A 288,358-nucleotide genomic window follows, 5' to 3' on the forward strand; every position below is an offset into this window, starting at 1 on the left:
AATCATACAATGATGGAAAGGCCTGTGTGTTGTCCAGACAGAAAATAGCTCCAACTTCTTAATCATAGCCTGAAATATGTCCCGCACATTGAATGTACAGTTGAAGTCAGAAGTTTACAAACACTTAGGTTGGAGTCATTAAAACTCGTTTTTCAACCTCTCCACAAATTTGTTGTTAACAAACTATAGTTTTGGCAAGTCGGTTAGGACAATTGGAGGTGTATCTGTGGATGTACTTCAAACTCAGTGCCTCTTTGCTTAACATCATGGGAAAATCAAAAGAAATCTGTCAAGACCTCAGAAAAATAATTGTAGACCTTCACAAGGCTGGTTCATCCTTGGGAGCATTTTCCAAATGCCTGAAGGTACCACATTCATCTGTACAAATAATAGTACGCAAGTATAAACACCATGGGACCACAAAGCCGTCATACTGCTCAGGAAGGAGGCGTTCTGTCTCCTAGAGATGAATGTACTTTGGTGCGAAAAGTACAAATCAATCCCAGAACAACAGCAAAGGACCTTGTGAAGATGCTGGAGGAAACAGGTATAAAAGTATCTAAATCCACAGAAAAACGAGTCCTATATCGATATAACCTGAAAGGCCGCTCAGCAAGTAAGAAGCCACTGCTCCAAAACCGCCATAAAAAGCCAGACTACGGTTTGCAACTACACATGGGGACAAAGATCGTACTTTTTGGAGAAATGTCCTCTGGTCTGATGAAACAAATATAGAACTGTTGGCCATAATGACCATCGTTATGTTTGGAGGAAAAAGGGGGAGGCTTGCAAGCAGAAGATACCATGCCAACCGTGAAGCACGGGTGTGGCAGCATCATGTTGTGGGTTGTGCTTTGCTGCAGGAGGGACTGGTGCACTTCATAAATAGATGGCGTCATGAGGATGGAAAATTCTGTGGATATATTGAAGCAACATCTCAGGACATCAGTCAGGAAGTTATAGCTTGGTCGCAAATGGCTCTTCCAAATGGACAATGATCCCAAGCATACTTCCAAAGTTGTGGCAAAATGGCTTAAGGACAACAAAGTCAAGGTAATGGAGTGACCATCACAAAGCCCTGATCTCAATCCTATAGAAAATGTGTTGGCAGAACTGAAAAAGCATGTGCGAGCAAGGAGGCCTACAAACCTGACTCAGTTGCACCAGCTCTGTCAGGAGGAATGGCCCAAAATTCACCCAACTTATTATGTATGGGAAGCTTGTGGAAGGCTACCCGAAACGTTTGGTTCCAAGTTAAACAATTTAAAGGCAATGCTACCAAATACCAATTGAGTGTATGTAAACCTCTGACACACTGGGAATGTGATGAAAGAAATAAAAGCTGAAATCAATAATTCTCCCTGCTGTTATTCTGACATGTCACATTCTTAAAATAAAGTGGTAATCCTAACTGACCTAAAATAGGGAATTTTTACTAGGATTAAATGTCAGGAATTGTGAATAACGGAGTTTAAATGTATTTGGCTAAGGTGTATGTAAACTTCAATTTTAACTGTTGATTTGTTGCACCTAGTCGCATCCATGTATTAATGGGTAATGATGTTTCAGACAAGTGGACAGTTCAGTAGTACTCACTGATGGAGATGACGGTGCAAATAAGAACAATGTGGTGCTCTGCTCCTTCTGTATGCTAGCTAACATTTAGACACTTGTTCTTTGGTCCAGTGATAACTTCAGCAGATTTTTGGTTCCGCAGTTGTAAAACAAAAAAAGTGCACTACTGCCACCAATTTTAAGCGCAGTTTGGAGGGTTCGGAGAGTGGACCATCAGCTATAGAAAATATTTGCTTCATCCTGCAACAAGCCATTGTTTACACAGATCTTTGTAAAAAATGGCTCGTTGTGGGACAAAGGAAAGATGAGATTAGGACACAAGACAGCATATGGAGCGCACTTTATTCCCGGACATGCAACCACCATCTTTAGATTAATTCACAAGACACAGGTTAATTTATAGACATGTCAGGCATTAGTAATGAATGATGAACATCCAATTCTCATCCTTACAATAACAACAAGGATGTACTATATAATTTAAGTCCAGTCTAACTACCTGAGAGGATGTAATATTACATCAGCTGTCTCTGGTGCTCCTGCTCAAGGTAAAGAAGGAACTAATTCCAAGGACAGCCTCTGTTGTCACCAGAAGTACCAGAGTTATACAATTATCTCCTCACTTTGTTAAAAGCAATTGAAAAACATGCTAATACTACCAGGCCCAAGGTTGAATATTAGAATGTGTCATCCTTGACCTGGAAACTCAGCAGTGCTCACTTACCAGCCCGCAGGGCTGCAGGGATTGGCACCCCACCGCATTGCCCTAGCCCCTCCATGCCCTTAGCAGGGGGATTATTGCATTAAGAGAACTGCCTCTCAGCTTGGATCACGCTGTTATAGTTAAGAACAGAAAACAAAAATGTCAAGGAGAATAGAAGTTGCCATGTTTTAGAAACCTCTCGAGAATCTGCGATTGATTGAGCAAGTGGGCACTGCAGGAAACAGTCTTCCGAAAAATAATGTGCAAAGAGTGATGTTGTTTTGTTGTAATGAGCGTCTTTTAAAGTTAAATGTGAAATACTTCTGACAATAAATGTTTTTTTCCATCATGCTAATCTATTAGTATTCTATTACTTTGTGCGCCCTCTCAAACACTGGTTCAAAATGTGCAGTGGACAAACCTTAGAGTCACGTACCTCGACCTCGCCCTTGCCCAATTTCAAATCTGATTGTTGTGTTGTGTACGTTTATTATGTGGGCCTACTAGTGATCAACAGTTGTATTGCAGCGAGTGTGGGAGACATTTTTTAGGATGTGCACAATTTTAGCCAATTAAAAGTTCCTCTCTTACCAACATGTCTTTCACCTGACATATATTGACATTTTTGCTCCGGTTGCTTTCTTACCTCAGCAAATATCAGCTCCACTGTTGTCATGAAAGCTAAAACCAGTCAATTACACAAATGTTTGTGCTGTAGGACAATAAGACATGTCCCTCCTTTGCCTGTCTAACTACTTCTCTTCTCTCCTCTCTGTCGTCCACATCAGTCAGCCTGTCAGAATAACAATGATTCCGGTTTGATTTCAACCCTGGTAGCCTGCCAATATGTATTGGCAAGTATATAAATCACTCGCTGGTCAGTTAGATGAGGGGTTTGCAGTCAGTTTCTCTATAAGGCTATTGATCTTGTGGACAGGTCTTTGCCAATCCACCTGCACCTCACTGTCTATAGTTAGCAAAAGTAAAGTAGGCTACTCAAATCTTCTAGACTAAATTATGTAACTCTGTACTCCCACTCTTTACCCACATTTAATGTTGTTTCATTTTCCATTAATGGGTATTCTTTCATTTCCTCAGTCCCGCCATAGAGAGGTTTCATTTTCCAGCAGCGTCCGGGACTGCCAGACTCACTGAGTTTCTACGTCAGATGCTTTGTCAGGGATGATTTATGCCTGTCCATCAGCTCCCCCCATCTGACATTGTACAACCAAAGCTCAGTACCGTTGACTTCTCAGCTAATCCTGCCCTTGAGGAACCTTCCAATCCTTACTCCAGTATTTAATGTATGTTGTACCCATGCTAACATTCTGTATACTACATACTTAATCAGTATATACACTGCATACTATTAATTCATTTTAGTATACTGTAAACAAACTGTATCCTTTCAGTTGAGTGTACTAGCACTTCGCTTGTCTACTGGAAGTAGAGGCTGTTGCTATGCAACTTTTTGCTTGAGCGACTATATCCATACTACTGTATGACCGATAAACATACTACATACTCCATTTACATCACAAATAGTATGGTTATTGCGGTTAGTATGAGTATTCGTACCCAACTTAGGTTCTCTTTAGCTGCTGTTTGATACTCAGTGCAAAACAATGATACATCACACTACTGCAGTTCAGAACACATTTATTCCCACTCTGTCTCTCTCCCCAGCTTGAATAATGCATGCCGTTTTCATCACTGTCTCTGTGCCAACAGACACCTCTCCTTCCCTGCAAATGCTATGCCATAATTACATTGGTAAACAGTTGAACTCATCTCAAATATAGGCTAGTAATTTCCCTGTGATACTTGTCTGAAGTACCATTGAATAAATAACATCAGCAATCAGGATCATTTTCTGTGACTGTAAATTCAAGACACATGCACTTTGAGAAAGCTTTATCCAAAATCATGAGATGAATTATCCTGTAAATTATAATTACCCTGTTGAACTGTGTGGGGAAAGGAAATACCTCTTAAAACCAGCTAGGTCAACTGTTAGTAGCAATTTTAAAGATTGATGTCCTTCATCCTTGCACTCTACAAGTCAAAGAAGAATGTACAGTATTCCTGCCAAATATTCATGAAGTGTGAGTTTCCTTACTTCAGTAGGCTTCCAAATGTATCTGAAATGAACAATCATTAACTACTGTAGATGGAGACTGAAAACATATGTTTTTTGAATCTTCTATAGACTTGATTCCAATTAGAGGCCTGGAACAAGGTCTAGTGCACCCCATAGTCTCGGGCCGCTGTGGCCTGCTGAAGAGGGGGTTGAGAAAAAGCAATTAAAACCACCACCTGGTTGCCTCCTTCCCTCTGCCTCTACTGGCTGCTAACTAAAAGCTCCTCTCCTCTGTCTGTTCTGGCTCTTGGTACTCTGTTAACATAAACTACAGCAGCTAATGTTACGCATCGCTGACTGCTTCATACAGATGTTGAAGGTGACATTATTCTGTCATAATCAGACGATCAATTTGAGTTCAATCTGTCGTAGGTTGGCAGTGTTCATCATTATATCTGTTATTTGAAAGCATGGCATTGGCAACACCTTAGTTTGGAACATCTTTATTTGAAATGTACTGTTCTTGCCAGTTTGCCAAGTGCATACGGCAGTCATTCCATCAAGCCTGGCTACAGTATTGACATGGTTAGGTTTATCTATTGGTTTCAGGAATGGTCACACTAAGTAGACATTGAAGCCAAGGATCCTTTACTTGATAGAGATCATACTTCTAAAACTATTTCTGAGGATTTGAAAATGGCACGAGGCCACTCGCAAGTGATAGGCCTAATTGATATGCTAGATTTGGTCTCTCTCTCTAACTTAAAAATATTTGGATTTATTCCCGTAGCCAGTTAAATTCAGGCAATATATCGCTACAATGATACTAACATGTGTCTAATGAATGTCAAGATTAACACATGGCGTGATATTGACTTCCAGACAGTTGCCGTTCACATTGAGCTCACTTTAGAATGCTGCCATTCACGGAACTCATCAAGGGAACCCTCCCCATGACACAGACCTGCATGATGAAGAAAGATCTGAGGCTGGAGAATCAAAGACTTTGCGCACTGTAGTCTGTATTTCCAGGGGACGTCTACACAGGAGTTTACAGCACAGGCTGGGGAGAGAAATGAAAGAGATGTTTGCATTACAAAATAAAACACATAGTTTTTTTTACTCTGTGGGTGGAATGTGTTTATTTACTCTGATGATCACAGAGCGCTGTGGCTTATTTAGTGCCAAAGTAAACAGAGATTCCCAAGACGCACGTTTCATCTCCATCTGTCATGTTATCTCTCGGACTCATTTACTCAACATTTTCATATGCTCTTGTTACTTAACAGCTGGCCTAAAGGTTTTCATATTTCATTGCTTTAATAATGTATACCCCCCGCTTGGCAGCGACTTGATCTGAACTTTCTGGTTTGAAGGCATATTAATTCACATTGTCCCAATGCACAATGCCCTTCTCCCAGGAGAGCTTTCATTATTGAGGAACTTAATCGCAACGCCAAAGTCTCTCTGCTGCATAGGCCTACTCTTTACATTTGGTCTTGACAGGGAAAGTAGGTCCTAGATCAGACTTGCAATTATAGACCCAACTGCACTCTGTTACTAGTTCATAGTCCTGCAGTGGTGTGCTCTTGAGAATTGGAGTATATAAAAAAAATTACAGTAGATGGCTGATTCAAAACAGCTGAGGTTTCAGACATACCATTGCATAAATAAATGCTCCACTTTGATTTCAGTTGTAAGTGTATTTGCATAACATTCTTAGACAGTGGTGTGAGCTTGTGGGATTTTTGGTGAACGGAGGTAACAACATGTTGCGTTAATGAGAGCTTGCTAATTGCTTCTAAAGATGACCCATGTGTTAAATTACACTTTGTATATATATATATATATATATATATATAAAAAATCTTCTTCAAAGTGCGGGCTTTTTGTGTCATGTAAAAGTGTTCATCGTCAACGTTTCATGAGTTTTCGTCATAATGCCTTTCAGTGATTGGTTAAGATGCTGATGAGGAAACTTTCTCAGGAAGCCATGCCCCACAGTTTGGGAAATGTTCTACAACCACAAATACCTGAAGCATTTTAATTGTTTTGGTTTCATAAAAGTGACATTGTGGCCAGGAGGAATGTCAATCATCAATGCCAGTAATGACAGTCACATTTGAATGATCAGACGGTTGAAAATGTGGCCTTCTTTAATCTTTTTCTTTCTTCTGCCAAAGCCCCAGCCAGGATTAGGCTGATTGAAGTGTACCAGCCGACGCCAAGGCTGTGAATGCAGAATATACCAAATATTACCAAAGTACCAAGCATATTGCATTCATCAAAAGGGGTAAAATGCACCTGGAAATGCTGGGGAAATCACTAGCACTAGTCGTATCACTAGCATTATAGAAAAATACACATGCATCATAAAAATGAGACATAGAAAAACGCAATAGGGATCCGATAGTCTTTCCGCGGTTATGGTTCCGGAACTGACACATCCATTCATTTCAAGCATAGAAATTTCAACAAAATGCTGGTCGCTTGGTTCCAAATGTTGAATAGGTACAGAAATCTCTGGGGTGAACCTTTAATTCAAAACCATTTAACAATATATATAGAGTACCAGTCAAAAGTTTGGACACACCCACTCATTCATGAGTTTTTCTTTATTTTTACTATTTTCTACATTGTAGAATAATAGTGAAGACATCAAAACTATGAAATAACACATATGGAATCACGCAGTAACCAAAAAAGTGTTAAACAAATCAAAAAGTATTTTAGATTTTAGATTCTTCAAAGTAGCCACCCTTTGTCTTGATGATAGCTTTGCACACTCTTGGCATTCTCTCAACCAGCTTCATGAGGAATGCTTTTCCAACAGTCTTAAAAGAGTTCCCACATATGGTGAGCACTTGTTGGTTGCTTTTCCTTCTCTCTGCGGTCCAACTCATCCCAAACCATCTCATTTGGGTTGAGGTCAGGTGATTCTGGAGGCCAGGTCATCTGATGCACCACTCTCCTTCTTGGTCAAATAGCCCTTATGTTGGTGTGTTTTGGCTCACTGTCCTGTTGATAAACAAATGATCGTCACACTAAGTGCAAATCAGATGTGATGGTGCATCGCTGCAGAATGCTGTTGGACCCATTCTGGTTAAGTGTGCCTTGAATTCTAAATAAATCAGACAGTGTCACCAGCAAAGCACCTCCTCTTCCATCCTTCACGGTGGGAACCACACATGCGGAGCATCCGTTCACCTACTCTGTGTCTCAGAAAGACACAGCGGTTGGAACCAATAATCTCACATTTTGACTCAGCAGACCAAAGGACAGATTATCACTGGTCTAATGTCCATTGCTCGTGTTTCTTGGCCCAAGCAAGTCTCTTCTTATTATTGGTGTCCTTTAATAGTGGTTTCTTTTCAGCAATTCGACCATGAAGGCCTGATTCACGTGGTCTCCACTGAACAGTTTATGTTGAGATGTGTCTGTTACTTGAACTCCGTGAAGCATTTATTTGGGCTGCAATCGAAGGTGCAGTTAACTCTAATGAACTTATCCTCTGCAGCAGAGGTACCTCTAGGTCTTCCTTTCCTGTGGTGGTCCTCATGAGAGCCAGTTTCATCATAGTGCTTAATTCTCTTTGCTTATTTGAGCTGTTCTTGGTCTTTTACCAAATAGGGCTATCTTCTGTATACCACCCCTACCTTGTCACAACACAACTGTTTGGCTCAAATGCAATAAGAAGGAAAAAAAATCCACAAATTTAATTTTAGCAAGGCAATTAATTGAAATTCATTCCAGGTGACTACCTCATGAAGCTGGTTGAGATAATCCCAAGAGTGTGCAAAGCTGTCATCAAGGCAAATGGTGGATACTTTGAAGAATCTCAAATATAAAATCTATTTTGATTTGTTAAAAACATTTTGGGTTGCAACATGATTCCATGTGTTATTTCATAATTTTTTTGTCTTCACCATTATTCTACAATTTCAAAAATAGTCTAAATTAAGAAAAACGCTTGAATGAGTAGGTCTGTCCAATCTTTTGACAGGTACTGTACAGTGTATGAAATTTTTTTAGAGATTACAAGACTGTGTACATACCAGAGTTAGTGGGGAAGAAATCTACTCATCCCATACAGCATTGCGGTCTGAAATGTCCAATTATAGAGCAGATACAAGTCACTTGACCACTGGAATCTTTACTTGCTCTTCCACAATGTACAGTAATTTAGCTAGCTAAGTTACTAAACACAGCCCTAAAATAAACCAAGAGTTCTGTTAGCGAACACATGATGGCACTAGATTGCACTGTCACGGGCACAATCTTAATTTGAAGGGATGTGTTATAATCTCCCATGGGCAGATCGAGCATCGAACGAAATAACCAAGATTTCAGTTGTGTTAGAACAGACCCAGAGCAGATACTGGATATAATGACAAAATTCTTGAGTCTCCGGCCTAACAATGGGATTTGTTGTCTACAGAGTGGAACTGCGGGCTGTGAAGCTCCCACATATTCCTCTCTTTGGATTGTTGAATACATCTTGTTATGTGAATTTTAAAAAATGAAATTCGATGAGGTGTGTTGACGTCAACCGCCTGTATTCAATGGAGAGTGAGATGCTATGTTATCCTCATGCATAGACCATCTCAAATTTCAACTCCCTTATAAAGTATTTTTTCCTCACAGTTGCCGGGATGTCACATGCATCACACTTACAGTATATCAGTACACTCGTAACAACCTAAATATTACAAATCTTATGTTATATTAACTAAGCCTCACATATCAAAATAGCAATTTTATCTTGACTAAATTCGACACTCTCATTCCCCCTCACTTTGCTTCTTCCTCTCTGCCCAGGGTCTGTTTCTGTGACGGCAGAAACGCTAAGGCTCATGGTTAGTGTAGTTTTTGGTGCTCTTTGAAACCATGAACCGATGGTAAAAACACTTCTCAACTCAGAGTTTGAAACATTCATAACTGATGGGACCTACATCAACATACCCATTGTTTTGCAATCTTCTGAGAAAACAGAATCTCAAAGTTACACACTAATATCTCTATCGCGAGGATTCAGAATCCACTTCCGGAACCTCTCGTCGGAGCACTATCCTCTAATGTATCCAACCTCTTTTACGAACACTTTTTCTCTATTTCCATATAAGAAAAAAAACAACAACATGGAACGAAATTCCCCATTTTCTCATTAAAAGTTTTCAGAAGCAAAGTACCGGTTCCTTCACCTCCATGGGACTCTAGAGAACAAGAAAGCCCTGCATCTCTGTGACATCCCAGAGCTGTGACATCCCAGAGTAGTTTCTAGTACCACATGGTGTCTTACTTTCTGACATGTTAAAGGGATTTAGGTATCTGGAAAAGACCCACCTGAGCCATGGGCAGCCTGACTAATTATTTTCCCTGTCCAGCGGCCAATCATTGTTTGATTGGCTCAGTGCAGTAACCTCAGGCTAGAATAGCCTCCTGGGGTTAATTTAGCTGGTGAAACTCAACATAACAATTTCCTAAATGTCATGAATTGCTCTGAAATTCATCTTACGATCTCAGCAGAATTAGATTAGTCAGTCTCTCTCATATCCTCAATTAGGCCTAGCTAGCAGATAACAGCCTTGTAAAATGAAAGTGGCCCCGACCTCGAGATATAACCTCATAAATATGTTGGAAAATATTCTACTGTTGATTCATATTGTGGTTTCTTAGATAAACAAGTATGTAGTCACCTGCTTGTTGTAAATCTAATTCCAAAATCATTGGTAGTAATATGGAGTTAGCCCCTATTTCCTGCTATAACAGCCTCCCCAACTCTTCTGGGAAGGCTTTCCACTAGATGTTAGAACTTTGCTGCAAGGACTTCCTTCCATTCAGGCACAAGAGCATTAGTGAGGTCAGGCACTGATGTTGTGCGATTAGGCCTGGCTCGCAGTCGGCGTTCCAAATCATACCAAAGGTGTTCGATGGGATTAAGGTCAGGACACTTCTGTGAGCTTGTGTGGCCTACCACTTTGCGGCTGAGCCGTTGTTGATCCTAGACGTTTCCATGTCACAATAACAGCACTTACAGTTGACCGGAGCAGCTCTAGCAGGGCAGACATTTGCCGAAATGACTTATTGGAAATTTGTTGAAATTCACTAAGCCCTTCTGTAAGCCATTCTACTGCCATTGTTTGTTTATGGAGATTGCATGGCTGTGTGCTCTAATTTATACACCTGTCAGCAACGGGTGTGGCTGTAATAGCCAAATCCACTAATTTGAAGGGGTGTCCATATACTTTTGTATACATCTGTCACTTCAGATTTGACTCTTCATTACTAAAGGGACAATACAACCTTACGATATTGGTAACTGAAAGACTGACAGGTTACACAAGGTACACTCAACATGAGATACAGTACAGTACATTTATATGTAGCCTATATCATACTACATTGAAAATCTTTTTTATTTTTTTACTTTTATTTAACCTTTATTTAACTAAGCAAGTCAGTTAAGAACAAATTTACTATGAAGGCCTACTCCGGCGCAACCCTGACGACGCTGGGCCAATTGTGTGCCGCCCTTTGAGACTCCCAATCACGGCCGGATGTGATACAGCCTGGATTTGAACCAAGTACTATTGTGACGCGTCTTGCACTTTGACCTCTGCGCCACACGGGAGCCCAAAGTTATTCTGTTGTAATTGTAACATAGGGGTGTGGGGTTTAAGTAACATTATGTACTGCACAGTACTTATGTGTTTATATTTACTGTAATATTCTTAGACATTCTGATTACAACAGTGCAAAAATAATAATAATGAAATCTTAAAACATTTCACAAATGTTCTGTTTTTGTCCTCCTTTCAATATAAATATTATTTGGTACCTGATTTCTGAATTGATTCCCATTAGATGTCGCCATAACGTTACAGAACTAATTACAGAACTTAAAATACAGTACGAAAATGTTTAATTTACATTACAAACATTTAACAAGTAGGCATTAAAGCCTATTTATATACCAAACAGGTTCATACATTTAACATTCAGTAGATACTTTCTGCGATTAGTATCTGTCCAGTTATATGGTCAATCGCATTAGATGTTATTTTATTGTTTTCTTTAAGATGAATTAACTTTTTGCCTGAGAGATGTGTGTTGGTTAATAATTCCATTCAGTGATGGCTCTTTATATAACTAGATTTGAAGAGATTTGTCTTTTGCCTGGGGGGTATCAGAGACCCTGAATGTTTTTTATATAACATTCCTAAAGAAATTCAAGACTGGAGAGTAATCTGCTTCAACGGGAAGCCATGAGAGATTATGATGCATTCGGTTGACAGTAATACGGATATAGCAATGAAGAGCTACTCTGGGAGCCCTGTTTTGAGCGAGTTGGAGTTTTTTTAGACATACATTTTTCTGCAGATGACCATATTACTGGACAGTATTCTAGGTGTGATGGAACCAAAGAATGAATAACCTGATTCAGAGTGCTGGATGTTACATACTCAGAACGTTTTCTTGTGACAGCAATGCCCTCATGCATTTTATTTACAATATTATCTACATGTTCAGACCGGGATAGAGGTCCAACGTGACACTAAGTACTTTGTTTCTTTTTAACTTCTTCTAGTCCCAATTAGGGGTCAACAGCAAGCATATCTTGGACCAAATACAATACATTTGTTTTAGAAATATTCAACACCAATTTGTTCATATTATTAACCCACTCAGACACCGTTCTTAGTTCTTTACATCTGTTTGCTCCTTGCATGCTGATGCAGCGCTATACATTGTAGAGTCATCAGCAAACATAACCACTCTTGCTTTATCCATTGCTGAGGGTAAATCATTAGTAAAGAAAGAGTAGAGGAGTGGGCCTATGGGCCTATACAGCTGCCTTGAGGAACAACAAATTATAAAGTCTTTACTGTCTGAAAAGCCACCATTTAAGGAAAAACGTTTTCCCTTCTTTGTGACAGAAAGCTTTCCATTCAGAAAAATAGCAACAGACATAAAACCATTCCGATTGTCTGAAGTCCGTAGTATATCAGACCGTATACCACGGGTATGACAAACAAATCTTTTATTTTTACTGCTCTAATTGCATTGCCACATATTGGCCATACTCCCCCCTCCCCCCAACTCCTCCACACCATAAGGAAAATCTTCTATGGGAGTTAAAAATGCATGACTATTTTCAAAATGACGTCCTCCTGATGGACAGCCTAAACATCTCATGTATTTGAGGAGGACATGTGTATTGTTAAAAGTCAGATTCTGTGCCAGTAAGTAGTATTCCACTGCTGGAACCAATTTCCCTTTATCCTTGAAAGCAACCACTTTCGGTTTCTGTGATAGCAGTTTAGGAAGAGAAATCCTTGACACGGATCTAGGCTGCATTCAATTGAGTCCCTTTTGCAAATCACATGGAGGAAGATGAATTGATTGTGAAGACAGGGAAGACAAGAGAAGGTCACAGAAGCAAGAGAAGCGAGAGAAGAGAGGGAGCCTCTCCTCTATTAGAGCCGGGCCTGGAGGAACTCAGCTAGCCAAATGGGACAGCTCATTAAGTCACATCAGCCCCTGGCTCCTGCATATGAGGAAAGTGCCTGACCCACCAACTGTTCCAACTTGCTTCTGTTGTTCTGTTTGTTGTTATGTAGCACTGGAGGAGGTGCATATAATGAATGCTTTCCAGAATGATCGTGGTGATGCTGAAGAGGCTGGAGCGAAGATAGACTGTTATTCTATTTTTGTGGAAGTGGGTTGGCATGGGCTACCATGCAAGGTTTTGTTTTGTTTTCCATCCTATTTCAAAACAAATTCATCATATCAAAATGTATTTGTCACATGTAGACTAACAGTGAAATTCTTACTTATGACCCTTCCCAAAAATGCAGAGATATTTTTTTTAAATACTAGAAAAACAAAACAAAAATAATAAACAAAAATAAGATAACGTTGTATTGGTCGCGTACACATATTTTGCAGATGTTATTGCAGGTGGAGCGAAATTGCTGGATTTGCATTTATCGTCGAAGGAATTACCGTTACACCGAGGCCTGTACTCTGGAGCGGGATTGATTTGGAGGTGGAGGGTCATGTCAGGATGTGCCTGCAGGAAGGGTACCACATGAGGGAGGAGGATGTCTTCACTGTAACACACAGCGTTGAGATTGCCTGCAATGACAACAAGCTCAGTCCGATGATGCTGTGACACACCGCCTCAGACCATGACGGCCCTCCACCTCCAAATCAATCCCGCTCCAGAGTACAGGCCTCGGTGTAACGGTCATTCCTTCGACGATAAATGCAAATCCGACCATCACCACTGGTGATACTAAACCGCGACTCGTCAGTGAAGAGCACTTTTTGCCAGTCCTGTCTGGTCCAGCGACGGTGGGTTTGTGCCCATAGTGGGTTTGTGCCCATGCCGGTGATGTCTGGTGAGAACCTGCCTTACAACAGGCCTACAAGCCCTCAGTCCAGCCTCTCTCAGCCTATTGTGGATAGTCTGAGCACTGATGGAGGGATTGTGCGTCCTCATGCCTCCTTGCATGCATGCCTAAGACATGTTCACGCAGATGAGCAGGGACCCTGGGCATCTTTGTTTTGGTATTTTTCGGAGTCAGTAGAAAGGCATCTTTAGTGTCCTAAGTTTTTCTAACTTTTTAATTTTCACTTTTGGATGAATAGCGTGCCCAAAGTGAACTGCCTCCTCCTCAGTCCCAGATGCTAATATATGCATATTATTATTAGTATTGGATAGAACACTCTGAAGTTTCTAAAACTGTTTGAATGATGTCTGTGAGTATAACATAACTCATATGGCAGGCAAGAACCTGAGAAAAAATCCAAACAAGAAGTGGGAAATCTGAGGTTTGTAGTTTTTGAACTCAGCCCCTATCGAATTCACAGTGGGATATGGGTTATTTTGCACTTCCTACGGCTTTCACTAGATGTCAACTGTCTTTAGAACGTTGTTTCAGGCTTCTCCTGTGAAGGGAGGCCGGATGGAAGCTGTTTGACTAAGGGGTCTGGCAGCAGCCTTGTTCTCAGTCACGCGCATTTCACATGAGAGGTATCTCTCCGGTATCTCTCCGGTTGGAACATTATTGAACATTTATGATAAAAACATCCTAAAGATTGATTCTATACTTAGTTTGACAAGTTTCTCCGACCTGTAATATAACATTTTGTCCAACTGGACCTGAACGCGCTTTTGGATTTGTTTACCAAACACCCTAACAAAAGAAGCTATTTGGACATAAATGGACATTATCGAACAAAACAAACATTTATCATTGTAAAGGGTTTAAACACTGTGTCCCATGTTCAATGAATATATATATAATATATAAAAATTGAGTGTATACAGAATTCAGAAAGTATTCAGACCCCTTGAAAATGTCCCTCATCAATACACAAACAATAACCCATAATAACAGAGCAAAATCTGTTTTTTAACTGAAATATCACGTTTACATTAACCCTTTACTCAGTACTTTGTTGAGGCACCTTTTGCAGCGATTGCAGCTTCGAGTCTTCTTGGGTATGACGCTATAAGCTTGGCACACCTGTATTTGGGAAGTTTCTCCCATTCTTCTATGCAGATCCTCGCAAGTTCTGTCAGGTTGGATGGGGAGCGTCGCTGCACAGCTATTTTCAGATCTCTCCAGAGATGTTCGATCGTGTCACGCCTTGACCTTAGAGAGCCTTTTATTCTCTAATTTGGTTAGGTCGGGGTGTGACTAGGGTGGGTACTCATATTTAGGCAGCCTTTTCCCACTGGGTTTTTGTGAGATCTTGTTTTGGGTTAGTTGCCTGTGAGCACGCCATTTGCTGCACGTTTTGTTTGCTGTTTATTGTTTTTGTGAGTTTCATCGGAATAAACATGTGGAACTCTACGTACGCTACGCTTTGGTCCGTTAATTCTACAGACGATCGTGACAGAAGATCCCACCACCACAGGACCAAGCAGCGTGCCCAGGAGGAGAGTGTATCCTGGACTTGGGAGGAGATATTGGATGGGAAGGGATCCTAGACTTGGGAGGAAATACTGGCAGGACAGGATCGCCTTCCTTGACGGGAAACGCTAGGAGAGGAGGGAGGACTGCGACGACGTCGGGGTTCGCGTCCAGATAGAAAGCCCAAAAGACAGCCCAATTTTTTGGGGGAGGGGGCACAAGGGGTGGTCGGCGGAGCCGAGATGTGAACCAGAGACAACCTGGGAGGAGATAGAGAGGTGTTTGGTCGACCCAAGGGGAGTACCAGAGCAGTGTGAGGAGGGATACCGGAGAATGGAGTTGGCGAGGAGTATGCGGCAACGCAGGCGTTTGGAGGAGCGTGTCACCATTCCGGTGCAATCTGTGCCGGTCCCATGCATCAGGTCTCCAGTGTGCCTCCCTAGTCCGGTACGTCCTGTGCCTGCTCCTCACACTCTCCCTGAAGTGTGTGTTCACAGCCCAGTACGTCCTGTGCCTGCTCCTCGCACTCTCCCTGAAGTGCGTGTCCCCAGTCCGGTATGTCCTGTGCCTGCTCCTCGCACTCTCCCTCAAGTGCACCTTCCCAGTCATGTACGTCCTGTGCCTGCTCCCCGCACTCGCCCTGAAGTGTGTGTCACCAATCCGGTGCCACCTGTGCCGGCCCCACGCATCAGGCCTCCAGTGTGCCTCCCCAGTCCAGAACTTCAGGCAACGGTCCCCAGTCCAGAGCTTCAGGCGACGGTCCCCAGTCCAGAACTTCAGGCGACGGTCCTGGGTCCAGAGCTTCCGGCGACGGTCCCGAGTCCAGAGCTTCCGGCGACGGTCCCGAGTCCAGAGCTTCCGGCGACGGTCCCCAGTACAGAGCCTCCGGTGAGGGTTCCTAGTCCAGAGCCTCCTGCGAGGACTCCCAGTCCAGAGCCTCCTGCGAGGGCTTCCCAGTCCAGAGCCTCCAGTGAGGGTTCTTAGTCCAGAGCGTCCAGTGAGGGTTCCTAGTCCAGAGCCTCCTGCGAGGGTTCCCAGTCCAGAGCCTCCAGCGAGGGTTCCTAGTCCGGAGCCTCCTGCGAGGGTTCCCAGTCCGGAGCCTCCAATGATGATCCACTGTCCGGTTCCTCTAGCGACGATCCACTGTCCAGAGTCCACGGCGACGATTCACAGTCAGGAATCCCCGGCGACAATCCATGGTCCGGTTATCCCGGTAAAGATCCACAGTCCGGTTCCTCTGGCGAAGATCCCCACACCAGAGCCGCCACCGATGCTGATGGATCCGTGAGCAGAGCGGGGTCTACGTCCCGCACCGGAGCGGGGTCTACGTCCCGCACCGGAGCCGCCACTGAGGCTAGATGCCCACCCGGACCCTCCCCTCCCCTATAGAGTCAGGTTTTGCGGCCGGAGTCCGCACCTTTGGGGGAGGGGGTGGGGGGGTACTGTCACGCCCTGACCTTAGAGAGCCTATTATTCTTTAATTTGGTTAGGTCGGGGTGTGACTAGGATGGGAATTCTAGTTTTCTGGAAGGTTTTCCCACCTACGCAGAGGAACTCTGGAGCTCGGTCAGAGTGACCGTTGGGTTCTTGGCCACTCCCTGACCAAGGCCCTTCTCCCCTGATTGCTGAGTTTTGCCAGTCAGCCAGCTCTCGGATTTCTTCCATTTAAGAATGATGGAGGCCACTGTGTTCTTGGGGATCTTCAATGCTGCAAAAATGTTTTGGTGCCCTTCCCCAGATCTGTGCCTCGACACATTCCAGTATCGAAGCTCGACGGACAATTCCTTCAACCTCATGGCTTGGTTGATGCTCTGACATGCACTGTCAACTGTGAGACCTTATATAGACAGGTGTGTGCTCTTCCAAATCATGTCCAATCAAATACATTGACCACAGGTGGACTCCAATCAAGTTGTAGAAACATCTCAAGGATGATCAATGGAAACAGAATGCACCTTAGCTCAATATAAAAGGTCAGAATACTTATGTAAATACGCTTTAATGCGAGTGTATCGAAATGCTTGTGCTTCTAGGTCCGACAATGCAGTAATAACCAACGAGTAATCTAACCAATTCCAAAACTACTACCTTATACACACAAGTGTAAAGGGATAAAGAATACTGTATGTACATACAGATATATGAATGAGTGATGGTACAGAACGGCATAGGCAAGATGCAGTAGATGGTATCGAGAACAGTATATACATATGGCATGAGTAATGTAGGGTATGTCAACAAAGTGGCATAGTTTAAAGTGGCTAGTGATACATGTATTACATAAAGATGCAGAATATGATATAGAGTACAGTATATACAGTGAGGCAAAAAAGTATTTAGTCAGTTGTGCAAGTTCTCCCACTTAAAAGATGAGAGAGGCCTGTAATTTTCATCATAGGTACACTTCAACTACAGACAGACAAAATGAGAAACAAAATCCAGAAAATCACATTGTAGGATTTTTAATGAATTTATTTGCAAATTATGGTGGAAAATAAGTATATGGTCACCTACAAACAAGCAAGATTTCTGGCTCTCACAGACCTGTAACTTCTTCTACTCTTTAGAGATACTGGTTCCCATTTGGGAATCTACCCTCCCACGTTCAGCTGGAACGGTGGCGCATGGAACGCAAAAATATTCTTAGAAATATTTAACCTCCACACATTAACAAGTCCAATAGCTCAAATGAAAGATAAACACCTTGTTCATCTAGCCAGAAAGTCAGATTTCTAAAATGTTTTACGGCGAAAACATAGCACATATATATGTCAAACCACCACCAGACACAGCTCATTTGAATAGCCAAAACATGCAATCAACAAACGCAGGATTAAAAAATAAATCATTCACTAACCTTTTGAAAATCTTCATCAGATGACAGTAATAGGATATGTTACACAGTACATTTTTTTTCTCTCAATAATATGCCATTTATATCCATAAATGTCCATTTACATTGAGTTCATGTTCAGAAATTACTCAAAAATGTCCGCAGGAAATCTAGGTAGCGCGGCAAGATAACGTAAATAGACATCATAAACTTTGACTAAATATACATGTTCTACATATAGTTAGAAAGATACACTGCTTCTTTATGCAATCGCTTTGTTACATTTATTTTTAACGTTACAGAAATCGCACACTATTCAATATTCTGAGACGGCGCTCAGACATAAGCTACATTTCTCCGTAATGTTGGAGTCAACAGAAACACAGATTTCAGCATAAATATTCCCTTACCTTCGATGGTCTTCGTTCAGAATGTTCTGGAAAGGTTCATACTTACCCAATACATCGTTTGGTTTCAAGTCTTGCGTCTTTGTATTAGCTACTGCTAATAACATCAGCTGAAATGCACCCAAAATGTCCTCTGGTCCGGAAAAGTTGTGCATCAAAACTTCAAAATTACATATTATATGTCGACTAAACTGGTCAAACTAAGTGCAGAATCAAGCTTTAGGATGTTATATACATACAAAACAATTTTCAATTCAACCGGTCATTGCTTGTCCTTCTTCTGAGTGCTGGAACAAAGGAATGGCTGGGACCAATTCGCGCCCCAACGCACAACATATTTTCTCATGGCACACACTAATTTCACTCCCATAGGGCCAATTCTCGCGGGATTTGAACAATTAAAAGCTCTACTGAATGAGGACATCTAGTGGAAGACATAGAAAGTCTCCCCAGAATCATAACTGGTTGGGAAGGGTGGGGGCGATGACGTCAAAGTTGCTCCAACTTTCATGACCACAAAAACTAGTTTGGAAGAATGCCTGCCCTGTGAGTTCTGCTATACTTACAGACATAATTCCAACGGTTTTAGAAGCTTTAGAGTGTTTTCTATCCAATAATAATTATTATATGCATATATTAGCAATTTTCGACAGATTTTTTTTTCAGTTTACTAGGGGTACCCAATTCCTCCAAAGGGGGCATAAGTCTGCCATATCCTCAACAGGTTTTAAGAGGCTCCTCTGTCCTCCACTCGTTACCTGTATTAATGGCACCTGTTTGAACTTGTTATCAGTATAAAAGACACCTGTCCACAACCTCAAACAGTCACACTCCAAACTCCACTATGGCCAAGACCAAAGAGCTGTCAAAGGACACCAGAAACAAAATTGTAGACCTGCACCAGGCTGGGAAGACTGAATCTGCAATAGGCAAGCAGCTTCGTTTGAAGAAATCAACTGTGGGAGCAATTATTAGGAAATGGAAGACATACAAGACCACTGATGATCTCCCTCGATCTGGGGCTCCATGCAAGATCTCACCCCGTGGGGTCAAAATGATCACAAGAACGGTGAGCAAAAATCCCAGAACCACACGGGGGGACCTAGTGAATGACCTGCAGAGAGCTGGGACCAAAGTAACAAAGCCTACCATCAGTAACACACTACGCCGCCAGGGACTCAAATCCTGCAGTGCCATACGTGTCCCCCTGCTTAAGCCAGTACATGTCCAGGCCCGTCTGAAGTTTGCTAGAGAGCATTTGGATGATCCAGAAGAACATTGGGAGAATGTCATATGGTCAGATGAAACCAAAATAGAACTTTTAGGTAAAAACTCAACTTGTCGTGTTTGGAGGACAAAGAATGCTGAGTTGCATCCAAAGAACACCATGCCTACTGTGAAGCATATGGGTGGAAACATCATGCTTCGGGGCTGTTTTTCTGCAAACGGACCAGGACGACTGATCCGTGTAAAGGAAAGAATGAATGGGGCCATGTATCGTGAGATTTTGAGGGAAAACCTCCTTCCATCAGCAAGCGCATTGAAGATGAACCGTGGCTGGGTCTTTCAGCATGACAATGATCCCAAACACACCACCCGGGCAACGAAGGAGTGGCTTCGTAAGAAGCATTTCAAGGTCCTGGAGTGGCCTAGCCAGTCTCCAGATCTCAACCCCATAGAAAATCTTTGGAGGGAGTTGAAAGTCCGTGTTGCCCAGCAACAGCCCCAAAACATCACTGCTCTAGAGGAGATCTGCATGGAAGAATGGGCCAAAATACCAGCAACAGTGTGTGAAAACCTTGTGAAGACTTACAGAAAACGTTTGACCTCTGTCATTGCCAACAAAGGGTATATAGAAAGTATTGAGATAAGTATTGAGTATTGACCAAATACATATTTTCCACCTTAATTTCCAAATAAATTCATTAAAAATCCTACAATGTGATTTTCTGGAGAAAAAAAAATCTAATTTTGTCTGTCATAGTTGAAGTGTACCTATGATGAAAATTGGTGGCTGACTAAATACTTTTTTGCCCCACTATACATATACATATGAGATGAGTAATGTAGGGTATGTAAACATTATATTAAGTAGCATTGTTTAAAGTGGCTAGTGATATATTTTACATCAATTTCCATCAATTCCCATTATTAAAGTGGCTGGAGTTGAGTCAGTGTGTTGGCAGCAGCCACTCAATGTTAGTGGTGGCTGTTTAACAGCCTGATGGCCTTGAGATAGAAGCTGTTTTTTAGTCTCTCGGTCCCTGCTTTGATGCACATGTACTGACCTCGCCTTCTGGATGATAGTGGGGTGAACAGGCAGTGGCTCGGGTGGTTGTTGTCCTTGATGATCTTTATGGCCTTCCTGTGACATCGGGTGGTGTAGGTGTCATGGAGGGCAGGTAGTTTGCCCCCGGTGATGCGTTGTGCAGACCTCACTACCCTCTGGAGAGCCTTACGGTTGTGGGTTGTGGGCAGAGCAGTTGCTTCACGACGCTATCTGTGTGGGTGGAACAATACAGTTTGTCCGTGATGTGTACGCCGAGAAACTTAAAATTTACTACCCTCTCCACTACTGTCCCATTGATGTGGATAGGGGGGTGCTCCCTCTGCTGTTTCCTGAAGTCCACAATCACCTCCTTTGTTTTGTTGATTTTGAGTGTGAGGTTATTTTCCTGACACCATACCCCGAGTGCCCTCACCACCTCCCTGTAGGCCATCTCGTCGTTGTTGGTAATCAAGCCTACCACTGTAGTGTCGTCCGCAAACTTGATGAGTGAGTTGGAGGCGTGCATGGCCACGCAGTCGTGGGTGAACAGGGAGTACAGGAGAGGGCTCAGAACGCACCCTCGTGGGGCCCAGTGTTGAGGATCAGCGGGGTGGAGATGTTGTTACCTACCCTCACCACCTGGGGGGCGGCCCGTCAGGAAGTCCAGTACCCAGTTGCACAGGACGGGGTCGAGACCTAGGTATTCCTCTTGTCCAGATGGGTTAGGGCAGTGTGCAGTATGGTTGAGATTGCATCGTCTGTGGACCTATTCAGAGGGTAAGCAAATTGGAGTGGGTCTAGTGTGTCAGGTAGGGTGGAGGTGATATGGTCATGACTAGTCTCTCGAAGCACTTCATGATGACGGAAGTGGGTGCTACGGGGCGGTAGTCGTTTAGCTAAGTTACCTTAGCTTTCTTGGGAACAGGGACAATGGTGGCCCTCTTGAAGCATGTGGGAACAGCAGACTGGAATAAGGTTTGATTGAATTTGTCCGTAAACACACCAGCCAGCTGGTCTGCGCATGCTCTGAGTACGCGGCTGGGGACGCCGTCTGGGCCTGCAGCCTTGCGAGGGTTAACACGTTTAAATGTTTTACTCACGTCGGCTGCAGTGAAGGAGAGTCCGCAGGTTTTGGTTGCGGGCCGTGTCAGTGGCACTGTATTGTCCTCAAAGCGGGAAAAAAAGTTATTTAGTCTGCCTGGGAGCAAGACATCCTGGTCCGCGACGGGGCTGGTTTTCTTTTTGTAACCCGTGATTGAATGTAGACCCTGCCACATACCTCTTATGTCTGAGCCGTTGAATTGTGACTCTACTTTGTCTCTATACTGACGCTTAGCTTGTTTGATTGCCTTGCGGAGGGAATAGCTACACTGTTTGTATTCGGTCATGTTTCTGGTCACCGTTCCCTGGTTAAAAGCAATGGTTCGTGCTTTCAGTTTCACTCGAATGCTGCCATCAATCCACAGTTTCTGGTTTGGGAATGTTTTAATCGTTGCTATGGGAACGACATGTCACTGTACCAGTGGGTCAGAAGTTTACATACACTAATTTGACTGTGCCTTTAAACAGATTGGAAGATTCCAGATGATGTTGTCATGGCTTTAGAAGCTTCTGACTAATTTATATAATTTGAGTCAATTGGAGGTGTACCTGTAGATGTATTTTAAGGCCTACCTTCAAACTCAGTGCGTCTTTGCTTGACATCATGGTGAAAATCAAAAGAAATCAGCCAAGACCTTAAAAACAATTGTAGACCTCCACAAGTCTGGTTCATCCTTGGGAGCAATTTCCAAATGCCTGAAGGTACCACATTCATCTGTACAAACAATAGTACGCAAGTATAAACACCATGGGAACATGCTGCCGCCATAATTATCAGGAAGGAGACGCGTTCTGTCTCCTAGAGATGAACGCACTTTGTTGCGAAAAGTGTGAAACAATCCCAGAACAAAGGACCTTGTGAACACGCTGGAGGAAATGGGTACAAAAGTATCTATATCCACAGTAAAACGAGTCCTATATCGACGTAAGCTGAAAGGCCTCTCAGCAAGGAAGAAGCCACTGCTCCAAAACTGCCATGAAAAAGCCAGACTACGTTTTGCAACTGCACATGGGGACAAAGATTGTACTTTTGGGAGAAATGTCCTCTGGTCTGATGAAACATATAGAACTGTCCATAATGACCATCATTATGTTTGGAGGAAAAAGGGGGAGGCTTGCAAGCCAAAGAACACCATCCCAACCATGAAGCAAGGGGTGGCAGCATCATGTTGTGTGGGTGCTTTGCTGCAGGTGGGACTGATGCACTTCACAAAATAGATGGCATCATGAGGCAGGAAAATTATGTGGATATATTGAAGCAACATCTCAAGACATCAGTCAGGAAGTTAAATGGGTCTTCCAAATGGACAATTACCCCAAGCATACTTCTAAAATTGTGGTAAAATGGCTTAAGGACATCAACGTCATGGTATTGGAGTGGTCATCACAAAGCCCTGACCTCAATCCTATAGACAATGTGTGGGCAGACCTGAAAAAGCATTTGCGAACAAGGAGGCCTACAACCTGACTCAGTTACACCAGCTCTGTCAGGAGAAATGGGCCAGAATTCACCCAACTTATTGTGGGAAGCTTTTGGAAGGCTAGCCAAAGCATTTGACCCAAGTTAAACAATTTAAAGGCAATGCTACTAAATACTAATTGAGAGTATGTAAACTTCTGACCCACTGGGAATGTGATGAAAGAATTAAAAGCTGAAATAAATCACTCTCTCTACTATTATTCTTACATTTCACATTCTGAAAAGAAAGTGGAGATCCTAACTGACCTAAGACAGCGGATGTTTACTAGGATTAAATGTCAGGAAAGATGAAAAATTGAGTTTAAATGTATTTGGCTAAGGTGTATGTAAACTTCCGACTTCAACTGTTCATAGGACAGCAGTCACTAAGGTACAGGGTAGAGTACCGGGTGATAGCATTCTAGTAACAGTGACTAAGGTTCAGGCCAGGGTACTGGGTGGAGTCCGGCTAGTGGTAACTAATTAACAGTCTGACGGACTGGAGATATAATTTTTTTTCAGTCTCTCGGTCCCAGGTTTGATGCACCTGTACTGTCTCCGCATTCTAGATGGTAGTGGGGTGAACAGGCCGTAGTTTGGGTGGCTGAGGTCCTTCACAATCTTCTTGGCCTTCCTGTGAGACCGGGTGCTTTAGATGGACTGAAGGGCAGGCAGTGTGCCCCCTGTGATGCATTGGGCAGACCACACCATCCTTGGGAGAGCGCTGCGATTGTTGATGGTACTATTGCCATACATGGATGCTCTCAATGGTGCATCTGTAGAAGTTCGTGAGGGTCTTGGGGACCAAGCCAAATTTCTTCAACGTGGTTGCGCATTCTTCACCACACTGTCTGTGTGAATGGACCATTTCAGGTTGTCAGTGATGTGCTAGCTGAGGAACTTGAGGCTTTTCACCCGCTTCACTGCGGCCCGATGTGGATGGGGGCGTGCTCTGTCTGCTATGTCCTGAAGCTCACAATCGTCTCCTTCATTTTGTTGAGGGAGAGGTTATTTTCCTGGCACCACTCCACCAGCGCCCTCACTTTTTCCCTGTGGCTGTCTCATCGTTGTTGGTAATCAGGCTTACCACTATTGTGTCGTCAGAAGACTTTATGATTGATTTGGAGAAATGCGTGGCCACGTAGTCATGGGCGAAACAGGGAATACAGGAGGGAGCTAAGCACACACCCTTGTGAGGCCCCCATGTTTAGGAGGTGTTGTTGCCTACCTTCGCCACCTAAAGTCGGCCCGTCAGTAAGTCCAGAGCCCAGTTGCACAGGGTGGGGTTCAGACCCAGGGCCCTGAGCTTAGCGATGAGCTTGAAGGGCACTATGATGTTGAAGGTTGAGCTATAGTCAATGAACAGTATTCTTACATAGGTATTTCTCTTGTCCAGATGGGATAGGGCAGTGTGCAGTGCAATAGCGATTGCGTCATCCGTGGATCTGTTGGAGTGGTATACAAATTGAGCGTAGGTGGCCGTGTTGGCGGTGCTGTGTTTTTCTAGAAGCGGGTGAGGAAGGTGTTTAACTTATCCGGGTTGCCTCTGAGATTATTATTGACGTATAAAGGTGTCGGTTGTCTGCGACGTGGCTGGCTTTCCCTTTATAATCCATGATCTGCTGGAATTCTACCACATACGTGTCATGTTAAGATGCTGAATTTCGAGGAGTAAAATGGAGCTGTGATCTGATTTGCCGAAGTGAGGGTTGGGGAGGACCTTGTAGCCATCCCAGAAGGGGGAGTAGCAATGGTCAAGAGTGCTCGATGCACGAGTAGCACAGGAGATGTCTTGATAGAACTTCAGTAGCGTTTTCCTCCGATTTCCTTTATTAAAGTCCCCAGGTACAATAAATGAGACCTTAGGATATGCGGTTTCTAGTTTGCACAAAGTCCAGAGTAGTTCTTTGAGAGCTGTCGCGATGCCGGCTTGGGGTGTAATATACACAGCCATGACGATGACCGAAGAACATTTATCTTGGGAGGTAATGCGCTTGGCATTTGATGGTGAGGTATTCCAGATCAGGAGAACAAAGGGACTTGAGTTCCTGTACGTTACCACAAACACACCATGGGTAGTTAATCATGAAACATATACCTCCACATTTCTTCTTCCCGGAAAGTTATTTCTTCTTGTCCATGCGATGGACAGAGAACCCCTCTGGCTGAGTGGACGGGGACAGTATATCCGAAGAGATCCATGATTCCCTAAAACAGTATGTTACAATCCCCGATGGCTCTCTGGAAGGAGATCCTCGCCCTAAGCTCGTCTACTTTATTGGCCAGGGACTGAACGTAAGCGAGTAATATACTCGGAAGTGGTGAATGGTATGCACGCCTCTAGAAGCCCACTCGTTGGCTATATACGCAGGGTACCAGTACAGAGTCAATGTGCAGGGGTATTTGCTTAGAGTATTATTATATGACAAAGTGGAGTGATGTAATGCAGCAAAGTATTTGTTATATGCAGTGGTTGGGTGTTTATGTGTGAATGATAAATACCAATTTGGATTCAGAGCAATGTTTCTTTCTTCCCCACAACTTTTTTACATTTATTTTGTCAATAATCATAAGCAGAAGTTTGCTAACAGCATATATTTTCAAAGGCAGTCTGAAACATATCTGTCAAATAGCTTAGTGCTAGTGGAGTGGAACGGTGATGAGGGCAGACAGACAACAACATGCCACTCTGGATAAGTGTCACTGTTGCTCTGGAGGAGACGATGCAAAATTACACATCAGCATAAAAATAACACTTTTCTTCCTGTACCCATTTTTGTCCACAACCAGCTTCACTATTCCCCAGTTTTGACCTGGTAGTTGAGGTCTTTCAGAAAATAGGCTACAGAACAGAACCACATATTTACCTACAGATGTTGGGTATTTGAATTAAGATCACTAGTATCAGCACTGAGAATAATCTTATACTAGCACAGTATAAACCTACAGTACACTTATAATACCCTATGCAGGGTTCCCTTAGTCTCACAATTCTCAAGGAATTGCTTGCTCTTGATTCTTCGGAATAAAAAGAGCTAAAGAGCTAAAGGTGCTCCAGGATATTAGTGTATGCTCTACCACCCGAGGGCAGTGTTGTGCAACATTCCTACATCACATCCCAATATGGCTTCACAACCCCAAAAGCATACAGCAGAGCCCGGTCTCTAAATTACCATACACTATTGACTTATTAGAAAAAATATTTTATATTTCGAAAATGTATTAATTTCAACCCCTTCTTGGCAATGGCTTAACTTGTTAAAAAAAAAAACTGTTGCTTGAAGCCTAGACTGGTTAAGTAGGTGTGTTAGCTTACATTATCCATTAGCAGTGGAGGCCTAGGGGAAGACAAAGACTCAGAGGATGATGTCATTTTTTTAAAGTAGAGTGCAGATGGAATATGTTCTATGACTTGTGGCAATGGTACTTGGATTCAATCGGCACGGACACTTTGTAAAACTGGTATTATATTGTAACCGGTCATTTGTATTCAGCTGTTGTACAGTGTACCCATTAAACAAAACAATATGGCTAAAAATACCCTATTTTGCCCAGCCTCAATGTCAATAATGTGAACAATACAACCAATCTCTTCTAATGCCTGTGAATTTACCAAGAGTTGACTACATTAACCCTTGGATTAAATTGCAATTTGAGTTTTGACCCTCATAACTTTAGCAATGTCTTTTGTACAAAGCAGTGGAAGTCTTATCCTCCCTGCAGACATCAGAGAATAATTTGTTAGGCGGCTCAGTGTAGAGTCTTTACGGACTATTCCCTCCAACGTTATCAAGGGTCCTGATTGTTGCCCCCCTGCCCATTGACTAAAGTCTCATTCATCTCTTTTCAACAGACCTAATACTGTGTTCGTGTCCAGGGATGTTTTCATCCCCTACTGTACGGCTTTGATGTATGACTTTATTCAGCAAAAACGTTTAGGAAATCATGTCGATAAGCTACAGTATTATGTACTGACACATACTGTATGTTCTTCAGATGTAAAATGTACACAACCAAAGCATTTCTGCCAGGTCACAGCAATTAGAATAAAACAACACAATGTTCTTTTCATAAGGACAACGTTTCGACTCATAATGGGTCTACATCAAGAAACCTTTTTTATCCCTTAGAAACATACAACAGTGTGTGTAGTTTTATTCTAATCACCTTGATTCAATATATTCTATTGTTTCTAATTCCTCTAGTTATAATTTTATTTCCAGATCAGTTAAACAGAACCATCTATGACATTTCCATGGAAACTGAGGATGAGATCAGGTGACAGGAAGTAGCCCCAGACAGTGCAGGAGGTGTCACAGTTCCTGGCTGCCCTTGGGTGCCTCACATGAGACCAATAGGAGAGGAGAGAGGAAGGGCTGCAACATGACCGGAGGCCCTACCAGACCAGGTGTGACCCCTAAATCCATCAGTACTTACCTAGACTTTTCCACACAGCTCATGACTAAAGGCTCGTGTCGAAAAGCAGCCACTTCCTCTGGGAGTGATGGCTGTTCACAGTACATCCTGTTTGTCATTGAACAGGAACATTGATTCAATGAGTCAACCGTTATTATGGGTGTTGTTGTCATTTAAAATGTACTGGTTTCTGTAAAGGTGCAATTATTAGCGTTTTTTAAAATATTTGCGTCAGAGGGACGTCTAGAAACATAACGTGGAAGTAGAGTTAGAGGACATAATTGGTCTATCTGTAATGATTATCCAACCTAGATTTAGGATGGTATAAAACATGACTCATGACATCAGTATACAAGCTTCTGACTGAATTGGTACATAGCCTATTCATGCTAATGGATCAGTGGAAACAAGCTTTGTGATTACTCCATCTGCCTACGGGAAAATACAGTAGTTTACCAGCACTTCACTTAATCAACAGCAGTTTTGATCAGCCCAAGTGAGGGCACCAAAGAGACACTTACAAAAAAAAAAGATTGCAGTTTTGAAACTGCAGTAAAAGTATTGTAACTGCAGTTGACTGTGGTATTTTGGATGCAGTGACTGCAGAATAACTGCAGTGTACTGCAGTTATACTGCACTGTAGTAACTGCAGTTATACTGCACTGTAGTAACTGCAGTTATACTGCACTGTAGTAACTGCAGTTATACTGCACTGTAGTAACTGCAGTTATTCTGCACTGTAACTGCAGTTATTCTGCACTGTAACTGCAATTACACCGCACTTTAACTGCAATTCCACTGCTAAATTACTGCAGTAAGAAAAACGGGGTTATTTTGGACACAGCATTTGCAGCATACTGCAGTTATACTTCATTCTAACTACAGTTATACTGCACTCTGACTACAAACTGTTTTTGTAAGGGGGAGTAGAGTGAGCAACCCATTAGCATTTTTTTTTTTATATAGACCTTATTACAAATCATTTATCGTTCTAAAGATCAAGGAATTTGGGGGTAGCTTTGTCTCTGGATCTACCCAGAAAGTCTCAACGCGTTTAGTGCCAGGGTTTATTTATGTTTCTATTCTAAAGGCTTCCAGAGGCGTGTGTCTGCTTTCTGTCCCTGGTTTAATGTGACAACAGAGCAGATACGGAGCCACATAACATGCATACTTCCTGTTGGAAATCTAGAAGGTAGATCTCTTCTCAAATGATCAGGCGGTTTCCCCCCTGCCAGAAATCTTTGTCTGGGACTAATTTACACAACGAATGGGTTTGACAGTAGATTTCAGTGCAGCATCATATTCACTAATCCAACCAGAGTGAAACATACACCCCCGCATCGAAGTATGTGATGCAGCACTGGGAGAGACGAAGCATAACAACTAATTCTTATGCCACTTAGAAATACTAATTCCTTGTAGCGTTTGTTAATTCCATCATCTGTGGGCAAAGAACTGCCTTTCTGATTCCTAATGTTCTTTGATGACCAGTCAGGCTGTTTAAAGTTAGCTAGAGTCTTCCTTATAAATCTCACACTAGTTGGAGAGAGAAATCAAGATAAACTAAGCTGTTGGTGTGGCCAATACAGTAGTACACTGTTTTGTAGATATGCCTTCAAGCTTGAACTTTATACTATATGTCCAAATGAGATTAAGTGTGTTGGTTGTGTAACTGTACAATACGACATCAGCACTCCAGAAAAGAGAGCATAACTTTGGCTTCAATACTGGCATGTGAAGGTAAACACTGTATAGTTAAACTATGATTTGTTTTGGGGGTCATTTTTATTGATACATTTTTTATTTCATCTTATTCTCTTCCTACTTTACCAGTTGATGTAAACCTGCAGTCAGATATGCTGTCTATAATGTTGCCAAATTATACAACAACAAAAAATAAAAAAAACTTGGCTTAATGTCTCACTAGTACAAAGGGAGAGCAATCATTGAGCAGAGAATAAAGCATTTTTCAACAGTCCTAATGAGAATTGTACTGACTAGGACATTGCCTTTGATGTTGCTACTGTATACCACATCAACATACTCTATGGAAGTCTCCCTTGTTCATGCATTTTCAAAGGTGATGGTATTGTGCCAGCATAAACTATCTAAACATGATACTGCCTATAAGTATCTTGACTTCTGAATTTGCATTAGTACAAAATTTAATTATTATGATTTTATCAATTTTCCCAAATGTCATTAAATTCCTTATGAGGGATTCGGTTAAGGGACAATATCAAGACACCATTATGGTCAGAATCAGATACATCTCTATAGGCAAGCCAATATTCCAAGTATGCACAGTAAATACATGTACCAGAGGCATCATTTCCCATAGTAAAATAGATTAGATTATGGTAAGGATCACCACCAAACAAAAACACATAGTGTTCTGGTAAACTACCAAGCAGGTATGACCCCTAGTTCCATTTGTGCAAGGGATGCTTGCACAGATTGGTATTGATATAAATTAATGAACAGGTTTTTGTGGGAACAAACAGTCAGTGATGGATCAGATGGATTAGGGAGATATATATAGAGCTGACTGGCTAAATGTGATTGAAATGAGTATGGCGCTCATTTCAGGGGATATTTACCCATCCCTACTAATCATCCATAATCATCCATAAGTACAGGCTGCGTCTACACATCTATCCAGAGCACCTTGTGCCCCTATTACTGGCCAGTAGTAGAACAGATAACATTTTATTGGTTTTGAGAGTAGATATTACTGGCCTGTAGTGGAGCAGATAACATGTTACTGGTTGTGAGAGTAGATATTACTGGCCTGTAGTAGAACAGATAACATGTTACTGGTTGTGAGAGAAGATATTACTGGCCTGTAGTGGAACAGATAACATGTTACTGGTTGTGAGAGTAGATATTACTGGCCTGTAGTGGAGCAGATAACATGTTACTGGTTGTGAGAGTAGATATTACTGGCCTGTAGTAGAACAGATAACATGTTACTGGTTGTGAGAGAAGATATTACTGGCCTGTAGTAGAACAGATAACATGTTACTGGTTGTGAGAGAAGATATTACTGGCCAGTAGTAGAACAGATAACATGTTACTGGTTGTGAGAGAAGATATTACTGGCCTGTAGTGGAGCAGATAACATGTTACTGGTTGTGAGAGAAGATATTACTGGCCAGTAGTGGAGCAGATAACATGTTACTGGTTGTGAGAGAAGATATTACTGGCCTGTAGTGGAGCAGATAACATGTTACTGGTTGTGAGAGTAGATATTACTGGCCTGTAGTGGAGCAGATAACATGTTACTGGTTGTGAGAGTAGATATTACTGGCCTGTAGTGGAGCAGATAACATGTTACTGGTTGTGAGAGTAGATATTACTGGCCTGTAGTAGAACAGATAACATGTTACTGGTTGTGAGAGTAGATATTACTGGCCTGTAGTAGAACAGATAACATGTTACTGGTTGTGAGAGTAGATATTACTGGCCTGTAGTGGAGCAGATAACATGTTACTGGTTGTGAGAGAAGATATTACTGGCCAGTAGTGGAGCAGATAACATGTTACTGGTTGTGAGAGAAGATATTACTGGCCAGTAGTGGAGCAGATAACATGTTACTGGTTGTGAGAGAAGATATTACTGGCCTGTAGTGGAGCAGATAACATGTTACTGGTTGTGAGAGAAGATATTACTGGCCAGTAGTGGAGCAGATAACATGTTACTGGTTGTGAGAGAAGATATTACTGGCCTGTAGTGGAGCAGATAACATGTTACTGGTTGTGAGAGAAGATATTACTGGCCAGTAGTAGAACAGATAACATGTTACTGGTTGTGAGAGAAGATATTACTGGCCTGTAGTGGAGCAGATAACATGTTACTGGTTGTGAGAGAAGATATTACTGGCCTGTAGTGGAGCAGATAACATGTTACTGGTTGTGAGAGAAGATATTACTGGCCTGTAGTGGAGCAGATAACATGTTACTGGTTGTGAGAGTAGATATTACTGGCCTGTAGTAGAACAGATAACATGTTACTGGTTGTGAGAGTAGATATTACTGGCCTGTAGTGGAGCAGATAACATGTTACTGGTTGTGAGAGAAGATATTACTGGCCTGTAGTGGAGCAGATAACATGTTACTGGTTGTGAGAGTAGATATTACTGGCCTGTAGTGGAGCAGATAACATGTTACTGGTTGTGAGAGTAGATATTACTGGCCTGTAGTGGAACAGATAACATGTTACTGGTTGTGAGAGTAGATATTACTGGCCTGTAGTAGAACAGATAACATGTTACTGGTTGTGAGAGTAGATATTACTGGCCTGTAGTGGAGCAGATAACATGTTACTGGTTGTGAGAGTAGATATTACTGGCCTGTAGTAGAACAGATAACATGTTACTGGTTGTGAGAGAAGATATTACTGGCCTGTAGTGGAGCAGATAACATGTTACTGGTTGTGAGAGAAGATATTACTGGCCTGTAGTGGAGCAGATAACATGTTACTGGTTGTGAGAGTAGATATTACTGGCCTGTAGTGGAGCAGATAACATGTTACTGGTTGTGAGAGAAGATATTACTGGCCTGTAGTGGAGCAGATAACATGTTACTGGTTGTGAGAGTAGATATTACTGGCCTGTAGTGGAGCAGATAACATTTTACTGGTTGTGAGAGAAGATATTACTGGCCAGTAGTGGAGCAGATAACATGTTACTGGTTGTGAGAGTAGATATTACTGGCCAGTAGTGGAACAGATAACATGTTACTGGTTGTGAGAGTAGATATTACTGGCCAGTAGTGGAACAGATAACATGTTACTGGTTGTGAGAGTAGATATTACTGGCCAGTAGTGGAACAGATAACATGTTACTGGTTGTGAGAGTAGATATTACTGGCCAGTAGTAGAACAGATAACATGTTACTGGTTGTGAGAGTAGATATTACTGGCCAGTAGTAGAACAGATAACATGTTACTGGTTGTGAGAGTAGATATTACTGGCCAGTAGTAGAACAGATAACATGTTACTGGTTGTGAGAGAAGATATTACTGGCCTGTAGTGGAGCAGATAACATGTTACTGGTTGTGAGAGTAGATATTACTGGCCAGTAGTGGAGCAGATAACATGTTACTGGTTGTGAGAGAAGATATTACTGGCCTGTAGTGGAGCAGATAACATTTTACTGGTTGTGAGAGAAGATATTACTGGCCAGTAGTGGAGCAGATAACATGTTACTGGTTGTGAGAGTAGATATTACTGGCCTGTAGTGGAGCAGATAACATTTTACTGGTTGTGAGAGAAGATATTACTGGCCTGTAGTGGAGCAGATAACATGTTACTGGTTGTGAGAGTAGATATTACTGGCCTGTAGTGGAGCAGATAACATGTTACTGGTTGTGAGAGAAGATATTACTGGCCAGTAGTGGAACAGATAACATGTTACTGGTTGTGAGAGTAGATATTACTGGCCTGTAGTGGAGCAGATAACATGTTACTGGTTGTGAGAGAAGATATTACTGGCCTGTAGTAGAACAGATAACATGTTACTGGTTGTGAGAGTAGATATTACTGGTCTGTAGTAGAGCAGATAACATGTTACTGGTTGTGAGAGTAGATATTACTGGCCAGTAGTAGAACAGATAACATGTTACTGGTTGTGAGAGAAGATATTACTGGCCTGTAGTGGAGCAGATAACATGTTACTGGTTGTGAGAGAAGATATTACTGGCCTGTAGTGGAGCAGATAACATGTTACTGGTTGTGAGAGAAGATATTACTGGCCTGTAGTGGAGCAGATAACATGTTACTGGTTGTGAGAGAAGATATTACTGGCCTGTAGTAGAACAGATAACATGTTACTGGTTGTGAGAGTAGATATTACTGGCCTGTAGTAGAACAGATAACATGTTACTGGTTGTGAGAGTAGATATTACTGGCCTGTAGTGGAGCAGATAACATGTTACTGGTTGTGAGAGAAGATATTACTGGCCTGTAGTAGAACAGATAACATGTTACTGGTTGTGAGAGTAGATATTACTGGCCTGTAGTGGAGCAGATAACATTTTACTGGTTGTGAGAGTAGATATTACTGGCCTGTAGTGGAGCAGATAACATGTTACTGGTTGTGAGAGTAGATATTACTGGCCTGTAGTGGAGCAGATAACATGTTACTGGTTGTGAGAGAAGATATTACTGGCCTGTAGTGGAGCAGATAACATGTTACTGGTTGTGAGAGAAGATATTACTGGCCTGTAGTAGAACAGATAACATGTTACTGGTTGTGAGAGTAGATATTACTGGCCTGTAGTAGAACAGATAACATGTTACTGGTTGTGAGAGAAGATATTACTGGCCTGTAGTGGAGCAGATAACATGTTACTGGTTGTGAGAGTAGATATTACTGGCCTGTAGTAGAACAGATAACATGTTACTGGTTGTGAGAGAAGATATTACTGGCCTGTAGTGGAGCAGATAACATGTTACTGGTTGTGAGAGTAGATATTACTGGCCTGTAGTAGAACAGATAACATGTTACTGGTTGTGAGAGAAGATATTACTGGCCTGTAGTGGAGCAGATAACATGTTACTGGTTGTGAGAGAAGATATTACTGGCCTGTAGTAGAACAGATAACATGTTACTGGTTGTGAGAGAAGATATTACTGGCCTGTAGTGGAGCAGATAACATGTTACTGGTTGTGAGAGAAGATATTACTGGCCTGTAGTGGAGCAGATAACATGTTACTGGTTGTGAGAGAAGATATTACTGGCCTGTAGTGGAGCAGATAACATGTTACTGGTTGTGAGAGAAGATATTACTGGCCTGTAGTGGAGCAGATAACATGTTACTGGTTGTGAGAGTAGATATTACTGGCCTGTAGTAGAACAGATAACATGTTACTGGTTGTGAGAGAAGATATTACTGGCCTGTAGTAGAACAGATAACATGTTACTGGTTGTGAGAGAAGATATTACTGGCCTGTAGTAGAACAGATAACATGTTACTGGTTGTGAGAGAAGATATTACTGGCCTGTAGTAGAACAGATAACATGTTACTGGTTGTGAGAGTAGATATTACTGGCCTGTAGTAGAACAGATAACATGTTACTGGTTGTGAGAGAAGATATTACTGGCCTGTAGTAGAACAGATAACATGTTACTGGTTGTGAGAGTAGATATTACTGGCCTGTAGTGGAGCAGATAACATGTTACTGGTTGTGAGAGAAGATATTACTGGCCTGTAGTGGAGCAGATAACATGTTACTGGTTGTGAGAGAAGATATTACTGGCCTGTAGTGGAACAGATAACATGTTACTGGTTGTGAGAGTAGATATTACTGGCCTGTAGTGGAGCAGATAACATGTTACTGGTTGTGAGAGAAGATATTACTGGCCTGTAGTGGAGCAGATAACATGTTACTGGTTGTGAGAGTAGATATTACTGGCCAGTAGTAGAACAGATAACATTTTACTGGTTGTGAGAGAAGATATTACTGGCCTGTAGTAGAACAGATAACATGTTACTGGTTGTGAGAGTAGATATTACTGGCCTGTAGTAGAACAGATAACATGTTACTGGTTGTGAGAGAAGATATTACTGGCCTGTAGTGGAACAGATAACATTTTATTGGTTGTGAGAGAAGATATTACTGGCCTGTAGTGGAACAGATAACATGTTACTGGTTGTGAGAGAAGATATTACTGGCCTGTAGTAGAACAGATAACATGTTACTGGTTGTGAGAGTAGATATTACTGGCCTGTAGTAGAACAGATAACATGTTACTGGTTGTGAGAGAAGATATTACTGGCCTGTAGTGGAACAGATAACATGTTACTGGTTGTGAGAGTAGATATTACTGGCCTGTAGTGGAGCAGATAACATGTTACTGGTTGTGAGAGAAGATATTACTGGCCTGTAGTGGAGCAGATAACATGTTACTGGTTGTGAGAGTAGATATTACTGGCCAGTAGTAGAACAGATAACATTTTACTGGTTGTGAGAGAAGATATTACTGGCCTGTAGTAGAACAGATAACATGTTACTGGTTGTGAGAGTAGATATTACTGGCCTGTAGTAGAACAGATAACATGTTACTGGTTGTGAGAGAAGATATTACTGGCCTGTAGTGGAACAGATAACATTTTATTGGTTGTGAGAGAAGATATTACTGGCCTGTAGTGGAACAGATAACATGTTACTGGTTGTGAGAGAAGATATTACTGGCCTGTAGTGGAACAGATAACATGTTACTGGTTGTGAGAGAAGATATTACTGGCCTGTAGTGGAACAGATAACATGTTACTGGTTGTGAGAGTAGATATTACTGGCCTGTAGTAGAACAGATAACATGTTACTGGTTGTGAGAGTAGATATTACTGGCCAGTAGTGGAGCAGATAACATGTTACTGGTTGTGAGAGTAGATATTACTGGCCTGTAGTGGAGCAGATAACATGTTACTGGTTGTGAGAGTAGATATTACTGGCCTGTAGTGGAGCAGATAACATGTTACTGGTTGTGAGAGTAGATATTACTGGCCTGTAGTAGAACAGATAACATGTTACTGGTTGTGAGAGTAGATATTACTGGCCTGTAGTGGAGCAGATAACATGTTACTGGTTGTGAGAGTAGATATTACTGGCCTGTAGTAGAACAGATAACATTTTACTGGTTGTGAGAGAAGATATTACTGGCCTGTAGTAGAACAGATAACATGTTACTGGTTGTGAGAGTAGATATTACTGGCCTGTAGTGGAGCAGATAACATGTTACTGGTTGTGAGAGAAGATATTACGTTTTAACGCATTGATGTACAGTTTCTTCTGTCATTGAATGTACATCTCGTACAATTATGGCTTGCTCTGTTTAAATATATATATATTTTTTTATATAACCTTTATATAACTTGGCGATTCAGTTAAGGACAAAGTCTTATTTACAATGACGGCCTACATCAGCCAAATCCGGACATGGCTGGGCCAATTGTGCTCCGCCCTATGGGACTCCCAATTAAGGCTGGTTGGAATATAGTTGTGATAAGGTTGTGTACTTGGCTGCTAGCTAGTCTTTTCTGCCTTTGGATTCAAAGTAAATGTGAATGTTCAGTGTATATCAGTGCACTGTAATGCACTTCATATTTATCTGAGAGACTTTTGCATAACTCATATTTGCTCACATTGAAGCAATTGGAACGGACATGTGTTTAATTCAATTTCAGCGTGGGTAGTAAGTGGCTGTGTCATCATGATAAGCGAGTGTGTGTATGGTGTGTGTGTGGGTGTGTGTGCATGTGTGATGTTGTGTGTGCATGAGTCTGTGCATGTTTTTCTGATTTGATTCATTTAAATTCTACTGTGACTTTCACAAGTGAGTATCAGATTGATTCCGACATTGTGTTCACCAAGCAGACGAATACAAGGCAAAGGGTGGCTTAGGATAACGACTTTCCTCACTAAGAACTCACTAGTGTTTCCAATTCACATTCGTTTTTTTTCTATTTGCAATAAAAATAAAAACCCAATGAATGCACATTTAATTCAATTAAACCATCACATTTACCCTCTCAGTAGACATCACTGTAGAATTTTGGAGGTCAGTGTATTTATATCTATTTTTTACATCTCTCACATTTGAGCGAATGTGTTGTGGTTGAGTGGACAGTATGCCTTAGGAGTTGACTGACTCCAAATCCTAGACTACAGCACAGGGCCTACATTTAACTGACATTCCATTATGGCGCCCAAGGATTTGAACCCTGAGCCTGGTCTTGACTTCCCAAGGTGTTGACTTGGTGAGGTGAAAGTGCCTGTGAAAATGTGACATAATGATCCAGATTTCAGCAGTCTACCATTGATAATAACCACACCAGCAGTAAACTGTCATGACAGATTGTCTCTCAGTCATCATTGATCAAAGAGCATGAGGAATTGCCTGGAATTATGCTCAGTCACCAGAAACTGATTTTCTTTACGATGCTCAGCTCATCCAAACGCTGGGCAAAGAAGAAGGAAAAGGATCATGCCTGGCTTGGCTTTACATGGGAGGGTGAGAAGTAGCATTGAATTATGATGAACTCAGAAGTAGTCCTCAAAGAACTCTGAAGAGTTCAAACGTATAATACAATAATTAGCAATAGGGAGAAACCTAGTTCTACCTAAAACCTTTGAGATAAATATACGGCAGAAGTCTGTCTATGATATCATGTGGATAATGAAAAGCAGCCGATGTCTCTGACCTTGAGTCAGCCAAGGGGATAATACCAATTAGACATTATCCCCATCTCTTATTCTCCTCCATCACACTACTAAAACACAAACCGATACGTGATGAATAACAACTGTATAACGTAATCTATGACATAATCCAATTCCCTTCTGGTGCAGTGGAATTCTCCTACAGCTGATTGATTGGAGAGAGTCACAGTAGGACGTGAAAGATTTTCCTATAAGCTCAGATTCAATGATCTGTGTACAGAAAGGATCCAGATTTTTAATTACAGTCATCGTCATGAGAGTTTATCATCGCAATGTAATCACGACTATCTGCTTTTTGTATTACAAGTCTGAAATGAATAACTTGTAATACATGTTGAGTTAGTTGTCAATGATTTGTATGAAATTCAGTAGCAATTTAGGGTGTTAACTTGGTATTTATTTTGTAACTATCCCAAAAGCCTAGGACCAAGAGGCATGGAGAGGCAGCCTTTAGTTATTATGCCCCCAGCCTCTGGAATAGCCTGTCAGAGAACCTGAGGGGGGTGAAACTGTGGACATATTTAAAAGAGATCTTAAAACATATTTTTAGCTTTGCTTTTCCTTAGGGTACTTTTAGTTGTTCAGTTTGTGTCATTCTTTTCTTTTTTATCTTCTGTTTGTTGTGTAGTAATTATTTCAGCTTTTATGTTCATAGTTTTTTCCTGTAAACACATTGCGTTGCATTCCATGTCTGAAATGTGCTGTATAAATTAAGCTTGATTTGATTTGATTTATTGTTGACTTATGCTGCTGTTTATTGAGCTACTTTTCAAGATATTTGCCTTGTTTAAGCATCTTGAAAATTGCAAAAGCTTTAGGTTATTTGGCACATGACAAACAGCTTTTTTTCTCTTTGTCACTGGGATTTTATCAAGTTATAGTGAGAACACATGCGGGTTCATGCAACATCACAACATGAAGTCTCAACAGGTGCCACTACCAGCCAATAGTGTCAGATATAGCCTGTTGCCGAGGTGCTGGTGTCGCCAAGCCCGTGGCCCTGGATTGCGCATCATCCATGATTCCCTGGATCCCAGCTCATCTTAGATCTAGTGCCATTAGCACTGGTCTGGATGTTTGGTGATGCATCCCAAAAATTACAGCTGTAGGGCTGGGTTTTATACTGTATTTTACGATATACTAGTATTGATGCACGGACCGGTTTGGGTTTTTACTTGACCTTCTATAACGGTATTTGAATGTTTGGTTTGTTAAATGTGATATACTGTGTGTAACATCCATTTTTGTAGTTTACTTCGTTACTTGAATCATCTCTCTCTGCTCTCTTTCCATACAGACCTAGCCCCACCCCATCTCACTCAAGGAACACATTTGTTGTTCCTCTACCACAAGACACTTGTGTTCAGTCTTTGCATGGTCAATGCAGCACATTAAACAATGTTGATGACAACAATGCTGTTTTCACTTTGCTTCCTAATATAAATCAACTAGCATTCTATAACTAAACAATTAGTTTGTGTTTCTTACATCTGTAAACAGCTAGTTTGTCTTTTCTTAGTAAGTTGGGCCTAAATCTTGCTAGTCGCTAATGCTAATCGCTAGGTAGCTAATAAATATACTCAGTCATTGCAAAACATAACTAGCAATACAGCCTGATAATACCAGTGATGGTGTAGACCATGTTTTTGTGCAACAGTATCTTCTAAATCAAAGAGGAATATGCTAAGCAAGTATATGTTAGCTACATGAAGTAGCGAAGAGAAAACATTCAATATAACCAAAGATTATTGGGTCCCCTAGGAAACAATTGTCAACACTTTGGTTCCTACCCTGTCACATTTACTCCATCCCTGGTATTTGCTGTTATGTCAAATACTGTATTCGAAGTGCCCAGTATTATATTCTAACTATAGAATTTGAATAATCATTCTGTGATTTAAAAAAAATACAGCCTAGATTGTTTGCCCATATCATGCATCATCTCAAATGAGTGCAGGAAATGCAGAAATTGTTGAAAATGCTGAAAATTATTTTGGGTTAAAGTTGAATTGAACAGTATAAAACAACCGAAATAGAGAATCACTTAGAATGTATGTGTTGCCACCATAGGGTCACGCACTATTCACTTTTATTATAAAAAAAATTAAAATATTGTCACATACCGCCATTTAAAAAAAATACAGTGATATGAAATTTTGTCCGTTTCGCCTAGCCCTATTCAGCTGTGTGTGTGTGTGTGTGTGTGTGTGTGTGTGTGTGTGTGTGTGTGCCTGTGCGTGTGCACTACAGATGTAGGATCTAAATTTGAGCTAGTTTGCTACAGCAGAAAAAGTATCCTGCAGCAACAGGAAATGTTTAAGTGTAATATGTAATGTTTTGGGTGACCGGACCAAATTACATAGAAATGAAATGAAAGCAAGTCTAAGAAGCGGTAGATCTGTTCAATGTGCGCTATTCCTGTGCTTTACGTTCTTAAGTTTCGTTTTTACGCCTTTTACTTTGGTTTTGTACACGAGATTCAATCAGATGAAAATACTTTAAAAAAAATATATATATATTTCACAGCGGTTTAGATGGTACAATGATTCTCCATACTCTACTTGCTTGTTTTTTCACAGAAACTGAAATTTGAATTTTTGCAACCAGAAAATGGCTCCGCCATTTCTGCATAGTGCAACTTTAATTATTATTTGGATTATAATTAATCGTCATTTTTGTAAGGGTTAATACATTTTTTTGTAAGTGAAATCAAGTCTGAAATTACAAACTTCAAGTGGAAATTACAAACTTCAGAAGCCTTTTTAGACCTCAAATACACACGTTTTGCAACAGGATGACCAAATTAAGATCCTACATCTGTTCAAGCTGGAGGTGAAATTCCAAGCCTATCTTGCTCATTTCACTCACCTGTTCAGTGGCCTGTCATTTCATGCATCAGTAACTCCTGTGGAGCTGTGACATTACTGTATGTCAGTATAGGAGGTATAGCAGACGTACCGACGCTCTAGTCCAGCACTAGCAGTCAGTAATGTGCAATATATCCTTGCCTTTGGGTAAAGCAGTTTTTCAATGGTCTTATTATAGCATGCCTACCTACGCAATAAAACTGTAAATGCCTTTATGTTGATCTGTATCTATAACACATTAGTAAAACATATTTTGCCCTTCAATTCAAACATTCAATCATCATTAACCATCACAAATTAACCATCAAATAAAATGCATTCTTGAAACTAGCTTCATCAGATGTCCGATTGCCTCGATAATAACCACCTCGGCCATGTCTCATTGTCCCTCGTTGATGGCTTCAGAGAACATCTGCCTAATTGTTTTGTGCCGTGGTCCTGTTCTGACCCGGTAGGGAGGAAATGGGACATGTTACAGCGTGCCGAGTGCGGGGTGTGAAAAGGCATGTATCAGTGACATACCCCAGCATGCCAGCCGTGGCACCACTGGGCCTGCGTCGGAGTTGAGCGAACAGGAAGCCCCAGTCGGCCAAAACCCTCTACTCCTCTTGCAGACTAAACACAGGGTGACGTCAATTATTGTGATGTGCGTTAGCCAGTCGCCCATGGCTATGGTGGAGACAGTAGAGCTCATAAACTTCTCATTCAGAGGTTATCTGTCTGCCTGGCTGTGTTGGCAGGAAGCCATATTGTATAAATGCCCAACTGAGAAAATCATGGCATGATAGTGTCACAGGGGTGCATCGAAGATAATTGTCCGTCTGTTTTATTTTGTGGGGATGGGGACGTTGGAGGAGACACTTGAGTGGCTGCATGAGGGCAGTTACATTATTGAGGCATCTGTTGGTCTTCTCTCTGAGCAATTAGAATGTCTGCTTGTCAGGACAAAGACAAAGGAGATGGCATTATCTTATTCAAAATAATTCTCAATTCTAGGTATCTGAAAACCGGCAACAATTATGCAATATTTATGCTTTCATTTTAGTAAGGAAGAACAAATACATTATTTACATAAGCATTCAGACCCTTTGCTATGAGACTAGAAATTGAGCTCAGGTGCATCAGGTTTCCATTGATCATCCTTGAGATGTTTCTACAAAATGATTGGACATGAAATGGAAAGGCAAACACCTGTCTATAAAAGGTCTCACATTTGACAGTGCATGTCAGAGCAAAAACCAAGCCAGGTTGAAGGAATTGTCCGCAGAGCTCCGAGACAGGATTGTGTCAAGGCACAGACCTGGGGAAGGGTACTAAAATATTTCTGCAGCATTGAAGGTCACCAAGAACACAGTGGCCTCCATCATTCTTAAATGGAAGAAGTTTGGAAACACCAAGACTCTTCCTAGAGCTGGCCGCCCGGCCAAACTGAGCAATCGGGGGAGAAGGGCCTTGGTCAGGGAGGTGATCAAGAGCCCAATGGTCACTCTGACAGAGCTCCAAAGTTCCTCTGTGGAGATGAGAGAACCTTCTAGAAGGACAACCATATCAGCAGCACTCCACAAATCAGGCCTTTATGGCAGAGTGGCCAGACAGAAGCCACTCCTCAGTAAAAGGCACACAACAGCCCGCTTGGAGTTTGCCAAAAGGCACCTACATACTCTCAGGCCATGAGAAACAATATTTTCTGGTCTGATGAAATCTCCGGCCTGAATGCCAAGGATCACGTCTGAAGGAAAACTGACATCATCCCTACAATGATGCATGGTGATGGCAGCATCATGCTGTGAGGATTTTTTTCAGCTGCAGGGACTGGGAGACTAGACAGGATCGAGGGAAAGCTGTAAGGAGCAAAGTACAGAGAGATTCTTGACGAAAACCTGCTCCAGAGGGCTCAGGACCTCAGGCTGAGGTGAAGGATCTCCTTCCAACAAGACAACTGCCCTAAGCACACAGCCAAGACAACGCAAGAGTGGCTGTGGGACAAGTCTCTGAATGTCCTTGAGTGGCCCAGCCAAAGCCTGGACTTGAACCCGATCAAACATCTCTGGAGAGACCGGAAAATAGCTGTGCAGCGATGCTCCCCATCCAACCTGACAGAGCTTGAGAGGATCTGCAGAGAAGAATGGGAGAAACTCCCCAAATACAGGTGTGCCAAGCTTGTAGCGTCATACCCATGAAGACTCAAGGCTGTAATCGCTGCCAAAGGTGCTTCAACAAAGTACTGAGTAAAGGTTCTGAATACTTATACAAATGTATATTTTTACTTATAAGTTTGCCAAAACTTTAAAAACCTGTTTTTGCTTTGTCAGTATGGCGTATTGTGTGTAGATTGATGAGGGGGAAAAAAAACTATTTCATCCATTTTAGAATATGGCTTTAACATAACAAAATGTGGAAAAGTCAAGGAGTCTGAATTATTTTCCGAATGCACTGTATGTACTTTATATGAATAATGAGTAGTCCGTATAGTCGGTATATACATTCTACAGAATACATTATGTTCCCTGCAATCCATGACCTATGACCGGTGTCAGAGGAAAGCCCATAAAATTGTCAGAGACTCCGTCACCCAAGTCATAGATTGTTTTCTCTGCTACTGCACGGCAAGCGGTACCGGAGCGGACCAAAAGGCTCCTTAACAGCTTCTACCCCCAAGCCATAAGACTGCTAAACAATTAATCAAATGGCTCCTCGGACTATTTACATTGACCCCCCCCCCCCCCATCATTTGTGTAGTACACGGCTGCTGTACACCAGCACACTAACTCAGTACTTATATATAGCCTCGTTATTGTTGTGTTATTGTGTTACTTTTTATAATCTTTAGTTTATTTGGTAAATATTGAACTGCACTGTTGTGTGTTAAGGGCATGTAAGTAAGCATTTCACAGTAAGGTCTACACTTATTGTATTGTGTGACAAATAAAGTTTGATTTCATATATACCATGAATGTGTACATTGTTTGAATGTTAACTAGCTATTTCCCCAATAGCTCTGCCTGTATAACAGAGACAGATCTGGAGGTGGCGTCATTCAAGGCACAGTGGAGTCATTATGCATGCAGGATATGACCCTTATTAACACTCAACTCTATAAAGACGTGTAACCATGACCCTCACATACCCTACACTTGCAGACCCCATGACGGCCATTCATGTAGATATGCAGGCTGAAAAATGTAACAGTTGATAGGTCACATTATTTCCTCTGTCCGACTCTGTCTTTATGCTTTTGCCCCTCAGAAACACAGCTATGTGAGCAGAGTAGATACTGACTTGGACTGTTGTTTACATTAACCTTTGTTGACTAAGAATAATGACCTGTCTGGAGTTGTATGACAGCTATGGCGCATCACACTATGGTGCCCCTAAGGAAAGCTCAATGGAATGAAAGATGCCATTTATAGCGTCTTTTTAACCATCATAGGGGTGTCTAGAAGCATTGATGTTTTAGTTCATTCTAAAAATAGAAATGATTTGATTTGATTAGATCTTTGATTAGACTCATCTTGTTAACATTCTTCACTGGCCTTCTAAGTTAATTTAACACCAAAGATAATCTTGCTTTTAAAGTTTGAATGGTTAATGCAATTTACGGTAGTCTATAGTATAAGGCTATTTCTAGACAAGTGTCATATGCAACAATCATTCTCCAACATGTTCAGCCGAACAATGTATGTTGTGTTGCTGTTTTTATGCCACATTTTTGCAGTTTTCATATAAACCAGAGCTGATAACAACATACAGACTATCATAAACCATAAATACCCAACTTCAGCAATGCCAGGAACCACAAATCCAGCAATGCATCACAGAGAGGGTACCTTGAGTTATTGAAGTTTACCTACCTAGCTATCTAATATAGTATTGTTTCCCCTAACGAGTCCCTATCATCGATCACTTCCAACTACTGTCAGACATCCATTTGGACCCAGGCAGAGACACCCATGGTGGTATTACTCTTATTTAAGCCTCCGCTATTCACTCATTCAAGGGCCCATCCTTGTCGTGAAGTAGCCCTCGGCTCCAAGCTCAAACCTGCCTAATGATCTCAGTTGCATCCTGGGCCCCTTAATTGCCCGCGCCCATCGTTACTAAATGTAGTTTTGTGATCGACCCCTTTACTTTTTTACTCTGGGCTGTTTTGAAATGTTTAACATTCTAGCCGTGACAATTAAACTTGAACTGCACAGTGAAATAGTACAACTGCTTTGATAAGAGCGCCCTCAGAGTGTGAAGGAGTTGGTTCTAGAGGGCCTCTTTGTGCTATAATCCTCCCCCTTTGAGTTTAAATCAATAAATTATATTACTTTTATACCAGTTAAAAATGAGTTTCATGCTCTCCCAACTTTGCTCTCCCAACACAAAAATGTCTGTAGAATGCATCTCTTTAAATTTTGTCTTGGCATAAGGCACTTAATGAAGGACCCCTCCAGGGAAAGTTGCCTATTTTGACCTCATTCCTGTCCTAGTGCAGAAATGCTTGTTTAGTTCCACCCTCTGAGCACCGACGTATGGCTCCTTCTAAATATTGATTAATTGGGCACGCAAATCTCCACCTTCCTCCCCACCTTCCTCCGAGTACACAGCCCATATGGTCTCTGGCACAGCCCACACTCTGCGATTTGTAAACAAACCAAAAAGTCAGGGTCAGGGTAGCTTCGCTAATTGCTATGGAGCACAGCACAGCTAACGATAGTTACGACAAGGTGAAGGACCATCCACTCTCCCCCTGTCCTTCTGCAACGTAATGAAATGATCAAGGATGAATTCAGGGTTTAGCGAAAATACTGGAGTTTTACAAGTGAAGCTAGAGGCTAGCTAACCTACTCTCTGGACCAATAAAGCTAGCTACCAAATTTGTTTCATGCATAAGAGTACCTGTATCTAAGCTAATTATCTGAAGAGTAAAGGTTAGGTAGTTAGCAACTATCTAGCTAACTAAACAACAGCTGGAATGACCTAGCTGTAATGTTTACAAGTTTCTCCACTAGCTGGCTACTAGATGACCAATTTAACAGTTGGCCCTAAAGCTTTTTGTAGGGAGCCAAGGAAAGCAACTAGCTAGAATCTGCACCAATACTTGTATAGCAATATAGATAGTTACTAATACAATAGCCCAGTTTCTTGAACATTGTTTTGATGAGCCAGTTAGAATAGGGCTGTCACTTGGTCAAATTAAAAATCATACTCTGTACCAAATGCATTGTCTATCAATAAACATCTTGCAATGTATACACATTGTGTCATTCTACTGCATGTTCCTTATTTTTTACTTAGTATTATCACACTTCATCCAGATATTACACTATTGATTTATATAGAATACAAAATGACTAGTTAGTTTATATTCTCTAAACATAACACTAGTGTTCCTGTAACAGAATGTGTACTGTACTATAGGTTATAGCCAAGACGGGAGGGAGTGGTGGCATGTTAGAGTACAGACATGGTTCTATCTTCAGTGGTGCTCATGAGGACCCCCATACCAATTGAAATGCCAATGTGGCCACCCTCAAACATATTCTAACATTGGGCACTCTCAGTCAATGAAGGGTCTCGTGTGATAGGACCGTGAGCACGGTAGTCTATAATTAACATGTGGGCTTTCTATACATAATAATCATGTATTTATATACCATTCCGGTGTTTGCTCATATTGTAATTGTAGTACGTTATGTAAACATTATCAGAACAGGCATTGGATGATAAACAGAACAACAGAATATCCACATCTTCACTTTATGTAAATATTACAATATTGCTGCTTGCTCAGCCTCTGTCCATGGTCTGCATCACACAGCCCGGGATTCCTGAGTCCTGTCAGACACATGAAACAGAAAGGTAAGTTGTTGAATTCTCATTATGTCTGTCATGGATCTGGTCCATACATTACCATTTTGCTGTTCTCAGTTCAGCCCATAGAACTAGGAATCAGGCACGGATTCTCTCTCTCTGTCCACAGTCAAGACAGTGCTGTTGGGTTCCTACCCACTGTGGAAATCAACCCCCCGGGTCAAGCCACCCATGATTGTCAAGCCTTGTTAGAGTCCTGACTCCACTTCATCTAGGTGGTGTATGGATGTTAGCAGGGTTGGACAGTCATGGATGGTGACTTGATTTGCATTTGTTGGGAGAGAAAGAATCCTCCCTTTCTCAGTTTACTGGACATGTGTGAGTTATGATGTTATTTACAGTGACATAGGCCTACCTCCACAATAAGCTACTCAAATGAATGTGTATTTTTGTGTTGTCTGTTGACTCCTGAAACACAGACACCAGGTGGAGTTAGTGAATAGTAACATTGTCTGTCTGTCATGGATCAATCTATAGCCTAAATCCTATGAACATGACAATGACATACTCAAACATTCTCAGTGGAGAGGGAGGTGTTTGTCTGGCCATGGTTTCACTTCTGTCGCCAGGCAGAGGAAAGGGGGTGTACGATGGGTAGCTTAAGAGAAAATTGCATGTAGGCAACTACAATTTTAGTTCTCACATGTGGTGCCTGTTGGATAGGACAGAATGTAATTGGATAGAACAGAATGCAAAATTTAGAGATTAACTCATTTCAGTAGTTACAAGTTAGGGAACACAACTAAGGCGATGCGGTAGCGTTAGTACTGGTAAACCAGTGATTTACTCATTGAGCTATACTGTATATGAGCGTACTTCATATGGATTTACAGCACTGTACATTTAGCTATGCTAGTGTAATGGTTTGAAAACTAAGTCACTAATTTGTTTATGCATTTGTCTTAATTAAGCTAAATTGTATATTCTACATGCTTTAGCATTAGCAGTCCATCAGGCCAATAGATGGGGCTGTTACACTGTGGTAGTAGGAGAAACCGCAAGTCCTGGTCAAGTGCGCACGCCATTCTTCAGAATAAAGAATGTGCCAGAACTTTGCAGACGTAAACTTGTGTCTGTTCTTTTTACTATTACAGGTATGTAACAGAACTTCCAAACGGTCCAATATTGAAAGAATATGTAATAACATGCTATTTAACAACTTTGTCAAGGTATCATCATGTTAGGAACGGTTTTGTGTTGGTTTTGTGTCAAATTGAGTGAGAGAAGAACGTGATTTACAATGAATGAGAGTACATGTTAGCTTGCTGCTAGCTGCTGTAAAAACAATTTACGTGTCACAGAGACTATGTTTGCTGAGTAGCTTACTTGTACTGGATTTTGTCTAGGAGATTTTTATAAAAAAATCGATTTGTTAGGGATTTTGAGTTTGTTTAACATGTTATTGGTTTTGTGTAAAATTGTGCTCATGAGATGGTAAACTAGCCGCACATGCTCAGTCTGGAGCGTGGACTTTTAGCGCTCAGTCTGGGCGCATGAGAGGGAGGCGATTTTACAGAGGTGACACTATCTTAAAGCTGAATGTATTGTTGTCAGTTTTCTATATTGGTAGTGGTATGTAGAAAAACATTCAGTTATTTTTGTCTTCATATATACAGCTGAAGTCAGAAATTTACATACACTTAGGTTTGAGTCATTAAAACAAATTTTTCAACCACTCCACACATTTCTTGTTAACAAACTATAGTTTTGGCAAGTCAGTTAGGACATCTACTTTGTGCATGACACAAGTAAGTTTTCCAACAATTGTTTACATACAGATTTTTTAACTTATCATTCACTGTATCACAATTCCAGCGAGTCAGAGTTGACTGTGCATTTAAACAGCTTGGAAAGTTCCAGAAAATGATGTCATGGCTTTAGAAGCTTCCGATAGGCTATTTGACATCATTTGAGTCAATTGGAGTTGTACCTGTGGATGTATTTCAAGGCCTACCTTCAAACTCAGTGCCTCTTTGCTTGACATCATGGGTAAATCAAAGTAAATCAGCCAAGACCTCCACAAGTCTGGTTCATCCTTGGGAGCCATTTCCAAACACCTGAAGGTACCACGTTCATCTGTACAAACAATAGTACGCAAGTATAAACACCATGGGACCACGCAGCTGTCATACCTCTCAGGAAGGAGAGGCATTCTGTCTCCTAGAGATTAATGTACTTTGGTGCAAAAAGTGCAAATCAATCCCAGAACAACAGCAAAGGACCTTGTGAAGATGCTGGAGAAAGCAGGTACAAAAGTATCTATATCAGCAGTAAAACGAGTCCTATATACACATAACCAGCAAGGAAGAAGCCACTGCTCCAAAACCTTCATAAAAAAGCCAGACTATGGTTTGCAACTGCATATGGGGACAAAGATTGTACTTTTTGGAGAAATTTCCTCTGGTCTGATGAAACAAAAATAGAACTGTTTGGCCATAATGACCATCGTTATGGTTGGAGGAAAAAGGAGGACGCTTGCAAGCCGAAGAATACCATCCCAACCATGAAGCACGGGGTGGCAGCATCATGTTGTGAGGCGCTTTGCTGCAGGAGGGACTGGTGCACTTCATAAAATAGATGGCACCATGAGGCATGAAAATTATGTGGATATATTGAAGCAACATCAGTCATCAAGTTAAAGCTTGGTCGCAAACGGGTTTTCCAAATGGACAATGAGCCCAAGCATACTTCCAAAGTTGTGGCAAAATGTCTGAAGGACAATAAAGTCAAGGTATAGGATTGGCCATCACAAAGCCCTGACCTCAATCCTATAGAAAATGTGTGGACAGAACTGAAAAAGTGTGTGCGAGCAAGGAGGCCTACAAACCTGACTCAGTTACACCAGCTCTGTCAGGAGGAATGGGCCAAAATTCACCCAACTTATTTATTGTGGGAAGCTTGTGGAAGGCTAGCCGAAGCATTGGACCCAAGATAAACAATTTAAAGGCAATGCAACCAAATACTAATTGAGTGTATGTAAACTTCTGACCCACTGGGAATGTGATGAAAGAAATAAAAGCTGAAATAAATCATTCTCTCTACTGTTATTCTGACATTTCACATTCTTAAAATAAAGTGGTGATCCTAACTGACCTAAGACAAAGAATTTTAACTACAATTAAATGTCACGAATTGTGAAAAACTGTGTTTAAATGTATTTGGCTAGGGTGTATGTAAACTTCCGACTTCAACTGTAAGTGTTTCTATTGTATGAAGTGAAATACATTTTGTTTTTAGTGTGAAATCATACAGTAAGATACAGTATAAACAATTGAACAAGAATGAAGAATGCGCCAGAACTTTGCAGACTTAAACTTGAGTCCGTTCTTTTTACTATTACTGGCCACCTCAGCTAAAGACTGGGGCTGGTAACACTAGCTATAGTTAGCTAGCCAGCCCAATTTTTATAGTTAGCAAGCAACTTCTACTTGCTAGCTAGCGAGCTACACTATTGCTGTAGAGCTGCAGTGTACGTGTCTCCAGAAATGACAAGGTGTCAGCTGGCGTCAGCCCATCCAACATCTCCCAACAGTCGAAGTGCATTGCAGACCGCAGTATGCCACAGTAGCAACAGTTTGTAAACCTGAAGCAAAGCACCCACACGTGTTAGCTCTAACATGTTTGTAGGTAGGTGGTTCCAAATGAACTAAAGCCAGCCCTTTAACTGACACGTAAGTCAGAAAGAACTTACACGTCATTGACACTGATTTCCACGAAGTTCACACTTCGGATTTCCCACTTCAAGCCCACATATATCATACTTGAACTTACACATCATTGTACAACATCATGACGAAGCTCTGGGCATTGTCTTCCAGCTGCAAAATATTTTTCTTGCTGGTGTTGGCATTTAATGGGAAGATTGCCGAGTTAGGTTGCTGTTAAACATTCTGATTTGTTTAATCTTTCCATCTAAACGATCCAACACGACATATTACTTTGCATTTGTATTGTGGGAGAACTGTATATTTTATCCAAATTTAACCGAAGTCATGTCAGAAAAGCGTTCTGAAGCCATTGTCCACATAAGACGGTGAAGACCCACATCATACAGAGTCCTCCTATTGTTTTAGAAAAAAAATGTGGCACTCTGAATAAAGCTAACTTATCATCTGACCATATCCTGTGATTTCTTTATTCTGTGTCAGCTAAAACAAAAATCACTTAGTCAGCTCGTAGGCTTCCAACATTGCCCCTTTTACACCCCTGGCTTATACTCACTAGCTAACCACTAGCATCCTTGAAACACAACACTTATTAGCAGCTCAGCACTTCTCGTACTGTTACACGAAATCAAGATAAACCTTTATCATCGTAGTAGACATTGAACGTCTATATCCAAATTGGCAAAAATTGGTTATAGACTCTTTTGTTGGCCGATGGTAGCTATAGCTAACCACATGCTTATATGAATGCTACTACTAGCAGCAGTACATCCAGGTATAATGGCTGACACAAACATTGGCTACCATGATATCTTGCAAGTTATATCGGCCAATAAAAAATCAGGCAGGCAGTTCAGCAAGAATAAAGACACTTGGAAATATTTGTTTTATTATTTCTGCAAAACATGCAGTACTCTGTGGATGGAGTTGATGAAGCTTGCCAGGTAGCTAGCTTATTCCATTCCCAAACACCATACTAGATCCATGTGAGTGGACCAGTTAGTTTTGCATGGCCCTCTATACATAGATAGCTGGCTATCTTCATTTTTTATAATCTACTAGCAACATTTACATAACAAAACTCTTTGGGCACTTTAGTACCTACTTAACCAGATTCACCTCCATCACCGAAGCTGCCCGCTGTTGTGCTGTAGTAACACTGGTGGTGTCAGTGGACTTGGGGCCCACATTGACTGTGGACACAGAACAATTTTCTTTGCCTCAGCTTCATGCCTAATCCACTCTTCCACTGTTGGTAGACATCGTAATCGTTTGGGACAAGGTGAGCCCTGATTATGACTGATGTGCCAGGGGTTCCCCTGAACCAGTCTCCCACCGTATTCTCCCAAAGCGGTCCAACGTTCTCCCATCTTCTCGCATTTCGACCAAACATGCACGCCAGTAAACAGTGGTTGTAATGCACTGCCACCAACACCAGGTCGCTCCCTTCTTGACATCAAATCCGCAGTTTCTTGTTGGTACATGAGTTTTTGATCAATGTAATTCAAATAGCGAAAACAGAAGTGTATAATAATTAGTATGATACTTTTGCATAAAGACCGTTTAGTAGATCATCAATCTTCGTTGTTAGATTAGTGGAAATACAGTATATCGTGCAACCTACCCTTTTAAGTTGATCGTTTTTGGTTACTATTTATCTTGCATTTGTGCTGTGTTTGTGGTATTTGTTGGTAACTATAAGCACTGAGTATGAGCGTGAGTTTATATGTAGAGGGTTGCAAGACTACCGATGAGGAGGATGAAACAGACAGGAATCATTTAAGCACTAAGTTTGCCCCACGTATGACTCATCTCAGGGACACGAATGACAAAAGTAAAATTAAAAGTGTTTAGGCCAGTGGTCAGGCCAGGGGCACAAATTAAGTAAATGTATAAATAAAAAATACATTTAAATGGTCAGAGGGTATATGGAAAGTCATTGGAAGGAAGTTCTAGAGAGAGAGACACTGAGGACTGAACAGAGGGTTTCTCTGCCAGGGAACATCACTTGGCGGCCTGCAGGCCTGTCAGCTGTCAGCTCCTCCAAACTGTGCTGTGCTCTGCAAATGTCCACAAGGTTGAGTGTCAAAAACATCATCAGGTCAAGCAGACAGATGGATAACTTTGATGGCTGCGTTTTGTCACCAGCAAGTGCAATTAGAGGAGCAGTTAGAATCAAAGAGAAGAGCGTCTGCCAGATAAAAATGAATATAAATCATATTTTTCTGTATTTGAATACGAGTATGAAAATATTGTTAAATATTTATCAAGAATTTCAAGACATAGCGATTTAGCACGTGATGTTTATTCTACGGCAATTTGAACTAAAGTATTATCTTTCTCTGAAAAAAAATTATCAGCAGGATAAAAAAAAACAGTCTTCCTCGAGCAGATATTGACCTAAGTGATGGTTCTAATTAGAATCTGAGGTTCAGAATGGAACAAGGAATGTCCCTCACGGGAGGACTACGAGTGACATCATTCAGCCAACGACTCTCCACAGAGCAACAATTGTCAATGGTAGTGTTTTTTCTCAAGTGTCAAACTGAATTGCCACTATGAAATAAAAGAGCAAGCAACTCATAAAAGGTCTGTATTGTTTCTTTTGTCAGATGTGAATCGTCACTGCGGGAGGAATTGGACTGCTTATCTTTGTCACGTCATAAATCCCTGGTTACATTCTTCTTTCCCAAATAGTTTATCAAGCACAATTAAGCATTGTTAGGAGTAGTCCATAAAACAGACAGAGGTGCAGAGGGTACCTCTAGTTAAACGTCCTACCCACAAAGTTAAAATGAAGCTTAAAATGAAGGTCTTAAGGATTGAATAGCCTATTGACAATAAAGCAATGTCAAGGATGTTCAACACAGAAATAACTCAATGATGTCCCTATATTTACATGGAATTAACTGAAGTACGTCTCTATATGAGAAATGTTGGACCCCACACACACACTCTTTTGCTACCCTTTTTTCTAAGAGTGTGCAGTGCAGTGATGGATTCATTCTGTTCTTCATCCTCCAACACCGAAAGGCTCATTGCCTGAAGCACAATCATTTAGACGGACTTATAGTCTGTGTGGTTGGGTCACTCTACTGTATCTTTTTTTAAATAAGTCCACAGATAGGCTCAGAAATTGTTCAGCTTTAGGTTTGTTGAGGAAACCACCCAGAAGAGGTCTTAGTATGTATCACAGAGCTGGCGTGAATAATGCAACACCAAATGCTTGTTGACATCTCATTAATTGATAGCATCCGACTACCACGCTATCCACCACCATGCCATGTTAAATGACAAAATGAAGAGGTCCAACCACACATTTTATCTCTTATGACAGCATCCTTGACACAAAATAATCTTCTCTATTACAGTTTTCCTGACTCCAGCAATTACAATTGCTAGATTTTTTTTTTGCTTAGGGTGCTGGAAATGATAAATGATGTATTTACCATATTATATTGTCTGGCAAATCTGGTAGGATTGACCTGCATTGAAATATTTATTTATGCATTCCAGGCTATGGGAATCAAATTCTCAGCTGATTCTAATGAGCTTGTGCTAGCCATTTAGTCGTCGTGGAGGATATGCTGTGGAGTAATGGCTTGGTTTAGAACTTGTAAAAATGTTGAATCTAATACAGGACTAGTAAAAGCCCAGTACACTACTTTTGTGGGAATTTTTTATTTATTTGTGTATTACACCCTCAGCACCCCTACTTTCTGTGGCTATGACAATTACTATATGTCCTTCAGAAATTCAGGCTTAATCTAACTGAAGATGGCCATGATAAGAGGATATAGATAAGAGAGAGGACTGTCCATGTGAGAGGAAATACCTTACTGTATACCCTGTAAATAATTGGGTGTTGAATCTACTTTTATACAATTAAGGCAACAATTTACACATAAAAATATTGAGTAGGTGTCCTATATTTTTGAGTTAAAAAAAACGTGAATAAGCTATTCAAATGTTCACAATTAAACTAAGTCCAGGTTAATACGAATATATAGTAAACAACACATTTGTGTTAATATTTGTGTTACATCAACTCATATTTAATCATATTATCGGTAAATCCAAAACATGTATACTGCTATCCTTATTTCCCTCAACTTACTTTAATTGTGTAAATTAAAAAACATGTATGTAAATGTGTGGCCTTATTTTTTAAAGTAGATTCAACACCTCATATTTAAAAAAGACACCAGGAAACCTGGTCAAACAAATAAGCATGTATTTGTTAACATACTTGACATGTTATTTGTTCACTTCATATAAAAAGAAATACAGTAACAAAATATGCATATTAGAATTAAACAGTGCCTTCAGAAAGTATTTATACCTCTTAACGTATTCCACATTTTGTAGTGTTACAGCCTGATTTCAAAATGGATTAAAAACTTTTTTTTTCTCAACCACATATACACAATAACCCATAATGACAAAGTGAAAACATGTTTTTTGAAGGTTTTGCAATTGTATTGAAAATGTATTACAGAAATATGCATTTACATAAGTATTCACACCCCTGAGTCAATACATGTTAGAATCACCTTTGGTAGTGATTACAGCTGTGAGTCTTTCTGGGTAAATCTCTAAGAGCTTTACACACCTGGATTGTAAAATATTTGCACCTTATTCTTTTACAAATTGTCAGCCATTTTCTTGTCTTGCCATATGTTTAAGTCAAAAGCTATAACTAGGCCACTCAGGAACATTGAATGTCATCTTGGTAAGCAACTCCAGTGTATTTTTGGCCTTTAGGTTATTGTTCTGCTGAAAGGTGAATTCATCTCCCAGTGTCTGGTGGAATAAGCAGACTGAAACAAGTTTTCCTCTAAGATGTTGCCTGTGCTTAGCTCCATTTATTTTTTATCCTGAAAATGTATCCAGTGCTTATCTTTAACAATCATACCCATAACATGATGCAGCCACCACTATGGTACTCAGTAATGTGTTCTATTGGATTTGCCCCAAACATAAAACGTTGTATTCATGACCAAAAGTGAATTGCTTTGCCACATTTTTTGCAATATTACTTTAGCGCCTTGTTGAAAAAAGGATGCATGTTTTGAAATATTTTTATTCTATACAGGTTTCCTTATTTTCAAGCTGTCAATTAGTTTAGTATTGTGGAGTAACTACAATGTTGTTGATCCATCCTCAGTTTTCTCCTATCAATCAATCAATCAATCAAATTTATTTTATATAGCCCTTCGTACATCAGCTGATATCTCAAAGTGCTGTACAGAAACCCAGCCTAAAACCCCAAACAGCAAGCAATGCAGGTGAAGAAGCACGGTGGCTAGGAAAAACTCCCTAGAAAGGCCAAAACCTAGGAAGAAACCTAGAGAGGAACCAGGCTATGTGGGGTGGCCAGTCCTCTTCTGGCTGTGCCGGGTGGAGATTATAACAAAACATGGTCAAGATGTTCAAATGTTCATAAATGACCAGCATGGTCGAATAATAATAAGGCAGAATAGTTGAAACTGGAGCAGCAGCACAGTCAGGTGGACTGGGGACAGCAAGGAGTCATCATGTCAGGTATTCCTGGGGCATGGTCCTAGGGCTCAGGTCCTCTGAGAGAGAGAAAGAAAGAGAGAATTAGAGAAAGCATATGTGGGATGGCCAGTCCTCTTCTGGCTGTGCCGGGTGGAGATTATAACAGAACATGGCCAAGATGTTCAAATGTTCATAAATGATCAGCATGGTTGAATAATAATAAGGCAGAACAGTTGAAACTGGAGCAGCAGCACAGCCAGGTGGACTGGGGACAGCAAGGAGTCATCATGTCAGGTAGTCCTGGGGCATGGTCCTAGGGCTCAGGTCCTCCGAGAGAGAGAAAGAGAGAAGGAGAGAATTAGAGAACGCACACTTAGATTCACACAGGACACCGAATAGGACAGGAGAAGTACTCCAGATATAACAAACTGACCCTAGCCCCCCGACACATAAACTACTGCAGCATAAATACTGGAGGCTGAGACAGGAGGGGTCAGGAGACACTGTGGCCCACTCCGAGGACACCCCCGGACAGGGCCAAACAGGAAGGATATAACCCCACCCACTTTGCCAAAGCACAGCCCCCACACCACTAGAGGGATATCTTCAACCACCAACATACCATCCTGAGACAAGGCTGAGTATAGCCCACAAAGACCTCCGCCACGGCACAACTTAAGGGGGGGGGGGGGGGGGGGGCGCCAACCCAGACAGGATGACCACATCAGTGACTCAACCCACTCAGGTGACGCACCCCCTCCAGGGACGGCATGAGAGAGCCCCAGTAAAGCCAGTGACTCAGCCCCTGTAATAGGGTTAGAGGCAGAGAATCCCAGTGGAAAGAGGGGAACCGGCCAGGCAGAGACAGCAAGGGTGGTTCGTTGCTCCAGAGCCTTTCCGTTCACCCTCCCACTCCTGGGCCAGACTACACTCAATCATATGACCCACTGAAGAGATGAGTCTTCAGTAGAGACTTAAAGGTTGAGACCGAGTTTGCGTCTCTGACATGGGTAGGCAGACCGTTCCATAAAAATGGAGCTCTATAGGAGAAAGCCCTGCCTCCAGCTGTTTGCTTAAAAATTCTAGGGACAATTAGGAGGCCTGCGTCTTGTGACCGTAGCGTACGTGTAGGTATGTACGGCAGGACCAAATCACAGAGATAGATAGGAGCAAGCCCATGTAATGCTTTGTAGGTTAGCAGTAAAACCTTGAAATCAGCCCTTGCTTTGACAGGAAGCCAGTGTAGAGAGGCTAGCACTGGAGTAATATGATCAAATTTTTTGGTTCTAGTCAGGATTCTAGCAGCCGTATTTAGCACTAACTGAAGTTTATTTAGTGCTTTATCCGGGTAGCCGGAGAGTAGAGCATTGCAGTAGTCTAACCTGGAAGTGACAAAAGCATGGATTAATTTTTCTGCATCATTTTTGGACAGAAAGTTCCTGATTTTTGCAATGTTACGTAGATGGAAAAAAGCTGTCCTTGAAATGGTCTTGATATGTTCTTCAAAAGAGAGATCAGGGTCCAGAGTAACGCCGAGGTCCTTCACAGTTTTATTTGAGACGACTGTACAACCATTAAGATTAATTGTCAGATTCAACAGAAGATCTCTTTGTTTCTTGGGACCTAGAACAAGCATCTCTGTTTTGTCCGAGTTTAAAAGTAGAAAGTTTGCAGCCATCCACTTCCTTATGTCTGAAACACATTCTTCTAGCAAGGGCAATTTTGGGGCTTCACCATGTTTAATTGAAATGTACAGCTGTGTGTCATCCGCATAGCAGTGAAAGTTAACATTATGTTTTCGAATAACATCCCCAAGAGGTAAAATATATAGTGAAAACAATAGTGGTCCTAAAACGGAACCTTGAGGAACACCGAAATTTACAGTTGATTTGTCAGAGGACAGACCATTCACAGAGACAAACTGATATCTTTCCGACAGATAAGATCTAAACCAGGCCAGAACTTGTCCGTGTAGACCAATTTGGGTTTCCAATCTCTCCAAAAGAATGTGGTGATCGATGGTATCAAAAGCAGCACTAAGGTCTAGGAGCACGAGGACAGATGCCATTAAAATGTCATTTACCACCTTCACAAGTGCCGTCTCAGTGCTATGATGGGGTCTAAAACCAGACTGAAGCATTTCGTATACATTGTTTGTCTTCAGGAAGGCAGTGAGTTGTTGCGCAACAGCCTTTTCTAAAATTTTTGAGAGGAATGGAAGATTCGATATAGGCCGATAGTTTTTTATATTTTCTGGGTCAAGGTTTGGCTTTTTCAAGAGAGGCTTTATTACTGCCACTTTTAGTGAGTTTGGTACACATCCGGTGGATAGAGAGCCGTTTATTATGTTCAACATAGGAGGGCCAAGCACAGGAAGCAGCTCTTTCAGTAGTTTAGTTGGAATAGGGTCCAGTATGCAGCTTGAAGGTTTAGAGGCCATGATTATTTTCATCATTGTGTCAAGAGATATAGTACTAAAACACTTGAGTGTCTCTCTTGATCATAGGTCCTGGCAGAGTTGTGCAGACTCAGGACAACTGAGCTTTGAAGGAATACGCAGATTTAAGGAAGAGTCCGTAATTTGCTTTCTAATAATCATAATCTTTTCCTCAAAGAAGTTCATGAATTTATCACTGCTAAAGTGAAGGTCATCCTCTCTTGGGGAATGCTGCTTTTTAGTTAGCTTTGCGACAGTATCAAAAAGGAATTTCGGATTGTTCTTATTTTCCTCAATTAAGTTAGAAAAATAGGATGATCGAGCAGCAGTAAGGGCTCTTCGGTACTGCACAGTACTGTCTTTCCAAGCTAGTCGGAAGACTTCCAGTTTGGTGTGTCGCCATTTCCGTTCCAATTTTCTGGAAGCTTGCTTCAGAGCTCGGGTATTTTCTGTGTACCAGGGAGCTAGTTTCTTATGAGAAATGTTTTTAGTTTTTAGGGGTGCAACTGCATCTAGGGTACTGCGCAAGGTTAAGTTGAGTTCCTCAGTTAGGTGGTTAACTGATTTTTGTCCTCTGGCGTCCTTGGGTAGACAGAGGGAATCTGGAAGGACATCAAGGAATCTTTGTGTTGTCTGTGAATTTATAGCACGACTTTTGATGATCCTTGGTTGGGGTCTGAGCAGATTATTTGTTGCAATTGCAAACGTAATAAAATGGTGGTCCGATAGTCCAGGATTATGAGGAAAAACATTAAGATCCACAACATTTATTCCATGGGACAAAACTAGGTCCAGCGTATGACTGTGACAGTGAGTGGGTCCAGAGACATGTTGGACAAAACCCACTGAGTCGATGATGGCTCCGAAAGCCTTTTGGAGTGGGTCTGTGGACTTTTCCATGTGAATATTAAAGTCACCAAAGATTAGAATATTATCCGCTATGACTACAAGGTCCGATAGGAATTCAGGGAACTCAGTGAGGAACGCTGTATATGGCCCAGGAGGCCTGTAAACAGTAGCTATAAAAAGTGATTGAGTAGGCTGCATAGATTTCATGACTAGAAGCTCAAAAGACGAAAACGTCATTTTTTTTTTTGTAAATTGAAATTTGCTATCGTAAATGTTAGCAACACCTCCGCCTTTGCGGGATGCACGGGGGATATGGTCACTAGTGTAGCCAGGAGATGAGGCCTCATTTAACACAGTAAATTCATCAGGCTTAAGCCATGTTTCAGTCAGGCCAATCACATCAAGATTATGATCAGTGATTAGTTCATTGACTATAATTGCCTTTGAAGTAAGGGATCTAACATTAAGTAGCCCTATTTTGAGATGTGCGGTATCATGATCTCTTTCAATAATGACAGGAATGGAGGTGGTCTTTATCCTAGTGAGATTGCTAAAGCGAACACCGCCATGTTTAGTTTTGCCCAACCTAGGTCGAGGCACAGACACGGTCTCAATGGTGATAGCTGAGCTGACTACACTGACTGTGCTAGTGGCAGACTCCACTATGCTGGCAGGCTGGCTAACAGCCTGCTGCCTGGCCTGCACCCTATTTCATTGTGGAGCTAGAGGAGTTAGAGCCCTGTCTATGTTGGTAGATAAAATGAGAGCACCCCTCCAGCTAGGATGGAGTCCGTCACTCCTCAGCAGGTCAGGCTTGGTCCTGTTTGTGGGTGAGTCCCAGAAAGAGGGCCAATTATCTACAAATTCTATCTTTTGGGAGGGGCAGAAAACAGTTTTCAACCAGCGATTGAGTTGTGAGACTCTGCTGTAGAGCTCATCACTCCCCCTAACTGGGAGGGGGCCAGAGACAATTACTTGATGCCGACACATCTTTCTAGCTGATTTACACGCAGAAGCTATGTTGCGCTTGGTGATCTCTGACTGTTTCATCCTAACATCGTTGGTGCCGACGTGGATAACAATATCTCTATACTCTCTACACTCGCCAGTTTTAGCTTTAGCCAGCACCATCTTCAGATTAGCCTTAACGTCGGTAGCCCTGCCCCCCGGTAAACAGTGTATGATCGCTGGATGATTCTCAAGTCTAATACTGCGGGTAATGGAGTCGCCAATGACTAGAGTTTTCAATTTGTCAGAGCTAATGGTGGGAAGCTTCGGCGTCTCAGACCCCGTAACGGGAGGAGTAGAGACCAGAGAAGACTCGGCCTCTGACTCCGACCCGCTGCTTAATGGGGAAAACCGGTTGAAAGTTTCTGTCGGCTGAATGAGCGACACCGGTTGAGCGTTCCTACAGCATTTCCTTCCAGAAACCGTGAGAAAGTTGTCCGGCTGCGGGGACTGTGCCAGGGGATTTATACTACTATCTGTACTTACTGGTGGCACAGACGCTGTTTCATCCTTTCCTACACTGAAATTACCCTTGCCTAGCGATTGCGTCTGAAGCTGGGCTTGTAGCACAGCTATCCTCGCCTTAAGGCGAGTACAGCGACTGCAATTAGAAGGCATCATGTTAATGTTACTACTTAGCTTCGGCTGTTGGAGGTCCTGACGAACCGTGTCCAGATAAAGCGTCCGGAGTGAAAAAGTTGAGTAGGAAAAAACAAAAATATAAACGGTAATTAAAAAGTAAAAACCGTAAATTTGTCAGGTAGCAAAACAGGTTGGCAACAAAACGCACAGCAACTCAAAAACAAGTCTGCAAGTCGTGACCGGAATGACGTCAACAAAATGACGTCAATCACAGCCATTAAGCTCTGTAACTATTTTAAAGTCACCATTGGCCTCATGGTGAAATCGATGAGCAGTATCCTTCCTCTCCGGCAACTGAGTTAGGAAGGACGCATGTATCTTTGTAGTGACTACGTGCATTGATACACCATCCAAAGTGTAATTAATAACTTCACCGTGCTCAAAGGGATATTCAATGTCTGCTTCTTTGTGAGTCATTGGAAAACCTCTCTGGTCTTTGTGGTTGAATCTGGTTTTGAAATGCACTGCTCGAATGAGACACCTTACAGATAATTGTTTGTGTGAGGTAGAGAGATAGTCATAAAAAAATGTTAAACACATTATTGTACACAGGGTGAGTCCATGCAACTTATTATGTGTCTTGTAAAGCACTTTTCTACTCCTGAACTCATTTAGGCTTGCCATAACAAAGGGGTTGAATACGTATTGACTCAAGACATTTCAGCTTTTCATTTTTATTTCATTTGTAAACATTTCTAAAAACACAATTCCACTTTGACAGTATGGGGTATTGTGTGTAGGCCAGTGACACAAAATCTAAATGTAATACATTTTGAATGTAGGCTGTGGAAAAAGTCAAGGGGTGTGAATACTTTCTGAAGGTACTGTACATGTGCCTAATGCCAATTTTCTGAACACTGGATGTGGAATAATTATTATTATCCTTGGGCTACAACAGTACAGTGCAATGAGGAATGTATTATAGTTGTCAAGTGAATACACAAGTATTGTCCATAGGCTGTAAACTGCAGTGATGTAGGCTAATTTGAATAACTGCTCACATCTCCTGTTTTGTCTCATGATGAAATAACTGCATAGGACAACAGCCTAAGACTGATTATTCAACTATTTGGATAAGTTTGGGTCAATTCTTGACAGTTTAGAAGGTCCAGAAAGGGACATTTGCATGCCACTCATACAGTGCTTTCGGAAAGTATTCAGACCTCTTTACTTTTTAAACATTTAAATTACAGCCTTATTCTAAAATAGATTAAATATTTTTCCCCCCTCATCAATCAACACACCATACCCCATAATGACAAAGCAAAAATAGGTTAATAGAAATGTTGCAAATGTATTAAAAATAAACTGAAATATCACATTTACATAAGTATTCAGAACCTTTCCTCAGTACTTTGTTGAATCACCTTTGATAGCGATTACATCCTTGAGTCTTCTTGGGTATCACACTACAACAAGCTTGGCACACCTGTATTTTGGGAGTTTCTCCCATTCTTCTCTGCAGATCCTCTCAAGATCTGTCAGGTTTGATGGGGAGAGTCGCTGCACAGCTATTTTCCGGTCTCTCCAGAGAAGTTCGATCAGGTTCAAGTCCGGGCTCTGGGTGGGCCTCTCAAGGACATTCAGAGACTTGTCCTGAAGCCACTCCTGCATTGTCTTGGCTATGTGGTTAGGGTTGTTGTCCTGTTGGGAAGTTAACCATCGCCCCAGTCTGAGGTTCTGAGCGCTCTGGAGCAGGTTTTCATCAAAGATCTCTCTGTACTTTGCTCCGTTCATCTTTGCTTCGATCCTGACTAGTCTCCCAGTTCCTGCCGCTGAAGATTTTCCTCAAAGCATGATGATGTCACCACCATGCTTCATCGTAAGGATGGTGCCAGGTTTCCTCCAGACGTGATACTTGGCATTCCGTTCAAAGTGTTCAATCTAGGTTTCATCAGACCAGGGAATTTTGTTTCTCATAGTCTGAGAGTTCTTTAGGTGCCTTTTGGCAAACTCCAAGCGAGCAGTCCTGTGCCTTTTACTGAGTGGCTTCCGTCTGGCCACCCTACCATAAAGGCCTGATTGGTGGAGTGCTGCAGAGATGGTTGTCCTTCTGGAAGGTTATTTTATCTCCACAGAGGAACTCTGGAGCGCTGTTAGAGTCACCATAGGGTTCTCGGTCACCTCCCTGACCAAGGCCCTTCTCCCCCGATTGCTCAGTTTGGCTGGGCGGCCAGCTCAAGGAATAGACTGGTGGTTCTAAACTTCTTCAGTTTAAGAATGATGGAGGCCATTTTGTTCTTGGGGACCGGACCTTCAATGCTGCAGAAATGTTTTGGTACCCTTCCCCAGGTCTGTGCCTCCACGCAATCCTGTCTCGAAGATCTACGGATTATTCCTTCGACCTCATGGCTTGGTTTTTGCTCTGATATGCACTGTCAAGTGTGGGACCTTGTACAGACAGATGTGTGCCTTTCCAAATCATGTCCAAGCAATTGAATTTACCACAGGTTTACTCCAATCAAATTGTAGAAACATCTCAAGGACGATCAAGGGAAACAGGATGCACCTGAGCTCAATTTTCGAGTTTCATAGTGAAGGGTCTGTTGCCCACTAGTTTGCTCCAATTGGGGGAAGGCTGGTAGGGTAATAAAGATATGTGTATGTATGTATATGTAAAGTTGAAGTCTGAAGTTTACATACACCTTAGCCAAATACATTTAAACTCAGTTTTTCACAAATCCTGACATTTAATCCTAGTAAAAATTCCCAGTCTTAGGTCAGTTAGGATCACCACTTTATTTTAAGAATGTGAAATGTCAGAATAATAGTAGAGAGAATGATTTATTTCAGCTTTAATTTCTTTCATCACATTCCCAGTGGGTCAGAAGTTTACATACACTCAATTAGTATTTGGCAGCAAGGCCTTTAAATGGTGTAACTTGGATCAAATGTTTTGGATTGCCTTCCACAAGCTTCCCACAATACGTTGGGTGAACTTTGGCCCATTCCTCCTGACAGTGCTGGTGTAACTGAGTCAGGTTTGTAAGCCTCCTTACTCACACACGCTTTTTCAATTCTGCCCACACATTTTCTTTAGGTTTGAGGTCAGGGCTTTGTGATGGCCACTCCAATATCTGGACTTTGTTGAACTTAAGCGATTTTGCCACAACTTTGGAAGTATGCTTGGGGTCATTGTCCATTTAGAAGAGCCATTTGTGACCAAGCTTTAACTTCCTGACTGATGTCTTGAGATGTTGCTTCAATATATCCACATAATTCTCCATCCTCATGATGTCATCTATTTTGTGAAGTGCACCAGTCCCTCCTGCAGCAAAGCACCCCCACAACATGATGTTGCCACCCCCGTGCTTCACGGTTGAGATGGTGTTCTTTGTTTAGCAAGGCTCCACCTTTTTCTTCCAAACATAAGTATAGTCATTATGGCCAAGGAGTTCTATTTTTGTTTCATCAGACCAGAGGAAATTTCTCCAAAATGTACGATCCTTGTCCCCATGTGCAGTTGCAAACCATAGTCTGGCTTTTTTTATGGCAGTTTTGGAGCAGTGGCTTCTTCCTTGCTGAGTGGCCTTTCAGATTAATTCGATATAGGACTAGTTTTATTGTGGATATGGATACTTTTGTACCTGTTTCCTCCAGCCTCTTTACAGGGTCCTTTGCTGTTGTTCTGGGATTGATTTGCACTTTTCGCACCAAAGTACGTTCATCTCTAGGAGACAGAACGCGTCTCCTTCCTGAGCGGTACGGCTGCGTGGTCCCATGGTGTTTATACTTGCGTACTATTGTTTGTACAGATGAACGTGGTAGCTTCAGGCATTTGGAAATTGCACCCAAGGATGAACCAGACTTGTGGAGGTCTACAATTTATTTTCTGAGGTCTTGGCTGATTTCTTTTGATTTTTCCATGATGTCAAGCAAAGAGGCACTGAGTTTGAAGGTAGGTCTTGAAACACATCCACAGGTACACCTCCAATTTACTCAAATTATGTCAATTAGCCTATCAGAAGCTTCTAAAGCCATGACATCATTTCTGGAATCTCCCAAGCTGTTTAAAGGCACAGTCAACTTAGTGTATGTAAACTTCTGACCCACTGGAATTGTGATACAGTGAATTTATAAGTTAAATTATCTGTCTGTAAACAATTGTTGGAAAATGACTGTATCATTCACAAAGTAGATGTTAAAAAACGATAGTTTTGACAAGTCGGTTAGGACAAGGAATTTGTGAAGTGGTTGAAAAACAAGTTTAAATGACTCCAACCTAAGTGTATGTAAACTTCCGACATTAACGGTATGTATTTATATGTGTATGCATTTGCATATATATTTGCAAAAACAATTACAGTGGATTGGAAGTGATGCAGACAATTTAATTGATGGAAGCTACAATATATCTGCAATATTAAAGTTGATCTTCCCCCTTAAAGATAAAAAAAAGTATTTAAAAAAGGGTCTGAATACTTATGTAAATAAAGGAGTTCTGTCTTTTGATTGTAATAAATTTGCATACATTTCTAAAAAACAGTTTTTGCATTGTCATTATGGGGTATTGTGTGTTGATTTCTTAAGATTGTTTTATTATTCTTCCTTTTTTAATAAGGCTGTAATGTAACAAAATGTGGAAAAAGTCAAGGGGTTTGAATACTTTCCAAAGGCACTGTATGTTAATTTCAAAATAACTGCATATAGCCTGCCTAATTGGGCAACCATTTGGATGAGTTATGCTGTTTTTCTCGTCAGTTTTGCCCACAATGTCCAGGCACATTAGCAGGACAGTAAAGTTGCCACATCAATGTTACACAGAAATGAATTAGTCAAGTAATTGTTATTAAATATTATATTCTGGTGTTATTTAATGAATTAAAAATATCTATTGAAAACCTTTTGCTCCTGAACGTCATTTTAAAGACTGCTTGGATTTCAAATCTTGCATTATTCAAATAATATTCATTGCAATTGTACATATTGGATTGTATGATAAAGGCACAACAACGAAATAACAAATAAAATGAACGTGCAGGTGAGTTTAAAAGAGGAACTTCACATCAAATCTCCTCAGTGCAGATATTATGGTGACATGTGCAAAACCATCCACCCATAATTGATTTAAATAATTAAAATAAGACAACAGGACTCATAATTAGAGAATTTTGAAATAAAACTGATTAAATGGATTTAAAATATCACGTTTATTCCCGCTCCGGCAGTCAACGTCGTCAGTGTACTAACCACCGTCTAACCACCGTTCCTGGCAACCCATCATTACGCTTACCTCGCAACCATTATTACGCACACCTGCACCTCATCATCAGTCACACCTGGACTTCATTACTACCTTGATTACTTACGATTTATCTAGCACTCTGTTCTGTCAGTCATCAGGTAGTATTGTTTATGTTTCCTTGTTAGACGATTCTTGTGTTTTGTATTAGTTCCATGTTCGTTATCATTAAACTCACACTGCACTTGTTATCTGACTCACTGCGTCTACATTAAATTAACACACTTGTGTGAAACCCTATGCCATAATCTTCTTCAAAGCACTCGTCTGAGTGTGCCAGAGCACAGGATAACTGATGACTTTATGAATGTAGCACAGTTACAGTCACCCCAGAATCATTCTTTAATTACATCTCCATTGCTCTAGACCAGGGGTGGGCAACTCCAGTCCTCAAGGGTTTGATTGGTGTCGCGCATTTTCTCCATCCCTAGCAAACACAGCTGATTAATCAAATTGCATTCTAAACTGAAGATCATGATTAGGTGATTATTGGAGTCAGGTGTGTTTGCTGGAGCTGGGGCAAAACTGTGATACCAATCAGGCCCTGGAGTTTTGTGTATTGGGTACCCTGGGTATTGGCCACTTTCTCTCTCTTTGATGTTGGATGGTTATAAATCAAATCAAATCAAATTTATTTATATAGCCCTTCGTACATCAGCTGATATCTCAAAGTGCTGTACAGAAACCCAGCCTAAAACCCCAAACAGCAAGCAATGCAGGTGTAGAAGCACGGTGGCTAGGAAAAACTCCCTAGAAAGGCCAAAACCTAGGAAGAAACCTAGAGAGGAACCAGGCTATGTGGGGTGGCCAGTCCTCTTCTGGCTGTGCCGGGTGGAGATTATAACAGAACATGGCCAAGATGTTCAAATGTTCATAAATGACCAGCATGGTCAAATAATAATAAGGCAGAACAGTTGAAACTGGAGCAGCAGCACGGTCAGGTGGACTGGGGACAGCAAGGAGTCATCATGTCAGGTAGTCCTGGGGCATGGTCCTAGGGCTCAGGTCAGTTGAAACTGAAGCAGCAGCACGGCCAGGTGGACTGGGGACAGCAAGGAGTCATCATGTCAGGTAGTCCTGGGGCATGGTCCTAGGGCTCAGGTCCTCCGAGAGAGAGAAAGAAAGAGAGAAGGAGAGAATTAGAGAACGCACACTTAGATTCACACAGGACACCGAATAGGACAGGAGAAGTACTCCAGATATAACAAACTAACCCTAGCCCCCCCGACACATAAACTACTGCAGCATAAATACAGTACTATTTACATATCTGGATTCTGTGGTTGCCATGGCGGTGTGAGGTACCCTAGGCAGAGAGCTCTGTAAATATTGTACATCATTGTTATTATTTTTTCATTAATTTTTTTTTTTTTTTGGGGGGGGGGGGGGGTAGGCTCCTCTATTGTTTGATCACTATATCCTTTGGTCTTGACTCAGAGTTGCAGGATCGTGATGAAAAGTGGAAAATATTTTGGCTTGATAGCTAGCTAGCTGTTTGGATTCAAATAATCTGTTTGGAAGTATTACACCAAGGACTGCATGATGTGTCCAGAGGAAGTTCAGGGACTGTTCAGGGAATGATCCTAACCACTGCCAAGATGTGTTGGCTTTTCATGCTCTTTACAACAGCCATGGCATCAGCCAGGTGGATGCTACATTCCTGGCAATGGAGGAAAAGTACCAGAGAAGCGGCTCCGATGGAGTGACTGACCATTCAGAGAAGCAGGTGTGGTGCGCTGTTGAAGAGCTCCTGGTATGTTTTTTCAAACTGTCTATTCTGCTTGGCTGTCCCATCGATGCCCCCTCCACTGAACATACACTGACTTTCCAGCTTAAACTTCCTGGACTTCATTACAAGAGCACAGAGACTTTCAATCTCCATCATTTTAAACTTTTTATGCTCTTTGAGATTCCTTGAAAAGCTCTATACAAGTTAAAAAATATATGAAGTATTATTATATCTGTTACCCAAATATGCCTAGTAACCTAGGGCCTGCTATGTTATGTTTGTACATTTTTTGAGACATTCATTTCAGAGAACCACAATAGATAAAACTTGTCAAACTTGTTTGTGTCATCCTCGATGACTTTAAATGCATTACCCACATGTGCGTGTGTATTGTGTTTTAAACTATCCAAGTTAGTCATCATACAGGTGTGGGATAGGGAGCAGCCACACAGACCTTGTCAGGATCGCTGGAGACTGAGGAGATTGGTCCTGGAGCCTCCCATGTCGCCATGGCAGTGGCAACAGCTGGACACAGTGTCACATTATTTTCCAGACCATTCCACTCAAATAAATGTTTCATAGCGTGTCACCATCGGTTCCATCTTACAAGTTTGTGTATCCAGTCAGTCAGTGGAGCTGTCATGACGCTGGTCTGTAATACTCTGGCTTCATTTTTTCTGTTTGGATTGGGATGTTTTCTTCCATATCATGCATCTTGTTCCTTGGAATCAGAACGGACAGAGTGTTTTGTTGTTGTTGTCCCAACACCAAAATTGAGATAGTAAAATAGAAGTGCCTTTGGGCAGTGCCACAAGTGAAAAAGGTCTACAAACTGTTGAAAGAGAAAGAGAGAGGGGTGGTGGGGGTGGGATAAGGAGAGCTAGATAGAGGGGAGATAGTGAAATACTCTGTGGGGGTATCAGGGGGAGTCCAACGTGGAGTCAGAAAGGTGATAACATGTACCTCGCTGTTCCACCCTCTTGGCAATAACAATGTGTCAGGAAACTGCTTGGTTATTCATGCTGTCTGGTCCATCCCACATCTGAATACATGCAAGAGTGAAGCATATACCACTTATCTTCCCTGTGAGATGTGGGGAGTATAGATAAGTGCTCACCTCACAGCTGGTCTTCAGAGATAAGGCCCAAAATCAAAACACATGAAAACTGTTTATTTAATTAGAACAGCAAGCTGGGGTGAAATACATTTCGGGTATGCTATTTTGGTGATAGCCAGGTTAGAGGTGTTCATTATAGAGTTGTGTTCTTCTGAGTCATAGTGATTGTGTTAAGGAGAGGTGACAAACTATTTTAGAGCTAATTTAAAAGCACTCCTATAAACACCAGATGGGAGGCTGCTGTGCCATGAGTGGGTTAAGCTACTAAATCAAGCATCTATCGTAAGCAATATGCCTCCACCTGTGATTAGTCACAGGCATTGTGAATCCTTTACGTTTCCATCCTCTCCTATCTCTGTCAGTCTACCTGTTGAAATTCAACCCCAGAGGCCTGTCCATTTCTTCAAACTAGCTGGCTATCTGGTGTAACTGAGAGACCTGCTGCCGGTCTCAACACATTTGCATCACACACCTTCCCTCTCACCCTCTTCCCCCTCTTCCCTCTCAGCAGAGAGAGAAAGTCTCTAGAGGGTTGGTTTCCTGGCCTCCCATGTCGCCATGACAGGCTGTTGTCCTGTGGCCCTCATCATATATCCTACTGTCACCATTTCTCATTCTATATTCACCTCATTACCTCAAATAAGTCCTTAAGTTTGCAGTAATTAATAATTTGTGAGATATTTGATGGTGTGCATTCTTATTATATATTTGCTCTATATTCATGAGCATAAATGTGCATGAAGGAAAAAAAGTGTTCACATTTTCTATATTTATCTTATGTTTCCATAATATATTTTTATGTTAAATGATGTGGTATAAATCCTGTTTGGGATAGGGGTCAGCATTTTCACGTTTGGATGAAAAGCGTGCCCAGAGTAAACTGCCTGCTACTCAGTCCTAGTTGCTAATATATGCATATTATTAGTAGATTTGGATAGAAAACACTCTGAAGTTTCTAAAACTGACAGAAAAGATGTCTGTGAGTATAACAGAACTCATATGGCATGTGAAAACCTGAGAAAAATCCAACTAGGAAGTGGGAAATCTGAGGTTTGTAGTTTTTCAATGCTTTGCCTATCGAATATACAGTGTCTATGGGGTCAAATTGCAACTCCTAAGGCTTCCACGAGATGCCAACAGTCTTTAGAACCTTGTTTGATGCTTCTACAGTGAAGGAGGGGGGGATGAAAGGGGATTGAGTCAGTGGTCTGTCAGAGTGCCACGAGCTGGTCACGCACGTTCACGTGAGAGTTAGAGTTCCATTGCATTTCTGAAGACAAAGGAATTCTCCGGTTGGAACATTATTGAAGATTTATGATAAAAACATCCTAAAGATTGAATCTATACTCCATTTGACGTGTTTCTACGAACTGTGATATAACTTTTTTGACTTTTCGTCTGAACTAAGCGATCGCGCATTGAGCATTTTGATTACTGGGCTAAACACGTGAACCAAAAGGAGATGTTTGGACATAAATGATGGACTTCATTGAACAAACATTTATTGTGGAACTGGGATTCCTTGGAGTGCATTCTGATGAAGATCATCAAAGGTTAGTGAATATTTATAATGCTATTTCTGACTTCTGTTGACTCCAACATGGCGGATATCTATATGGCTTGATTTGTTGTCTGAGCGCAGTACTCAGATTATTGCATGGTTTGCTTTTTCCGTAAAGCTTTTTTGAAATCTGACACAGCGGTTGCATTAAGGAGAAGTATATCTCTAATTCTGTGCATAACACTTGTGTCTTATATTAAAGTTTATGATGACTATTTCTGTAAATTGAAGTGGCTCTCTGCAAAATCACCGGAAGTTTTGGAAGCAAAACATTACTGAACGTAACGTGCCAATGTAAACTGAGATTTCTGGATATAAATATGCACTTTATCGAACAAAACATACACAATAAATGTAACATGAAGTCGTATGAGTGTCATCTGATGAAGATCATCAAAGGTTAGTGATTAATTTTCTCTTTCTGCTTTTTGTGACTCCTCTCTGGCTGGAAAATGGCTGTGTGTTTTTGTGACTAGGATCTGACCTAACATAATCATATGGTGTGCTTTCGCTGTAAAGCCTTTTTGAAATCGGACATGATAGGTAGATACAATTCTTGTTAATCTTTCATTTGTGTATTGCACTTGTTAATGTATGAAAGTTAAATTTTTGAATTTCGCACGCTGCCTTTTCAGCGGAATGTTGTAGAGCGGAATCCCTAGCCACAAGAAGATAACTTCTCAAACCACATCTTTAGATGTGTTTCTTGTTATTGTTTTATGAAATCAGATGTTAGTGATAGGGTGAAATATTCACCCGCACCCAACATAATACATTTCTAATGAATAAATCAAATACTCCCTATTTTCTGTACTACTCAATACTTATTGCCAGTGGCAGGCACTTATAAAGTGGCCCCTGCTATAAATCTGCTGTCATAAGAGCAATATAAATCAAACGCATTATTGCGCCTCAATGCCCAAGGCTCCAGCTCCCCTGAATTTTCTCATTCACTTCCCAGATGGATCTCTAGGAGGATTTTCACATTCCAAGATGATGAGAATGGACAGAACAAAAACTAGACGAGGACATTGGGATAAGAAAATAAGGTTCAACATCCGGCCATTGATATTTCATTCTTGTGACCACCACTTGCTTGTTGAGGTTATGCCTTGTCTCTAAGCTTGTGTATGCTTTTGGAAGCACACACGAGAGTCATCTGTATACTAGCCAAACCTTTTCTCTGTCTTCTTGATTTCTGATGTAAAAGATTCAAGTTTCATAAAGGAAATGTAAATTACCCATAAATGCCTAAAATATGTCACTAGTAGTATATTGCAGCATAAAAGACCCACTGTTTAATATGCTGTTTTCAGTCATCATGTTTTATTCTCAGTCATGAATATAACCAAATGAAATGTAACCTTGTCCATCAACAGGACTTGGGTGCAACAGGAAAGGAAGACCATGAAGCCAATGCCATTTGCAATGTGTTTCCCCTCCCCAGGTGACAGTTATGTGACTGGTATTTTTTATGTTGCTGGGCAGAAACACAAACAGTCAACCTTGCGCTGAAGAACACTGGTCCTTTACTGTGAGTGTATTGTTTTTAATTTTCTCAAATAATCATCTTAATTATAGCTATATTGCTTTTAAAGCAGTCTTCTGTCTTTGTGTCTCAGCCTTGATATTGCCCCGTCCCTCATCATGTTAGCACGTGTTACACAGTTAAAGCTGTGTGTTATTTGCCTTCTTTCCTCTCAGCCTGACTGTATCCTTAGGAACAGGATTTCAGTATCACCGCAGCGCCGCTTCGTTCCAGGCATCAGGGTGTAACCAACGGTGACCCCGGTGTACACTGCCCACATGGTGGCATTTCAGATAACTGAAAACGGTTTCACTTCTCCGCCAGGCAACAGCACAACTGCTGGGAAATAAAGTGTGGAGGCTTGATGAGCACACCGCTTGGTTCAGGGAAAGGCGGGGTCAAGATGAAGATAAGACTACCACGGCAGGCACACAGCTCGCTGGAGGTAGGGAGAAATTGCTGAAGATAATGCCGTCGCTGTATAGGTGGTGGGGCGGACATAGTTCTGCCCCTGAACAGGCAGTTAACCCACTGTTCCTAGGCCGTCGTTGAAAATAAGAATTTGTTCTTAACTGACTTGCCCAGTTAAATAAAGGTAAAATAAAATGTAAAAAAATAGTCATACTATTCACTCACTTTCTCTGGTACAGTGTTGTGTGAACACAGTACTTGAAGTCTTGAGTTTCTGTACTAAGGAGATACAGTGTGTTACTATGAAGGTACTGATGTAAACTGACTGCAGCGCAGTGTAGGTGTGTCTCTGTGTTAAAGGGTGACATTTGACAGGTTGTCTCGATCTGGATGACAGTGTCATCTATTCCATCCCTCAGAGGGTGATTAGGACTGGCACAAACCTCTGGTCCCTCTGACAACCCTCATAGACACCATATTTCATTTGAACATGACTGTCCCGGGTGATTTATACCTTAATAGGGGAAGATTGAAACGGCAAGATGTATGTTTCACATGATGATGGAAATGTGAACAATATCTTAGATGAATTGTATTCTAGCAAATTGGTTTGGCTTGCATGTTCTTTGTCATTACTCAATATCTGAGCATCACATTATGTCAAAAGTTCTACCATAATACCTCTGCCATGTAGCCTAAAGTAAAACAGTATGAGTCAATATGTTCAAGACCTACAGTACCAGTCAAAAGTTTGGACACACCTACTCATTCAAGGTTTTTTCTTTATTTTGACTATTTTCTGCATTGTAGAATAATAGTGAAGACATCAAAACTATGAAATAACCCTTATGGAATCATGGAGGGACCAAAAAAGTGTTAAATGAATCTAAATATATTTTAGTAGCCACCCTTTGCCTTGATGACAGCTTTGCACACTCTTGGCATTCGCTCAACCAGCTTCACCTGGAATGCTTTTCCAATAGTCTCAAAAGATTTCCCACTATATTGAGCACTTGTTGGCTGCTTTTCCATCACTCTGTTGTCCAACTCATCCCAAACCATCTCAATTGGGTTGAGGTCGGGTGATTGTGGAGGCCAGGTTATCTGATGCAGCACTTCATCTCCTCCTTCACTCTCCTTCTTGGTCAAATAGCCCTTACACAACCTGGAGGTGTGTTGGGTCATTGAAAAACAAATGATAGTCCCACTAAGCACAAACCAGATGGGATAGCATATAGCTGCAGAATGCTGTAATAGCCATGCTGGTTAAGTGTGCCTTGAATTCTAATTAAATCACAGACAGTGTCACCAGCAAAGCACCCCCACACCATCACACCACCTCCATGCTTCACGGTGGGAAACACACATGCGGAGATCATCTGTTTACCTACTCTAAGTCTCACAAAGACACGGCGGTTGGAACCAAAAAATATCAAATTTGGACTCATTACACCAAAGGACAGATTTCCACCGGACTAATGTCCATTGCTGGTGTTTCTTGGCCCAAGCAAGTCTCTTCTTCTTATTGGTGTCCTTTAGTAGTGGTTTCTTTGCAGAAATTAGACCATGAAGGCCTGATTCATGCAATCTCCACTGAACAGTTGATGTTGAGATGTGTCTGTTACTTGAACTCTGTGAAGCATTTATTTGGGCTGCAATCTGAAGTGCAGGTAACTCTAATGAACTTTTCCTCTGCAGCAGAGGTAACTCTGGGTCTACCTTTTGTGTGGCGGTCCCCATGAGAGCCAGTTTCATCATAGCGCTTGATGGTTTTTGCGACTGCACTTAAATAAACTTTATGTTTCTTGAATTGTTTTTGATTGATTGACCTTCATGTCTTAAAGTAATGATGGACTGCCATTTCTCTTTGCTTATTTGAGTTGTTCTTGCTATAATATGGACTTGGTAATTTACCAAATAGGGCTCTCTCTTTATACCACCCCTACCTTGTCACATGACAACTGATTGGCTCAAACACATTAAAAAGGAAAGATATTCCACAAATGAACTTTTAACAATGCACACATGTTAATTGAAATGCAAACCAGGTGACTACCTCATGAAGCTGGTTGAGAGAATACAAAGAGTGTGCAAAGTCATCAAGGCGAAGGGTGGCTACTTTGAAGAATCTCAAATATAAAATACATTTTGACTAGTTTCATAATTTTTTAGTTCCTACGCGATTCCATGTGTTATTTCATAGTTTTTATGTCTTCACCATTATTCTACAATGTAGAAAATGATAAAAATTAAGAAAAACCCTGCAATTGGTAGGTGTGTGTCAACTTTTGACTGGAACTGTATATTGGAGACTTATGCTCGGAAATACTTAAACCCACCCAGTTCTATTCTTTTTTCAGTCCTAGTCAGCTGATGACTTCAGACATACAATGTTTTATTTAGATAACTCACAATTCTGTTCCTCAAAACCATCAACCATTTCCTCTTAGTGTGGAGAGAAATATTAATTTGGGGGAATTAGAGTGTGTTTTTAGAGTTAATCCACACTCCCATGTGAAATACTATTTCCTGGCACCAAACCCATGTCTGGCCTGTATGGCTATCCCATAAAAGGGCTGTGTTTAGGCAGTGTTGTGCCCAGCGGGATTAGGGTAAGTGACAAGGTACTTGTGTAATTACTCAGAAAAAACTAGGTGATTATTAATGGTGATGGCTGGTGGGAAATCTACTCTGAAGCCCAAATGGAAACAACGGGAATGAGGTAACAGGGAACTCTGAAACCATATCTCTGTGATCAACTAGATCCTATAATCCCTGTAGCAAGTAAAACAGTGATTTAAAAGCTTTTTCATCAAAACTTAAACAATCCATCCAGTCTGTGAGTGCTGTGTAAGATCGGACTAATGACATCACTCTGTCAAACTCAGTGAATGTGTTTTTGCTTGAAGGGTTTTTTTAGGTTTAATTTTCACCTAATTTGTACAGTGTGGGCCTCACTTTTAACAGAAAACATGAGGAATGTAGACCTACATTGTGATGGTAACCCTAGATAATAATTTTTAAAAGACAACTCATAATACATTAAATGTACAGCGTGTCATGTTCAGAAATGTTTTTCTACTATTATAATGTTATGCATTTTATTTTAAGTTTATTTCCATGCTAAAAAAAGTATACTTACATAGTCTTATTAAAACAAAAAACAATGTTTTCAGTGAGAAGTAGGCATTGGTCTGAAGCCAAAAAAGGAAGGAATGCACAACTGCATACAAAAAGGAACCACAATGCATACTTCACCAATGCTCTTCCAAGGTTTTCCAGCACACAGCTTTGACCTAGTACAGTAGCTATGTTGGTCTATTGTACTTACAACAATGTGTGGAATTGTGCAATAATTGTGGAGTGTAGAATGAATACACAAAACAAATTAAGATGTCAAAGTTGAGCTTACTGTCCCATGTTGATAAATCAAGTAGAATGATTTTTTTTTAACTACACACACACACACACATACATACATAGTGCCACAACCATTCTGTCCTGGAATCCAATTCTGCCTGCCACATATGTGAAATACTTTGTAAACTGCCTCCTGACCTACTCTGTTGGCCTGGATGGCTATGCTTCTCATGCCTTGCCACATCCCTACCCCACTCTGCTGTAGCCACATCACATCACAAGGCTTTGTGAGGAAGTCATGGAGGATGCACATTGCAACCACTAGGCTATCAACCTTTGCTTGGCAGTAGGTTGATTTTCTGTGTGTGTTGAGAAAGGTTTATTTCTCGTAGCTGATGTTGTACCCGGCTTACGTTTTCATCAGGTAGGGCTTTAGTGGGAAGGCAGCGTCCCCCACCATTGTGAATGGCATCTTTCCCAAATCTTCACCCACAGGCAGAAAGTCATCTTGGGGCATCTGCAGGGTTTTTGAGGCCATTGCCCTTCCAAGTGGGGAGTTGGCATATAAACTCAGCAAAAAAATAAACTTTTTTTCAGGATCCTATCTGTCAAAGATAATTTATAAAAATCCAAATAACTTCACAGACCTTCATTGTAATGGGTTAAAACACTGTTTCCCATCCTTGTTTAATGAAACAAACAACTAATGAACATGCACCTGTGGAAAGGTCATTAAGACACTAACAGCTTACAGATGGAAGGCAATTAAGGTCACAGTTATGAAAACTTAGGACACTAAAGAGTCCTTTCTACTGACTCCGAAAAACACCAAAAGAAAGATGCCCAGGGACCCTGCTCATCTGCGTGAACATGCCTTAGGCATGCATGCAAGGAGGCATGAGGACTCACAATCCCTCCATCAGTGCTCAGACTGTCCACAATAGGCTAAGAGAGGCTGGACTGAGGGCTTGTAGGCATGTTGTAAGGAAAGTCCTCACCAGAATTCACTGGCAACAACGTTGGTGGGCACAAACCCACTGTCGCTGGAACAGACAGGACTGGCAAAAAGTGCTCTTCACTGACAAGTTGAGGGTTTTGTCTCACCAGGGGTGATGGTCGGATTCGCGTTTATCGTCGAAGGAATGAGCGTTACACTGAAGCCTAGACTCTGGAGCGGGATCGATTTGGAGCTGGAGGGCCCGTCATGGTCTGGGGCGGTTTGTCACAGCATCATCGGACTGAGCTTGTTTTCTTTGCAGGCAATCTCAAAGATGTGCGTTACAGGGAAGAAATCCTCCTACCTCGTGGTACCCATTCTGCAGGCCCAGCCATACTGCTCGTTCTGTGTGTGATTTCCTGCAAGACAGGAATGGCAGTGTTCTGCCATGGCCAGCGAAGAGCCCGGATCTCAATCCCATTGAGCACATCTGGGACCTGTTGGATCGGAGGGTGAGGGCTAGGGCCATTCCCCCAGAAATGTCCGGGGACTTGCAGGTGCCTTGGTGGAAGAGTGGGGTAACATCTCACAGCAAAAACTGGCAAATCTGGAGCAGTCCATGAAGAGGAGATGCACTGTTACTTTTGATTCTGATTCCCCCTTTGTTCAGGGACACATTATTCCATTTGTTAGTCACATGTCTGTGGAACTTGTTCAGTTTTTGTCTCAGTTGTTGAATCTTATGTTCATACAAATACATGATGATGATGTGGATGAGGTATTTGTGCACAGCCTTGTGTCAGGAAGAAACAAGGGATGTCTGAAAGTGCAACTACTATCATTGATTGTAAACTGGGATGACCAGCATGCAACACCTCTGCCACCACCACCACAATGGCTCTTTGATGCTCAGCATGGAAGAGTTGGACTGCAGCCTATGATGTACAGCCAGCCAAGGCATCAATAGTCCTACTCACCAGGATCTAGGTTCTCCAACACATAACTAGGATGACCAGCAGGCAACACCACTGCCACCACCACAGCCTGCAAATACTCTGCGGGGAAAAGGTGGACTGCAGCCAATCATGTGGGGCGGCAGGGTAGCCTAGAGCGTTGGACTAGTAACCGCAATTTTGCAAGTTCAAACCCCCAAGCTGACAAGGTACAAATCTGTCGTTCTGCCCCTGAACAGGCAGTTAACCCACTGTTCCTAGGCCGTCATTGAAAATAAGAATTTGTTCTTAACTGACTTGCCTAGTTAAATAAAGGTAAAATAAATAAATAAATAATGTATGATGAGCCCAGGGATCAATACTCACCAGAACTTAGGTCTCCAACACATAGCTGGGATGACAGCTTCAGTACATTTTCTTAAGAAAGCTGGGACCAAGAATCCCAGTCACATTGATAATCCCCTCCTAAAAAGGCACATCCCATGTTCTGTTTGAGAGTTTTAAAAAGGGAAAATGTATGCACTATTTGCACTTCTTTGTTGTTGCAGTTATATTTGCATTGCACCTTGTATTTTTTTTTTGCTATTCAGTGAATATTGTAATTGGGAGGGATATGCCATTTTTTTGTTTACATGCCATGCTGTGGCTGTTCATCTCACCTACAACAGGTGCACCATGCCTTGTTGTGACTGCTAATGTCACCTTGAATAATTATAAATAAAATACTAAACAAAGAACAGTTTGTCTTACTTACCTTGAGTATAATGAAAAGACACTATAGCACCTGGTGATCTTGCTGCTCCCTAAATGTAATGGAACATAGGCCTACATCCATGGAGCATCATGATCGCCAGTGTGCTGGAGTTTCTTTCCAATAACTTACCTTCAAGTGACAGCTAGTCTTTGCTTTGGCTCTATTGGGGTCCTGTAGTTGGTCGTCTGCTTGGTGAGGTCTGGGCCAATGAAAGACAGCAGACTCTCTCTTCTGCACTCATCCGGATGTATCAGTGATGTCAGGCATGGTCCAAGAGCAGCTCATGGACAATGTGGTAGTATTGCCCATGCCCCCTTTTATGGGATGCACCCATAACCTCCTTCCCTGTCTGCGCTTCAATAATACAAAGGCGACCAACTTCTATCTTAGCAGGTGGCATCTGTTAATCCATGCGGTTTAGAAAAGCATACAAAGTATTGTTTATTTTGTACTTGTTCGGATGAGTATAATATTACAGTTTCTTATTTCATGAGCTTTAATTCAGTAAATGCATTGTTTATATCGCATACCAGAGTGATTTGGTTGTAGGGTTAAAGAGACTGGCTAATTAAAGTACTCAGCCTGTCATCATGTATGGCATATGGGACGCTGTGATAGGAGAGTGCCCGAGATGTATGAAACTACAATTTGCATTTATTAAATTATACTCCTATCCTGGAAATACTATCACTATTGGCAATCACTATTGGCAATGATATCACTATTGTACAATATGCAATCATGTACTTAGCCATCTTACCAAATCAGAAGAATCAGAAACAAATTCAGGCAAGAAAAGGCGCTAACAACATCATCCCGCCCCCAATGTAATATCATTGGTTCAGTTTTGATATGTCAGCCTGCATGTCCTGATCGTGTCTGGTGTGGGTGGACAAAATCAACATGCGCGCGATGCTCACGTGAGCGAGCAGTCTGGTCAGCATGTTAGAGGAGGTGATCCCACAATAATGGGATTTGTACTGCATTCAAGGTCCTGTACTGTACTGCATTCTTCCCTCTCCACACTAAGACATTACCCCATTCTACTACATTTTCAGGCTTTAGTTTATATTATATGAAAGCACGCAACACCATCAGGCTTGACTGAGTGAGTTGTTTGTCTTCTAGTAATGTGATGCCTGCTTGCATTTCCTGAAACCTTTATTTTAGCAATACATGTCATTGAAAACTGACAGAATGCACTCACTGTTACAAAATATGATTGTTACGCAACAGGACAGTTAACACGCGGTGCCTGGGTCTCAGGAGGATATATAGTACCAGTCAAAAGTTTGGACACACCTACTCATTCCAGGGTTTCTTTAATTTTCACTATTTTCATAATTGTAGAAGAATAGTGATGACATCAAAAATTCAAACTTCAAAGTAGCCACCCTTTGCCTTGATGACAGCTTTGCACACTCTTGGCATTCTCTCAACCAGCTTCACCTGGAATGCTTTTCCAAACAGTCTTGAAGTAGTTCCCACATATGCTGAGCACTTGATTGCTGCTTTTCGTTCACTCTGTGGTCCAACTCATCTCAAACCATCTCAATTGGGGTTGAGGTTAGGTGATTGTGAAGCCAGGTCATCTGATTCAGCACTTCATCACTCCCCTTCTTGATCAAATAGCCCTTACACAGCCTGGCGGTGTGTTGTGTCATTCTTCTGTTGAAAAACAAATGATAGTCCCACTAAGTGCAAACCAGATGGGATGGCGTATCGCTTCAGAATGCTGTGGTAGCGATGCTGGTTAGGTGTGCCTTGAATTCTAAATAAATCACAGACAGTGTCACCATCAAAGCACCCCAACACCATCTCACCTCCTCCATGCTTCACAGTGGGAACCACACATGCGGAGATCATCCGTTCACCTAATCTGCGTCGGTGGTTGAAACGGTGGTTGAAACCAAAAATCTCAAATTTGGACTCAATAGATCAAAGGACAGATTTCCACCGGTCTAATGTCCATTGTTCATGTTTCTTGGACCAAGCAAGTCTCTTCTTATTATTGGTGTCCATTAGTAGGGGTTTCTTTGCAGCAATTTGACCATGAAGGCCTGATTCAGCAGTCTCCTCTGAACAATTGATGTTGAGATGTGTCTGTTACTTGAACTCTGTGAAGCACCTGTCTATTTAAGGTTCAGATGACAGTGCATGTAAGATCAAAAACCAAGCTGTGAGGTTGAAGAAATTGTCTGTAAAGCTGCGAGACAGGATTGTGTCGAGGGACAGATATGGGGAAGAGCTGGCCGCCTGGCATAACTGAGCAATCGGCGGAGAAGGGCCCTGGTCACGGAGGTGACCAAGAACCCGATGGTCACTCTGACAGAGCTGCAGAGTGCCTGTGTGGAGATGGGAGAACCTTCCAGAAGGACAACCATCTCTGCAGCACCTCCACCAATCAGGCCTTTATGGAAGAGTGGCACATGACAGCCCGCTTGGAGTTTGCCAAAAGGCACCTAAAGGACTCTCGACCATGAGAAACAAGATTCTCTGGTCTGATGAAACAAAGATTGAATTATTTGTCCTGAATGCCAAGCGTCACGTCCCCAGGAAACCTGGCACCATCATTACAGTGAATTATGATGATGGAAGCATCATGCTGTGGGGATGTTTTCCAGCAGCTGGGACCGGGAGACTAGTCAGGATCGAGGGAAAGATGAACGGAGCAAAGTACATTGAGATCCTTGATGAAAACCTGCTCCAGACCATTCAGAACCTCAGACTGGGGCGAGAGTCCACCTTACAACAGGACAATGACCCTAAACACACAGCCAAGATAACGCAGGAGTGACTTCAGGACACGTCTCAATGTCCTTGAGTGGCCCAGCCAGAGCCCGGACTTGAACTCGATCGAACATCTCTGGAGAGTTGTGCAGCGCCGCTCCCCATCCAACCAGACAGAGTTGGAGAGTATCTGCAGAGAAGAATGTGAGAAACTCCTCAAATACAGGTGTGTCAAGCTTGTAGCGTGATACCCAAGAAGACTCAAGGCTGTAATCGCTGCCAAAGGTGTTTCAACAAAGTACTGTGTAAAGGGTCTGAATACTTATGTAAATGTAATAAGTGTTCCTATTTTGCCTTTCGGCAAACACCAAACCTGTTCGCTTATTTTTTTCTTTAAGCAATGGATTTTTTCTGGCCACTCTTCCATAAAGCCCAGCTGTATGGAGTGTATGGCTTAAAGTGGTCCTATGGACAGATACTGCAATCTCTGCTATGGAGCTTTGCAGCTCCTTCAGGGTTATCTTTGGTCTCTTTGTTGCCTCTCTGATTAATGCCCTCCTTGCCTGGTCTGTGAATTTTGGTGGGTGGCCCTTTCTTGGCATGTTTGTTGTGGTGCCATATTATTTCCATTTTTTAATAATGGATTTAATGGTGCTCCGTGGGACGTTCAAAGTCCCACTGATCTGTACTTCACAACTTTGTCCCTCACCTGTTTGGAGAGCTCCTTGGTCTTCATGGTGCCGCTTGCTTAGTGGTGCAGTTTGCTTAGTGGTGTTGCAGACTCTGGGGCCTTTTAGAACAGGTATATATACTGAGATCATGTGACAGATCATGTGACACTTAAATAAATCCACATGTGTGTAATCTAACTAATTATGTGACTTCTGAAGGTAATTGGTTGCACCAGATCTTATTTAGGGACTTCATAGCAAAGGGGGGAATACATACGCACGCACCACTTTTCCATTTAAAATTTGTTTACATTTTTAGAAAAATGTTCTTTTCACTTCACCAATTTGGACTATTTTGCGTATGTCCTTTACATGAAATTCAAATAAAAATCCATTTAAATTACAGGTTGTAATGCAACAAAATAGGGAAAATGCCAAGGTTGATGAATACCTTTGCAAGGCACTGTTCCTACCTACCTACCTAGGTACATTGTACAGTCTGGTTGCTGTGCAAAGGTTGAGGGTTATGCCATATTTCTTTATATTAGGCTAGATATTGTTTTAAATGTAATCTCTGTGCCTATGCACATTTATGCATGTTCAACTAGTCTACCCTAATAGTGTTATGCTGCCACAGTTCAAATGTCGTTTAATCTGTGCAATGGAGTATGACTGTATACCTCTCGATGGATTGAACATTATGCTGGATTTCAAGCAGCAGATGACTCAAGAGGATCTGAATGGCAGTTTGATCATGACAACACTCCTCCCACAGTGTTCCCTGAACTTACTGTAAGTTTCTTATGAATTACAATTTCATCATGTCCACCTCTCCCATCATCTGCTGATCACCAGGTCTCTTAGCTACAGATAATGTGATTTATCCAAAGATTTTTGGTATCCATTATTGGGAGTTACAGGATAGGTACTGTTTGGTGTAGCACAGAATTTTCAACCAACATAACATGCTGACCAGACCACTCATCCGGGTGTGCCATTGCGCATGTTGATTTTGTTCCCAACACCAGACGTTATCAAGACACGTGGGTTGAAATATCAAAACAAACTCTGAACTAACTATATTAATTTGGGGACAGGTCATTAAGCATTAAACACTTATGGCAATTTAGCTAGCTAGCTCACTGTATCTAGCAAATGTGTCCTCGGATATTAACATTGGTTGTTATTTTACCTGAAATGCACAAGGTCCTCTACACAGATAATTAATCCACAGATAAAAGGGTAAAAGTTTGTTTCTAGTAATATCTCCTTATTCAGGCTTCCTCTTCTTTGGGCTTTATATGGCAACCAACTTTAAGGTGCATTACCACTACCAACTGGACTGGAGTGTGGGCCTCAGTTAATCTTTCAATCACCCATGTGGCTATATGCTCCTAAAAATCTATGAAGAGATGGCACGTGGGTATATGCTCCTAAAAACCAATGAGGAGATGGGAGAGGTGGGACTTGCAGCGTATCAAGTGTCACAAATAGAACCAAGTTCTATTTCAGCGCCTGATAACGGAGACGCGCACAAGCAGTGTGGGTGCAATGATTGAATAACATGCATGTGTACATTTATTTTGCAATGCTTGCGCACGCAATGAGAGCAGCGTGGTCAGTATGTTAGCTTGGCTGCTGACTTTGTCCTCGATTCATGGATACAGGAGTCTCTCAAAATGTCCAGTTGCAGAGGGTCATTTTAGAAAACGCTTGGTTATTAAAATAAATACTTTTTTTGCTCCATGAAGTAATCCAACAATGTGTGTGCCACCATCTTGTCTTTTTCAAGTCTTCTCTCCTTGATCGAGATAGGTATCTGTCATCATGCCATGCAATACTTTGGGGATACTCACCTGTCTCGATCAATGAGAGAAGAATTGAAATAGATAAGATGGCGACGTACACTGTTGGATTACTTAATGGAGAATTAAAACTAATAATAATAACAAAGCATTTTCCAATGGACCCCATGCAACTGGACACAAACATTTTGAGACTCCTTTTTCCATGAATCGAGGATGAAGACCGCATCACCCAGGTAAGGTTGGTTGAACATTTTCTGTGCAACACCAAACAGTACCTTTCCTGTAACTCCCAGTAATGGGCACCAACAATATTTGGTGAAATCACATTATCTTTTGTAACAATTTGTAGCTACAATTCTCTATACTTTCCTTCACCTGAGAAACACTGAACTGTACTACGCTGTACTGTATTTTTTGTATGTTACTTTTACTATATAACATTATTGTTGAATACCCAGCTCTCTTTTTGAGTTATCATTACATATTGTATACTCCCCTGTATTTTAGATTTTGACAAATAAACATTATCTGGATATATCTGAATGTCTTACATATGTCTGATGCTACAGAGCCCTGTACAGCTTGTATAAATATATTCTGTGAATCCATATAGGCAGACAAATGTAGAGGATTTATCGAAAATATCCAAGGTCCTTTATTCAGCTTTGGTACACTGGCAATGGTGTTTGGCATGGTGGGCTGTGAAAGCAGAATGCTTGTGGCGAATAATCTTGTCCTATCTGTGGTGTATTGCCAGCTTGATAAGACAGCTGATGTAGGCTTCGCCGACCTTAACCACCAACTGTTTGGACCATTTGCAGAAGATTTGCTGGAGTAGAGAAGCAGGTACGGGGAGTCAAACATTGGAACAAGACAGGAACAGGGTCAGCACACAAGGACACATGACAATCAATGCTGAGTCGGGGAACAGAGCGGGGGAACAGACAGATATAGGTGAGGTAATGACAGAGGTGATTGAGTCCAGGTGAGTCTAATAATAGCTGATGCGCGTGATGGGGGAAGGCAGGTGTGCGTAATGATGGTGGCAGGTGTACGTAATGCTGGGGAGTCTGGCACCCTCGAGCACCAGGAGGGAACAGCGGGAGCAGCTGTGACAGTACCCCCGCCTCTAGGGGTGCCATCCGGCATCCCACCTGGGCGAGCCTGACTGGCCAGCCGAGGCAGAGGCGCTGGACAAGCCAGCTGGGCGTGAAATCCTGACTAACTGGCAGAGGCGGGAGAGCCTGGCGAGCCAGCTGAGTCCTGACGTGGGATGGGCCTCTTCCGAGCCAACCCGGGGCAAGAAACCTCTCGAGCCAGCTTGATGAGTTGGCTTAGGCACCCCTGGTTGCATCGATGGCAGCTCCCAGACCCGACGTCTCCACCAACTGGAAAGCCATCACTCCCCGATGCTTAGTTTGGTTGCTTCAGCATTCTGTGAGGAGCAATGCTGGAGTAGAGAAGCAGGTACGGAGAGTCAAACATTTAATCTGAACAGACATGGAACAAGACAGGAACAACGTCAGCACACGGGTATTACAGGGCTATATGACAATCAATGTTGAAGCGGGGAACAGAGTGGGGGAACAGACAGATATACGGGAGATATACGGGAGGTAATGACAGAGGTGAGTCCAATAATCGCTGATGCGCGTGACGGGAGAAGGCAGGTGTGCGTAATGATGGTGGCAGGAGTGTGCAATGCTGTGGAGCCTGGAGGCCAAGGGGGGAAGAGCAGGAGTAGGCGTGACAACACGGTTGTTGTGTTACCATTTTACACTTTTTGTGGAAGGGACGTAGGGCAACACGCCTTTGTTGGTAAAGGTGTCAACCTGTTGGGACCTAAGTGTTTAGAGACAGACTAGTGTATTGTTTAGGGACAATGAGGGACATTGGGTGCTGCTTTTGAGAGGAAAGTGAATTGGCTGGGGTGAGGGGCTGCAGAACTTATGAAAAGTCTTGGAGGGCAGATTTTACACTGTACGTAATTGTTGTGTATGGAAATGAAAGAGAAATGGCACCTTCTTCACAATCGTTCTCATAAAGAACAAGACATTTACTGTCTCTAAGCACAACCAAAACCCCCTTCCTCATCTCAAAGACCTATCTGTAAACTCCCCCCAGCCCATTGACTTCAACAGATCATTCTAGTCAAAAGCAGCAGGGGATTTTTGGAAACTTGTCTTGGTATTGTGTTTTTAGAATCAGCAGAGAGAAGAATGAGGTGGTTGTCATTACTGTTGTAGTCTTGATTTTATACCTTTCAGTGTCTCTTGCTTGCTTTTTGTCCCACAATCTTGTTTTGCTCCATGAGGAAGGACTTTGCTCCATGTGGAAGGACTCCAGATATCTTGATTTTCACAAAGAGAAAAGGTAAAAAGAAAAAAGTGGTAGACTAAATTGATTATATGGTCTTGAAGGTGCTCTGTGTTTCCTCAGGCTACATCTAACCACCTGTCACTATAGCTAACCTATAACCCCATAACACAAACACTACCCAATTCATGTTTATGCCATGCTTACTGTAAATGTATCTATCTTAGCTGTCAGCTTCTACATATTTTTGACAACTTACCATCACCTTGTGCGGAGCTACAGTAAAGGTTGGAAAAACATGCTGGTGGAATCAGATTATGTACCTTTACAGTATGTATTGATCTCTATTAGACTGGCTAGTTTAGCACACCTAACATGGACATTTCAATAGTGTCAGCTTGCTGTTCGCTAGTTAGCTTCACTAAATTGGCAGCAAGATTGCTAGCCAGTTGAGAACCAACAAACGTTCATCATTACTACCAACACATCAAGAGTGAGTTAGCTATATCGACAATTCTATGTATTTTTTATTTATATGTATTTTTCTTTTTACCCTATTTTCTCCCCAATTGGTAGTTACATATCGTTGCAACTCCTGCACGGATTCGGGAGAGGCAAAGGTCAAGAGCCAAGCGTCCTCTGAAACACAACCCTGCCAAGCCGCACTGCTTCTTGACACACTGCTTGCTTAATACAGAAGCCGGCCGCCCAAATGTGTCAGAAGAAACAAGTACAACAGGCGACCGTCTCAGCGTGCATGCGTCTGGCCCGCCACAGGAGTCGCTAGAGCGGAATGGGACAAGGACAAGGACAGCCCGTCCGGCCAAACCTTCCCCTAAACCAGACGATACTGGGTCAATTGTACATCGCCTCATGGGTCTCACGGTCGCGGAAATTGATTGACAGTGTGTATCCAAAATATAGCTAGCTATATGATTTAGCTGATGGCTTTCAGAGTTCAATACAGAACTGTAACGTTAGCTAGCGTAGCTAATTTACCTAGTCCAGCCAACGTTACTTCTAATCGAGAATCTTCCCTTTTGTTGTGAAGGGGAGATAATTATGGTATCGCATCACTTCTCAGCTAATGTCTAAATGGATTCCCCATCCGTTCAGCCTGAAAATCCCTTTGATAACCTTTGATCACTGTAAGCATCATTCTTGACAGCCGCAAACCACTGGCAGCATCGGGGTAAATCTCTGGTAAATCTCATTTTCGCACTTGTTTGTAATTTGCACAGCCAGACAGACCACCACACAGACATGATGACAAATGTTAGTACTACATTACCTGTAAATAAGAGTGAGTTATTACAAAATATACAATTTACAATCATACTTATCTTAATCAGATATAGTAAACTTTGTACATTCAACTCTGGGATGGCCACAATTGCTCTTGAAGAGCTACAGGGTTATGCAGGCATTCTTGTTCAAGCCCAGCTCTACCACACCTGATTCTACTGTTCAAGGTCTTGATGAACAGCTGAGGTCTTGATGAACAGCTGAGTAGTAGAATCAGATGTGGTAGCACTAGGCTTGAACAAAAAAAGCCTGCATAACCCTGTGGCTCATCAATAACACTTTTGGTAACTCCTGATATAAAAACTGTGACAAATGACAAACTGCTGAGAAACAAAGTCATTAAACAAGTACAAAACACTTTTAAGAATACATATTTACAAATCTGACTATTGAATACGTGCTTAAAATCCTTTAGCTACAAATGTTCTTAGTAATTGTGTACACAGCTGTCCAACTCCAATAAAACAGCACACATTCCCACATGTATAAATGTCAGTATGAATACAAAAACAGATGTGAGTACTCACAGATTTGGAACAGAACATACATAAGTGCTACTGATTGTGTGCGTTGTACTGTGTGCATATGAATAAGCGTAAGTCGTTTGTCAGCTCCACGTGGGCCAGCTGGAGTACTGATTGAACATTTATTTCTCTTGTTTGGTAAAAATAAAAAATCTAAAATACGGTTGATGTGTTGAAAACAGTTTAATTTGATCACATAGCTAACCAATTTAGCAAGCATGGCATTTTCTTTTTGACTGCACACAGGTCGGTGTAAGCAAGCAATGAGCATTATGATGTTGTTGTTTTACCTGGATTCTTCATGTGTAACCCACACCCCTACTACTTTTTACTTTTGCTAGCTAGCTACCTTCCTTTTGCTTCTCATCCAACATGTGTTATCTAGCTAGCTAGCTAGCTAGCTACAGCTGCTAGCCGTCGACTAGCTAGCTGCTACTGTTGCGCAGCAGCCGAGTTGCACCCGGTTTTAGAACTTTGAGATTCGGCTGAAAAGATGTTAGCATTGTCAGAAATGTTATAAAAAGGTAGCACATTGTTGGTTCATATTCGGCAGGAATTTGCACGTGAGAGCGATAAATTGTGAATTTAATAAAAACAGTTGCACCTACAACCTTTTACAGTCCAAATTGATCTATGTCTAATGGTCACCTTATGGACGCTGTAGCCTCGTTTTAATCCGACGTCTGGAATTTGATCTAGATTTGGGCAAACAATTGTCTGACAACCTTAATATTAACTACCCTGTCAAAAATCCGGTATAGTGGATCTTGATAACGGTCGGACGGATGACTACGAGAGGCGGGGGAGTGTGTTGTGTACCTCCAATCAAGTTGATTTGCGAATATTCTTCGACATCGGTGTCATATTGGCTTAGATATGATGGTAGCGTTGAGCGTCAACCAATTAATTATTAATGAGTCCTGATGGGAATAGGGCCCATTCAAACTTTAGAAAGGCACAAGCAATCAACCCGGTGTTGATTGGGATTGAAATCATCACACTGAATTGGTTCAATTGTTTGAGGAGAAACAATAGAAGATTGTCAAGATGGAGAGAAATGTCTCCAAATCTGATTGACATCTGTGGGGTATAAGGATTTAGAAGCTTGAAGATGAAAATTCAACTGCAAGTCTAAGGAGAATATAAAGATTTATACTGTATAAACACATTTTGCCAAAAGATCAGACATAGAGTGGCATGACGTTGTTTTTTTGTGTTGCTTAATGAATACTGTGATTTTAGGTTGCTTAAAAACTGTAATGGGAAAATCATGTACATAACTGAGATTTAACACTGCTGCATAAATAAATATTTATATATTGTGAACAAAGCTACCTAGAATAACCATTGTAAACATGTTCATTTAGTTCTATTTGCATCTATTTGCATGAATTAAACATTTTACTGTCTAAGAAAAAAATTATAGGTTAATGAAAATTGTAGGTTAATGAAATTGTCTGTGCTTGCCTTCTACATGATCAAAACACTGCTTTACAAGACATCAGAAAGTGTAAGAGATGAAAACATGTCTTTTTTTTACATTCTGGACCATGAGACAACTGAAGTTTTTGTCCTCCTTTGAGTGGTCATTTATTGGTCAATCATATTTTTGTAATTTCACAGAGAAAATACAGAACAATATTGTGCAAGGGAAAGCTTGTATTTAGTCCTTTGAAGATAACGACCTCTGGGTATGAATAGGTTCCATTATATTGTCATGATTTCTCCTAAATGAATGTGTTTCCTTCAAGGGCACAATTTACAGTAGTCAGTGGCATCTCTCTCTGTCTCTGTTGGGGTCTCTTTCTGAGTCTCTGTGTGTGTCTCTCTCTGTCTGCCTTCCTATTCAGCTCATATTCAGTGTCCAGATGCTGGCCCGGGAAACAGAATCAGAGTTTAATAGTGGCCGAGACAGTTATCTGAAAGGCTGCGGATCCGAAGGTAACCGCCAGGTTCTGCCTCAGTCGCACCCCCTTGGAACCCTATTACCCAGAGCTAAAGATCCATATGCTCATGTGTTCATTTACCTCTACTTTACGCACACATTTTTGTGGTCACTCTCACTTCACATTTCTCACTGTCAGTCATGAATGATAATGATATGTTTTACCAGTGAAATGTCCATGCAGAATCTGCATGCAACCATTTGATCTCAATCAGTTTCATGTGAATATGCATTTTGATCGTCTTGAGTTGTGTACAGTGTTGTTTGGAAGAACGGTGTTGTTTTGAATTATGTACAGTGTTGTTTGGAAGAACGGTGTTGTTTTGAATTATGTACAGTGAGTGAATTTTATAGCAGGTGTTGTTAACAAAATGTAGTATACTTGTGTTTTGTTTCAATCAAAGCACATATTTTGCCTTTTGACTTTTTTGTCTTACAGTAATGTTATACTATGTTATTACATTTGGTTCTGTTATGTAGAACAGTATCATTATGTGATCTTGCAGACATTGATACAGCTTTGATCTAACTTTATTTTAAAAGAGCACCATTCTCCATTCATCACCCAAATAGCCTGTTCTCTGGGCAGCCAAATGAGTAAAGCAGAGACTGTGCGCTTCGAAGCTTTAGCTATTGGGAAGAGAGTTCCGGAGAATTCGGACCCTCATCCTCTCCTTATGTGAAAAGGAGAAGCAGCCGGTAGGAAAGACTATGGTGTTGTGGCTCTTTCTGTATCCATCACCCTCAGCTTCAAATTCACACAATCACTCCTCATCTGTTTACTGTGATTGCCAATGTGTTGGTGGGTGTCCTGCTGATGCAAAATAGCATTCAAGGGGCTACTCAAGGGTGGTGTATGAGGTGAGCTCCTTACTGCCACACAAAAATGAACCATTTTGAGACCAACATAGTAATCTATTACAGCCTATTGAAGGTAGATATGATTGAGTTCAATTAATCATGTTTTATGTCTAGTTTGAGATATTAAACAGCAATATTATATATACACTACCGTTCAAAAGTGTGGGGTCACTTAGTAATGCCCTTGTTTTTTAAATTAAAGTACATTTTTGTCCATTAAAATAACATAAAATTGATCAGAAATGCAGTGTAGACATTGTTAATGTTGTAAATGACTATTGGCAGCTGGAAACGGCAGATTTTTTTATGGCATTTCTACGTAGGCGTACACAGGCCCATTATCAGCAAACATTACTCCTGTGTTCCAATGGTACGTTGTGTTAGCTAATCCAAGTTTATAATTTTAAAAGGCTAATTGATCATTAGAAAACCCTTTTGCAATTATGTTGGCACAGCTGAAAACTGTTGTACTGATTAAAGAAGCAATAAAACTGGCCTTCTGTAGACGAGTTGAGTATCTGGAGCAACAGCATTTGTGGGTTCGATTACAGGCTCAAAATGTCCAGAAAAAATGTACTTTCTTCTGAAACTCGTCAGTCTATTCTTGTTCTGAGAGATGAAGGCTATTCCATACGAGAAATTGCCAAGAAACTGAAGATCTCGTACAATACTGTGTACTTCTCACTTCACAGAACAGCGTAAACTGTCTCTAACCACAATAGAAAGAGGAGTGGGAGGCCCCGGTGCACAACTGAGCAAGAGGACAAGTACATTAGAGTGTCTAGTTTGAGAAACAGACGCTTCACAAGTCCTCAACTGGCAGCTTCATTAAATAGTACCCGCAAAACACTCAACATCAACAGTGAAGAGGAGACTCTGGGATGCTGGCCTTCTAGGCAGAGTTCCTCTGTCAAGTGTTGGTGTTCTTTTGCCCATCTTAATCTTTTCTTTTTATTGGCCAGTCTGAGATATGGCTTCTTTTTTTTTGCAACTCTGCCTAGAAGGCCAGCATCCCGGAGTCGCCTCTTCACTGTTGATGTTGAGACTGGTGATTTGCGTGTACTATTTAATTGGAACTCTAGGGGCAGTTTTGGGGAAAAAAACGTTCCCGTTTTAAACAGGATATTTTGTCAGGAAAAGATGCTAGAATATGCATATAATTGAGCTTTCGATAGAAAACACTCTAACGTTTCCAAAACTGTAAAAATATTGTCTGTGAGTATAACAGAACTGATGTTGCAAGCGAAAGCCTGAGAAAAATCCAATCCGGAAGTGCCCCAGGTTTTGAAAGTGCTGCGTTCCAATGACTCCCTATATGGCTGTGAATGTACCATCAACGAGCTTACGCTTTCTACGTATTCCCCAAGTGGTCTACAGCATTGTGACGTAGTTTTACGCATTTCTGTTGAAGAATAGCCGTATGGGGGCACATTGCGTAAGTGGTCACATGGTGGCTCCGAGAGAGATTCTCGCGTAAAGTACAGAATTGTCCCGACCGATATATTATCGAATAGATATTAGAAAAACACCTAGAGGATGGATTCTAAACAACGTTTGCCATGTTTCTGTCGATATTATGGAGCTAATTTGGAAAAAAAATCGGCATGGTGGTGACTGCAATTTCCGGGCGATTTCTCAGCCAAACGTGAAGAACAAACGGAGCTGTTTCACCTACAAAAATACTATTTGGGGAAAAAATGAACTTTGGCTATCTACCTGGGAGTCTCGTGAGTGAAAACATCCGAAGTTCATCACAGGTAAACAATTTAATTTGATTGCTTTTCTGATTTCCGTGACAAGGTTGCTTGCTAGTAGCAAGGCATAATGCTATGCTAGGCTATTATAAACTTACACAAATGCTTGTCTAGCGTTGGCTATAAAGCATATTTTGAAAATCTGAGATGACAGGGTGATTAACAAAAGGCTAAGCTGTGTCTGAATATATTTCATTTGTGATTTTCATGAATAGGAATAATTTCTAGGGATATTTATGTCCGCTGCGTTATGCTAATTAGTTTCAGGCGATGATTACGCTCCCGCATGCAGGTTTGGGAGTCGCTAGAGGTGAAGATGCCAGTTTGAACCATTTTAACATTCTGTCATAAAAAGCACATGAAAAAAAACATGTTTTCCCATCTCAAGGGGTTAAAAAAATGAATGACTAGAGTAAGTGCCTTTTAAGTGCCAAATAAAGTAACAGGTTTGACTGTAACATGGTTGACGATTTCATGTGAAATCAGCCATAAATCCCCTTGGAACCTTGTTGTGTGCAACAGAGAGGAGCAATTGAATGGAAGCGTCACCGTACTACAATTGGGATCATTTGCTTTGATCTTTTGACTTGAGAACTACAAGGTTCTGCAAGGTTGAATATCCAATAATGTTTGGAGACCAAAGGTTTTTTCCAATTTTAACTTATTTGAATAGAAATAAGGAATTCTTTAAGAGAAGTGCAAAGTTTGCCAATATATTTTGCCACAACTGTTTGAACTTTAAATAGATATACTGCATATACAGTCAGGTCCAAAATTATTGTCACCCTTGATAGTGATGAGAAAAAAAGACAGCTATATTCTATATTCTAAAAAAACTGGGAAAATGATATTTTATACTTAAACTCTCCTCTTCAATTCAACCAAAGGTTCAAGTCCAGAGATTTTTTTGGGGGTCAATTAACCATTTATTTTATAGTGTACTTGGGGTTATTGTCTTGCTGGATGTTGCAAAATGTTTTGTGGGTCAATTAACCGTTTCGTTTAAAGTGTGTTTGGGGTTGTTGTCTTGCTGGATTCAATTCAAACCACATGTTTTCAAATGGGGACCAAGTCTGGAGACTGAGTTGGCCATTGCAAAATGTTGGTTTTTGACTAACATTTTACTGTTACTTGGTCAAGTTCATGATGCCCAGCACCAGTGGATATAGCCCCATAAATATCCCCATAGCATCAAAGATCCACCACCATATTTTACAGTAGGTATGAGGTACTTTCCTGGATATGCACCTGTCGAAAAACTGATGATATGCAGAAAATAACCTCAAACCTTCTGTCCTGGGGCGCTTGTTAAGGTCAATGACATCATGAACTTAACCAAGTTCCAGGATATTTCAGCCAAAAACCTGGTTGCCTCTGCCAGGAAGCTGAAACCTGACCGCAAGGGATGTTCCAGCAAGACAATAAATGCCAATTACACATCAAAATTCACAAAGAAATAGTTCATTAATTGACCACAAAATCAACATTTTGCAATGGCCATCTCAGTCTCTGGATTTGAACCCCATTAAAAACCTGTGGTAGTCCAGAAGCGCAGACGAAGGATATCAAGGATCTGGAAAAATTCTGTATAGAGAAATGGACTAATATGATCTCCTATTTATTTATTATTTAACCTTTATTTAACTAGGCAAGTCAGTTAAGAACAACTTATTATTTACAATCACGGATTCCAATCTCATAAAACATTTTATAAAAAAGGCTCAGTGTCGTTATCCTAGCAAGGGGAGGGTGCTGAAGTATTAGAAACAGGGATTCCAATCATTTTGACCTGACTTTTAGAGATTTTTGTATTACTTGTTAAATAAAATCTTTCTCTTCAAAACTGTATTTGTATAAAATAATATGATGTTCCCAGCTCAGTATCTGTTATTTTATACAGTCTTTTTTGCCGATCATTTTGGACCTGACTGTATGTATTTTGCTGTTTATTATCTCAAACTGTTATCTCAATCTGGTTGTGCATTGTCCCTTCTCAAATAAACATAACAAATAAAGGACCATAGGATGGGATGGCACAAAACATGAAGCCACAGAGCCACCTTTACTTCACCCTGGCTAACCATGCTCCTGTCGTGATCATACAGCATACTGTATGTAAGTCCATCCATTAGACACAGATTGTGCATGTTTTATGTCGTCTGGGTGGAGAACTCTACAATTTGGGAGACATGTACAGAGACAGCTCTATCACCCTCACATTTTAACATTCCATCTGGAGATCCATTGGTATTTACAGTTCCCATGATGAAAGATGGGAGAGAGGGAAGTCAGTGAAAAATAACATTCCCGGTCCTCCGACTAAGACCCAAACTACTGTTGCATTATAGATGTCCTACTTTACATGTGCAGGGGTCCACCAACACACCACCCCCCCCCCCCCCCAGGGACAAAAACAACCTATTTTTTCAACCCACATTGTCTCACCCACCATTGGGGAGATGAGGCGCCACTTAAAGTGGTATTGTCTGGGTTTGAACAAAGATATTCATCCCTTTTACTCACATCTGCTGACATATGAGCACTGATGTGATACAGATACATTGGTTCTGTTGAATTATGCATTGCATGGTGTTGTGCATCAGATTACTGTTACTCTATCCGGATTTGACTAGTCAATACGTTTATGACGTTATCAAGGATGTTGTGTTTATCTGTTCATTCATTCATTTATTTATTTATATCCCAACACTCAATAATGATACTGTATGTTAAAACTACTGTACAAGCCTATCCTGATATAACACAGTATGTGAACTTCTCACCACAGTAATAACATGGCTAAACAGGGTCGGTCAGCCAAGAGCCAACGCACAATTCATGTCTGTAGATAATCCTCTGTGGAGTTTCAAAGTGAACCTACGGTCAAATAAATTGCGGTAGCAGACTGGCTTCCAAACTCGGCCTCGCCCACTCTGCCCCCGTCTTCCCCTCCATCCCTTCTCCCCCAGCCCCTTTCCCTCCCGGCCTGGTAAGTGGTCTCTCCCTCTTGAGATTCTCCTGTCCCTGCTGCCTGCCTGCCTGCCGTCGCCCCTGGCACTCCCTTTCTGTAGCTCTCACCAAATGGCTATCAGATTTAAGATCAGCCATTTAAAAAGTCAACAGCTGTGCACTTAGGATGGATTGCAGACACACTTCTGCTCACATATGTAATGCAATAACAAATACCCAATGCATTTGGGAGAAATCTCCATTTGGTGCTACAGTGATGGTATAGTTAGAGAGGATTGTTTTTGTTTCCCCATTATCCTAAATTGTTTAGCACTTAACTAATAGAATACATTGAAAACATGCCAGTGATACTGTTTTAAATGTCAGAAATTACTATCTTTAAATTTTAAATGTACACAGCACACAACTGTGCTTTTTATTATTTTAGGAAAAAAAAAATTTTACATTAAAAAAGGGATTTATCTCAAAACAAAAGTAATAATTTGACAGCTTAATGCAACAGAATCTGCACAGCCAAAGTATTGTGATAACTGCATTGCCAGTTTCTGCTGAGTGAGAGTCTGTAACCATTCTGCCCTCAGTTTCATTTCAAATTTGTACAATTCCCCCAAGTGAATTTCGCTTCAAGGTCAAGGTCTAATTAAGAAACTGTTTAAATATATTACCAAGATAAAAAAGTTGATTGCATTAACATAAATGGTCTTGCATGTGGCTTGGTAATGGATATTATCCATATGGAGTCATTCCCCCTGTGGGGTAGTGAAGTGCTCAATGCACACCCCAAAATCATATCTACAGCCAAAGGTTAACATTCCCCTGGAGTATGACAAAGAACTTTTTAAGTGTTTCATATCCGAATCCTGTACCATGAACCATTGCAGTCAATATTGGGTTAATAATTGTACCACAGAGTATAAATACAATACCGTTCAAAAGTTTGGGGTCACTTAGAAATGTCCTTGTTTTTGAAAGAAAAGCTCATTTTTTGTCCATTAAAATAACATAAAATTGATCAGAAATACAGTGTAGACATTGTTAATGTTGTAAATGACTATTGTAGCTGGAAATGGCAGATTTTTTAATGAAATATCTACATAGGCGTACAGAGGCCCATTATCAGCAACCATCACTCCTGCATTCCAATGGCACGTTGTGTTAGCTAATCCAAGTTAATCATTTTCTAAGGCTAATTGATCATTAGAAAACCATTTTGTAATAATGATAGAACAGCTGAAAACTGTTGTACTGATTAAAGAAGCAATAAAACTGGCCATCTTTAGACTAGTTGAGTTGTAAAGCTGATTAATATCCAAGTCATTGATACCCCTAGTTATGTAGCAGTTACATGAGTAGGATCAAGAGCATGATGGAATAATTGTCTGACATGAATGTGGCCTAAAGGAGCCTCAGCTGTGTGCCCTTAATCTTCTGTGGTGACCGAGGATACTAGACCGAGGAAAACCCAACTCATACACAACATTTTCTTGCTGTGTTGAGTGTCGATCCTACTCTTTTGGCCCCTGACAGTCTTTTCTGACTGTGTTGTGTGTCAGCCCCATTCCTGTGGCCTGTGACACTCTGTGCACTGTGCTTTCACAAGTGTGGTGGAAGGGAACCGAGCCGGCATTGGTGGATAGCAGGCGATTAACTGTGACGGCGAGTGTCACATCAAACACGGATCAAGTGAACCCTTTGTGCATGTTGTGCCTTGTGCTATTAACAAGTCATGCTTGTTTTACATGGGGAGTCAAGACAGTATCACACTTGTGATATACAAGTAAATCCAAAACAAGGCTTAAAAGACTACCGTGCAGGGGCTTTGAGAAAACTCACTGTGTCAATTTTCTTGTTGCCTTTGCTCTTATGTAGTGAACATGCTGTTCGATCAAAAGGACAACTCCAGTGAGCCACCAGGTATTGACAAAACAAGTTGTTGATCTCCATTGGCTTGTTGTGATAGTAGTAACAGCAGATAGAGGGTTGCAACAATATTCTTCAAAAGAGTGAGAAGTGCAGTGCCTTTTTTTATACATTTGTATACATTGTTGAATATGTTGAATATATTTATCACACCTGCACATGCCAAGGTTTACACATGGAATATAATGTGTTATCTTAGAAAGAAAATGTGGACAGAATATTGTATTGATATGCCAGAATGCTGTTGAAGATATTCTTATCTAACAGGCTTTTTCCGAAAAGCTCACACGCTTAATTGGCACAGATCTCTCTAGCTTGAGTCTTTGCCTACAGCTATGTGCCTGTTCAAACTGATGCATGTTGGCATTAAAAAGCATCTTGGAACACGTTATTTTCTCATGCCGGTCATCCCCAACCATACAAAGGGGGAAGGAATAGGACAGCAGAAGAAAAACTCATCCAATCGGTAAAATTGTGAAGTGATGAAACAATTTCTAGAATGTTCTTTTGAAAGTCACATTTCTGGGAATGTGTAACATTTAATTGATTTTATCTGCAGGCCATAGTTGCAGTTCTTTTCCATGGTTAGAAGTTTGAAGCCTGACAGCTGTTTAAGCCTCCAGTCCACCCTCTAATGAACCATCTAGTTTCCATAGCAAAGTCAACTCCCCATCATCCATCCTACCCCAAAGCCAGTTTGTGAGGGAAATCACAATCCCAACACACCTTATGCCCAAGGATCAAAGGATCACCCTACTACATATAATTCTCATGCAAAACGAAATAAAGAGTAACTTAAAAAGTGAGACGTTTCTAACTTGGAAAAAAACCCACATCCAAACTACTGTGAACAGAGGAAAGAATTTGCTGTGGAAGTGCCTCTTGAATAATTTCCAACCAGAACCTTATAATTCCCTTTTGCACCGTAATCTCCCTATCCACATTAAGTGATATTCAGAATTAACCAGTGGCTATTAATACTTTCTATTTTAAAAAAATGTGCTGGGTTATAGCTGTCGTCCGGGTGTGTACGGGATGGGTAACATGACATTGGGGGCTTAGCCTGCCCGAAACCTCCAAACATCAACCAGGCAGTTGAATGCCATTCTCTCTAAATGAGTACGGTTTGCTATTCCCAGTAGCATGGCACTCCATTACACGGCACAGAGCTGCTCCTCCATTTGCAGTTTCAGAATCTGCCAGTTCCTCTGAGTACTGCTTGGCACTTATTCAACCAGGCCTCCTGAGCTTTTGACAGCCATTCAACTCTGCAGCCATTAAAGTTAGCACAGGCTTTTCATTAGAGGAGTTGCCTCTTCCAAAACTACCAAGATGGTGCGTCTGTTAGCAGGTCATATAATATCTCTGTCGGCAGATAATAGTCACTATGGATACACCCCACTCATTCAACTCAAACTCTGAAGTCCAGCAAGTGACTGACTTATTCCATTCATGCCTCCAGTGATTGTTCAATACATACAAGGAGAGCGTATTACATCTTCAGATCTTGTGCCAGCAATAGCTGCCATCAATTTAGGGTTTTTATTATCCTTGAATGTCTGCTTCATAAGAGTTCAGCAGTTTCCTAATCCCATGACAAGACAGGCAACTAGGATCATGGCCTGCCGTCCTGTCCAGTTGACACACTTTAATTGAGCTATTATAGTCCAATAAACAAACAAATCCAGAATATAAAAACAAGCCCAGCTGGCTGTGTCTTCGGCCTTGGTCCATCTCCTCAGCACCAGGATTACCCTACCCCTAAGGGTAGCAGCAGGGAGGTGGGGGGCTGCCGTGGCAGACAGTGATGTGGTGGTGCCATGTCTTCCCTGACTGACACACTGCTCTGTGTTCCTCTGTGTGACCAGCACTAACTCAAGGTTGAGGGGGGCCAAGCTTGATGCTAAAGAGCTTTTATAGTTGACAGGGCCTCCGACCGAAAGGGCTGGCTGACAGCCATTTTCTGGGTGGTGTGGAGCTCCATAGAGCCGAGGTGGCAGCTTGGAGAGAAAAGTGCATCCTGTATGTGGCCTTTAAGTACGATATGACGCAGACTTCAGAGTAAAGACACACAGTGCTCTATCTATTGCATGCCGCCACAGTCTTAGACCACTGCTGAGTCACAGATATCTCAGTTGGAAGTGAAATGGTTCATTAAACGCCTTGTGAAAGGGAATACAGTTATAAATGCCGGTCATTCAGAGAATTAGATTACAGTTCATTTGAATGGGTTTTCATTATTGAAGGGTTCTTTTGGTTCTAGCCATGTGTTACATGTGGATAATTATCATGGTTTCATTTGAAAATCAGTTGGGTTGTTTTGGATTCATTTCAGATGGTCGTGAGTGGAATGTGAAATTTCAAATACATATAAAAATCTTCCCACAAGTTTTATGTAATTGGTTGTTTTCTATTCAATTATATCATACAGGCATTGATGTGGCAGAAATACAATTGACTTGTTAATGTGTTTATCTAGTGGCCATAATGTAATAACATTCCTCCAACCAGCTCTCGGTGGAATTGATCATCACAGAAACCTCAGTGTCCTCATGACAGGAAATGTGTAGAAAATGTAGCCCCTGTTTTTTTCTTTCCGTGTGTGTTATTCTGTCCAGAGGAGGAAACAGTAGGCAGCGTTGTCCTGAGAATTGCCTTTGTCTTGTGGAGGTTACGGCGGCTTTGAAGACCTTGTCTGGTGGGGACCTTTCTCTTGACATGCGCTAACCCCAGACATAGCCAATGACAGATGGGCTTCAAAATGGCCTTTGAAGATCACCCTTGAGTGCTGATCAGGCACTTACTGTGGTTTCCTCTCAGGCTATCTCACAGCTCTCGGGGCTCTCAGAACTCAACCATTCAGCTGGGAGTAGTATATTACTCTATCCATGTCAAGTTTAGCAATGTGTCCATTTTATTGCTGTGTCTTCTGTCCACGCATGAATTGGAGAGTGGGAACATCCATTTCTTTATCTGTTGGTCTTTTGTCAAGCGGAGGGAAACATTCATTGAAGTGCACACTTCTCCTTTCCCCATATGTTTTCCTTGCAGACAAGACAATGGAAAGCCTCTGCAATGAAATCACGGTCAGGGAACCCTTATCAACCAATGGGAGGGAGCCAGTTGGTGGCAGTATCATGGCTCTTACCACTTGAATTCCCCTATCAAATTGAACGGACGTAGTTTGATCAGGCAGTGAAATTATCACAGAGCTGTGTGTAACTAGGCAACAGGGTGGTGGTGGAAAAGGGTCCCTGTTTAAATGGTTAACAGCGGCCTGCTGTGGGAGGGCCACATGAGTGGGCAGGCTGGCCATGTGGAACTGGGAAGGGTTATGACTGGCGACTACTGAACCACACTGCCTTAAGTGATCAAAGCAGACATGGCGGGAGGGTGGGAGGGTACAGAAGGTCTGGAGGAAGGCGGCTACAAGAGGGCATGGGACCAGGGGGAGGGAGTGGAGACCGGGGGAGGTGAGGTTCTGAAGCCAGACATTCCTTGTCTTGAGTCACTGAGGCCCCTGGATGACGGAGCACAACGCAGTAACAATGGCACCTCAGTGGTGCCCTGGTACTCTTTTAGACAGTACACAGGCAATGGTTGCCAGTAACACCCTACCTGGTACACTGCTGGGACTTTGTTATTGTAATTTCCACCACAAAGGGCAGGTAGGATTTGGCATCAAACATCAGAAATATGATTTAAAAGTTTTTTTATCACATACAGTGCCTTGCGAAAGTATTCGGCCCCCTTGAACTTTGCGACCTTGTGCCACATTTCAGGCTTCAAACATAAAGATATAAATCTGTATTTTTTTGTGAAGAATCAACAACAAGTAGGACACAATCATGAAGTGGAACGACATTTATTGTATATTTCAAACTTTTTTAACAAATTAAAAACTGAAAAATTGGGCGTGCAAAATTATTCAGCCCCTTTACTTTCAGTGCAGCAAACTCTCTCCAGAAGTTCAGTGAGGATCTCTGAATGATCCATTGTTGACCTAAATGACTAATGAGGATAAATACAATCCACCTGTGTGTAATCAAGTCTCCGTATAAATGCACCTGCACTGTGATAGTCTCAGAGGTCCGTCAAAAGCGCAGAGAGCATCATGGAGAACAAGGAACACACCAGACAGGTCCGAGATACTGTTGTGAAGAAGTTTAAAGCTGGATTTGGATACAAAAAGATTTCCCAAGCTTTAAACATCCCAAGGAGCACTGTGCAAGCGATAATATTGAAATGGAAGGAGTATCAGACCACTGCAAATCTACCAAGACCTGGCCGTCCCTCTAAACTTTCAGCTCATACAAGGAGAAGACTGATCAGAGATGCAGCCAAGAGGCCCATGATCACTCTGGATGAACTGCAGAGATCTACAGCTGAGGTGGGAGACTCTGTCCATAGGACAACAATCAGTCGTATATTGCACAAATCTGGCCTTTATGGAAGAGTGGCAAGAAGAAAGCCATTTCTTAAAGATATCCATAAAAAGTGTCATTTAAAGTTTGCCACAAGCCACCTGGGAGACACACCAAACATGTGGAAGAAGGTGCTCTGGTCAGATGAAACCAAAATTGAACTTTTTGGCAACAATGCAAAACGTTATGTTTGGCGTAAAAGCAACACAGCTGAACACACCATCCCCACTGTCAAACATGGTGGTGGCAGCATCATGGTTTGGACCTGCTTTTCTTCAGCAGGGACAGGGAAGATGGTTAAAATTGATGGGAAGATGAATGGAGCCAAATACAGGACCATTCTGGAAGAAAACCTGATGGAGTCTGCAAAAGACCTGAGACTGGGACGGAGATTTGTCTTCCAACAAGACAATGATCCAAAACATAAATAAAAATCTACAATGGAATGGTTCAAAAAGAAACATATCCAGGTGTTAGAATGGCCAAGTCAAAGTCCAGACCTGAATCCAATCGAGAATCTGTGGAAAGAACTGAAAACTGCTGTTCACAAATGCTCTCCATCCAACCTCACTGAGCTCGAGCTGTTTTGCAAGGAGGAATGGGAAAAAATGTCAATCTCTCGATGTGCAAAACTGATAGACATACCCCAAGCTACTTACAGCTGTAATCACAGCAAAAGGTGGCGCTACAAAGTATTAACTTAAGGGGGCTGAATAATTTTGCACGCCCAATTTTTCAGTTTTTGATTTGTTAAAAAAGTTTGAAATATCCAATAAATGTTGTTCCACTTCATGATTGTGTCCCACTTGTTGTTGATTCTTCACAAAAAAATACAGTTTTATATCTTTATGTTTGAAGCCTGAAATGTGGCAAAAGGTCGCAAAGTTCAAGGGGGCCGAATACTTTCGCAAGGCACTGTATGTTCAAAGTGTAGCAGTTTGTTCAGATACCTCTGACTTTATTATGTGTTCCCACTTTGGTAATGTCATACAATATAATGGGGAAAAAGGGTCAGAAAGTGGACATTTATTACGGGGGGATTTAAACCCGTTGTTATCAAGATCATTTCCACCTCTCACTTCAAGATACATTATTCAAACAATCTGCCTCTGCAGAGAGGCCTGAATAATTTAATACATTCCTAATCAGGCTCCACTGCTGATCTTTGCCTGCCAAATTAGGCCAGCCGTTACCTTGATTCTGCATGTAAAAGTCCTGAGGTAAGACTGACAGGCAAGAGCACAAGAGGAATGTGCAATACATTATGAATCACAATCCTCAGGTGTTGTGATATTAATAAAGGATCGTGCCATGTTAATCTATAACCCCATTCTTAATGATCAGTAGAAAATGGTACAGCACTGATGCTGGTTGGGCAGAATAAAACCATTCTGAATCCAGATTGATCCAAAAGCTTCATCAATGTCTAAAGATCATTTCAAGCATTTTGTATTTGGTCAATTCTAGATGAAAATAACTTCTATCCCGCTTTGAAGACGGAATTAATTTGTAGATCACACTGGCCTGATTGTGATGAGTAACCCTGCCCGAAGACTTCTTAAGCTTTAGAACAAATGTCCAAAGATACTTTATCTCAGCGGGCTAATGCTGTCTTGAATCGCATTGGAGATTCAGATCTGATACCTGGGTGATTGCAAATTCACTGATTCCTTGCAGTTTGCGGCTAGTCTGGATGCCATTGTTGAAATATGGAGAGTCTCCCCTCAGTCCCCTGTTATCTGCGGCCCTCTATTTAGCTCTTCCTGAGGGCATGGGTAAGTGGCCTATTCCATACTGGCCTGGGGTCAGACAGCAGGGAGTTGGTACGGAAGAAGGGGGGTGGTTTGCGGGCAGAAAGAGAGAGAGGGAGAGATAGAATTAGACCCAACCCAATCATGAGAAAACAAAAAGATAATTACTTGACACATTGGACAGAATTAACAAAAAAACAGTGCAAACTAGAATGCTATTTTGCTCTAAAAAGAGAGTTAACAGTGGCAAATTAAAGCTATCTTGCATGTGTGATTTAATGTTGTGAATCCAGCCAACATGTCAGATTTCAAAAAGGCTTTTCGGCGAAAGCAAACAATGCTATTATCTGAGGATAGCACCTTTGTAAACAAAATAGAGAAAGCATATTTCAACCCTGCAGGCGCGACACAAAACGCAGAAATAAATATATAATTCATACCTTACCTTTGATGAGCTTCTTTTGTTGGCACTCCAATATGTCCCATAAACATCACAAATGGTCCTTTTGTTCGATTAATTCCGTCGATATACAGTGGGGCAAAAAAGTATTTAGTCAGCCACCGATTGTGCAAGTTCTCCCACTTAAAAAGATGAGAGAGGCCTGTAATTTTCATCATAGGTACACTTCAACTATGACAGACAAAATAAATAAAAAAACAACAGAAAATCACATTGTAGGATTTTTTATGAATTTATTTGCAAATTATGGTGGAAAATAAGTATTTGGTCAATAACAAAAGTTTATCTCAATACTTTGTTATATACCCTTTGTTGGCAATGACAGAGGTCAAACGTTTTCTGTGAGTCTTCACAAGGTTTTCACACACTGTTGCTGGTATTTTGGCCCATTCCTCCATGCAGATCTCCTCTAGAGCAGTGATGTTTTGGGGATTTTGATGGGCAACACAGACTTTCAACTCCCTCCAAAGATTTTCTATGGGGTTGAGATCTGGAGACTGGCTAGGCCACTCCAGGACCTTGAAATACTTCTTACGAAGCCACTCCTTTGGTGCACGGGCGGTGTGTTTGGGATCATTGTCATGCTGAAAGACCCAGCCACGACTCAGCTTAAATGCCCTTGCTGATGAAAGGAGGTTCTCACTCAAAATCTCATGATACATGGCCCCATTCATTCTTTCCTTTACACGGATCAGTCGTCCTGGTCCCTTTGCAGAAAAACAGCCCCAAAGCATGATGTTTCCACCCCCATGCTTCACAGTAGGTATGGTGTTCTTTGGATGCAACTCAGCATTCTTTGTCCTCCAAACACGACGAGTTGAGTTTTTACCAAAAAGTTATATTTTGGTTTCATCTGACCATATGACATTCTCCCAATCTTCTTCTGGATCATCCAAATGCTCTCTAGCAAACTTCAGACGGGCCTGGACATGTACTGGCTTAAGCAGGGGGACACGTCTGGCACTGCAGGATTTGAGTCCCTGGCGGCGTAGTGTGTTACTGATGGTAGGCTTTGTTACTTTGGTCCCAGCTCTCTGCAGGTCATTCACTAGGTCCCCCCGTTTGGTTCTGGGATTTTTGCTCACCGTTCTTGTGATCATTTTGACCCCACGGGGTGAGATCTTGCGTGGAGCCCCAGATCGAGGGAGATTATCAGTGTTCTTGTATGTCTTCCATTTCCTAATAATTGCTCCCACAGTTGATTTCGTCAAACCAAGCTGCTTACCTACTGCAGATTCAGTCTTCCCATGGTGCAGGTCTACAATTTTCTTTCTGGTGTCCTTTGACAGCTCTTTGGTCTTGGCCATAGTGGAGTTTGGAGTGTGACTGTTTGAGGTTGTGGACAGGTGTCTTTTATACTGATAACAAGTTCAAACAGGTGCCATTAATACAGGTAACGAGTGGAGGACAGAGGAGCATCTTAAAGAAGAAGTACAGGTCTGTGAGATCCAGAAATCTTGGTTGTTTGTAGGTGTCCAAATACTTATTTTCCACCATAATTTGCAAATAAATTAATTAAAAATCCTACAATGTGATTTTCTCATTTTGTCTGTCATAGTTGAAGTGTACCTATGATTAAAATTACAGGCCTCTCTCATCTTTTTAATTGGGAGAACTTGCACAATTGGTGGCTGACTAAATACTTTTTTGCCCCACTGTATATCCAAAATGTCAATTTATTTGGCGCGTTTGATCCAGAAAAACACCAGTTCCCACTTGAGCAATGTGACTACAAAATATCTCGAAAGTTACCTGTAAACTTTGCCAAAACATTTCAAACTACTTTTGTAATACAACTTTAGGTATTCTTTTACGTAAATACTCGATAAAATTGAAGATGATGATCTGTGTTTAATACAGGAAGAAAACAAACTGAAGCATGCTTTCTGGTCACGCGCCTCTATCTAACAGTACACTTCAAGTGACCCTCGTTCAACATGGCCGTACTTCTTCATTACACAAAGGAATAACCTCAACCAATTTCTAAAGACTGTTGTCATCCAGTTCTGTTATACTTACAGACATGATTAAAACAGTTTTATAAACTTCAGAGTTTTTTCTATCCAAATCAACTAATAATATGCATATCTTATCTTCTGGGGATGAGTAGCAGGCAGTTGAATTTGGACATGCATTTCATGTGAAAATACTGCCCCCTGTCACCAAGAAGTTAAGCTATACCCCCGACCGTGAACTCCGCTTTGTTAGATTGTCCATTTGTAAATTCAGAGCATTTCGCTCTCGGAGCGCACACTGGACGCTCTAGCCGAGGAGCAAGGTTGATCCGAGCGTTCTATCCTAACAACAGCAGTCAAGCTGTTAGCTACTTCCAAACACAAATGACAGAACACCAGACTCTGACCATTTTACTCGCCCTAGCAGAGGTGGTTAGGCTGTTTTTATGTTATCGAGTGCATTGGTGACTGCAACTGTGCTGTTGGCAACAATTTAATATCACTTTTTGCCGAAATTTACTGACACTGGCCAAATTCAACGGGTGTTGAGCGTTTGTAAATTCATCATTATTCTGTGCTCTGGCACACTCAGACGAGAGTGCACTGAAATTGGAGTAGATAGCCAGAGCGAATTTACCAGCTGCGTCTATCAGCAGTTGTCACATTGACATGAACATTCAATTGAAATGGTTACTTGCATAATGGAGTCTTTTGTTAAGACATGTGGCTAGCTAAACAATTAACCATATTCCCAACTCATGACGTTACTATCAATCAATCAATCAAATTTATTTTATATAGCCCTTCGTACATCAGCTGATATCTCAAAGTGCTGTACAGAAACCCAGCCTAAAACCCCAAACAGCAAGCAATGCAGGTGAAGAAGCACGGTGGCTAGGAAAAACTCCCTAGAAAGGCCAAAACCTAGGAAGAAACCTAGAGAGGAACCAGGCTATGTGGGGTGGCCAGTCCTCTTCTGGCTGTGCCGGGTGGAGATTATAACAAAACATGGTCAAGATGTTCAAATGTTCATAAATGACCAGCATGGTCGAATAATAATAAGGCAGAATAGTTGAAACTGGAGCAGCAGCACAGTCAGGTGGACTGGGGACAGCAAGGAGTCATCATGTCAGGTATTCCTGGGGCATGGTCCTAGGGCTCAGGTCCTCCGAGAGAGAGAAAGAAAGAGAGAATTAGAGAGAGCATATGTGGGATGGCCAGTCCTCTTCTGGCTGTGCCGGGTGGAGATTATAACAGAACATGGCCAAGATGTTCAAATGTTCATAAATGATCAGCATGGTCGAATAATAATAAGGCAGAACAGTTGAAACTGGAGCAGCAGCACAGCCAGGTGGACTGGGGACAGCAAGGAGTCATCATGTCAGGTAGTCCTGGGGCATGGTCCTAGGGCTCAGGTCCTCCGAGAGAGAGAAAGAGAGAAGGAGAGAATTAGAGAACGCACACTTAGATTCACACAGGACACCGAATAGGACAGGAGAAGTACTCCAGATATAACAAACTGACCCTAGCCCCCCGACACATAAACTACTGCAGCATAAATACTGGAGGCTGAGACAGGAGGGGTCAGGAGACACTGTGGCCCACTCCGAGGACACCCCCGGACAGGGCCAAACAGGAAGGATATAACCCCACCTACTTTGCCAAAGCACAGCCCCCACACCACTAGAGGGATATCTTCAACCACCAACTTACCATCCTGAGACAAGGCTGAGTATAGCCCACAAAGACCTCCGCCACGGCACAACTTAAGGGGGGGGGGGGGCGCCAACCCAGACAGGATGACCACATCAGTGACTCAACCCACTCAGGTGACGCACCTCCTCCAGGGACGGCATGAGAGAGCCCCAGTAAAGCCAGTGACTCAGCCCCTGTAATAGGGTTAGAGGCAGAGAATCCCAGTGGAAAGAGGGGAACCGGCCAGGCAGAGACAGCAAGGGTGGTTCGTTGCTCCAGAGCCTTTCCGTTCACCCTCCCACTCCTGGGCCAGACTACACTCAATCATATGACCCACTGAAGAGATGAGTCTTCAGTAGAGACTTAAAGGTTGAGACCGAGTTTGCGTCTCTGACATGGGTAGGCAGACCGTTCCATAAAAATGGAGCTCTATAGGAGAAAGCCCTGCCTCCAGCTGTTTGCTTAAAAATTCTAGGGACAATTAGGAGGCCTGCGTCTTGTGACCGTAGCGTACGTGTAGGTATGTACGGCAGGACCAAATCACAGAGATAGATAGGAGCAAGCCCATGTAATGCTTTGTAGGTTAGCAGTAAAACCTTGAAATCAGCCCTTGCTTTGACAGGAAGCCAGTGTAGAGAGGCTAGCACTGGAGTAATATGATCAATTTTTTTGGTTCTAGTCAGGATTCTAGCAGCCGTATTTAGCACTAACTGAAGTTTATTTAGTGCTTTATCCGGGTAGCCGGAAAGTAGAGCATTGCAGTAGTCTAACCTGGAAGTGACAAAAGCATGGATTAATTTTTCTGCATCATTTTTGGACAGAAAGTTCCTGATTTTTGCAATGTTACGTAGATGGAAAAAAGCTGTCCTTGAAATGGTCTTGATATGTTCTTCAAAAGAGAGATCAGGGTCCAGAGTAACGCCGAGGTCCTTCACAGTTTTATTTGAGACGACTGTACAACCATTAAGATTAATTGTCAGATTCAACAGAAGATCTCTTTGTTTCTTGGGACCTAGAACAAGCATCTCTGTTTTGTCCGAGTTTAAAAGTAGAAAGTTTGCAGCCATCCACTTCCTTATGTCTGAAACACATTCTTCTAGCAAGGGCAATTTTGGGGCTTCACCATGTTTAATTGAAATGTACAGCTGTGTGTCATCCGCATAGCAGTGAAAGTTAACATTATGTTTTCGAATAACATCCCCAAGAGGTAAAATATATAGTGAAAACAATAGTGGTCCTAAAACGGAACCTTGAGGAACACCGAAATTTACAGTTGATTTGTCAGAGGACAGACCATTCACAGAGACAAACTGATATCTTTCCGACAGATAAGATCTAAACCAGGCCAGAACTTGTCCGTGTAGACCAATTTGGGTTTCCAATCTCTCCAAAAGAATGTGGTGATCGATGGTATCAAAAGCAGCACTAAGGTCTAGGAGCACGAGGACAGATGCAGAGCCTCGGTCCGATGCCATTAAAATGTAATTTACCACCTTCACAAGTGCCGTCTCAGTGCTATGATGGGGTCTAAAACCAGACTGAAGCATTTCGTATACATTGTTTGTCTTCAGGAAGGCAGTGAGTTGTTGCGCAACAGCCTTTTCTAAAATTTTTGAGAGGAATGGAAGATTCGATATAGGCCGATAGTTTTTTATATTTTCTGGGTCAAGGTTTGGCTTTTTCAAGAGAGGCTTTATTACTGCCACTTTTAGTGAGTTTGGTACACATCCGGTGGATAGAGAGCCGTTTATTATGTTCAACATAGGAGGGCCAAGCACAGGAAGCAGCTCTTTCAGTAGTTTAGTTGGAATAGGGTCCAGTATGCAGCTTGAAGGTTTAGAGGCCATGATTATTTTCATCATTGTGTCAAGAGATATAGTACTAAAACACTTGAGTGTCTCTCTTGATCCTTGATCCTAGGTTACTAATCTGCATGTATCTGCAGGTGGCTAATCAACCAGGTTCAATGTTAGCTAGCTAACATTAGGCAATAACTAGCAAAGTAAATGGCTCTGAGATATGAATAATATTACTACACAGATCATACACGTAACGTAAGCTAGCGTGCCAGCCAGCTAATGTTAGCTAGCTTAGCTAACAGTACACTAACTTGAAATGAACACAACTTTCTGACAATATTTTAGAGCTTGTAGCTACTTGTAGCTAAGATGTAGCTAGCTAGACTATCTTACCTGTAAACATAGATGGACGCTTCTCCCTCTCTGTCAAGGATGACATGGTTGCCCTTAGTTTGAAGATGTAATCAGGAGACAGGTGATAACTTCATCTCCTTAGCTATCATACTCTAATTCCTCTGATTTCAAAACTCGATTTCTCGGCATGTCCAGCTCACTCATTATCTCAGCCAATCGCGGCTAGCGGGAATGTTGCTGTCTTTTTCTGTGACTTAACTAACTAGGCTTGTAATTTAACGATTGTATTCGTATTTATAGATGGCATATACGTTTGTTATTAAGGCACATGAAAGCTCACATGTTCCAGAAGGCATTTCTACCAACAAAAAATTATTCAAGGCAAAACTGCTCCAGCTCCTTCAAGTTGGATGGGTTCCGCTGGTGTACAGAAATATTTAGGTCATAGCACAGATTCTCAATTAGATTGAGGTCTGGGCTTTGACAAGGTCATCCCAAGACATTTAAATGTTTCCACTTAAACCACCCGAGTGTTGCTTTAACAATATGCTTAGGGTCATTGTCCTGCTGGAAGGTGAACCTCCGTCCAAATCTCAAATCTCTGGAAGACTGAAACATGTTTCTCTCAAAAATGTCCCTGTATTTAGCGCCATCCATCATTCCTTCAATTCTGACCAGTTTTCCAGTCCCTGCCGATGAAAAACAGTGTTCTCGGGGTGATGGTGGGTGTAGGATTTTCCCCAGACATTTTCCTTGATGGCCAAAAAGCTACATTTTTGTCTCATCTGACCAGAGTATACCTTCTTCCATATGTTTGGGGAGTCTCCCACATGCCTTTTGGAAAACACCAAACCTGTTTGCTTATTTTCTTCTTTAAGCAATGTCTTTTTTTCTGCCCACTCTTCTTCTGCCAAGCCCAGCTCTGTGGAGTGTACGGCTTAAAGTGGAGCTTTGCAGCTCCTTCAGGGTTTTCTTTGGTCTTTTTGTTGCCTCTCTGATTGATGCCCTTTTTGCCTGGTCTGTGAGTTTTGGTTGGAGACCCTCTCTTGGCAGGTTTGTTGTGGTGCCATATTCTTTCCATTTTTTAATAACGGATTTAACGGTGCTCCGTGGGATGTTCAAAGTTTCAGATTTTTTTATAACCCAACCCCGATATGTTCTTCTCCACAACTTTGTCCCTGACCTGTTTGGAGAGCTCCTTGGTCTTCATGGTGCTGCTTGCTTGGTGGTGCCCCTTGCTTAGGTGTATATATATTGAGATCATGTGACACTTAAATAAAGTCCACCTCTGTCCAATCTAATTCTGTGACTTCTGAAGGTAATTGAATGGACCAGATCTTATTTAGGGGCTTCATAGCAAAGGGGGTGAATACATATGCACACCACATTCCGTTTTTTTAATTTTTAATTTATTTTTTGAAACAAGTAATTTTTTTCATTTCACTTCACCAATTTGGACTATTTTGTGCATGTCCATTACATGAAATCCCCCCAAAAATCAATTTCAATCACAGGTTGTAATGCAACAAAATAGGCAAAACGCCAAGTGAGTATGAATACTTTTGCAAGGCACTGTACATCATTATTGTGTGTGTTCAATAAAAACATTTTAAAAACATGTTTTCCATGCCAATAAAGACTCTTAAATTTAAGTTGGAGAGAGAGAGCAGGGTTGGGGAGTAATGGACAACATGTAAACCGTTACATGTAAGGGATTACAACAAAAAAACGGTAACTGCAATCCCTTACCTTACCAGCAAAAATATTGTAATCAGATTACAGATACTTTTGAAAAACTAGATGATTACTTTGAAGATTACTGCCAAAAAAACATTTGACACTTCTGTTTTCTCAATGACATTCAAGTCAGCAAGTTTAAGTTTGTTCCACCTGAGCGAGTCTGACCACAAATCAGAGACCACTATGATGACACACCAAATGTGTTTGATGGATCACAGGAAAAGAGCAGGAATAGGCTTTTGTAGGCTACAGTCCAAACTATGTCTTCCAATCGCACGACTGCTGTCGGCATCCAAAGATGATCCAATTTGAATAAACGCTTAGAGGTAAGGATGACAGCAGGGGTGTAGTCTACGGCGATACGGATATCACTTATTATTGAGATCAACATGGCGCATTGATGTGAATCACACTGCTGCTAACTCATTTAGCTATATGCACATTACGGATTGTGGTTGTTGTGGATGGCTGTTCACAAATCTAAATGTCTATTTTAACCCAATATTGGTTGAATTCAAGATATTTAAGCTGCCTGTCAATCATTGTTTTTAAAACCAGTGGACAGCCAGTGAAAATGAGCTCTTGCAACAGCTGCATAGTGCAGATACCTAAACGATATCATAACCGCCATCGATAAAAGACAGTACTGTGCAGCCGTCTTCATCGACCTTGCCAAGGCTTTCGACTCTGTCAATCACCATATTCTTATCGGCAGACTCAGTAGCCTCGGTTTTTCGGATGACTGCCTTGCCTGGTTCACCAATTACTTTGCAGACAGAGTTCAGTGTGTCAAATCGGAGGGCATGCTGTCCGGTCCTCTGGCAGTCTCTATGGGGGTGCCACAGGGTTCAATTCTCGGGCCGACTCTTTTCTCTGTATACATCAATGATGTTGCTCTTGCTGCGGGCGATTCCCTGATCCACCTCTACGCAGACGACACCATTCTATATACTTTCGGCCCGTCATTGGACACTGTGCTATCTAACCTCCAAACAAGCTTCAATGCCATACAACACTCCTTCCGTGGCCTCCGACTGCTCTTAAACGCTAGTAAATCCAAATGCATGCTTTTCAACCGATCGCTGCCTGCACCCGCATCCCCGCCTAGCATCACCACCCTGGATGGTTCCGACCTAGAATATGTGGACATCTATAAGTACGTAGGTGTCTGGCTAGACTGCAAACTCTCCTTCCAGACTCATATCAAACATCTCCAATCGAAAATCAAATCAAGAGTCGGCTTTCTATTCCGCAACAAAGCCTCCTTCACTCACGCCGCCAAGCTTACCCTAGTAAAACTGACTATCCTACCGATCCTCGACTTCGGCGATGTCATCTACAAAATGGCTTCCAACACTCTACTCAGCAAACTGGATGCAGTCTATCACAGTGCCATCCGTTTTGTCACTAAAGCACCTTATGCCACCCACCACTGCGACTTGTATGCTCTAGTCGGCTGGCCCTCGCTACATATTCGTCGCCAGACCCACTGGCTCCAGGTCATCTACAAGTCCATGCTAGGTAAAGCTCCGCCTTATCTCAGCTCACTGGTCACGATGGCAACACCCATCCGTAGCACGCGCTCCAGCAGGTGTATCTCACTGATCATCCCTAAAGCCAACACCTCATTTGGCCGCCTTTCGTTCCAGTACTCTGCTGCCTGTGACTGGAACGAATTGCAAAAATCGCTGAAGTTGGAGACTTTTATCTCCCTCGCCAACTTCAAACATCTGCTATCTGGGCAGCTAACCGATCGCTGCAGCTGTACATAGTCTATTGGTAAATAGCCCACCCATTTTCACCTACCTCATCCCCATACTGTTTTTATTTATTTATTTTTCTGCTCTTTTGCACACCAATATCTCTACCTGTACATGACCATCTGATCATTTATCACTCCAGTGTTAATCTGCAAAATTGTAATTATTCGCCTACCTCATGCCTTTTGCACACATTGTATATAGACTCCCCCTTTGTTTTCTACTGTGTTATTGACTTGTTAATTGTTTACTCCATGTGTAACTCTGTGTTGTCTGCTCATACTGCTATGCTTTATCTTGGCCAGGTCGCAGTTGCAAATGAGAACTTGTTCTCAACTAGCCTACCTGGTTAAATAAAGGTGAAATAAAAAATAAAATAAATAAAAAAGATCCCAGCCTATGGAAAGTATGGCTTTTTAATTTAAAATCCATAGGCCTAATGGAGACATACTCAAACTCGCACACGTTTGATAGACATAAATATGGCAATATGTAGTTGCTACATTCATGTTTGGATTTATAAATTATATTTACAGCACCAGTCAAAAGTTTGGACACACCTACTCCTTCAAGGGTTTTCCTTATTTCTTATTATTTTCTTATATATATATATATATATATATATATATATATATATATATATATATATATATATATATATATATAGTGCCTTGCGAAAGTATTCGGCCCCCTTGAACTTTGCAACCTTTTGCCACATTTCAGGCTTCAAACATAAAGATATGAAACTGTATGTTTTTGTGAAGAATCAACAACAAGTGGGACACAATCATGAAGTGGAACGACATTTATTGGATATTTCAAACTTTTTTAACAAATCAAAAACTGAAAAATTGGGCGTGCAAAATTATTCAGCCCCCTTAAGTTAATACTTTGTAGCGCCACCTTTTGCTGTGATTACAGCTGTAAGTAGCTTGGGGTATGTCTATCAGTTTTGCACATCGAGAGACTGACATTTTTTCCCATTCCTCCTTGCAAAACAGCTCGAGCTCAGCTTGGATGGATGGAGAGCATTTGTGAACAGCAGTTTTCAGTTCTTTCCACAGATTCTCGATTGGATTCAGGTCTGGACTTTGACTTGGCCATTCTAACACCTGGATATGTTTATTATTGAACCATTCCATTGTAGATTTTGCTTTATGTTTTGGATCATTGTCTTGTTGGAAGACAAATCTCCGTCCCACTCTCAGGTCTTTTGCAGACTCCATCAGGTTTTCTTCCAGAATGGTCCTGTATTTGGCTCCATCCATCTTCCCATCAATTTTAACCATCTTCCCTGTCCCTGCTGAAGAAAAGCGGCCCAAACCATGATGCTGCCACCACCATGTTTGACAGTGGGGATGGTGTGTTCAGCTGTGTTGCTTTTACGCCAAACACAACGTTTTGCATTGTTGCCAAAAGTTCAATTTTGGTTTCACACAGGTGGATTGTATTTATCATCATTAGTCATTTAGGTCAACATTGGATCATTCAGAGATCCTCACTGAACTTCTGGAGAGAGTTTGCTGCACTGAAAGTAAAGGGGCTGAATAATTTTGCACGCCCAATTTTTCAGTTTTTGATTTGTTAAAAAAGTTTGAAATATCCAATAAATGTTGTTCCACTTCATGATTGTGTCCCACTTGTTGTTGATTCTTCACAAAAAAATACAGTTTTATATCTTTATGTTTGAAGCCTGAAATGTGGCAAAAGGTCGCAAAGTTCAAGGGGGCCGAATACTTTCGCAAGGCATTGTATATATATATATATATATACATATATATCATTGATTATTTTAGAATATCACTTATAAATGCGCTTAGCTCATGAGCTTAGTTCAACTGTAACACTCCATGAGAACCCACAATATATGTTTGTAAACATTGTAAATATAAACCAAATCAAATTTTATTTGTCACATACACATGGTTAGCAGATGTTAATGCAAGTGTAGCGAAATGCTTGTGCTTCTAGTTCCGACAATGCAGAAATAACACACGAGTAATCTAACCTAACAATTTCACAACAACTACCTTATACACACAACTGTAAAGGGATGAAGAATATGTACATAAAGATATATGAATGAGTGATGGTACAGAATGGCATAGGGAAGATGCAGTAGATGGTATCGAGTACAGTATATACATATGAGATGAGTAATGTAGGGTATGTAAACATATAAAAGTGGCATTGTTTAAAACGGCTAGAGATACATGTATTACATAAAGATGGCAAGATGCAGTAGATGGTATAGAGTACAGTATATACATATGAGTTTAGTAATGTAGGGGTGTAAACATTATATGAAGTGGCTTTGTTTAGAGTGGCTAGTGATACATTTTTTACAATATTAAAGTGGCTGGAGTTGAGTCAGTATGTTGGCAGCAGCCACTCAATGTTTGTGGTGGCTGTTTAACAGTCTGACGGCCTTGAGATAGAAGCTGTTTTTCAGTCTCTCGGTTCCTGCTTTGATGCACATGTACTGACCTTGCCTTCTGGATGATAGCGGGGTGAACAGGCAGTAGCTCGGGTGGTTGTTGTCCTTGATGATCTTTATGGCCTTCCAGTGACATCGAGTCGTGTATGTGTCCTGGAGGGCAGGTTGTTTGCCCCCGGTGATGCGTTGTGCAGACCTCACTACCCTCTGGAGAGCCTTACGGCTGTGGGCGGAGCAGTTACCGTACCAGGCGGTGATGCAGCCCGACAAGATGCTCTCGATTGTGCATCTGTAAAAGTTTGTGAGTGCTTTTGGTGACAAGCCGAATTTCTTCAGCCTCCTGAGCGCTGCTGCGTCTTCTTCACCCCACTGCCTGTGTGGGTGGACCAATTCAGTTTGTCCGTGATGTGTACGCCGAGGAATTTAAAACTTACTACCCTCTCCACTACTGTCCTGTCGATGTGGATAGGGGGGTGCACCCTCTGCTGTTTCCTGAAGTCCACGATCATCTCCTTTGTTTTGTTGATGTTGAGTATGAGGTTATTTTCCTGACACCACACTCTGATGGCCCTCACCTCCTCCCTGTAGGCCGTCTCGTCGTTGTTGGTAATCAAGCCTACCACTGTAGTGTCGTCTGCAAAATTTATGATTGAGTTGGAGGCGTGCATGGCCACGCAGTCGTGGGTGAACAGGGAGTACCTGCAGCCTTGCGAGGGTTAACATATTTCAATGTTTTACTCACGTCAGCTGCAGTGAAGGAGAGTCTGCAGGTTTTGGTAGCGGGCCATGCCAGTGGCACTGTATTGTCCTCAAAGCGAGCAAAGAAGTTGTTTAGTCTGTCCGCGACGGGGCTGGTTTTCTTTTTGTAATACATGATTGACTGTAGGCCCTGCCACATACCTCTTGTGTCTGAGCCGTTGAATTGTGACTCTACTTTGTCTCTATACTGACGCTTAGCTTGTTTGATTGCCTTGCGGAGGGAATAGATACACTGTTTGTATTCGGTCCTGTTTCCGGTCACCTTGCCCTGGTTAAAAGCAGTGGTTCACGCTTTCAGTTTCGCGCGAATGCTGCCATCAATCCACAGTTTCTGGTTTGGGAATGTTTTAATAATTGCTGTGGGTACGACATTGCCAATGCACTTGCTAATAAACTCGCTCACCGAATCAGCGTATTCATCAATGTTGTTTTTTGACGCAATGCGGAACATATCCCAATCCACGTAATCGAAGCAATCTTGAAGCGTGGAATCAGATTGGTCGGACCAGTGTTGAACAGACCTGAGTGCTTGAGCTTCCTGTTTTAGTCTCTGTCTATAGGCAGAGCTATGTAAACACTGTATAGACTCATACCATTTTAAAACAGTCATTTTGATATCATGGATGGTCAGTCCTTGCATCCATAGCTCTGTATATTAATCTGAGAGTGGTTACATTTTTCCAGGCACATCCCTCAGCTTTTTACCAAAACAGAGGTGGGGCGACTGTTTTGTTATTGTTTCATCTGTGGATTTGCCCTTTAAACAGCTGCATATTATCAAGATATCAAAATGTCACCAACAAAAAGGTGAACAATAGGCCTATAGTAAATGCAGCATATGACATTCATTTTTCACATGTAAATCGCACTTTTTAGTAGTGCTCAAAGCATGCCATTCCATGAGCGGAATCAATGAGCCCAATCAGTATTAAGCTAATAAATTATGCTGAGGAAAACTATTTGGCTAATCCATACTTCCATATTGGAATTCTGTTAGACTTTCGTTTTTAAATGGAAAGATATAATTGAATTGTATATGTAGTAGATGTAGTAGATAGAGATGGGTTAGAAGAAGCCTACATAACCAACCCATAAAGTAAAATGTAGTATTCATATACGTCCAGCTATGTAAACTTTAACGTTGATTTATCCTGCAACAGATGTTGTTCAATTGGTAACATACATTTTCATCATAATCTAAAAGTAACTGAATGTAATCAGATTATGTTACTGATTACAATTTTGGGCGGGCGGGCGGGCGGGCGGGCGGGCGGGCGGGCAGGCAGGCAGGCAGGCAGGCAGGCAGGCAGGCAGGCAGGCAGGCAGGCAGATTGTTCTACACTCTTAGAAAAAAGGCTTCCAAAAGGGTTATTTGGCTGTCCCCATAGGATAACATAGGATAACCCTTCTGTGTAACCAAAAGGGTTCTACCTGGAACCAAAAAGGGATCTTCAAAGGGTTCTCCTATGGAGACAGCAGAAGAACCCGTTTAGGTTCTAGATAGCAACTTTTTTTAGTGTGCTGTTCATTTTCATTAATTTCTCTCTTGGGGGGATGCTGCACAGAATCAGATGTTGACGTTTGATGTTTTGTTTCAATCATGGTAGATGTTTTATTTGTAGCAACAGTTAGATGAGATACTGCAGGGATGAATAATGATTAACTGTCCATTGACTAGCGTACTGCTTTTCAAAATATGGTAGTCAAAATATAATGTTGTTTTATTTAGAGCCGTGAAATGAAGCGTAAGGTTATTTTTTATTATGGCAACAGATTTAGATTGCTGAGTGAGAAGCAACGCCTCTCATCAAATTCTTAATTGCCTAGAACAATTAAAAGATTTTAAAAAATAACATAAGAAAAGTAAGGGTTGGAACAATTGGATAATGCCTCATTTATGGAGAAAGTGCTGCTCTGGCTAATTACAAAAAAAACAAGGTGATAGAAGATAAAAAGCTGTTGAATAACAGGAAGCTAAAATATCTGTTTTATATGTGTTGAATTTAGTACAGATGGAATGATGTGCTGGGTAAATTGTGTCACTGCAGTCTCCTGGTAGGATGTGATGTGCTATAGTGTAGTCTGGGCATCAATATCTCTGTTCTCAGAGAAAGAACATAGCTTTGTGACTAGACAGCTATGGACGGAAGCAAAAATTGTGTGATTTTGCTATGGTAGAGTGAAGATAGTTAGCTAGCCTAGTTAGTGTCCCTAGTAGGTGAGGTAAGCAAATATATCTAACTGGTTTCCCCATTCATCTGTGATGACAGTTAGCTAGTGTTCATAATGGATGTCAACGAGACATGCCAATTAGCTAACGTTACTGCCCTTGGCAAGCCGGTGCGAATGACCAGTGCACCTTGCGAAGGATGCATCGCAAATGGCACCCTACACTCTTAGGTGATAGGGTGTCATTTGGGATACATACAAGGTCATCTATTTCATCTATAGTGGGTAATGTTCCAACAATTCTGTAAGATGGATTTCAACCAGAAGAGAAACCCACATCTTGGCTCTTTGGGACAATGTAAAAGTCAGCTTTGTCATTGTATGATAATTCCAGGACAGAGATGGGCTTGAGAGGAACAGGTTCATACTCTTGTTACTGAAGCATAATGAAGCACAAAGACAAAGTAAAATGTTGTATTGCAGATGTTCTCAGTAGCGGTTTACTACGGTTCCAAAATATCAGGATATGAGAGAGGGACCCATTTGGGCTATTGGGACTGTGTGGACTGTAGAAGACAGACAGCTTTGTTATTCTATCAAATTGATGTGTAAATTATCTGATAGGATGTTGTGTTAAGACAGGTTAAGCTATGCCCTATTATAGCGTTAGGGGACATGACCTCATATTTTGTCAGTTTAGGGCTACAACATGAATTGTTCTTAAAAATGTTCCATGGTCGATCACCAATTCAATAGATAGGTTGTAGGAAGCTACCGTAGCTGTCACTAGTCTAATGTATATTCATTTAACTACGCAGCATTCCCCAAAGATCAAATGTCATTTAATCCTAAACAGCCTAAACTGCACTATTATTGTAATGCATGGAGATATGCAGTAGCATGCACAGTATTGGTATTGTTCAACTCTAACCTTATGCACATGGTCTCTGAACATTGTGAATGCAATATATGTTAAAACAATCTTGGGCCCCTCACAATAATACCTCATTGTAGTGTTAATATTACACAGTAGTAATTTACAGTAGTATTACAACGTCAACAATGTTTTGGTTGTGACATACAGTGCCAAGTAGTAAACTCAGCAAAAAAAAGAAACGTCCTCTCACTGTCAACTGCGTTTATTTTCAGTAAATTTAACACGTGTAAATATTTGTATGAACATAACAAGATTCAACAACTGAGTCATAAACTGAACAAGTTCCACAGACATGTGACTAACAGAAATTGAATAATGTAAAAAAAAGTAACAGTCAGTGTCTGGTGTGGCCACCAGCTGCATTGAGTATTGCAGTGCACCTCCTCCTTGTGGACTGCACCAGATTTGCCAGTTCTTGCTGTGAGATATTACCCCACTCTTCCACCAAGGCACCTGCAAGTTCCCGGACATTTCTGGGGGGAATGGCCCTAGCCCTCACTCTATGATCCAACAGGTCCCAGACATGCTCAATGGGATTGAGATCCGGGCTCTTCACTGGCCATAGCAGAAATCTGACATACCTGTATTGCAGGAAATCACGCCCAGAATGAGCAGTATGGCTGGTGGCATTGTCATGCTGGAGGGTCATGTCAGGATGAGCCTGCAGGATGGGTACCACATGAGTGAAGTGGATGTCTTCCCTATAATGCACAGAATTGAGATTGCCTGCAATGATAACAAGCTCAGTCCGATGATGCTGTGACACCGCCCCAGACCATGACGGACCATCCACCTCCAAATCAATCCCGCTCCAGAGTACAGGCCTCGGTGTAATGCTCATTCCTTCGACGATAAACGCAAATCTGACTTCCAGACAAAACCTTGACTCGTCAGTGAAGAGCACTTTTTGCCAGTCCTGTCTGGACCAGCGATGTGCCCATCGGCGATGTTGTTGCCAGTGATATCTGGTGAGAACCTGCCTTACAACAGGCCTACAAGCACTCAGTCCAGCCTCTCTCAGCCTATTGTGGACAGTCTGAGCCTGATGGAGGGATTGTGCGTTCCTGGTGTAACTCGGGCAGTTGTTGTTGCCATCCTGTGCCTAAGGCACGTTGACACAGATGAGCAGAGACCCTGGGCATTTTTCTTTTTATGTTTTTCAGGGTCAGTAGAAAGGCCTCTTTAGTGTCCTAAGTTTTCATAACTGTGACCTTAATTGCCTACTGTCTGTAAGCTGTTTGTGTCTTAACGACTGTTCCACAGGTGCATGTTCATTAATTGTTTATGGTTCATTGAAAAAGCATGGGAAACAGTGTGTTAACCCTTTACAATGAAGATCTGTGAAGTGATTTGGATTTTTGCAAATTATCTTCTTTTTTTGTTGAGTTTATTATGCACACAACTTGTAATGCCGATAGTAAAAGCTTATTAACTTTCTAAGAAATGTTCTATACATTTGTTACGTTCCCCATCAAGAAAACCAAAACCTTCACTCAAACAGAAGGGGTAACTAACTAAGAGTCACTGACCAACATCAAAACGAAACAGTTGGGGTTCTGAAAGACACTCATGTGGGTGTCCACTGAAAGTTGACTACCAACAAAAAGTAGAACTGAAAAGACACCCACCATGTGCACCCACTACATTTGCCCACTAAGAGTCTAACAGAACTAAAAACCCACACCAAAGACAGGAAGCAAACAAAAAAGTTGAGCAAAACAAAAGCAGGAAAGATCAGACAAAGAAATATTTTTCTGGCAATCAAATATGACGTGCCAACTAAAGGTGACCCTCCACATCTCTCAAGACAACTGGATAACTGGGCCAGCCACTATTAAATAGCACCTGGTCCAGCACAGGTGAAACACCTTGCCACTAACGAGATCGCAACCAAAACAGATGTAACACATACTGACTAACGAGGTGACACCAATCGGTGCGCAGTATGTGCTAACAAGCTATACGTGATAAAATCCTCTCTCAAAAGATAAATGGAAAAACCAAAACCTGTAACCTATTTTAAAGGCAAACCACTGAGAGTAAGATCAGATGCTGATATTGTTCCATGATGTTGTGTACTGAAGTAGAGAGGAGTGTGTATGTATAGTATGTCTGCCTTATTGCAGACCTGCTCTGTCTGATCCCCCAGCTTGAATAACACACCACTCTCACCACGGATTAAGGTGTCACCCTTCAGACAGATTAGAGGAATAGCAAATGTGCTATAGCGTTTGCTACTGTAATCGATTTAATACACTACAGTTTAATTCCATTCAAAAATCCCTGGATAACATCGTTTGAAAGCATAATCTGAGGTATCAGGAGGGCATAATGTGATAAGAACAATATCTTTGCATAAATAACTGGTGACTGATGCAAAGCCATTTGCCAAGTTTTGAAGACGGTTATTATTTTTATTATATGAGGTGGTTCAATTCATATTGGAAGTTAATTATTTCAATAGTGTAGCAGATCAGTCAATTACTCAATAAATCATTCATAATGTCCATAACAAAAAGGCTGATCAAATGAATTTTGTGGGTATAAAGGAATTATGTTGAAACAGAGAGTGAGCATTCAGGCAATAAGGTGGATGTTATTGTTGTTTGTTTGTGATTGACTGGTTGTCTGACAAATAGCTACAGTGCCTTCAGAAAATATACACACCCCCTTACTTTTTCCGCATTTTGTTGTGTTACAGCCTGAATTTATTAAATTGAGATTTTTTTGGTCACTACCCATAATGTCAAAGTGTAATTACAATATGTTTTTTTTTTTTTTTTAATACAAATTAATAAAAAATGGGAAGCTGAAATGTCTTGAGTCAGTAAGTATTCAACCCCTTTGTTATGGCAAGCCTGAATAAGTTCAGGAGTAAAAATATGCTTAACAAGTCAAATAATAAGTTCCATGGACTATAATAGTGTTTTACATGATTTTTTTATGACTACCTCATCTCTCTACCCACACATACAATTATCTGTAAGGTCTCTCAGTCGAGCAGTGAATTTCAAACACAGATTCAACCACTAAGACCAGGGTGGTTTTCCAATGCCTCGGAAAGAAGGGTGCCTATTTGTAGATGGGTAACAATAAAAAAGCAGACATCGAATATCCCTTATTATTAATTACACTTTGGATGGTGTATCAATACGCCCGGTTACTACAAAGATACAGGCGTCCTTCCTAACTCAGTTGCTCGAGAGGAAGGAAACTGCTCAGGGATTTCACCATGAGGCCAATGGGAAAATTAAAACAGTTACAGAGTTTAATGGCTGTGACAAGAGGAAACTAAGGAAGGATCAACAACATTTTAGTTACTCCACAATACTTACCTAATTGAGTGAAAAGAAGAAGCCCTGTACAGAAACAAATATTCCAAAACATGCATCCTGTTTGCAACAAGGCACTAAAGTAATACTGTTTGGTGCAAATCTAATACAACACATTACTGAGTACCACTCATCATATTTTTAAGAATAGTTTTGGCTGCATCATGTTATGGGTATGCTTGTAATTGTTAAGGACTGGGAAGTTTTTCAGGATAAGAAATAAACTGAATGGAGCTAAGCACAGGCAAAAACCTAGAGCAAAACCTGGTTCAGTTGGCTTTCCACCAGACACTAGGAGATGAATTTACCTTTCAGCAGGACAATAACCTAAAACACAAATCCAAATATACACTGAAATTGCTTACCAAGAAGACAGGGAACATTCCTGAGTGGATTAATTACCGTTTTGACTTATATCTGCTTGAAAATCTATAGCAAGTCTTGAAAATAGTTGTCTAGCAATGATCTACGACCAATTTGACAGAGCTTGAAGATTTTTGAAAATAATTATGGCAAGACTAACCCAGAAAGACTCACAGCTGTAACACTGCCATAAGTGCTTCTTAAAAGCATTACTCAGGGGTGTGAATACTTATGTAAATGAGATATTTCTGTATTTAATTTTCAATACATTTGAAAACATGTTTTCACTATGGGGTATTGTGTGTGAATGGGTGAGAAAAAATATATTTAATCCATTTTGAATTCAGGCTGTAACACAACAAAATGGGGAATAAGTCATGGGGTAAGAATACTTTCTGAAGGCACTGTACATGTGCTCCTGCAGAAGACAGAAGAGTGAATGTGTACAGTATGGTTTGTGAGGAGTCTTCATTTGCAATCTCCCTTCACATTTGTAAAGGTTAATTGAATGCTGCCGTCTTAGTATTTGCCTGAGGCATTCCTCTACTCTTGGCAGATCTAGAATGCCATTTGATTGAGCAGAACCCGAATAGTGCGAGAACCTCTTGGCTTCACCATTCAATTCTGTGAGATTGTGGTGAAAGAGATTGGGGCTTGTGGTTCAATGCCAGCAGACTGCTAATATAAACACTTCGAAGGCTAACCTTGGGCCCTCACGCCGATGTGATCAGAGCCATCCCTCAAAAGGCAACTTCTCACAGCCACATTTAACACAAAAGATAGCTAGATAAGGTGGAGGTAGATGTACACAGCTCTGATAACAGTGGACAGATGGAGATGGTCTGACCGCAATAAGTTGCAGAGGCCTGCTGTGATGGAACTGTCCACCAATTGGACATAAGGCGAAGTATCGAGAAACGAGATAATTAAGAGAGATACTGAAACAAACAGGCCTCCTTTTCTATAGGTCTATACTTTAACTACATAATGATAATTTGTCCAAAAAAAATACCCTTTATCAGTGGCATAACTGCCCTCAAATTATTACTTTTTATTACTCTGATTTCATCCTGATGCCAAGTTAAATAAAGGTTAAAAAAAATGGCATGACTTCATATACTTAAACCCCAGCATTGAGCATCCTATGTGAACCAAGTGTATCATGTGACACAGGCACCATATGTTGAGGGAGGGATGGACTACTGCTATTGATTTTTTCATTAGTAGAAATGCCAAACGGTGTGGTTTTCAAAAAGGATAATAAATCTGTCTCTCTCTCGAGACACATGCTTGGCACTGATTGGTCTGCTGAGGAGCTGATAATTACATTGAGAGATATGGAGCTTGCAGTTATTCTACTGCATACTCAAATGTATTACGTGTTAAGTTTCAGATATACTTTCCTTTTTATAAAAAACGTGTATTTTTTCCATTGTGCTGATGGAAGAATGAATCTGTCATATTTGTTGTCCCTTTCTGAGCTCTAATGAATGTAATCTCAGTGTCAGCATATACAAAATCTGACCCTTTTCACCATGTGAAGTGACAACTTTCCAATATCATATCAACCAGAGAAGAAGGGGAGCAACAGCTAGCCATGAGGAAATCTAGCGTGACCATGGTTATTTTCCAGTATATTATTCAGTTGAGCCAGGAACAACAAAAAAGAAACCAACCACATTCTGTTTCCTCACTCGTGCTTGCAGCTCTCTCTCTCTCAATTGTCACTGTGTTAATGCATTGGGAGGAATTCTGCTAAAGCAAGGCCCTGTGAGGTTTGGTGGACTGTAAATAGAATGGTTGCCAAATCAAATTCACCCAGGGCCCTCTAATGTTATATGGATCCCATTGTGCCTGGTGTGTTTTGATCTGAGCTTTTCTGGGAAAATGGTGCAACAAACGCAAAGAGAAATCAAAAGATGGAGATAGTTGTCCTGTACTTAATTGTGGTGTTCTGTGCATTTCATTATGTTTTGTTCAAGAGGGGATCTGGTTTATTGTTTTGATCTGGTACATTGTACAATGTTTTTTCTTCAGTTTTCTAAATATGTAGTGTAGCAATGTGTCCCTTTGTATCTGTTTGTTTCTCTGTTATTGTCACACCCTGATCTGTTTCACCTGTCTTTGTGATTGTCTCCAACCCCTCCAGGTGTCCCCCATCTTCCCAATTATCCCCTGTGTATTTATACCTGTTTTCTCTGTTTGTCCGTTGCCAGTTCGTCTAGTTTGTCAAGTAAACCAGCGTTTTTGTTCTCAGCTCCTGCTTTTCCCAGTCTCTCCTTTTTCTCCCCCTTCTGGTTTTGACCCTTGCCTGCATTTCCCAGTCTCTCCTTTTTCTCACTCTCCAGGTTTTGATCCTTGCCTGTCCTGACTCTGAGCCCGCCTGCCTGACCACTCTGCCTGAACCTGAGCCTGCCTGCCGACCTGTACCTTTGCCCCACCTCTGGATTGTTGACCTCTGCCTACCCTGAGTCTGTCTGCCATCCGGTACCGTTGCCCCACCTCTGGTTTACTGACCCCTGCCTGCCTTGACCTATCTATTGCCTGCCCCTGTCGGAATATTAAACCATTGTCAATTTAACGTGTCTGCATCTGGGTTTTACCTTGATTCCTGACATTTCCCTGTCTCTCAAGCAACTGCACAAAACCAAATGAAACGGCATGTTCTACTCTGTCCTTCCAAGAATAACACCTTGAAAGAAATTAGAAAAGCATGAGCCTTCGAGCTGAGCTGCTGAAATGACCTAAGATTGTACATTCCTTAATAGCAAAAATGTTAGACTGAACTTTTCATTTCAAATCATTTCCGAAAGTAAAAGGCTTTGAATGATTTCCTACTGTCAGACAACTCCTACCATACCATATTGTTTTCCATAGTCGTAGAGATGCTTTTAGGCATTTATGCTAGCCGATGCTGCTTGACCTTTTGTCGTGTCAAAAATGAGACAACAGATTTCCACATTTTTCTGTCTACAAAACAGACATTTAGCTGCACATGGCATTTAGCTGACAGGGCATTCTTCATGTGTGTTATAACATTAACATTGTCCTCATCCAAACATTGCATTAATGATGACCTTATTTATTCTGAAAACATTTGGACGGTCTTGTACACTGAGAATATAAGCCTACTGTATATAGTTGGGGAGTAAAAGAGGTCAACTGCCATAGTTTACAGAACCCTACACTCCCAATCTCTCCAAACCAGAAAAACAGCTCCTACTTTCATATCAGTGGGGATTAAGAATGATTTACCAGAGAAAGAATAGTAAATCCTCTGGAACTCTGTACAGGGTAGTGTGGGGGTGTAGAGAGGGGAGTTGGAGCTTTTCTTCCGGTCATAAAGCATTTGGAGATGTCAAACGGTCAAAGACCTCCTTAAACAGTCATTGCTTCCTGTATATCACCTGCCCATGCCTCACATAATGATTCACTCTTACACATTCAACTGAATTAAACTTCTGGTAACTGGGAGTGATGTCTCTCCACAGAGGATGATGTGTAAGCAATGCAATGCACTCCTCCAGCCTGACCTTTTTTCTCTCCCTCTCTCCTTATCCCTCCCTCTCTTTCTCTTTCTCTTTCTCTGCGACTATAAAACACTTGTGGACAATGTGGTTGCCTCTCGTGATTTTTTTTTTTTTTTTACAGGATATAAAACCTTTTTCAACCTTGAATAAAGCCCCTCGAGAAGCTGTAGGAACAATACTTACACTTATTACACATAGTTTGTTGATCGTGACACATTCTTTCTAATTTACGCCAGCTATCCGCAATGTTCGGATTCCTTAGTAATAACAGATTTATACAGGATTGTTCTTGATGTAGCACAATACAGTAGCTTGAAATAACATTTGATTTCATTGTAAGTGTGGCAAGGAAAATTCATGAAAAGAATAAGGCTAACTCATGCAGGTGTTGTCTTATATAAACTGAAGTTGGAAGTAACAGACTATGATTAGCTCTATTGTCAGTCTCAAAGTCTCACCGGAACATTAGTTCTCACAACAAGGGTACATTAAGGAGTGGCATTCTACTGGTTCACTATTTCCATGCTGTTCTTCCTCTTCTGAATTTGCATGTCTATATGTCCTGTATATAGTCAATTATGGCATAATCAAATATGAAAATATACACTTTTGTAATTCTACATGTGATATTCAGTTGCTCTTTTATCATATTTTCAAAGGATTGCGTGTCCATTCATGCCAGTGTTTGTTGCTTGTTTGATTTTGTTGTACTTTCCCATTCTAATCCGAAAGCTGCAACATTGACCTTTTTGAATAATCATGAAACATATTCTTATATGGATTATTTCACTCAATTCTCTTCAAATCCAGCGTTTTAGGCAATGAGGGAAACCATGGAACCAACTGTATGGTCTAGGCAGGCTCAGTGAAAATGCTGAGCTAGAAATAGCCACCAGATGGACGAACCCATCAAAAGCCTTAGTGTGCTGTAGGGGAAGGGATTAAGGTCAGAGTATATTTTAATAAGATATGACAATATCAATTAGAATGGACAATTCCACTCAAAATGCACACATTTTATGTATATTCACAATCTGTTTTAGACCACCCAGATCCTTGCATGGACCAGACCTCCACCCACAGAATTCTTTGAGTTGCCAAACCAATTCCCCCAATGAATGAATAATACCCTTTAATCCTTGAATTGGGACAGGTTTCTTGTGAATGATTCAATTTCCTTCTCAATGTGTCAAACAATGACATGACAGAGTCGGGCACTGTTTCCTTGTTCTGTTTCAGGTCAACAGGACCAGTGTGGGACAATGGAGGGATCACCCACGGGTGTTGACCAGGGACAAAGACTTAACATGGCCCTCTGCAGCTTGACGGGCATGTTGGGGGAAACATTCATTCCACCACAGGACAAAGGTTAACCCCATAATAAGGATAGATAACTTGTTGGCCCAAAAAATGACAAGAACTGTGCATGTGAGTTAATATTTTCTGGGACAGGATTCATGAGTGTGTAGTGTTGTAGGATTCCAATTCTAAAGATTCAGTTATTGGCCCAATGTTGCCAGAGCAGTATGTTATCCTGTATAAGGGTTGCCAGATCAGTATGGTTCTCTGTAGGATGGTCTGTGTTGAAGTAAATTCAACATGTATCCTTCAAGTGATGATGGCTCATTTCCCAAGTTAACATGCCATAGTATTCAATGCAGAATAATCTATTTGTGAGGGCCAAACAATTAAGATTAATTGGGTCAACTTTAAATTCAATCGTTGTAATGTTAGACTAATTTGTGGTTGACACCTAAATAACCTTATGACCTCTAAAAAGTCCCTAAATTGAGCAATTGACTAAAAGAATCAATGACAGACATATGCTACCACTCAAGAGTAATAGTGATATGAGGTTTAGAAGGGTATAGGACCATCTGGGTACATGGTAACTTTGACCACTGGCCTCTTTCAGATATATTATGTATCACTCTAAAACAGGTGTACAACAAAAAACATAAGTGCTTCTTATTGGACAAGTTCATATAGTACCTCACCATTCAGGACCGTTTGCGTCCACTTCGTGCCTGATGAAAAAGTGTTCTATTGAAAAAGTGTGGTTACTAGGTAGCAAAATTTTGAATTTGGATCCCGCAATGGGGTTAGCATCAGCTGCTGGGACCGCTACTATCTGTCCAGGCATCCTGCCAACAAAAATTCTGAAGAAATGCTTGGTGTCGCATCTAGCCTAGCTGATAACTAGCTATCAAGCTAGCAAGTTTTCCTTAACAGCTTCTACACAGACCGTGACGCGGTAGCCCTTGTGGCTGGGACTGAGGCTTGTGGCTGTCTAAATCCTTGTTGTTTGCTGCTGTTTCCATCTGCCCTGCGACCTGCCCAGTCTGGAACTGCGTGGAGTACCAGTGTTAGTCTACGTTGCTTGTCACGCCCTGACCTTAGAGAGCCTTTTTAATGTCTCTTTTTGGTTTGGTCAGGGTGTGATTTGGGTGGGCATTCTATGTCCTTTATTTCTATGATTTGTGTTTCTATGTGTTGGCCAGGTATGGTTCTCAATCAAGAACAGCTGTCTATCGTTGTCTCTGATTGGGAATCATACTTATGTAGTCCTTTTTACCTCCTTTCAGTGTGGGTAGTTATCTTTGTTAGTGGCACTAACGGTTCCTTTTGTTTCTTGTTTTGTTGGCACCATTCCAAAATAAGGAGGAAAATGTACGCTCACCACTCTTTGGTCCGCGCTTTGGTCCACTTCTTTTGACTGCCGTGACATTGCTACTATGGCATCCAAAGCAAAAGCCGGTGGGAGTAACAGAGAGGACAATGTTTCTCTATCCCAGGTGAAGGATAATTTAAACAAAAATAGTTCTACAAGCAGTTGTTAAAACAGGAAAATAGCTTCAAGAGCTTTGTCTAAATACTGACAAAACGAACAAAATAATGGACTATCCAGGACCTTAGGATCAGTTTGAAGTTCTCCTAGGAAGAGGTGGATGTCCTGAGAGATTTGCTGCAAGATGACAACTGTCAGTCAACATGAGATGACATCTGCATTGTCTGTGAATCATTATTAACAATGACTGGGAATACTATCTGAGGGACAATGCAGGAGTAATAACATAATTGTGGATGGCATTACCATAGTCTTCACATGAGAACGGGGCCAAGCCTGAGGAGAAAGTAAGACAAATTATCACTGAAAGGTGCAGATAGATCAAATAAAATTTCATTTGTCACATACACATGGTTAGCAGATGTTAATGAGAGTGTGCTTCTAGATCCAGTAATAACCCACGAGTGATCTAACCTATCAATTTCACAACAACTACCTTATACACACAAGTGTAAAGGAATGAAGAATATGTACATAAAAATATATGAATGAGTGATGGTACAGAACGGCATAAGGAAGATGCAGTAGATGGTATCGAGTACAGTATATACATATGAGATGAGTAATGTAGGGAATGTAAACATATAAAAGTAGCATTGTTTAAAGTGGCTAGTGATACACGTATTACATCAAGATGGCAATATGCAGTAGATGGTATTGAGTACAGTATATACAGTGGGGAAAAAATGTAATTAGTCAGCCACCAATTGTGCAAGTTCTCCCACTTAAAAAGATGAGAGAGGCCTGTAATTTTCATCATAGGTACACTTCAACTATGACAAACAAAATGAGAAGAAAAAAAATCCAGAAAATCACGTTGTAGGATTTTTTATGAATTTATTTGCAAATTATGGTGGAAAATAAGTATTTGGTCAAAAACAAAAGTTTATCTCAATACTTTGTTATATACCCTTTGTTGGCAATGACAGAGGTCAAACGTTTTCTGTAAGCCTTCACAAGGTTTTCACACACTGTTGCTGGTATTTTGGCCCATTCCTCCATGCAGATCTCCTCTAGAGCAGTGATGTTTTGGGGCGGTTGCTGGGCAACACAGACTTTCAACTCCCTCCAAAGATTTTCTATGGGGTTGAGATCTGGAGACTGGCCAGGACCTTGAAATGCTTCTTACGAAGCCACTCCTTCGTTGCCCGGGCAGTGTGTTTGGGATCATTGTCATGCTGAAAGACCCAGCCACATTTCATCTTCAATGCCCTTGCTGATGGAAGTAGGTTTTCACTCAAAATCTCACAATACATGGCCCCATTCATTCTTTCCTTTACACGGATCAGTCGTCCTGGTCCCTTTGCAGAAAAACAGCCCCAAAGCATGATGTTTCCACCCGCATGCTTCACAGTAGGTATGGTGTTCTGTGGATGCAACTCAGCATTCTTTGTCCTCCAAACACGACGAGTTGAGTTTTTACCAAAAAGTTATATTTTGGTTTCATCTGACCATATGACATTCTCCCAATCTTCTTCTGGATCATCCAAATGCTCTCTAGCAAACTTCAGACGGGCCTGGACATGTACTGGTTTAAGCAGGGGGACACGTCTGGCACTGCAGGATTTGAGTCCCTGGCGGCGTAGTGTGTTACTGATGGAAGGCTTTGATACTTTGGTTCCCAGCTCTCTGCAGGTCATTCACCAGGTCCCCCCGTGTGATTCTGGGATTTTTGCTCACCTTTCTTGTGATCATTTTGACCCCACGGGGTGAGATCTTGCATGGAGCCCCAGATTGGGGGAGATTATCAGTGGTCTTGTATGTCTTCCATTTCCTAATAATTGCTCCCACAGTTGATTTCTTCAAACCAAGCTGCTTACCTATTGCAGATTCAGTCTTCCCAGCCTGGTGCAGGTCTACAATTTTGTTTCTGGTGTCCTTTGGCAGCTCTTTGGTCTTGGCTATAGTGGAGTTTGGAGTGTGACTGTTTGAGGTTTTGGACAGGTGTCTTATACTGATAACAACAAAATTACAGGCCTCTCATCTTTTTAAGTGGGAGAACCTGCACAATTGGTGGCTGACTAAATACTTTTTTGCCCCACTGTATGTGGGAACTTCTTCAAGATTGTTGGATAAGCAGTCCTGGTGAAGCTGGTTGAGAGAACGCCAAGAGTGTGCAAAGCTGTCATCAAGGCAAAGGGTGACTATTTGAAGAATATCAAATATTAACTACAGTGATTGAAAAAAGTATTTGATCCCCTGCTGATTTTGTATGTTTGCCCACTGACAAATAAATGATCAGTCTATAATTTTAATGGTAGGTTTATTTGAACAGTGAGAGACAGAATAACAACAAAGAAATCCAGAAAAACGCATGTCAAAAATGTTAGAAATTGATTTGCATTTTAATGAGGGAATAAGTATTTGACCCCCTCTCAATCAGAAGGATTTCTGGCTCCTAGGTGTCTTTTATACAGGTAACGAGCTGAGATTAGGAGCACACTCTTAAATGGAGTGCTCCCAATCTCAGCTTGTTACCTGTATAAAAGACACCTGTCCACAGAAGCAATCAATCAATAAGATTCCAAACTCTCCACCTTTGCCAAGACCAAAGAGCTCTCCAAGGATGTCAGGGACAAGATTGTAGACCTACACAAGGCTGGAATGGGCTACAAGACCATCGCAAAGCAGCTTGGTGAGAAGGTGACAAAATAACTGTCAATCTCCACCTTGTGGAGTTGCAATGATCATGAGAACGATGAGGAATCAGCCCAGAACTACACGGGAGGATCTTGTCAATGATCTCAAGGCAGCTGGGACCATAGTCACCAAGAAAACAATTGGTAACACACTACGCCGTGAAGGACTGAATTCATGCAGCGCCCGCAAGGTCCCAATGCTCAAGAAAGCCCATATACATGCCCGTCTGAAGTTTGCCAATGAACATCTGAATGATTCAGAGGACAACTGGGTGAAAGGGTTGTGGTCAGATGAGACCAAAATTGAGCTCTTTGGCATCAACTCAACTCGCCGTGTTTGGAGGAGGAGGAATACTGCCTATGACCCCAAGAACACCATCCCCACCGTCAAACATGGAGGTGGAAACATTATGCTTTGGGAGTGTTTTCCTGCTAAGGGGACAGGACAACTTCAACTCATCAACGGGATGATGGACGGGGCTATGTACCGTCAAATCTTGGGTGAGAACCTCCTTCCCTCAGCCAGGGCATTGAAAATGGGTCGTGGATGGTTATTCCAGCATGACAATGACCCAAAACACATGGCCTGTAACGGCTGTTGGAAGGAGAGGACCAAGGTGCAGCGTGGTATGTGTCCATATTTATTTAATGAACACAGAAATAACAAAGAGAACGGCCGAAACAGTTCTGGCTGGTGCAGACACACAACAGAAAACAACTACCCACAACTCAAGGGCGAAACCAGGCTGCCTAAGTATGGTTCTCAATCAGAGACAACGATTGACAGCTGCCTCTGATTGGGAACCATACCAGCCAAACACATAGAAATACAAACATAGAATAAAACATAGAACAACCACCCACATCACACCCTGACCAAACTAAAAATAGAAACATACAAAGCAACCCTACGGTCAGGGCGTGACATGGCCAAGGCAACAAAGGAGTGGCTCAAGAAGAAGCACATTAAGGTCCTGGAGTGGCCTAGCCAGTCTCCAGACCTTAATCCCATAGAAAATCTGTGGAGGGAGCTGAAGGTTTGAGTTGCCAAACGTCAGCCTCGAAAACGTAATGACTTGGAGAAGATCTGCAAAGAGGAGTGGGACAAAATCCCTCCTGAGATGTATGCAAACCTGGTGGCCAACTATAAGAAACGTCTGACCTCTGTGATAAACCTACCATTAAAGTTATAGACTGATCATTTATTTGTCAGTGGGCAAATACTTTTTTTCCTCACTGTTTATTTTTATTTGTTCAACACTTTTTTGTTTACTACATGATTCCATGTGTGTTATTTCATAGTTTTTATGTCTTCACTATTATTGTACAATGTAGAAAATAGTAAAACATATAGAAAAACCTAGGCATTCTAAAACTTTTGACCAGTTGTGTAAATATATTTGCTATAACATATATGGGGGATTGGAAGTGATGCAGACAATTACATTGATGAAAGCTACAATCTATTTGTAATATTAAAGCTGATCTACCCCCTAAAATAAAATGGAATACTGATTCCTATGCTGAAGTTACAACAAATATTTATTGATTTGATGTGTGTCATGTGGAGCATCTAGACGCTGCACTTGGATGCATTTATGACATTTTTTCTTTCAGTTATTGATAAGCATGCACCTATTAAGAAACTGAATGTTAGAACTGTTAAGGCCCCGTGGATTGATGAGGAATTGAAAAGCTGTATGGTTGGGAGGGGTGAGGTAAAAGGAGTGGCGAATAAGTCTGTCTGCACATCTGATTTGCAAACTTACTGTAAATTGAAAAGTTATGTGACTAAACTGAACAAAAAGAAGAAGACACTTCATGAAACCAAGATAAATGACATAAAGTATAATGGAAAAATGCTTTGGAATACGTTAAATGAAATTATTATCAGAAAAAACAAATTTAACTCCATCAGATGGGAAAATACAGAGGATGGTAGCAGACTATTGTCATATCTTTATGACACTATCCAAAGGTTGTTTTGTCGTGATCACAAGATAAACTCTATAAATAGGAGTGGACATACTGATGATAGATTGACAGTATGGCTGAGGCAACAGAGCCCATGGTGGATCAACGTATCCGTTTTTATTTTGATAAGGGATTAACCCAGGCAGAAATTGCACTGTCTGTCAGTTGTAGATGGCTTCCAGTTTTGGCTACAAGACAATCCAATTTTAAAGACATGTAAAAGTGTGGTTACACTACTATTTTAAATGGATTGAATGTGGAATGTTCAGTTCAAGGAAAGTTAATATTGAGGTCTGTAGTTGCAGACTAACAATGAAAGTTGCCCAAAGTTTACCAGACTAGCAACATAAGTTTATTTTATTTTAATATCGTTCATATTTTTAACAAGGAGATTGCCCTGTCGATATTAGCAAAAACACAGTCACAAACAACAATTAACAAGTAGCACAGAAAAATATAAACAGTGAAACAGGTGAAGTGAATTACAGGTGGCAGAGAAGTCAGACGCAGGAGAGCAGAGCTTGGTAATAGCTGGAGCCGTTTAATAGTAAAACCAACGGCATAAGAAATGCAAAGTATGGGCACAATAACCCGACGCGCACCAATAAAACAAAATGTGCACAAGCACTTACAATAAACAATACCACACAAAGACATGGGGGGAACAGAGGGTTAAATACACAACACATAATGAGGGAAATGAGAACCAGGTGTGCGGGGAAAACGAGACAAAACAAATGGAAAATGAAAAACAGATTGGCGATGGCTAGAAGACCGGCGACGTTGACCGCCCGAACACCGCCCGAACAAGGATAAGCATCCTCCTCAGAAGAAGTCGTGACACTACTCCAACAGTCTATTTGTCTTTTCAGCGACAAGTGGTGGGCAAAATGTTGTTGTGCTGAAGGACAGCTCTGCCATTCATCCAGTAATAAAAATCAGCTCACTGACTAGACACATACTGTAATGTGTGCAGTTTGTTTGGAATTTGTAATTCGTCAGTATGCCATTGTTTGCCTTTTATTGCTGGAGCTTTGATAAGAAGGACCAGGCCTATACACTAGCACATGGTTACATAGAAGAGATGTGCTCTAATCAAAGGTCTTAGTTCTTTGTAGAGTCTTACAGTCTTTGGACCACTATGACACTGCTGTCAATCTATCATCAATATGTTCACTCCTAATTATAGAGCTTATCTCGTGATCTCGACAAAACAACCTTCATGAGATAAATAAGTAGTGATCTCGACATGACAAGGGGATAATTGTTTTATTCATATCTCCTCTCTGAACTTAGGTAGTTCTTGTCTATTAATGTTCTGAATTATTTCATGTTTTGAGTGGACCCCAGGAAGAGTAGCTGCTGCTATCGCAACAGCTAATGGGGATCGTAATAAAATAACAAATACCACTCTAGCCATTTAGATATGTAAACTTGCTCTTACAGAGAACTCTCCTCTTTATCTACCAAACATTTTCTTACTCAACATCAGACACTCGGAGGGTTGTGTGTACAGTAGCTATAACCAAAAAAATGTATCCCTGTAGTCATCATTCTATGAAGCGTAGCTAGTCTCTGGCACCTTTTCTCACATATTTCTCATAAATTGATATATGAACCATGAATTCTGCTCTGTATCAGAGAATTCTACAGGAGAATGTCAGACCATCCGCCTGTGAGCTGAAGCACAGCTGAATCCAGAAAATGATCCAAATCACACAATGAAGTCGACATGAAAATGGCTAAAAAGCAACAAATTTGAAGTTTTGGAATGGCGTAGTCAAAGTCCAGACCTAATCCCAATTGAGATGTTGTGGCAGAACTTGAAACGAGCAGTTCATGCTTGAAACCCCACAAATGTTGCTGATTTAAAGCTGTTCTGCATGGAAGAATGGGCCACAATTCCTCCACAGCGACATTAGAGACTGGTCAACAACTACAGGAAGCGTTTGGTCGGAGTCATTGCAGCTAAAGATGGCACAGCCAGTTATTGAGTGTAAGGGGGCAATTACTTTTTCACACAGGGGCATTGGGCGTTACATAACTTTGTTTATGAAATAAATGAAATAAGTATGTGATTGGGTAATTTGTTCTCCCAGGTTTCCATTTATCTAATATTAGGTTTTGATTGAAGATCTGATAACGTTCAGTTTAAAAAATATGCAAAAGTAGAGAACATTTGAAAATGGTCAAATACTTTTCACAGCACTGTATTTCATAGTTCTGAATGAATTGATGACTTGGTGTTCAAACAACCCCCATTTAAAATGCCCTATTACCGCACTACCCAAATCTGCATTTTGTAATACTTTTATTTCAAAGCCATTGCCTTTCGACACCCCTGATAAGTAAATTGAAAAGTGAAAACTAGTGTAAGTAGCTAGAGACAATACAAAGGTGTATTGTGGAGAGACTGTTTGTGCTACAGTATGAGCATACCAAAGACAACAAGGGAGATAAATACACTTTTTAGTTCAACAAATCTCATTCACATCTGAAGCTATTATTCATGTATCAGGGGTTCAATATGAATGTCTACATTGGCCAAGGGACTACAGCTGCCTTATATTGATATCAAGATGGTTTCTCTCAGTTGTTATATATGGTAGAAAATTAATCATGCACCTAACTAAATACATATGGTAGCTAAGTGTGATAAATCGACATGTGGATGATCTAAAAATGTAACATCTTTTACCTTCTCTAGAATTTGATGTTAAGAATTTGAAGTATAGATTTAGAATCCTAATAACCATCTGCTTTAGCTACCTGTCTGCTGTCAAACCCACAGCTCCTTGCTTTAATGACATACATCGAAAGCAATATCACACATGATCAGTCATTTAAAATAGTTTGTCATGCGTGTTATCATGAGTGAGTCGATTTAAATTGGGTAATTCCACGACCATAGAGTAATTGTAATCAGACAATGGCATGGCAGGGACAGATACAGGGGAATAGAAAGCTATAAGCTGAAATTGATCAGCGTGACCTTGGGCTGGTTGAAGCAGGTCTGCTGTAAGTGCTAATAGCACACAACTTGTGGATCTGTTGTATCCAACATGTTGTGCAAACCCTTTGGAGTAAGTGTGATGCTCAGTGATGCTATAGGGTCAAACGTTATATGGGGATATCAGAGAAGATGGCTGCAAATGTCATTGGGAAAGCATGAAAAACAGAACTTGAACTCAGATTAGGGAATTTTAAATACATATTGAAAAATTCCTTGTACTGCCTTCTGTTGTCCATAATTGTCAATATACTTGTCTCTTATTTCCCTACTCTTTTGACAAGGAAATTAGATATATGAACATGTACCGTAACATCCGTCATCTGTACTACATCTACTTCAGTTAGGATAACCATCTGTCTCGTCCAGCTGTGCACACAGGACATTCCAAAAAGTTTTCAATACATATTTCATGGATAACTACTTTATTTCCATCTGACAAACGAGTTAGGATCTCATTGTCGTTAAATGAATGGCAAAACATTCCTTCTAAGAGTTAGAGCATTATTTTTAAACAAATTAACATAAACCATAATAAACGTTTCACATAAACATAGACACTGTAGTTTTTGCATACAGTTGTGACATAATTCAACATTGCATCCATGCTTTATCAATATTACAGCCAAAGTCTTGACTATTGAGTCACAGAAGTCCCCTAATGTGACCAACCAGATGGCCTGTCTCTCTCCTTGGAGAGTGTCTCTGAGACCTGTGGCATGTCTCCCCCTCTAGCCTCCAGCAGTCCAGCTTGATCTAGCCTGCTGAGTAGTTTTTAGGGCCCAGCCAGGGGGATGACAGGGTGCTGGGTAATAGGACATTCATCCTCCTTTCCTCTCAAAGGACCCCAGGAAGTTGTGGTATTAACTTTTGTGTGTTGTCCCTCAGAAGCGATGCTCCTCCATCTCTCTATAGTCTACCAGTCCGCCCCAGAGAGCTTGAAACCAGGTTTAATAGTGGCCTGTCATGGCTCTTTGTCCATTCTCTATCTTAGAGGAGAGATTACCTCCTCTCTATTGGCTGCTACTTTCCATGAGTTATTCAATGCTTAATTATATATCTCTGTGACCTCATTATTTAACTATACCTGAAATTCCTGAAAGCATCCTTATGATAGACCAAGCTTCCATGATATCTGATCATAGCTGACTGGGTCCCGAACTCCAAAAGATACGATTTAATTATTTGAATATGGTAGAGATAAGATGATGAAGCTTCAAAACAAATTGCATGTCGATGCTAATCTCAAATAAAATAGAGTACTCACTACCTTACACTATCCCACCCAGTCCTTAAACGTCTCTTAATAGTCTCACAGCCAAATAGATGCATTTTATCCCCTTGTTGTACATATATATCATTCATTTATTCTTTAAGTTTCTGGCCTGAACCTCAATTCCAATATTGTGTGAGCCATGAAGTCAATTAACATGAGTAATAGCCAGGCCCACAAAATGGGGCAAATATCTCCTAATCACAGTGCAGAAAAGGGTCAAGGCTGTTACACATGCTAATACAAAATTATCCTCTGTGAAAACATTAGGAAATGTAAGCTCTTTGTACTTTAAACCATCCCACAAATCAACTGAACAAAACACAAAATATTTTGTTAGCAAAACTGAATTACCCAATGATGTATTGCCCCCCACCCTGGACATTTAATAATGAATAATCTAATAATGATTTATGGCAGATTATCATAGGGGAATGGTATGAGGCATGTCTCTTGAGGAATGTAAGGGTGTTGATTGAAACTGTGGAGATGTGTTGCAGCAATTGGTCTTGGGAGGGAGTAGTGCGGCCAGTCTGTAACCTCTCTCTCCCCCTACAGCATGGTCCTGCAGGCAGGCAGCTAGCTACCTGACAGGCCTGCTGTTAGTTAGTTCATACATGAAGGTGTGTAGTGCAGAATGCTTATCAGATACCTGTCTGAAGGATAGGGAAGCCTAATTAAAGAATAGGGAGGTGTAGATACAGTCACACCAATTCCATAAATGTGTGAAGTCTCCTCACAATGTCAGCCCATCTTCTGCTTGTTTGGTGCACCAGCAAAATGCTTTCTGTTAAAAGCAGAGAGAGAGGAAGTAGCAAGCAATACTTTTCTGCAAATGTGTTTGTAATGTCATCATGTTCTTGTCGCAACTGCACTTTCAAACTATTCTAGGTATATATTGTTGTGAAGGTATAGCATGACTTCCAAAAGCCACCTCTTAAGTAATGGCCTTAAGAAAAAAATCAGTAGCTAGCTGCTGGAAAAACTCTGCTGCCGTGACTTGAAGACAACATGCAAAGTATAGGCAGGGAGACTGACCTCACGCTATTAGAAAAAAGGGTTCCAAAAGGATTCTTCAGCTGTCCCCATAGGAGAACCCTTTTTTGTTCAAGGTGGAAAGGGTTCTACATAGAACCCAAAAAGGTTCTACCTGGAACCAAAGAGGGTTCTCCTATGGGGACAGCCGAAGAACCCTTTTAGGATCTAGATAGCACCTTTTTTTGTAGTGTAGGCAACACAATACACATCTTAGAGAATAGCATCCAATAATGAAATGGATCACTTTGGTGTCCAGAAAGGGTTGTCTTCTTCCCTGGGGAATTAGAATTGAATCCCTGAACCTGCATGCACCTCCTCGTCCAATCAGCTTATTTTCCATTGAATGAGCTGCATTTTACACAGTGATTTATGGTCATTTTTAGCAGGAAGTTGTGGAGGGAAGAGAAACAGTGCAGTGCTGGTCACTGCTGAGACTGAGACACCTCGTTCTCACAGTAGGGAGCAGTGGACAGGCTTCATGCTGGTCACCAGCAGTAGCCCACGGTACTGCCACCCTGCTGTGACCGTAATGAGACAAGTCGACCTGCCGCTGGGAGAGGCGGTAATTACAGAGGCACTGTTCTCTCCTCCTCCAGCCCCCAACTCCCTCTCTCTTTATTTAATTATCTCTTTACTTCTCTTTCAGGAAGCCTTCTCTTTCATTCTCTCGCAAACTGTCTCTCTCTATTTCTCAATTTCCCTCGCTCACTCTCTCCCCCTATACTCTCCCTCTGTCTCTTTCTCTCCCTCCCCCTCCTGGATCCAGCTGACAGGAGTTCTTTCCACTCTATGCATTCACACATTATCAAGTTGTGACTTTCTTTGGGTTGGTCTTCAGAATCTTTAAACATCAGTCCTCACAGAAATGAAAAATTGCTTTGTCTGTGTGAAGGTTTACTAAGAGTTGACATTAACTCCAAGTCAATTGATGTTAAGCCACAATCACATGAATATCATGTTCAATATCATCCTGCTATCAATATCCTGTGTTACTCTTACATTATTTCATAACTTAATCGACAGTAGGCTTATTTAACATTGGACTGCTTCAGTGAGACCGTTTCAAGGTATTGTTATGTATTAACATGCTCTCTCCAATCGTTTGAATAATAGTTGGTTAAAGGGAAAGGGTTAATCATGTTATTTTCAAAGCTGTGGTCGATAGCTGCAAACCCCTATAAAAAGCCAACACTGTTTTATGACCACCTTTCATTTTTCACAATGTTGGTGAGATTCACTGCATCAGCTATTTCAAATGTACATGCAGGGAACTTCCAACCTGCTTACAGTCACATATCCACATGCGTTCATAGAAAAGTGAGTTCCTCACAAGGATTATGAAAATATTACTTTTGTAATGTGGGTTTTTAGAATTGCTGTGAAAGACAGATTTGCATTATTATAGTTACCATTGACTCGGTGAGGTCTTGAATAGATATGACCCATAACTCAATATTCTTTATTCACTTGGCAGGGTTATTCAAAGGGCATTTAATTTTGGGCAATATTTCATGGTCATCTGAACAGACTCTGTAATCTTTATTATTTTGCCATGGCAGACCTTTTGTAATATATTATGACTAATTTACTCTGGGAGAGAGAACTTGGCACTGGCCAGGCAAGCAAAGTAGACTGCCTTTCAAATGGACGTCATGGTAACCTAACCTTCACATGGAACTACATCTCTGTTTAGGTTTAGAGAGAGAACAAAATTAAATTGAAAACATTCAACTGTTTGATGTTTTTATTTACCACACAGGCAGCATTGAAACATATTTTTGCTTTTTAATCACAATGGTAATGGATTGAAACTTTTAGAGTACTGTCATTCCAAGTCCAAAATGTTTTAGTTTGTGTGTTTAATTGGCAAAACATAGGCTGTTGGATGCAGGGGCGCAACTTGATTTTAGAATTGGGGGGGGACATTAGTATTTTTAAATTTATTATCCAGTCGGATAAACAATCCAAACAGCCTACCAAACCACTCGAAGGCGTCCGCATGGTCCTAAAGCACACCATTGCCGAGTTTTGTATCACATACCAATGATAAAACTGCGTGGGACAAAAATGCCCCCCCCCCCCCCGTCCCCAGTGAAAGTTGCACCCCTGATTGGATGTGATTACAAATTGCAGACATTCTGTTTAGGAAACCGTGTTGTGTTGTTTTTCCTGGTGATTGTGCTGAAATTACAGCTCCCATGATAAATCTAGCTCCACATGCCAGATGTTTCCTGCAGAGAGGAGTGGCTGATGCTCTTTTTCCAAAGTTTTATTAAACTTTAAGATATTACATAATATCCAGATAATGTGTGCTTACACATAAGCAAAAACACGAGCAAACCACATGCAATGTTGTCATTAATGCCACAGTAATAACATCTGGATTCTGTCAGACTATATGGGAACAGAGTCTCCCCTTTCTGTCTAGATAACACATTCATCAACAACTGTAACAATATTAAAATACACAAACACACACACAAAACAATGTCATAGGCATTCAGCGATTCCAAACAACTCTTCACTCCATAATCAAGTGTGAAATTGAACTGTCACTACACAGTGATTGTGCTGGCTTATCCTTGCCAGGAGAAGCTGCTCACATGAAGCTTGATAAACCTCTAGTCAACACAATACTCCTGACACTGACATATTATAAATGCCAGTCAGGTCTCAGCTGTACAACCATGTTCAACCATTTTATTTTACATAATACTGAAAAATGTATCCACATACATCAAACAAATGTGTTAATAAAGCCCTTTTTACGTCAGCTGATGTCACAAAGTGCTATACAGAAACCCAGCGTAAAACCCCAAACAGCAAGCAATGCAGATGTAGAAGGTGTGTGGATATCTGGGTGTCCACTGAAAAGGAGGGGGCACAATAGTGAGACAATCTTAGGAGAAGCCAAGGTGAGCATTGAGAGGTCGTCTAGGCCTGACCTAGATTAGAATAGAGCAAAGGAGGAAGGTTAGCGCTGTCATATTGAACAGGGACAGCAGTCACGTGTGCTGTGAGTGGTGTCTGTCTGCAGCACATTACGCTTTTGATCCATTGTCCCCCTGTGAAACACATTTTAAAGTGTCATCTGTTTCTTGTCCCACCGTTCTTATTTCACGGGTGAATTCACCCAGTTTGTCACTGGCTAGTGAATATACCACTGGGCCAAGAGAGAGATGGGAAAAGAGAGACATGTCATGGCTGACATGCAACACCACTCAAAACAGGGTCAAATTCATGATCCAACAAATGTCTTGTTTTGACAATGTTAAATATATTATCATTATGTCAATAGATGATTTAGACCAGTGGGGGCACAGGGTCCCCACTCCCCAATTTGTATTTATTTATTCTAATGTATTATAAGAATTATTTTTTATTTATTTTATTTATTGTACTTAAGGAACTCAGTCCAGCTTTAAACTTACTCTTGAAAGTTGTATAATAGTAGAATCCACAAGATGCAATTTCGAACTTGGGTAGTGCATCATCAGTTCCTCTTGTCATTTTAGTAATTGCATACCTTAGCGAGCTATTTATAACTTGCCAGAAATGTCCAGATCAACTAGCTCATATAAGCTAATGTTTTTTTATTTAGGTTTTTTAACTCATATATATTGTTGTGTATTTTTTTTGTCACTCCAATATCACATGAATACACATTAGACATGGCAAAATGTATGCAATTGCAAGAAAAGTGTCAACATTTTCTTTGCACACCATGAGAAAATGTGTAGAGTTGCAAGAAATATGCTTAACACCTGCAAAATTCTCTCCACCAACAACAGGGGTGTGAATAGTTTGTGGCATGAACAGTGCATGTGGCAGTAGAATTAGAAAAGGTTTGGGAACCCCTGATTTAGGCAGTGTTGATCAGCCTTCCATCATCCTGTATGTTGTTGACTATGATATAATAACCTGTGTTCTCAGACAAGGTAAATTAATCTCTTGTCAGTCTTGTCATTGTGGTAGTTCGAGACAACGAGGGGAAAGACGTATGATTATGTCATCTCCTGCTAAGCCACCAGGGTGAATGGAACGCTGCACTGTAGCTCCAAATTAATTGTGACATTTAAAAGTCAGAGGAAAATAAGATGCTTGCATTAATGAGCCATGGGACTTCCGACGGTTTCTAGTCGCCTCATGACTCTTACTGCAACGCTAGTGCTTCTGGAATTATTGGAGGGCGAAGAGTACTGGCTTTTATATCGCTTTATATCAATGTTGTGGAAGATAGTTTATGCACGGCAGATCTGATGCCCTTCCCTTGATGCATTTTCAATAACAGGTATAATGACACTACCGATTAGTTTAAAGTGGCAATATGTAACTTTTTGGGTTACCTGACCAAATTCACATAGAAAAGTGAGTTATAGATCTGTATTCATACTTGAAAGCAAATCAAATAAATTGTATTTGTCACATGCGTTGAATACAACCTTTCCGTGAAATGCGTACGAACAAGTCCTTAACCAACAATGCAGTTCAAGAAATAGAGTTAAGAAAATATTTACTAAATAAACTAAAGTAAAATGTTTTAATAAAATCAAAAAGTAACAAGAAAATGACATAATAACGGGGCTATATACAGGGGGTATCGGTACAGAGTCAATGTGCGGGGGTACAGGTTAGTCAAGGTAATTGGTAAAGTGCTATTGCATAGACAATAAAAAGCGAGTGGCAGCAGTGTAAAAACAAAGGGGGGGGGGGGGGGGTCAATGTAAGTAGTCGGTGTGGCCATTTGATTACTTGTTCAGCAGTCTTACGTCTTGGGGGTAGAAGCTGTCAAAACCTCTTTGGGCTGCAATCCCGTTAACGGGATGATATGACAACAGCCAGTGAAAGTGCAGGGCGGCAAATTCAAAACAACAGAAATCTCATAATTAAAATTCCTCAAACATACATGTATCTTTGTGACGTAGAATTCCGTCACTGGCCGCGGGCAGCATTTGGTACTTTAACGCACGCACACATTCATCACTCCTCCCTGCTCCGTTATCAGATAAGGTAACAATGTGGGTCGACACACAAGTTAACTTCTCTGTCTTAGTACATACATTTCACACTTATGTCAATGTTCATATTTAATATAAGCAATATTTATTATACTTATCTGTGTGGTGGATGAGCGCGTTGTTTGTTTGTTTGGTCTGTTCCTCTCTCTATCTCTGTGGCATCCGGGTATGCTGGATAAGGACCCGAGCAAAGGGAATTGGGCTGACTTTGTAGTGCCTGTCCCAAATGGCTCATTAATGTAAATGTGCATATTGAAAGACACTGTCAGTAGTGATGTCATTTTGTAAATGTTATGTTGTGATATTGTTTCATAAACATGTTGCAATGTATATACTATAGTATGTTTGTTTAGTTAAATAGAAAATGTAGGTTTGTATAGGTAATTGCTTAATTAATTAGTGTTAATTGTTCTGAGGGGAGGGGCTAGCCCTACAAAAGGAGCCTCTCTTTCAGTTCATATAGAGGCCATTTTGGATTGAGCTGTGAATGGGGCAGCATTGTTTTTTTTAATAAAAAAAAAAAAAAATGTTTTTTTTTTTTTTTTTTTTTTTTTTTTTATAGCTGTCCCATAAGGTATATGTTTGATGGCAGTACTGTTGTTTTTGTTCCTGAATCACTTTGTAAATAAACACCCTTGCACAGAATAACTTTTGTGGCTCCACCATCTTTTTATTTTGATTGAGTGGTTAGGTTTTGAGTGGTTAGGTTTTCCAGTATAGCCTTCTGGCCTACTCTACGTGACAATCTTATACCGTTTTAAAGGTAGTCTTGTTGATAATCCCACCACAGTGTCCGATTTCAAATAGGATTTATGGGAAAGCACCACAAACGATTGTTAGGTCACCACCAAGCCACAGAAAAACACAGCCATTTTCCCAGCCAAAGAAAGGAGTCAAAAAAAGCACAAATAGAGATAAAATGAATCACAAACCTTTGATGATCTTCATCAGATGACACTCATAGGACTTCATGTTACACAATACATGCATGTTTTTAATTACTTTACTTAAAAATCATACAATGTGATCTTCTGGATTTTTGTTTTATATTCTGTCTCTCACAGCTGAAGTGTACCTATTATTAAAAAAATTACAGACCTCTATATGCTTTGTAAGTAGGAAAACCTGCAAATTGGCAGTGTATCAAATACTTGTTCTCCCCACTGTAGGTCCTGGATGTCAGGAGGCTTGAACCCAGTGATGTCCTGGACCATACACACTACCCTTTGTAGCACCTTATGGTCAGATGGCTAGCAGTTGCCATCACAGGCTGTGATGCAACCGGTCAGGATGCTCTCGATGCCAAATCTTTTCAGTCTCCTGAGGGGGAAAATGTGTTGTCATGCCCTCTTCGCAACTGTCTTGGTATGTTTGGACCATGATAGTTTGTTGGTGTTGTGGACACCAAGGCACTTGAAACTCTCGACCCGCTCCACTTCAGCCCTGTCAATGTTAATGGGTGCCTGTTCGGCCCTCCTTTTCCTATAGTCTACGATCAGCTCCTTTGTATTGCTCACCTTGAGGGAGAGGTTGTTGTCCTGGCACCACACTACCAGGTCTCTGATCTCCTCCCTATAGGGTGTCTTATCATTGTCGGTGATCAGGCCTACTACTGTTTTGTTGTCAGCAAACTTAATGATGGTGTTGTAGTCGTGTTTGGCCATGCAGTCGTGGGTGAACAGGGAGTACAGGAGGGGATAGAATTATGGTCAGGTGGTCTAGAGTAAAGGTGGTCTAGAGTTTTTTTCCCCTTCTGGTTGCACATGTGACATGCTGGTAGAAATTAAGCAAAAGGGATTGAAGTTTGCCCATGTTAATTGGAGCCCCGCTTCTGGATGAGCATTTTCTTGTTTGCTTATGTTCATATACAGCTCTTTGAGTGCAGTCATAGTGCCAGCATCGGTTTGTGGTGGTAAATAGAGGCTAAGAATAATATAGATGAGAACTCTCTGGTAGATAGTGTGATCTACAGCTTAACATGAGGTTTTCTAACTCAGGCGAGCAATACCCTGAGAATTCTTTAATAGTAGACATCGAGCACCAGCAGTTTTTGACAAATAGACAAACACCCCCGCCCCTCTTCTTACCAGACGTACTTGCTCTGTCCTGCCGATGCACAGAGAAGCCAGCCAGCTCTATATTATCCTTGTCGTCGTTTAGCCACTTCTCGGTGAAACATAAGAATTTACAGTTTTTAATGTCACGTTGATAGGATAGTCTTAATCGTAGATCGTCCAGTTTGTTTTCCAATGATTGCATGTTGGCCAATAATATGGAGGGTACTGGTGGTTTACCTACTTATCGGCACATTCTTACAAGGCACCCCACCCTCCTCTCCCTTTTTCTTCATCTTTTCTTCACGTGAATGACTGGGATTTGGACCTTGTCTCGACAAAGCAGTATATAATTTGGGTCGGACTTATTGAAGAAAAATTATTGTCCAGTTCGAGGTGAGAAGTCGCTCTTCTGATGTTCAGGTGCTCTTTTCGGTCATAAGAGATTGCATTATGTACAAAATGAGTTACTAACAATGTGAAAAAATAAATAAATCTGTTGGTTAGGAGCCTGTAAAACGGCAGCCATCCCCTACAGCACCATTATTACAAACAACTAAGAAGTAGTAGATATGTTCTATGTGTGTTATTTCTATGCTTCCCTTCTTAAGTTTTTTTTTTTAAACTTTCGGTATTGTACACCAGCTTCAAACAGCTGAAACAACAATATTTTTTAATATGGGAAAAATACTTCACAGCAGTTTAGATAGTGTAGTGTAGAGAATTGTTGTACCATCTTATTTTGTCACATAAACTGAAATTATGCAAACTATTTGAATTTTAGCAACCAGGAAATAGCGAAGCGATTTCTGCATAGAGAAACTCTAATATTTTGATGATTGTGTCACTTGAGCTGAAAAAAGTTAGATCATAATAAGATGCCTCTAGTCCAGAACTGTGTACCTTTAAAGCAAGATACTAATATTTGTTTGTAATTAATTATAGGATTAATGTCAAATATTCACAGTAAAATGATCACCAATCGAGGTTCTCTTCTGACAAACAGTCTTCTAGGAAAGATGGGTAAGTTATTCAAGGGAATTCTCATTTAAACTTATTTTTGAAGCCCCATGAAAGTCCACAATTGATTATGTATGCTCTCGGAGATGAGCCAGCTCAGCTGATCTTGGTAAATCAGTCAATCTAGCAAAAACATCCCCGCTATTATTCATGGGCTCCAGTCATTAGGGGTTACACTTCAGATGTTCACTACATACCTACTCACTTGCTCTGTCAAAAGACTGACTACAGAATGAAGAGAAGGGCTGTGTCTTAAATGGCACACTTGATTCCTTATATAGTGCACAACTTTTAATTAACAAGTCCTCATAGGATATATGATGTAAGGAAGAGAGTGCCATTTGGGACACAGCAAGAAAACGGGTTATCATAAAGTCTTGGCTGAGTCAAAGGACACTGAATCAAAAGAGTTCATTAGGACCACTGGAATAGAAAATAGGAACCTCTAACAAACATTGAGTTGGATTCTGAACCTACTCCAGTGATAAATCACTGATGAATCATGAATAAGTGCCTAAAAATCAAACCTAGGTACTCTCAAATTGTTCAAAGCATCTATATTCCTGTTTGAAGACTGATTGTGTGACCTCAATTATAGCGAGCTACATATTAACTCGGGCCAATTTGCAGTTAGATTCAGCGCACATTTAGATTAGAAAATAAACTCTTTACTCTCTGGTTGTGTTAAATTAAACCAACATTATGGCACTGTTTTTTTTTGAAAGCCTGGGCTCTCATTGTTCTGTCATTGAGGTGATGAGATAAGAGGAACAATGCTTATCTGTAAAAGTACATGGTCGATCGCTGGACCTCTGCTGATAATGTCACACACGTCAGACTGGGTGTCTTCACAAGCCTCTCTTGCAAACCCTATCTTCTCCTCCTCTGCCTCTGAATGACTGCCTAGAGATACTGGATTGTTTGTGTAATAATGATGGTTAGGATGAAGGAGAGTTGTGCAAGGCAATTCTATTGATGTGTACTGCAATGGCGGCCGCTGCAGTTTAAGATGAGGGTGGACAATATTTTTTGGGGGGTGAGCATGGCCTTATTTCTATTACAGTATATTGGATGATTGACATTAATATTCCATTCACCCAGCTCAATCTAACATCGATAGGTTTAGGCTACTACATGATACTGACATTTTCCCTATACCCATCATGAGGTTGCTATAACCTAACCTATGAATGAAAGTTTACAACGTAGGTGCACAGGTCAAGAGAACAATTTGAGTAATCAAGGTGACAGGCAGTGACACATTCAAAACCGCCTTGCAAACTCTTGTGATGTGATCTAGGGTGTAATCATTAGTCCAACAGTTGCAAATGAGAGTTTCTATGGGACAAATTCTGGTATGTTTCATTCCGTTTGCTTCCATTTAAGAAATATTTTTCAACAGAATCGACGGAATGAATACACCCCTGATCACATGCAAACACAATTCACTGACAATTCACTGACTGTAGAGTGTACAGTCAGCAAGCAGTTTAGCAGTTACACCAGCGTGGCAATAAATTAATAAAACCAAGTCCAATACTGGACTTGTAAGAGTTCCAGTATTGGATAGCCATAGCCAGCTAGCTAACATAGTGTCTCTCTCTCTGTTTGAGCTGGGTCTTTTAGTAGGCTAAACTAGCTTGCTGCGTTCACTAGCTAAACAAGTGAACACAGCTAGCTTCTCCTTCATTTTTGAAGAAATACATTTTTTCAAAACTGTTCAACTATTGTATTTCTCTCTCTTTCAGTCAGCTACTAACCACATTGTATGCTTTGCAGTGCTAGCTAGCTGTAGCTTATGCTTTCACTACTAGATTAATTCTCTGATTCTTTGATTGGGTGGATAAAATGTTTGTTCATGCTGCAAGAGCTCTGATAGGTTGGAGGACATCCTCTGGAAGTTGTCATAATTACTATGGAAGGGGGTGAGAAGCATGAGCCTCCTAGGTTTTCTATTGAAATCAATGTACCCAGAGGAGGATGTAAGCTAGATGTCCTCTGGCTACACCATGGTGCTACCCTACAGAGTGCTGTTGAGGCTACTGTAGACATTCATTGCAAAACAGTGTTTTAATCAATTATTTGGTGAAGTGACTATTTGTATTATAGTTTTATCAAAAAAGGATTAACTTATTGTTTCACTATAAATTTTTCTGAAATTGACTGAGGACGACGGTCCTCCCCTTCCTCCTCTGAGGAGCCTCTACTGGTGTACTGTATACATTTTCTGTTGGATATTCACACCCTTTACTTTTTCTTGTTTTACAGCCTGAATTTCAAATTGATTACATTTAGAATTGTTTTCACTGGCCTATACACACTATCCCATAATGTCAAAGTGGAAATATGTTTTTCAAAATGAATAGAAATGTATTTTTTTTTAAATGGGAAGCTGAAATGTCTTGAGTCAGTAAGTATTTGCTATGGCAATTGTAAATAGGTTCAGGAGTAAAAATGTGTCAAATAATAAGTCAAATTGTCGTAACCGGCCGCGACCGGGAGGTCCGTGGGGCGACGCACAATTGGCCTAGCGTCGTCCGGGTTAGGGATGGCTTGGCCGGTAGGGATATCCTTGTCTCATCGCGCACCAGCGACTACTGTGGCGGGCCGGGCGCAGTGCACGCTAACCAAGGTTGCAAGGTGCACAGTGTTTCCTCTGACACATTGGTGCGGCTGGCTTCCAGGTTGGATGCGCGCTGTGTTAAGAAGCAGTGCGACTTGGTTGGGTTGTGTATCGGAGGATGCATGACTTTCAACCTTCGTCTCTCCCGAGCCCGTACGGGAGATGTAGCGATGAGATAAGATAGTAGCTACTAAAAAACAATTGGATACCACGAAATTGTGGAGAAAAAGGGGTAAAATAATAAATAAATAAATAATAAGTCAAATAATAAGGTGCATGGTCTCATTCTGTGTGCAATAATAGTGTTTAATGTGATTTTTTATGACTAACTCATCTCTCAGTACCCCACACATACAGATATTTGTATGGTCCCCCAGTCGAGCGGTGAATTTCAAACATAGATTCAACCACAAAGACCAGAGATGTTTTCCAATGCCTCGCAAAGAAGAGCACCTATTGGTAGATGGAGAGCACCTATAGGTATTAAAAGTCACTCCCTGAACTTGCTTCCCGACTCCCAGCGTACACGTTACAGAATAAGGCCTCCCCAAAGGGAAGCATCAGGGAGTATTTGGGTCCGGGTATCACCACCGGAGCAACCAAGGATGCCTCAGCTGGATCGCCAGGCTTCCATGCCTCAGCCGACACGTCAAGTTTACAAGACCCGGTTGGCCCATCAAGCGTCCGTTACCGAGTCTACCAAGGATTCCTCAGCTAGCTCGACAGGTTCATAAGACTCGTTAGGCTCGGCATGCTCCCATGCCTCAGCCGGTTCGTCAGGTTCCCGCGCCTCAGCCGGCTCGACAGGTTCCCGCGCATCTGCAGAAGCAACCGACCCGCTCCTGGTCCCAGAGACCGTCCCTCTGGTCGGTGTCCTGCTTCTGGAGCCGTGCGTCAGGGAGGGGGTACTGTCACGTATTCTCCCTCTCCGGCGCTCGAGATCATCAGGCTACTTATTATTACGCACACCTGTTTCCATCGTTACATGCACTAGCACGTCATCAAACTCACCTGGACTCCATCATCTGCCTGATTACCTTCCTTTTACCCTATACATGTATATACATTATATACATGTATATACATTACCCTATATATGTCACTTCGTTTGGTTCTTTCCCTAGGCGTTATTGTTTGTGTTCCTTTGTTTCATGTCTGTATGCTAGTCGTGGTTCTTGTTTTGTTCCTCGTGTTATTTATTATTAAAAGTCACCCCCTGAACTTGCTTCCCGACTCCCAGCATACACGTTACACACAGGCAAAAACCTAGAGCCTGGTTCAGTCTGCTTTCCACCAGACACTGGGAGATGAATTTACCTTTCAGCAGGACAATAACCTTAAACACAAGGCCAAATCTACACTGGAGTTGCTTACCAAGAAGACAGTGAATGTTCCTGAGAGGACGAATTACAGTTTTGACTTAAAACTGCTTGAAAATCTATGGAAAGTCCTGTTTAGTAATGATCAACATCCAATTTGACAGAGCTTGAACATTTTCTGAAATAATTTTGGCGATCCAGGTGTGGAAAGCTCTTAGAGACTTACCCAGAAAGACTCACAGCTGTAATCACTTCCAAAAGTGCTTCTATAAAGTGTTGACTCAGGGGTGTGAATACAGTTTTAACTTTGTCGTTATGGAGTATTGTGTGTGGGTACAGCATGTACAGTATGTACCCACAGCAAACAGAGGAAGGCACCGTATGTGCGGATCTATTGTGATGGATGGTGGGGTGTGTGTTTTTGTGTTTGGAAAAGTGTGGAGATAAGTGAGAGAAAAAGGTTAATGGTTGCAAATCCCAGAGCCCATATGTGTTTGTGAGCAGGGGTTGTGAAAGAGAGCTTTCAATTTTGTGCAGATATGGGATATAATTTTTTAAATTTTATTATAAACATAGGTTATTTATTTATTGTCCTATCATGATGGAATGGTCCCCAACCCAATACCCTAGACACCCATCTGAGCCACCCATACAATAAGGAGAAGTCCTTATCTGTTTTATGGGCCAACTGTAAGTAACCTATAAGCAGCCAAATCAGAAAAATGAATGCGGTCGGAGACCTACTAAAGCAGTACCGTCCCCTCAAGATTCTGAGCCTGCCTGGCAGGGTTGGTCCTACAAAGCCAAAGCCCCCCGATGGGAGAGCATAATATACAAGGAAATACTCAAAGCTGCTAATGAGAACCTTGACAACCTTCTACCTAGCCGGTGTGGATTCCGGTGGGGTGCCCCCACCCAGGTAGTTGCATTGCTGGCCCTGGTGGCAAAAAAATAATCAAAGGTTTGACTGCATAGAGATGCTTGGGAAAATGGTCACAACGGGGGACCAGTGTAACAGTGTTGCTTCCGTCCCTCTCCTTGCCCCTACCTAGGCTCAAACCAGGGACCCTCTGCACACATCAACAACTCCCTCCCACGAACCATCGTTACCCATCGCTCCACAAAAGCTGCGGCCCTTGCAGGGCAAGGGAAACAACAACTTCAAGGTCTCAGAGCGAGTGATGTCACAGATTTAAACGCTATTAGCGCGCACCCCACTAATTAGCTAGCCATTTCACACCAGTTACACTCAGGTTATGTTGATATAGGACTCAGTTTACTGTGGATATAGATATTTTGTACCTGTTTCCTCCAGCATCTTCACAAGCACCTTTGCTGTTGTTCTGGGATTGATTTGCACTTTTGGCACCAAAGGACGTTCATCTCTAAGAGTCTCCTTCCTGAGCGGTATGACGGCTGCGTGGTCCCATGGTGTTTATACTTGCATACTACTGTTTGTTCAGATGAACGTGGTACCTTCAGGCATTTGGAAATTGCTTCCAAGGATGAACCAGAATTGTGGACGTCTGCTGATTTATTTTGATTTTCCCATGATGTCAAGCAAAGAGTTTGAAGGTAGGCCTTGAAATACATCCACAGGTACACCTCCAATTGACTCAAATGCCTATCAGAAGCTTCTAAAGTCATGACATCATTTTCAAGAATTTTCCAAGCTGTTTAAAGGCACAGTCAACTTAGTGTATTCAACTTCTGACCCACTGGAATTGTGATACAGTGAAATATTCTGACTGTAAATAGTTTTTGGAAAAATTACTTGTGTCATGCACAAAGTAGATGTCCTAACCGACTTGCCTAAACTAGTTTGTTAACAAGAAATGTGTGGAGCGGTTTAAAAACGAGTTTTAATGACTCCAACCTAAGTGTATGTAAACTTCTGACTTCAACTGTAAATGCCAGGAATATGTAACTTTTGGAGAATCTCTTAAAAAATGGGTTAAAGTTGTGTATAGTAGTAACACTATGTGTAAAATAGTAAATAATGGCTACTTCTCAGAAAGTTTTAAACTGTCAAGAGGAGTAAAACAAGGTTGTCCTCTATCAGCATATACATTTATTGTTGCCATTGAAATGTTAGCTGTTAAAATCAGATCCAACAATCTTATTATGGAGGATATGGCAGACATACGCCGCCTTTGGAGAGATTGGGTACCCCTAGTAAACTGGAAAAAAAATCTGTCAAAAATTGCTAATATATGCAATTTTTATTAAAAAGTATTGCAACTAATATAATGTTATATGGGGGATAGAACCTTCCCAGCTCTGCACATTTTGCTGCGAAGGGACAGAGCCATTAGATCATTTATTTTGGTTCTGTCCATATGTATCTTGTTTTTGGTCCCAGCTCTAGGAATGGCTGAAGAATTGCAACATTTACCTGGAGCTAATGCTGCAGATAGCAATACTGGGGGATTTTAAAAGTCATAGTCAATCAATCAATAATATATAATAAAATATAATAATAATTTTAACAAAACATTTTATCTTTGATTTAGAATCTGTAGAAACTATGAGAACAGAAAGGTTCAGAACTTTTGTGAAGCATCACAACACAGTTGAAGATCATATGGCAAATAGAAATCATATGGCAAATAGAAATCATATGGCAAATAGAATCATATGGCAAATAGAAATCATATGGCAAATATAAATCATATGGCAAATAGATGGGAGGAGTTGAATGGACCTGAAGGGTGAGACTAATAACAACAAGATAACAAATGTAAAATATTTTGTGTCTGTAAAATGTACATTGGTTCAGAACTTTTGTGAAATAGCACAGTTAAAACTATATGGCAAATAGAAATCCGACTGGATGGGCATCAGAAACAGATGGGAGAGGTTGAGGGTAGAGGAAGAGCATCGAAAGGGAAAGAGGTTTCCTTGACATTTTCTAGTTAAAAGTTTTCATTCTCTATTACTCCTCAGTTGAGTTTACTTCACATTAGGTAGCTAATGTAATGAATTTGTTTGCCAGCTCAAGTCTAGATAGCACTACTTGTATCATGTCTACAACAGAGAAGTTTCAGTCCACTAGGTGTATCTCTACAGCATGGGCATATCTCTGGGTGACGTAGACATCCCCATGCATGCACCTTATCAAAATAGGACTAATTCAATATTGCACCATCCCATTCTCTGGGCTCTGTCTGCAATCATAACCAGTAGTATCTACCAGGAATAATGAAACATAACAGGTAGTATCTACCAGGAATAATTACACATATTAATAATAGATGTTTGGTGAATCGATGAATTATGTATAACCACTGGAGTCTTTGCCACTCAAAATATTTTTATGGAATATTTATTTCATCACTCAAAATTTGGCCCAAGCATATTATGTAGGAGGGGTTAATATGAATTTTCAATAATTTGACATGATTTATATGAATCGTGTTATGAACATATGGACTTTGAAATGAACAAGGGAGAGGTTAAACACAGGCTAAGTCTGACATAAGCTTATTCCCACACTTTACAATAACTCTGTTGCAGTGGTCTTAGGTAGTCTCCATAATAGGCTATTCCCTTCATCGCGACACTGCTGCCCAGTTGAAGAGCTTGTGAGCTCCATACAGGTTCATGCACCTTCAGAAAAGCACAACTCAGCCTCAGAAAATGCCCTTTGATTTGATTTATTAGGATCCCCATCATCCGACGCCAATGGCAACAGCTAGTCTTACTGGGGTCCAACATATAACGAAAAAGACATTACTGACAAAAGACCTTCTGTAGCCATCGAGTCATTATACCCTAATGTAGGCCTATTTGCCTACTGGCCAAATAAAGTGCAGGGCATGCATGATCTGTGCAACTCGTCGTTCCAACATATTTGAACATTTAATTAATTATTCATTCATTCAGCTCAATCAGTCAGTATGTCATCAATTCAGTCATTTGTCTGAGTTGCAATAGGAACTAAATCAAAGAGAATAGAACAGCTCATGTGTTTATTGAAATTCATGTGTGTATTCAGAATTCTCTAAATTCTCTAAAGTTCTTTACCCTATTTTAAATAATTCAATGTTTAATTTAGGCCTATCCAAATAAAAAATAGGCCTTCAACGTGTAGGCTTTGCAATCATTTTGGGTATTGGTATCATGCAGAATCATTTTAGAACTCTATTTGTGTTTTATAACTGTTTTTATTATAGGGCTACCCTTAAAAAGAGACTCTAGCTCACAGGCCTCTAAATATATCCTCTAAATAAATGTTCAACAAAATAGTTGAAGAAGCACGTGCAGTGGCTGAAATGGAAAAGAGTTTTGCCAATAAGAATAGGCTATAGATTGCCTTGACATTTTGCGACCCCGTGGCTATTTAGCTCAGGAAAGGTTATACCCAAGACTTAATCAATATTTTGTTTTGTCTCATTTATTGATATGGATATAGCCTCTGTGTGATGGGGTTGTGCAATGCAAATGCCTATAACAAGCCTACACACAGTGGTTCTTCCTTTAAAAGTTGTGTCACACCGACAGCACAGCGTGCCGGGTGCCACGGAACGGTATGGCACGTTGGAGTGCATGACATTATTGTATTTTACTGTTAGCCATTGTTGCCATTAATGCTAGTTCGACCACCAGAGGGCATCTTTGAGAAGCTAAGTTATTGAAATGACATAGAGCTGTCGGCCTAAGAGTCCTGTTTATTGTAGCTGTTTTAGTGTAACTTACTAAAAGTCATTAAGGCCTACTTCAATATACAGTATATCCATCAATCATTCATTAATTTGTGCATGTCATCACACAGCATACCAGTCATCCATGTCTTTAAATACAGTCAAGCATTTTAGTTATAAAACAAAATAACAAAGGGAGCCTTGAACAATTAAACAATGTATAAACCTTAACATGTCAGCTAAAGCGATATATAACAGACCATTTTTCATTTCTCTTAGAATAAAAACCTTAGTGTAAAAACAGTTTTAGTAAGTCATAACCTACGGTCCAGTTATAGATTCTTCTGACAAAGTAGAAACAAAAAGAGCAAGAGCAATTCTTACACTTTTGTTCAAAATTCAATCCCTCTTCTTCTTCATCCTCATCATTCAAATTCAATTGTAACACATTTTATCACTCAAGGTCAACAACTCCAAATTGCTTTTGCATGTGCTACAGAGGGATAACTTGATATAACATGATATAGGTTAATTAGATAATCGAAAGGAAAATTTTGATTATTTATTAGCCTAGTGGATACTACACAAGTTTGAGGTCACTTAGAAATGTCCTCGTTTTTGAAAGAAAAGCATTTTTGTTATCCATTAAAATAAAATCAAATTGATCAGAAATACACTGTAGACATTGTTAATGATGTAAATGACTATTGTAGCTGGAAACGGCTGACTTTTTATGGAATATCTACATAGGCGGACAGAGACCCATTATCAGCAACCATCACTCCTGTGTTCCATTGGCACGTTGTGTTAGCTAATCCAAGTTTGTCATTTTAAAGGTTAATAGATCATTAGAAAGCCCTTTTGCAATTATGTTAGCACAGCTGAAAACTGTTGTGCTCATTAAAGAAGCAATAAAATTGGCCTTCTGTAGACTAGTTGAGTATCTGGAGCATCAGCATTTGTGGGTTTGATTACGGGCTCAAAATGGCCAGAAACAAAGGACTTTCTTCTGAAACTCGTCAGTCTATTCTTGTTCAACGAAATCCGACTCCGGGTCGCTGATAACACAGGAGTGATAGTTGCTGATAATGGGCCTCTGTACGGCTACCCAGATATTCCATTAAAAATCAGCCGTTTCCATCTACAGTGGCCATTTACAACATTAACAATGTCTACACTGTGTGTTTGATCAATTTGATGTTATTTTAATAGACAAAACATTTGATTTTCTTTCAAAAACAAGGACATTTCTAAGTGATCCCAAACTTTTGAACGGTAGTGTAAGTATTTTTAGTTATAGCAAGTGAATTAGGCCTCATGTAAAATCATTGTCTAAAGCGCAAGAGATACTGTTGCATGACAAACAGGTGCTGTTAGATTACAATATAATTTATCTGCCAGTTTGGAACAGTATAAACAATACTAAATGAAATATAAGTAATACCAGAGAGTCTATTCTAATGAGAAAAAATGAAAAAAGCAAAGTTTGAGAACAGCCGGATTTGTGAAATTGCTTTATCTGGCATTTTGCGGTTGCATGAGTGACTCACTCATTTGTGGCTTTCGTTCAAAATAAGTTATATTATAATGCAGGGTTAAAGACACATTCTTTCTGATTGTCCTTAGCATGCAGTCTCTCCTCTCGCTACAGCTAATTTAGTTTGAATTATTATGTGGATTATAATAAATTCATATATTTGTAGTAGTTTATTAATTATTCATTAAGGCAAATCTGGTCTGTGATATTGAGTTAGAAATCTAGTACTTAAGCATCGAATACATTGCAAGTTCTCCCTTTTTTGGCCATTAGGCTACACTTTACAATAGGACTCAACTCTGACTGACCACAGCATATATTCTTTACACCTAGCCAAGCTATTAGACTATCCTTTTGTAAATTAAGGGCTGTGTGAATGTTTCAGTCATTCTCTCTCCTATTACACTAGAGTCCTGTATCAGGCAAACAAATCAGCTGGTGGGTGGTCCCGGAGTTGAGAGAGAAATTGGGTAAATACAATGGTGCAATTACACTTGACATGTGGACTGACAATTTTCAAAAAATAGGATACTTGTGCTTTACAACCCATTACATAAACAAAGAATGGATGTTATCTAACACGAGTGGAACAGACCAGCTCAAAACTGCAGATAACATAATGCCAGCTATTGTGAAAAAAAAACTTGTGGATCTTGTTGATTTCCTGTATCGCTTCAAGAGGCCTACTGTCCACCTGGTAATTGTGTGGTTCCAAAGGATAAAGCATCACCTTCAGATGGATGTGTGGTTTCAGAGAGAAGCCAGCTGTTAACCTGGGACCAGACACGGTGGATAAAGACTCACCTTCAGATGGATGTGTGGTTTCAGAGAGAAGTCAGCTGCGGGCCTGGGACCAGGCACGTTGGATAAAGACTCACCTTCAGATGGATGTGTGGTTTCAGAGAGAAGTCAGCTGCGGGCCTGGGACCAGGCACGTTGGATAAAGACTCACCTTCAGATGGATGTGTGGTTTCAGAGAGAAGTCAGCTGCGGGCCTGGGACCAGGCACGTTGGATAAAGACTCACCTTCAGATGGATGTGTGGTTTCAGAGAGAAGTCAGCTGCGGGCCTGGGACCAGGCACTCTGGATTGACATCCTTTTCCTGCACAGTAATTGGAAGAAATCCAGTGGTAAATAGGCTGTTTTTGAAGTTATTGTTTTAGTGTATTTATTTCTCAAACCCCTCTTTAAAGTGATTTGAGTTGTCAAATGTGCCGCATTGCATTATAAACATATACCAGTCAAAAGTTTGGACACACCTACATTCTACATTGCAGAATAATAGTGAAGACATCAAAACTATGAAATAACACATATGGAATCATATAGTAACCATTTTTTTTCTAAACAAATCAAACTATACTATATATTTGAGATTCTTCAAAGTAGCCACCCTTTGCCTTGATGACAGCTTTGCACATTATTGGCATTCTCTCAACTACCTTCATGAATTTCAATTAACAGTTGTGCCTTGTTAAAAGTTAATTTGTGGAATTTATTTCCTTCTTAATGCGTTTAAGCCAATCAGTTGTGTTGTGACAAGGTAGAGGTGTGTCGTGTCTTTACTATCATTAAATTAATTAACTAGGAAGTCGGGGCACCAAGGAAAATATTCAGATTACAAAATTATAATTTTCCTAATATAACTTGTCAGATATTTTAATCCGATCAATTAGTCTTCTTAATTAATTAATTAATTATTTTACCTCACGTTACTCTCATTCCAAACGTCGTAAATTGTTGGTTATCTGCACGAACCCAGTCTTCACTCTGAGTCATCCATACATCAATTATCTTAAATCATTTATTTATTAACTAACTAAACAATCACAGAAGTGCACACACAGACAAACAAAATATGGTTACAAGAAATGATAGGGGAATGTGCCCTAGTGGGCTAAACCGGCATGGCGGCTTGTTGGACAAAAGGGGAGTGGGGGTCAGATGAGAAGTCACTACAGAGTTGATAATTATAACAATTAAAATGCTAATCCTTTGCACATGAACGCTCACTCATTCGGGAACAATTGCAATCAATAGTAATTAATATCAAAGACTTGTTCTTATTCTGGCTGTATCGATAGTCTAAGAGTTTAACCACATGGGATGGTTAAAAGATTCAGCAATCGTCTCAAACCTTGGCCCTCTTGTTATCGAGGTAAGCTGGTCTGCAACCTTTGTCCTCTCGTAATTGAGAGAAACATGGTTTGTTGAGAAATTCTCAAGGTGGTGTTTTATTCGGAATTACAGAAAAGGGCCTGTCCCAGGATGCCCTACCCTATCCTAACTGGGCTCATGGGCGGTCCTCTGATTTAGTTAAACAAAAAAAATCACATTACACAAACTCAAAAAAATCACATTACACAATTTTACAAACAGTGTCATCCTCACTCATTAATCTTATACAACAATTCGATGTAAACCTTATATCTGAGGCTATTATAGAAACAGCGTTATGGTAATGTGGCTGCATTGTCTCCCATGAGTTTCACCAAGTTGTAAAAACGGACCAGTTCGTAGCTGGATTCTTCACCGATCTTTTATACTGTACCTAAATGTTGTTTGGACCTCAAGTTCTGTGAGGTGGAAGAAATTCCTTTGTTCTCTATGAAACTTCACTCTGTCTCTATACTGTGGCCATGAGGAGATCATCTCCTCCCGGAATTTACGACCTCTCTGACCACAGCAGCCTAGTTGTAGGTGGCAGGGAGAGGGGGATGGGGCTTGCTGTACCCAAAGAGGGCAACGTCATGACAGGTGGTATACAGTAGATAGACCTATTTGGTAAAAGACCAAGTCCAAATATTTTGCGAGAACAGCTCAAATAAGGAAAGAGAAATGACAGTCCATCATTATGTTAAGACATGAAGGTCAGTCAATCCGGAAAATTTCTTCAAGTGCAGCTGGAAAACCATCAAGTGCTATGATGAAACTGGCTCTCATGAGGACCGCCATAGGAAAGGAAGACCCAGAGTTACCTACCAGCCTCAGAAATTGCAGCCAAAATAAATTATTCACAGAGTGAAGTAACAGACACATCTCAACACCAACTGTTCAGAGGAGACTGCATGAATTAGCACCTTCATGGTCAAATTTCAGCAAAGAAACCACTACTAAAGTACACCAATATGAAGAAGATACTTGCTTGGGCCAAGAAACACAAGCAATGGAAATCTGGGCTGATTTTTGATTTTTTGATTTTTGATTTTTGGTCTTTGTGAGACACTGAGTAGGTGAAAGGATGATCTCTGTATGTGTGGATCCCACTGTGAAGCATGGCAGAGGAGGTGTGATGGTGTGGGGGTGCATTGCTCGTGACACTGTCTGTGATTAATTTAGAATTCAAGGCACACTTAACCAGCATGGCTATCACAGCATTCTGCAGCGAAGCACCATCCCATCTGGTTTCCACTTAGTGGGACAATCAAATCAAATGTATTTATATAGCCCTTCGTACATCAGCTGATATCTCAAAGTGCTGTACAGAAACCCAGCCTAAAACCCCAAACAGCAAGCAATGCAGGTGTAGAAGCACAGTGGCTAGGAAAAACTCCCTAGAAAGGCCAAAACCTAGGAAGAAACCTAGAGAGGAACCAGGCTATGTGGGGTGGCCAGTCCTCTTCTGGCTGTGCCGGGTGGAGATTATAACAGAGCATGGCCAAGATGTTAAAATGTTCATAAATGACCAGCATGGTCGAATAATAATAAGGCAGAACAGTTGAAACTGGAGCAGCAGCACGGTCAGGTGGACTGGGGACAGCAAGGAGTCATCATGTCAGGTATTCCTGGGGCATGGTCCTAGGGCTCAGGTCCTCCGAGAGAGAGAAAGAAAGAGAGAAGGAGAGAATTTGAGAACGCACACTTAGATTTACACAGGACACCGAATAGGACAGGAGAAGTACTCCGGATATAACAAACTGACCCTAGCCCCCCGACACATAAACTACTACAATAATTTGTTTTTCAACAGGACATTGACCCAACACACCTCCAGGCTGTGTATAGGCTATTTTACCAAGAAGGAGAGTGATGGAGTGCTGCATCAGATGACCTGGCCTCCACAATCACCTGACCTCAACCAAATTGAGATGATTTGGGCTGAGTTGGACCGGAGAGTGAAGGAAAAGCAGCCAACAAGTGCTCAGCATATGTGGGAACTCCTTCAAGACTCCTGGAAAAGGGGAAGCTGGTAGAGAGAATGCCAAGAGTGTACAAAGCTGTCATCAAGGCAAAGGGTGGCTACTTTGAAGAATCTCAAAATCTAAAATATACTTGTATTTGTTTAAAACGTTTTTGGTTACTACATGATTCCATATGAGTTATTTCATAGTGTTGTTGTCTTCACTATTATTCTACAATGTATAAAATAATAAAAATAAAGAAAAACTGTTGATTGAGTAAGTGTGTCCAAACTTTTGACTGGTACTGTATATCTGTTCTTAATTCATGGCATGGTTTCTTTTTAGCCATATTTTGAATAGGCATGCAGACAAATTAATTAATGCAGGAATAAAGGAATAATAGCCTACTGTCTGTAGTCATAAAAACAATTTGACTAAATAAATTGATATTATTTTGCTGGGTAACGGATCGGCTCTCGGAAGTCATTAAGAGGCGGCTTTTATCTTTAATATAATCATTCATTCAGAAGGTTAACCCCAGGTCTTAGGCCTGCAGTAAATTAAAATAGATTACCAAATTCATTTTTCATTAGGTTATAATAATCTGTGCCTTCTGGGAATGTTATGAAGTCCAAAAGTTATGGGTGGAGTTAGAAATTATTACAATGGAAATGAACGTTTAATCCTTCTGTCTGCATTATTTCACAACTTGGCATATAAGGGTGCAGTGAGATTCCCTATGGGTAGGACGATACTTTTCTCATCAATCATCTTGAAAAAACGTGTACTTAAGAACTGAAAATCAACCAATGCTTTATTATCCAAATGTTGAAAGTGCGTGTGGGCGACGGAGAATACGGCCATGTGGAGGAGAGTGATGTGGGCACTGGAGATAGGGGTGTGAGCAGGTGGGTCTGGGCAGGTGTGATGTAGTTGTCGTGTGTATGTGTATGTTTTGTATTGTCGAAAAAGATTAAATAAAATCGTACAAAAAAATGTCATAAGGGAAAATGACAAGTTTACAACACATCTGATTATTCATTATGAATAGTATTTATTTTATTTATTTTGTTTACATTCTTCAGTCTAACCACAGTGTTACAAATAATGCAACACAGACAACATGAGCAGATTAACTTGGTCAAAACGTTGCTTTATTAATTAAAGACTATCAGAAAGAATGTTGGTACTTGTTTATTTTGATCCAAAGCCACACATGAGTGAGTCAGTCAGCTTGATTCTGACAAGTATAGCTTTATGCTGCAAAATAGCCTATTAAATAGGCCAAGCCTCAACAAATATATTAAATTGCCAAAATAAACTAGTACATTTCATAAATACATGAAGTAAACTCTCTTTTATTCAGTTTCTATTTCACATCAGCAAAGGACTCTGTGTTTCAGAAACTCATTTTATATAGAGGGGCTATCACTCTTTCACACTGTGGTAAATAAAGCCTGTTTGTTATTAATTATTTATTTCTGTTTTTATAGGGAGAGAAACCAAAAGCCCACCGTGATGCAGGACTCAAGTGCCAGAGAAGAGAGACTCTCGGACTGAAACATTCACACCTCCTTTAGTTTGGGGTGGGGCGGCAGGGTAGCCTAGTGGTTAGAGCCTAGTAACCAGGAAGTTGCAAGTTCAAATCCCCAAGCTGACAAGTTTGTTGCTCTGAACAGACAGTAAACCCACTGTTCCTAGTCCGTCATTGAAAATAAGAGTTTTTTTCTTAACTGACTTGCCTAGAGGTTAAAAATAAAAATAAATACGAAAAGATAGTCAATTTGGGCCAAAGTTTAGACGACCGATATATCAGCATTCTAACTCCACTTTGTGGTAGTGTGGTAGAATGACAGAATGATGCAATTTGCCACCATCTACCACAAACGGTCTAAACTTTTAATTGAGGGACCACTGTACAGAATGCCCAAGGCCTACAGTCTGTGTTCCCAAATACTGGAACAAGTCTTTCACCACAGTAACCCCACGCGGCTATAAAAATACATGATATGGCCATTAAATAACACAGCATGGCATATTTAGACAGCGGAATAGGTCTAGCCTAAAAGGTCTAGCCTAGGTCTAGCATTGCAACTCTAACATCGGGGCTAGAGTAGCTTTATATACTCTCTACACTGCCTTGCAAAAGTATTCACACCCCTTGGCGTTTTTCCTATTTTGTTGCATTACAACCCGTAATTTAACTCAATTTTTATTTGGATTTCATGTAATGGACATACACAAAATAGTCCAAATTGGTGAAGAGAAATGTAAAAAATAACTTGTTTAAAAAAATTAAATAAAAAAACTTTAAAAAACTGAAAAGTGGTGTGTGCATGTCTATTCACCCCCTTTGCTATGAAGCCCCTAAATAAGATCTGGTGCAATCAATTACCTTCAGAAGTCACATAATTAGTTAAATAAAGTCCACCTGTGTGCAATCTAAGTGTCACATGATCTCAGTATATATACACATTTTCTGAAAGGACCCAGAGTCTGCAACACCACTAAGCAAGGGGCGCCACCAAGCAAACAGCACTATGAAGACCAAGGAGCTCTCCAAACAGGTCAGGAACAAAGTTGTGGAGAAGTACAGATCAGGGTTGGGTTGTAAAAAAAAAAAAAAACTTTGAACGTCCCACGGAGCACCATTAAATCCATTATTAAAAAATGGAACGAATAGGGGACTCCCCAAACATACGGAAGAAGGTACTCTGGTCAGATGACACTAAATTGTAGCTTTTTGGCCATCAAGGAAAACACTATGTCTGGTGCATACCGAACACCTCTCATCACCCCGAGAACAACATCCCCACAGTGAAGCATGGTGGTGGCAGCATCATGCTGTGGGATGTTTATCATCGGCAGGGACTGGGAAGCTGGTCAGAATTGACAGAATGATGGATGATGGAAATTGATGAGGGAAACCTGTTTCAGTCTTCCAGAGATTTGAGACTGGGACGGAGGTTCACCTTCCAGCAGGACAATGACCCTAAGCATACTGCTAAAGCAACACTCGAGGGGTTTAAGGGGAAACATTTAAATGTCTTGGAATGGCCTAGTCAAAGCCCAGACCTCAATCCAATTGAGAATCTGTGGTATGACTTAAAGATTGCTGTACACAAGCAGAACCCATCCAACTTGATGGAGCTGGAGCAGTTTGGCCTTGAAGAATGGGCAAAAATCCCAGTGGCTAGATGTGCCAAGCTTATAGAGGCATACCCCAAGGTACTTGCAGCTGTAAGTACTGCAAAAGGTGGCTCTACAAAGTAATGACTATGGGCGGGTGAATAGTTATGCATGCTGAAGTTAAAACATTTTTTGTCTTATTTCTTGTTTGTTTCACAAGAAAAAATATTTTTCACCTTAAAAGTCGTAGGCATGTTGTGTAAATCAAATGATACACACCCCCCAAAAATCCGTTTTAATTACAGGTTGTAAGGCAACAAAATAGGAAAAATGCCAAGGGGGTGAATACTTTCGCAAGCCAATGTATGTCCTTTGCAGATGCCACATTACTGACAAAAGTTTGTACATATAAAAAAGATCTGTAGCCGAGTAAAGTGAAACGTAAAGTAAGAATTGAAAGTGTAAATGTTAATTCATAGTCGTAACATAGGGTTTGTACGTTTACAGATCTAAAGTTTATGTTTCATGTTTCACGCATGGCTTTTCTTACAATCCTAACAATTTACCTATGGATTTTCTTACGATCCTAACGACAAAATAATTAGGGCTCCAGAGTGGTGCAGTTGTCTGGACTAAGGCATTGCATCGCAGTGCTAGAGGCATCACTACAGACCCTGGTTCGATAGTGGGCTGTATCACAACCGGACGTAATGGGGAGTCCCGTAGGGCGGCACACAATTGGCCCAGCGTCGTCCTGGTTAGGGAGAGTTTGGCTCGGGTAGGCAGTCATTGCAAATAATAATTTGTTATTGTAAAACAAAGGTTCAATAAAAAAATATAAAAACGATACGTACGTTTAAGCTTTAGGCAGCTATCTCGATCAATACTGATATTGGACAGGTTTTGGAGAGAGTGAAACCTCTCAAGCCCCTCCCCCTAACACTCACAACAATAAAGATGACAGATTGCTTCTTCCTCTTTGACAAACAGTTTCAACTCGCTATTTGCATTTCAGGTTTGGACCAACAGAATCAGTCATATGGACACCAAAACACATGGAGACATTATTTTACTGTAATAGAGGGGAAGTTAACCTTTCGAACCATACCCTGTTTATGTTTAGACTCCTCAAATTTCTAGCAGAGCAGACACTACTTAAACGGATATACCAATGAACATTCACTCTGGAAAATGTATGCTCAGTTTGTCGTGCGCACGCATTACGGTACCATATATCGCTAGCAGCATTTTGGTCAAATAAAGATTGTTATACTAGCTGTTTAGTCTGTGTTTTATAAATGTTCAAAAGCGTAAAACAATTATATAAGGAATTGGCAACTCGTTCTCATTCTAAGAAATAAGGTAGGCCACTTGATTTCAACATCTGAACAAAGTGGACAGGCTGGCATGCTGTTCAAACAGTTGGAGATGGACAGAAGAATTCAGAGCTTGTAAAATTATACCAACATCCAAGTTGGCTAAATTTGAAATATAAATATTAGCTGGCTACTCACTAGGACATGGGCTTGTGCTTGAGAGATGGTTTATAATGTCTGCTACATTATTAGTGAATGTGCATTATGCATGGTTCTGGTAAACATTTTCACAAAAATTGCATTTTTATTGACAGACCTGAAAGTCAGATCAGTGATTATTGCAAAAAAAAAGCAGGATAAAATAATTGAATTATTAGTGGGTCTTATGGTTGTGGAAGGCATATATTCAGCCTCGGTATAATTTACCAAGCTCTGAATTCATTATATTATTGCTGAGTGTTTTAAACTCTTATTTAGAGAAAACATTAAAACAATTGAGATATACTGTATATATTGTGAATCGCCCATGGGTTTTAAGCCATATCGCCCAGCCCTAGTTGGAAGGGGATGTGGTTATGATATAGTAGTAGTCACTGTTGTAAGTAAACCATCTTTTGTTTTGGCTGGGAAGGTAGAGGATTTTGGAAGGCTGAATGACAGTCTACTGTAAAAAAGGCTTGAGACAGACAAGAAGAGAAGAGAGAGACAGTAATGTCATAGTGTCAGACCAGGGAGCAGTGATTTTGCATTGAGTCAGCTGTAGAGTGCAGGATTGCATCACGTAGGTAGGCTAGAGATGTTTTGTCTGATATGCCGGTTATATTTCAGTCTTCTATGATGTATATAAAGTGTAATATTGGGAAGCAAACTCAAAAGTGAATATATTTCAAACTCTATATCTGACATGGCACAGGTGTCTTTTTAAGCCCATAACCTTGTGAGGTGTATACTTTTGTTCAAAGTAGATTTGCTTAAGACTACCAAGAAACACTCTGTGTGACCCTGATTTAGGCCACCGCAGTAAAAGGTTCATTTGAGAGACAACTGACAACTCACATCCCGCTAGACGATCAATTGAAAACTCTAACATTGTATTTGGAGTCCTTCTCCCAGTCATTGTGCCCCTTAGGACTGTAAACTGTGGTCCTTTGCGGTGCCTCATATTGTAGCCTATTATTGCCTTGCTGTTTTTAAACTGCTCAGTGGGGGGCCATTAAGGTGGCGTGTTAAGGGATTATATACCATGGATTTAGATTTACACCCCATCAACACCTCAAAGAACCTATAGTATACTATTTCTAAAAGGAGGACGTGTCAAAACAATATCAATTTTCAAATAGGTTTTTTCCTTTAGCTACTATCCTTTGCTAAGCTGTACTGTATTAATACATTTTGGGGATGTGTTTACTTGCAGTTCTGTTCAGATTTTACATCAGGTCATGGGTTTTACTGTATGTCATTAAATCCCCAAACCACAGGCACTGTGAAAGGGATTTTTATCTGACGGACAAGGGGGGTGGGTGAGGAAATGTTCTTGTTTTCTCTTAGTAAAATTCATCATCAACTTATTTATGAAATACTTGGCAACTGTGCAGTAAGGCCTATGTGTTAAGTGACAGGACCGTTTGGCTTTTAATAGATCCGCGGCTTAGGCGGCGCATTACATCTTTCGTTCCTCTTGAAATTGTCCCTCAGTAATCCCCTTGGCAAAGAGTATTGCAGCTAGATTAATGGCAAAAAACCCAGATTTCAGAATTATCATCAGAGGGCAAACTCAAAGACCCTACTAATGTGTTATACAGTGCTGAATGTGCCACAGGCTGACAGCTACAGCCCCGCTTGTTTGTGTGTTGGTTCCATTGTAAGCATGTTGTGGGTCTGGTGTGAGTTCTCACGGATAGAGGCTTGGAGACGTGTTGATGAATAGTACAGTATGACACAGAGGATTTAATACCAGTTGGCTGGCATACAAAGTCCATCTGTGGCAGTGGAGGGGGGTCGATTAATCCCTGTCTGTGCAGTATGAGGAGGGGAAAGAATGGAGTTTTATAATGCACCAATGGTTTGTTTGATGGGTACAGGTGTATATTTTAGAACTCCTGAACAATCAACATCTGTCTAAAAAAACATGGACATGAAACAATTTTGGACAAGTGGATCGAGCATGTACTGTGAAAGAAAATCAACTCTCTTGAGTTTCTCAGAAAAGGAATATTACTCTGGCTCAAAACAGACCCACTGCTGGACTGGCTGCACACAGACTCAGAGACTCAGTTTTAATCAAAAAAGAGTCCTGACACATTCCTAAACAAGGTTTACTTAACCTTGTTCTTCCTTTGTAGAATGCCTTGTCCTTCCCCCTGTTTTACCCCTGCATTCTCTTAGTAAATGTGACATGACAAAGTCTATTGAGATGCGTGTCTAATACATTTCTCCCCCTGCTGTAGTGATGTCGCCCCAGGTCGCTACCGGCCACTGCTCTTGCTGACAGTGGAAATCGCATTCTGTCTGAGGAGCCGGCTGCTGGGTCATTTCCAGCGATTATCTGCGCTCAGCAAGTCCCACTCGTCACAGAGTCCCACTAGTCACTGCCTCTCTCCTCAACGATGACTATCTGGGGAATTCTGGAGGGGATACAGCTTTGATAACATGCTACAAACGCAGTTGAAAAAAACAGGGAAAGTATATGGGTATAGCCGTCGGAGTCGTTCTAATGGTGGTGTGTACTCAAAACAATGCTCTGTTTACTGATATATGAGTACAGGTTTCCATAGGCCTACATACAGTAAAGATTTACAGTAGGCCATTATGGTACATAAATAGAGTGCCTGACAAGATCTGTACTACTTATTCAACCTTATCACACGATATACTCCTTGACTTGTCTTTGCTGGTAGAAAGCATAAACCCTAGCCAATATGCTGTTACTGATTTAAGGCGGGTTATGGTTTGCTGTCCTAATCTTAGGGTGAATCCTCTAAAATATTAATGGAGAACAGTCCTTTGGGTTGAGAAAAGCAACAACAGCCATGTTGACCACATTATGTAATATCTCTGTGACCACACCTTGGTTTGTACAGCTTCTTTGTTACCACACACACATCATTACTATGTTTTTATTTATTTATTTAGATGTAAAAACACATTATTTCTTGTTTAAACAGGGAAATATCCAAAGCCTCGCGTGTTCATTTGTCCAAGATAACATACTGTTGGGTGTTTGAATGGTTTTATAGCAGCAGTAGTAGATAATGAACAGTCTGTGCAGCATACAAACTTAGCATTCAAGTGTTATTTTCCATATTAAGCTCTTAAACAGGTCAGTAGAAAGCTTGGCTGTTGACGTACCGTATGTGGGTGTTTTTATTAATAATGGGGCCAATGTGTGACAATGGGACATTTCTAGATGGTTTGAAACAAAACTAAAAAGGATTTTCATGCAGTTTCACATGTGTATTTAGAGGAATATATGCAAATTGACCGATAACTCCACCAACTTTATACAACAACATAGGACTAGGACCATACATCATTTAAGCAGGGTTCATACAGACATAGGCAAGTCAAATTCAATGACTTTCAAGGTCTTTTTCAAACACTTTTGTAATTTTTAAGGACCTCAGTGTAATACAATTGTAGGATTTATATAATTGTACATAGGGCCTAATAAAAAAGCATGCCAAAAGTGTCAAAAAGGTAGGTCATTACCACTTGAATAATAATGTTTTTTTTAGGCTCTGCCAATGCATTGATATACAAGTTATAGTTACATTCTAAAATATATAAGAATAATGTTGACATTGCCTGACTAAATAGATTGGATGCATGCATGATGTGGCCGACACAGGCACACAGAATAAACCCATGCATATCGGTAGCATTCATCTCACCATTTGAATCTCACCATCAATGTTTTTATGAGAAAGTGATCAAAAACCAGTTTCCTTTTTTAGTGGAAGGATTTGTATGGAAAGACAAGTTGAAGCCAACATTAGATGTCGTCGTCTCATAATAACCGCAAGTGGTTCATCGCAAAACATTAGCGCAACCTCCTTTCAATTGAAGAGTCGGGAAACAAACTAAAGTGGCCACATCTCTCACAAAAACTGATCAAAAATGAAATCACAGATAATTATAAGGGAGCAGTGGAACCTTTAAATTGGCTCCAATAATTACAAGGAAGTTTCAAGCACCAAATTGAGCAAATGTAGGCCTATTCCAGTACTTGAATATCTGAGCTCCATATTCAAGTTAAAGTAGGCTACTTCAAGCCCCTTGTATTGTTTAAATGTGCAGGTGTAACATGAAAAACAAAATGTGTCATTTTATGTCATTACCAGATCAATTACAGTCCCATTCTCATTTGCTTTTAACAGTACCACAAATTAGTACAGGTCATGGTATAAATATTTTTTATTTACTCAGCTCTGTGGTCCTGGAATTCTCTCCTGAAAATTAAAACATTTGATGATCTTGTCTTGTTGGTGGAGTTTAAACACTTGATTGATGTCAATATCAGAGAAGAGTGTAATTGTCTTTAGGACAGCTGTTTTTTAGTCAAGACATTCATGTTTTTTTGATGTAATATGTCATTGTTGTACTGTATGTGTGTCTATAGTTTTGTGTAACGTTGTGTTAGTGTATGTAAGCTGTTTTGTCTGAAACTTTGTTCCCCCTGCTGCTATTGGACCAGGTCTCTCTTGGAAAAGAGATGAGAAAAACCTGTATAAATAAAGGTTAAATTAAACGTTTTAAAAATACTCCCGAGTGGTGCAGGGGTCTACGGCACTGCATCTCAATGCAAGAGGTGTCACTACAGTCCCTGGTTTGAATCCAGGCTGTATCACATTCAGCCGTGATTGGGAGTCCCATTGGGAGGTGCACAATTGGCCCAACGTCGTCCGGGTGTGACCGGGGTAGGCCGTCATTGTAAATAAGAATTAGTTCTTAACTGACTTGCCTATTTAAATAAAGGTTAAATAAAAATATTATTATTTTTTATATTGTGAATAAGGGTTCTAGGCTATGTCATTTGTTGTCATTATATCCAGAATAATTCAAGGGAATAGTCATACTACATACTCACATAGTGTGGAGAGAAATGTTTGCAGTTTAAACATGATATCTGAGTGAGACTGACTAAGATCTCTGTCTGGGTCTCTGTTTACTGTTGCGAGTTAAAATAGCAGAATACACAAGGTGCAATTTCGAAATGTGGTTCATCAGAAGTTTTTCTCTTGTTTTGTCAGTCACTGATAGTCCCATGTCATTATTTTTTGATTGCTATGTTAATTTAGCGGTTTTGGACAGATCCATAGGTTATAAATCAACTCGTGAATTTGATTGAAAATAGCTATGATCCTCCCTTATATCTTAACGTAATTACATGAAAAGAATGTGCAGATTATTATCAATAACTTATCAAGAGCTGTAACAAGTTGTCCAGAATAGGAAATCCTCACTGGTACCCTAGTTTATAGAAAGACCCATGTGTACTATCAAACACTTATCCATAACTGCATGTTTACCATTGTATCCCTATCAGCACAGTAATCTAAATTAAAACCATCAGACTTTGGTTAATAAGTAGGTCAACATGGTGGTCACTTAAATATATGCTATATACACAAACGTATGTGGACACCCTTTAAAATGAGTGGATTTAGCTATTCCAGCCACACCCATTGCTGACAGGTATATAAAATCGAGCACACAGCCATGAAATCTCCATAGACAAACATTGGCAGTAGAATGGCCTTACTGAAGAACTCAGTGACTTTCAACGTGAGACCGTTATAAGTTGCCACCTTTCCAACAAGTCCGTTCATCAAATGTCTGCAATGCTTGAAATGTCCCGGTCAACTGTAAGTGCTGTTATTGGGAATTATACAACGGGTGGGTCTAATCCTGAATGCTCATTGGTTAAAACTGCATTCCAGCTGGTGTCTATTCCACAAGTTACCACTGGCTAAATCTATTACGTTAAAATGCCTATTCACCCTGTTCCATCTGAGTCCGCAATCCACTGTCTCATCAGCCCAGCCAGGCAATTAATAAACTTGATCTCCACTATAAAAAGCATCTAGACCTTATCTCACATTTCTTTTAGACTAACATTTAGTTTTCAACAGAGGAGATTTGTATAAACCTTGCTTTCTATCTGTCTGACATTTTCAATATTGTTTCAATATTCAAATTCAACCTCCTGGTTGCCCATAGTAATGAATGTCGGGAGTCAGGACGAGGCAGAAAGGTAGGCAACGTTTCTCAGCCAGTCGAAATCATGAATCAGCTGGCATCATTAGATATATACAAAGAAATTTCAATAAAACATTTTTTTGTTACAAAATGAAGTGCAGCTAGTTTGCAGTCTTTCCAGCTTCAGTTTAAAGTGATTGTGTTAGCTGTGTTGTTGGCTAGCTCCTCTGAACAACAGTGTCCTGATGAGAGAGCGCATTTTCTATGCCAGGGTAAATCACACCTTATTAGCTCATTGTTATGGCTGTATCCAAGTAAATGTCACTATAAAAAAGATTAAACAAATGCAAATGCAGCTACTGTTGTTATTCTGGCTGCGCTGTTGAACGTGACTGTAAGTTAGTCGTAGTTGGCTAGCTAGCAAGCAAGGGATAAAAATGTTGCCAGCCAGTATGGCAATGGAACCTTTAGAACAAAAGACTGGGTCACGTCCATAGATACAAATCAAAAAGACTGAACACATGGGTTGCATCTCTGGCAACCGAACGGATAGAACGAACGACCAGCCAGCTTGGGTAGCAACCGTAGATTTGTGTCGGGACCATATCTTGCGGCAGGATGAAATAGTATGAATAAATTAATCAAAATAATGTTTTTAATTAAAATATGTCAATCATTATTTAAATATGTCGGTAAGCCGTCTCGGGCCTAACAACACCCATGCCAATATATCCTCCAAACCCCGGCTTCTCGGGCATTTTCACTTAAGTGGAAACGTCTAGGAGCAACAACGGCTCAGCCGCGAAGTGGTTAGCCATACAAGCCCACAGAATGGGACCGCCAGGTGCTGAATCATGTAAAAATCATCTGTCCTCAGTTGCAACACTCACTACAGAGTTCCAAACTGCCTCTGGAAGCAACACCGGCACAAGAACTATACAAGAACAGCTGCACACAAGCCTAAGATAACCATGCACAATACCAAGCATCGGTTGGAGAGGTGGAAATCTCGCCGCCATTCGACACTGGAGCAGTAGAAACACGTTCTCAGGAGTGGTGAATCATGCTTCACCATCTGGCAGTCCAACAGGTGAATCTGGGTTTGGCGGATGCCATGAGAACACTACCTACCCAAATGCATAGTGCCAACTGTAAAGCTAGGTGGAGGAGGAATAATGGTCTGGGGCAATTTTTCATGGTTCAGACTAAGCCCCTTAGTTCAAGTGAAGGGAAATCTTAACGCTACAGCATACAATGACATTCTAGATGTTTCTGTGCTTCTTTGTGGCAACAGTTTGGGGAAGGCCCTTTCCTGTTTCACCATGACAATGCCCCGTTAACAAAACGAGGTCCATAGAGATATTGTTTGTTGAGATTGGTGTGGAAGAACTTGACTGGCCTGCACAGAGCCCTGACCTCAACCCCATCGAACACTTTTGGGATGAATTGGACTGCCATCTGCAAGCCAGGCCCAATCGTCCAACATCAGTGCCTGACCTGACTAATGGCTGAAGTCCCTGCAGCAATGTTCCAACAGCTAGTGGAAAGCCTTCCCAGAAGAGTGGAGGATGTTATTGCAGCAAAGGGGGAACCAACCTCATATTAGTGCTGATGATTTTGGAATGAGATGTTCAACGAGCAGGTGTCCACATACTTATGGTCATGTAGTGTATTTAGGACACAACTTAGAGTAGACACATATCTGTGATTACTTAATAATTACCTGTATAATGTGTATATCCTTAATTAGTCTGGATATACTGGCTGATGGCTTAATTGAGACTGTAATACGCTGCTTTGTGAATTCATTGATAAACATTTGAAATGAACTCAAGCCATTCAACATACTTTCTCGAGTTTATAAATGCATGAGAAGGCTCTGGCCTAGCCGGTATGTTAATACCGTGGTGTATGCATCTATTAACTTTCCACCAGCCCAACTGTTGTTCAGCCATCCGTATGCCTGTGTGTGTGTGTGTGTGTGTGTGTGTGTGCGTGTGCGTGTGTGTGTGTGTGTGTGTGTGTGTGTGTGTGTGTGTGTATGTGTGTGTGTGTGTGTGTGTGTGTGTGGTGTAACAGTTCAAGAGCCAGTGACTCCCACTTTTAGGGCTTAAAAAACATATATTTTGGTACATGCAGCTTTTCTGAACTCACCCACAACAACAACGACTTTGATTTAAGAAATTCTGCGTCACCATAAGCAGCGGAGTAGAATGTGCCTCAGGCATGTCAAATAATGCATTTAGGTCACATCAGGATTAAATCAGATACAAAAAATGGACTAAATATTAGTTTTAGTTCAAGCATCAGTCAATTAAAAGTAGTACACGTGATCAAAGACTAGATGTTAGCTGTATCCATTATAACCTCAGCAAAAAAAGAAACGTCCCTTTTTCAGGACCCTGTCTTTGAAAGATAATTCGTGAAAATGTAAATAACTTCACAGACCTTCATTGTAAAGGGTTTAAACACTGTTTCCAATGCTTGTTTAATGAACCATAAACAATTAATGAACATGCACCTGTGGAACGGTCGTTAAGACACTAACAGTTTACAGACGGTAGGCAATTAAGGCCACAGATATGAAAACTTAAGACACTAAAGAGGACTTTCTACTGACTCTGGAAAAAAAATGCCCAAGGTCCTTGCTCATCTACGTGAACGTGCCTTAGGCATGCTGCAAGGAGGTTTGAGGACTGCAGATGTGGCCAGGGCAATAAATTGCAATGTCCGTACTGTGAGACGCCTAAGACAGGGAGACAGGATGGACAGCTGATTGTCCTCGCAGTGACAGACCACGTGTAACAACATCAGCACAGGATCGGTACATCCGAACATCACACCTGCGGGACAGGTACAGGATGGCAACAACAACTGCCCGAGTTACACCAGGAACGCACAATCCCTCCATCAGTGCTCAGACTGTCCGCAATAGGCTGAGAGAGGCTGGATCGATTTGGAGGTGGAGGGTCCGTCATGGTCTGGGACGGTGTGTCACAGCACCATCGGACTGAGCTTGTTGTCATTGCAGGCAATCTCAATGTTGTGCGTTACAGAGAAGACATCCTCCTCCCTGATGTGGTACCCTTCCTGCAGGCTCATCCTGGCATGACCCTCCAGCATGACAATGCCACCAGCCATACTGCTCGTTCTGTGTGTTATTTCCTGCAAGACAGGAATGTCAGTGTTCTGCCAAGGCCAGCGAAGAGCCCGGATCTCAATCCCATTGAGCACGTCTGAGACCTGTTGGATTGGAGGGTGAGGGCTAGGGCTAGGGCCATCCCACCCAGAAATGTCCGGGAACTTGCAGGTGCCTTGGTGGAAGAGTGGGGTAACATCTCACAGCAAGAACTAGCAAATCTGGTTCAGTCCATGAGGAGGAGATGCACTGTAGTACTTAATGCAGTTGGTTGCCAAAGCAGATACTGACTGTTTCTTTAGATTTTGACCTCCCCTTTGTTCAGGGACACATTATTACATTTCTGTTAGTCACATGTCTGTGGAACTTGTTCAGTTCATGTCTCAGTTGTTGAGTCTTGTTATATTCATACAAATATTTATGCATGTTAAGTTTGCTGAAAATATACGCAGTTGACAGTGAGAGGACATTTCTTTTTTTGCTGTGTTTATAACTTGGCACATTTAGCCCTATGCTAATCTCACCAGGTGGCAGCGATTATTATCCTGTAACAAATGTTGCATCAGATTATCAATGATTTTAAACTTCATCCACAAACAAATGTTAGTTTTTTTATGGTCAACTTGGCCACCAGAAAGATATCTTTAAATGTCCAAATTCAAGTTGACTTTTGTTTCCATTCACTTGGTCTGTTTCAAGTGTAGAGTACCAACATTGCATGATCGTTACATCCTTGACTAGGCTACTTACTAACGTTACATTAGACAAAACTTGTTTTCGCATATAGGACAAAATCCGAAAGTTTTTGCTTATTCGTTTCACGTTCACTTTAGCTGTGCCTTCGAGCCCCCCTCCTGTCAAACTTTTTTTTAAAGGAACTGTTCACTGCCGGTTGTCAATACAGATGCTCGATTAAAATGATGCATATATGACGAAATGGATGGTTATAATAATGCATATAAGGGTGTTTTCACACTTGGTTCCTTTCAGACAATGTTTTTGAACTCAGTGCTGTTGGCTTAATTGTCATAGGTGGTCTTTGTTCGGTTCGCTTGAATTGCGCAGTCTAGTTCCCTTTATTAGGGCATTGTAAACACAAAACTCCCCATGTCCGCTTGTCATTATTCCCGCACCACACACTAGACTACTGCAACACAACACCATTTCCCCTACTATAATCCCTCATATTGGTGCCACGAAAGAGAAAAGCTGACGATGAAAACACGTGTGCGGTTTTTGGATATTGATTAGCAATTTTTCAAGGTTGCACAGAAATTCAAAATATGTGTAATTTTTAGTTCAAGATGATTTGTTTGCAATAACTGATCTATGGGCTAAGAGATCTCCATACTGTTCTTTTGATTTCGGGGTTTGAATAGTGTGAGAAGACAACAACATACTTGGTGAGAATCACAACATAGGGTACAGAATCTATTCTAGCTCTTAAAGGGGCAGCAGCCTTCACGGGGTGTACAATTTTCAATTACAGCATGATTTAATCTGCAGTTATTCTTCTGCTATTTATTCTGTTACCAATTATATTTACATCATAATATTATCTTCTAATTACAATTATTATGTCTCATCTTTTAGCTAAATGCAATCTATTAGCTTCGAAAATGTAAGTAGGTATATCTAGCTGTCCGAGAACACATTCTGATGGGATGGCTTGTCCTGCACTGTAAAAACCCCTGCTAAAACCCAGAGTGCATTGAGGAAATGTTGAAAAAAATAATTGGTTCCTTTCTAAACATAGCAATGTGAATGCAAAGAGGACTCAGACCACAAAATAAGTGAAGTGAACTGCCAAAAGAGTTGAGTCCTAATTCATAAGCAAGGGCAGTGTGAATAAAAAGAGAACTGAGTTATTTAGCTTTTTTTTTACCCGAGTTCACTTTAAAGAGGACTTAGATCAGTTGTTCTAAAGATGTGAAAACACCTTAACCTTAAAACGCTGTACATGTAATTGTAGCCCACATAAGAAATTAAGTGGTGTTTTTGGTCAAACAGTAGCATTATACTACAGTATGCTATTATATTTGGTATGTTAGTAAAATAGTAATTCATCAATAAGTGATCTTGCGAGAAAATGATTACGCTTTAATCCAAACTTTATTAATTAAACGAGCACCATTCTGAAAAGCGGTGGAGCGTTGCTCTGGCATCGGCAGCATTACACCCCTGTATAGCAGTAGCCTATGTGTCGGTCTGCAAAAGGGACACCTAGAAACTCATTAAATAGATTTTTAATCTTCATTTACACGGTTTTGGTTGAACTTCCTTTCAGAACATCACAATAAATGTAATTCTACATTTCAAAGAAAAAAACTATATCTCACCTGGGATTGAAACTTGCTACAAACAGTGAATAGTACCAGGAGACAGGCTGGCTACACTGCTAATGATCCAGTTGACATTTCTTGCATGTTTAAGTAACTTTGGATAGCAGATCGTGCCATTTGACTTCTCTTAAGGACACTTCCATGAACAAGTGTTGGATCATGTCCAACTATGTCAACGATTTTAATAAGCTGAAGAAGTTAGTATATGGCTTAATGTGCCAGGTTATGTAATGAAAACAGCTAACATGTAGCTTTTGATCACGTGCAACTATCTCAACAATTTTAGTTGGCTGATGCTAAACTTAAACTAAAACTTAAACTGTTTCTAATGTTCCCAAGGATGGTCCCACTATTTGTAATCTAATGGCACTGCCATTTCCTGTTGAGGCGATAACTGTAGATTCTCCACAGTGCGCTGGGGCATGGACCAGAGAGGGGTTTTGAAGAGCCAGTCTGTGAGCCTGGGGGTAGGGATCAGTAGGGGTGTGCTCTGACTTCAGACTACCATTCAACATTGTAATATATTAGCCTGGCTCTGCCAGCGCCTGTGGTGGGCATCCTAATTAGAAAGACATTGATGCGTTTCAAATAGCACCCTATTCCTTATACAGTGCCAAATAGGGCTCTGGTCATAAGTAATGAACTACATAGGGAATACGTTGCCATTTGGGACTCCGCCATTGGGTAAGCTAGCTGGAAGGGAATTGTTATATCAACTGGGATATGTGTATTATCGATCTGTTACATGATCATTGAGTACAAGTGTGACTGTTGAAACTATTAAACAAGAAAATGTTTAATTTGTTTTAGATGGATTTATTTTACAAGTTATCCAGGCATGCCTCCTATCTCTGCATTCACCTCACATGTCACACTTCTAACATATTCTCAGATAACGGCAGCATTGGAGGTGGCTCTGGTGCGGGACGAAGAAAACACTCATTCCACGGATCCGCCAGCATCGGGGGCGGCTCTGGTGCGGGCCGAAGAACCCGCTCATCCTGCGGATTCAGCAATGGACCCAGGCTGAACACTGTGCCTGGACTGGACCTAGATGCCGAGGAAAGCTCCTGCCATGGAGCAAAACTGTACAACGGCCCTGGCCTGGACATCGGTGCAGAGGAAGACTCCTGACATGGAGCAGGACTGGATGCCGTGTCTGGACTGGGCATCTGCGCAGAGGAGGGCTCCTGCCATGAAGCGGGACTGGACGCAGTATTAGGACTGGACATTGGCGCAGGGGAATGCTCCCGCCATGGAGCGGGACTGGACGCTGTGCATGGACTGGGCACCAATGCAGAAGAAGACTGGCCTTGGAGCTGAACTGGACACCGTGCTCAGACTGGGCATCGGCGCAGGGGAAGGCTCTGGCCATGGAGCTGGAGGTTCCGGACGATGGCACACCTCGCACGGCAAGTCTGAGGGAGCTAGCACAGGACGCACTGGGCTGTGGAGGCGCACTGGAGACCTGGTGCATACAGGCGGCACAAATTGTACCGGAACGATGACACACTTCGCATGGCGAGTGCGAGGAGCTAGCATAGGACGTACTGGGCTGTGGAGGCGTACATCTGGGCGAGTGCGAGGAGCAGGCACAGGACGTACCGGACTGGGGAGGCGCATTGGAGGCCTGATGCTTGGGACCAGCACAGATTGCACCGGACTGGTAACACGCTCCTCCAAACTCCTGCGTTACCGCATACTACATTCTCCGGTATCCATCCTCGCACTGTTCCATTGACTCCCAGGTGAGTTCTGGCTCTCTCCTTGGGTCGACCGACCACCTCTCTACCAACTCCCATGTTGTCACTGGTTCACACCTTAGCTCCGCTGACCACCCCGTGTGCCTCCCCCAAAATAAGTTTTGGGCTGTCTTTTGAGCTTTCCTTGTGGATCCCTTCCCATCCAGAATCTCCTCCCAAGCCCATGTTACCCTCTCCTCCTGGGCACGCTGCTTGGTCCTGTTGTGATGGCTCTGGGCCATGGATCACCACAGGAGGGTCCGGGCCATGGATCATCACAGGAGGCTCCGGGCCATGAACCGTTGCTGGAGGCTCCGGACTGGGAACCGTCGCTGGGGGCTCCGGACTGGGAACCGTCGCTGGAGGCTCCGGACTGTAGAACGTCGCAGGAGGCTCCGGACTGCAGACCGTCGCTGGAGGCCTGGTGCGTGGAGCTGGCACAGGGCGTAACAGGCTGGGGAGACACACTGGAGGCCTGGTGCATGGAGCTGACACAGGGCGTACCGGGCTGGGGAGATGCACCGGAGGCCAGGTGCGTGGAGCCGGCACAGAATGTACTGGGCTGGGGAGACGCACAGGAGGCCTGGTGCGTGGAGCCGGCACAGGACGTACTGGGCTGTGGATGCACACTGGAGGTCTGGAGCGTAGAGCTGGCACAACGTGTCCTGGACAGATGACAACCTTAGCACGGCAAGTGCGGGTAGCTGGCACAGGACGTACTGGGCTTTGGAGGTGCACTAGAGACACGGTGCGTAGAACCGGCACACATGGTACCGAACAGATGACACGCTCCTCAGGACGAGTAAGGAGAGCTGACTCAGGTGGCATTAAACTGAGGACACGCTCCTTAGGGCGAATGTCGTGCCTCATGCACCAACACTACAGCTCTCTCATAACTCTCTCCTCCAATTTCCCCATCAAGTCACTGACTGTCTCTGATTCTCTCACTTCACTCCCCTCCAAGTTCACCTTCCTCTCCCAGACTGGCTCTGGTTCACCCCTCGGCTCCGCCGACCACCCCATGTGGACTGGCTCTGGTTCACACCTCGGCTCTACCGACCACCCCGTGTCCCCCAAAAGGAGGCTGCTTCTTGGGCCTACGTCGTGACCGCGAACCCCGGTGTCGTCGCTGACCTTCCTTCGCTGCTTCCGCCTGCTTCCATGGTAGGCTTTCGTCTCCTGCCATTACTTCCTCCCAAGTCCAGGATGTCCTTAACTCCTGGATCTCCTCCCAAGCCCAGGATACCTGCTCCTCCTGGGCCCACTGCTTGGTCCTGGGGTTGTGAGATCTTCTGTAATGATCGTTGGATGAATAAACGGACCAAGGCGCAGCGTGCGTAGAGTTCCACATGTTTAATAAATGAAACTCACCAAAACAATACAGAACAAACGAAACGTGAAGTAAATGCAGTGCTCAACAGCAACTACACAAAAACAAGATCCCACAACAAACAAGTGGGAAAAGTCTGCCTAAATATGATCCCCAACCAGAGACAACGATAGACAGCTGCCTCTGATTGGGAACTATACTAGGCCAAAATCGAAATAACAAAACTAGAATGCCCACCCTAGTCACACCCCGACCTCACCCAAAATAGAGAATAAAGGATCTCTAAGGTCAGGGCGTGACAACACCAATACCCATTAGCAGGTGTCAAAAGCTTTGGCCAAGTCAATGAAAATAGCAGCACAATATTGCTTAGAATCAAGGGCAATGGTGACATCATTGAGGACCTTTAAGGTTGCAGTGACACATCCTTAACCTGGGCGGAAACCAGATTGCATAGCCGAGAGAATACTATGGACATCAAGAAACCCAGTCAGTTGAATGTTGACAAGATTTCACAACACTTTTGATAAACTGGGCAAAATAGAAATAGGCCTATAACAGTTAGGATCAGCTTGATCTCCCCATTTAAATAAAGGACAAACTGTGGCTGCCTTCCAAGCAATGGGAACCTGCCCAGAAAGGCGAGACAGGTTAAAAAGGTCGGAGATAGGCTTGGCGATGATAGGGGCAGCAACCTTAAAGAAGAAAGGGTCTAAACCATCTGACCCAGATGTTTTTTTGGCGTCAAGTTTAAGGAGCTCCTTTAGCACCTCGGACTCAGTGACTGTCTGCAGTGAGAAACTTTGTAGTGGGGCAGGGGACAAAGAGGGAAAAGCATCGGGGGATAGTCACATTAGAAGGGGTGGGATATGAGGAAATGTTGAATGGGCAAGGAGGCATGGCTGAGTCAAATAGGAATCCTGACTTAATGAAGTGGTGATTAAAGAGCTCAGCCATGTGGTTCTTGTCATTAACAACCACATCATCAACATTAAGGGACATGGGCAGCTGTGAGGAGGAGGATTTATTCTCCAGGTCTTTAACCGTTTTCCAGAACTTCTTGGGGTTAGACCCACAGCGAGAGAACTGCTCCTTAAAGTAACTAACTTTGGCCTTACCTGATAGCCTGAGTGCACTTATTTCTCATTTGCCTGAACGATAGCAAGTCAGCCTGAGTATGCGTGTCCCGAGCCCCTGGTTCAAAGATCACGGTTGAACCAGGTGCTGAACCTGTTTTTAATTCTCATTTTCTTTATGGGGGCATATTCTCAGATAACACTAGGTGACATATTTATTATTTTATTTAACTTTTATTTAACTAGGCAAGTCAGTTAAGAACAAATTCTTATTTACAATGACGGCCTACCCTGGCCAAACCCACTGGGCCAATTGTGCGCAACCCTATGGGACTCCCAATCACGTCCGGATGTGATACAGCCTGGATTCGAACCAGGGACTGTAGAGATGCAGTGCCTTAGACCGCTGCGCCAATCGGGAGCCCATATTCCCATTTTCTTAGGTAACACTACATTCCGTTGTTCTCGTACCTGTGTAGTAACAAAGTTATAACAAAAGAAATTTAAAAAGTAACATTGTATTACCAAGTAGTTACATCTAGATTGTTTGGTGTATGTATAATGATATATTAATCAAATGCTTTAGAGAAAAGATAATTGTGACAACAGGAATGTGTGTCTAGGTCACCAGAGGGAATCCTTCCTCCTCAAATATTAACAGAGTTACAGAGCTTGATACCTCTTTTTCAAACAAGTGATGCCTCTCTCTAAAAAAATTGCTGTCAAAGCCCAGAGCCCCAGAGAGCAAACAACACACAGATGAGACTTCACCGGACATCACGTGGAAGCTGTGAAGAAGCCGCTGTCAGAGTGAGAAGCACATCCCTATGACCCTTTAGCCATTCTAACCGTCAGACAGTGACAGTGCTCAGGTGCCTTCCTCAACCACCCACCCAGTGCCTCACAAATGCTGACATTTTCTTCTCATTACAACATTTCATAACCAACAACCCCAGTCTATGTGAATCAAGACAGCTTGATTTAGGGCAAGTGGAAGATAGTGCATAGTGTGGGATATCTGACAATAAGTGGCTAAACTTAGTGGTAGCAGCTGTGTAGATACAGGCACAGAGGGACATTTTGTCCAATGCAATAACAAACTTCATTATTAAAATGCTCTTGAAACATTTTCAAAGCATTGTCAAGCTATCTTTGAATCTTTAATTGTTTCAGTGGTTGTGGAATATTAACTTATTTTCAGATGTTAATCAGCTTTGAAAGGCAGGAGAAGAACAGTATCCTGTTAGAATGGCTCAGAGGGAAAATATGTGCCCCTGTCGAAAATAGGTTGGAAAAACCCCTCATAAATATCGGTAATGAATTCGTAATTTTCACCTCAGCCTGTCCCTTTAATCGTGGACCAGCGCGTGACACCCAATCAGAAGCAGCTAAGGTCCGACAACTTCCAGAGGGAGAGATGCTCATCGTGAGAGAGAGAGAAAGAGAGTGAGAGAGAGAGAGAGAGAGAGAGAGAGAGAGAGGGAGAGAGATAGAGAGAGAGAGACCACTCCGTGTTCAGTGTGTCGGTCGCATACAACGGATTCACACACGCACCTTGATTTAACTTTCTGCTACATCAAACCGTGGTAAGTGCCAATGTGTTTTATTTAACTGTGGATGCTGAAATAGCGGTCGTGAAATATTGTCTTTTTGACGGTCCTTTACAATAGCACTTTACTGTGTTCAATTGTTCTGTAGGCTGCGCTTCCTCCAGTTTGTTAAAAAAAATTGCTTATAACTTCAACAAAGTTGCTTTCATTTGATCATTTAGAATGAAACTATCCCATAAATTGGTCTAATTGATCGTATCAGGCTAAAACCCGAATGTTTTCTCGAAAATAAAAATGCACTTGCTATGTGTCGAAAAAGCTGCATATTTTCGTGTTCCCGGTATAGTCTGTCATGATCCAATCAGACCCCTTAATTTAATCCGATTTAAAGTTATCTATTTTATTTTTTATTGTTAGTGGCAGTTATGTATTTAGTGATAGTGTTGTTTGGTACCGGTGGCTCAAGGTGTGGGTTCCTGTTTCATATTACATGTCAGGGAATTAAATCAAGGCTCCCTTGTAAAATATCATAGTTTTTTTAGATTAAATGGATTATGATGGCCATGTTTGTTGAATTGTAATGGGAAGTCTCATGATATAGTAGACTACTGTAGGTTACTGTTTATAGTGGCATTGTATTAGTGGTAAAACACTCATAGCCAACAGTGTAAACATTTTGTATGTCCTATTAGAAATGCTTGGTGTGTACTGTTTTATTTATTGTTTAAACACTGGCGCTCTATTGCTGTGGACCTGGACATACTGTAATGTAGATGTGGGTGCTACCCTAAATCCAAGTCTAGTCTACCCGTTAGTCAGAGCTGAGGCAAGACACCTGTATCTTACTGTTCTCAGACTGCTATGTCCTATGTGCAGAGCATGCCCCAGGAGTTTGTGAATGATAAATGATGTAAAAAAATGAAAATACAGGCAACACTTTGCCCTTTATTTTCCACAGCAATAATTAGAATCTATTTAACCCATGAATTCCAGGCGGTTGCCAAATAGCATTTTTAATGACTAAGATAAATAAATAATTGTGTTAAAGACCAATTAGCCTGTTCAAATGAGTCCAAACATTTTTTGGTGGTGTGTGGTCATGAATAAGAACGTGTTTCTTTTGGTAAAGCATGCCTGATTATTAACACACTTTCTTGAGCACATCGTACTGCATAGCCGACTGTACCAAGACAGGGGTCTAAAACCATTTCTCTGAATGTTAGAAGCCTGAAATACTGAAATGCTGTTGTAAGAAGCTTGCAATACTATTGGTTGATGATGATTATCTTATAAATTACCTGTTGTGTGGATGTTGTAAATATACCCAACATTCAACATTCTGAGTGTCTCCAGAACTATAGAAAGCCCAGCTCTACGCTAGTTTCCCACTAGCCACCCAGGTCACTGTGACCTTTGGATCAAACTGCTTTCCACGGATTACTCCAGTAGAAAAGGATTGGTTATCCCACTGTCTTAAACCTAAATTAAAACAATTATGTGACCCTTCACTATAGGGAATTATGATTCATTTCTATGTCCACTATGTGAGGTGTTCCAATTGAGTCTCATTTGGAAAATTCACACATCTCTTTAATTGTGCCCTCATGTGGTCGCAGAGGAACATGCACACAGGAATGGATGTTCCCATATGGATGTTCCCAAATGGATGTTCCCTTATGGGTATATTGATCACACAGGAATGGATGTTCCCATATGGGTATATTGATCACACAGAAATGGATGTTCCCATATGGACATATTGATCACACAGGAATGGATGTTCCCATAAGGGCATATTGATCACACAGGAATGGATGTTCCCATATGGGCATATTGATCACACAGGAATGGATGTTCCCATTAGGGCATATTGATCACACAGGAATGGATGTTCCCATTAGGGCATATTGATCACACAGGAATGGATGTTCCCATATGGGTATATTGATCACACAGTAATGGATGTTCCCATATGGGCATATTGATCACACAGGAATGGATGTTCCCATTAGGGCATATTGATCACACAGGAATGGATGTTCCCATTAGGGCATATTGATCACACAGGAATGGATGTTCCCATTAGGGCATATTGATCACACAGGAATGGATGTTCCCATATGAGTATATTGATCACACAGTAATGGATGTCCCCATATGGGTATATTGATCACACAGTAATGGATGTTCCCATATGGGTATATTGATCACACAGTCATGTTTTCACACCTATGTGTCTCTTGGAATAGCCTTTTTCTTAACTACTTTCATCTTACATGTCTAAACGTGTTATTGTGAGTGAGTGTGAATAGTACATGCCACCCGCTGTATTCTCAGAATACCTATTCTTTATTCACATCATCCGTCAGCAGTTTAATTTTACCACAACGTAATCCGAGTGCACTCACATTTGTCAAACAGTTTAATCAAACTGAAAAGATTTGAGGTCTGTATGCAAATGTACCTAGAGTTGGTAAATAGTTTTCCATGCCAATTAGCTTGTGTGTCACCTCATTTGACAATGGGCCATTGTCCCATGTGTTTGTCAAGCTAGTGACAGGTTGGATTGCATTGACTAGCACAGGTCTGTCATCAGTTGCACAGGAACTTACCTATAAAGGTGTTTGTGATATTTTTATAGATCAAACTCCTGACATTTGGGATGATACCACAAATACTGATCTTCTGAGAACAATGTACTACATCCAAGCCATTGAATAGCATAGGCAGAGCTATAATGAGTTGTTGAATTGTTATATTCAAATGAACAATTACTTTTGACAACAAATCGGCTCTTCTGCCTGGAATAGAAGTATTAAATTGTCTTTCGAAGACAACTTATGCCCCTTTTCAAACATTTTCATGCACTGTTTGACAGCCATGGCAATTATAGCTTACTTGAGAGGGAGCCTTATCAGCAGTCAGCATGTCTATAACAAGGCCTAATGTTGTCATTAAATCTCTCTTTGATTTTTAACACTACTGTACCTGGAATAACAAGGACAAAAAGAGTCGAAAATAACAACTTACATTCCCATGATAATCTATCAATGGCCTGAAAACACTACTGTACATTTAACACACAAAAAATACAACAAATAGTCTTCAACGATCAGTGAAGGCATGGGAATGAATGTATTATTTTCAGATAGGCTGGTGTACTACCGACTATGAAAACAAGCCCATCGATTTGTTATTGATTGAGAGTTGTAACCTCTAGTACAGGTGTTCTTTGCCACAGGCCTTATTTTGTATCATTGAAGGATTGGCTGTGAATGTGAGTTTGGTGTTTGAAATAGAGAGGAGCTCTTTCCCTGTTAAAGCTAATAGATTGTTTATTTCTCCCCAGCGCAGAATCCCCACCCTGAGGCTAACACGCACGCTGGTGTCATACCCACACACAATCTTTTCTTTCCATTATAAATGTTAGCTTTATTTGTTTGGTTAGTTCTCAGGCTTTGTCAAGCTTAATTGAAGGTGAAAATACTTCACAGAAAGATATTTGAAAAGAGGGCATTGATGTAGGAAAGCTAGTTTGAAACATAATTGCTAATGGACCCAGTCGCTCTATGAGAACGGCAGCTAAGTTTTCAGAAACACTCTTTGTATCTGCCATTTCAATTATTGAATTTAAGAAGTGTGGGAAAGAATGAAAATGTGTTGGTAAACATGAAAAGCAATGTTTATTTTGTGCTATAGTTTAACCCTTGTATCCCTCAGCTGCAATGTGTTAACTGAGGCAATAGAGGTATTTGCTCTCCTATTGACCATTTGCAAGACATTTACTGTAGCTGTGTATACAGTAAGGCCTAACATCAAGTAGTTTATTGACCAAACCTGTGGCAAAACTCAAGATGGCCAGTGCTTCTTTCACATACATCTTAACCATGATGACACATGTTGACCTCTGGGGGTCATCCAGTGCTTGACCCTGCCCTCTTCCCACTGCACTGCTTTCTTCCAGGGGATTCGTCTTAATGCCGCTCCCCCTTCTGACATGTGTGGGTGTTTACTGTTAACATGGAACAGGGAGTGGAAGGTCAAACATTTTAGACTTTAAATATTGAATATCTCTTCGGCCCAACTCCCAGACAAATTCTTCTTTTGCATGAGGACAGTAGGAGTTGGTTGAATATGGACAGTGGTTTTGAATTAGATCGTATTATGTAATTATTTTCCTATGGTTTTGGCAATGGCTAGCAGTGTCATGATTCCTTCATGGTTCATTAGAGAAGCTGGACCACGGCCATAGAACAAGCCTACAGGGCACAGACATCAATTCAGTGTCTATTCCATGTTGGTTCAATGTAATTTGAAACAGTGAAACGACGTGGAAACAATGTTGATTCAACCAGTGTGTGCGCAGTGGGAGGCCCTCTCACTCTCACACACACACACACACACACACACACACACACACACACACACACACACACACACACACACACACACACACACACACACACACACATAAACAGTAGCTCCACCAGACGCTGGCACATTTGCATTGTAATAGAGAGGCAGCCACATTCCAGTTCCTGGCCACAATGGTGGAGGAAAAGCTCTGACTTGAAGACTCCTGCTGGGTCTTTGCACAAGCGGACCGTAAAGCTTCTGTTCTCACATGTTCTCCTCCTCCAAGGAGGAACCCAAACAGCCACCCACAACACACACTGGGAGACACTGGGTTACACAGGAAGCCCCATTGACGACGACGCCATAAATAAAAGACACACACAGGTTAAGAAGGTGTCATCTTCTTTAGTATCCAACAGTAAAGCAATGAACCACTACACACGCATGGATGATTGAGGAAACAAAACAGCTTTGGGAGGTCTAAACAACACAAACACACACAAATGTATTTATCTGGAAAACTGTTAGCTGACATCTATGTTTGGGTGGCATTTATTTGTCCTCAAAATGCAATCATGTAAGAAGAGCTTCTGTAGGTGCAATGGTGTGGAACTGACATCACGCCATTCAAAGACAACGATAGAAACAGGACCAATACATACAGAATCAGAGGTGGCACAATGTAATGAGCATTGCCTCCAAATCACTTCATGCCTAGTTTCTGGTTACCTAATTAAGAGGTCCCATCTGGTATGAGCATGACGGCGACCGACGCTCCTTGACAATAATTGTGTTGGTGCACATGGTAGTTCCATTCAGGAAAACGCACACACTCTATTATCTCCTCTAGTTAAGATTAGTGCACACATTTTGCTGGGGAGATTATAGTGGGAGTGGGGAGGGACTGGGACCCTTGTAAGTGATGGGAGATGAGAGGGGGAGATGGGAGTAGGGATTAGCACCCATGTTGTGTGACAGTCTTCTCTACTCAGAGAATACACTATAATAGTTGTGCAAGCTCAAATCAGACTGCTCAATGCAAATATGTGTTTTTTTCTGAAGCGAGGATTGCCATATTGAATAAGATATGTCAGGGTATCATTAATCATCTGACCTCACTCATTGTTTTGTTTTCAATGGTACAAGTCAAAGAAATAACAGATGTTACACGAGAGGAGGAAATATTCATCACTTAGAGCAGACAAGTCAAAGAAATAACAGATGTTACACGAGAGGAGGAAATATTTATCACTTAGAGCAGACAAGTCAAAGAAATAACAGATGTTACACGAGAGGAGGAAATATTTATCACTTAGAGCAGACAAGTCAAAGAAATAACAGATGTTACACGAGAGGAGGAAATATTCATCACTTAGAGCAGACAAGTCAAAGAAATAACAGATGTTACACGAGAGGAGGAAATATTTATCACTTAGAGCAGACAAGTCAAAGAAATAACAGATGTTACACGAGAGGAGGAAATATTTATCACTTAGAGCAGACAAGTCAAAGAAATAACAGATGTTACACGAGAGGAGGAAATATTTATCACTTAGAGCAGACAAGTCAAAGAAATAACAGATGTTACACGAGAGGAGGAAATATTTATCACTTAGAGCAGACAAGTCAAAGAGTGTTGCAAGCAGAGCCAAGCAAAGTGATAGATAATATGGCATCATGAAGTCTATAGTCTAGACAGACTCCCCTCCCTAAACAGACAGATCAATAGGTATTGATGGCCTACTGGTCCCTGGGGAATGACAGTCAGCTGCTTGGCTGCCTATCGCTCCGAGTGGTGGCAACCTGATAGCAGCCCCCCTCCTAACATCCACCACCCAAATGCAATTTACCTTCCAGACATACCTTTTTTTATAGGGAAGTTGGATACTGTGGAATAGATATAGAAAAACATGTTTTTCTGGCCTTGGGTGCTTTTAGTGCGCTTCTATTATTTTATATCAGCCTTAGCTGCTGTACCATACCAAATTCATATGCTTTTTTTGTAATACAGTACACATTTAAACTGTTCCAAAAGTTAGTCAACAGCTGATAGTTCCACCTCCAGGACTTATTCATTAGCAGTCTGCAGACAGTGTGTGTGTTTCTGTGACACAGGAACACCCATTAGGTGCCTTTATAAGGCTGCTCTGCCCTGTTGTTGTAGCAGTTCTTTCACCTGTTGACCGCCTACCTCCTCTCCCTTCTCACACACAGGCAGCCCAGGGCTGACATTCTCCTTTCTTCACCTCTAATTGCTCCTGTGGGACTCATTAGGCCCACTGTGGCTGAGGCAGTCTCATCAGGCTCGCTGTGGCAGTGGCTGAGGCAGTCTCATAAGGCTCGCTGTGGCTGAGGCTAAGGCAGTAGCTGAGGCTGTCTGCAGGGTGGCAGAACAGAAGGGGCTGAGCTGCTGCGCTGGCTTCTCACCCCCACCACATGACACAATCTTAAGCCCAGCTCTTCACTCCTGTCACCCCCACAGGTGTTGCTAGTCTATTGGTCCTCGCTCTCCACCCGCCTCCCCGCTGACTCCCCACAGCCTGTCAGACCCCCTCTAACCCCCCTACCCCGCATTACTCTTCAACACCCACCAGCACAGCCCTCCTCCCCTTTAAATCTCCCTGCCATGAAATGCAAGGCTTTAAAGGCATCAGGGAGAGAACAAGTGTCGTGTCACCTGAAGGTCATACTAGATGGTCTAGTAGGTTTCTGTTGCAGTGACATGAGATGGCATGTTGTCCAAAATAGAAGATTGTGTGTTTCTGAGTCTGTATTATGAATGTATTACTAATCTATATGGTACTGTATATTGGATGCATTTAGACAGATATTGTATGTATCACATCCAGAATACAGACTCTGAAATAAATATGATGTGTTATTAATATAATATAACAATATTGAGCAGACTTTGGGTGGTTTTAATGTGTTATTTTATTAACGTACAGAGGTAGGCTCCAGTGAATCTTAACCACTGGCTTGTTCGTTCATCTCACACAAGTTGATATTCAGGCTGCACTGCATGGACCCTTGTCTCTCAGCAGGACCTGTCAATGAATTAGCAGACATTTTGTAGAGGGAATGTATGGGAAGCTATGTGTCTGTGTCCTCTGATATAGTATGTAAAAAAACAAACACTCTAGATCCAGGTGACTTCCCCCAGCGAGAGACTGTCAAGGGATTTCACAGGTCACAAAGCTGAGGCAAATGGCTCCCGGCTGGGCTGGAGCCTTGACTAATGTGCTTCACTAGGCTAGTCCCACTACTCTACTTTGCAGTTTTCTAGGCCTCACTTCCACACTGATATACACAGGGATTAATCCCATCAACTGAACATATAGTAAGAACCCCCAGCCCACGGTCCCCAGTACCCTAGCACACAATTACAAACCCCTGGGGTCCTTTAAACCAGACTGATTCTGACAGCAAATCAATACACTTTAGTATCTGTTGGTACCTTATTCAATGAGTCTAATTCATAAAGCAGGCATAATGGCCCTAATGGAAGAGAGGTTGAAAGGTTGAATGGCAGCGGTAGAAAAGCAACGACATGATTGCAGGAGTTAATCCACCCATCTTAATTATGTCTTTTAACTGATTGGTGGCCTCTGCATCCATCCCTGTCACCGTCAGTGAAGCAGTGTTGACCCTTAGCTTTCTATGCTGATGAGTAGCCACACACTTAATGCCAGCACCGACACTGTAGACCGCAAGTCGTAGAGGGGGAAACAGAAATGCACTGAATAGAAAATACATCTGCACTACCCTCCCCTTTCCACTGCAATCACATTGGCAATTTCCTTGATAAGTAGAAAAGGGGCCGAGGCATGGCTTGACGAGTGAAGCAGCTGATGATTGCTGGAGATGATGTTGGTAGCAGGATGCGTCTGTCTGTGTGTGGTTTATATTTCATCTGGTCAGCATGGCATGTTATTAGGTTGTATAACACCAATGCAGATAGTGTTCACAGTAGACACAGAAAAGGACATTACCATAAGTGACATATTGGCTCTGTAAGTGTTCTGTTCTCTAAAATAAAGCAGTTCATGGGAATGTGGACTATCGATTCATTGATTAGTGTGCAAACCCCTTTTAGTCTTTTCTGTGTTAAAGGCTTATTGAAATCAAAGGCATTCCAGTTTTTTCAATTAAGGTTTTCAACAGCATTATTCGATTGTCTTTTTGTTTTCATGCATTGTTTGTATTTTCTGTATTCACATCATGATACCCCGCAATGGGAAACAAAATGATCTCCAGAGTGAAAGTATGTCCCTATAATTGTTTCTCATCTTCCCCTCCGCAAGGTTTCTACACAGCCATCAAGGAAGAGGACTATGAGGGTGAAGCCCAGCTCCCTTAAAGGACGTAAACACCAGTGCAGATAGAGGATTGGCGTTCTGTGCAAATACCACAATTCCACCATGAGGACTTGCTTGCTGACCATGATATGGGCGTGCTTGTCCCTTTATGTGAACTCCACATCTATTAGCAGAAAGACTGTGTTAGAGATGGGAGGAGAGGAGGACAGAGATGGAACAAAGGGAGGGAAGATACTGAAACGTTTCAAACGAGGATGGATGTGGAACCAGTTCTTTCTACAGGAAGAGTACACTGGGAGTGACAAGCAGTACATTGGCAAGGTATGTCCATTAGCCTTCTTTTGTTTTATTGTTGCCATGCACTTAAGTGTGTGGGGAAAACTCCACTGTCTGCAACTGTTGAATTCCGGCCTTGACACAAAGATAATATGAATATTGAGAAATCTCCCAGAGCATCAAATGCCAATTAGGCTTGGGCGGTATACCGTATATAATGTGTACTGGGGTATTTTGAAATACCGGTGGTAAGATTTTCAAAACCGTACAAAAATGGTCAATTTATTTGACATTTTTGGGTGGTTGGGGGCCCACTAAAGCTCGGCTGCGGGGGTGCGTGCTACACTACTGCTTAAGTAACGGTAATACTTTATTTGGATCGAACATCTGTAGATGCTCTACAGACTATCAGTAACATTTTAATTAACTATCTACTTACCCCTTACCCTAACTTTAGTTGCTAATTAATAGATAGTTTTTTGATAGTATGACCATCTGTAGAGCATCTAGAGATGGAAAATCCAGACTATCCACATAAAGTTTGACCGAGTTAACTATCTATGCTCAGGGCTTCTGCTATGCATTTGGTTTGCTAACTTGCTAGATAAGTGGCTAGCTTGCAAGATCAAGCTTCTTGGTTACAGCAGAGACAATCAATCCCCTCCTGGATCAAGATCCCTGCTGCCTACATTTGTTTTGTGCGTAAAAAAACAACATATTAATATAGCACTACCGGTAATACCATATACCCTGGTATGGTACAGGAACAGTATGAACATCTGGAGACCACCCAACCCTAATATCAATGTCTCTGGCCAGATAAACCTAAGATTATATCCCCCCACAAGGATTGGGATATTCTGATGTACAAAAACAGCATGCATTGCCACCTTTACCTCAGATCTCAGAAGACAACAGATAGAGCCATGAATCAGAAGTAGTATTGTGGAGTAGCTAGATGTGGAGATGCCTGCAGCACTGCAGGGGGCCTGTTTTAGAAGGCTAGAGAATACTGGAGCTACTGAGGCCATGTACCCTGTAGTACCCTGTTGTACCCTGTAACCCTCCAGGCTCTTACAGCGAGACCCAGCTTCACAGAGCATGTAGGGAGATGATCAAGGATGGAGAGGAAAAAGGGCAAACGCAGAGTGGGAGAGAGAACTAGAAAGAGAGCGAGAGAGAGAGAGGAAGAGAGGAGAGAAAGAGTGGGAGAGAAAGTTATTCTGGAGCCACCACCACTAGTCTTGCGTTAGGTTACTCTGTGGAGCCCTGGGGAGTGGAGCAACGCTGTGTGGTGGATTATTTCCATATGCCTTGTAGAAAATGATTCACCTTGTCAGGTCCCTCTTTTTTTCTCCACCACGCCTGGCTCTGTGCTGCCATGCATATAATAAGATGTTATCTGTCACATGTGATGTTGACTGTTCTGTCCTCTCTGATGGAACTGAACAGCCTTCTTGTGTGTTATAGATGTTCAGGCTAAGACTGCGCGTGTGTCGCCATAAAAATGTACCTTTATAATAAAGCATTCCATGCATCATCACATTTCCAGACTTGTAAGTAAGATATCTTACTATTTCTAAAGTGATGAGTAAATTGGATAGTCATAATTTAGACTAATAATATAACTCAATCACTGTTCGCAAAAAAGACTGTTCGATGCAGTGCATAGTGGAGTAGGCCTAGGCTACAGTGCATTTGGAAAGTATTCAGACCCCTTGACTTTTTCCATAGTTTGTTACACTACAGCCTTATTCTAAAATGGATTAAATAAACATTTTTCCTCATCAATCTACATATAATACCGCATAATAACAAAGAAAAAACAGGTCCACCTGCGGTAAATTCTATTGACTGGACATGATTTGGGAGGCACACACCAGTCTATCTATATAAGGTCGCACAGTTGACAATGCATGTCAGAGCAAAAATCAAGCAATGAGGTCGAAGAAATTGTCCATAGAGCTCCGAGACAGGATTCTTTCGAGGCACAGATCTGGGGAAGGGTACCAAAAGTTTCTGCAGCATTGAAGGTCCCCAAGATGACAGTGGCCTCCGTCATTCTTAAATGGACGAAGTTTGGAACCACCAAGACTCTTCCTAGCGCTGGCCACCCGGCCAAACTGAGCAATCGTGGGAGAAGGGCCATGGTCAAGGAGGTGACCAAGAACCCGATGGTCACTCTGACAGAGCGCCAGAGTTCCAGATGGACAACCATATCTGCAGTACTCCACTAATCAGGTCTTTATGGTAGAGTGGCCAGACGGAAGCCATTCCTCAGTAAAAGACACATGACAGCCCGCTTGGAGTTTGCCAAAAGGCACCTAAAGGACTCTCAAACCATGAGAAACTAAATGATCTGGTCTGATGAATCCAAGATTGAACTCTTTAGCCTGAATGCCTAGTGTCACATCTGGAGGAAACCTTGCACGATCCCTACGGGGAAGATTGGTGGTGGCAGCATCATGCAGTGGGGATGTTTTTCAGCGGCAGGGACTGGGAGACTAGTCAGGATCGAGGGAAAGATGAACGGAGCAAAGTACAGAGAGATCCTTAACGAAAACCTGCTGCAGAGCGCTAAGGACCTCAGACTGGGGCGAAGGTTCACCTTCCAACAGGACAACGACCCTAAGTACACAGGCAAGACAATGCAGGAGTGGCTTCAGGACAAGTCTCTGAATGTCCTTGAGTGGCCCAGCCAGAGCCCGGACCTGAAAATAGCTGTGCAGCGACACTCCCCATCCAACATGACAGAGCTCGAGAGGATCTTCAGAGAAAAATGGGAAAACTCCCCAAATACAGGTGTGCCAAGCTTGTAGCATCATACCCAAGAAGACTTGAGGATGCGATCGCTGCCAAAGGTGCTTCAACAAAGTACTGAGTAAAGGGTCTGAATACTTATGTAAATGTGATATTTAAGTTTTGTAGTCTTTATAAATTTGCCAACATTTCTAAAAACCTGTTTTTGCTTTGTCATTGTGGGGTTTTGAGTGTAGATTGCTGAGGGAAAAAATTATTTAATAATCAATTTTAGAATAAGGTAACGTAACAAAATGTGGAAAAAGTTAAGGAGCCTGAATACTTTCCAAATGCACAGTATATCAGAGACCTTGGTGTCAGTATTGACTCTCTATCAAAATAAAGGTTAAATCAAATGTATATGACTGGAGACATTAGCAGAATCTTTTTAATTACAGGGTAGCCTGTACTCTGCTGAAACTGACAAACAGATCAATAAACACGACGTTGTCTGCCACTATCTAATAGGCTTACGGCCCTTCCTCTGATTCTCCAAATCATGCTTTATGGTGTAGTAGCATATTTTGAATGAATCCATTTATTTCTGTATAGACAGGAGTAGGCTAATTAGGATATATCATTTTGTCATAGAAGCCATCTTTTTTTTGGGGGGGGGGGGGGGGGGGGGTAGATCAGCTTTAATCTAGATAGATTGTGGCTTCTATCAATGTAATTGTCTGCATACATTTTTATAAAAATTATATTTTAATATTTTATTTTTAAATATATATTGCTTAATTATTATTTTCCCATGACCCTGCCAATCCTCCCCTAATTGGAGTAAACTATTGGACAACAATACTTAGGCTTCGACTTCCAGTTTATACATACTACATACATTTCACGGATAGTATATTTAAAATTAGTTATATTTTGTTTGTTTTTAGTCCAAACCTTCAGCTACCTTGAAACCCCTCCCATCTACAGTTGAAGTCTGAAGTTTACATACACCTTAGCCAAATACATTTAAACTCCGTTTTTCACAATTCCTGACATTTAATCCTAGTAAAAATTCCTGTCTTATGTCAGTTAGGATCACCACTTTATTTTAAGAATGTGAAATGTCAGAATAATAGTAGAGAGAATGATTTATTTCAGCTTTTATTTCTTTCATCACATTCCCAGTGGGTCAGAAGTTTACATACACTCAATTAGTATTTGTTAGCATTGCCTTTTAATTGTTTAACTTGGGTCAAATGTTTTGGATAGCCTTCCACAAGCTTCCCACAATAAGTTGGGTGAATTTTGGCACATTCCTGACATTCCTGACTGAGCTGGTGTAACTGAGTCAGGTTTGTAGGCCTTCTTGCTCACACAAGCTTTTTCAGTTCTGCCCACAAATGTTCTATAAGATTGAGGTCAGGGCTTTGTGGTGGCCACTCCAATACCTTGACTTTGTTGACCTTAAGCCATTTTGCCACAACTTTGGAAGTATGCTTGGGGTCATTGTTCATTTGGAAGACCCATTTGCGACCAAGCTTTAACTTCCCGACTTATGTCTTGAAATGTTGCTTCAATGTATCCACATAATTTTCCATCCTCATGATGCCATCTATTTTGTGAAGTGCACCAGTCCCTCCTGCAGCCAATGACCCCCACAACATAATGCTGCCACCCCGTGCTTCACTGTTGGGATGGTGTTCTTTGGCTTGCAAGCCTCTCCCTTTTTCCTCCAAACATAACGATGGTTATTATGGTCAAACTGTTCTATTTTTGTTTCATCAGACCAGAGGACATATCTCCAAAAAGTACGATCTTTGTCCCCATGTTCAGTTGCAAACTGTAGTCTGGCTTTTTTATGGAAAGTGGCCTTTCAGGTTATGTCAATATAGGACTCGTTTTACTGTGGATATAGATGCGTTTGTACCTGTTTCCTCCAGCATCTTCACAAGGTCCGCTGCTGTTGTTCTGGGATTTAATTGCACTTTTCGCACCAAAGTACGTTAATCTCTAGGAGACAGAACGTGCCTCCTTCCTGAGCGGTATGATGGCTGCGTGGTCCCATGGCGTACTATTGTTTGTACAGATAAACGTGGTACCTTCAGGCATTTGGAAATTGCTCCCAAGGATGAACCAGAGTTGTGGAGGTCTACATTTTTTTCTGAGGTCTTGGCTGATTTATTTTGATTTTCCCATGATGTCAAGCAAAGAGGCACTGGGTTTGAAGGTAGGCCTTGAAATACATCCACAGGTACACCTCCAATTGACTCAAATGATGTCAATTAGCCTATCAGTAGCTTCTAAAGCCATGACATAATTTTCTGACATTTTCCAAGCTGTTTAAAGTCAACTTCGTGTATGTTAACTTCTGACCCACTGGAATTGTGATATAGTGAATTATAAGTGAAATAATCTGTCTGGAAACAATTGTTGGAAACATTGCTTGTGTCATGCACAAAGTAGATGTCCTAAACGACTTTCCAAAACTATAGTTTGTTAACAAGAATTTTGTGGAGTGGTTAAAAACCTAGTTTTATTGACTCCAACCTAAGAGTATGTAAACTTCCAAATTCAACTGTATCTCTGAAGACCATCCAGTATTGATTTCTAGCTGCCATGTATTTTTCCACTGAGCTGTGAGGTTTCACAAAAGTTCTGAACCTTTCTATTCTCATAGTTTCTACAGATTGTAAATTAACCGTTGTGTGGTGTTCATGTTTTTGTTATTCACCCAATGTTCACAGGTCTGATGGACCCACAATATTATTGGGGTTTTAAAACAATACAGCCATAACAATTTATGTAAAAATACTTAATATTTAATACTTAGATGTTGACTTATATAAATTACAAGAATTATAGACAGCATACATGGTTCATATTTGCCATTTATCTCTGCTAGATCACATGTATCAATAAAAGCGCTATTCGTTTTATTCGATAAAATTTGATTTTTGTAAACAAAAATAAATGGATGGAAAAAATCCTGTTTATCTTGAACAAATATACATGAAACAAGGTTTATCACTATGGATGTGTATTGCTTTTTACTGAACAAAGTGGAAGAACAAATTTTACAGTACATACAGTATTTTGTGGAAATGATCAATGAGCCCCATTGAAAACAAATTAAGGCTGGTCTACACACCACATGAGGGACAGAGTTTTACTGTGTGTGTGTGTGTGTTGCAAATGTATTTCTTGCACTTGATGCATGTGTACTGTGTCTTCCTGTCCTTCTTGGGTCCACACACATCGCAGTGCTTCTTCTTGTTGCTACCGGCTGCAATCTAGAATGATGGAAACACTTAGTTCAGGAATTTTACTAACATCTCACTCACTCACTCATTCACTCATATAGTTATAACAGGCCAAGGTAGGAGAGTCAGACACATACGCATGCAACAACATCACTCACACTTACTTCTGGTATTGGAGTTGTTGGTTCTGTGGGTCGGACGGTTACGGCACCAGCATCTTCCTCCTGAATCCTCCTCATGATTGCTGCAGAAGCTGGGGTCCTTGGGATATGTTGCCTCCTCTGGATTTGAGGTCTTACCAATGCCTTGTCCAGCTTCTCGAGAAAGAGACGTCTTTTCTGGAGCTTCCCTCTGTTCCAATCTAGGTTCAATGCCATCCAGTTGATAAACGCATTGTACGCCGAGTTGTCCAAGATGTTGAAGAATATCACATGTGGCCAGCGTAGGGTTCTTCTTTTGCAGCTGTAGCAAGTCACCAGCTTGTCTAAATTGTCCACCCCTCCTTTTGTGGCATTGTAATCCATTATGATTTCTGTTTTTTGATGTTTCTGGCCACAGATTCTCTCATCCCTATGCCGCATGAGTACCACATTTTTTACTTTCTTTGGCACGTATGACACAAATTCCATAATGATTTTCTGGATGGTGTCTAGGATGAGCAGTTCAAAAGAAGACTTTATGTCCTGCACATGAGTAACTGCCATCAGCGTCGGCCCTGGTTGCATCCTCATCACATTGGCAGCCATGCGGGGTGGCTCATTCCTTGGGCAAAAAGACCATTCAATTTCACCATTTTGTTGACATCCACATTTCTCCTCCTGCAGGCTGCTGATTAGCGGGTTGCTGACGGGCTGGTCCTGGGGCTGGCTGCTGACGGCTGGTCCTGGGGCTGGCTGAGGGTCAATCTCATCCTCTTCTTCCAACTCACTGTCAGACTCCAAATTGACAGAGACATGATCCTCATATTTGGAAAAATCTTTATCTTCCAAAGTGGAAGATGCTCCTTCCACACTAGTTTTTCTCTCTGCAAAATAATGTCTAAGGCCCTCTGAGCAGAGATGATTTTTGCCATACTGATTGATTGTGGTAAAGAGGTAAAGAGCCATGCAAAGCTATTTATTTGTTGTGTCCCTCCCCCAATTTGCACCTGGCTTTGGTAGAGTGTGGGAAAATACTGAATTCTTTACAATGTACCAAAATAATGTATTGTAATAACATTGTGCAGGTACCAGCAAGACATTGTGTAGTTTCACACACTACAAAGGGTAAAGAGTGCGAGAAAAGCGAGAGACAGGCAGACAGGCAGGGAGACAGACAGGTTATTGGTGCTGTGTTGAAACAGCAGGCCCAGTGAGGAGGAAGACAGAGTGAAGGTACACAGCAAACCTTTTTGTTTATTTTTTACTTGTTTTCACCTACACACACACTTTTCCACACTTTTATTACCCTCGGGTCCAGTGAAACTGAAAACCACTTATGTAATATAAATGTGTAGGGGGGTGCACAGTGTGCACTCAATGAAAGTATGTTATTTTACATGTTCTTCACAGAAAAGTAGCCAAGGCCAGTGAGTCTCAGGTTTAAAATATAATTCATTGTATCATTTTTATTTTCGTAAACACTGAAAATGGGTCCCACAGACCCGATCACTACACAATGGTTAAAGATAAACACATTTGCTAAGAGTATTATTACATTGATCAATTTACTATGACTTTTCAAATCACCCAACAGAGTTAACTCCAAGTAAATGTTGCATTTTGTTCAGCCATTCCTGAACCTGTGACCAAAAACAAGCTACATATGGGCAGTACCAAAACAAGTGATCTAATGATTCTCTCTTCGCAGCAAAATCTGCAGAGCTGGGATGATTGTTTATATATAACATTATAACATTCTATTGGTTGCAATAATTTTGTATAATAATTTTAATTGAAAAACTTGTTTATTAAACTTGTCATTTAATTTAGGTTATTTCAGGAGAAAGTTAGCTTCCCTTAGCCTTATGGAACACCGCCTATGTGCTTAGGTGTACCACAAACATAATTATAGCACTGTTGAAATGCATATAAGTGTGATGCAGTAAAGACTCAGGACACACACTGAGTATGGTAGAGGATAAAGCCCCATTCTATGCCCATTGCTCAAATTTGCATAATGTCTACTTAGAGGCATGGGAATAAGAGATGAGATGAGACAGGAACATATGTGCTCAGAGGGGAATTGCAGGTATTATGTGTTACATGCTGGATTTAGGTGATTTTCTAAGACATCTGTGGGAGGCGTCAATCATTCATCCTTTGTCATATCTAGGCTTCGTACCATCTTGGCTTTCTTCGTTTTCAAAGATTCTCTCCTTTCTTTCCCTCGATCATTGTCAACTCCTGTTTCATTCAAGTGTGCATGTTCTGAGACTGCCTTGTACTTTGACAATTACCTGACTTGCTGTGTGTTTTTAATGACAGTGATAAGAGGGCATTGAGAGTGCACTGGGATGTTCACTAATTAATTCAGTGAATCTCTGTTTGGATTGGTGTACTACTGTATAATGTCTAACATTTTAGATAGACAAAAGGACCTGGAGAGGTATATAATATACTGTTTGACAGATAAATGGGTAGGTATTAAATGTGTGTACTAACTAACATATATCCTTTATAAGCCAGGTATGCTGGTACAGAGAAACCGGAGCATTACCTATCAGATTTTTAGTCTAAATACAAATCAAGACGTTGTCAGCAAAGCAAGACCGTATTAAGGAAAGACAGAATGAGTCACTCACCATCAGCACCCGTCACCTACCCTACCTGTCACTCATATTCCTCCTCACAACCCATCAACTGTCACACCATCTAATGCAAACTGTAAATCTGTTGGTGTTTTACAAGCTGACCTCCAGAGTTGGGGTCAATTCCATGTTTATTCCTGTCAGTTAAATTAGATAGGGAGTTTCCCCATTGGCATGCTAGTCCAATCCCTAAATGGACTGGAATATTTATATGAAATAAACCCTAGGTCTGTTAAAAGCAGTTGTTGAAAAGTATATACAGATAGATGTAGGACCTTAATTTAAGCCAGTTTGCTAAAGTAGTAAAATAATCCTACAGCAACAGGAAATGTTCATTATTATGGGGTGTCAGGTAGCCTAGTGGTTAGAGCATTGGACTTGTAACTGAAAGGTCGCAAGATCAAATCCCTGAGCTGACAAGGTAAAAAATCAGTCGTTCTTCCCCTGAACAAGCAAGTTAGCCCACTGTTCCTAGGCTGTCGTTGAAAATAAGAATTTGTTCTTTACTGACTTGCGTAGTTAAATAAAGGTAAAACAAAAATGTTTTATGTAGGTTATAATTAATAGTATAGAACAGGAAGCCCCGCACACTGTTAAGGCTCCCAATTCACCGATTTATTGACAACGTTTTGATCCGAAACAGATCTTCGTTCGTTGATTATAATTAATTTAACATTTTTTGTAGGGGTTGATAGATTTTCCACTAGGGCAAATCAAGTCTCACATTTTAAAGTGGAAATTAGATTTTAGAAGACTTTTTAAGCCTTGAATACACTACAAGTTTGCATTTCCTGCTGTGCTGGAAAATTCTCAGCATCAAAAGAGTGATGAAATTAAGATCCTACATCTGTAGTTTACATCTGGTATTTGCCTTGCTGACTTCAGGCCCCATTTCTCCAAGGAGACAAATATGTTGACTATGCTTTTTATTTTCTATGGCAGCTTCAATCTGACATGGACAAGGGGGATGGAACCCTGAAGTACATTCTAACCGGGGACGGGGCTGGAGACATATTTACTATTGATGAAAACAATGGTGACCTCCATGCCAATAAGAGACTGGACAGAGAGGAGAAGGCCTTCTATACCCTCCGAGCCACCGTAGTCAACAAGAACACAGGCCTGAAACTGGAGCCTGAGACAGAGTTCATCGTTAAACTTCACGATATCAATGACAATGAGCCTAAATTCGCAAAAGAACTTTACATTGCCAGTGCACCTGAGAGGTCTAATATAGGTATGTGCTCTTTCACTTTAATTTGACTTTTGACATGACCTTTCAATTTAGGTTTTAACCTTTGATGATTAAAGATCAGTAACATTTCAAGGTCAATGGTGCCTTAAAGTGTCAAATATTTTGTTTGCTTTTCTTTGAAGCATGAATGGTTTTGACAGTTGATGTGAGTTCATATTCATCCCCAGCTATCATCTTCTGTTCTCAGGTACTTCAGTCACCCAGGTAACAGCCACGGATGCAGATGACAGCATGTACGGGAACAGCGCTAAACTACGATACAGCATCAGCCAGGGGCACCCATACTTCTCTGTGGACCCAAACACAGGTCTGTCTGTCCGTCTGTTTGTTTGTTTGGACCACCAGCAATGCTCTTTTATTCCTCAAAGCAATTATTACTGAATGAAGAGAGAGAGAGAGAGAGAGATACGGTAATGTAATGTTCAGAGTGAGACTGCCAGGGCTATTGCTATTCTCTCAGCCCCCTGTGCATTTTCCAAAGTACACTGAAACATTTAATCATTTCTAATGTGCACTCTGGAACATCCTGTCGCTCGTTCTGTGTTTAAACAAATGGAAACAATAAAAGCCTCCAACTGGCAGATTATTGTGTGGCTTAACAACGATATGGTTTATCCCTGATGTGACATGGAAGATGATGTCCCCATCACACCAGAGGACATGAAATCCTAAGAGCTTTGGAGAAAAAAAATGGTGTTTCTGAGGGTTTATCTGAAAACAGTTATATTGCAGATGATAGAACCCATTCACAGAAACAAACCAAGCCAGGCCAGATGGTCTTGTGTGCTATCTAATGGAAGGTCGGGGCAGTTGCCATTTTTTACTGTTCCATAAAAATAATTAGGTTACATACCCGTATTAAATGTTTCTCATTAAATCCAAGCACAATGTCTTAGCAATGTGAAACGGTTGTGGTGACCATTTCTTTGCAAGAGGTGCTTCTTTCTCAGAACAGTTATTAGTTACATTATTCCCATTGGTAGTTGTAACTATAGTAGTTGCCGATACAGTATTTAAACAAAGGACCTGCACATAAATGAGTTCACTCTAACTATACCCACATCACTTAAATATGTTTGGCATGGTGGCACCATGAGTAATCCCTACAGGACCAGAGAAGGATAAATGTTCTTAGCTAACTCATTAACAATACATCGTTATATTATGTGACACATGAATATTGTATTCTTCTGGTTTGTCCTCAGGTATCATCAGGACAGCCCTGGGGCCTGGAGAGATGGACCGGGAGAAGCGGGAGCACTACCAGGTGGTGATTGAGGCCAAGGACATGGCGGGCCAAAGGGGAGGCTTAACTGGAACCACCACAGTCAATATCACCCTGACCGACGTCAACGACAACCCCCCACGCTTCTCTCAGAGTGAGTAGAAGACTAAGATTGAGGCACAATGACGGAAATTATACTGGTGGTTGAAGTATTCATAGTAGTCCTAGTATAAAAGTGGTAGTGTCAGTGTGCTGTGTGTGTGTAAGTGTGTCCATCTTATACAGGGTTAGCGGTGATTAAATTGCAATGCCGGGTCCCACGAAGTGAATCAGCTTGATAATCCTGATTAGATGAGCAGCGTAATACTGAGTGTCTCCCTCTCTCATGCTCTCTCTCTCTCTCTCACACACACACACACACACACACGCACACACACACACACACACACACACACACACACACACACACACACACACCACACACCACACACCACACACACCCACACCACACACACACACACAAATGAGAAACATCCCGGAATCTGTTTGACTTTGACAGATTGCTTTTGTCATTAATATTCTGTTAAAGTCCAGTTGTTGGATGGTGGAAACTAAAGGGGAAAAAACTTCTGATACACTCCACACACACAGTGTGAGATATGCCTTCTCACATCTCTCTCTCCACCTTGTCAGTTGATGACACCTTGCAGCAGGAGGCTTACACCCCCAGTCAGCACCATGCTAGGGGGAAACAGAAACTGTGTAATTGGTCACCATGAGCACAAGTTTAATTCACCACTAACACTGCTGCAGGGCCGTGATACAGGCTCACAGGCTCCCTAACAATCTGAATTGTTAAATGTGTTAGCATCAGAAACATGGAAGTATTGAGGAGAAGCTGGCACAAAAAAAACACTCACTCACCATGCCAAAGGAAGACCAACAACCTCTTCTATTTGTGACAAGCTTATGTAATTCTGTTCATGGTTCCAGGCTCTCTTGGCTCCGTTTCATGAGACACTTTCCTTATTCTCTCCAACCTAATTAGTGACACAAATGGTGAAATGGGAGTGAATGCTACAAATGCAAATAGTCTAATATGAATTATCTCAAAGTTAATTTGTTAGAACATCCTTTGATTTACATACAGTATGTGTGTCTGTTTGTGATTCCAGGTATATATCAGTTCAGTGTTCCAGAGTCTATAAAAACTGGAATCCCAGTTGGGAGAATCAACGCAGTAGATAAAGACCTTGGGAAGAATGCGGAGATGTACTACAGTGTTGTCAGTGGGGATGGTTTGGACATGTTCGATGTCATCACGGACAAAGACTCACAGGAAGGCATCATTACTGTTTTAAAGGTAATATCTGTTATGACAAAGAGAGTCAGCCACAACTATAGGGCATATATACCCTATTATCAGTCCTGGATAGGCCTGAGGCCATTAGACCATCAGAAACGCTATCATCAAAATACATTTGTACGGCATCATTACAAAACATGAGTCATCTACTTTGTTCTATTGTGTCCCCGTCCCTGCAGCCGCTGGACTATGAAAAGACCCGATCCTACACACTGGAGATCCAGGTACAGAACACTCAGACCTTGGACACTCGCTTCCTGGGGTACCTACCCACCAAGGACATGGCCACAGTCAGGATCGGCATAGAAGATGTGGACGAGCCTCCTCTGTTTGAGAAAGCCAGCTACATGATGGAGGTGAAGGAGGATGCAGCCGTGGGTACTGCAGTAGGGTCTGTCAGGGCTATGGACCCAGATGGATACAACAGTCCAGTCAGGTTAGTTAGAGCACTGCTTTGTTTTCCCTCCAGCCCACCCATTCAGTTCTCCTGTACGTACCACCCACACCAAGGTCATGGGGAGATTGGTTATAATCATTTGTATCAGGGGTCATTTGATGAGTGTTAAAGGTTGTGTTATAGTATTTTTTTTAAATGTAGAATGATTAGAGTTGAATCGGCCATCTCATTAAATTTGGAGTCGAGGATACGTTGTGTCCATAGAAAGACTAATGAGTGAAGGACAAGCTGTGTGTTTTGCTCATCTCCACACACGCGCACACACTTTTTTTGTGAGTTCTTATCAATGTCCAAAGTCCCTTAATTACCACTCCTCATGGAAATACACTGAAAGGGCATTCCAGGATACATTTAATTAGATCATTGCGTAATCCGCTGGATGATCAAACTGATAGGGCTGGTCTGTTCTGGGCCTCTGTTCAGGGCTGTTTTCCTTCCAGGCCAGTCCGGGTAAAGAAGAAAGGGAGGAAAATAGAGGGATTTAAGTCCCATTGGCTGTTTAGGACAGATCCCCAGGGTGTGCAGTATTCAGAATAATTTTGTGAATACACAGAGAGGGCAGGAGAGACTAATTCCTTGCAAAAGGGTTGTCAAGTTCAGCAATAGAGGTTGTAGGGGAATGGAAGAAAATAGTCCATGCTTTTATTTGTTCTTGTATCAATATTTGTATGCCTATTTTACAGGTACTCCATTGATCGTCGTACTGATCTAGACAGGCTTTTCAACGTGCATTCTGGGAATGGGTCCATATTTATCATAAGACCTCTTGACCGAGAAGAAGCTGCCTGGCACAACATTTCTGTTATCGCAACAGAGTTCAGTATGTCTTTCTCAGCTTTATCATGCACATGAATTCACAAAACAAACTATTCTACCAAGTCTATGGAGTTCAATGATTATATTCTGTCCTTTGTTGAAACATAAAAAAAACTAAAATCATACAGAATTATTTATTACAATTATTATACATTGTTGTGATGTGTATGTTTTCCCACACACAGACAAACCTCTGCAGACCAGTTGGGTGCCAGTCTATGTCCGTCTTCTAGATGTCAACGACAACGCACCCAAGTTCGCCTCTTTCTACGAGACATTTGTTTGTGAAAAGACTAAGGCTGGACAGGTACAGAACACGGATCCTCCACTTACATCCCATGATAGATTGACATGATTTTATTATTCTCGCTGCTATAATTACGTCCATATCCTAGTGACATCTAGAGGTGCTACAATAGGTAGAGTATATGCCCAGGAATACTCATGTATGTAAATGGTGATAAAGCATTGTGATGAGTACTGCAGTCCTCTGGGGTAGTGATTGGTCTCCAGGGTCTACTTTGTGAGGCGGCTGATGAGATAATCTATCATGGCAGCACAAGGCAGGTGACAGTAGCTGTCACACATCAAGGGCATGTTTAAATAGGTGCCCAGCACACGCCTTCTCCTCTACTCCCTCGCCTTTCATCCCTCCTTCATCCCTCTGTCATTATTCATAATCATAAATTCACTGAGGTGTTTGTGTTTGCTGTGCTCCTGTTTACCAAGCAAGGTCCCTTGAGAGGACTCAATAAAATCATCCACAATATATCTTCCACAATGGTTATTATTGCCACCGATTAAATAAACATATCAATCTGTTTGGTCTATATAGATGGTCTATATCCTAGAAGTTTAGCCTCCAATTTTTCCTCTGATGTTACAAACCGGGGGAACCAAAGAGCACCTTACAATTATTCTTGCTATCTGAGAGCACACAGATTGTTTGTTTTTTATCAATCTGTTTGTTTATCCCGTAAACAGAAGATCCAGACGGTGAGTGCTGTGGATGCAGATGACCCGGTGGGTGGACACAAGTTCTTTTTCAGTCTGGCTATGGAGGGGGCTTACAGAGGCAACTTCACAGTCAAAGACAATGGCGGTGAGTACTGTACTGTAGGATATTTTGGGGTCTCTATCACACCAGTCATCACCTGATATTATAGTGAAGAAGAACAAGAAGGAGATTGATGGAGTGCTGCATCAGATGACCTGGCCTCCACAATTACCTGACCTCAACCCAATTGGGATGAGTTGGACTGCAGAGTGAAGGAAAAGCAGCCAACAAGTGCTCAACTCTTTCAAGACATTTTAGAAAAGTATTCCAGCTTAAGCTGGTTGAGAGAATGCCAAGAGTGTGCAAAGCTGTCATCAAGGCAAAGGGTGGCTACTTTGAAGAATCTCAAATATAAAATAGATTTTGATTTGTTTAACACTTTTTGGGTTACTACATGATTCCATATGTGTTATTTCATAGTTTAGCTGTCTTCACTATTATTCTACAATGTAGAAAATAAGAAAAATAAAGAAAAACCCTTGAATGAGTAGGTATGTCCAAACTTTTGACTGGTACTGTATGTTTTTTCTCTCCATAGATAACACAGCTGGCGTCCTAACCCGGCGCTCCAGCTACAGCCAACTGCACAAGAGCATCTACCTGGTTCCTGTGGTGATCACGGACGGGGACTTCCCCATGCAGAGCAGCACGGGGACGCTGACGGTGCGCGTGTGCACCTGCGACCGCGAAGGCAACATGGAGCTGTGCAACGCCGAGGCCCAGACCAGCTCAGCTGGACTTAGCACCGGGGCCCTGGTGGCTATCCTGCTGTGTGTCATCATCCTCCTCAGTGAGTATAGCTGTCTGTCTGTCGGTCCGTCGGTCCGTCCGTCCGTCCGTCGGTCCGTCAGCCTCTGACGCATCTCCATCTCCAATTTAGTCATTCATATTAATGTATGCAAACTGTTTGGAAATATGTCTTTAATAAGACATTTCACAGGTTATAGTGTAGTTAAATTTGCCCCTTCTGTATAACGCACACACACACACACACACACACACACACACACACACACACACACACACACACACACACACACACACACACACACACACACACACACACACACACACAGGTGCTTCTAAGAAAAGCCCTACATTTCCCAGTAGATAGCCTATTTCACTCTTGGCTGTCTACAGTAAAAGTGTTATATATAGAGGATCAAAACAAGTCTGAGGGGATTGAGATTGTGGACAGGATAGTAATTCAACAGGACTGGCAGTAAAATTAACCTTTTATACACCAGGAGTTAGTTTAATACAACATGGAATGCAATTACCCCAATATATTACGTCAGCACCATTAACTACATATACAGTGTAATGGAAATGCATTTATTTAAAGGTGCAATATGCAGAAATCTCTCCAACATTTTGTAGTTTCTAAAATACTAATAGTTAGCCTCATTTCAGATTATGTGACAAAATAAGCTATGTATAGTGTAGAGAATCATTGTACAATCTAAATAAATATATTTAGCATGACCAAAAATATTGTATTTTCAGCTGTTTGAAGCTGGTCTACAAAACCAAAAGTAAAAGACGCAAAAACTAAACTTGAGAATGGGAAGCATAGAAATAGCACACATAGATCAGATCTATTACTTCTTAGACTTGCATTCAATGAGAATGACATCCATTACTTACATTTCTATATTTGGTCGGATCGCCTAAAAAGTTACATATAGCAGCTTTAAAATGTGGCACCATTCTTGGTTATTTATAAGTTAGTAGTTACAATCTCATTGCGATGTTGGAATTAAAACATTTTTCAGCATCTCTACTGCAGTCATTTCTAAATTGTTACTGGGCTGTGGATGCATGATGCAGGCCGTGTTCTAATGCAGTGTTCACTGCAGCATGAGCAGCAAGATAATATGAAATCACCCAGCCCTGAACAGCAAACCTCTCTCTAACGCTGACTCTCCATCTCTTTCTTTGTGTCCATCTCTGTCTCTCTGTCCCTGTCTGTCTATTTCTCCCTGTTTATCTCTCAGTGATCATAGTGCTGTTTGCTGCTCTGAAGAGGCAGAAGAAGAAGGAGCCTCTGATCATCTCTAAAGAGGACGTGCGAGACAACGTGGTCAGCTACAATGACGAGGGGGGCGGAGAGGAGGACACCCAGGCTTTCGACATCGGGGCTCTGCGTAACCCCGAGGCCATCGAGGAGAGCAAGCAGAGGCGGGACATCATCCCTTCGGGCACTCTGTACCCCCCTATCAGACGGACAGCCATCCCGTCGCGGGACAACGCAGACGTCCGGGACTTCATAAACCAGCGGGTGCAGGATAACGACAGTAACCCCACCGCCCCCCCTTATGACTCTCTGGCCACATATGCCTACGAGGGAACCAGCTCAGTGGCTGAGTCTCTGAGCTCCTTGGAGTCAGCATCCTCTGAGGGGGACCAGGACTACAACTACCTCAGTGACTGGGGGCCCCGCTTCAGGAAACTGGCTGACATGTACGGGGCTGAGGACAGCGACCGTGAATCCTAACACACCACCTGAACTGTTTGTGGGTGGGAGCTAGGAGGATGACTTATGACTGACTGTAATCTGTCTTCTCAGAAAAGAAGATACATGTTGCAGCCCAAGTTTTTTTACAAAGTGCCCTTTTATTCCTTCCAACTCAGTAGGCCATAGTTCCTTCTGACGGCCAGAACAGACAGAGACTGTGCAGCTGTGTGGATTTGTTTTACTGCAAGGCCGACCTTTGAAGAGAGGATGAACTTCAGTCCCCCAGTTGAAGTTAAGAGCCGGAGTTCAGTGTCAAAAAAAAAAACTATAAAAAGATACATTTATTTTTCATTTCTGTTTACGTCTGTCACTCTATGCTGCATTGGAAGGAAATACAACACTGATTACACATTTCTCTGAATACTTCTGTGTATTCTTAAGTGATATATCTCCTTTAGTTCCTCTGTACTGTTACTGAAGTGCAGTATGTTGTACTTGGTATATTTGTGTGTTTTAGTGAAATGGAACTTTGCTTTTCCAGGAACAAGGAACTGGAATTGAACATATCTTAAGGTATTCTTCATACCTTTTTTTGAAAAGTTCAAATTCTTAAAAAGGAAGGAAAGCCCAGCACCAAAATAAAACATTGCTTCATGAATGTTTACGGAACTGAAGAATGGACAGCCACTCTGTACATATGCTCAAGCCTTCTGTTACACAGACAGTTCACTATCTAAGAGCAACTCTCTGAAGATGTGATTTGACACAAGAACTGTGTGTATCTATCTCTGTACATGATGATAACTGAAGAAATGGAGGGAAATGAGGAACCATGCACCAAGATTTACAGTGAATTTCAGCATCATCTGACAACATTAGCATAATCCATCAATAGTCAATCATCATCAATCAATCATTGTCATATTAGACGTGATTGTTCCAACAAGGTACACACACACGTGGCTTACTTACATCAAGTTAGCACAAAAAGCCCTCAAGGTGAATGAACATGTCATTCATATTATCTTACATAATAGTACTTACCAAGGGAAACAAATCATTCTTAAACACAATATCTGAGTCATGCATTTAATTAGCTAAAACAACATGTACGTAGATTCAGCATTGGATTGGAAGTGCTGTCACAAAGTACAGGGAGTTGTATCTGTCGGTGGGGAGAGATTACGTCATGTTATTATTAAATATAATATAAACATTGAAAAGGTAATTTTGAAGCAACTGCAGAGAAGGAGATTGATTGACAATGAAAAACAGATAGTCTACCTTTCTGTGTTCATAATACAGTTTATACCTACAGAGAGAAAGCGTTTACATTAAGAAATTAACTAACACCTTTGAACTGAACCAAAACTATAAATAGCATCTGAAGTAAATATTTCATTTAGCCATAATGTGTTGGCTAATTGTTCTGTTCTCTCTGTGCCAATATTAGATGGTAATGCTTTTCACTCTCTGAACTCATCACACTAAATAGCTAAGCGAACATAAGCAGTCACTCCAAAACAACTTAAACATTAAAGGAGCAAAGACGGGATCCAAAGGATCAATTAAAGCTGATCTGTGCTTCAACATTAAAAGTTTGGCGGATAACGATGTGTTTTGTTTGGGGTACATCATTCTGATTTGACATCAGGACTTTTCTCAGTAAAATTGTTTGACTAAATAATGGTAAATACTGTGGTTGAAACAGTGCTTTGTTGCAGTGATTTGGGACCGTAGCGGATGTTCATGATGTATTACTTTGCTTTTTATATTGTGATTTAAAAAATATATATATATATATACAGTGCCTTGCGAAAGTATTCGGCCCCCTTGAACTTTGCGACCTTTTGCCACATTTCAGGCTTCAAACGTAAAAATATAAAACTGTATTTTTTTGTGAAGAATCAACAACAAGTGGGACACAATCATGAAGTGGAATGACATTTATTGGATATTTCAAACTTTTTTAACAATTCAAAAACTGAAAGATTGGGCGTGCAAAATTATTCAGCCCCTTTACTTTCAGTGCAGCAAACTCTCTCCAGAAGTTCAGTGAGGATCTCTGAATTATCCAATGTTGACCTAAATGACTAATGATGATAAATACAATCCACCTGTGTGTAATCAAGTCTCTGTATAAATGCACCTGCACTGTGATAGTCTCAGAGGTCCGTTAAAAGCGCAGAGAGCATCATGAAGAACAAGGAACGCACCAGGCAGGTCCGAGATACTGTTGTGAAGAAGTTTAAAGCCGGATTTGGATACAAAAAGATTTCCCAAGCTTTAAACATCCCAAGGAGCACTGTGCAAGCGATAATATTGAAATGGAAGGAGTATCAGACCATTTCTTAAAGATATCCATAAAAAGTGTTGTTTAAAGTTTGCCACAAGCCACCTGGGAGACACACCAAACATGTGGAAGAAGGTGCTCTGGTCAGATGAAACCAAAATTGAACTTTTTGGCAACAATGCAAAACGTTATGTTTGGCGTAAAAGCAACACAGCTCATCACCCTGAACACACCATCCCCACTGTCAAACATGGTGGTGGCAGCATCATGGTTTGGGCCTGCTTTTCTTCAGCAGGGACAGGGAAGATGGTTAAAATTGATGGGAAGATGGATGGAGCCAAATACAGGACCATTCTGTAAGAAAACCTGATGGAGTCTGCAAAAGACCTGAGACTGGGACGGAGATTTGTCTTCCAACAAGACAATGATCCAAAACATAAAGCAAAATCTACAATGGAATGGTTCAAAAATAAACATATCCAGGTGTTAGAATAGCCAAGTCAAAGTCCAGACCTGAATCCAATCTAGAATCTGTGGAAAGAACTGAAAACTGCTGTTCACAAATGCTCTCCATCCAACCTCACTGAGCTCGAGCTGTTTTGCAAGTAGGAATGGGAAAAAAATGCAGTCTCTCGATGTGCAAAACTGATAGAGACATACCCCAAGCGACTTACAGCTGTAATCGCAGCAAAAGGTGGCGCTACAAAGTATTAACTTAAGGGGGCTGAATAATTTTGCACGCCCAATTTTTCAGTTTTTGATTTGTTAAAAAAGTTTGAAATATCCAATAAATGTCGTTCCACTTCATGATTGTGTCCCACTTGTTGTTGATTCTTCACAAAAAAATACAGTTTTATATCTTTATGTTTGAAGCCTGAAATGTGGCAAAAGGTCGCAAAGTTCAAGGGGGCCGAATACTTTCGCAAGGCACTGTATATATTTATAGGACACATGCTGAATTAATATTCTTGAATCACAAGCGTCCAGCCAATATCACTGTTTTTGATGTCTTTTGGAGGTGTACAATTGTATGTTGATACTACGGCTACAGTACATGTTATATTATGATGTATTAACAATTGTCCAATTTTATCATAATAAACTTTTCCAGTAAACTACAAAATAAATGGTTTTATTTCATTATCACCTCTTAGCTGTAAAGTCCCCTGTTTAGGGGACCTGCGTGGTTCTGGTCCGGGTTTCCACCAATGTTTTTGCTTATAAATTGATCTGTGGACACCGTAGATTGAAATTGATAGCCCTGCTTCCCACGGACACAGTAGTCTATTTGTTGTGCCTGTGTGATGTAGGATGGGAAATTTGTAACCACTTGAAGCTGTGATGTCCCTCCTGCCATTTCAAATCGCTCTTCCGACTGTCAATCAACTCCTGGCTGAACCCTACATCACAGCCACTGACAAAGCACATGCCTGCAATCCTTACATCGTAGCGCAGCAGGAGAGAGGGGTTTCGTCACTGTAGTACAGAGATCGATTTATAGCCATTCATCTAAAATAATTAATTGATTTTAAACAAAAAGCACTGTTTCTGTTTATCATAGATGGACAATATTAATATGATGGGGGGCAGATGTTTTGATCAAGAGAGACCATAAAATATGCAAATTGTCTCTAACACTAAACATACAAATATGTATTTTACAGGTATAAGGATATTTCATATTTGTATTATATTTGTACTGTGTACTTGAGCTTGTCTCCTCGAAAGTGACTACACCTCAGTAATGCATAACAATGTTTAACAGAAAGGTGAGATTTTAGCCTTTCTTGTAGTATGCAGCATTACTAGTTATTGTCTACGTCCTCTCATGATAAATAAAGACTTTGGTTGATTACATTTTAGATGACATGTAGTTACATTTAAGAGGTAACCCAGCTACAGCCCTATATATAGCCTGGTGGAACCAGCCGGATCGCTTTCACAATTCTGTTTTAGCGCTGGATTCAAATCAGTAGAGCCGAAGAACAGTGTTGTAGCGTGATTGAAATTTAAAGGTAATGTTTCCGCGTTCGCATTCATGGTAAACGCGGCATATGTCGGCTCAATCGAAAAGGACTGTTACCTTTTAACAGTGCTACAATGCAGATGTTCAGCACTGTGGATTGAGTTCAGCTCTTACTGCACATACAATTCTACAGAATGATAAGCCCAGTGTAGAATGGTGAATGCAGCATCAGGCTGGTTCCACCATGCTAACAATACTACTGTATCATCACACAAGCTGCTCACTGACATCTTTCTCAGACTGGCTACATTTCAGTACCGATGGCCTACTCTACTGTACTTATGCCAAATGACTCACTCTGGCTCTCTCCCAGCATTACCTAGTTAGGACAATCTGTGATTGAGATCTGGAGACATCGCAGGACTGGAAACCTGATTTAGAGAGAAGGGATTCATTTCTAAATGGATCTAGGTTCAGCAGATCAGATGACATTTAAGACAATGCCTTTGTTCATTGAATTGTAAATACTTGTGATAGCACCTCATCTGATGGTGTTTACTAAATTTGCCTCATCCAATTGTAGATCAAAATCCAATGCTGAAAATGTTACCATTGGAAGTTAGTCTGACAGTTCCATTGTTGGAAATAACACAATGGATAAAAGCATCATTTTTAGTCAGCCGAGAGCCATATGTTGTTCATGTGCTGCTCATGTTTCAATTATTGTCGCTAGTTGTCATTCAGGAAGTGTGTTCAAGTTCAGACGCCTAAAAAGCAGAAGATAACGTGGCATGTCAATGGCATCAGCAACTCTACAAAGAAGCCAACCATAGTCATCATACATGTTGAGTGATGCATTAATAGAAATGTTTTAAACCAATTTCCCTACTGTCCATAGGAGCTCAAGGCATTTGCAACCTGCCAGTAACTAAAAGGAGAGAGAGACCCACATCAGTTTCTACCAGCTAAATATCATGCATCTCAATGAGCTGGCCAAAAGCACATCAACTCTGGCCACCATATCACATTAGCACCAGCATTAGTGCTAAGAGATGTAACTTTGCATTAGTAAAAGAACAGTGCATTGCCAGTCCAGTTTTATTAGGCCTAGCCATTTCTTCTCTGTTAATCTTTAACGGGACTGTCATGTGAGGATACATGCTGAACCCTCCCTCTCTCTCTCTCATGTCTCTCTGATTTGTGACCTGAATGCATTTAATCGCAATGGCATTATAGCACTATACCTCTTTTTTATGTAAAGAATCACCTTGGATGTGTTTTTTCCTGACAACTGGATACCTATATAGATGGAATCAATGCCATATACTTATTTGAGGATGAAAGTATTAGAGGCTTTGGTGCAATAATTAATATATTTGTATATGGACAGCATAGTCAGGTTCATGTCTTTCTCTTTGGATAGGATGCTAGAGGGTGGGACCATGTGACTTTGCCATCGCTGTACATGGCGGTACATGACATCTGAACTTATGAACAAGTGTCTGATCACTAGATGTTGCAAGTTCACTTTGCATAATTCTCATCAGAACCCTATAAGGAGGAGCCATCACTTTACACCAAATTGTTCATTTCAAATAGATTAACAAAGTAGTGAAGTGTTTAGGTGCATGATTTCTTTCTGCAGAAGTCCTCAGATCCTCACACACGTACGGTCAATGGTTTGCCATCGAATTCTTTATTTTTTTCTTCAATGAAAGGAGACTACTATTGAAGTGACTTCTGTGTGGTGGCAAACTATGGGATCCAACATCGTTTTCTATCAATCGCCAGTCTCAATAGGACTGGCAGAAGGTTTTGGTTCCAACGGGCCTTCTGAAACATAGAATAATAAACTAATACCGTACAGTGAGGTTTTACACAGTTGGAGGTTTATTTGGGGGGGGGTTAAATAGTGATAAAGTGCTTTGACTGTTGGTAAAGTGCTTATTATTTCTTCAAAAGGCTATTCAGAATGTATTTTAAGTGTGCTCAGCATGGTTGCCCTGCTCATATGTGTGCTTTGTTAGGAATACTAAAACATTTTTAAAAACATAGATATATTTTGCATTTATAACAGATCTTGTTCACATTCAATTTTGACCAGAGAAAGCTGTATATGTGTTGGTGTTCACTCTCATCCGAGTGAGCCTCAGATTAAGCCGCCTGTGACTAGTTTAGCTTTTAAACAACTCACAATGAAATCCATTATGCATTGTATTGTCACAGCTGCAAAATAATGACGTGACTTTGCAAAGATAAATCGAAATAGGACTCAGGGAGAGGAGAGACGAGCATTTCAATTCTATGACTGACACAGTTATCACTCGCCAGGAGCTTATGGATGGAAGCTCATCCAAGGAGAGGGATTGTTAGGCACTGTCATGTTGGCTACATTTGATGGATTACTTTAATTAATATTGGTTATGCCTTTCTTTCTCTAAAACACCACTGTCTCAACAGTCTTTCTCCTCAATTTCACACAGCTTTTTATTTTACTCAGCTTTGAAATTAGATAAAAATCAAATCTGTCTGTGCATTCTGATTAAATGAAACAAGTAAGGTTTGGTAATTGCACCAAATTGAAGAGCGGGATGGCATGTCACATTTGATAAAATATTGGGTCTCCTAGGTGTTACTGAATCTGTCAAATCATTGAAAGTAGTTACAAAACAGCTTTTATTGGTATGAATTTCCATTGTGTTTTGGTAAACATAACATACTGATTGAGTTCCAAATAGAGAGGTGTAGTAAAATCCAATTTTGTTGACCTTCAGACTTTCAAACTTTGACATAGAGTCAACCATCGGGAAGCTGGATTAGGGTTACTGGGACCCAAATCTCTGTGGAATAAGATTATAAACTCCCAGGGTTGGACGCATGGCTTTAGGTTCTCAGAATCATGTCTGGCATGGGTTGTCGAGCACTTTGCAGTGTTTTTTTCCTTCTCATTTGTGTACATGTAGTGGCATGACAAGAATACTGTCAAGGCTTAGCACTTGTTTAGCCGAACATGCAGCCACTGAGTGCAGTGTGTTAAGAACATCCAGGGAACACTGAGACACTGACTGTATTTGTCTACACCATTTTAAGAAGCAGCAAACACGCCATCTTGGGCTCCTTTTGAAGTTCATCTGTGTGTGAGAGCAGGTTGGTGGCCATGTATTGTGTTGTGAATGTGTACCGGAGCAGACAATAAATGGGTAAAACGGGGACAAATCAATATAAACATAGTTTGGTGTGTGTGGACTAACCACTGAAGTGCCATTGGAGGTGCTTCTTCAACTTTTGAACTATTTCAAGATCACTGAGCAAACACAATTTTCTGTCTGAACAGATCAGGGTTCTCCATCAAACTAAACACATTAAATGTGCTAACATCTTTCTCCAATGGGTTGGAAGATGGACTTTCCACATAGACCAATCCTAAAATAAATAATTGGCACGTTTGCCACGGACCATCCTTCACAAAGGTAACCTTGTTGGCCTCAGTACAAAGTCTGAGACTTACTATTTAGTCAGAAATATTAGTCCATTTGATGATACAAGAGAAACGTGTTCTCAACATTGATATATCATCGTGTCTTTTGTCTTTCTCTTTGTTTCCTTTAAGTCTGCATAGAACATTCTCTCTCTATGATAATACAGAGATATTGCCAAACAAAACCAGAATGTGGCACTGTAAAATGTATTTTTGGTCTTAACAGTCCTGTCAAAATAACACTAATGCTATTGGTATTTTAGCTCAGTACAGTAATGGCACACTAATACTCTATATGTATAATTCAATGAAGAGAAAGGGATGAGCACAGATCACAGGGTACTTAGCGGAGCTATGGAAGGGGTCACAGCCTCAAAAGGCATCCACACGAATAGCGGGCATCCCACTCCATATTCCAGAGGGATATCTAAAAGCAGAGACTCCATCTCCATTAGTTATTTCTCAAGTTGGAAGCTGCTCTTTCCTTTTTATGCTTATTCCTGACTATGTTTCATTGATAAAATCATGTTTATCAATTAGCAGATCAATGAAATTGCTAATCAATGAGTCAATACGTGGAAAGACACTGTTGATTGAATTACTTTTGTTCTCGCTTAAAACCTGTTAAGGATATGGCAGACATACGCCCCCTTTGGAGAGATTGGGTACCCCTAGTAAACTGGAAAACAAATCTGTCAAAAATTGCTAATATATGCAAATAAAAATTATTATTGGATAGAAAACACTCTAAAGATTCTAAAACCGTTGGAATTATGTCTGTAAGTATAGCAGAACTCACAGGGCAGGCATTCTTCCAAACTAGTTTTTGTGGCCATGAAAGTTGGAGCAACTTTGACGTCATGGCCCCCACCCTTCCCAACCAGTTATGATTCTGGGGACACTTTCTATCTCTTCCGCTAGATGTCCTCTTTCAGTAGAGTCGAAGAGTTCAGTAGAGTTGAATCGTTCAAATCCCGCGAGAATTGACCCTATGGGAGTGAAATTAGTGCGTGCCACAAGAGAATAGGCTGTGCGTATGGGCGCGAATTGGTCCCAGCCATTCTTTTGTTCCAGCACTCAAGAGAAGGGCAGACGATGGCCGATTGAATTGAAGTTTGTTTTGCGTGTCTAAAACATCATAAAGCTTGCTTCTGCACTTAGTTTGACCTGTTTAGTCGACATATAATATGTAATTTTGAAGTTTTGATGCGCAACTTTTCCGGACCAGAGGACGTTTTGGGTGCATTTCAGCTGATGTTATTAGCAGTAGCTAATACAAAGACGCAAGACTTGAAACCAAACGATGTATTGGGTAAGTATGAAGCCTTCCAGAACATTCTGAACGAAGACCATCGAAGGTAAGGGAATATTTATGCTTAAATCTGTGTTTCTGTTGACTCCAACATTACGTGGAAATGTAGCTTGGAACTGAGCGCTGTCTCAGCATATGGAATAGTGTGCGATTTCTGTAACGTTAAAAATAAATCTAACACAGCGGTTGCATAAAGAAGCAGTGTATCTTTCTAACTATATGTAGAACATGTATATTTAGTCAAAGTTTATGATGTCTATTTACGTTATCTTGCCGCGCTACATAGATTTCCTGCGGGCATTTTTGAGTAATTTCTGAACGTGAACTCACTGTAAATGGACATTTATGGATATAAATGGCATATTATTGAAAAAAAAAATATGTACTGTGTAACATGTCATATTACTGTCATCTGATGAAGATTTTCAAAAGGTTAGTGAGCGATTTATTTTTTAATCCTGCGTTTGTTGATTGCATGTTTTGGCTATTCAAATGAGCTGTGTCTGGTGGTGGTTTGACATATATATGTGCTATGTTTTCGCCGTAAAACATTTTAGAAATCTGACTTGCTGGCTAGATGAACAAGGTGTTTATCTTTCATTTGAGCTATTGGACTTGTTAATGTGTGGAGGTTAAATATTTTTAAGAATATTTTTGCGTTCCATGCGCCACCGTTTCAGCTGAACGTGGGAGGGTTGATTCCCAATTGGGAACCAGTATCGTAGACAGGTTAATGTGTAACTGGAAAACACAGCATCTTTAAAGTACATAAAGCTACATTTTACCCCCATTTACTCTAACAAAGTTATTTTGTAATTGGACTCTCAGCTCGGAGAAAAGAAGGAGAGAAAGTGTCACATTTTCTGCATGGTTGGTCTACAAATAGCACCTTCTCTCTCAATGGGAGAACAATTCTAAAAAAACTTATTGAACACCAGGTCCTAACAGGATTGCTCATCTTTTTCAGGAGACACAGCCCTTTTAGAGCATGTGTGGCCATTAGGGCCACTTCACTGATCCTCATGACAAGAGCTTCATTGATTAAGCTGGAGGGGCCCTTTTTCACCTGCCTAGCAACCTATTTTATCATTTATCCTCCATTTGTTAAAGGAGGCAAATCTTGACGTAGCAATCCACTACAGCCATCTTTACTACAACCATCAACTATTGGCTGTAAAGGGTGATATATCAACATTTAATTTGTTACATTTGTTTAGCGTCTCAGCTTTTCTAGTGTCAAAGCTGAATTTAGCCTGATTAGTTGTTGGGAGCAGAATGTATTACACTTACTTGTGACCCAGTATGAATAGACTAGCGATCATACATTCCAACTGAAGGTCACTCACTCTCAAAATAAATTTGACTTAAGCTTTAATGTGAGATGGAAATTGATCATAATTGGCATACTGTGGCATGACCCTTTTTGCATTAAAACAACACATGATTTAATGGTAAGCGACACTAGTCGCATAGCAATGTTGTTTTCTATTGTTGGCATGGTTATAAATATTCAAACAAACCAAACTAGTATAATCTGGATAGGAAAATATTCACTGGAGGATTCAAATTAACTTGGCAAAATGCCCACATGGTGGTAACTTACATGCCAAGGCCCCAAGTCAGAGCACATTTCTCCCTCTCACTGTGTGCCCTCTCTGAAAAGCAGCAAACACCTATTGGCACCAAACTAAAGTCCCTCTTTGTCCGTCCTTTAAGAATTCTTCCAGGTACTTCAACCAAACCCCCATACCGAACATAGCGTTTTTCTGTCTCAAAACTGTGGAGAGCTGATGACCTCCTTGGCCTCTTCAGTCAGTGTCTTCCTTGAGGACCCTCAACGTGGGACGCTGAGGGCTTTATTCAGCTGCTTCTGAAGATGCTTGTATTCTTACCTTTAAGGGCCGTCGAGAGTAGGCCATCAGGTACTTCCTGACCAGCGGCATTATGGGTAACTCTCAAGGACATAATCCTTTGGCCGCCTCTTCAACTGATATATAAAGGTTAGAAGGGCCTCAGAATCTAGACTTCTTTCTTTCTGGCTAATCCTGATGGCATGTGATGACTTTTATGACTTTTATATGAATTCATATAACTTTTAATGTATCTCTACCCCTCTCTGTAGGTGTTGTTTTAACATAGTTGGTTTGCCACCATGACCAACAAGGAATTAAAACCTTTCATCAATATGACTGTCCCATATTCACTAATGAAATCTAGTTGAATAAGGCAGTATATTCGAATTTGCCCTCTCCAAAGACGAACAAGATCATTAGGAGGCATGTGATGCAACAGAGAGAATAATAGATTAAAAAACATAACATGAAAACTCCCCAGATGAAAGAGATATCATTAAAAATGTCAGCCCAAAATGTATGAATCTGAGCATTCAAAAAGTAACCACATTTTAAAAAAATAGTAAAAAATAAATATATATATATTTGTGTCTGTTGTTTTTGGAGAAGGGTGCAAACGCTAAACCCAATCTTTGGGATGAGGCAAGTTCCAGGTCCAGAAGGGAGTGTGGGTTGGGTTGGAAGGTTGTAATGGGAGAGAAGTGGAACCAAAGTCTTAATTCCTGGGTGACTTTGATCTAGAATACCTCTCCTATCCTCTGGGATAGGAGAGGATAGAGGAGTCGTAGGAGTTATTGGATAGGTTCCATGTTATGATGCTTTCCAGCTGCAGGTCCCACATATGGGGAATTCTAAGATGTTGGACTGAAAATGTTTTGCCTGATTTAAAGCCCTTTTACCATGAAAAAGCCCTCTATATTCTCGTTTGCACATCTATTCAGTTTAGTTTTAAGAGACAGGTGATTGATTAGCACAGAGTACCTGCTTGGAGAATAAAAGGTGAATAACCCTATTCAAAAATCTACAATACAGACATTTAATCAGGTCTTTCTAATGGATATTAAAGATAGAATGAGAGATGTGAGAGAGGTCTAACAACAGAATGATGAATGAAAAGAGACATGTAGGCCTATGCATTTACAAAGGGGTAGTATAATCTAGCTTGCTAATTAGGAATGTACAGTAAATACTATTGCTTTACGTTGTTTCCACCAAGTAGGTAAACACAACTAAGCATCATTGACACTAAATGTGCTATTTAGATAATGTTGTCAATTAGATCATGTTGTTTCCTTGAATATCAAATCCTATTTTCAGGCATTTTGTATAGCAACAAGCCAACTCATAGGGGTTGAAAGTAAGAGTAAAGAGAATGTTGTGAAATGCACCTCTATTCTCAGAGGAGCCACTAATTCTCACCTATGGAGGCCGAGTGAAGATGAGTAGGCCGTTCCTCCTCCAGCACAACAAAGAACCATAAAGAATATGGATGTGAGGGATATAGAGAGATCAACCTGAGGGGGAGTTGGAGCAGAATGCCAATTTATCACCACAACCTAGCCCTTTCTCACTTTTATCTGACTCTAGAGAGCGTTTACCATTCACCTCCATTCTACTCCTGCTCTTTTCATTCCTCCCTCTATACTACTATACTGCATAGCTGGCTCAGTCTCTTCACTTCTCCTCCCTCTACCCTGGAAGGGATGCTGTCGTCTACAATTGTCTGTGCCGTTAACAGGGAATAGATCAAAGTTGTGGACGGAATCTCAGGAGCAAGCAGATCAAAGTCAGGATATATTCTCATCTGGAATGATAGGCAGCCTGATCAAGGTTTCAGGAAGGGGGGTCTGATCTTACAGAGGGACATTCAACCATCAAACACCAAGGGAGGGACATGAGGCATGGTGCCACAAACAACACATTCTAGTTCACAAAGTGGAACTCATCACACATTTTTTTGAGAATTTAGAATAACAGTTGAATTCTGCTGTCTTGAACTGCATGCTGTTCATGATATCCCAAACTACAGGCCAGTGTGACCTGCTGGTCTAAGAAGAAGTGCTGCAGAGCGGAGAAGAGATAAAGGACTGGGAGATCGAGAGAGAGGATGGTAATCTTGATTAACATTTCTATTCGCATGTTTAATTCACAGTATAAGATGTTGTTTTGAGCTCCCATAGGGCGGCACACAATTGGCCCAGCGTCGTCCGGGTTAGGGGAGTGTTTGGCCGGGGTAGGCCGTCATTATAAAAGCAGAATTTGTTCTTAACTGACTTGCCTAGTGAAATAAAGGTTTGAATAAAATAAATAAACAAAATACTCCAGAGCTCCAAGATGCAACGTTCCATCAACATAGTGCCTGTGCCTTTCATTATTAGTTTAGAGTGATTGGTCATATTTGTTGCATGCATTTGTTTGCATATTTGTAATATAACATAGAAATACATTTCTCGAGTCTAGTGGCTTGGAATGGTAAAGCGTCCACTTAAGGGTCCCCTTTGACAAGAAATGTGCTTCAGTTAGATGCAAATGATGGATTTCTATGTGATGTGTGATGATGGGGTTGGTCGGCTGCCTGGAAACTGTTCTGAATATGCTTTAGAATAGAAATGGTTGCAACATGAATTGAAATTTTATTTAATGGGTGAGTGCCAGCACTCAACACAGTCTCAGTAAGAGAGACAGTGTAGTGGGTGGCAGATTGGAGAGTTGAAGGGGAGTCTGGAGCGTTGAGGCAGTATGTATAGGTGTAGCACCTTAATTTGACCTATTTTCTCACAGCAAAAGTATCCTGCAGCAACATGATTTTAATGTTTAGTCCACATTGTTGCTTGATCGGTGGTTAAGGAGATTTCTAGTCAGTTGCACGACTGAATGCATTCAACCGAAATGTGTCTTCCGCATTTAACTCAACCCCTCTGAATCAGAGAGGTGCAGGGGGATATGTCTGTGTTCATATCCTACCCATCCATGGTCTAAAGATTAGGGTGAAGTGTTTGATTGACGATACAGGAGAGAGCTCCACAGGCAGCTCAAATGTGAACAACATGGGGTTGGGAACAGCGAAATATAAGGGGGACAAATCTATCAAATCAAATGTATTTATATGGCCCTTCGTACATCAGCTGATATCTCAAAGTGCTGTACAGAAACCCAGCCTAAAACCGCAAACAGCAAGCAATGCAGGTGTTGAAGCATGTTGGCTAGGAAAAACTCCCTAGAAAGGCCAAAACCTAGCATTGACACAGAGAGAGGTAGAGAGAGAGAGAGAGGGAGATAAAGAGAGAAAATTAAAAAGAAAGCAAAAGAGAGTCCACCAGATTAGGTTAGAAAGAGAGACCAAACAAAGATTACCTCCCAGCTGTTCCTTGTGAGAGCCCTGCCCTGGTCTTTGAACACCTTAATCATGCTTCTGTTGAGGGGGATCTGATGGGTCAATACTGTAAGTGTAAATTATGCCCTGTGTGTTATGGATTGGATCTGTCACCTGAGCAGAGCATGGGGTGTATCTGCTCCAGCTGGCCAGCTAGGTATATATCAATCTTCAGTGAGTTGGGAGGGAGGTGGGTAGGGAGTGGGGCTGAGAACAATGCATATTCACTCCAGTGTTTAATTGGTATATTGTAATTAATTCGCCACCATGGCCTATTTATTGTCTTACCTCCCTTATCCTACCTCATTTGCACACACTGTATATATACTTTTTCGACTGTATTATTGACTGTATGTTTTTTTATTCCATGTGTAACTCTGTTGTTGTATGTGTCGAACTGCTTTGCTTTATCTTGGCCAGGTCGCAGTTGTAAATGAGAACTTGTTCTCAACTAGCCTACCTGGTTAAATAAAGGTGAAATAAAAATCTAATTAAATCTTTACAGTTCTGCTGTACACATCCAGTACATACACAAAGACTAAGAAAGACACAACAACACAGACAGACACAGGAACACACATACATACACACACTACGTCCACTCCAATGTGGCATAAATCACAACCTGTCAAGGTGTGGCATTTCGCTGTGCCACCCCATGTCCCTCAGGGACCAAACTGGCAGTTCTACATGCTCCACTGTTTTCATCTTTTTACAATCGATCATCCCATCACCCTAACGCACAGCATGAAAACAGCTGGCCTAGCTGCATGGACATGAGAGAAATTGTGGTCTGAACTTTCATGTGTAGTTGAGGGAGGGAAGGCTACAGCAAATCCCCGAGACTATATGTATGAAGGGCAGCCATCTTGATAAAAATGTCTTGTTCAAGGACATTATCACAGATACTGTATTAACTTGATATAACAATTGCGGACAGTTGTGTAGCTGTATAAAAACATGATTGAATATGAATATTTCCTATAGATGTCTATATTGAGCACTGAGCTAGAGAGATCACAAGAGAGCACTTGATCAATATAGGCCTAAACTATCTTGAACAAGAGCTCATATTATGGTAAAAAAATATATAGCCTATCTAACACATCTTGTATAGCACCACTACCATCTAAAAACACTTACTAGTCTTCCTGAGAATCTATTTGAAAATGAATAATGCAGCCTAGACTACTGCAAGAGCAGAAGAGGAGAATTCAACAGTTTAGCTCTCTGCACATACAGAGAATAGAAATAACTTCCACCATAGCAGATAGCCAAGGGTGATGTAGCCAGAGGCTAAACAGCTGTTTGCAAGGGTATGACGTCTCCAATCTTCCCCACCGCATGACTTAACGATGCTTTAAAGACAGGGCCGGACTACCCTGGGGCACTTACTCCTGGGGGTGACGTTATGTTGAGACTGCAGGATCACCCATCCTCCGCACATATTGATACAGTAGTATGAAACAGGGATGCAATTGCTGTTGATGATACTGGGCACTACAGTGAAAGAAGCATCTTAAGGAACATTTTTCCTCTGAAATTATATCAGGCCATGACAGGTCAACTAGCAATTATTATTTTCCCATAATTATGTTAATCTCAGGAAAATATTGTGTCAAACACACACTTTTATCATATATCCCACCATAACACAGCCTACTGTTGCTTTGACTTGGACTACCATTGAGGGCAGTTGGGTTGTAATGAATAGATTTGTTCCTTTAAATTAATTCCCAATACTCATAGTATTGAAGTGTCAATTCAACATGCAGCATGATGACGAAGTTGGGTGCATTGTGTTTGTGAGGGTTTATTAAACCAGTTGACAGGATGTGTCCTCGCCAAGAATTTCCTTCTGCAGATAATTTGAATGTCCTGTGGTGGAGAGATTAGTGAATGTTCTGTGATGCTGTGTCCTGTCAAAATTGCCCACCAAGAATGATCCAAGTACAGTTCTATACGCTGCTATTTCTACAACTGAGTCCAGGAGAATGCACATGACTGCACTGTAGAACTCAAGCCTTTTATCCACTCTGATAGTCCACCACAAATCCGATACATGAGCGCTGTTCACAGAGCACTGAAAATAATAACACTCATTGAATCAAATAATGCTTTTTCTGCTCTCTTTATTAGAGAAAAACTTAGAATGGCACACAGAACAACACCATCTACTGCATGAGAGCGCATAGCACAGCATAATCCATACATCAACCGCAAATGGAAATTAGGGACATAAAAAAGCAGCAAGAATTTACTTTTTCCCACTTTCATGTTCCAGACAGAAATGGAAATGAATTACTTAGCAGAGTACAATGTAGTGAATATGCTTTTGTGGAGAACAAAGGTCTATAAAAGGTTCAGTAGTTCAGACAAGTGTGGAGAAGAAAGTGTTCGGGCGAGGATAAGATGAAATGGACTGCCTAGAGAGAGCTCCTTAATGCCACCGAAGTTGCCCTGCTAGCACATAGAGCTTGGTGAGAGCGTGGTTGTCCTAGTGTTCTTTTGCATACAACCTTCCAACAATGTTGTGGGAATCGTACAGGATACCAAGCTAGCACATAATATTCTGAGAACCATATGTTTCTTAGGTGAGGATTTCAGTACTTCAGCATAATTTTTTTCTTCACGGTTCTATTTAAAGTCATGTTCTCAGAACTTTCAGAGAGCATTAAGAAACAATGTTCTTCTGTGGGAATTTCAGTACAGAAGCATAACATTTTCTGCAGGTTTCCTCATGGTTCTCATGGCCCACTAAATGGCCACACCTGATCTTAATGAGTGCTTGTTTCCTTTGAAATGGAGTTTGTTTGAATAGACTAAAATGAACACCTTTGTATGAGTTAAAAAACCATGACATGCTAGCTCAATCCTGGTGGTGCAGTAGACTAATTTCATGGTTAGACAACAAAAGAGCATACGTTCGAGACAGTGTGCCACAATAAAACAGAAATGTGTTTGCATGATTAATGCCTAAGAAATTGAATTTCCGTCTGTGCTTGAAGTTCAAAACAGTTAAAGCTGCTATATGTAACTTTTTGGGCGACTTGACCAAATTCACATAGAAATGTGAGTTAAAGATCTGTCATTCTCATTGAAAGGAAGTTCTCAGAACGTTAATAAAATCTCCCAGGAAAACTTTCAGGGAACCATCCTAAAACGTTCTCAGAACCTCCCTGTAATATAAACATTAACATTCTTAGAACAGGCAAAATTTTCACTTCCGTTCTCAGAACGTTTAAAAAATATACATTTTACCGGTCAGGATATGTATGGCTTCGTTCCCAGAACCAATGCGAAATGAAAAATGTACATTCCCACAACATCCAAGGAACCAAATGTGCTAGCTGGGTGAAGAACACTGTCTCACATTTAGATTTGCCACTAAATTATTCCTTTCAGCAGGAATGGTACAGAGACAGTGTACTCTCATTAATGTTAGATGGTTCCTCACCCTGAAAGCAGTCTATGGGCCAGGAGAAAGTTTTTTTTTCTTAAAACAGCCACTACCAACTTCAGCTAACTTTAGCCACTGCTAGCTGAAATTGCAAGCTGCACCGCAAACATTAATTATAGCCCTACTGTTTCAGGAGTACAGTGCATTCGGAAAATATTCAGACCCATTGACCTTTCCAAATTTTGTTACTTTACAGCCGTATTCTAATATTGAATCAATTGTTTTTTTCCCCCTCAATCTACACACAATAGCCCATAATAACAAAGTGAAAACAGGTATTTAGACATTTTTGCTAATGTATTAATAATAAAAAACAGAAATGCATTATTTACATAAGACATTAGAACCTTTGCTATGAGACATGAAATTGAACTCAGGTGCATCCTGTTTCCATTGATCATCCTTGAGATGTTTCTACTACTTGATTGGAGTCCACCTGTGGTAAATTCAAGTGATTGGAACATCTGTCTATAAAAGATCCCACTGTTGACAGTGCATGCCAGAGCAAAAACCAAGCCATGAGGTCGAAGGAATTGTCCGTAGAGCTCCAGGACAGGATTGTGTCGAGGCAGAGATCTGGAGAAGGGTACCAAAACACTTCTGGAGCATTTACGGTCCCCACAGTGGCCTCCATCATTCTTAAATGGAAGAAGTTTTGAACCACTAAGAATCTTCCTAAAACTGTCCGCCCGGCCAAACTGAGCAATCGGGGGAGAAGGGCCGATGGTCACACTGACAGAGCTCCAGTTCCTCTGTGGAGATGGGAGAACCTTCCATAAGGACAACCATCTCTGCAGCACTCCACCAATCAGGCCTTTATAGCAGAGTGTGTAGACGGAAGCCACTCCTCAGTAAAGGCACATGACAGCCTGCTTGGAGTTTGCCAAAAGGCAGCTAAAGTACTCTCAGACCATGGGAAACAAGACTCCAGTGCTAGCCTCCCTACACTGGCTTCCTGTTTAGGCAAGGGCTGATTTCAAGGTTTTACTGCTAACCTACAAAGCATTACATGGATTTGCTCCTACCTATGTTTCTGATTTTGTCCTGACGTACATACCTACACGTACGCTACGATCACAAGATGCAGGCCTCCTAATTGTCCTTTGAAATTCTAAGCAAAAAGCTGGAGGCAGGGCTTTCTCCTATAGAGCTCAATTTTAATGGAATGGTCTGCCTACCCATGTGAGAGACGCAGACACTGTCTCAACCTTTAAGTGTTTACTGAAGACTCATCTCTTCAGTAGGTCATATGATTGAGTGTAGTCTGGCCCAGGAGTGTGAAGGTGAACGGAAAGGCTCTGGAGCAATGAACTGCCTTTGCTGTCTGCCTGGCCTGTTCCCCTCTCTCCACTGGGATTCTCTGCCTCTAACCCTATTACAGGGGCAGAGTCACTGGCTTACTGGTGTTCTTCCATGCTGTTCCTAGGAGGGGTGCGTCACTTGAGTGGGTTGAGTCGCTGACGTGGTCTTCCTGTCTGGGTTGGCGGCCCCCCTTGGGTTTTGCCGTGGCGGAGATCTTTGTGGGCTATACTCGGCCTTGTCTCAGGATGTTAAGTTGGTGGTTGAAGATATCCCTCTAGTGGTGTGGGAGCTGTGCTTTGGTAAAGTGGGTGGGGTATTATCCTGCCTGTTTGACGTCATCGGATGGGGCCACAGTCTCCTGACCCCTCCTGTCCCAGCCTCCAGTATTTATGCTGCAGTAGTTTATGTGTCGGGGGGATAGGGTCAGTCTGTTAAATCTGGAGTATTTCTCCTGTATTATCCGGTGTCCTGTGTGAATTTAAGTATGCTCTCTCTAATTCTTTCTTTCTTTCTTTCTTTCTTTCTTTCTTTCGCTCTCTCGGAGGACCTGAGCCCTAGGACCATGCCTCAGCACTACCTGGCCTGATGACTCCTTGCTGTCCCCAGTCCACCTGGCTGTGCTGCTGCTCCAGTTTCAATTGTTCTGCCTGCGGCTATGGAACCCTGACCTGTTCACCGGACGTGCTACCTGTCCCAGACCTACTGTTTTCAACTCTCTAGAGACCGCAGGAGTGGTAGAGATACTCTCAATGATCGGCTATGAAAAGCCAACTGACATTTACTCCTGAGGCGCTGACTTGTTGCACCCTCGACAACTACTGTGATTATTATTATTTGACCATGCTGGTCATTTATGAACATTTGAAAATCTTGGCCATATTCTGTTATAATCTCCACCCGGCACAGCCAGAAGAAGAGGACCCCTCATAGCCTGGTTCCTCTCTAGGTTTTTTCCTAGGTTTTTTCCTTTCTAGGAAGTTTTTCCTAGCTACCGTGCATCTACACCTGCATTGCTTGCTGTTTGGGGTTTTAGGCTGGGTTTCTGTACAGCACTTTGATATATCAGCTGATGTAAGAAGGGCTATATAAATACATTTGATTTGAAATAAATTTGATTTGATTTTCTGGTCTGATGAAACCAAGATTGAACTCTTTGGCCTGAATGCCAAGTGAAACCTGGCATTATCCCTACGGTGAAGCATGGTGGCGGCAGCATCATGCAGTGGGGATTTTTTTCAGTGGCAGGGCCTGGAAGACTAATCAGGATCGAGGGAAAGATGAACAGAGGAAAGTACAGAGAGATCCTTGATGAAAACCTGCTCCAGAGCGCTCAGGACCTGAGACTGGGGCATAGGTTCACCTTCCAACAACTCTAAGCACACAGCCAAAATGCAGAAGTAGCTTCGGGACAAGTCTCTGAATGTCCTTGAGTGGCCCAGCCAGAGCCTGGACTTGAACCCGATCGAAAATCTCTGGAGAGACCTGAAAATAGCTGTGCAGTGACTCTCTCCATCCAACCTGACAGAGCTTGAGAGGCTCTGCAGAGAAGAATGGGACAAACTTCCCAAATACAGGTGTGCCAAGCTTGTTGCGTCATACCCAAGAAGACTTGAGGCTGTAACCAATGCCAAAGGTGCTTCAGCAATGTGTCTGATTCGGATTCGGTCTTATGTAGCAAAAATACATTGGATATAAGTAGAGACACGGAGCTAGACAATGGTATATCATACACTGCATTTGAGAAACAATGGGAAAGTTATTCTGCTTTGAAACTTGATAAACTTGTGAACCCACTTTGAGAAAATGGCCTTTGAATGTTTTGGTATCTTGTGAAGAGCTTTTCTTTGTCTACACCCATTCAGCATCATTCACACCCTCTAAGCTTTAGCCCCACCCATCTCGTTTCGCTCTCGGAGCATTCAGAGCGCACACTTGACGCTCTGGCCAATGATTTGTTTACCTCTAGATAACGAGCTGGCAACAATTTCATTACGATTTTTTGCCTACGTTTACTAACAACAGCCATATTCAACGTGTGTTGTACACTTTAGCTTAAGACATGTAGCTAGCTAAGTAAATAATGAACCTAGCTAGGTTAACATTGTGTAAGATCACACACGTCAAGTAATGTTAGCTAATGAGCCAGCCAGCTAACGTTAGCTTGTTAAACAACAATGAACAGAGTGCCAAATCATGTTGTTACTACCCTGCATGAATCTACTGGGAGCTAACCAACCAGGTTCAACGTAAGCTAGCTAACATAACCTCACACACGTAACGTTAGCTAGGCAGCCAGCCAGTTAACATTAGCTAGCTAGCTAACAGTACACTTTAGCTTAAGACATGTAGCTGGGAGCTAACCAACCAGGTTCAATGTTAGCTAGCTAATATTAGGCACTAACTAGCAAAGCAAATGGTTCTGGGATAAGACTAATAATGTAATGCACATACAATAACGTTAGCTAGGGAGCCAGCCAGCTAACTAGCAGTACACTTTAGCTTGAAATTAAACCACTTTCTGTCAAAATTTGAAATGTGTAATATCTGAAAATGTAGCTAGCTAATGCTAGACTATCCTACCCGTATACATCATCATGCATGTTGGACGCGACTCCCTGTCACTGATGCCATGCCACTGTTGCACTTAATTTGAAGATGCAATCCAAAGATAGGAGTTTTCTCTTCAGCGATCATACTCTATTTCCATTGATTTCAAAAATTGATCCCCCAGAAAGTGAAGAGCAAAACTTATGCAGTTCCATTACACAACACACTTAAAAAAACATAGCTGCATTCGACAGGATTAACACTGACTGACCAGCTCAAACAGACAGAAGCCATCTATATGGCAGACCAATCCGAACTCCTCTCTCGGCATGTCCAGGCCGCTCAAGATATCTGCCAATCATGGCTAGTGGGAAGGTTGCTGACTTTTTCTGTGGCTTAACCAACATGGCTCGTAATTATGGAGAATTGTGTGTAGATTGACGAAGAAAAAAAAACAGTTAATAGATTTTAGAATGAGGCTATAATGTAACAAAATGTGGAAAAAGTTAAAGAGTCTGAATACTTCCGGAAGCACTGTATATACAGTATATATATACAGTACCAGTAAAATTTGTACATACCTACTCATTCCAGGGTTTTTCTTTATTTTTACTATTTTCTACATTGTAGAATAATAGTGAAGACATCAAAACTATGAAATAGCACATTGAATCATGTAGTAACCAAAAAAAGCGTTACACAAATCAAAATATATTTTATATTTAAGATTCTTTACAGTTGCCACCCTTTGCCTTGATTACAGCTTTGAACTCTTGGCATTCTCTCAACCAACTTCAGGTGACTACCTGGAGTGATGTTTGCTGATAATGGGGCTCTGTATGCCTGTGTAGATATGTCATTAAAAATTAGTTTACAGCTACAGTCGTCATTTACAACATTAACAATGTCTACACTGTATTTCTGATCAATTTGATGTTATTTTAATGGTTAAAAAATAACAAATTGTTATTTACAATGATTGCCTACTCTGGCCAAACCCAGACGATGCTGGGCCAATTGTGCGGCGCCCTATGGGACTCCCAATCACGGCCAGATGTGATGCAGCCTGGATTCGAATCCGGGACTGCGGTGACACCTCTTGCACTGAGTTGCAGTGCCTTAGAAGGCTGCGCTACTCAGGAGCACTTGTACCGTTTCATTCATCTTATAAAATGCATCATCCAATGCCCCTGTGTGAAAAATAACATTCAATAACTGGTGTGTGCCACCTTTAGCTGCAATGACTCCAACCAAATGCTTCCCGAGTTGTTGATCCGTCTCTCACTTTGTTGTGGGGGAATGTTGGCCCAGCCTTCCATGCAAAACCGTGTAGCTCAGCAACATTTGTGGGTTTTCAAGCATGAACTGCTCGTTTCAGTTCCTGCCACAATATCTCAATTGGGATTAGGTCTGGGCTTTTACTAGGCCATTCCAAAACTTCAAATTTGTTGCATTTTAGCCATTTGAGTGGGCCTGACATTCTCCTGTAGAATTATCTGATACAGAGCAGAAGTTGTCCAGGTCCTGAGGCAGCAAACCATCCCCAAACCATCACACTACCACCACCACCATGCTTGACCGCTGGTATAAGGTTCTTACTGTGGAATGCAGTGTTTTGATTTTCACCAGGCATAATGGGACCCATGTTTACAAAAAGTTATACTTTTGACTCTGTCCATAGATCATTCTTCCAAGTCTTCATGCTCATCACTAAACTAAAGATTCTGGGACTAAACACCTCCCTCTGCAACTGGATCCTGGACAACACATCTGCCACGCTGATCCTCAACACTGGAGCCCCTCAGGGGTGCATGCTCAGTCCCCTCCTGTACTATCTGTTCACCCATGACTGCATGGCCAGGCACGACTCCAACACCATCATTAAGTTTGCAGACGACACAACAGTGGTAGGCCTGATCACTAATGGCCTCATAAATAATGAGACAGCCTACAGGGAGGAGGTCAGAGACCTCCCCATCCCCTCTTTTACGGTGCTGCTACTCTCTGTTGATCATATATGCATAGTCACTTTAACTATACATTAATGTACATACTACCTCAATTGGGCCGACCAACCAGTGCCTCCGCACATTGGCTAATCCGGCTATCTGCATTGTGACCCGCCACCCACCACCCACCACCCGCCAACCCCTCTTTTATGCTACTGCTACTCTCTGTTTATCATATATGCATAGTCCCTTTAACCATATCTACATGTACACACTACCTCAATCAGCCCGACTAACGTTGCCTGTATATAGCCTCGCTACTGTTATTTTTCACTGTCTTTTTACTGTTGTTTTTATTTCTTTACTTACCTATTGTTCACATAATACCTTTTTTGCACTGTTGGTTAGAGCCTGTAAGTAAGCGTTTCACTGTAAGGTCTACCTACGCCTGGTATATTCGGCGCGCGTGACAAATAAACTTTGATTTGATTTGATCATCCAGGTGCTTTTTGGCAAACTTGAGACAACATTTTGAATGAGATGGGCCCCATTTATGTTTGGCGAAAATCAAGCACATTCCACAGTAAGAACCTCATACCAATGGTCAAGCATGGTGGTGGTAGTGTGATGGTTTGGGGATGCTTTGCTGCCTCAGGACCTGGATGACTTGCCATAAAAGAAGGAACCAAGAATTCTGCTGAGAGTTCAGAGAGTTCTACAGGAGAATGTCAGGCCATCCGTCTGTGATCTGAAGCTGAAGCACAGCTGGGTCTTGCAGCAAGACAATGATCCAAAACACACAATCAAGTCTACATGAAAATGGGTAAAAAGCAAAACGTTTGAAGTTTTGGACAGTCAAAGTCCAGACATAATCCCCATTGAGATGTTGTGGCAGGACTTGAAATGAGCAGTTCATCATAGAAAACCCACAAATGTCGCCAAGCAGTTCTGCATGCAATAGTGGACCAACATTCCTCCACAGTCATTGCAGTTAAAGGCGGCACAACCAGTAATTGAGTATAAGGGGGCAAATACTTTTTCAGACAGGGGAATTGGGTGTTGCATAACGTTGTTAATTACATCAATCAAATTAGAATCCATTTATTTTATTTTTTTGTAAACTCAGGTTCCCTTTGTCTAATATTAGGTTTTGGTTGAAGATCTGATAACATTCAGTATAAAAAAATATGCAAAAGTTGAGAAAATCTGAAAGGGGGCAAATACCTTTTCACGGCACTCTATAATGTTACACACACACAAACACACACACACACACACACACAGACACACACACACACACACACACATATAAATAAAACAAAGACATTTAAATGGTTACGTGCATTTGTTAGGGAATGGCACCACCACTCAGCGTTGCTGAAATGCAGCGGTGTTACCGAGCACGCCTTGATGCAGACCCAGAGAGAAGACAAAAGTACCTTGAGAAAGAGCGAGAGACAGAGAGACAGGGGAAAAGAAGAGGATAGCGGATGTCAGTGTGAGAGAGAAGTGTGTTCTAAGGAAAAAATGGAGCGAGACGAAGAGAGAAGAAAAAGCCAGAGCAACAGCCGGGGCATCTTTTACCCCTCCCTCATCACTCCCCCACTTCCTGAACATGACCCAATGCCAAGGCCCTCAAGGTTAGAGCAAGCTTGAAGTAGGGCACTTTGATGCTTTATTAGTCAGGATCTATTTGAGTTGTGTTCACAACATTTCACAATATTTGTGCTCTATTCTGTATTACTAAACATACGCATGCTATTTGTTTGTTTGTTTGATTGGTTTATTGATTGATTCATTTTATAACTGACATATTGATTAACTGATTGGGGGATTGATTTATTGGGGCTCCCCAGTGGCAAAGCAATTCAAGGTTAATAAAATTGTAATAATAATACAAATAAAAATAAATATTGGATTTGTTTACTTATAAAACTAATAGTGCTTACTGTGTTTTAGGCAAGGACATCAAGGTCAAAGAAAGACAATACAAAGAAAAGGCTCATGAAAGAAGTCTAGAAATTTCAATCCGGCCTCCGGAGTGGCTCAGCGGTCTAAGGCATTGCATCGCAGTGCTTGAGGCGTCACTACAGACCCAGGTTTGATCCCAGGCTGTAACAGCCTGCTGTTCCAGTTCCAAGGACAGGCTCTTCGGATTCAGGCACTACCCTTTTAACATCAGATGACAGTATGCAGCATACAGAGAGCTGAGAGAGATTCTCAAACTCAAAAAGTGTTTGATCCGTGTGGACTTCAGTGAGAATTACTCCTGCAAATACTCCATGGAAGTTCAGTCGATTCATTTTGGTGGATTGCATCAGCAGGCAACCCTCAACACTGGAGCATTATATGCAGGAGCAGAGCCTTCACCAGTTTCCACGACATAAGATGGAATTTCTTTGAGGCCAGCCATGGCAAAGGGGTTCCAGACGGTGTTGACGGGACCCTGAAGAAAATCAGCCAACAGGCTACTGCGTCTAGGAGAAGACATTCCAGAAGCGGAAGGCACTGTTCAACAAGCTGAAGATTCTGGAATCATCAGTAGAGCTCTTCTTTGTCAGTGAGAACAGTGTCGACACAAAGGTGCAGGAAATGCTTGAGGTGGGTGTGCGAGTACACACACATAGAACTGCTTTTTTTGCAGGTCAACTTTTAAACTGCGAGACGGAGCACTTGTCTAGTGGCTGTGTGAGTAGGGGAATGTTTTCAACATTTTTTAATCTCAGTATATTGTCTCATCTGTTCTCAGGTAACCCATCTAACTGCAGTGAAAGGCTCACAGAAGATGCATTAATTAGTGTGATTCCAGGTCACATCAAGTACAGAGACATATCATGTCTGCCAAAGAGATGAGGGGGTCATGGGCTGTCCCTGCTTTGAGTTAAAAGAAGAAACTATAGATGCTGCTGAGGCTCCAAGGTCTGTGTTCACCATCGAAACCCTGTGGCAACCAGAGGCCATTCACTCTCAGCATATTGGTCAGTGGTGTGTGGTTTCTTAGGTCAAAAGAGCCATACCAAGGAATCATGAAAGACTTGGAGAAAGATAACATCCAGGTCAAGTGCACTGTAATATAAAGCCCACGTGATGACATCAGCTGGTACGCTGATCACCAGGTAGAATGCCGGATCTCAAAACCACAGGCACTTCATAAAAGGTCTGTACAAATAGAGAGAAAAAAAATCGACTTGGCGGTGGAGTGAAGTGGAGAGAAGAGGAGGTGAGAGAGGGGTGGAGTGGGAAGGGTGAGGGAAGTGGAGGAGCGGCGAGGAGGTGGGGAGGTTAATGTATTCTTATATGCATGACATATTTTATAAATGCTGTTAAAAACTTTTTGGATAACCATTTTATTAAGCTTGAACCGGGAGCCGAAAATTGTTAGGAGCAAAATGAGTAGGGTGGTTAATCATAAAAAGCTTGATTATTGTTATCAAACTTGAACTAATAGTGATTTTCAGATACAATCCAATTGTTTTACTTATAGCCATGTTGTTCTAATGCCATACTTGTGTTTAAATAATCCGTTATGTTGTTTTGCAAATCAGGTTGACAATGTTTTTAAAACACCAAAAAGTTTAAATATTTTGTTTATTACTGGTGTTAGTTCCACCCTATTATTGCCTTCCACCCTGTTATTGCCTTCCACCCTGTTATTGCCTTCCACCCTGTTATTGCCTTCCACCCTGTTATTGCCTTCCACCCTGTTATTGCCTTCCACCCTGTTATTGCTTTCCACCCTGTTATTGCTTTCCACCCTGTTGTGCTTCATTCCACCCTGTTAGTTCGGTATTTTAAAATCATAATTTAACAATACCATAAAATGTTTTGCACGTCTTTGTAGTAACCTGTAGAGATAGAAGGGTTCAACTACATATCAAACATGTTGGCAAAGTTCTGTTGTTATTCACACTTAACGTCCAAAAGGCACCGCATATTAGGAATGACCCTCCTATGGTTGCAGACTAGGGACTCCTTATCTTGTCCAACAAGCTTGGCTCGTAGCACACCATAAGGTCAAAGGTGCTATTAACCTGAAACCCCATGAGTCTGATGCGTGCGGCTCTATGAGCCATTTAGTGGGTCTTGCCAAAGGTGAACCAACCCAGACCCGAAAATGATAACATGTCCATCACTATTGTAAACAATGTACATTGCACGGCACTATCAAACACCCCAGCTGTTCACATTCAATGGTATCAATGCATGTTTATTTGGCCTACATTATCAAGCTCCCAGGTTGTGGGAGAGATGTAGAAATGGGTCACCAATAGTTTGTGGTTGGGGAGAGATTACAAACATGCCACACGGGGCTGGAATATCAGAACAGCCCATCTATTTCCACGTCATTGATCCAGAAAGCTCAGTGGGACTGGGCCCTGCGCTTCCGGAGGGAGCCCCATTTTGACCATGTCCTTAAGCTAGCTCTAGTATTCTGTGTCTGTTTATTATTCATGAAACCTGAAGGCAGAGATAAGACGCATCAGAGCTTCTGCAGCGTCCTGCCTACGTGCCTGGTTTGTTGGTTGGTTGGGGTGATGAAAGGGCATCTGTGGAGCTGAATATGTAACAAAACATCCCATCACACTGTGATGAAAAGGGTTTAACCATCCAAGAAATGTAGTGGTGAAAAAATAACTGATCAGATGCAATGCTTCAGACAAGCACACAGTATTAAGCGTCAGGGACAACAAACACTAAAGTCATATTGAAACCTGAAATTATATCCATCTGATACATAATCCTAACAATAACACCTAACAATTTGTTGTACTGTAGGTTCATTGTCATATCGTACACATCAAAAACCATAAAAAATGATAAAGAAATAGATATTTTTGGTCCAAATGCTGTTTTGAATTAAATAAACTTGTACCTACATACTGAATAAGGCTATAAAGCCAAAATGTCTGCGTACGCTATCCCTGATGCAGTAAAAAAAGTCAGCTTTATGCAACACTTTTGAGTGCGAACCCATTACACTACTTTGTTGGTCTTGTTGGATGGACAGATGTTCGAAGTCTTGTTTCTGCTGTGACAAGCAAGGTAAGCTGTCACAAGAATTACTACAGTACAGTGGAAAGGCCATGGCACACTTCATAATGAGAGACACAGAGCAAACCAGAGGAAGCAAAGCACCAATCATAATCCTGGCGTGAACGTGACTGGAATGAGGATCACACCCACATCACTTCACCATCCTAGCCATTGAGATCTTGGCTTGACCTGATTTAGTGTGTCATTTCTTGTAATAGTTGACAAACCAACCATACAAGCTTTAATCCAACATCTTCATAATTTCAGTCCTGTGTTGCACTACCTTGCTATTGGGTACTCATTTCCTTGCATAAAAAGGGCTTATTTTATTAACATTGTGATATTTTGTGATAGATAGCTCCCTCTCCTGGTGTGTCAAGGAACAGGCTCACATTATTTAGGAAAGTCACAGTACTGTATTAAATAAACAAGACACACTCGTGTATGTGTAAGTATGCACATATATGTTATAGCAGCTGGCAAGGAAATACATCATATGTATCATTTGAATCATGGAAATGTTTTTCCTTTTGCAATGTTATTTACAGTAATTACACTGGTGTGCCTGTCTACAGAAATGATATTTGCTTGGGATAGGTGTCAGAAAAGCTTGTTCAGATAAGCGGCTGAATTGTGTGATTCCCAAATACTTTGCTAGAAATAAAACCTCACATGCAAAGAACAGGGTAGCAAAGTTCAACAATCATCCGAAGAACTGTCAACATCCGCAGAGAAATGATTTATGTCTAAATAAGAAGATCATATAAGCACGCAAGAGTCTCAACCAGCTGTCAATCGTTGTCTTTGATTGAGAACCATACTTAGGTAGCCTGTTTTTCACCCTTGAGTTGTGGGTGATTGTTTTCTGTTTTGTGTCTACACCAGACAGGACTGTTTCGTTTCATTCGTTCTCCTTTGTAATTTTGTTTAGTGTTCTCGTGATAAGAAATTATCAATATGGACACTTACCACGCTGCGCATTGGTCCTCCTCTTCTTCCACCAACAACGGCCTTTACACAGGTCAAGACCCTGGTGAGGACGAGAAGCACTCAGATGAACTTCCATGAGACGGTTTCTGACAGTTTGTGCAGAAATTCTTCTGAACAAACCCACACTTTCATTTGCTGTCTGGGTGGCTGGTCTCAGACGATCCTGCAGGTGAAGATGTCGGATGTGAAGGTCCTGGGCTGGTTACACAGCGTGGTACTGCGGTTGTGAGGCCGGTTGGACATACTGCCAAATTCTCTAAAATGACACTTATGGTAAAGAAATGAATATCCAATTCTCTGGCAACAGCTCTGGTGGACATTCCTGTAGTCAGCATGCCAATTGCACACTCTCTCAACTTGAGAAATCTGTGGCATTGTGTTGTGTGAAGAAACTGCACATTTTAGAGTGTCCTTTTATTGTTCCCAGCACAAGGTGTGCCTGTGTAATGATCATGTGGTTTAATCAGCTTCTTGATGCCACACCTGTCAGATGGATGAATTATCTTGCAAATGAGAAATGCTCACTAACAGGGATGTAAACCAATTTGTGCACATTTGAGCTAAATTAACTTTTTGTGCCATTTCTGGAATGTTTTATTTCAGCTCATGACACATGGGACCAACACTTTACACATTGTGTTTATATATTTGTTCAGTATAATTTCTAACCGGGTCTGATTGAGCACTCACAGAGAATCATGGCAAACAAGAGAATAAAATAGAAGGGAAATCTTACAGGGCAGTTGACAAAAAAAAATAAAGAAGAGAACCAGGAGGCACTGATCAGAGTGGAGAGAATTTCAGGCAAATCAAATCAGTCCTTCTTGTTAAGTTAGTCTACCCCCACCACTTCCTCATTCTCGACATTAGAGAGAAACAGGCAGCCTCCAATTACCCAGCCACCCACTCACATTTGAAGCCATAAACAATCAGCCTGCCAAAAGGCCCAGGGCAGATGAACTGGCTGTGTGGGATGAGCCATATGAACCATACACATCACTGGCTGAGTTGCTGAGTAGAACGTTGAGAGAGAAAAAAAACAAAACAAAAGGAGGTTGATGATGAATGCGTCACTGATATGAGATGAGGCAGTAAGAACCATGGCTGGATTAAGAAATCACAATTGACCAGTCACATTTATGTATTTATTATGCAGTTAATGTTTCATTTTTTATTAATCAGTTACCCAATCAAGTCAGGGCCCCCCAGTTACCCACGTGGGCTCCCTACCTCCTCTGATGATTAGCAGAGTGGCAGCAGGCAGCAGCAAGCTGTCTACAAGTGTGCTCCTGAGTCTTTCAGTGGTTGCAGTGAAAAAAGATAAACTACATATATAATATATACGATACACCCAGTATACAGTGCATTCGGAAAGTATTCCGAGCCCTTGACTGCTTATTTTAAAATAGATTTTGTTTTAAATCCTCATTAATCTACACATAATAGCTCATAAAGACAAAGCGAAAAATAGGTTTTTAGAAGTTTTTGCAAATGTGTAAGGATACCCAGCTAGCACATAACGTTCTAAGAACCATATGTTTCTTAGGTGGGAATGTCAGTACTTCAGCACAACGTTTTCTACAGGTTTCCTCATGGTTCTATTTAAAAGTCATTTCTATGAGTAAAAAAACATTTTGGTAGAGCCATCCTGGTGGTGCAGTGGACAAATTCCATGGCTAGATGACAAAGGATAGAGGATGAAAGATCATATGTTCAAATCTCACTGACAATAAGCCACAATTTAAAAATATATATAATAAAAATAATAATGTGTTTGCATTAATCACCATGTGTCTTATCTGTGCTTGGAGTTCAGAACAGTTAACCTAAGCTAGCAGTCTTATTGAAACACGTTCTTCGAACGTCATTTAATTTCCCATCTAATAACCTAGAAATTCTGTTCTCATAACGTTAATAAAACATTCAGGGAACCATAGTAAAATGTTCTCAGAACCTTCCTGCAGCCTAAAAATGTTATTTTTCAGAACTGGCAAAATAATTTTGAAAAACAAATCGACATACACTCGGCCCTCCATGGAGTGAGTGCTAAAGGTTTCTGCTGTTCTAAAACCATGCCACTGGGCAAAAACTGGTTTAATCACTGTTGTTTCCACATCATTTCAACCAAAAACATCTATGCAATGACGTTGAATCAACATTGAAAACTCACTGGAGTAGCAAAAAGTAATCAACGTAAGAGCATTTAGTCTTTTTTTCACCCAACTTGAACCTAAATCCAATGACATGGTGACATTTAGTTGATTTTCACATTGGATTCGCGTTATTTGACAACTCAAAACTAGACGCTGAACTGATGTTTGTGCCCATTGCGATTCTTATTGTCTTTTTAAAGTAAGTAATTGATAAGGCAATATTGATCAGACCAGAGGAGAACCCCGTTGTTTCAAAGCCAAGAGGAGTAAAGATCTGTGAAATTACAGCATCCTTTATCGAAATGTACGTGGGAATAGGTTTGAAGTGAAATCTTTGTTTTAGACTCAACTAAACAACATGCGGCCAAGTCAATAATTCATCAAATATAAATTATTTTGCTTTGCTTTGAACAGGCATCAAACCCAGAGTGGGCAGGGCTGCTGTCTCTCTGATCTCTAAACATGATGCAGATAACGTTGTTTTGAGGATCTGCAGCAAATATTAATGTAGAGAATAGATCCAAACTTCACCAGTGCGAAACTAAAGTTGACAGTCACTTTTTTTTGTGTAGAGGGCAGAATTGCACCAACAATATTTCAATCTTTCTGATCGTAGCTTACTAATACTGTGGGCTGACACATAGGGTCCTGCAACCCTTTTTAGTTAGTTATAAGTCGAGAGTAAAATCTCAAATCTTTTTTTAATGCATGACATGTGTTCCAACTATTCGACTGTGTGTTTCCAGTCAGTATGAAAGAGACAGTGGACACAATCTCACCAATTACAAGCTGGCTTTCAAATACCATCCAATACAAAGTCAGACATATGAGGGTGTTACAGGGCAGTCGCACATGTTAGTGGGCCTAATTTTCCAGTGCATGAAGCTGTCCCCGTAAGTGGCCGTATCAGTGGCGTGCCACAATTCTGCATCACCCACCCACTGACAGCTAATCTGCCTGCAAGGAACTTTACCTACGAAGCAGCCTACAAGGCAGAATTTATCAGCCTCTGAAGCTGCTATTGAATCTGATCAGCCTGTCAGGAGTTGAGCTCATCCACTCTGTATTAAATATTATCCATAAAACTTTAAGTGTCCATTAGAATTATACACATATCAGTTGTGCAAGCTAAAGAACACAATGTTTTATGGATAATATTTAAATTTACAGATTGGTTGAGCTCCATTCCTGATAGGCTGATCAGATTCAATAGCAGCCTCATACGCTGATATCAGGATGCTTCTTCAAGGAGCTTTACATATGAGGCTGCTATTAAATCTGATCAGCCTGCCAGGAATAGAGCTCACCCCCTGGATCGTATATGTATCTGCATATAAAGCACTTTGACAGATAATCTGCGTGCAAGGAGCCTTACCTATAAAAACTGTCTACAAGGCAGCATCATGACTCAGACCCGATGGCAGGATAAGGTGCCTAAGGGGGCAGTTGAAATCGCAGAGGGGGAACAATTTATGGGGGGGGGGGGTTCTAGCATTGGAATTATATTGAATGCTGCTTATATCACGCTTTACCACAAACAAAGCTCAAATGCCGAGACTCCAGGACCATTGAGTGCTTATGAAGTGACAGGCTACAGATTTTGCACCAACCTATCTCCGCTGCTCTGTATCAGCACAATGGACAGCGCCTTTCCCACTAAAGCAAAGCCATTTTGATAAGGGGCTAAAATAAAGGCTAAAAGAAGAATAGGGTAAATCACCTATTACAAACAGACTATGTGAATGCAGCTGTACACACAGCTGTCTTAACAAAATAATGCAAATGAAATGCCGAAAGTAGTAGCCCAGTTATTCATGCATGCAAACCAAAATGTTTGGCTTAGAATAACTGCAAATGCGAAAGAATGTGAACAGAACAAAACAGCGGTATCAAGTAGGCCTAGTAAACCAAATATCAGATGGATGAAGGCAGGACTATCATGACACAAGGCGAGACCCAGATGCAGACACAGGACACAGATGGTTGGAGTTTAAGATGTTTCATAATCCAAAAAGTGGTAGGCAAGAGAATTGTCGTGGACAGGCAAAAGGTCAAAACCATTTCAGAGGCCAGGAGGTGCAGAATGGCAGACAGGCTCGAGGTCAAGGCAGGCAGAATGGTCAGGCAGGTGGGTAAAGAATCCAGAAACAGGCAAGTGTCACGAACCGGCTCGAAGTTCGTAACAAAAGGGAGACAATGTGGAGACAAGGAATAACAAAATACATTTCTTAAATAAAGTCAACTAAATACAATTAACAATGGTGTGTGTAATCAGTGGTGTAAGTGAATGTTTTGCATGCATAAATGTGATAATGCGGGATGTTGAAAGGTGCCAAAGCAAACAACTAAAAGGCCACAAAAATACCACAACAAAATCTATACAAGTGTCTGCATGGAGAGAGTCTCCACAATGAATGGGGAAGAGGTGCATTTATCCTGCATTTATCCTGGGACACACCCGAGCCCAGGTTGACCCAGCCTTTGCGTCCATTTTCCCCAGCCAACCTCGTCCTCCCCAGACCTCAGCAACCTTTGGGAACAGGGAGAAACCTTTAAGAGGAAGAAGAAAATGAGACCAGAAGGGAAAAGACAAAAGAACAGGACAATACCAAACACAAACTAACAATGGTCAGTCACGTGGACATTCAAGAACATGGAGCACGAGAGAGCACGTCAGCAACGATATTATCAGTTCCCCGGATGTGCCGCACATCGAGATGGAATGCTTGTAAAAATAAACACCATCTCATTATCCTCTGATTAGGACACATCATGGACCTCAAAACGGTGAGAGGGTTATGGTCGGTGTAGACCACAATAAGTACTACTCCCGACCTGACATAGACCTCGAAGTGTTGTAGCGCCCATATGAGTGCTAGCGCTTCTTTTTCAATGACCGAGTAGTTCAACTGATAATGGTTAAACTTTTTGGAAAAGAAACTAACAGGCCTCTCAACATCAGACACATCTGCTTGCAGCAAAACTGCACCTGCCCCCACATGACTAGCATCCACCTGCAAGGTACATGACAAATCCACGCAAGGAGCAGCCAGCACCGGCGTTGAGGTAAGCAACCTCTTTGCATCTTCAAAAGCCTGTTGACAATGACAAGACCATTCGTAAACAGCCTTAGCTTTCAGAAAATCTGTCAAGGGAGTGACCACAGTAGAGAAGTTCCTACAAAAACTACGGTAATAACCAATCATTCTCAAGAAAAGCATCAGTTCCTTTTTAGTAGTTGGTGGTGGAAAAGCATCAATAGCTACCACCTTAGCCCGAACATGATGCACTTCACCCTGTCCAACCACCTTTCCAAGGTATCTAACGGTCGCCTGAGCAAACTCACATTTAGCCAGATTGATCGTGAGGCGACCCGCAGCTAGGCGGTCGAACAAGGATTGAATACGGGTCAGATGTTCCTCCCAAGTATCTGCATATATCACTGCATCATCCAGATAAACAGCGCACCCGGCCAGACCGGAGACAACCCTGTTCATAAGTCGCTGAAAAGTGTCAGGTGCATTACGCAGGCCAAAACTCATAACCGAATACAAGTACAGACCAGAGGGTGTAATAAAGGCAGAGATTTCACGTGCCCTACTCGTCAGTGGCACCTGCCAATAGCCCTTTAACAGGTCAAATAGGTACAGAGAAAGAAAGAAAGAAAGAAAGAGAGAGAGAGAGAGAATTAGAGAGAGCATACTTAAATTCACACAGGACACAGGATAAGACAGAAGAAACACTCCAGATATAACAGACTGACCGTAGCCCCCCGACACATAAACTACTGCAGCATAAATACTGGAGGCTGAGACAGGAGGGGTCGGGAGACACTGTGGCCCCATCCGACGATACCCCCGGACAGGGCCAAACAAGCAGGATACAACCCCACCCACTTTGCCAAAGCACAGCCCCCACACCCCTAGAGGGATATCTTCAATCCCCAACCTACCATCATGAAACAAGGCAGAGTATAGCCCACAAAGATCTCTGCCATGGCACAACCCAAGGGGGGTGCCACCCCGGACAGGAAGATCACGTCAGTGACTCAACCTACTCAAGTGATGCACAGTGACTCAGCCCCTGTAATAGGGTTAGAGGCAGAGAATCCCAGTGGAGAGAGGGGAACCGGCCAGGCAGAGACAGCAAGGGCGGTTCGTTGCTCCAGTGCCTTTCAGTTCACCTTCACACTCCTAGGCCAGACTACACTCAATCATAGGACCTACTGAAGAGATGAGTCTTCAAAAAGACTTAAAGGTTGAGACCGAGTCTGCGTCAGCTTGAAAGGTTAGAGGCCATGATTATTTTCATAATTGTGTCAAGAGATATAGTACTAAAAAACTTGAGTGTCTCCCTTGATCCTAGGTCCTGGCAGAGTTGTGCAGACTCAGGACAACTGAGTTTTGGAGGAATAGGAGGAAGAGGAGTCCGTAATTTGCTTTCTAATGATCATGATCTTTTCCTCAAAGAAGTTCATGAACTTATCACTGCTGAAGTGAAACCATCCTCTCGTGGGGAATGTTGCTTTTTAGTTAGCTTTGCACTAGCATCAAAAAGAAATTTTGGATTGTTCTTAATTTCCTCAATTAAGTTGGAAAAATAGGATGATCGAGCAGCAGTGAGGGCTCTTCGATACTGCACAGTACTCTTTCCAAGCTAGTCGGAATACTTCCAGTTTGGTGTGGCGCCATTTCCTTTCCAATTTTCTGGAAGCTAGCTTCAGAGCTCGGGTATTTTCTGTACACCAGGGAGCTAGTTTCTTAAGACAAATGTTTTTTGTTTTTAGGGATGCAACTGCATCTACGGTATTGCTCAAGGTTAAATTGAGTTCCTCAGTTAGGTGGTTAACTGATTTTTGTACTCTGACGTCCTTGGTTAGGCGAAGGGAGTCTGGAAGGGCATCTTGGAATCTTTGGGTTGTCTGAGAATTTATGGCACGACTTTTAATGATCCTTGGTTGGGGTCTGAGCATATTATTTGTTGCAATTACAAACATAATAAAATGGTGGTCCGATAGTCCAGGATTATGAGGAAAAACATTAAGATCCACAACATTTATTCCACGGGACAAAACTAGGTCCAGACTATGACTGTGGCAGTGAGTAGGTCTGGAGACATGTTGGACAAAACCTGTTAGTGAGCATTTCTTCTTTGCCGATAATCCATCCACCTGACAGGTGTGGCATTTCAAGAAGCTAATTAAAAGGCATGATCATTACACAGGTGCACCTTGTGCTGGGGAAAATAAATGGCTACTCTAAAATGTGAAGTTTTGTCACGCACACACTGCCACAGATGTCTCAAGTGTTGAGGGAGTGTGCAATTAGCATGCTAACTGCAGGAATGTCCAAGAGAGCTGTTGCCCGAGAATTTTATGTTAAATTCTCTACCATAAGCCACCTCCAACGTCATTTTAACGAATTTGGCAGTACGTCCAACCGGCCTCACAACCGCAGACCATTAGTGTGACGTTATGTGGGCGAAGGGTTTGCTGATGTCAACGTTGTGAACAGAGTGCCCCATAGTGGTGATGGGGTTATGGTATGGGCAGGCATAAGCTACAGACAACGAACACAATTGTGACAAAATCCTGAGGCCCATTGTGAGGCCCATATTTTATGGTATCTATGACCAACAGATGCATATCTGTATTCCCAGTCATGTGAAATCCATAGAGTAAGGCCTAATTAATGAATTTACATTTACTGATTTCCTCATATGAACTGTAAATCAGTAGAATTTTTTTAATTGTTGCATGCTACGTCTATATATTTTTGTTCAGTAGATATAAACATGTCTAGTTAGATACTGTACTTTGCTTTGAAGTGTTGTGGGAGAATCAGAATTAGCTACGTAACATGCTACGTCTTATGATGCCTTATCTGCAGAATATGTTTAGAGGATTGAACTGTTGAACTCTTGTTATTAGAATGTCTCCCTTCATACTCTGGTGTTGGTGATTGCACTTCCTCCCTCATATGGGCCTCAGTCACCTGGGGCCCAGAGAGGGGAGAAGTCAGGCTTGTCTATCACATGTCCCTGTTGCTATGCAGAATATGAGAAAGAGAATAGGGCAAAGGAGGTGAGAAGGGAACATTGTGGAGACAAGTGATTTTTTCCCCATACACATTCACCTATGGAAACAATGTCTGTGCGTCAGTCCCCCCCCTCTTTGGGTCTTGGGGGAGCTTGTCCTCTCCCCTGGTTCCCTTTTTAGCAAGATGGACACTAAGTAATGAAATATGTCATTTTGTGTTCTTAGTACTGAACAAAACAACAAGTTCTTTGTACTGGAGGCAGAGTGCTCTCTGAGGTTGCACCTATCTTGCGATGGTATTTAACCAAGAGGTTCACTCCACTCAGTGGGCTTTCACTCTATTCACAATTGTGTAGGTATTGTGATCATCTCCCTTATCGATAAGTTATTTTGATAAAGTTAATATCCTGATTGGTAATTGACCTTATCTCTCCTCATTATTGATTCAAATATTTACCACAGAAGTAGCTTACCTTACCCATTTGATCCCTGCTTCATTGAATGAGGGAATAATTTAATAAAGACAAAATAATTTGGTTGTAATGTTACAATATGTTATATCAAGGGGGATCAACCATCCTCTAGCATTGCTACTGCATGGGTTTGCAGGCTTTTGTTCAAGCCCTGGTCTAACTAACCACAATGTAGCCTAAACATCAGCTGCTCAGCAGGGCCATGATAAGATGGCGCCGACAGACATGGCAGCTCTGCTTCTAGCTCCTAAGCAACTTTGCAGTGTTTTGTTTTTTTGTGTGTTATTTCTTACATCATTAACCCAGAAGGTTTTTTGTGTTATTACATACAGCCGGAAATAACTTTTAGATATCAGAGCAGCGGAAACTCACCAGCGTTATGACCAGGAATACAACTTTCCCGAATTGGAGCCTTTGTTCTTAAAACTCCTTTGGGGTAGGGGGCAGTATTTTCACGTCCGGACGAAAAGCGTGCCCAGAGTAAACTGCCTGCTACTCAGGCCCAGATGCTAGGATATGCATTTTATTAGATTTGGATAGAAAACACTCTGACATTTCTAAAACTGTTTGAATGATGTATGTGAGCATAACCGCACTCATATGGCAAAAACCTGAGACAAAAATCCAACCAGGAAGTGGGAAATCTGAGGTTTGTTGGTTTTCAAGTCTTAGCCTAACCAACATACACTGTCGTCGGGGTCATATTGCACTTGCTACGGCTTCCACTAGATGTCAACAGTCTTTAGAACCTTGTTTCAGGCTTCTACTGTGAAGTGGGAGAGAATGAGAGCTGATTGAGTCATGGGTCTGCCAGAAGGCCATGTGCTCAGTCAGGCGTGCGCCCGTGAGAGTTAGCTCTGTTCCCTTTAATTTCTAAAGACAAAGGAATTCTCCGGTTGACACATTATTGAAGATTTATGATAAAAATATCTTAAAGATTGATTATATACATCATTTGACATGTTTCCACGAACTGTAATATAACTTTTATGACTTTGTCTGGACCTAATGCCTGCACATTTGGATTACTGTGCTAAATGCATGAACAAAAAGGAGGTATTTGGACATAAATGATGGACTTTATCGAACAGAACTAACATTTATTGTGGAACTGGGATTCCTGGGAGTGCATTCTGATGAATATCATCAAAGGTAAGTGAATATTCATAATGCTATTTCTGACTTTTGTCGACTCCATAACATGGTGGGTTGCTTGTTTTGGTCTCTGAGCTCTGTACTCAGATTATTCCATGGTGTGCTTTTTCTGTAAAGCTTTTTTGAAATCTGACACAGCGGTTGCATTAAGGAGAAGTATATCTTTAATTCATAACAGTTGTATTTTCATCAACATTTATGATGAGTATTTCTGTAAATTGACGTGGCTCTCTGCACTTTCACCGGATGTTTTGGAGGCAAAGCATAATGCGCCAATATAAACATAGATTTTTGGATATAAATATGAACTTTATCGAACAAAACATACATGTATTGTGCAACATACATGTATGAGTGCCATCTGATGAAGATCATCAAAAGTTAGTGATTAATTTGATCTCTATTTCTGCTTTTTGTGACTCCTCTCTTTGGCTGGAAAAATGGCTGTGTTTTTTTGTGTTTAGGTGCAGACCTAACATAATCGCATGGTATGCTTTTGTCGTAAAGCCTTTTTGATATCGGACACTATGGTGGGATTAACAACAAGTTTATCTTTAAAATGGTGTATAATACATGTATGTTTGAGGAATTTGAATTATGAAATTTCTGTTGTTTGAATTTGGCGCCCTGCATTTTCACTGGATGTTGGTCAGGTGGCGTTAGCGTCCCACCTAGAGAGGTTAACACCAGGGCAATTTATCTTATCCCAGAGGCTGCTTCAAGACGCCACCGCCGAAGAAGAGGTATACGGAGTGGCCTTCTAGTCAGACTCAGGACACATGCACACCATCCACTGCTTCCGAGTATATTACTCGTTAATGTTCATTCTCTGTACAATAAAGTAGACGAGCTCAGGGCGAGGATCTCCTTCCAGAGAGACAACAGGGACTGTAACATACTCTGTTTCATGGAATCATGGCTCTCTCCGGATATACTGTCCCGTCCATACAGCCATCTGGGTTCTCGGTACATTGCACAGACAGGAATAAAGAATTCTCCGGGAAGAAGAAAGGCATAGTGTATGTTTCATGATTAACTACTCATGGTGTGATTGTGATAACGTACAGAAACTCAAGTCCTTTTGTTCACCTGAACTAGAATACCTCACAATCAAATAATGACCGTATTACCTCCCAAGAGAATTCTCTTCGGTTAAAGTTACAGCCATGCATATTCTCCCTCAAGCCAATACCACGACGGCCCTCAAAGAACTACCCCCACCATCCCTTCAGCAAATCAGATCACAACTCCATTTTGCTCCTCCCTTCTTATAGGCAGAAACTCAACCAGGAAGTAACTGGGCTAAGGTCTATTCAACACTGGTTTGAATCCATGCTTCAAAATTGTTTTGGTCACGCAGACTGGAATATGTTCCAAGTAGCCTCTGAGAATAACATTGACGTATACACGGACACATTGACCGAGTTCATCAGGAAGTGTATAGGGGATGTTGTTCCCACTGTGACTATTAAAATCTACCCAAACCAGAAATAGTTGATAGATGGCAGCATTTGTCCAAAACTGAAAGCACGAACCACCGCATTTAACCAATGCAAGGTGACTGGGAATATGGTTGAATACAAACAGTGTAGTTATTCCCTCCATAAGGCAATCAAACAGGAAAAACGTCAGTACAGACACAAAGTGGAGTTGCAATTCAACGGCTCAGACACGAGACAGATATGTGACAGGGTCAACAGGCAATAACGAATTACAAAGGGAAAACCAGCCACGTCACGGACACCGACGTCTTGCTCCCGGACAAGCTACACACCTTCTTCACCCGCTTTGAGGATAACCCAGTGCCACTGACGCGGCCTGCTCCCAAGGACTGTGGGCTCTCCTTCCCAGTGGCTGACGTGAGTAAGACATTTAAGCGTGTTAACCCTCGCAAGGCTGCCGGCCCAGACAGCATCCCTAGCCGCGTCATCAGAGCATGCGCAGACCAGCTGGCTGGAGTGATTACGGACATATTCCATCTCTCCCTATCCCAGTCTGCTGTCCCCACTTGCTTCAAGATGTCCACCATTGTTCCTGTACCCAAGAAAGTGAAGGTAACTGAACTAAATTACTATCACCCCGTAGCACTCGCTTCTGTCATCATTAAGTGCTTTGAGAGGTTAAGGAACATATCACCTCTACCTTACCTGACAGCTCATCATTAAGCTCGGGGCCCTGGGTCTGAACCCTACCCTGTGCAACTGGGTCCGGGACTTCCTGACAGGCTGCCCCCAGGTGGTGAAGGTAGGAAACAACACCTGTCAATCGTTGTCTCTGATTGAGAACCCTACTTAGGTAGCCTGTTCCCACCTGTGTTTGTGGGTAGTTGTTTCCTGTTTTTTCACCTTACAGGACTGTTTCGTGTCGTTCACTCTCTTTGTTGTTTTTTGTCATTCAGTGTTCCGTTTATTTAATTAAATTTACAATGAACACTTACCACGCTGCGTGTTGGGCCGATGATTCCTATTCCTCTTCATAAGACGAAGAGGAGAGGAGAGCCGTTACAGCTTTACTCATTTCATATGCATATATTGTGTTGTATTCTGCTGTATTTTAGTCAATGCCACCCCAACATTGCTCGTCCTAATATTTGAATATTTCTTAATTCCATTCTTTTACTTTTAGATTTGTGTGTATTGTTGGCAATTGTTAGATACTACTGCACTGTTGAAGTAGGAACACAAACATTTCACTACACCCTCAATAACATATGCTAAATATGTGTATGTGACCAATAAAATGTGATTTGATTTGATTTGATAAGCAGACTTGGGTGTTTCAGGGCTGGATCAAAAGCCAAGCCTGCACACCCAGGGGTTCTCCAGATGGAGAGCTCCTCCATCTAAAATGACCACATTTTAACAACATTTGACTAACAGTGCAGATCTACTTTGTGGGGGTTTGATCAAGTGCACAACGGCAAGAGAGAGAGAGAGAGATAGCTAGCTAGCTATATTTGGTTGTATTTATTTTAACTTTCACTTAGCTAGCAAATGCAGCTAGCTAGTTAAGCCTACTCAAACACCCAGCTCAAATAGAGAGGGATACTATGTTAGCTACCTGGCTATGGCTATCCAACACTGGAACTATTCCAAATCAAGTTAAGCTTTTTAACTGCTAAACTGCTTTATGACTGTACACTATATTGCATGACTGTAGCGGGTTTACTAAAGCGTTAGTTCTAGTTGACTATAACATGACAACGATGTAGGCTGTGAGTAGCGGTCATGGTATGAAGGTTTGGCTTGGAAAGGTTTTTCACCTGGTGACAGACATCTGATATGTTGTTGAAGTAGATTGTTGCGAGAAGGAATTATATTTATATACAACGAGCAAAGTGATCATGCTCAACCTGTGTACCTACATTGTAAACTTTCAATCATAGGCTAGGTTGTAGCAACCTCATGATGGGTACAGGGAAAATTTGAGATGCATGTAGTAGCTTGATCCTATCGATGTTACATTAAGCTGGATGAATGGAATATTAATGAACAAAAATAATCATCCTCCGCATCTTAAACAGAACCGATCACCACTGATTTGCATCACATGCATTCACTCACTGATCATGTATTGTTCTCTGTTTGCAGTGAGCTGAGCATTAAGAATTGGATCATGTCCATGGTATATGCTGGGCATGTGTCTCACATAGCATGGCTCCATCCCTACTGTGCACAGCAGATCTGTGGGACAAGACAACCACCATCAGATCACTAACCCACCTGACTCGACACTGGTTTTCTTTGCAAGCCACTTCCTGTCTTTCTGGATGCCTTATACAGAAAGGTGTGGTTTGACCCAAAGACGTTTCTTATTCTCCTTTCTTTTGTTTTATTTCAGAGTTACAAGTAAGGACGATTACTTTTTAAGTGTCGGCCTATATGTTCATCAGGATCAGCTGGCGAATCCTAAAACTCTCGGACTGAGTATTGTCCGAGTGAACCCTGTGGAGTGTTGCCAGAGGAAAGAGAGGGAGCTTAACATTGGGAAGAGACCCAGGACAGAGAACAAGGGAGTTTTGGATGTGAATGACGCTCAACCCTCCTCTTCTTCAGCTTCCAAGCCTGAGAGCAGATCTACTAGCTGTACTGACCAAGTTCAGCCACCAGGTGGCAGTAGAACCTCAGGGAGCAGCTGCAGCAGGAATGGCAACAACAAATAGTTTTACCGTCATTTAACCTGGCAAGTCAGTTAAGAACAAATTCTTATTTACAATGACAGGCTAGGAAAAGTGGGTTAACTGTCTTGCTCAGGGGCAGAACAACAGTTTTTTATATTGTCAACTCGAGGATTCAATCTAGCAACCTTTCGGTTACTGGACCAACTCTCTAACCGCTAGGCTACCTTCCTCCCCTGGAAGAGGATAAGGAGCCATGCAAACAGGCTTGTTCAAAGACTGACATTGATGTCTCAACGACCTACACTGTGCACAGCCTTCTCTCAGTTATTAAGCAAACTGATCCATACATGCTTGACATGGACCTTGATTTTTCCTCTTGCAAGAATCCCTTCAAGGAGATGTCTACACAGGTAAAGGCAATGATCTGTAACTGTTGGAAACGAGAGGTTTAGCCTTCTCAAGGAAACATATACCGCTGAGAAGAAGCAGATTTCTTACTTAGTATCAGCAAATGTGTTGTAAGGTGTTGCTTTTTCTTTGGAAATCATGTCATGATTTGACGCCATCAGTTTTACTCCCCCTCCTCTGTATACCATAGGAGCAGTACACTCTTCTACAGGCGCTATCTCTACAGCTTCATTAAACCTAGCGAAGACCCAGATGAGATAAGAGAAAATACTGTGTCTTTTCCATAAGTGTTATGTGTTTCAGAAGGTGTCTTTGTATCAGAAGCATGTGGTGTTTCGCCTCTACTGTACACTACAACTGTGTCATGTTGTGTTGTGTTCAGGAAGAGTTGACAGAGTGTGTAACGAGACATAGCCAGCAGCTGGAGGATCTGGAGACAGCATTTGAAGACCTGGTGGAGGATGATAGTAAGGAGATTGTCAGGTGCTGGGCTGCCAACCCTGGGTAGGGTAAATCTCTACCTGCCTTACAGTAACTCTGTTGCCAACCCTGGATAAATCTGCTCTAGCTGCCAGGCAGAAACTGCTGCATCACCCCAACAGCAGTTTTCAGTTCTTTCCACAGATTCTCGATTGGATTCAGGTCTGGACTTTGACTTGGCCATTCTAACACATGGATATGTTTATTTTTGAACCATTCCATTGTAGATTTTGCTTTATGTTTTGGATCATTGTCTTGTTGGAAGACAAATCTCCGTCCCAGTCTCAGGTCTTTTGCAGACTCCATCAGGGTTTCTTCCAGAATGGTCCTGTATTTGGCTCCATCCATTTTCCCATCAATTTTAACCATCTTCCCTGCTGAAGAAAAGCAGGCCCAAACCATGATGCTGCCACCACCATGTTTGACAGTGGGGGTGGTGTGTTCAGCTGTGTTGCTTTTACGCCAAACATAACGTTTTGCATTGTTGCCAAAAAGTTCAATTTTGGTTTCATCCTTCCACATGTTTGGTGTGTCTCCCAGGTGGCTTGTGGCAAACTTTAAACAACACTTTTTATGGATATCTTTAAGAAATGGCTTTCTTCTTGCCACTCTTCCATAAAGGCCAGATTTGTGCAATATACGACTGATTGTTGTCCTATGGACAGAGTCTCCCACCTCAGCTGTAGATCTCTGCAGTTCATCCAGAGTGATCATGGGCCTCTTGGCTGCATCTCTGATCAGTCTTCTCCTTGTATGAGCTGAAAGTTTAGAGGGACGGCCAGGTCTTGGTAGACTTGCAGTGGTCTGATACTCCTTCCATTTCAATATTATCGCTTGCACAGTGCTCCTTGGGATGTTTAAAGCTTGGGAAATCTTTTTGTATCCAAATCCGGCTTTAAACGTCTTCACAACAGTATCTCGGACCTGCCTGGTGTGTTCCTTGTTCTTCATGATGCTCTCTGCGCTTTTAACGGACCTCTGAGACTATCACAGTGCAGGTGCATTTATACGGAGACTTGATTACACACAGGTGGATTGTATTTATCATCATTAGTCATTTAGGTCAACATTGGATCATTCAGAGATCCTCACTGAACTTCTGGAGAGAGTTTGCTGCACTGAAAGTAAAGGGGCTGAATAATTTTGCACGTCCAATTTTTCAGTTTTTGATTTGTTAAAAAAGTTTGAAATATCCAATAAATGTCGTTCCACTTCATGATTGTGTCCCACTTGTTTTTGATTCTTCACAAAAAAATACAGTTTTATATCATGTTTGAAGCCTGAAATGTGGAAAAAGGTTGCAAAGTTCAAGGGGGCCGAATACTTTCGCAAGGCACTGTAATCTTCAGTCGGAACCCTTTTTTCTTAAGAACCCTTCTCTCAGCACTGTTCAGTCATATAATACCAGCACAATATCAGAACTGGGGAGAAGTTCAATTGAGATCTACATCTGGTGATTTTTCCCTCATACATCAATATCCATGCTATTCCTCCCATGAACAGATATAATACATTTAGTGTGTAATCAAGTTTTTCTTGGGGGTTGAGCACCTCTCTGTTGTCTGCCTCTCGTTGCTACCAGTTGTCATAGTCTCATGTCAGAATTAGACGTTCATCCATGTTAAGTTAAGGTTAAGTTCAGGCATTATCTCCAAATGGTTATGGTAAGGGTTAAGGTTTAGGATAGGCTTAAAACAAACATATACAAAACTACAAAAATATACAAAACTTTCTATAGCTGAACAACCTTTGGAATCAGAGGCAAGAGGCAGATGCTTATGCCCATCCGCCATCTCCGTCCACAACACCCTAGCAAACCTGAAACCAACTTGAAGGTAACAGAGCTCACCGTTGCCCGAGTGGCCGGTTTCCACATCATTGTTTGACGTCCTCCGACATGGATGGACATCGAGTACTGACCTGTATCATGGGTGACCTGGCTGCTCACTGTCTGAATTAGATTCGGATGTCATAAGGCTATCTGTCATGTACTGTCATGTTGTCTTGTCTCTGTCCTTTCCCTTCACCCTGTCTCCCTCTGCTGGTCGTGTTAGGTTACCTTTTCTCCCCCGCTTTCCCCCAGCTGTCCCTTGTCTCCTCTAACTACCCATTCACCCCGTTCCCCACCTGTTCCCTTTTTTCCCTCTGATTAGGTCCCTATATCTCTCTCTGTTTCTGCTCCTGTCCTTGTCGGATTCTTGTTTGTTTGTGTCATTCATGCCTGAACCAGACTGTCGTCATGTTTGCTGTAACCTTGTCCTGTCCTGTCGGAATCTGCCGGTCCATCTGAGCCTACCTATGTTTGGTAATTAAAGAAGCTCTGTTTAAGTTGATTCGCTTTTGGGTCCTCATTCACGCACCGTAACAGAAGAATCCGACCAAGAATGGACCCAGCGACTTCGGATCCTCTCCACTCAGCCGTCGAGATCCAGGGAGCGATGCTAGGCAGACACAAGCAGGAATTGTCTGCTGCTCGACATGCCGTTGAGACCCTGGCCACCCAAGTCTCCAACCTCACAGAACAGGTTCACCATCTCCGCCTCGATCCACCGGCCACTTCCAGGGCTTTCGAATCTCCGGAGCCCAGAATCAATAACCCGCCGTGTTACTCTGGGGAGCCCACTGAATGCCGCTCGTTCCTCACCCAGTGTGATATTGTGTTTTCTCTCCAGCCCAACACTTACTCCAGGAGCACTGCTCGTGTCGCCTACGTCATATCTCTCCTTATTGGACGGGCTCGTGAGTGGGGCACGGCAATCTGGGAGGCAAGGGCTGAGTGTACTAACCAGTATCAAGACTTTAAGGAGGAGATGATACGGGTTTTTGATCGATCTGTTTTTGGGGAGGAGGCTTCCAGGGCCCTGTCTTCCCTATGTCAAGGCAATCGATCCATAACAGACTACTCTATTGAGTTTCGCACTCTTGCTGTCTCCAGTGGCTGGAACGAGCCGGCCTTGCTCGCTCGTCTTCTGGAGGGTTTCCGCGCAGAGGTAAAGGATGAGATTCTCTCCCGGGAGGTTCCTTCCAGCGTGGATTCCTTGATTGAACTCGCTATTCGCATTGAGAGACGGGTTGATCTTCGTCACCGAACTCGTGGAAAGGAGCTCGCGCTCTCCGTCGCCTCCCTCTCCGCATCACTACCATCTTCCTCTGCCGGCTCGGGTGCTGAGCCCATGCAGCTGGGAGGTATCCGCATCTCGACTGAGGAGAGGGAACGGAGAATCACCAACCGCCTCTGTCTCTATTGCGGTTCCGCTGGTCATTTTGTCACTTCATGTCCAGTAAAAGGCCAGAGCTCGTCAGTAAGCGGAGGGCTACTGGTGAGCGCTACTACTCCTGTCTCTCCTTCAAGATCCTGCACTACCTTGTCGGTCCATCTACGCTGGACCGGTTCGTCAGCTTCCTGCAGTGCCTTAATAGACTCTGGGGCGGAGGGCTGTTTTATGGACGAGACCTGGGCTCGGGAACATGACATTCCTCTCAGACAGTTAAAGGAGCCCACGGCCTTGTTCGCCCTGGATGGTAGTCCTCTCCCCAGGATTCAGCGTGAGACGCTACCTTTAACCCTCACTGTTTCTGGTAATCATAGTGAAACCATTTCTTTTTTAATTTTTCGTTCACCTTTTACACCTGTTGTTTTGGGCCATCCCTGGCTAGTTTGTCATAATCCTTCCATTAATTGGTCTAGTAATTCTATCCTCTCCTGGAACGTCTCTTGTCATGTGAAATGTTTAATGTCTGCTATCCCTCCTGTTTCCTCTGTCTCTTCTTCACAGGAGGAGCCTGGTGATTTGACAGGGGTGCCGGAGGAATATCACGATCTGCGCACGGTGTTCAGTCGGTCCAGGGCCACCTCTCTTCCTCCACACCGGTCGTATGATTGTAGTATTGATCTCCTTCCGGGAACCACCCCCCCCCCGGGGTAGACTATACTCTCTGTCGGCTCCCGAACGTAAGGCTCTCGAAGATTATTTGTCTGTAGCTCTTGACGCCGGTACCATAGTCCCCTCCTCCTCTCCCGCCGGAGCGGGGTTTTTTTTTGTCAAGAAGAAGGACGGGTCTCTGCGCCCCTGCATAGATTATCGAGGGCTGAATGACATAACAGTGAAGAATCGTTATCCGCTTCCTCTTATGTCTTCAGCCTTCGAGATCCTGCAGGGAGCCAGGTTTTTCACTAAGTTGGACCTTCGTAACGCTTACCATCTCGTGCGCATCAGGGAGGGGGACGAGTGGAAGACGGCGTTTAACACTCCGTTAGGGCACTTTGAATACCGGGTTCTTCCTTTCGGCCTCGCTAACGCTCCAGCTGTCTTTCAGGCATTAGTCAATGATGTCCTGAGAGACATGCTGAACATCTTTGTTTTCGTTTACCTTGACGATATCCTGATTTTTTCACCGTCACTCCAGATTCATGTTCAGCACGTTCGACGTGTCCTCCAGCGCCTTTTAGAGAATTGTCTTTTTGTGAAGGCTGAGAAGTGCACTTTTCATGCCTCCTCCGTCACATTTCTCGGTTCTGTTATTTCCGCTGAAGGCATTAAGATGGATCCCGCTAAGGTCCAAGCTGTCATTGATTGGCCCGTCCCTAAGTCACGCGTCGAGCTGCAGCGCTTTCTCGGCTTCGCGAACTTCTATCGTCGTTTCATCCGTAATTTCGGTCAGGTGGCAGCTCCTCTCACAGCCCTTACTTCTGTCAAGACGTGCTTTAAGTGGTCCGTTTCCGCCCAGGGAGCTTTTGATCTCCTCAAGAATCGTTTTACATCCGCTCCTATCCTTGTTACACCTGACGTCTCTAGACAGTTCGTTGTCGAGGTTGACGCGTCAGAGGTGGGAGTGGGAGCCATCCTTTCTCAGCGCTCCCTCTCTGACGACAAGGTCCACCCATGCGCGTATTTTTCTCATCGCCTGTCGCCGTCGGAACGTAACTATGATGTGGGTAACCGCGAACTGCTCGCCATCCGGTTAGCCCTAGGCGAATGGCGACAGTGGTTGGAGGGGGCGACCGTTCCTTTTGTCGTTTGGACTGACCATAGGAACCTTGAGTACATCCGTTCTGCCAAACGACTTAATGCGCGTCAGGCGCGTTGGGCGCTGTTTTTCGCTCGTTTCGAGTTCGTGATTTCTTATCGTCCGGGCTCTAAGAACACCAAGCCTGATGCTTTGTCTCGTCTCTTCAGTTCTTCAGTAGCCTCCACTGACCCCGAGGGGATTCTCCCTGAGGGGCGTGTTGTCGGGTTGACTGTCTGGGGAATTGAGAGGCAGGTAAAGCAAGCACTCACTCAAACTCCGTCGCCGCGCGCTTGTCCTAGGAACCTTCTTTTCGTTCCCGTTCCTACTCGTCTGGCCGTTCTTCAGTGGGCTCACTCTGCCAAGTTAGCCGGCCACCCTGGCGTTCGGGGTACGCTTGCTTCCATTCGCCAGCGTTTCTGGTGGCCCACCCGGGAGCATGACACGCGTCGTTTCGTGGCTGCTTGTTCGGTCTGCGCGCAGACTAAGTCTGGTAACTCTCCTCCTGCCGGCCGTCTCAGGCCGCTTCCTATTCCCTCTCGACCGTGGTCTCACATCGCCTTAGATTTTGTCACCGGACTGCCTTCGTCAGCGGGGAAGACTGTTATTCTTACGGTTGTCGATAGGTTCTCTAAGGCGGCTCATTTCATTCCCCTTGCTAAGCTTCCTTCTGCTAAAGAGACGGCACAAATCATCATCGAGAATGTTTTCAGAATTCATGGCCTTCCGTCAGACGTCGTTTCGGACAGAGGTCCGCAATTCACGTCTCAATTTTGGAGGGAGTTTTGCCGTTTGATTGGGGCTTCCGTCAGTCTCTCTTCCGGCTTTCACCCCCAGTCTAACGGTCAAGCAGAACGGGCCAATCAGACTATTGGTCGCATCTTACGCAGTCTTTCTTTTCGCAACCCTGCGTCTTGGTCAGAACAGCTCCCCTGGGCAGAATACGCCCACAACTCGCTTCCTTCGTCTGCGACCGGGCTATCTCCTTTTCAGAGTAGCCTCGGGTACCAGCCTCCGTTGTTCTCATCTCAGTTCGCCGAGTCCAGCGTCCCCTCCGCTCAGGCTTTTGTCCAACGTTGCGAGCGCACCTGGAAGAGGGTCAGGTCTGCACTTTGCCGTTATAGGGCGCAGACTGTGAGAGCTGCTAATAAGCGTAGAACTAAGAGCCCTAGGTATTGTCGCGGTCAGAGAGTTTGGCTCTCCACTCAGAACCTTCCCCTTAAGACGGCTTCTCGCAAGTTGACCCCGCGTTTCATTGGTCCATTCCGTATCTCTCAGGTCATTAATCCTGTCGCAGTGCGACTTCTTCTTCCGCGATATCTTCGTCGCGTCCACCCGGTCTTCCATGTCTCCTGTGTTAAGCCCGTTCTTCGCGCCCCCGCTCGTCTTCCCCCCCCCCCCCCCATCCTTGTCGAGGGCGCACCTATCTACAGGGTCCGTAAGATCTTGGACATGCGTCCTCGGGGCCGTGGTCATCAGTACCTAGTTGACTGGGAGGGGTACGGTCCTGAGGAGAGGAGTTGGGTTCCCTCTCGGGACGTGCTGGACCGTGCGCTGATTGATGATTTCCTCCGTTGCCGCCAGGTTTCCTCCTCGAGTGCGCCAGGAGGCGCTCGGTGAGTGGGGGGGTACTGTCATGTACTGTCATGTTGTCTTGTCTCTGTCCTTTCCCTTCACCCTGTCTCCCTCTGCTGGTCGTGTTAGGTTACCTTTTCTCCCCCGCTTTCCCCCAGCTGTCCCTTGTCTCCTCTAACTACCCATTCACCCCGTTCCCCACCTGTTCCCTTTTTTCCCTCTGATTAGGTCCCTATATCTCTCTCTGTTTCTGCTCCTGTCCTTGTCGGATTCTTGTTTGTTTGTGTCATTCATGCCTGAACCAGACTGTCGTCATGTTTGCTGTAACCTTGTCCTGTCCTGTCGGAATCTGCCGGTCCATCTGAGCCTACCTATGTTTGGTAATTAAAGAAGCTCTGTTTAAGTTGATTCGCTTTTGGGTCCTCATTCACGCACCGTAACACTATCATAGTAGCTAAAACGATATAGGCATGGTACTGTAGGGTGTCTCCTGGTTGGGGAGGTGATGTTCATGTTGGAAATATATCTCATATTTGTTTTCTAATCAAATATTTGCACAATTATAGCGTGGCCTGGGACTACGAACTTGTAAAATTACTGCTTTTTCACCGATATGGCCATCACCATTGGCACATTTTTCTTGCTACATTGCTAATTCAATTTATTTCCAGGGAAGGAAAATTAAATGAGGAAGAACATAATGTAGCCCTAATGATGAAAAGGTCAATCTCTAAATTTAGCCTGTCATTAACAGCTAAAAGGGTTTTACTTTGCTGCTTCTTTTCAACCTTTTACTCTTAAAGGCACAATGCTGATAAAACGATGGCTTTCATTATGTGGATTGCTCATACTATTCTATCCCTTCCTGGTGCTTCTCCCTCTCCAATAGGGGTGATGATGAGGATGTTGATGATGACGATGATGAATGTGCAACAGCAGGGTCTGACCTGTGATTGTGTCTCCCTCTGTGATGGTGGAGGTGATGATTAAGGTGCACTAGGCGGGGCTGACCTGTGACTACTCGCGGGGCTGACCGGTGAGCTACCCCAACACATTAGCAGTGAGGAGTAGATTGGGAGGCTGGTCCTGGCAGTGGAGCTCATTCTGGAGGCGCCGACCCAGCCCACCCTTATCACCGTCTACAAGAATCTCAGTGCCAGTTGTGTAACAATACTTTAACGTACCTCTTAAGTTGTTTTTGAGGGTATCTGTACTTTACTATTTATATTTTCAACAACTTTTACTTAACTACATTCCTAAAAAAAAAATACATTTTCTCGGACACCCAAAATGGTCCAATTCATGCACTTATCAAGAGAACATCTCCGGTCATCCCTACTGCCTCTGATCTGGCGGACTCACTAAACACACATGCTTCATTTGTAAATTATGTCTGAGTATTGGATTGTGCCCTTGGCTATCCGTAAACAAAAAAAAAAAAAGAAAATGGTGACATCTGGCTTGCTAAATTTAAGGAATTTGAACTGATTTGCACTTTGACTTTTGATACTTAAGTGTATTTTAGCAATTACATTTACTTTTGATACTTAAGTATATGTAAAACCAAAGACTTCAACAGACATCTTACTTAACGGAAGAACATGGGACACGTTGTAGCATTGGATATGTAGCAAACATTTGTTGTTGTTGTTGATAGCCGTCAATTTGCTTTTTGTAAAATGTAGAGAGCAAGACAGAAGCTTTAGGCATATGTCAAAGATGTGACTGTGAGAAAAATTGTCTTGACACCTATAGACGCAGTTTGTTCTAGCACAAGAGACCATGTGCTCTGCTATTATTAAGGGGGTATGTGAGGGTATTGTGGCTTTTGTTAAAGAAAATGTCTAAAAGCATAGGCCTACCCTTTGCTAGTTTAAGATTAAAAACAAAATTATGGACCTGGTTATATAAAGCGATCTATAACAACGCTTTAGTCCACAATGCTTTATGCTAGTTTGCAATCTGTAAAATGCAGGAGAAAGATGTGACTCTGGGATGTCTCTGGGTTGACTCTATGACATTCAGAGGTTGCGCAACCTTCTATAACCAAAGAGACAAAACATTTACTTTGCTTGGGAAGTAATGTGTGATTCTGTCAATATCAATTGACGTTAGACATTTCAACAGGCTATTCAACAACATACTAACTCTAAATCAGTCAGAAACAAGCCAGGTAGCCTAAGAAGGAACGAAAATGAATTATTTAGGCGATATTATTATTTCAAGGCTATAGCCTGCCATTTAAGAAATCAGCTGTGAAGCATTGGTGACACGCTGGCATGAGCGCTCAGCAACACATCAACAACAGCACCTCAACAACATGCCTATACATTTCGCATTTAGGCTGTATAAAATGAAATAAAAAATATATCATTATTTTGAATTAAATAATCATGGGAAAAAATGCCTTATTAGGCTATCGTGCCTTCAGAGAGTATTCAGGCCCCTGGACTTGTTCCACATTTTGTTGTTACAGCCTGTATTCAAAATGGATTCAATCCTTTTGTCCCCCCTCACCCATCTACACACAAAAGCCCATAATGAGAAAGTGAACATGTGTTTATAGAAATGTTTGCGAATTTATTAAAATGAAATATAGAAATATCCCATTTGCATAAGTATTCACACACCAGAGTCAATACTTTGTAGAAGTACCTTTGGCAGCAATTACGGCTGCGAGTTATTATGGGTAAGTCTCTAAGAGCTTTCCACTTTTGGATTGTGCAACATTTGCCCATTATTTTTTAATTCTTCAACCTCTGTCAAATTGCAATAGATTCTCAAGTAGATTTAAGTCAAAACTGTAATTCGGCCTGTCAGGTACATTCACTGTTTTCTTAGTAAGCAACTTCAGTGTAGATTTGGCCGTTTGTTTTAAGTTATTGTCAATAAGTTATTGTTTTAAGTTATTATTATCAATTTTCATTTCAGAGAGGTCCGGTTTTCTCCAGGTATCCCTCATTATAAATAACATACATGGAACCACACCAGAGGACAATCTGCCCAAGACATCATGATACAAATCACTGTGATGACATCGTGATTTGAGATGCATCTGTGGTGTAACTCTGACTTAGACCCATAAATCATCCACTGGTGTCAGGGGATTCAGCCTGAAGATGGTATTTCTTATTTGCAAATGTACCTGTGGTGACACGCGGGTACTAGGTTATTTGAAAGGCTTTAAAGTATGAGCTGAATGGTTGGAAATCAAGATAGCATGTCTACCTGCTCCACAGTCTAAGTTTTACTCAGGTAAGCAGGTATCAAAAATATATGTTTACCTGACATTATTGTTGTCTAATCAGATACTGTACAATTTAATGAGGACTTAATTTTTTTTATGTGCTGAGCTCAGTCGTCGTTAGTCAGTTTTCATCATTTGTGTATAATTGATTGTTTGCCAATTTCTTGCCCAGTCCTGACAATATTGGATGCAGGCAGAATTCACAAAGTGACATTTTGATGACTATGGTGCCATTTCTAGAGCAAATGCAGTGAATTATTCATGAAATAAATATGTTTTTGTGCCCATAACAATCCTTTTGCTAATTACTCAGAAATCCTTTCCCTAATACAATGTATCACTTTAATCAAATATGAGGAAGCACTTATGACCTTAGCTGACCCTTTTTAATATTTGTATTAAGTTTTTGTACTTCAAGTCAGCAAATGATTGTGATTAGACCCTACCCTACCACACCCACTCCAGTTCGTTAGCAACTCTGTGCTTTGACATCTTCCTCTCAATGTTTTTAAAACTTAATGAATAGATTTGTATCTAAGTCAGTCAAAGCTATTGCATGTTATGCCACAACTTCAATGCCTTGGTTGTCAATGCAGAGTACAATTTGTCCCAACTACTGCACTGTCATTTTGAGTATACAGGAATACCTATTAATGCTTGTACATGAACACATGATACTTCATTGGCATGTTATTCTTATGCAATTCTTACAGATTCTCTCCATAACATTGTTCCCATTTTGAACGTCTTCCAATGAAAGATGGGATGCCCATTAGAGTAGGCTATAGTAGCTGTCAGGAAATCTATTACATTTTCCTTGGGTATAATAGACTCTCGGTGGGGTTGTTTTGTCTCCTGTTTTGATATTCACCATGTTCTTTTGAACAAAACGGATGCATTTTTGTGTACACCCATGACAAATTGTCCAATTAGAATCTTCATGGCTTTGCATACAATATCTTCATGCATACGATATCTCCAATTAAGCAGACATTGATGCTCCTCAAAACATAATGCTGATTTTTTTGATTGCAGCTCACCGTTTAAATATGAATTTATACCCCAGCATGATGTAGCCTATTCCACACATCAATAACATCCAGTACACAATATCTGCTATATGATGACCCAATGTGAATTAAGGAACAGGTTTGTACCATAGACGTATAGACACAACTTAGTCGTATGAAAGCTGCTTATACCATGGGCAGAGCCGTATATGCTCTATATGATTCTGACCATGGTATTCTTTGTGTGCAGTGTTATTCAAGACCACTTCAACAACTTCATTCCTTGCAATGAACCTACACACAGAGGGAATCATTCTCATTCCCCACCATTTCAATCCTAATCCTTCCCTAAAGTGTCCACCACAGACAACCTTGAATCCTCCTTCCACGGGACTCAGACCTGTATTCCGTATGCTGAGCTGTGTCCCAGGTACTTCCTGTGCATTGTAAATGATGGTGTTGGACCGAGCATTGAGATGGACCTGTGTGCTCAGATTACTGATGCACCAACCAAGGCTGTTGGATCTTGACAGCTTCCCTTCCCTCTGACCGGCATGTCTTAGCTGCCATGGATGGGATCAGGAAGGCTTCGCCATCCACATTAAATTTGGATGAGCATGAATGACCAACGGTGGACACGCTCTAGTGATGCCTGCAAAAAAGTCCCTAGTCAAAAAATCCTATAGGATTCAAATTTAAAAAAATCTAATAGAATCATATAGGAGTGCAATAGGACTGGTTCCATTGCATTCTTGCACTGGAATCCTATAGGATCTTATAGTATAAAGTCCTATAAGGTAGAATCCCATATGAGTCCAATAAGATTGCTTTCAAAATCTGATAGGATTTTTCTATTGGGTTTTTGTATTGTATCCCTATAGGATAAAATCCTATATGATAGAATCCTATAGGACTCCAATAGGACTGGTTCTAAAATCTGACAGGATTTTTCTATTGGACATACGGCAAATGAACTTGCAGCCCTGAATCACTCCCATATTGTGATGGTGTGTTGAACAGGTTAAGAACCTCAGGGAATTATCACTGGTGTGAGTAGGCAAAGATACATTGTAGAATAATAGTGAAGACATCAAAACTATGAAATAACACATATGGAATCATTTTTAGTAAATTATAGTATAACAATACAGTGACAAAAAATAGATACAAATGGCTACAACTTAGCTAGCTAGTCAGTTAACAGCAAAATGTGGCTAAAAGTAGTTTCTTAGCTAGCATAAAAACAAGTGCATAAAATGCTGCGACATGACAAAAATATGACTAAAACATAAGGAAACAAATACTGTACCCAGAGTTCTTGCGTTCACAGTGAAGGATAAAACAGTTAGAATAAAACTGTTTGAAAAAATTCTCTGCACAGCCACAGGTGTTGAGCTGAACTTGGGAGATGTGATGTCATCAGTCACTCTTAAAGGGACAGGCTTTCTTACAGGTGAATAAAACAGGAATTAATATAGAACTGTTGTTTCCAATCAACAAAAATGTTGTAATTCATGTTATTGTACTGTACTGGAACTTATGACAAAAACTATTATTTATTGGGTTCAATAAGGAAAAAAAGTTTGAATAAGTTTCTGATTGGGGTGACAAAATCCTACAAGATTTACCAAAAACCTACAGGATTGTGAGAATCTTGGTCCAATAGGATTAATTGTGATTCCCAATAGGAAAAAAGCAGTCCAATATAATTCCAATATGATTCTGATACAGGTGACACAATATCCTATAGGACTGCGAGAATCCTATAGGATCACTTTTTTTTATTTCCAATAGGAAAAAAGTAGTCCAATAGGATTTTGATAGAGGTGACACAAAATCCTATAGGATTGTGAGAATCCTATGATATTCTATTGGGGAAAAAATGTACTGTCTGGAGAGCTGAGTCAGTGAAACATGAAAACTAGTTAAAGGGGCAATCTGTGATTGCTACATAAGTTTTTTTTTGTACACTGAATGTACAAAACATCATGAATGCCTGCTCTTTCCATGACACAGACTATTCAGGTAAATCCAGTTGATAGCTATGAACCCTTATTGATGTCACTTGTTAAATCCACTTCAAATCAGGGTAGATGAAGAGTAGGAAACTGTGTGTACGGAACTGCAACGCTGCTGGGTTTTTCACGTTAAACAGTTTCCCATGTGTATCAAGAATGGTCCACCACGCAAAGGACATCCAGCCAACTTGACACAACTGTGGGAAGCATTGCAGTCAACATGGGCCAGCATCCTTGTGGAACGCTTTAGACACCTTGTAGAGTCCATGCCCCATGGGGGGTGGAACTTAATATTAGAAAGGTGTTCTTAATGTTTTGTACACAGTGTACAAAACATTAAGAACCCATTGATTCTTGAGGAATATAACTTAACATGTCTCATGAGCTTAGTTTTAACTGTTGCAACCCATCAGAACCAAAATCCATTGTTTGTAAGCAATGTAATAAAAACAACACTATACACTCAGTGCTTGCGTCCATAGTGCTGTCTATGAATTTGAGAGTGGTTCCATTTCTCCAGCCCCATCCCATAGCTGTTTACCAAAAACCGTGGCAGGTGATGGCGTTGTTGTTGTTTGATCTGCAGATTGCCTCTTTAAGTGCAAACATGGATTGTGAGATCCAAGGTCAGCTAGTAATTGTAAATGTGGAAGTAGGCCCTGTGAAAACCTACAGAGATGAGTCAGCGACCTTCAAGCATTAAAGTTATGTAACTGTTTCTAATAAACCTGACGGCTGCTGGGTATAGTAGGTGACATCAAAGAGAGAGAGCATCATCATTGTTCTCTGCCTTTGAAAACATTTCTTACTGACACCCACTTTCTCCCATTTTCTCATTTTCTGTTTTGCAGTCTGGCAGCTGTTGTTAAAACTGAAAATAAAACTGAGGTGACATCACACTAGTGCACTAATAGAAGCCTAATCATAGCCAAGGTCACTTTCTTTGTTTTGCTTATTTCAGACTCAGATATTTGTATATGGGGGTGATTTAATTTAATAAAATGTAATAAAATACTGCATAATAATTTAATTAAAAAATCCTAATTAATTAGAAAATCCTATTATATACTCTTCTGTTAATAAGAGACAGAGGATTGGCAACTTTGTCTTCCAGTGCTTAACTCCACATCATCATTAGACACTGTAACTTTCGGCTCCTGCTTCAAAGAGAATTGTGTCAAGATCCACTTGTTCATTTATCCTGGCTGATAACTAGAACACAGCGGGCTGCCTGGCTCCCTAGTAGCTTTCAGTGAAATATGCTATTGTCAATACAAGGAACCAACTAAACAACCAAAGTCAATAAGAACAGATCAGCATTTCATTTTCTATCCCTTGCTGTATCATTCCCAGTAGAGCTAACTGTTGTTTGACATTAGGAACTAGCCTATTAGAACAATGCTCTGCAGTACCAGTTTTAAATCCATTCCATCAATCAAAATTAAATACAAGAAAATATTGGGAAGTGTATGTTTCTATCAAGGATTAGTTTCCCTGGCAACCATGCTATGCCACTAGCAAGCAACTTAAAACTGGGGAACAAGTAGAAATCTTGGTAAGATTTCAATTGCAACCTCAAAACGTTCAAAACCTCAAAACACATCATTTAATTTCACAGTAAAATAGGAATAAAAAAGTGATACGTAATCACGTCCCCTGGCAGCGGTTATTCATGTTTGGCACACTTAGCCTAGAGTCATAGTAAACATTGAAGGCAGAATGTTCCACAAGGAATGAATAGGCTAATCATCATCACCAAAATAAATCCACAGAAGATGCCTCATGAATAAGGGAAATCACATATCTACATAATATTCCAGTCACATCATAAAAAGAAGGAAACTACATCTGAAAATGAAATATCTGGAAAATGTTTATCCTGAATAACATGCAGAGTCTACTTAATTGAAAGCACACTGATGCATTTTACTTGCACATAGCAGTGAAACAATATTGTATAGGTGTTACTGTAATTTAATTATACCTATGTGTTTTCATTAATTGAATTCCCTTAATCTATTTCAAGAGAATTTGTAAGATTCTTGTTTGCATAAAATAGACGGGGACCAGTCTTATCAATAATAGGTAACAGAATTTATTCTCGGTGCGCGCTGCCACTTTACCACGAGCAACAGTTTATATACAATAACATGACGTCATTTCATTGCTTAACAGAATCCCCTCCTCTCGACCGGGACAAATTGAAATTAATAGTTCATTCTAACTTACTAACACACTCACAGGTCACACAACATAACTGAATTAACTTTTGACCCCTCAACATTATCGATCACCACTTAGCTGACAGTTCTAATTAACAGAAAACCTAGGAATGCACTCACTTCCTTATCTAAAAACCCCAGAGCTCACTTTCGTCGGTTCAACCATAGGTTAACTATATTATCTGTTTACTTAATCCACAGACCATTCATTTCTTCCCAGTTGGACTGGTGTTCATTAACTTGAATTACTCCTTGTCCGTGTCTCACAATCCCTTCTTATGAACTCATATTGTTAATCAGATATAATAAAACAGAGTATAAGTTTTACTTATTTACAGTTCCATTTAAAATGATTTGTTCAGTCATTTAATCATAATTATCCCAGCAATAGCTCTCCTCTTGTCTTGTAGCAGATTGCCTACAGCCAAGTAATACATGTTTTCATTCACTTCCTTGGCTCTGTATAGCAGTAGGTTTAGTTCCTTTTTTCATCACATATACAGTCAGGTCCAAAATGATTGTCACCCTTGATAAAGACGAGCAAAAAAGAGCTATATTGTATGCCCAATTATTTTGAAAATGATATGCTTTTATGCTAATATAATTGAAAAATATATAAATATTTTGTTTAAAGCTGCGATATGTAACTTTTTAGGCAACCTGACAAAATTCACATGGACATTTGAGTTTTAGAGCTGTCATTCTCATTGAAAGCAAATCTAAGAATCTGTTCTATGTAGGCTATTTCTATGCTTCCCTGTTTTAAGTTTTGTTTCTGCTTCTTTTACTTTCGGTTTTGTACACCAGCTTCAAACAGCTGAAAACACTTTTGGTTCTGGATAATATATTTCACAGCGGTTTAGATGCTACAATGATTCTCTACACTATACTTGCTTGTTTTGTCACATAAACACAAATTAGGTGAACAATTCAAATTTTAACAACCGGGAAATGCCGGAGCGATTTTTTGCATAGTGCATCTTTAACAAGTAATACATGATTTTCTGAAAAAGAATAGAATACAAATTATTGGCACCCTTGATAAAGACAAGCAAAACAGACGGTTTAAAATAAATAATCCAAATACTGAGCTATATCGTATGCAAAAACAATTGGGAAAATGATATGCTTAACAAGTAATAAATGTTTTTCTGAAAAAGATACGAGTCAAAATAGCCCCATAACATCAAAGATCCACCACCATATTTTACAGTAGGTATGGGGTTCTTTTCTATATATGATTCCTATTTTTTACGCCAAACCCGCCACTAGTGTGGCCACAGACAAGCTCCATGTTCCTGTCATCTGACTATAGCCCTGGCTCCAATCAAAGCGTCAATGCCATTTAGCAAACTCCAGGATTTTACATTTGTTGAATGACATGAAAATAGAGCTCTTTGGCCACGCACATCAGTGGTGGGGTTGGCATCGAAATTAGAAATCATATGCAGAAAATAACCCCAAACCTACTCTAAAATGTTGTGGTGGTGGATCTTTGATGTTATTGGGCTATTTTGCTTCTACTGGTTGTGGGGCACTTGCTAAGGTCAAGAGCATCATGAACTTTACCCAGTACCAGAAAATGTTATCCAAAAACCTGGTTGCATCTGCCAGGAGGCTAAAATGTGGCTATAAGTGGTTCTTCCAGCAAGACAATAACCCTACGGTTTGAACTGATTTGGGCTCAGGCGAAAGATATCAATGATCTGAAAGGATTCTGTATGGAGGAATGGTCTAATATCCTCCCAATGCATTCTCCAATCTCATAAAGCATTATAGAAAAAGGCTCAGTGCCATTGTCCTCATAAGGTGAGGTATTGAAAGGTACTGAAAACAGGGGTGCCAATAATATTGACCCCTATCTTTTTGAGAAAAACATTTATTATTAAACAAAATCTCTTTTTTTTTTCTTCATTGTTTTAGTGTAAAAATATATAATTTTCAGGGGGGGGGGTTGCATACAATATAGCTTACTATTTAAACTCAGCAAAAAAAGAAATGTCCCTTTTTCAGGACACAGTCTTTCAAAGATTGTTCGTAAGATCTTCATTGTAAAGGGTTTAAATACTGTTTCCCATGCTTGTTCAATGAAGCATTAACAATTAATGAACATGCACCTGTGGAACGGTCGTTAAGACACTAACAGCTTACAGACGGTAGGCAATTAAGGTCACAGTTATGATAATTTAGGACACTAAAGAGGCATTTCTACTGACTCTGAAAAACACCAAAAGAAAGATGCATTACACCTGCGGGACAAGTACAGGATGGCAACAACAACTGCCGGAGTTACACCAGAAACGCACAGTCCCTCCATCAGTGCTCAGACTGTCCGCAATAGGCTGAGAGAGGCTGGACTGGGGGCTTCTAGGCCTGTTGTAAGGTAGGTCCTCAACAATGGGCACAAACCCACCGTCGCTGGACCAGACAGGACTAGCAAAAAGTGCTCTTCTCTGACGAGTTTTGTCTCACCAGGGGTGATAGTCGGATTCGCATTTATCGTGGAAGGAATGAGCATTACACCGAGGCCTGTACTCCGGAACGGGATCAATTTGGAGATGGAGGGTCCGTCATGGTCTGGGGCGTGGTGTCACAGGATCATCGGACTGAGCTTGTTGTCATTGCAGGTAATCTCAACACTGTTCGTTACAGGGACAGTTACAGAGGTCTAAGGCCATTCCCCCCAGAAATGTCCGGGAACTTGCAGGTGCCTTTGTGGAAGAGTGGGGTAACATCTCACAACAAGAACTGGCACATCTGGTGCAGTCCATGAGGAGGAGATGCACTGCAGTACTTAATGCAGCTGGTGGCCACACCAGATACTGACTGTTACTTCTGATTTTGACACCCCCTTTGTTCAGGGACACATTACACCATTTCTGTTAGTCACTTGTCTGTGGGACTTGTTCAGTCTATGTCTCAGTTGTTGAACCTTGTTATGTTCATACAAATATTTACACATGTTAAGTTAGCTGAAAATAAACACAGTTGACATTGAGAAGACGTTTGTTTTTTTGCTGAGTTTATATTATTTTTCATTTATTTATTTTTTGCTCATCTTTATCAATATTGGGGGGGGGGGGGGGGGAAATGTTAAGTAATAAATGTTTTTCTCAAAAAGATAGGAATCCAAATGATTGGAATCCTTGATAAAGACGAGCAAAAAAACTATTCACAAACCTTTATGTAATGATAGCCATTACATGTGTTGACTCAATAGTTTGTGTGGTAGTGAGATAAATCTATCAATATGTCATTACATTAGTCATGTTCAACTATATTGCAATTGTTATTTGCCTCATAAGGCAAAAATGAAAAGTTGTCCTTATTTACAGATATTATAATACTGTTTCTTTGAAACTGTCCCTGAACAGTTCACATACAGTATCTCCATAAGGTTCAGTATTTGCTGGGAATTTCACACAGAGACACACAGAGAGGCAATATCATACCAGCAGCAGAATATCTCCTTGAAGGTCTTCCTCATCTCCTGGCTCCTGAAGGCGTAGATTAGCGGGTCGATGACAGAGTTACACATGATGAGAATGAGGTACATGTTGAAGTGAGACATGAAGCACATACAGTAGGGGTTCCTGGGGCAGGAGATCATGAGGATGAGATGGAGGAAGAAGGGCGCCCAGCACACTATGAACACCCCCAGGAGGATGGTGAGGGTGATGGCCCCCTTCATGTTGGCTGCCTGCCAGATGGGGCCGTTGCCCGGCAGAGCGGCGATCCTCTTCATGTGCAGACGCGCCAGCATGAACATGTGGACGTACAGCGAGGCCATGAGCACCAGCATGCTGAAGAACATGATGATGAGGCAGATGAGGACGGTAGTGCTCTCCGAGTAGACGATGAAGAGGACGCCCGACACGGTGCAGAAGGTCCAGATGCTGGTGATGATGGTGGCAGCCCGGCGCACGGTCATAATGTTGTGGTAGCGTAGTGCATAGAAGATAGTCACGTAACGGTCAACAGCGATGGCCAGCAGGCTCCAGATAGACGCCAGCAGGGAACTACAGATCATGGAGTCAAACACGTTGTCCATGCTCTTGATCATGCCACCGCCGATCCCCAAGTTGCCATCAGTGATCATCGCCATGACAATGGTCTCAGTGGCGTTGGAGACGCTGACCAGCATGTCAGCCACGGCCAGGGAACAGATGAAGAAGTACATGGGAGAGTGAAGATTCTTGTTCTTGATGATGGCGGCAATAACTAGGATGTTCTCCAGCAGGCTGACGATGCCCAGCGTGAGGAAGACCTCAGTGGAGATGAGCAGCTGCTCATAACACCCAGGCAAACCACGGAATCTCTCTGCCATAGCCTGGGGCTGCTGATTGCTGAAAGGTAGAGCTCCAGAGCTGTGGTTCCGTAGGTGGAATGATCCATGGTGATGCTGGTGCGTGGCATTCATTGTTTTTGTAGGGTCTCTTCAGTCAGCACTCTTCAGCACACTTCATTCTTCATTATTCCCTTAATATGTCCAAAGAGTTTTTGTGCCTAACGAGGAGCTGCTACCTTAAAGCGCTTCAGCTTCGAGTGCCAGGCAGACACTGGGCAGTGAAGTATATAGTCTGAGACATTGGGAGGCAGTCCGATCCGTGACCGCAGGTGGCTGTTAGCTCAGACTCCACTGGCAGGAAAGCCTCATCATCCTCTGGACTCACGCTGCCATCTATTTACCACAGCTTCAGCCAGAGAGGTATCTGAGAAAGAGAGGAGAAGAGAACAGGCTAGAGAAAGAGAGAGAGAGGGATAAGTGAGAGCGAGAGAATGGAGAGAGAAAGAGAAAGGGAGAGAGAGAGAGAGAGGGAGGCAGAGAGTTTGAGAGATACATGGAAAGAGTGTGTGTGTCTGTGAGTGAGTGAGTGAGTGAGTGAGTGAGTGAGTGAATGAGTGAGTGAGTGAGTGAGTGAGTGAGTGAGTGAGTGAGTGAGTGAGTGAGTGAGTGAGTGAGTGAGTGAGTGGCTAAGTCCAGAGAGTTTGAGACACTAACTGAAAGAATAGGTATTAAAGCACACACAGACAGCCAGATCTTCACTTAGCAGAATCATTCTCACTTTTCCTTCAGACACCCCTCAGCAATCTCACCCCTAACTCTTCCCTGTCTCTCAGCCAATGAGGGGATGTTTACAAGGGTGGGCATCATATCTAGAGGATGTTCTTGGTCTGACATGGAGATAGGTATAACTAGCCCTGCCCTGCTGCCCCTCACCTCACAGCACATACAGGTTGTCCTTCTAGCATATGTCAAATTAATCAATCTAATTTATGGTTTTATCAATGTCAGCGATGTGAGTCTTGATTTTAAGGTGTTTTAAAAAAAGCCTTCACAGTGGTGATTTAAATGTATCAATAACATTTAGGAACTGTATTCTAACTGCCACTATGTTTCAAGCAATCAGCTTTACTGGAAATGCTCTTGTATAAATCCCCAGTTGCTGAATATATCACATTGTCATGCAGCCTCCTCATCTGTCCTACTCATTAATCCCCAGTTGCTGAATATATCACATTGTCATGCAGCCTCCTCATCTGTCCTAAAATGAATCCCACCTCTGACTCAGTCAGTGCCTTCCAGCGCTTTGGGCTGGCTCTCTGGCCTGTCGATTACACCCCTTGATGTCTGACACATACACAGGCATGGACACAGGCACACATGCATACGCACAGCTGTGGCAAAAGTTAGGAGATAAAGTATCTAATCAATGGAAGATGGAATTAAAACTACAGAATTAAGTTAAAGGAGAAGAATAGGCTACAACGACCAAGGTGTTGGTTGCTGTCTCTCCGTCCCTGCTCCCCGTGTTACTCACTCACAGTATGGCCCCTCCCCGCCTGCTAGAGCGGCACCACTCTCTCTATCTCGCGCTTTATCAGCTCTGGTTAAAAAGTAGCTTAAAAAGTACTTTTCTGCTGCTTCCCTCACTCGGATCAGACCGGGTCTATACGGAACGGCTCTAGTTGTCCTCCATCCGTTTGGAACGGGTCTCTAAATGTATTTATGCATATCGGGTCTGGGTGCGAAAGCCCCTAGTCCATTTTGCAAAGGGACCAACTTTTAGACCTGTGAAGACCTCTAGAAGGAAGGTCACTTGCTAACAAGGCTCAATTAGCTTATGTTCACATTTTCAACAGTAGGCATCTATAGAGAATTAATGACTGAGCAAATAATTTAATACGCAAGTGGTCATGTGATCAGGGATATAAGAAAATACAAGGCAGACTGATCTAGTGGGTTAGATGATTATTTAGTCATTGCTACAGGCTATTCTTGACATCAAAGCATTGTCTGGAACGTGAATTGAAAAACTGAGCCGAGCCACATCACTTTGGCTAATAATGTGTGTTCTTTCCAGCTTTTTGAATGAATCTGCCACTGTTTCACACTGGCATTGTTTTGAATGATTAGCCAGTAGTCTGTATAGACAGAGATGGCCAAAGTCCATCGTCAGTCCCCTGTGGTTCAGCCCCACTATTGGAGGATAGATCCGCACCAAATGTCAGTGAGCCAATCAATGAGTCAGCTTGAAAGCTACTGTCTGTAAATGAGCCAATGAAGCTGCAGGTGTTCCAAAAGCGTGTCAGAGAACTGGTATGAGCCAACTATTTGATTTGTACTAATTGACAGAACAGGTGTAATCTTTTCTAGTTTAAAAAATATATACTGTATATACATATAAAAGTTTGGACACACCTACTCATTCAAGGGTTTTTATTTATTTTTTACTATTTTCTACACTGTAGAATAATAGTGGAGACATCAAAACTATGAAAAAACACATGGAATCATGTAGTAACCAAAATATATTCTAGATTCTTCAAAGTAGCCACCCTTTGCCTTGATGACAGCTTTGCACACTCTTGACATTCTCTCAACCAGCTACACCTGGAATGCTTTTCCAACAGTCTTGAAGGATTTCCCACATATGCTGACCACTTGTTGGCTGCTTTTCCTTCACTCTCCAGTCCAACTCATCCCAAACCATCTCAAATGGGTTGAGTTCAGGTGATTGTGGAGGCCAGGTCATCTGATGCAGCACACCATCACTCTCCTTCTTGGTCAAATAGCCCTTACACAGCCTGGAGGTGTGTTGGGTCATTGTCCTGAACCCCAATGTTCCCGGCTCTATTTGGATGATAAATAGAGCCGTAAAGACGTAAAGACGCATTTTTGGATGAACCGATATTCATTTGACAGTCTAGTGGGAGGGTTACAGCCAGATGAAGGGGACAATGGATGGGGCAAGATCTTGGAGAAACTAGTGTTTGTCTACTGGCTGGCCAATGCCACATCATACCACATTGTTTCTGATGTCTTTGGAATCTGTTCATTACCATATATTAATTGCTGCAATGTCATGCAGACTGACATTTTTGTATTTATATCTTTTCATAACAGCAAGAACAAGTTTGATGTCGGACAACAATAGAATATTCATGATTTAATGCGTGCCAAAGCCAGTAAGATGAAAGGGGACGTTTTATACTGAAGCACTGATGGGAGTTTAAAACATAATACTGCATTGATGATTACCTCAGCTGGCAAAAATAAAAGTACAGGCTTGTTACCGGCAATACCTCGCAGAAAAAAATGCGGTAAAAAAGAAGAATGCATGCTACTGTAAAGATGGCTGGTTTTGATCTTGGTATGAATGGGATAAGACAGTATGTCACACTTGAAATTCAGGAAGCTCAAGGTTAGATTACATATAATATTCTTTAAATCCTGCATTCAGTGTTTGCTGACAGCTTTGTAAAATCTTTCGATCCCATTCGAGGTATTCTGATGTTACCTCAAATTATCATGAATGTATGGAAATGGGAAAAGAGAAGAGTCACATTCAACGAGGCCTAAATACTGCTAGACACAAAAGTATAGTATTTTTTTGACCATAAATCAGAATAACTCTGTCTTATGTCAATTGTTGTAGAGGTCAGGATGGTTTGCAGAATTACCTAACTGTAACAGTATGTACTAGGCGTCATCCAAGGCCACCTTAAGTGGGTTTCTAATAGAGAGGTTGGCTTCACGTACATAAAGCATCACTCAGTATCACTCACCAACAAATGTACGTATTTTGGAAAAAGTGTTTATTTTTCAGAGATAGCTTCAGTTAAAGCAAAAAAATATGTATTTCTGTAAATGTCTCTTCTTGATTTCACCTTAAAATCCTACTACTTGCAACTCAAATACATTTAGAAATTACAGAGCCCTACCAAGCTGCTGAGAAGTCAAGAGGGTGTTACCAGTAATTCCATGTTAGAAGGGTAATTTGGATAGCATTTGTGTTACGGTGAGTGAATGAGGACCCAAAAGCGAACTAACTTAAACAGAGCTTCTTTAATAACCAAACTGTGGTAGGCTCAGATAGACCGGCAGATTCCGACAGGACAGGACAAGGTTACAGCAAACATGACGATAGTCTGGCTCAGGCATGAAACACAACAAACAAGAATCCGACAAGGACAGGAACAGAAACAGAGAGAGATATAGGGACCTAATCAGAGGGAAAAAGGGAACAGGTGGGAAACGGGGTGAATGGGTAGTCAGAGGAGACAAGGAACAGCTGGGGGAAAGCGGGGGAGAAAAGGTAACCTAACAACGACCAGCAGAGGGAGACAGGGTGAAGGGAAAGGACAGAGACAAGACACAACATGACAGTACATGACAGTACCCCCCCACTCACCGAGCGCCTCCTGGCGCACTCGAGGAGGAAACCTGGCGGCAACGGAGGAAATCCTCGATCAGCGCACGGTCCAGCACGTCCCGAGAGGGAACCCAACTCCTCTCCTCAGGACCGTACCCCTCCCAATCTACGAGGTACTGGTGACCACGGCCCCGAGGACGCATGTCCAAAATTCTACGGACCCTGTAGATGGGTGCGCCCTCGACAAGGATGGGGGGGGGGGGGGGAAGACGAGCGGGGGCGCGAAGGACGGGCTTGATGCAGGAGACATGGAAGACCGGGTGGACGCGACGAAGGTATCGCGGAAGAAGAAGTCGAACTGCGACAGGATTAATGACGCGAGAAATACGGAACGGACCAATGAACCGCGGGGTCAACTTGCGAGAAGCCGTCTTAAGGGGAAGGTTCTGAGTGGAGAGCCAAACTCTCTGACCGCGACAATATCTAGGACTCTTAGTTCTACGCTTATTAGCAGCCCTCACAGTCTGCGTCCTATAACGGCAAAGTGCAGACCTGACCCTCTTCCAGGTGCGCTCGCAACGTTGGACAAAAGCCTGAGCGGAGGGGACGCTGGACTCGGCGAACTGAGATGAGAACAGCGGAGGCTGGTACCCGAGGCTACTCTGAAAAGGAGATAGCCCGGTCGCAGACGAAGGAAGCGAGTTGTGGGCGTATTCTGCCCAGGGGAGCTGTTCTGACCAAGACGCAGGGTTACGAAAAGAAAGACTGCGTAAGATGCGACCAATAGTCTGATTGGCCCGTTCTGCTTGACCGTTAGACTGGGGGTGAAAGCCGGAAGAGAGACTGACGGAAGCCCCAATCAAACGGCAAAACTCCCTCCAAAATTGAGACGTGAATTGCGGACCTCTGTCCGAAACGACGTCTGACGGAAGGCCATGAATTCTGAAAACATTCTCGATGATGATTTGTGCCGTCTCTTTAGCAGAAGGAAGCTTAGCAAGGGGAATGAAATGAGCCGCCTTAGAGAACCTATCGACAACCGTAAGAATAACAGTCTTCCCCGCTGACGAAGGCAGTCCGGTGACAAAATCTAAGGCGATGTGAGACCACGGTCGAGAGGGAATAGGAAGCGGCCTGAGACGGCCGGCAGGAGGCGAGTTACCGGACTTAGTCTGCGCGCAGACCGAACAAGCAGCCACGAAACGACGCGTGTCATGCTCCCGGGTGGGCCACCAAAAACGCTGGCGAATGGAAGCAAGCGTACCCCGAACGCCAGGGTGGCCGGCTAACTTGGCAGAGTGAGCCCACTGAAGAACGGCCAGACGAGTAGGAACGGGAACGAAAAGAAGGTTCCTAGGACAAGCGCGCGGCGACGGAGTGTGAGTGAGCGCTTGTTTTACCTGCCTCTCAATTCCCCAGACAGTCAACCCGACAACACGCCCCTCAGGGAGAATCCCCTCGGGGTCAGTGGAGGCTACTGAAGAACTGAAGAGACGAGACAAAGCATCAGGCTTGGTGTTCTTAGAGCCCGGACGATAAGAAATCACGAACTCGAAACGAGCGAAAAACAGCGCCCAACGCGCCTGACGCGCATTAAGTCGTTTGGCAGAACGGATGTACTCAAGGTTCCTATGGTCAGTCCAAACGACAAAAGGAACGGTCGCCCCCTCCAACCACTGTCGCCATTCGCCTAGGGCTAACCGGATGGCGAGCAGTTCGCGGTTACCCACATCATAGTTACGTTCCGACGGCGACAGGCGATGAGAAAAATACGCGCATGGGTGGACCTTGTCGTCAGAGAGGGAGCGCTGAGAAAGGATGGCTCCCACGCCCACCTCTGACGCGTCAACCTCGACAACGAACTGTCTAGAGACGTCAGGTGTAACAAGGATAGGAGCGGATGTAAAACGATTCTTGAGGAGATCAAAAGCTCCCTGGGCGGAAACGGACCACTTAAAGCACGTCTTGACAGAAGTAAGGGCTGTGAGAGGAGCTGCCACCTGACCGAAATTACGGATGAAACGACGATAGAAGTTCGCGAAGCCGAGAAAGCGCTGCAGCTCGACGCGTGACTTAGGGACGGGCCAATCAATGACAGCTTGGACCTTAGCGGGATCCATCTTAATGCCTTCAGCGGAAATAACAGAACCGAGAAATGTGACGGAGGAGGCATGAAAAGTGCACTTCTCAGCCTTCACAAAAAGACAATTCTCTAAAAGGCGCTGGAGGACACGTCGAACGTGCTGAACATGAATCTGGAGTGACGGTGAAAAAATCAGGATATCGTCAAGGTAAACGAAAACAAAGATGTTCAGCATGTCTCTCAGGACATCATTGACTAATGCCTGAAAGACAGCTGGAGCGTTAGCGAGGCCGAAAGGAAGAACCCGGTATTCAAAGTGCCCTAACGGAGTGTTAAACGCCGTCTTCCACTCGTCCCCCTCCCTGATGCGCACGAGATGGTAAGCGTTACGAAGGTCCAACTTAGTGAAAAACCTGGCTCCCTGCAGGATCTCGAAGGCTGAAGACATAAGAGGAAGCGGATAACGATTCTTCACTGTTATGTCATTCAGCCCTCGATAATCTATGCAGGGGCGCAGAGACCCGTCCTTCTTCTTGACAAAAAAAAACCCCGCTCCGGCGGGAGAGGAGGAGGGGACTATGGTACCGGCGTCAAGAGCTACAGACAAATAATCTTCGAGAGCCTTACGTTTGGGAGCCGACAGAGAGTATAGTCTACCCCGGGGGGGGTGGTTCCCGGAAGGAGATCAATACTACAATCATACGACCGGTGTGGAGGAAGAGAGGTGGCCCTGGACCGACTGAACACCGTGCGCAGATCGTGATATTCCTCCGGCACCCCTGTCAAATCACCAGGCTCCTCCTGTGAAGAAGAGACAGAGGAAACAGGAGGGATAGCAGACATTAAACATTTCACATGACAAGAGACGTTCCAGGAGAGGATAGAATTACTAGACCAATTAATGGAAGGATTATGACAAACTAGCCAGGGATGGCCCAAAACAACAGGTGTAAAAGGTGAACGAAAAATTAAAAAAGAAATGGTTTCACTATGATTACCAGAAACAGTGAGGGTTAAAGGTAGCGTCTCACGCTGAATCCTGGGGAGAGGACTACCATCCAGGGCGAACAAGGCCGTGGGCTCCTTTAACTGTCTGAGAGGAATGTCATGTTCCCGAGCCCAGGTCTCGTCCATAAAACAGCCCTCCGCCCCAGAGTCTATTAAGGCACTGCAGGAAGCTGACGAACCGGTCCAGCGTAGATGGACCGACAAGGTAGTGCAGGATCTTGAAGGAGAGACAGGAGTAGTAGCGCTCACCAGTAGCCCTCCGCTTACTGACGAGCTCTGGCCTTTTACTGGACATGAAGTGACAAAATGACCAGCGGATCCGCAATAGAGACAGAGGCGGTTGGTGATTCTCCGTTCCCTCTCCTTAGTCGAGATGCGGATACCTCCCAGCTGCATGGGCTCAGCACCCGAGCCGGCAGAGGAAGATGGTAGTGATGCGGAGAGGGGGGCGACGGAGAGCGCGAGCTCCTTTCCACGAGCTCGGTGACGAAGATCAACCCGTCGCTCAATGCGAATAGCGAGTTCAATCAAGGAATCCACGCTGGAAGGAACCTCCCGGGAGAGAATCTCATCCTTTACCTCTGCGCGGAGACCCTCCAGAAGACGAGCGAGCAAGGCCGGCTCGTTCCAGCCACTGGAGACAGCAAGAGTGCGAAACTCAATAGAGTAGTCTGTTATGGATCGATTGCCTTGACATAGGGAAGACAGGGCCCTGGAAGCCTCCTCCCCAAAAACAGATCGATCAAAAACCCGTATCATCTCCTCCTTAAAGTCCTGATACTGGTTAGTACACTCAGCCCTTGCCTCCCAGATTGCCGTGCCCCACTCACGAGCCCGTCCAATAAGGAGAGATATGACGTAGGCGACACGAGCAGTGCTCCTGGAGTAAGTGTTGGGCTGGAGAGAAAACACAATATCACACTGGGTGAGGAACGAGCGGCATTCAGTGGGCTCCCCAGAGTAACACGGCGGGTTATTGATTCTGGGCTCCGGAGATTCGAAAGCCCTGGAAGTGGCCGGTGGATCGAGGCGGAGATGGTGAACCTGTTCTGTGAGGTTGGAGACTTGGGTGGCCAGGGTCTCAACGGCATGTCGAGCAGCAGACACTTCCTGCTCGTGTCTGCCTAGCATCGCTCCCTGGATCCCGACGGCTGAGTGGAGAGGATCCGAAGTCGCTGGGTCCATTCTTGGTCGGATTCTTCTGTTACGGTGAGTGAATGAGGACCCAAAAGCGAACTAACTTAAACAGAGCTTCTTTAATAACCAAACTGTGGTAGGCTCAGATAGACCGGCAGATTCCGACAGGACAGGACAAGGTTACAGCAAACATGACGATAGTCTGGCTCAGGCATGAAACACAACAAACAAGAATCCGACAAGGACAGGAACAGAAACAGAGAGAGATATAGGGACCTAATCAGAGGGAAAAAGGGAACAGGTGGGAAACGGGGTGAATGGGTAGTCAGAGGAGACAAGGAACAGCTGGGGGAAAGCGGGGGAGAAAAGGTAACCTAACAACGACCAGCAGAGGGAGACAGGGTGAAGGGAAAGGACAGAGACAAGACACAACATGACAGTACATGACATTTGTACTCATCTCAATATTGCATAAATTACTATAGATATGCTTTAATGGATTTTATAGGAGGGTAAGCATTGTTAAATGAGGGCAGATTTGAAATTAGAACAAATAATGGTAATTTGGTGTGTCCTAACATGAATATTCATGTATAGTACAATGTCCCCCAAAACAGTTCTCTTAAATTTGAAATCATCAAGTTTTTTTTACCATATTTCACACATATTCTGACTACCTTTTGAGATATATTCAGACTACATTTTTGAATTGCTATTATAGGAATTATGTTTTAATTCAGTCATGAAACGCTGTCTATCCAATTTGTTGCATAATACTGTGTTGTCAACCACTCAATCATATTTCTCACCAAATAGATTTTAATGACAATGTTTTTTTAATGACAGTTAGTACCTTATATTGACTGATCAACCACCTGGTTCAGCACATCCAGAATTCATACTTTTTGGCCTTTTTACAAATGTTTAACTATTTATTTACACATTCCTACTCTTCAAGGTCTCTACTAACAGGAATGGTGCAATATTTACCCCTCACCAACTGAATTCCTGTTTTTTTATCCCATATCTTTGGTGACTGATTTTGAGTTTTCATACAGCCCTCTGAGCGGCCAAAGTTAGATTGCCACAACACTCAATCCAAAAGGTACACATGATGTACATTGATGCAGGAGGGCTGGTGAGTTGAACAATCAGGTTCAGGTGATTATTTCTTTCAAATCCACTGTCAAAACATGCTCTACCAGCCGGATTAGAAAACAGTTAAAGGGTTAACACAGAAACCCTCCATCGTTCCAGTCAGTTGCCATGGCTGCAGGGCGATGTGGGCACTTTCCAAGAATCTGCTAAACCATCCACAGGTTGATCATTTCAGGGGACTCATATAATCCATCAGCAGCACCCATCCATTCATGTACATAGAAATATCCCTATTTTTAGAATCCTTAGTATCCTTCTGTTTTTCCTCTGATATTTGACTAATTCATGCTTTGTCAGTGACTCTCTGCTTTGTTTTGAAGTTAGTTTCTGTGTTCTGGGCTGGGAAAAGCTGGTGAAAGAAAGGCACTGTCCTTTCTCTTTTGTGTGCTCATGAACAAGGCCAACTTCAATCCCTATTTCAGAAGTTCAGCACTAAAGCCCAATTGGAATTTATTCGCAATGTTCAAGCGGCGGAGATTACATTCACGGTAAACGCTGCATACGTTGGCTGAATCGTTTTCAGCGATACAGATTTAATAGGGCCCTTAGAAGCTGTACATGGCTGCAACATCAATGGTAATAAATCACAAAAGCAATGGTGGAAGAATAGCTTTTTCAAAGAGTTTATCGGTCTTACCTTTATTACTACATGGAGATAATGTGAGGTTTTCAATCACCTTTTCTGAGAGACCTGATAAGACTCATATGTATTGGGTGGAGAAAACATACAGATTCTCCAGAGCCATATACTGTATTTAGTTATTACAGTATATTATTTTTCTAAATGGCTCTTCCTATTTCCAAGTGAGTTTTACAGCCTTTAACAAGAGGCTACCACGTTGTAATGCTCTTCTCAGTGAGAATCTAGATTACCAACATTCCAAGAGTACCAGATTCATTCGTCTGAGTAAAACAACGTGTATCAAGAAAGAAATTCTCCTCTATATTTATTAAACATGCAATATCACAAAGCAATAATTATTTTGCTGTCCTATGAACTCAGTTGCCAGTTTGAAAATAATAATGAAATGGTGTCCTCAGACCAAAAAAAGGGAAGCTTCCCAACAGTCTCTTTTTGACACGTCACAGTACTCTACGCAGGTTGAGTAGCACACACAAACACATTTTGAGCCAAATCATTACACACAAAAGAACAACAAAGGAGCAAATCGGCGACAATTAATTGATGGGGTGGCTAGTGATTGAAAACCCTTGTGTCATTATACGCCCGCCACCATGCCTACTGTAGATCCTCCAGGGGGTTATATAATCGACAGAACCATGCCAGGTGCATCTCATGGATGTGCAGATACAGGACAAACATAGCTCCCAGAACTCAATCATATATGGGCTCATTATGGATTACTTGCAGCTGCCAGGTAAGAGTCAAATGAGCATGAAATCCGTATCTGTATGGAGTTATGCCAATTATGTCATAATTACATATTTTGTATACTATATGTGCATATGTATTTATTTATTTTTTTCTTTGGGTTTCTCATTTATGATATCGATGAGCAAGACAACTTATTTGTAGCATATCTATCTATTTGCACAACATTTTGGACTCACATGGTACACATGGTAAGTGAATGCAAATCCAACATGATCTTGTTGGGAACTCTACTTCTTAGTTGGTTTAATGTGTACCAATTACTTTGCTTTTTTTTTTGTATAGCTGCACACACACACAAACGTCCCTCCAGGCCGGTCTCACCATCTCTTTGCAGTCTGCTTATTTCTCTGACCTGGAACTTGGTTACATTCTGATTCTTCAAATGGGCAGACTGGGTAACGCAAAAAACTTTGCTCCAGATGACATGGCCTGAGTCTACTGTTTCAATATATGAATATACGGGTAACAATTAGATTCTTATGCAGATTACAATAAATTACTATTATGCTTCTTCTCACGCTGCCCTCGCGCCCCACTTCCCACTTGACTACTACGCTTTCCTTCAATCTTCAGTCTCCAATCTTTACTTTACAGGCCTTTGCATGAATTTAAATGTTAAAAATTCAAAGAACTCCTCACGACAATATAGACATGTCAATATTAGTATTGGATCATCATGTACACTGGGTTTATTTGTTCCAGAAATCATCCTAGCAAATTCTAAACCAGGTGTGCAGGTTTTGGCAGAGAGTAAACAGAGAAGCTCCTCTGGCAATATCAATGCTCCAGGCAAATGATAACACCTATAGTGCCTTCAGAAAGTATCCATACCCCTTGACTTATTCCACATTTTTTTGTGTTACAGCCCGAATTCAACATGTATTAAATATATGTTTTGTCTCACCCATCTACACACAACACCCCATAATGACAAAGTGAAACCATGTTTTTAGAAATGTTAGCAAATTTATTGAAAATCAAATAGATAAATATCCAATTTACATAAGTATTCACACACCAATACATGTTATAAATAACTTTTGCAGTGATTACAGCTGTGAGTCTTTCTTGGTAAGTCTCTAAGAGCTTTGCACAGCTAGATTGTACAATAATAGGACATTTAATTATTTCAATTATTTAAGCTCTGTCAAGTTGGTTGTTGATCATTGATAGACAACTATTTTTAAGTCTTGCCATAGATTTTCTGTCACGCCCTGACCTTAGAGATCTTTTTTATGTCTCTATTTTGGTTTGTCATGGCGTGAGTTGGGGTGGGCAGTTGGGGTGGGCATTCTATGTTTTGTGTTTCTATGATTTTCTATGTTTTTTTTTCTATGTATGGTTCTCAATCAGGGACAGCTGTCTATCGTTGTCTCGGATTGGGAACCATACTTAGGTACCCTTTTTCCCACCTGTGTTTGTGGGACGTTAACTGTTTGATGGCACATAGCCTTAAGCTTCACGGTTTGTTTTGTATGGTTTATTGTTTTTGGTCGGCGTCATTCTTAAATAAAGTAAAATGTACGCTCACCACGCTGCACCTTGGTCCTCATCCTTCAACAGCCGTGAGATTTTCAAGTCGATTTAAGTCAAAACTGTAACTAGGCCAGTGGAGGCTCCTCAGAGGAGGACCATCCTCAGTGAATTTCTTTTATTTTTTATTATTGTAAAACATTGAAAGAGTGATCATTTTAGTATAACTATACTAAATATAATCACATCACCAAATAATTGATTAAAACACACTATTTTGCAAAGAAGGTCTACAGTAGCCTCAACAGCACTCTGTAGGGTAGCACCATGGTGTAGCCGGAGTACAGCTAGCTTCCATCCTCCGGTGAGTACATTGACTTCAATATAAAAACCTAGGAGGCTCATGGTTCTCACCCCTTCCATAGACATACACAGTAATTATGACAACTTCCCGGAGGATGTCCTCCAGCCTTTAAGAGCACTTGCAGTATGAACTGTCATGTTGTCCACCCAATCAAAGGATCAGATAATTAATCTAGTACTGGAAGCATAAGCTACAGCTTGCTACCACTGCAGTGTATAAAATGAAGGATGAAGCAAGAGAGAAATAGAAAGGGAGATTGTCATTTTTTTCAGTTTCACTTACTTAGCTAGCAAATGCAGCTAGCTAGTTTAGCCTACTGAAAAACTCTGCTCAGACAGAGGGACGCTATATTAGCTTTTTTATTTTTTTTTTATTTTTTTTATTTCACCTTTATTTAACCAGGTAGGCTAGTTGAGAACAAGTTCTCATTTGCAACTGCGACCTGGCCAAGATAAGGCATAGCAGTGTGAACAGACAACACAGAGTTACACATGGAGTAAACAATTAACAAGTCAATAACACAGTAGAAAAAAGGGGAGTCTATATATACATTGTGTGCAAAAGGCATGAGAAGGTAGGCAAATAATTACAATTATGCAGATTAACACTGGAGTGATAAATGATCAGAAGGTTATGTACAGGTAGAGATATTGGTGTGCAAAAGAGCAGAAAAATAAATAAATAAAAACAGTATGGGGATGAGGTAGGTGAAAATGGGTGGGCTATTTACCAATAGACTATGTACAGCTGCAGCGATCGGTTAGCTGCTCAGATAGCAGATGTTTGAAGTTGGTGAGGGAGATAAAAGTCTCCAACTTCAGCGATTTTTGCAATTCGTTCCAATCACAGGCAGCAGAGAACTGGAACGAAAGGCGGCCAAATGAGGTGTTGGCTTTAGGGATGATCAGTGAGATACACCTGCTGGAGCGCGTGCTACGGATGGGTGTTGCCATCGTAACCAGTGAACTGAGATAAGGCGGAGCTTTACCTAGCATGGACTTGTAGATGACCTGGAGCCAGTGGGTCTGGCGACGAATATGTAGCGAGGGCCAGCCGACTAGAGCATACAAGTCGCAGTGGTGGGTGGTATAAGGTGCTTTAGTGACAAAACGGATGGCACTGTGATAAACTGCATCCAGTTTGCTGAGTAGAGTGTTGGAAGCAATTTTGTAGATGACATCGCCGAAGTCGAGGATCGGTAGGATAGTCAGTTTTACTAGGGTAAGTTTGGCGGCGTGAGTGAAGGAGGCTTTGTTGCGGAATAGAAAGCCGACTCTTGATTTGATTTTCGATTGGAGATGTTTGATATGGGTCTGGAAGGAGAGTTTAGAGTCTAGCCAGACACCTAGGTACTTATAGATGTCCACATATTCAAGGTCGGAACCATCCAGGGTGGTGATGCTGGTCAGGCGTGCGGGTGCAGGCAGCGAACGGTTGAAAAGCATGCATTTGGTTTTACTAGCGTTTAAGAGCAGTTGGAGGCCACGGAAGGAGTGCTGTATGGCATTGAAGCTCGTTTGGAGGTTAGATAGCACAGTGTCCAAGGACGGGCCGGAAGTATATAGAATGGTGTCGTCTGCGTAGAGGTGGATCAGGGAATCGCCCGCAGCATGAGAAACATCAT

General features: G+C 41.6%; 1 protein-coding gene, 3 long non-coding RNA genes and 2 pseudogenes across 13 annotated transcripts; 4 read left to right on the forward strand and 2 right to left on the reverse strand.

Annotated features, from left to right (window-relative positions):
* The first annotated feature begins 71,921 nt into the window (after positions 1-71,921).
* On the forward strand, positions 71,922-178,891 carry LOC149970794 (uncharacterized). 10 transcript variants are annotated; one of them, XR_016492882.1, is made up of 5 exons: positions 71,922-72,006; positions 72,177-72,445; positions 125,503-125,641; positions 127,924-129,665; positions 163,296-166,206. It is a non-coding gene; the product is annotated as an uncharacterized LOC149970794 (long non-coding RNA). The 10 variants fall into 10 exon arrangements; XR_016492881.1 differs by lacking the exons at positions 71,922-72,006; positions 72,177-72,445 and adding an exon at positions 100,655-100,887 and having other exon boundaries at positions 127,924-129,131; positions 129,346-129,665; XR_016492885.1 differs by lacking the exons at positions 71,922-72,006; positions 72,177-72,445; positions 163,296-166,206 and adding exons at positions 100,651-100,887; positions 178,819-178,891.
* LOC149970795 (uncharacterized) lies at positions 82,481-87,932 on the forward strand. Its single transcript, XR_016492890.1, has 2 exons — positions 82,481-85,997; positions 86,517-87,932. It is a non-coding gene; the product is annotated as an uncharacterized LOC149970795 (long non-coding RNA).
* Positions 141,720-144,773, reverse strand: LOC149970796 (uncharacterized). The gene is made up of 2 exons (XR_016493059.1): positions 144,373-144,773; positions 141,720-142,411 (listed from the first exon to the last, which is right to left on the reverse strand). It is a non-coding gene; the product is annotated as an uncharacterized LOC149970796 (long non-coding RNA).
* Positions 178,892-183,419: 4,528 nt separating the features above from the next.
* LOC110508704 (cadherin-6) lies at positions 183,420-213,416 on the forward strand. The gene is made up of 12 exons (XM_021589431.3): positions 183,420-183,660; positions 192,285-192,620; positions 202,305-202,599; positions 202,805-202,924; positions 203,823-203,996; positions 205,018-205,205; positions 205,388-205,644; positions 206,349-206,485; positions 206,667-206,788; positions 207,466-207,583; positions 208,077-208,328; positions 209,536-213,416. Exons 2-12 carry the CDS (start codon positions 192,402-192,404, stop codon positions 210,033-210,035), a joined length of 2,382 nt encoding a protein of 793 aa, XP_021445106.1. The 5' UTR covers positions 183,420-183,660; positions 192,285-192,401; the 3' UTR covers positions 210,036-213,416.
* Positions 213,417-244,731: 31,315 nt separating this feature from the next.
* Positions 244,732-261,914, forward strand: LOC110508181 (UPF0489 protein C5orf22-like; annotated as a pseudogene).
* A 10,871-nt stretch (positions 261,915-272,785) lies between these two features.
* LOC110508705 (melanocortin receptor 4 pseudogene) lies at positions 272,786-274,138 on the reverse strand (annotated as a pseudogene).
* Between the last annotated feature and the right edge of the window lie 14,220 nt (positions 274,139-288,358).

Source organism: Oncorhynchus mykiss, chromosome 28 (genome assembly GCF_057628025.1).
Source record: "Oncorhynchus mykiss isolate SJ-2025 chromosome 28, ASM5762802v1, whole genome shotgun sequence".
NCBI lineage: Eukaryota > Metazoa > Chordata > Actinopteri > Salmoniformes > Salmonidae > Oncorhynchus > Oncorhynchus mykiss.

What these genes read in the sequence shown, in the direction of transcription:
- LOC110508704 (XM_021589431.3), top strand. Translation starts at nt 192,402, where the DNA reads ATGAGGACTTGCTTGCTGACCATGATATGGGCGTGCTTGTCCCTTTAT. An exon ending in ACAAGCAGTACATTGGCAAG is followed by an intron (nt 192,621 to 202,304) that starts GTATGTCCATTA and finishes TTTCTATGGCAG; the next exon opens with CTTCAATCTGACATGGACAA. An exon ending in CACAGTCAAAGACAATGGCG is followed by an intron (nt 207,584 to 208,076) that starts GTGAGTACTGTA and finishes TTCTCTCCATAG; the next exon opens with ATAACACAGCTGGCGTCCTA.